General features: G+C 38.2%; 4 protein-coding genes and 2 long non-coding RNA genes across 19 annotated transcripts; 2 read left to right on the top strand and 4 right to left on the bottom strand.

Annotated features, from left to right (window-relative positions):
• Positions 1 to 51497: 51497 nt before the first annotated feature.
• On the bottom strand, positions 51498 to 137080 carry LOC107034146 (uncharacterized). 3 transcript variants are annotated; one of them, XR_012079981.1, is made up of 7 exons: positions 136717 to 136951; positions 136099 to 136149; positions 124717 to 124840; positions 123927 to 124040; positions 115458 to 115547; positions 109256 to 109318; positions 51498 to 51723 (listed from the first exon to the last, which is right to left on the bottom strand). It is a non-coding gene; the product is annotated as an uncharacterized lncRNA (long non-coding RNA). The 3 variants fall into 3 exon arrangements; XR_012079980.1 differs by lacking the exon at positions 136099 to 136149 and having other exon boundaries at positions 136945 to 137080; XR_012079979.1 differs by lacking the exon at positions 136099 to 136149.
• Positions 103319 to 198782, top strand: LOC107034144 (uncharacterized). Of its 10 annotated transcripts, none has more exons than XR_012079976.1 (12): positions 103319 to 103564; positions 136929 to 137044; positions 143432 to 143526; positions 150517 to 150584; positions 150676 to 150769; positions 161434 to 161534; positions 164140 to 164239; positions 164598 to 164716; positions 168214 to 168365; positions 178030 to 178226; positions 180294 to 180360; positions 198666 to 198782. It is a non-coding gene; the product is annotated as an uncharacterized lncRNA (long non-coding RNA). The 10 variants fall into 10 exon arrangements; XR_012079972.1 differs by lacking the exons at positions 103319 to 103564; positions 136929 to 137044 and adding exons at positions 137165 to 137453; positions 158677 to 158807; XR_012079969.1 differs by lacking the exons at positions 103319 to 103564; positions 136929 to 137044 and adding an exon at positions 137167 to 137453.
• On the bottom strand, positions 184474 to 189381 carry KCNRG (potassium channel regulator). Its single transcript, XM_006210136.4, has 2 exons — positions 188736 to 189381; positions 184474 to 184974 (listed from the first exon to the last, which is right to left on the bottom strand). The coding sequence occupies exons 1-2, from the start codon at positions 189314 to 189316 to the stop codon at positions 184734 to 184736; spliced, it is 822 nt and encodes a 273-aa protein (XP_006210198.1). The 5' UTR covers positions 189317 to 189381; the 3' UTR covers positions 184474 to 184733.
• On the bottom strand, positions 191006 to 202567 carry TRIM13 (tripartite motif containing 13). Of its 3 annotated transcripts, none has more exons than XM_015244306.3 (3): positions 202248 to 202567; positions 201585 to 201694; positions 191006 to 192252 (listed from the first exon to the last, which is right to left on the bottom strand). In XM_015244306.3, the coding sequence occupies exon 3, from the start codon at positions 192242 to 192244 to the stop codon at positions 191021 to 191023; it is 1224 nt and encodes a 407-aa protein (XP_015099792.1). In that variant the 5' UTR covers positions 192245 to 192252; positions 201585 to 201694; positions 202248 to 202567; the 3' UTR covers positions 191006 to 191020. The 3 variants fall into 3 exon arrangements, with proteins under 3 accessions (XP_015099792.1, XP_006210199.1, XP_031540426.1); XM_006210137.4 differs by having other exon boundaries at positions 201585 to 201697; XM_031684566.2 differs by lacking the exons at positions 201585 to 201694; positions 202248 to 202567 and adding an exon at positions 198698 to 198801.
• A 26608-nt stretch (positions 202568 to 229175) lies between these two features.
• On the top strand, positions 229176 to 242337 carry SPRYD7 (SPRY domain containing 7). Its single transcript, XM_006210138.4, has 5 exons — positions 229176 to 229490; positions 233780 to 233896; positions 235329 to 235495; positions 239383 to 239485; positions 242163 to 242337. Exons 1-5 carry the CDS (start codon positions 229385 to 229387, stop codon positions 242258 to 242260), a joined length of 591 nt encoding a protein of 196 aa, XP_006210200.2. The 5' UTR covers positions 229176 to 229384; the 3' UTR covers positions 242261 to 242337.
• A 37692-nt stretch (positions 242338 to 280029) lies between these two features.
• On the bottom strand, positions 280030 to 280377 carry LOC102527152 (small ribosomal subunit protein eS27). The gene has a single exon (XM_006210140.4). The coding sequence runs from the start codon at positions 280339 to 280341 to the stop codon at positions 280087 to 280089; it is 255 nt and encodes an 84-aa protein (XP_006210202.1). The 5' UTR covers positions 280342 to 280377; the 3' UTR covers positions 280030 to 280086.
• Positions 280378 to 288358: the final 7981 nt, after the last annotated feature.

Raw genomic sequence — 288358 nt, forward strand, 5'->3', positions numbered from 1 at the left:
AGCATCTTGCTCCCAGGTGCCCCTTAGATAGTCCACCTTCCTTCCCCCAGGTCCAGAAAAGCAGGATCCTGCTCAGGAACAGAGACAGGCTTAAAAATTACAAGTTCCTGCTCAAGAAAAGAGACAGGTTTAAAAACTACAAGCGTTCCTATATTAATAACCTTTATTCTGTCACATTCCAAGAAGGAAACATGAACGACATTAGCTAAAGTGTTCTTCTAAGAAGGTGCGTGTGTGTGTGTGTGTGTGTTACATGTACGTGTGTAACACAGGAGAGATTTGAATATATCTAAAGACAGGTGATGTTGCTGAGTACATATGCATTCTATAAACTGTATTGAGAAAGAGAAAATAGCTGTCAAGAGAAATTGTGGAGAATGAATAATGTATAATTTATAACCTGGTGAAGTCTGTTCACATAGACAGCTCCAACACCAGTGCAAACACAATGAATAAATATATTCAATATCAATAAAGTCAAGCTGAAGTTGAAAAGGAACTTGAAAAATAAAAAATCCTGTCATTTGGGATAAAATTTCTCCAGTGGATTGAAAGCCAGCCTTGGGGGCAGCCCACAGAGAGAACAGATGGCTAGAAATATGACCACAGGCTCATATTGGCTACTTCAAGCTTACTATGAAAAACTTAGAAAAGAAAAACCGTAAGACTGGGTTTGTTACATTTCCCTTGCAGTTCTTTTATTTTGGTGAGATAGTCTTTCTTTCAACTTGACCACACAAATAACATGTGGTTTTGTTTATCATGTTGTGAAAGGAAAGAAAACTGGAGCAGAGGTGCAAAGCAGAGAGGACAGTGGTGTGAGATAATATTGCCCTATATCAACATGAAGGCAAGTCCCCAAAACACATGCAAATCATAAAAGACAGTCTTCATAAAAGGAAATATTTCTTCTTACTACTAAATGGTCTTTTCCAAGTTGTCTACAATAAGCAAATATCACTTTTATAATCACTTTTATTTTAAAAATTTGTAAATATTGAATGGGCCTTCTTTGTTTGCTTCTTTAACTTCTCAACTCTGTAGGACTGCTTAAAAATCTCTTAATTGTTCCAAACATGCAGGTCAGTGAATTCCTTGATGACAATATCAGCACTTGAGAGACTTCCAATGGTTGTGACATTGTTTAGAGGTATCACTAGGATGCCATTCCCCAAAGTATTGCAACAGCAGAAACTGGTAATAGTTGCCCCAGGTTCAGCAGACTGACGCATGTCACTGACTTAGCAGAGTAAGTTTTCCTACCTAGAAACTCTTGCAGTGTTTGGCATTTGACCAATCAAAGACAGAATGCAAGAGAAGCAAGTGGGAAAAGTAACAGAACAAGAATGAGTCCACCATGTTGGTTGTTATGCTGCTTTCTTTGAAAAATATTCTGCTCTTGAGAGATTTTCATTCCAAAAATAAAGAATGCAAATAGGAAGACACAATCCAGAATAGACTTAAATATTCAGAGTCTGAGAAATAAATAAACATAGGTTGACCTTTATTCTATTAGGCATATTGTCAATAGGACTCAAGACAAGACCTATCTCTTTCTCATTAGCTTCCCGGTTGTTCCCAGAGTCAGAAGGACTGGTGCCCCATCATGGCTTTTCTAAACACTAATTTGTTGCAAACTGAAGGAGTGTTAGCTGGGCAGAGCTGCCTCCAGAGAACTTGTGGGTGAAACTAAAAGATTCTGTTGATTCTTACTCTCCTTTTGAACAATAAAACAGTACCGCCTTTAGCTTGAATTTTTTTGTTTCACATTACCATTTTTATATCTTCTTTACTTCTTCAGGTTATCGACTCTTCATGTGTGCATAGTTATATTAGAAGAGTCCACTCTTTTAATATGGCTTGGATGTACTTAGTGGTGAACTCCTGAGTTCACAAGTTTTGTGTGAATGAGAGTAACGTTCAGGGTCACAGCTATGCTGTATAAGGTTAAAACATGTTAGATCTGGCAGATACAGGCATAAAGAAGAAGACAATAATTAGCGCCAGGCTCCCTGCTGGAAATACTGTTGCTAGCATATTTTCCTTCCACTGAATCACACTGCAACAGGCACCGCATTTTGACAACGGGCTATCTTAACGCCTACGTGAACAGCAAAACCATTTTTTTTTCTATAAGAAATTCTTTAATTTCTTGGGAAGTGCCTCTTAAAATGGACTTGAAAGATCATTTTCTGAACTTGCACAAATCCCAGTTCTTTAAAGAGCATTCTGGAGGGCAGCTCCATGCTGTACATTCAAAGAGCAGATCCTGAGATGACCCTCCGGAAAGGCAGAGGCAATACGCAGAAACCTTGAGAACAAGCAAGAGGGGGACCTGCCAGTCCCAACAAGTGTGTCTTAAAGCCACTGAGCTCTCCAGATTCTTCCCCCAAATTAATTCTCACCTACAGAATCTGAGTTCCACTTGTGTTTCTACTGAAGAGGCTGAGAAACATCATAAGCTGCAAGTGATCAGAAGACTGATACCCCTTAAAGGGCAATGGATAGACTGGGCAGAGTGGGAGGATATATTTAAACAAAAGGCGGGGGGGGGGGGGGGAATACGCTCCTTACATCAGTGGAGAGCCTCCCAGAAGTCATGTGTGGTCTGTACCATGTTTTCCCAATTTATTAGTGCTGTTCAAATATAACAGTAGAATCAGCTCAATGTGTGTGCTGGAAATTCCAGCCGCCTTTCCAAAAGCACTCTCTTGTCATCACCTCAGACACTGCCATTGTAATCAATGTCATATTCCAGACAATAAAATGGCAGAGGAAGAGGAAGAAGAAAAGCGACTGCTCAGAAACCTAACCACTACCAAGCCCAGCATCTCCAAATTAGGGTTCTTGCAAAGTTACCAGCTACCTCGGAGCTGAATAACCTCAAGTCGGGGCTCATCCTGCATGACGGGGTGAGACATTGTTCAAATGTCACATCATAGGACACATCAGTTGTCTACATTTCTTCACCTCCTACTCATTCCCCATATCAATCTGGCCTTAATACTCCACCAAAACAGCTTTTACTAAGGCCACCAATACCTAAAATGGCCATGTGTCCAGACCCTGTCTTATTAGATTTCTCAGCAGCAACTGACTCTAGTGACCACTCCTCCCTCAAAGCCCTCTCTTTCTCTGGTTTCACTGGTATCACTCTCCAGGTTTTCCTCCCAGTTCTTTACTGTTCCTTCTCACTCTTCCTTAAACAGCTTTTCCCTCTCTGCCTGGCCTTTAAATGTTGAAGTTACTCAATATTTGCTCCTAAAAGGTCAGCTTCCTTCTCCCTCCATATTCCTCCCCTAAGTCATCTATGGCCACCATTCTGCACAATTCCAGGAGACACTATGTACACTATGGTCTATGTAACCAGTGCATGGCCTGTGTGGTCATAAGGGCAGTTCCCTCCACTCCTGTGGCTTTAATTACCATACATACATTACAGACTACAGAATGTTTGTCTCAGACCCAGACAATGCTGAAACTCAAACCCACATGTACAACTGAGTACTTGAGATCCACTTGTTCATCTCAAAGGCACTCCAAATAGCATGTCCAAAAATGAACCCACACTCTTCCTGGACAAATCTGGTCTTCCCTCAGCATTCCTTGTCTTGGTGAATGGCACCAGCATCCATCCAGTTACACAACCTAGAGACTGGAGGGCATCCTTGTCACTTCCCTTTCTGGCACCATCAACAAATGATTTGTTTGCATGTATGTTTGTGATCTGTCTCTTTCCACTACAATGTAAGCCCTTTGAAAGTTGGAATCACTCCCATTCACCAGCATGTCTCCAGAGCTAGAGAGGTATGTCTGGAATTTAGTATTTGTCTAGTGAAATAATAAAGTCCTATTGATTTTACCTGCTGTCTATCTCTTAAGTCTTTTCCATCACCACCACAGTAGTTGTGCCTAGGTTGCTCCACCAAGCTTCCTCTCTTTTTTTAGTTAATGCCTGTCTATCTTTCAGACCTCAACTCAACATCACTCCCCCAGCGAACTCCTGTGATGTCCAAAACTGGTCAGGCCCCCTTTAGATGCTATCAAAGCTCTTCTTACTTAACACTTCTTTCCCTATCTGTTTTCCGCCACATTTTTTTGATCTTTCATACAATCTCTAAGGCATTCTTCACTTTTCCATTTCCTCAAAATTATTTCTTAATTTATCCAAAGAAAGTGCCAAATCCCAGGTATAGAGATACGCACTGAGAATCCTGAAAGAATAAGCCTGAATAAATAGTTCAGAGAAGTACAGGAGATAAGGACATGCAAAAAAACCCATGTAATACAGTATGTAATGTCTGCAAACATAGAGATATTTACAAAATACAGAAGAAAAGGTGATTAACCCCATCCAGGTTGGGATGGTCAGAGAAGTCTCACTGAGTGAGTTTTGCAAGGAAGATCTTTATTCTTACTTCCTCAAAGACCATTCCTATATTCAGAGAATTCACGCAAATTATTTAAATTTTTAATATTTTCTTTTAACCAAACCCTCCAAGTCATCTCTAGACAGTTTGAGTATGGAAGACTTTGCCATTCACCTCTAAGACCTCCCCTTCCTATGGACTCACAACATCCTTAAACATCTTCATTCTTCTTAATTCCTGTTCATCCTCCCCGACCCAACAAGCTTTTTGCCCATTCTCCCCTTTTTCTTTCTTCAAAAAGTAATCTACTGTACTCATTCCCACAAATGTGTTATATCTTGTTAGTGGATGTAAATTTTACAAGAGGCCCTTGAGAGAAATTGCTACCCTAAGAAATGAGTCTTCATATAAGAATGGAGGATCTGCTCCAAATCCACAGCAACAGACAAGACCTTGTACTCTGCCTAGAAGTAAGACCAACACTGCCAGAACAAACATGACTTTTCAAGTTTGCTAAGTGTGTGTGCTTCTTGGGTTATTTCTTTCCAGCCAATATGAAAGCAACTTGAAATGATCATCACACTTAACTTTTGCAAAAGAATATTACCTATTATGAAAGATATTAAATTTTAAGGAAAATCCAACAACACTCAGCTCACCTGTGACATTTACCTGGACTGCTCTTTCCCTCTCTTCATGCTTGGCCAACTCACACCCTTCACTCAGCCTCAGCTCAAACCCTTTCTTTTTGCCTGACTCTCACTCTCACGGTAGTCTGCGCCTTCCCTTCCAGAATACTTACACACAGGTAGTTCTTAGTTAATCTTCACAAGAGATGTGTGTCCCTTGTTTTATCTGTATCCCCCAGGGCTTAACACATCATCTGGTAAATAGAAAGTCCTCAAAGCCAGTATTTATTGAATCGAATTGTTATGTCTGTGCCCTCTGCACACTTCTATTGCTACAACCATCACACTACTTTGTAATTTATTTATGTGCATGTCTATCCACTTCCCTTCACAGTAAGTCTCCTCAAAGAAATCATAAAGTATTCATTTTTTAAACTCCTGGAGCCTAGCATATTGCCAGGGCTCTCAATAAATGAAGGAAGGAAGGGAGGGAGGGAGGGAAGGAAATCTGAGTGGTTGACATTTCTACAATTCCAACGAAGTCTTAATAATAACAACCCTATATGTCTGCAGGGAATCACAATAAACATTGCAAAAGTGGGGAATCAGACTCTCAGTTTTTGAAGACTCAAAGATTCAGAAAAACTCCCAATTCCTTGAAAGGGTTTTTAGTCAGCATGTTTTCCAGGACCTATAGCATTCTGACTACAAAGAGAGAGGGGAAACTAACCTGACTGAGCACCTACGATGTACCAGGTGCTTTGCACACAGTATAGTTGGTGCAGCAACAGCTGAATTGAATACTGAGTTGCTATTAGGTACCATACATGTGACTCTGCGGATCAGAGACTTGTTAGTATCCATTTGAAAAATAGGACTCCTAGAACTGAACACAATATTTCTGCTGTGTTCTGACCAATACAGTTTAGGATACTCTATCCCTATTACTTTAGCCTAGGAGTCCACTAGATCATTTCACAGCTACAGCCTTTGAGTTGCTGAACATAGTGCTTGTGGTTAGTTAGCCAACCTGTCTCTAAGACCTCTTTGGTTTCAACACCCTGAAGTCAGGTTTTCCATAGCCTGGACTGCGTCCATTGATTTCAAAATCTAAATTGGATACTTTATACTTTATGCTTTACATTGATTTCACCATCTCTTATGCCTGTCAAAAATGTTTAATTCTTGATTCTACCATCAAACATGTAAGAGTGGCAGCCTGAGACCACAAGGTGACCTTGAGCAAGTTTCTTGACTTCTCTGAACAGGGCTGCCAAGTTGAACAACTCCAGAAACCTCATTCACATCACAGTCTATATGAAGGTCACCTTCTGAAGTCATGCAGTAGCCCAAGTTCAGGATCTGCCTTTGTTCCTCTGTAAAATCAGTGGGTTGGACCAAAACCTTGTTCTATTCTTTGGAGTCATTTGCACTTTTGATAAATATTTCTTCTGTGCTTTCATCCTATTTAATGATTAAATTACTGACTAGAAGCAAAGTACAGAGGAGCATGTGTGTACCCCAGGTCTCGTTTTGCATTCTTGGGAGGCTGCTTTAAGTAGGTCAACTGTCATCCCTCACTTCCTTTAGAGCACCAAAGACCTTCGAGAGTGTGGAAGAGAGCAAATTGCCACTTCCTTGTCACACTGAGCAAGGTCCTTGTGAGCTACAGTGTGTGACAAAGTGAAACACATATTCTGCAAATCCTTGAAAGAAAAAAATCTCACCAACCAAGGAAATAAAATAACTCGACTGAAAGTCACTGATATTTGGCATTGTGTTCTATCATGCGCCTTTCTCTTTTGGTTTTGCTAGGCAAACACCCATAATGGTGAAACATGGTTGGTTTTTCCTGGAAAGCCAGAAAAATGTCATGCAACACAGTGCTGGTTGAAGATGAAACAAATCATACTCTATTTCTTTAAGTTATTAATTCTATTTTCTGAAAATATGGGTAGTATATTAGTAAATAGCCCAATGAAAGGATATAGGATAAATGTGCTGTTATATATAAAAGTTCAAAAGGTAGCATGTATGAAAGACCTACCTGCAATGGGAAAGAGCTTAGCGAGTTCCAGGAAGGGAAGGAAACCAGAGCGGCAGGAGCAGAGTGGTCAAGCTGGAGACTGGTGGGAGATAAGCCAAGAGGGACCAGATCATATGGGTTTACAGGCCATGTTAAGGAAATTGGGCTTTATCCCCAGTGTGATTGAAATTGTTATCCAACAGTAGAGGAATGGGTTAGTAAATTATGTGATAGCAACACCTCAGAATACTATCCCTCCCTGATTTCCAGAGTGTGTTCTAAGCAGTTTTCTGTAGAACAGATGTTTGATTGTATATTTCTTTTTAAGTTTCACGTTAAAATTAATTTGAAGAAAATACGTCATCATCTTTTTTTTTAATGCCTATGACAATATTACAGGCTTTGGGAAATCCTACAGTAAAAGAATGTATTTACTTTTAACAATTTTACAAACTTATTTGGCCTCAGAGATGTTTTATTTTCCCCAAGTAACACCAGCTAAAATCCCACGAAACTAGCATTTGTAAAAATATCCCTTGATAAATGTTGCTGTATATCCATTTTAAATGATCACATATAGAAAGTCTGTGGAAAAATGAAAAATATCCCATGATTGCAACTATCTGAAAATAAGAATGCATGTGAAAGCAACATGGAACAATGAAAATATCTGTTGCTTAGGATGACAGATATTATCAGTGATTTTATTTTCTCTATTAAGTCTTTCTTTAATTTGTATATTAAATCATTTTTTCAATTAAAAATTATAAAGTAGTAAAAAGTTATGAGAGCCATATTTTTGAACGTATTTGAAGTTTTGCCAATTCAATCAATTCACAGCCTGCTGCACAAATTTCACTTCATTAGTGTGTCTAGAGACATTTTATGATGGAGAAGAAACCAGTCATCATAATACCAGTTCTAATCCCCTTGCTGGCAGGTTGATCTAATTAACATCTCTTAATTGGATGAATTAATTTAAACTAAAACACAACTTGATTCATACCATGTTTAACTACAGACATTCTTTATAAGATCCATAAAAGCCTCTGAACTTACCTTCCAATCCCATTACTACCCAGAAAGCCATTTCAGAGAGTATTTCATATACACAAATCAAAATCTTTTTATAACTTTGGTGTTGGTGCCAGAAATTAAATTCTATATATTCATTCATTCCATTCATTCAACATTTACTGAAAGCACTAGACTATGCCTAAGAGTATCATAACTGAAGAAGACAAAATCCTTATCAACAATGAGGTATCAGTGATACAGACATGCAAAAAATGTGACATAGAATAAATACTCTGATTTTGGTATATTGGCATAATGTTGGTACAAAGAAGAGAGAAGTCAGTTCTTCCCAGAATAGGGAGAGTAAATCAGAAAGGCTTCAAAGAGGATGGGACATGTTTGAGCCACATCTTCAAAAATGACCATGACTTTGCCAGACAGGTGAAGTTAGGAACATTCCAGTCAGAAAAGAGGGTGTACAAAGAATGGATGTGTGATTCGGTGCAAGAACAAGGTGGGACATAATAAAAGGGCAAATGGAAACCTGCCCTAGATCTATCAAATAAGATACAATTAACAAGTAACCATAGGTTTGAATTTTAGATGGGAGCAACCACTACAAAGCAAGAGCAGATTCAGAGAACCAAAGAGGAGTAGATTGAAACTGCAGTAGATTGAAGAGTAAATAAAGGTCTCAGGAAGCACACTCAGTAGACCCAGTTATATGTGGGATAACATTTTGGTAAGTGATATTCTTAAACTCATGTAATAAGTAGGTGCTTATGATGGGATTCTGTAGTGCATTAATGATAAAGTGTATTTTGTAACCCTGGACTTCTAATGTGTAGCAGTGACAGAATGTAACGTATAGATGACTCGTATGAACTCAAGCAGTTCATCCTTTTGCTTCCTTATAAACAATAGCACGTCATGGTAAGTTGTATGTAAATCTTGATACACTCAGTTGGAAATGCTATATAAATATAAAGGGTGATTTGTCAAATCCACTTCAAGTACAAAGACTCCTAAAGTAGGTGGCACAGAAACATGTGATCTGAGATCTTTGATGAAACAAAGAGGAGAGTGGTGCATATTCATAGCGATACTACACTTTGAGTGTTTTCAGCATTTCTCTAAGGGTTGCAGGACACATTGTAAGTATGTTTACTCTCGCATGAAGAGAGTGGTCTGTGTTCACATTCAAAGAAAGGTAAACAGGTAACATTGTAAAATGCAAGAACTGCAAGGGACCTTAAGCATCCTCTAACCAACCTCTTCATTCTATGGATGAAAACAGAATCAGAGAGGTTAAGTAGGTTGCCCACATCTCACACAGTGAGTCAGAGCTGAAACCAAGATTGCAACCCAAGATCCCTGCTTCCAGTAGTCAGGTACATTTGTTTTCATTGAATTCTCCTGGCCCAAAGCCTGAAACTAAGTCTGAAACAGAACCAAGGGAGTTAAAAGTAGAATCTGCAATACAGTGATCCTATTACCTGTTGGCCTATAACTGAGGGTGAGTGTTAAACTGAGCATGGGGGTAGGGAGGGTCACTGTGAACGCCTGCTACATGCCAGTCACTTTGCTGGGTGTTGTGCATACACTCATGACACATGATGCAAAGTTATCCTCTCATCATTTCATAGTCAGTGAGAAAATAAATATTTCCTGGGGGGCTCTTATGTGCCAAGGATAGTTCTATGCCCTAGAGATCACATCACACTCAATAAGACAGAGTCCTTCCTTCACAGAATTACATTCAAATTAGGAGAGACAGAAAATAAACCAGCCTACTAACGACTACACTAGAGAGTAGTACGTGTTAGACAGAGAAATAAAGTAAAATGATGCATTTGAGTGCAGGAGGGAAGGTGGGAGAATGGGCACTGCCTCATCTGGTGCAGTCAGGAAAGCCTTCTCCAGCTCTTTTCCTTACTGGCTGATAAAAAAGACATGCAATCAGCAATTGGGCATGAACCTTCACATTAGCAGATGTGAAGATGGCCTAGAACCTGATGTCCAGGAGTAAAACCAAGTCAGAAGTCAGGGCAGGGCATGTGTGAGCCTGTGTGTGGAGGCACCAACAGAAGTGGGAGAGAATGGGCTGAGGACAGCTCAAAAGAATTTTCTATAACAGTTTGCTGCTGTTTCCTGTGGCTTCTGCTAGGCTGAGCAACTTAAAATGCACAGGTTTTCACTCAGTGGCCTTCATTCCTCAAGGCGCTAATAATATCCAATGCCTCCCCCCACTCCCGCACACTTCTCTCCATATGATTCTTTTCTTCTTTTAACTGGATATAACTGTTTCATAACCGATGGGTTGAAGTAAAGGTGATAGAGGATGACTATCAAGACCCCTGTGCTAATCACAAGCACTTCTGTAACCAAGACCAATGGGACAGAGTGGTGGAAATGCTGGTCGAGTGGACATTCCAACAGGCATGAGCAGACTGAACCCAAAGCGAGTGAGTACCATCAGGACTCCTTAAGGGAAAACAGCAATGAGGTGTTGGAATTAATTTGAGGCTTCTGACACTGACAGACTTGGAAGCAACACGAAGCTCAAAAAGTCAGTCTGCTTTGGGAATGTTAAAAGGAAACACTTGTTTGGAAAGAATGTTTAAGTGTGAAAAAGAAAGACTATTTTCAGCAGAATTTGTGAGCAGTGAGCCTGACCACACACTGGGGGCTGAGAGAAGATATATCACTGAGGGAACCGTGGTCTAGCTCCCAGCAGTTTTCATGCCCAGCACCCAATTGAGAAATAATATGCTGTGATTAATGTCTGCAACATGCCAAATGACTCCACTGGGAGTGAATCAGGCTCCCATATCCAATCTTGGTCTTATTTCTATGCTTCCTTCTCCTTGCCCCAGCATTCCCTGTGTTTCTTCATTCCATGGTGACTGTGTACACTTGAAGAATCACACACCTTGGGTTTAACTGTTTCATAAATCATTTCCTCATTCTCCATCGGCAAAAACAAGTTCACACAGAATGCCACACTTCAGTGAGAGGGTTCCAATTAAATCCACTAGACCATATTTCCTGTAACACATCCCCAGATGAAGTTAAAGCCAACAGGCTAAAGGACTCCATGCCTGGAGCGAGTTTACTCACTCCATTTCTGGGTTAACTGTGGTGTGTTTTATGACATCTCTCCCTACTCTTGGTGTCTGAATAGACATTCAATCTTTTATTTGCCTTGTTGGTGTGGTATTCAGGAACAATTTGGATCCTGGGGGTAAAAGATTATATACTATTCTCATTTATCTTCCTGGATAGCTTTTTCTAGCACTGCATCAAGCACCACTGGATTCTAAAAAGCACCCTTCTCATGATCAACATGCACTGAAAATGTCAAGTCATTCTCCAAATTCCATCATCATGCTACACCCATGAAGATGACACACCTGGGAAATCTCTGGCTGCACAGGGTTAAGGATGCCTTCCTAGTCTGAAAACTCCACTTCCTATCCCTTGATTTGCTAATCCAGTAAGACAAAACTCTCCTTTGCTTCTCAGTGAAAGCTCCTAATGATGTATTCTATATGATCATTGCCTTTGGAATGGTTAATTTTCCACTTAAAGCAAAGGCAACTTTGCCTTCATAACATTGTAAATGTAAAAGTTCTTTGCCCTTTGAAGATATTAGAGACAGAAATTTGAAAATGTTTTTATCGGGTGATAATAATAACAGATATCTCTGACTAATGATACTTCACCAAGGTGAAGGAGAAAATTTTTTTATATTTCAGGTTAGACTTACAGTGTTTAGTACAAGCTACTATGTATAAAATAAACAAGCTACAAGGATATACTGTAAAGCATAGAGAATAGAGCCAATATTTTATAATAACTTTAAATGGAGTATAATCTATGAAAATATTGAATCACTACGTTGTACACCTGAAACTAATGTAACATTGTAAATCAACTATACTTCAATAAAAAATACATTTTAATATATTCTTTAGGCATAAACATGATATTTCAGGAAATCACTGAAAATTGTCTCAGTTCAACTTTTTCCAGCAATAAAGGAAACTTTAAGATTGTGAGCTATCACTTGATAAAATATGACATGATATAATATATGTATAAAATGTATATAAATATATAAAGAATATCTATTGCCTAAAGGTTTAAAGCTTAAGAGATCATACATTTTAAAATTTTATAGCTAACCTTATAATTTTCTCATTTCAGATTTCCTGGATCAAAGATACGGAATTAAGAAGCATGATTTTACATGACTACGTGTAATATTTTGTAACATACATGTAGTAAATTGCACATTTTGTTTTATTAAACATAGTGACACACTGTGCAACCTCATTCTTCACAGATTCCATATCTGCAAATTCCCCTACTTGCTAAAATTTACTTGTAAGCCCAAAAGCAATATTCACAGCACTTTCATAGTCATTTGAAGACACGAGGAGTGGTGAAAATTTTGAATCGCCTGACGCGCACATTCCCAGCTGGGGTCAAACAAGGCAACACTGCCTTCTTGTTTCAACTTCTATGAGATAAATAAGTGTGCTTTTCAAGGTCAACTAAGTGCCACATTTTTCATGTCGTTGTGCTTTTTGTTGGTAATTTCACTCTTCAAAATGGTCCCAAACATAGAGCCGAAATCCTGTCTAGTGTCTCTAAGGGCGAGAAGACTGTGATGTTCCTCCCAGGGGATACACCTGTGTTAGATAAGTTGTTCAGGCATCAGTTGCAGCGCTGGTGGCTGTGAGTTCAATGTTAATGGATATATTAAATAAGGCATCTAAACAGAAACACACCTAAAACAAGGTTTTGTATTGATCAGTGACAAAAATGTTGTAACCACAGGCTGGTAGAAACTACATCCCTTATTTCTCCTAAAAGTAATGGTTCAGCATTCACTAGTACAGCATTCAAAGTGACTTTATAGCACAGAGCTCCCATGAATAATGAGAATCAACTCTATACATTTAAAATAAGCTCATATGTTACCACAAATTCTCTCCAGGGTTCTGTGCTTCCCACTCTGAAAACTCAACAACTATGACTATGGACTTCTTTTTCCTTAGACCCTACCTTACTTAGCACAATTAAAATGGGGAGTTTTTTTACCCTGGTTATCAGATGATGCTTCCCAAGAGGAATAAAGTCCTGGCCAGCAAATCTGGGGGGCTGAACAGGGCTTCCTACTCAGGGAAGCCCTCTAGCCAGAGCTGTCATGAGGAATGTGGGCAGCTCCCAGAGGCTGTGTCCTACACGAAGCCACGTCAGCACTAAGGTGTGCACTGCATAGCCAGGTTATCACACCTGAATGGGGCAAGATGAGAAGGGAGAGTCAAGAGGAGAACCAAGAGGCTCAGAAAGTGATCTGGGCAGAGGTTCAAAGGGGAGATGGGAAGGCAGGATCTGGAGGGATGACTGTGTCAGTACCAGGAGTCTCCTGAGAAGTCAGAGGTGGAGATGGTGACCTCAGGCCGAGAGGGAGGGGAGCTGCTAAAGTGCTGACAGGAAGTTAACAAGGTGGTCGGCTATCTAAGTAACCTCCAAGGGAGGTGGACAAATCTTCAAGGATCCTTTCAGCCCCTTGGATGTATGATGACAGGGTGATGATAAAGAATACCAGTGCCGACTGGAAGATCAGCTCTGTTCATTTTTATTGAGATTCCTACTTGCCATTAGAGTCCTTAAAAGAGAAACGTATGTCTTTTGGGGACAAGTTTCCCTGGTCTCTAGCAGGATAGAAGTATTTTGTAATACAAATTGTCTTTTGACTTTCTTAAATTGTTACAAAAAGGGATAGAAAGATTTTTTTAAAGCCTGGTTGTCTCCAATTATTGCATCAGTCTAGTCTCTGTTTTCTAACTTTTATTATAAAACTTCTCAGTCATACACAAAGTAAAAAGAATCATCTTAACCTGTTAGCCCAGCTTTTCATCCTCTTATTTGACTAAAAGAGGGTTCATATATTTTTTCATTCAAGAAGTATTTACTGAGCAACAGCCATGTCAGGTACTTTTCAAGTACTGGAGATGTATGAGTGAAAAGAAGAAAGAAAACGGGCAAAAAAAAAAAAAAAAAACCTGCTGTCAAGGAGCTTACATCCTATTCAGGTAAACAGAGTAAATAATTTTACTGAGATCCACAGGACATCACTATTTTGGACACTTTACAATTATTTCATTTAATCCTCACAACAACCCAAGAGACAGTGGCTCTTATTATTCTCTTTTACAGATGAGGAAATTGTACCCAGAGAGGTTAGGTAACTTGCCCAAGGTCACACAGCTACCAAATATAGTTGGAGTTCAGAATGCTCCAGAGTCTGCGCTCTTAACCACCATGCATACTGTCTGTCTACACTTCAGCAGGTCCTGCCTCTTCCAAAACTCATTTCTCTGAAGAATCCTAGGCTTCCCTGACTTCCCTGATATGATAATTACAGCAACAGGGTAGATGTTTGCTACATAACTTTTTCTCTCTGTTCATATTGACCTCATGGAATCTCTAGATTAACAAAGCTGTGGCTAATTGTATTTGTTGGTCCTACTTCATATCAAAAGACATGTCTTTTTGCAGACTCCAATTCAAATATTATAGCAAATTAAAATACTTTTTCTGAGCTATCAAAATCCCATGCTCTCTACCCTAATATTAAGAACAGCTAACATTGATTGAGTCTTTGTTATGTGCCAGGCACTGAGCTGAGTATTTTAGGTGCCTTCACAGAGACCTTGTAACAATTCTGTAAGATAAATATTATTATCCCCATGCTACTGATGAAGAAATGGGGGCACAAACAGGTTGTGTAACCTACCCAAGTACTCATGGCTAGAAAGTGGCAGAACCAGACCTTGACTTTATTCTACATTTTTTACTACACCACCCTCCATCTCCACGTTATTGGAATTCTCTATACTATAAAATCTAGAACTCTTTTAATGATTCAGCAGAAATATTTTACGTGTATCATCACATATAATATTTTTCAAAACAAACCTTTTCAGCTTTGTATTGTCTCACACTGCATTTCAAATTGCATTAAAATCTTCAGTTAGTTCTCCAAAGGATGTTCTGATTATCTCATCCTATTTAATCATTCAAGATTAGGGTAAACCAACAGAGGATTCAAGAATGGAGTAAACCAACAGAGGGAGAGTTTTTACGTTGAGGCCAAGCTCTCATTATTAATGGTATCTGAAGAGATAGTAAAGGGACCCAGAAATAGGATAGAAATCACATACCAAGGAAAACATTCAATAATGTAGATCCCACATCAAGCCATAAATCATCAAATAAGAACTAGTAGAGTGCTTGCCGACATTGGTTTGATTAATGAATGAATTTTAAAGTCATTTGCAAACAAATCAGACTCTTCTTTCGAAAAGTAGTCTTGAAATTCAATAGTAAACTATTTATGTTACTAGCTAGCAAGGTGGGGTTGTAGCACCACTTCTGTAATCTCCCAGGGTGCAGATGGGAAGAGAAAAATTCCCCTACTATGTTAATGGCCTATTCCTTCTCCTCTTCCTTCCTTCCAACAAAAAGAAAAACAGTAATGACTACAGCTATTACTATTAAGCATTGTAGCAAGTGTTTGACCTGCATTGTTTTATTTGCTCTCCACAAAAACCCCCTTTAGTAAAAGTCAGTAGCCTCATTTTAAGTATTAGTATCGTTTTTAAAAACACCAATCATTTTACCAATTACTGATCATTTATCAGTAACTATCGGTAGCCCCATTTTACTAATGCGACTGAAAAATTTAAATAAATAGCCCCACTAAGATATACTAGGGACTTCTAAATCTCAGTGTTGGGGAGGAATTTTAGGCATTGTGGCAAGCCAGTCAGAAAGAGAATTTTTGTTTGAGGATTAGGAGACTCACTTTTTTGAATTACTCTTCAAACCTTCCTTCATGGAGCACCTACGAAAATAAGTTAGTTCCAGAGTTCTCACCCAAATCACTCTCAGATTAGAGAGCCCTGGATTGCAAAACAAAAGTATCCAGTGCGACTTGAAAGGGGAAGAGGCACATGAGAAGGAAAACGCGTCCAAGTGTGCACAAACAAGCTTTCCCTCCACCACCAGGCACATTTACAAGTGACCACGAAAATTGTGATTTAACGGTCCAGCATGTGGTATAAAATGTCAGCAACTTTCACAGTTTTGAACACGGTGCAAAAAGAGAGGCAGAGAGAGAAGTCTGCTCTTTACACCCACACAGTACTGTATACTTGACTTGAGCGCCCCGAAAATTCCCCTAAGCATTTTTATCGTTACGTATCACTTGTATCACTCCACAGTTTAGTCAGCCAAACCATATCCTTTTCCAGCTTTAGATAAATTGCCTTTTGACAAACTGCACACAGACAAAATATCACGAAGTCCCCAGGTTGTAATCTTTACCCTGTTTTTCTACCGAGATGAGTAAGATTTTCCTGTTTAGTTTAAGTGCATAAGAACCAGATGTATATAACATGCGAGTACAGTCATTAGTATGTTTACTTCTTCTTTCTTACAATGTATCTGAGTTTTATCATTACCTTTGCCCAGATTATGGCACTTGCAAAATGTAAAAAAGAAAATTGCTGTGCAAGGACATACTGGTTTTAAAAAGAGGTGGCCATTTGACCTTTCTAACTCTCATCATGATGGATAAAGCTTTAGATGTATTGAGGGAAAAATGATCATCAAAAAGTGCTAGATGCTTTGTCACTTTCACCAAATTTATAGTCAATATTTAAATAAATCCTTTAATATACTATAGAGAAACCCAACTGTGTAAACCACTACAAAATGTTTGGGCATAGCTCATTTTAGCCAAAGTCAAATAAAAGTTCAGCTCACCTTTGTGTGCTATAACAAGGTTATGTTTATTTTGAAGAAAACACAGTAAGTAATACTTTATTTGTCCAGCTAATATTAAATTTATGTTCAATGGCTTTCTAAGAATATACTTAAGACTAAGATTAGACAAATGACAATATATGCACAGTTCCTGGTGCCCCTCGACCATTTCAGGTTGTTAACACAACAAAAAGACGTTAGTCATATTAATGTACACAGCACTTTTGCCAAGCTAATGAAACTGTTGTGATAGCACACACACACACACAAACACACACACACCAGGGAAGACTAGCAACCATTGGCCAAATAAACCAGTGATTGCTCTAAGAATAGCAGTAGAAATAACAACCCTGACAGTGCCTGGCACGTGGCAGGACTTCGGTATTTGTTCACGGATACTGATAGATATTAACCCTAATGTGAATTTCTTAAGGAGAACTGTTAAAATTTTGGACTTAGAGAATAAGTCAGAGACAACAGGTTTTGAATATTTTTCACATCTCGGTTTTGTTTTTATGTTTTTTCACTAATTTTTTACTTGAAGTTAACATACTACTTCTTGAAATTAGTGTTACACAAGTTGCTGAGTTTATTTTCACATCCTAAAATATATGAGTTTTACTTTCAGTTTTTACCTAATGCATATTTCGATCAATACACATTAATTCACACAATCCTCTACAAAGTCAAGTGCTTTCAAAATGATTGTACTCTGTATTTGTAAAGTACCTTAGGGTTTTCAATCACTTTCATGCCCTTTATCTCATTTAATGGCTGAGAACAACCAGGGGAGTGAGAAAGAAAGCTTCACTGTCCCCTCTTTACAAGGGAAATGAGCTCAGAGAAGTTAGTGTCTGGGACAAAATCACAGAATTAATTAGTGACACAACTGGAACTGGAATCCAGGCCCTCTGGGTTTTCCTTCCACATGCCACCCACACATAGTCAGCACAGTAATTACAGCCATAAAATTCATCACACAGAAACGATTTCTACTGTTCTTTCGTTCATTCAACAAGGGTCTATTTGCTACCTATGTATGCCAGACACTGAACTAGAAAGAGATAAAAGCTCATCAACTCTGCAAGCTTCTCCAGGAGTTTTGTCTGACTCTTTTCTTTCTTCTTCTCCGTTTCCAGGGGTAGCCTGGGCTTTCCTCCTTAAACTGTCCAAAATAAACATGGCAACAGCTTGAAGTCATAGCATGCCATTGTGGGCACTGTGCTGAAGGCATCTCAAAGTTCACTTGGGGAAAGTTTCTGAGACATTCCTTGAATCCTCCGTCTACTAAAGACGAGGGTAAACAGAGGCATGACTCTGTTCTGCTGAGAAACCATGATTCTGTGATACAGGAAGATGATCTATTTAATGTCCCACTGATTTTTTTTTTCCTATCATCTCTATGGCTAGACCACCTAGGTACTTGGTAACCTCTTCCCAGTGCACATCCACCTTTCTGGGTGCATGTGATTCACTGAATCCCCCACCCACTCACCTCAGTATGAACATCTAACCAGGACTGTTTGGGGGAGGTACTTTCCAGAGACTTGAGAATATCAAAATTTCTTATACAAAATTTCTCCTTCCTGAAATGTTATCATTCAAGTTTTATTCTTTTTTTGTTAAACATGGTTCTCTTCATTCAGATTGTTTTGAAAAATATGAGTGTTGTTAGAAAAACTACTGCAGGAAGCTTCTATCACCTTAATGTGAATTTGATTACTATGAGCTTTCTAGAAATGTGGGAGGAACCGGGCAACTACACTTAAACAGGGTCCTCGGAAAGGAGCTGTGGAGGAAGAACATTCAGAGGCAGGAGGAAAAGAGCAAGGCAAGGACTGCCTCAGACACAGCTCTCCAACTTCACAGCTGTGTCAAAAGGAGCTCTGAAGTAAGAGTCATATCATTGGCTCCTGGAGATATTATAGCCACCTGGCAGTTTTTCTGTCTTTGGTCTTTTTTCCTTAATAAAAAATTAATTTTTAATGTAAAAATGAAACTCTGACTTCTATGGGGAAAACGGATGAATTACTTAAAGCATGAACATTTCCAGCGGCCACTAAGAAATTTCTACCCAAGTACATCACCAAATCATCAAATTTAAATCATCACCCCCCCTCAAAACCTCCCCAAACACTTCCCCAGAAATATTCAGTTTTTCCACAAATCCACAATTTAATCTAAGATGCTGGGAAACTCTTTGATGCACTCTTTGTCTTTCCCTATATCTAATCTATCACTAAACGCTGACATTTCTCCCTTCAAACCGTGCAGTTTGTTTTATCCCATGACTCTATGTCTTTCCATTGCACCCTGGATTACAGCAGCGACCCGGGGGTTAGATTACCTGCCTTGAGTCCAGAGGTTCTCCAACTTGGTTTAACCCTGGAGAAGGCTTTAAAATACAGATACCCTTAATTCAGTGGATAGTTATTTTCCATTTTCTAGAAGTAGGATATGGAACTGATAATAGAAAAAATAATCCCCATTTCATTCTCAATAATTTGTATTGTATTGGGGCTCTTTTTAAAAAATTTTCAAATCATATCCTCATTATAATATTGTATGGAGGGTGATATTAAGATCAGATTACATTCCTTATTTGCATTTCATCATGTTAAGAGACAGGCAAAGAAAGCTAAAAGCCTGGAAACACCTTTTTTTTACATTTAAATATTTGATATTCATAGTTGAAAGGCAACATAACATAGTTATTAAAAATAAAGATTTTGAAGCTAAACAGCTTGGCTCCAAATCCTGGCTCTTTTACTTAGTGGCTATGTAAGCTATGGAGATTACTTAACTTGTCCATGTAACAGTTTCCTTTTTGTACATTGAGGATAGTAATAAAACCTGTATCACAAGACGGTTACAAGGATTAAAGAAATTAATATATGTATAATCCTTAAAATAGGATCTGTCACATATTAAGTGTGTAAAGGATATGTCAATAATCAAGTATAATATACATAATAAAAAAAGTTTAACTAGTGCTTTTTTGGGGGAAAGCATAAGTGGTATGTTTTTAAAATCCAAATTAAAAAAAAATTAAATAAGTAAAATAAAATAAAATACAGAAACCTGAGGTTCACTCACAGAGATTCTGATTTGACTGGTCTGCAAAACAGCCTGTGCATTTAAGGTTTTTTTTTTAATGTGGTAAAATACACTTAATATAAAATTTACCATCTTAACTATTTTTAAGCATATGGTCCAGGAGTGTTAATTATAATTAGATTGTGTGCAACCAATCTCTAGAATTCCTTTCATCTTGCAAAACTGAAATTCTCCACCTACAAAACAATAACTCTTCATTCTCCCCTCCACCAGCCCCCAGCAACCAACATTCTACTTTCTGTCTTTATAATTTTGACTATGCTATGTACCTCACGTAAGAGGAGTCATAAGGTGTTCGTCTTTTTGTGACGAGCTTATTTTCATTCAATATAATGTCCCTGAGGTTCATCAATGTTACAGGCTGAATAATATTCCATGATATGTATATACCACATTTTAATTATCCATTCACCCCTCGATGGACACTAGGATTGTTTCCACCTCCTGGCTATGGTGAATAATGCCGCTATGAACATGTCTGCAAATCTGTCACCAGCAAGGCCTGGTAATAATTCCTGGGAAGTAAAACTAGAATCTCCGTAATTTAATAAGTCTAACCTTTTTTCCTTTGTGCTTAGTCTGGTTTCACTTGCCCACAGGGTGCTGCGTGCAGTAGCTTTGTAACTTGCACCTCACACCAGAGTTCCTGGTGCCAAACTGCTGTGCTGACACCTCAGCGCGCCCGGCTATAAGCAGAAACACTCAAGATCGCGGCGGCGGCGGCGGCGGCGGCGGCGGCAGGTGGTGCGCAGACAGTGAGCCCGACAGCGCTGTCCCAGCGGGGAGCAGACGCCTGCGCACTCGCTGTGAGGACCCCGCCCCTCCCTCCACTGATGGGAGCCCTATAAACAGCCCTGCCCACAGCCTGGCGGGGAGAGCTGATCTGCAGTGAGCTTGCACCTCTCCACTCTTTGGTCAAAGAATAGAGTTTCCCTTTGCTTCTGAACCAAACTCAGTCTTGTTCTATTGGCTAGAACAACACCGGGCAGGAGGACCCTTGTTGGGGACCGACTTGGGAGGTCGGTAACAAATCTCTGTTTGAAACGCTGCTTTCAATTCTTTGAAAGGGTACATACCCAGAAATGGGTTTTCTGCCTTTGGCCTTTTAAATGCCCATAAAAGATGGTGATAATTGACTCTGCTGTCAACAAACAACAAACCGGGTAAGACTTGAGGCACTCCACCCCAACAGAGCAGCATTCCCTTCCCAAGTCTGGCAGCATCCTGTCTTGAATGCAGAAAGTACAAAGAGCCTCCCTTGGCCTGGATACGGGGCTTGAGCTGAGTCATTTATGTGTCTCCACTAACATGGAAAACAGAAGGTGGGAGCAAACCAGAAGGGGTAGCAGGCACGACTCTGGCACTCTGGGCTAGAGGGTCAGTTCCCACATCAACAATTTAAGAGCTTCAGAGGCTTTGAGCACTGAAGGGATTATTATTACACTCCTCAACTGTAATGAAAATTGCAATTTTAGGGTTTAGATCCTAAAATGAGTATAATGAAATTCCACTATGTTTTGGTGTTTCCTATCATATATATCAACCTCAATATCCGAGGGTTTCTCATCCGTATTAGGTAGTATAAGTAATCTAGAGAGGATTTCAAGTACATGGGGGTGTTCATAGGTTATGTGCAAATACCATTTTATATAAGGGACTTGAGCATCTAAGGATTTTAGTACCCATAGAGGTCCTGGACCAATTCCCTGTAGATACCAGGCGGTGACGATACACACACACACACACAAACACACACACGCATACGTGTGTGCAAATCAACTATTACACATATATCGAAGTCTAAAACTTTTTCAAGACATTGTTTTCTTATTTGAGGGGCTTCCTTCTTGCCAGTGCCCACAGCCAACTTGCCTGTGTTATATCTGGGTCACCCAGCACTGTCCATCCCTCTGGCAAGGACTAGGTTGGGTGCAGACCCAACTCAAAAAAGCCTGCGTGACACTTCCTGGTCTTCCACATACTTAGCAGGGTCTTAGCGCAGGAGGTTATGACCCAGTCCTAACACTTTACATTGCTGAGGGCACCCCTCACATCACTAGATCCCAAAGGGAGGAGGCGCTGTGCTTACAGACATTTACAGACAAGGAAGCTGAAACCCAGTCTAAAGTCATACAGCAAATCAGTGTCTCAGCCTGCTGTCCTGCCTCAGACGACTGCTCTTATTCACTGCACTCCTGGCACGGGTCCTCCGACTTCTGCTCTCCTGCCTTGCCTTTGAAGTAGCGGGATCCAGTCTGCCTAGCCATTAGCCACTGCTCTCATGGTAATCTAAACCCTAAAGGAAATGGGAGCCCCAAACCCTCTTCTCAGAACACTTGTAATCCAGAGGAGAAGAAAGGATGCACATAACGAAAACAGACAGGAACACAAATTGTTTTAAATACATAACCATATACAAAACCAGTTGCAGCTGGTACACAAGGGCTGTGGGCGGCTGATGGAGGAAGGGGTGGAGCTGATCAGGAAAAGGTGGGCTCTGAGCAGAAGGGAGTGAAGGAGCATGGCTCAGAGATAGGGATGGTGCAAGAGAAAAATGGCTGTCAGGTAGAAAGTTGCAAAGTTTGAGAAATGAAACAGGATACATGATAGCAGCCCAGGCAAATGCAGGCAATTGGCAAATGTCACAAGCCTATGAGTGAAGTTGAACATTTTTTTCTAGAGGCAACCAGAAGCCATGGAGACAGGAGCTTCCCTCAGGGGTGTCCTTGGCCTCAGCTCCCCTATGAGCCCTGCAAAACAGCCCACCCCAACCTCAGTTTCTCTTAGGGTGGCCTGGGGTGAGGCCATAATTTGAACAGATGCTTCAGTGTAGTAAATAATGGGTAATGATAGAAAGGGTCTGAAAGTTGCCAGAACAACCTTACACGAAAGAGATTTTTTTTTTAAATTGATCCAAATATATAATTAGGGTAAGAAAGCAGATCACCTCAAAGGTATCTTTCCCTGTTTTTTAACTCTCCACTGACATTCTGAGAGACCACCTTCTCTTCAAAAAAGTCCTCCCATCTGTGGCTGTTGGTTCTCTTATTACCAGACAGTACATTCTTCCAGAGCAAGAACCACATTTGTGTTCTTCTCAGTCAAATCCCCCACACATTCCACAGACCTGGTCCATTGGAAGTGCTCCACAAATATTTGTTAATTGTTTTCCTGACAAACTGTGGAAATTTGAGTAAGTTACACCCCATCTTTGAGCCTCAGTTTCTTCGTTTATCAACTCACAGGTTTAAACTAGCTCAATAGTCAAAAAAAAAAAAAAAAAACTAACCATGTTTGTGGCTGGTATTTCCCAAAAGGAAATAGGCTGTGATGAGACACACCCAACACGGGGCAGAGCTAGAGGCCCTACCCCAACCTCCACTGTGCACCTGGTCCCCAACACCAATCTCAAGGGGAAACATGAAGTGTGAGCTGGAAGACAAGCAGAGGATGCAGGAGAGGGCAAGGCCCAATGGGAAGAGACCCGACTGGAGTTTAGGAGATCTGGCTCTACTTCTGGTTCTGCTGGTTCCATCTGTGACCCAGAGAAAGTCACTGTGGATCTCACATTTCCTAATCCATAGAATGACTGGGTGAGCACCAAAGAAAGTTCCCTCCAGATCTATGATCTCTCTCTCTCTTTTTTTTTCCTTCTATTCAGAGACAAAGCTTGCTCCGTCAGAGCTGGGCTGGCCATAAAAGAGACACAAGCCCATCTTTATTGCTAATATTCCCCTGGTCTCCTGCACTCCAGATCTGCACATTTTCCTTGGGGTGTGGGTGGGAGATTGAAACAACAAAAAGGAAAGAGACTCAGTTTTCTCTAATCTAAGCCATATTAGGCTACCAGGAAAAAAATATATAAGGGCTATCAGTAGAGAAAATTTGGAGCATCAGTATAATCCCTCCCCAAGCTGGAATAACTACATTTTTCAGTTTTTGCATCTGTGTTGTCACTGGGGAGTTATCTGGCTGTGTCTGCGTTTTAACATCTGTCAGCTAAATCAGAGACTTAACTGCAAAAATTGTAGGGCTCAGAAGCACCATGTGGTTTTTGACACTCCCTAGATGACACAGGGTCAAGAAAGCAATAAATGAATTGCCATGAGACCCAATATAACATTTTCATCAGTATTACAGCCCTTGTTGCAAAAAGTCTTTGCTCCAAAAAGAAAGAACTTGTACCTATTTTCCCCAGGACCATATTTGGAAATTTCAAAGGAGCAGACCATAACAAACTAGAGGCATCTGGGATGAACAACTGGCTTTCTATTTAAAGAATGTCATGTCTCTAAACATAACAGAACCAACATTGCCGGTCAGAATCTATTCCAGGTATGAGTAAGTATTGCCTTGAAGCAAAATACATGTGCTTTGCCACCTGCTACACAATATCACAGGTATCCTCGCCATGGGGGCATATATTCACATAGAACTGATTCCTGAGGTCCTAATGCTTTAACCAAAGGTTCTCTTTCAATTTCCTTTGTTTTGCAGATAAAGATATTGAGCTAGGAGGTAGTGGAGTGACAAGTGAGCTCAAACAGCCTGATTTATGTTAACAGCAGGATTCAAAATCACTGAATTCTCAAGATTTCATGTAAAAATTTAGTTACCAAATCTTTCTCCCCCATGCAAAGTAGTGTTCAGTGTTTCAGAACACCAGGTGGCCCATCAGCGAATCCACATAACAAGTCTTCCATTGGGACTGGGGAGCCTTTCTTTCCTAAAAGGGCCCAAATTTTTAATATTACCTACTAATTCCAAGCAAGATCTCGACTATAAATGTGACAGCTGAAGCCCTGTGGAAAGACTAGTCAATCAATTGTCTGTACTACATTTCCGTTTAGATTTCTTTTTCAAAGGCTAATGTTTGCTGAAGCTGTTTCAAAGGCTAATGTCTGAGTCCCTTTGCTTTTCACAAGTTTTGAACTCCACACCCAAAAGCCACATTCAGCAGAGGCCTCATTTAAACACTTGCTCTGTACTAACAAATGCATGAATGTTTTTCTGCTCTTCCCTGTCCTTGGACAGCAGCTGAAGTATATTTGATGTGTAATTGTTAACCTATAGTCCTTACTACGAGGCATCCATTCTTGTAAACCTCTTACACGTATTACATCATTTAATCCTCAAAACAACTTTATGAGGTAAATACAGTTTTGTCATTCCATTTTTTCTAACATTTTTTATTGATTTATAATCATTTTACAATGTTGTGTCAAATTCCAGTGTAGAGCACAATTTTTCAGTTATACATGAGCATATGTATATTCATTGTCACATTTTTTTCTCTGTGAGCTACCATAAGATCTTGTGTATATTTCCCTGTGCTATACAGTATAATCTTGTTTATCTATTCTACAATTTTGAAATCCCAGTCTATCCCTTCCCATCCTCCACCTCCTTGGCAACCACAAGTTTGTATTCTACGTCTATGAGTCTATTTCTGTTTTGTATTTATGCTTTGTTTGTTTGTTTGTTTAGATTCCACACATGAGTGATCCCATATGGTATTTTTCTTTCTCTTTCTGGCTTACTTCACTTAGAATGACATTCTCCAGGAGCATCCATGTTGCTGCAAATGGCATTATATTGTTGGTTTTTATGGCTGAGTAGTATTTCATTGTATAAATATACCATATCTTCTTTATCCAGCCATCCGTTGATGGACATTTAGGCTGTCTCCATGTCTTGGCTATTGTAAATAGTGCTGCTATGAACATCGGGGTGCAGGTGTCATCCTGAAGTAGGGTCATCCCATTTTACAGATACGGAAACCAGAGGCACAGAGATGTTAACTTAATCAAGGCTAAGTAACCCAACAAGCTAATCACTGACAGAGTCAGGATTTGTACTCAGGCTTTTTCTGCACTGATAAGGAAGCTCCATCAGAACAGAGGCTTTGTTTTATTCACTGCTTTATTCTCAGCCATCTGCATGGTGCTCGGGTACAATTTATTTATTGAATGAATATACTGTACATCCTCCACAAACCGAGAATGAGCCAGCATCACAAGCATCAACTTTAACCAAAAGTAAGTTGCTTAGAGGAGCATTTTGGACAAGAATTCTTCACGCAACCCCTGGGCTTTGCTTAAAGAATGCAAACCCCATTGTGTCTGCCTGAGAAGAACTGGGAGAAATCCTTCTGACCTATTTCTTCCAAGTTGCTCCCTGAGCCCCCCTTCTCACAGGCCACCCTGATTAGGTCACTGCTGAAACTGGGTCAGTGTTTAAACATCACAGCCCGCTTATAATGCTTTAATCATTAAGGTTGATTCTATCATCTGCATGTTAAGAAAGAAACTACTACTCCAAGACACAACACCCAGAGTCTCCTTTAGATCTGGCTACAGCATCATGTTAAGGCACAGACTTAGACTTTGTCTTTAGTTTATCACAAAATAACTCTTCTAGAAAATGGACGGAAGCATATGAGGCCTCACTCTACTCCCCACCCCTCATCGGAGGGCCACCTAGCTCCTGTCCTCTGCTATTCTCTCAGGCTCCTTCCTAAATTAAAATTTTGGATTACCCAGACTCTAATGCCTATTTAAAATAAAACCTAAATTACTACCTTATGTTTGGGGCAAGTCAACACTCTGTCTGGCATCTCTCATTTCTGTGTGAGATTTGAACAAACCCACCCGGCACAAGTGGAAAATTGGTCTCGCATCACATACACTGTTGGGATCACCACATTTGGAATTCTAGGTTTATTCTCCCACAGAGTCAAATTTAGCCCAACCCTGGAGAACAGCTCTGTGCACTCTGACATTCAAAATAATATTTGCTAAAAAGCGTGGGGGGTTTGCAGGCAACTTGAGCTGCAGCAAGAGGCATGTTATTACTGACTTAACTCCTACATGGGTTCCATCTTAGTCATCAAGCACATGGCCACGGCCCTGACAGGGTTTCACAACCTCCCCCTTTGTTTCAATCCAACCTCAGAGGACACAGGTAGGTTTTGTGTAGTTGCTGTTTTGTGAAAGCCAAAGAGCAAGCCATAATGGTCACAGAATTTTCTTCTAAGGAAACCACCAGACGTGAGATAAAACTTATATATAGGCAAGTATGCCTTGGATAATTGGAAATACTGATGATTGCCTCTAAAACAGCCTGGATTGAACAAGGAAGTTACAATCTTTAAAATATTCTGTGATTTATAAGCAAATTTCATAGTTAAATTTGATTCCCAGTGGTATTTGTCTTTCCTGCTGCTAATTTTAACTGTTCGCCAACCATACAGGCAGATGTCATTGGTAAGAATAATTTCTCTTTTACCATAAAAATTGAACTTCATTCAAATTACCTCAAGTTAAAATTGGATTTATTTTCAAGGTAAGTGGTCGGGGAGGGTATAGCTTAAGTGGTAGAGCACATGCTTAGCATGCACGCAGTCCTGGGTTCAATCCCCAGTACTTCCATCAAATAAACAAACAAACAAACAAACCTAATTACCTCCCCCCTGAAAAAAAAAAAAGGTAAATGGGCTAGATCTGGCTCAGAAAATATCAGGATCATAGGAAGGATCACTCTTCCTTCTCTCTTTAACCACATCTCTCCCTCTCCACATGTTAGTTTCATTCTTTTCCCTTTACCAACCAGATTCCTATTGACTTCAGCTTGCATCTGACCAAAATAGCTTCCTTGGAGCTAAATCTAAGTGATCTTTTTAGTGAGCTGGCCAAGGCTTCTGTTTCCCATCTTCTGATTCTGAAGGGCGTATATTATCTTTGTAGGCCAGTGTATGTAGGTCCTGGTAACTGGTCAGTCTAGGCAAGAGATATCCCTGAATGTGAAGTCAAGAGCCCACCAAGGTCTAGAAAGACACGGTGAAATTGGGTACTATAAAAGATAATTATTGTGTAGCCATTATGGAAAACAGTATAAGGATTCCTCAAAAAACTAAAAATAGACTTACCATATGATCCAGCAATCCCACTCCTGGACACACAGCTATCAGAGACTATTAATTCAAAAAGATACATGTACCCCAATGTTCATAGCAGCACTATTTACAATAGCCAAGACATGTAAACAGCCTAAATGTCCATCAATAGATGACTGGATAAAGAAATTGTGCTATACTTATACAACAGAATACTACTCAGCCATAAAAAGAATAAAATAATGTCATTTGCAACCACATGGATGGACCTGGAGATCATCATTCTAAGTAAAGTAAGCCAGAAAGAGAAAGAAAAATACCATATGATATCACTCAAATGTGGAATCTTAAAAAAAAAAAAAAAAGACACAAATGAACTTATTTACAAAATACAAGCAGACTCACAGACATAGAAAACAAACTTATGGTTACCAGGGAGAGAAATAGGTGGGAAGGGATAAATTGGGAGTTTGAGATTTGCAGATACTAGGTAATACATATAAAATAGATAAACAACAAGTTTATTCTATATAGCACAGAAAGCTATATTCAATATCTTGTAATAACCTATAATGAAAAAGAATATGAGAAGGAATATATGTATATAGATGTATGACTGAAACATTATGCTGTACACCAGAAATAGACACAACATTGTAAATTGACTATACTTCAGTTGAAAAAAAAGACAATTATTAAGGGACTAGGGGTGGACAAGCAATGTCTGGCATCTCCAGTACAAATGTTTTTAAATTTTTGTTCTCATTGGGGGCAAACTTGCTAACAGCCACTATTAAAAGTTAAGGTTTCATATATTTAATACTACTACGATTTTTAATCTTCATTCTTTTTTTTAAATTGAGATATAATTGACATATGATCCTCCCTCATTTTTAAAAGTCAAATTGGACCAACTGAGGAACAAAAACTTTAAATGGTAAATGTGATTATAATTTGAAAAGCTCTGGGAGTCTTTGATCCATGTGGAATAATGTATGAACTCTTGACTCTTTCAAAAAACTATTTGTCAGTGAACATCATTTGTCCCCTCCAAATTATCCAAGCTTCACCAAGAATCTAAAAAATGTAGGATGCACACAATTCGAAGAAAAATCAATAAACATTGGTTAATGTCTCTCACTACCTCCGTTTTTCACAAGCTGCACTTACGTCCTGCTGCTCATGAATGCTCAGAAAATAGTAAGACGTGGGCGATTCTATCACAGTTTTTGCATGCTCATTCTTGACACTCCCCCCAATTTTCTTTCTGATATTAAGAATAATGTTTACAATGTGATAACAGCACAGTCCCAGTGTGAGTGTGGCCAACAGTCATAAAAGCAAACACCTAGGGCCATCTCTGTCAAACGTGCTTTACGGTACCGGTCCCCGTGGGATAAAGCAGCCCAGCCCTTGGGGAGGGAATTGTAGTACAAGTATCCATTGACCTGCAGCTGAACTTACCACTTGCTGTTTTTCTCTTATAATCTAAATCTGGAAATGTGCTGTCTGGTCAGCAGTGCACTACCAAGTCATTCAGCAAAATGCTCCAGATGCCATAAAAGCGTGCCTGTGTGTTAGAAAATGAACTTGTAAAACATAGTCTAAGGATTGTGTGAAGGCCGTATTTCAGACAGCCAAAATGCTTCTGCCGAGACACCTTTGTAATGCAGCCAGGCGGCAGCTGTGTGTATTGTAGACGCTGTGGGTGTGAGTCTGTCTGCAGAGTCACAGCTGACCCTGCCCCTGGCCTGCCTTGTCACTGAACACCCTCCCTGGGACAGGGTCCTGAATCCATCTCACTGGGCACTGAGAACTGAGCCAGGCGCGCCTCAGAGAGTTCCTCTCAAATCAACACTCTCTCCAGTCTAACTGTAAGACACATCACTACTCTCCAAACCACTGGCAAAGTGGAAAACAGACACAAATCACATGTGACAAATTTATATAATTTGATAAAGAGTAAGCCAACTGTTTTGAAAAACACTGCAGTGGCTATTTTGAAAGAATAATTGTGCTTTTTAAAATACCAGGCATTTCATTATTATATCTGGCCTTTTGGTTTCTCAGATCAAGCCCTTGGTTTTAATTTATCCTTGGATGTGTTTGTTAGTTGGGTGGTTGTTTTGTCTCTTGCTTTTTAACAAATACTTTGTGTTGGTATTTTTAAATAAAATGATCTGTATATCTATGTTATCTGTATGTATAAATTATGCTATTTATCACTCCATAAACTTTTTTGTTGTTTCACCTCCTATTTTTTTTCTCAATTCAGGGCGACTTCTTTTCACCACAGCCTCCCTGTCTAAGCTGCTGTAACCATTGCCTTCAGTATTAGCCTCCAGTTAGGAGGCCCCCCTCCTCCATTGCTGCTCCCCAGTCCATTCTAGACACTGTATTCAGAGTATTGTTTTTTTAATACACGTCTGACCAAGACACCTTGGGACTTAAAAAGCTTTCAGTGACTCTCAATGCCCTCTTCCTACTTCTCCAGTTTAATCTCACCCCAATTTTCCCCTTCTACTCCCTGCCCCAGCACCTGCCCCCACACCTCAGGGCTACAGGAATCTTCTTTCAGTTCCTCTGGAATCTTTGTCCCCTTAAGACATTTCCCAGTGCCACTCCCTCTGCCAGAAATGCCCTCCCACCTCCTCATCTGAAGCACTCCTATGGTCCTTCTTCTCAGCTCAACCGCATTTCCTCCATAATCTTCTCTAGTTGCCAACCAGGTGAGATATGTTATAAGATCTCAAAGCACCCTGTTCATCATGCTCATTGTCACAATGTACTTGTGATATAATGTGCAGTTAGCTTCATATGTGTGGTTCTGTGCCTGTGTTCACCTTGGTCTCTCCCAGATGCCTACTGTAATAGGCACTCGGCAAATACCTGCCACAACAAGAGTGCATCACCTTTATGTGATATGATGACAGTTCAAAAGAACAACTGAAGTTGCACACAAGCCAGGTTGAGGAGCTGGTCTGAGGGAGCTTTCCACAGATGGGAACACTCTTCCCTCAGTACTTCTGTCTCCCTGGAATCTACAAACATATGACTAAGCCAAGTCTGACTGAGAAGCTGCCTAGTGAAACTTACAGCCCAAAACCCAACGAGCCAAATTGCACAGGAAATCACATTTCTAAAGTCAGAAGAAACCTCAAGATTTTATTTATCTCTAGGAGTTAATGTCTAATAATTCAACAGGCTTATAATTATATTTTCCCCCTGTTACTTTTTTCTTAGAGACCTTTCTAATTTTAGAATACTTTTAAGATTATTGTGAATTCTCATATTCTTCACACCCAGTTTCCCCTATTACTATCATCCTCTACTAGCATGGTATATTTTTCACAATTAATGAGTCAATTTGTATACATTATTATTAACTAAAGTCCATACTTCACTCGAATTTCCTAGATTTTTCTGTAATGTCCTTTTTCCAACCCAAGATCCCATCCAGGATACTACATTACATTTAGTAGTCAGGTGTCCTTAGGCTCTTCTTAGTATGACAACTTCTCAGACTTTCCTTGTTTTCGATGATCTTGACAGTTTTGAGGATTACTGAACAGGTATTTTGTATACTGTCTCTCAATTGGCATTTTCTTAAATTGAGCTATGACTCACATACCATAAAATCTATCCTTTCATAGATAGTGTACAATTCAGTGGTTTTAGTTCATTCATAAAGTTGTATAACTATCACCACTATCTAATTCCAGAACATTTTCATCACCCTAAAAAGAAAGCTAGTGCTCATTAGCAGCTACTTCCCATTTTCCCCTCCCCCAGTCCCAGCCAACCACTAATCTACTTTCTGTCTCTATGGATTTGCCTATTCTGGACATTTCATATAAATGGGATCATACAATATGTGGCCTTTTGTATCTGATTTCTTTCATTTAGCATAAGTTATTAAAGGTTCACCCATGTATTAGTACTTTAATCCTTTTTATAGCTGCATAGTATTTCATTGCATGCATATACAACATTTTCCTTATCTATTCATCAGTTGATGGACATTTGGGTTGTTTCTACTTTTTAGCTTATGAATAATACTCATATGAATATTAATGTATAAGCTTTTGTGTGGACATCTGCTTTTAATTCTCCTGGGTCTACGTCTAGGATTGGAATCACTGGGCTGTACATAATAACTCTGTTTAAATTTCTGAGGAACTACCAAACTGTTTTCCAAAGCAGCTACAACATTTACATTCCCATCATCAAAGTATACAATGTTCCAATTTCTACACATTTCTCACCAATACTTCTTGTCCATCTTTTTTATTTTAATCACTCTATTCGGTGTTAGGTGATATCACATTGTAGTTTTGATATACATTTTCCTAATGTCTAAGGATGTTAAACATCTTTGCATGTGCTTATAGGCCATTTATGTACTTCTTTGGGAAAATGTCTATTCAAATGCTTTATCCATTTTTTAATTGGGCTTGTTGTCTGTTTATTGTTGAGTTGTAACAGTTCTTCTTATTCTAGCTACACCTTTGTCAGATATATAATTGGTAAATATTTTTCCCATTGTGTGAGTTTACTTTCACTTTCTTGATATTGTCCTTTGAAGTTCAGTTTTCTATTTTGAAGGTACCCAACTTATTTAGTTTTTCTTTGTTTGCTTGTTCTTTGTGTGTCACAACTAAGAAACCATTGCCAAATCCAAGGTCACAAAGATTTACAGTTATTTTTTCCAAGAGTTTTATATTTTTAGTTCTCACATTTGAGTTTTTGATAATTTCTTAGTATATATAGTATACTACTATAAATATATATAGTTTTTATTATATATAGTTTTTAATATATATATATTTAAATGTATATATACTTTATATATTTTTTTTTATTTTGTATAGTACAAGGTAGGGGTTTGACCTCATTCCTTTGCATGTTGACATACAATTGTCCCAGCACCATTTGTTGAAATCACTATTGTTTCCCCTGTTGAATTGTCTTGGCAACTCTGTCAAAAGTCAATTGACCATAAATGTATGTATTTATTTCTGGACTCTCAATTCTGTTCCATTGATCTATATGTCTATTGTTATATAGGATAATTACAATGTAGTAGGTGCTCATAACATAAGTCTCTGTGGTCTCAGGGCTCCCCTCTGTCTGTGCTTAATCCAGCATGGCATGGTGAACTGACATATATACATAAACTGACATACATTCCCACATAAGATCACAGTAGAGAACAGAGGCACCAGGCCAGCATTTGAGCCTAAACGAACTCAAAAAAACCTGTGAGAAGCAGATGTACACTCTTATCACCCACATACACTTCATCCTTCTCTAGCCTTTGCTCCCCTTTCCTTTCTCCTCTTTCCCTTGGAGTAACTTCTCCTACCCATCTCTGCCTATTCAAAATCTGACTTTTTCAAAGCTCCATTCAAATCTTTCCGCCTTCATGCAGCTTCCTGTGACTCACCCAAGGACGCCTAGCTAGTTAATAGCAGAGCTGGAATTAGAATTTGGTACTCCTGACACTTAGTTCAGTGTTCTTTATATCATATCCACAGTTCTCAAAGTTTTTCAGATGGTGGGTTACATGAAAGTAATAGTACTTTCATAATACGAGAAAAACATCATGAAATACTGATATATTTTTAAAAGTTAGAGTGCTATGCTTAATCAAATACTCTCTTACACTAGATTCTGGCACAAACCAGGTATCAAAGCTTAAAATAGTATCAGGATGAAAAACATAATGCTGGGAAAATTCTTTCTTTTAATCAAGAAAAGGCATTCATTTTTTCCATTATTTTAGTAGCAAAATTACTTGGTCCTGCCTAAAGAATACCAGTGTTCTGCAGGACAGTTGAAGGATCATTGTACCATGTACCATGCTGAAATTTTCCTTTACTCCCCCTGGAAATCTCTGAGCAACACTTTACTAAGGCTGAACCCCATCCTAATTTCCAAGGAGACTTGCAGAAGAAGAATTTCCTCAGTCTCATATTGCTCTAAAATAAAATGGACTCTTTGTAACTGGGCAATGTTTCATTTTAGAACAAAGATACCTGGATTTATGGCCTTGGTCATCGTTTATTTCCTCATTCTAGATGTAAACTCTTTTAGTTATACAAACAGACCCACTAGTCTCAGGACACTTTAATAATAGGTCTCTTAACACCTACACTCATGTTAAACTGAGAAAATCCTGGCATGGGAGAGAGAAATTGTTCCCACAGACATCCTCTTCATATGGCATTAATTAATAATTGTGCTCTATATAAAGCACATGTGGTTCTCTAGGATGTGTGAAGTACACCACCACCTTGTGTGCTTGGTACCAAAAGACATGCCAAAATGTTTGCTACTCATTCCTGAAAGTCTACCTTTCTCACCAGAGGCCTGATGAATCACACATCACAGCACTGAGATGCGGTATGGCTTAAACTACAACCAACTCTGAGGAGTAATTCCACGTTCTCCATAGAGGAGATAAGGACACAGGGACCAGGACTCTCCAAGGTAAGTTAGGTCCCCTGGAAGAACAACTCCTTCGAAATTCCCGCAGCATTTAGAGGCTGGAGCACAGCTGGCCTTAGTCACCACTTGGGGCAGAACAAGAGGAAATGAGTCTAAACCTCATCAGGAGACATCTAGGTTAGACAAAAGGAATTATCTGCGGAGACTGTGAGCAGGATACAATGCCCAAGTGTTTGCCTAGCATTTTTTAAATTAGTCAACTGTCTGCACCAGTGGCTGTGACTAATTAAAAACCGTATCATCGTATCCAGAAATGCAAACTGGCTATAGCCACAACCAACTTCAAGAATGTATCACTATGTGTCAGGAACTGATACAAAAATCTTGTCCAGCCCAGAAAGGGTTCCTGGGATATTTCCATACAATGTGACAATTCGGGAATTTAGTTTTTAAGTGACTACTGAGATAAACTTTGTGAGGCAAGCTACATGAAGATAAATAAACCAAAGTTTTTTTTTAAAGTGTATTTATTCAAAATTGGAGTAAGTTCACATAATTCACTAGACTTAGAAAGATATCACACTGTCATAAAACATGATGTGATTACCAGTTTTTGCAAAACAGTCACACTCCCAATCATTAATAAGAAATCTTTGAATTCAAAAGTACACATTGTTCTTTGGCTAAAAATAGCAGAAAATCTCAATCCCTTAAATACAGAGTAATCTCGTATGCTCTCTAATTTATTGCACTTCCTGTGACCAACAAACACTTACTGAATACCTATTGTGTGCCTGTTTTATGTAAACATCAAACTGAAAATTTTCATATAAGGGGAAAAGTTAAGGGAAAAAAAACCCTCAAGGATTTTTAAAACCATTTAGCATGTTTTGAAAATCGCACTATACTTTTTAGACATGATAATGTAATTTAACTAGTTCGTATTTATCTGTTCCCTCTTACACTTAGGTATATTTTCTCAAACTTCTAAGACCTATATAAAATTCGTTTTCAAGTAATATTTTTTAAGCGCCAAAGACTTTCAGAACAGATCTTAGAATTGTGACACTAGTTCACACAGAGAAACTCAGTGACGTGCACACGCACAGGAATACTACAATCGTGCTTCGGACCCCCACCCCCTCACCGCTCAGCCCCACCACCCCCGCCCCGGCCCCTGGGGATGTCTGAGCTCCGGTCTGGGAAAGGAAAGCGCCTCCTCCACATCCTCTCCCAGGGTCTCTCCCCAGGCCCGCGTCCACGGGGAGAAGTGCTGACTCACAGCCTCGGCGGGTAGCGGCTCCCTCTTCCCCAGCCCTGCTCAGTGGGACACGGAGCGGAGCAAGGCGGTGGGTGTGGAGGAATTGTCGCTACGCTCCCCAGAGGCTGTGGGAAGGAACACCCCGAGGGGCGTCTGGCCGACGCTGGGAGCGAGCGCAGGGATCAGAATGCTGGGCTGCTACGGGGGAATGGCAGAAAAGGAAGAGAAAGAAAAGAAAGGAAATTGAAGGTCAAGAGGACAGAGAAGGCAACAGGAGAAAAAGAGAAGGAAAAAAAAAAAAACAATGCCTGGGGTGAAGTGGTCGAGACTTGGACTGCCCACTCCTCCGTGAGGTTCTCTGTTCTTCCCCTGCCTGCCCTTCCAACTGGGGGCCTCTTGGCAGGATGTGTCCCCTTCCCAGGGGGCAGCCGGCCAGCGGAGTGTCTCCTAGCTTTGAGCTAAGAAATAATCTTTAGCCAGACACCTGCAGACTTCTGTGTAATTGCTCACTAGGTTCCCTTCCAAAAGCTTTTCACTTTTTCAGGCCACAAAGGAGGAAGTTTAATGGAAGTGACTTGCACAAGAACATAGTTCAAAGCTATCTCTTGTCAACTAGATCCAGGGGTAAAGTACTGCTCTGCCCTGGATGATCCCCCACTGGTAATAGTCTATGAGACTATGTGCTTTAGGACCCTGAAGGCCACGTTTCTTCAGCCCAGAAATCTAAATAGTGTTAACAATAAAAGAAAAACTCCTTTTCATTCTCAAAAGCAGTTGTATAATTCGAGTTGTAAATTGTAGAAAAGAGAACAAATCTATGATAGGAAAAATCAGGACCATTTTTGCCTGAGGGGTTTGGGCAGGAAGAATGACTGGAAAGGAGCATGAAGGAAAGTTTCTGGAATGATAGTTATGTCCTATATCTTAATAGTGGTTTGGGTCACACAGCTGTATGCATTTATCAGAACTTCCAGCGGTACATGCATTTTACTGAATGTGGATTTTTACCTCAAAGGGGGAAAAATCATAGAAAATGTTTAAGTCTAGCTAAAGATACACGAGCTGAAGTGTTTGGGGATGACGTGTTTTGATGTCTGCAACTTCCTTTGAAATATATCCCCCAAAATAAGATGTACTGGTGAATGGACAGAGGGACAGGTACATAGGTATCTACACGTCATGAAGCAAGTATAGTAAAATGCTGATTATGGAATCTGAATGGTGAGCATATGGTTGTTCCCTACAAAATTTTTTCAACTTTTCTGGAAGTTTAAACATTTTCTAATAAAATAACAAAAGAGCATCTGATGAGTATTAATGGGGGTGAGATACCATGTTTAGGTATATCCTTATGGGCACAGGTATTACATCTGACTCATATCTATTCACTATATACATATAACACAACTATTATAGGTGTACATATGATACAGATACACAACCATAATTTGTGTTTTATATTAAAATAATAGAAGCATTAAAAGGGCATCATATGAATTAACAAAGAGTATCAAATAGATTTGATCACATGCACAAGTGGACTCTTGTTAACATGAGACAATTCGTCTGTTGACTCAAAGTTCTATATGCAAAAAGTATGCACAGAAGTACACTAGACACCAACCTTATGGATAAGACATTCTCGGGAATTGCTACATAATGTTATATATACAGGGTGATAGAAAAGTTTCCCCTACACCTCTCCTTGTGTCTATCCCTGCATGATACTTCCATTAATAACTTCTTTAGATTATAAGAAGCAGCAATTATAAAACTCACTTAAAGTAGACAGATGGAAGGGTACATGGTGGGGTGAGGTAGGAATTAAGCTCTTATTGAATATTAACAGTTTGATCTTTCTTTATGAATGACCTCCCTCCTAAAGATTTTGAGGTGCTTCCAATAAAAATGCATGCAGTAATTGATAAAACTAAATAATAAGAAGAGCATCAGGACCAGGGAGAATATAAATAAAAGTGGGGGTTTCAGACCAATAAAAAGGAAAACACAAATACACAGCATAGGAGCCTAGGATAATAGCTAAAGCTGAGCTTTATATGTGTCTCTGAGCCACACAGAAAAGTAACAATCAATTATACTTAATTTTCTAAGCTAATATTTAGCACAACGGTGCTAAAGCAATATTATCATTGAAACTTTGAGATGATGCAGTGATGTCCCTGACAGTTACCTTGACACCATTCCTACCAAAAAATGCACTAAATTATTTGCTATACCTATTTCTTGTCACATTCTTCAATTTAAAAAGTCTAGGGTGTAAGAATAGTTATCTCCAGAGCAAGAACTTCTAGCAAAGGGAATTCTAAGTAATAGAAATACAGACTACCTCCAAAAGCAGTTTGGAGTAGAAGCAGATAAAACAGAAGCAATAAAATAGAAGAAAGTAAGATTTTATGTCATAGTCTATGCTCTATAAATGAGGAAAACATGACAATACTTTTTTTCTTTAAAAATTCTAGAATGAAATAGATGTGTTTTCTCTGAAAACTATACCCAGTTCCCCTAGCTGCTCCCCTCCCCAACCCTGACCAGTCTCCTCCACTCTTGGGGATGAGGTGGCACTCAAGCCACCTTCTTTATTCTGCTCATGCACATGTGGGTTCCTGGGTCAGAGATGCTCAGAAGGCTGGGTCCACAAAGAAAAGAAAGAACAAAACTGACACAGTAAGAAGCAGAAACTAGAAGAGCAGGTAAGAGTCTTTCTGATCTTTTGTCTTCTTCCTATTCCTCCCTAAGGCCTGGGAGAATTCTTCCAGAAAGTTCTGTGAGACAACAGCACTGTGGCCTTTTAATAAGCTTGCTATTTTTCTAGGATAATATTTAAATGAATATAATTTCATGAGAAGCAAATATATAGAAATATATAGAAAATATATTCCAAGCATAGAAGTTAATGTTGGTTTGGCTTGATTCAAGCACAGGACTTGTAGCATCTAAAGGAAAAGATGAATTCTAAACCATCCTCCATAAATATCACTTCTCTCAGCCAGGCTTTGATGAAAGTGATGAAGAGCAGACAATTTGAGAAGGCATGCTCTTGCAGGCCTGGAATGCTGATGCTCTGAGCTGAGCCATATGCTCAGATCAAAAACCCCACAAGCAGATGGTGAGGTATTGATCTTTTTTGAAAACTGGGTAGACTCTGCTCTGGACTTACCCAGATGAGCTCAGACCCATGAGGTTAATCAAGGTCAGCAATCCAGGGAAGATCAGAGCTCTTCCGGGTAGAATGGGTTTTTAACTGTTTTGGTGGCAAAAAGTTGTTCAGTGGCTTTATTAAATATAAGCCTTTTGATCAAATGTGTGGAGGTTTATAATGCCAGAATTTAATTGGGGGCCAACTGATCAAGAACTATAAAGTAGGGAAAAGCAAAACTTCCAGGTATTAAGTGGCCATTCAGAGCCTCCAAAGACAATTTTCATATTGATTCATTGTTAATTTTATTATAAAAGTAATGCATCCTTATTGCAAAAAATTCAGAAAATGTGGGAAAATATTTTAATAGAAGTCAATTAATAACCCAATCTTCTAGGATAATTACTATGAGTATTTTACTATATATCCTTCTATACTTTTTTTAGGCTTATGAAAACATTTTTCCCTATAAAAATGTTTCACATAGACATTTTATTTTGTAACCTTAGCTATGTATTATAAATATGTGTCAATGCCAATAAATTCTACATCATCAAATTATATAACATTACAAAAAAAAAAAGAAAAATAACTATGTAACAGTCCAGTAAACGGACATACCATCATAATTTATTTAATTAGTCCCCTACTATTGGGTGTTTAAATGATTTCTAGTTTTGATTATTATAGAGAACACAGAAATGAACGTCTTTATATATAAATCAATATTTACTTGTCCGATCATATCCTTGGGATAAATTCCAAGAACAATTCTTCAGTCAAAGAAGCTTAAAAAGCTCCTCAAAATTTGTTGTGTTCTATTCACTAGAAGGAGTTCCTCAGTGGAAACAAGTTTATAGTAAGATTAAATGAGATAAATTTGCAAATGATTCTTCATTGTTCTTTTCTGTAGCATGCCTCCTTAAACTTACCAACATTTTCTAGGGGTTCTGGGTTTTCTTTGGCTTCTTTCAGTTTCTTGTGGGCACCAACCATCCTTTTCAAATCATAAGTCTAGTGAGCAGGGTGACATTTACTCCAATAAGATGCCTTCCTTTTGAGAGTCATCAGATGCTCAGAAAACTGGAAACAACTGGGTGAACTAAAAAGCTGTTCCTTCTGCCATAGTCTGCTTAACGTCCTTATTTTGAGCATACAATTATGCATGCAGATGGGCCCAGGAATGGCAAAGTCAAATATCTGGGAAAGAAATGGCTGCTTATGGAGCACTAGGGTAGCGTTAAGACTCACCTGATACAGGCTGCACTTGCCCATGCAATGGAGAAGCTAGTAAAGACATACCAGAATTTATCCTGCCATCTGACACTTAGCAATATTAAATTATATTTGCAAATTAGGCAAGAAATTTTCTGCTTCAAATTATACAGCTACCCCAAGAGGAATGACCCAAGGAGAAATAATTCTTACAGCCTTCACTCGATAAGACCTTAGTGTCAGAAAATTATCATAGCCATTCCATACTCAAAACATATGAAGATGAAAAGATTACCAAACAGTGCTGAGATATGCAAACACTTTGGAGGTTAGGATGGAAACATATGATAAGCTGATATCACTTCAACAAAGGAACAGAACCTAGAGAAAACTGGTCCTTGCTGTATGAGCTCAGATGCACAGAGACTACTTTCAAACCTCCTGCTATGAGTTGAATTTTGTCCCCCCAAATCCATATGCTGGAGTTCTAATCCCCAATATCTCAGAAAGTGACTTTATTTAGAAACAGGGTCACTGCAGATGTAATTAGTTAAGTTAGGATGAGGTCATACTGGAGCAGAATCAGCCCCTAATCCAATACGACTAGTATCCACATAAAGGGGGAGAAATTTGGACACTTTCCAAAGAGACAGACATGCACAGAGGGAAGACAACCTGAAGTGATGCAGGGAGAAGACAACCACCAGAAGCTCAGACAGAGGCACAAATTTCTCCCTCAACGGCCATCAGAAGGAACCAACTGTGCGACATCCTCTGACCTCAGACTTCTGGCCTCTAGAACTGAGAGACAATACATTTCTGTTCTAAGCCCCCCAGTTTGTGGCACTTTGTTACAGCAGCCCTAGCAAACCAATAAAACTCTCCACCCACGTTTAACCTCAGAAAGAAAAAAGTCTGAAACACCAAAAAATAAAGAGATTTGATTTCCAAGATCTTGCTTTTCGGCAATACAAAATGTTAAACCACAGAATTAAGGCACAGCATCAGATAGTTGATTAGGGCCCCAAAGAGAAAAACCCCCATGATTAGGGAATGAAATAACTTGCCTGCAGAGCTCTTAGGTGAAAGATGTGAGTTATGACCCAGGCTTGTTCAAACACAGTCATTCCATCCTGCGCTACTTTGGGCAGGTTTTCACTGCTCTTTTGAGCCCTAACCTGTCTCCCTGTTACCTCTTTTTGGCCCTCAGAGACAGAAGGTCCACCTGCTGCCTCTGGTCCTAACCCCCACTGCAGCACCCTACCCAAGCCACCCCTCCTCCATAGAACCACATTCCAAAATGCACCTTCCTTCTTCCCCCTTGCTCCCCAAACAAAACTCCTAGGCCTTCAGAATCAAATCTCTACTAGATTTTCAGAAGAAAGCAATTGGAATATCTAAATTAATTTACACAAGCATGTATGTAAGATGTGCACAGGCTTGAGGAGTTTGTAAACCAAACAATCTTACTTGGCAGAATGTGTAGGGCAAATAACTTCAGGAAGGTACATGTTGGGTATGACTTGATGGCTCAGATTCCCTCAGTCGCTCCCATTCCCCACTTCTCAAAAGTTGTGACTTCCAGTCAGGGACCTAGGAGGTCATTAACCAGTCCCCCAAACTTCTCAACTCCATTGATCTGTTTGTATTTTGTTAAGATGAATGTGTCCCTGGGAAATGTGCAGCTCAGGGCAGTGGGCCTCTCCCGAGAGCTGCTGAGTTACAAGAAGAAGAATGCCAATACCCCAGGTTGGAAGGTGGGGGAGAGATGCCATGGAGAACAGGGTGACAAAAGACAGCCAGTCTAAAAGAACTTGAGATCACACTTAGCCTGTCCAGCCATTTTGCCCACACAGAAATAAAACCTTAGTAAAAGCTTTGTCCCTAAAGTACCTTTAGATGTCATGGTAATGGCAGCTTTACTGAGCATTTTCATTCAATATCCCAGCCACTACCCTGAACACTTTTTAGGCATTAACTCATTTCATCTTTACAGCAATCCTAAAAAGTGGGTGCCATCATAACTCTTTCATAAATGGAAAAACAGAGGCACCTAAAGCCTAAGTAATTTGCCTCACGGGGAGTGAAACCAGTATCCAGACCCAGGCAGGCCAACCCCACAGGCTCATGCTCTAACCACTGTCCTAGGCAGGGAAACCTCTTATGTGATGTATTATTATTATTTCGGCAAAAACATACAGTAGTAAATGGACAAATCTGCCAGCCCATTTGAGATATAGCAAATGTTTCCACTTAGATGCCCAAAGCAGACATCAGTACAGGCCCTGCCTTCCAGAGCCACCACGCATACCTGCGGATCCCAGGTACCCAAGTCCCACTCGAATGATACCCGGGAATGACGACCAGAGGCCTGCCTTGGCAACCAAGTTTAAATAACTAAGCAAACCTAAAAACATGACTTTGACCTGAGAACGCCGGCTATTCCTTAGGGGTCAGATTCCAACTGTGCCTTCTCACTGCATCTCACTGGAGATGGCTGAGTCGAGCTCCCAGCGCAGTCACTCCTTAACCATGGACTCACGAGGCCTCCTCCCTGCCCACCTCTGGAGCATTCCACAGTGGCAGTCCAAACAGCTTTTCTGAACTGTCACACTAAAGGAATTTATTTCCAAACAGAACAGAAGAAAGAAAATTCCCAAATGTCTGCTCTCCTTGCAAGATTTAAAAGTCCTGATGCAAGAAAGTAAAAATAACAAACTTGAATGTGTGAAATTCTAGTGAGTATCACGCCTCCAGTAGTTTTTTTTTTACCATGAATTCTTAATCTGCCAGTGCCTTTTCACTTCAGTAAGGGATAAGTAACGTGTATCAGTGCCTGACTGTAAAAAAGCTGTGACGGAATCAAAGGATGGCTCTATCCGACTGGCAGTGGTTTCAGAATATAAATCTGAGCTCATGCTGTTTCTCAGTTTTATTCTTCAACCAATAGGGCAGCTCTAAGAATTTCACATACACATGTGTACACACACATGCTTCTCTCACAGAGCGACTCAATGATGAGAAACAAAACACAGCATGCACCGTGAAGTGGAAGTCTCCGCCGGCACAGATCCTGCTCAGCCTTCCGAGGGACCGCCTGAGAGCTGCCCTAGTTCTCCTCAAAGTCGGGCTCAGCCAAGCCCACCCAGCCCCAGGCGAGAAGGGACTGCTGAGTTCCCCACTTCTAGAGCCTGCAAGTCTCCTGCCTGCAACCAGACCCAGAGCCTACCCCTTCCCCAGGAAGGGTGCTCCCACAGCTGCCGGCAAGACTAAGGAGCTGAAGTGTGTAACAAACAAAAAGGGGTGAGAGCGCTGACTCTCCCTCCAGAGGATGCAAGCAGCACTTCCTAGGGGAAAATGTAGGTCACCAGCACAGGGAACTTGAAAGAGGGGCTGGAGGAGGAGAAAAGGGTTCAGTGGGAGAAAGAAAGGGAAGCAGTGGGGAGGGATGCCTGCCGTAGTCAAGAGAAGCAGTGTGTGCTCTCCCAAAGAAACTATCCCTGGGAATTGAGGCAATGAGTAAGTTGGATCAAGTCACAACCTTTGCTCTTTCATCTATACTGAGCAGGTAAATCTGCCTCCCAAATCCATAATGGTCCTGGGTGGACTTTGCCTGAGGAAGACCACCAAGGAAGAAGGTCCTAGAGAAAAGGGGCGATGGTCCCCATATCATCATTCAGCAGGGTCCTCCATCCATGGCAAGGACGGGCCTGAAGAACAGGCAGCTCTGTGAAGTAGAGCTGGAGACCTGGGTCTCACTAGCTGCAGGGGGCAGATGGTGGGGGCACCCACAATCCTGCAGCAGCCAAGACACCCCACTCCCAGGAAGAAGACACATCAAGCCAGAGCTTCCTGACGTTCCCCACCTACAACAGACTGACGATGAACACCCCGGAGAGAGAAGAAAGGTGGAGCTCCTGCCACACAGGAGTTACACTGCTCATTTCCACCTTTGTTGTTCTCTCTCTCTTTGCTGCTCTGCAGTGAAGAGCTCTGAAGTCCTTAAAACAAAAATGGTATTTGCTGATTCCTAGAGACAAAAAGTAGAATGGTGGTTGCCAAGGGCTGGGAGAACGGGGAATGAGGAGTTGTTGTTTAATGGCTAGACAGTTTCAGTTTTGCAAGATGAAAAGAGTTCTGGAGGTGGATGGTGGTGATGGTAGCACAACAATGTGAGTGTACGTAATGCCAGGGAACTGTTCACTTAACACAGTTAAGGCGCTAAATTTTATGTTATATGTGTTTTGCCACAATTCAAAACAATTGTAATGGTATTTGCTGATCTTCAGGGTCAATAAAGAGAAAGGTAACCAGGTGGATGTGTCCCACTCCATGGCTAATTTTGAGATCAGAAACCTAAAGGAGTGTTAGCAATTGCTAAAAGGAAAGAAAAGAAGATTCTATCCCAGGAGCCTGCAGCAGAGAAGAAAAAACAATTGAGAGGCAGAATGAACCTCTGAATTCGCCTCGGGGGTTTACAGTAGAAAAGCCTTGAGTGACATGGAGGTGGCTCACTCCTCCAGGCCCACCCCATGAAAAGGCCTCCCCTTCTCTTCACTGTCTTTTCCAAACCATTGCTGTTCTGTCTTTCCTTGAGAGCCTCTTCCTTTGAAGCATATGCTATCTATCATGTAATAACATCCTTTTCCATCTGCTCCCCCAGCGCATCTGAAGGCCTTGGCATCTGGCTCCAAGTCTTTCTCGCCCCTGGACCCCTGCCAGCATCTGGGTAACTCCAGTGCTCTCCTTGATGACTTGGCCAATCAGATTTCCCAGGTACTGAGTGAAGGCCAGGCACTATACCAGTAACTTCACATCGTTATCTATAACCCTCCCCACAAACCAAGAGCTCGGCTATAGCACCCCTACTTAGAGACAGCAGGGGCAGGGGACCCTAAACCACGCTTGTCGGACTCTCAAGTTCATGCTCTCCTCTTTACAGCACTGGCTCAGAATGCATCTAAAACATAAACCTGAATACCCTGCTGTCTGCACATACACTCTTCCCTTGCTGCCTCTCCCATCAAACCTCTTCGTCCGCCTCGCCAAACATCCAGCCCCTGGATCCCTGCCTTTACTCCCATTAATCAGCCCTTCCTGACACGTTCTTCCATACCTGTGGCCAGAGAAATGCCAGGAAAACCCCTCATGAGATTGTTTCTTGGCTCAATGCCCACATAATGAACCCCCTTCCTTTGATCATCAGACTACTGATCAAGTCAGTAAAATCCTCTAGGCCTACAGTTGTAAGCTATGTTATGATGGTGATGTAAGTGCTGGTTTGAACTTTTAGTAAGTATGTTAGATTGGTTGGGACCAAGCAGAAAGAAAACAGCTGATGGCAAGTGGCAACTGATAAGCACCGTGGCTACTCCCGGTTAGCCTCATAAAAATGAGGCCCTGCACTTCCTCTTGGGGCTCTTGGCCTAGCAGAAGCACTCTCTCACCATGATGTCACTGCTGGCATCCACTGATAGACATGCTGTCACTCTCCATCCTGAAGACAGTCACTCAGCACTCTAGGGGGTCCCACAAGTGGCTGGAGGAGATTCTCACTCCCTTTATCTTCCATCAACATATACTCACTACCTTGGGATGGTAAGATGCACTCTGCAACAGGGATCCCCCTTCCCTCTTCTCCAGGACCAAGGTTTGCAGGGGGAGTTGAGAAGCAAATACACTTTTGTCATTCAATGTGAAAGGACCTTTATGCCTGCGTGCTCTTTGTCCTTGGGCATATCAAAGATGTAAAAGTATATAGCTCCACAACAAGTTCTGAACTCTTGGTCAAAAACAATACAGACAGTAACACTTGGTCAGTCACAACAATAACATTCTAATCAACATTTCCAATCTCTTGCCCTGTTGTCCTGACCTGTCCCCCCTCCCTGACCATCCCCAGCAACTCTCTGATTTCCCTAATTCTGAGTGTTCTGGTACTACTGGAGAGAATTTCAAAACCATGTTGATTACCTAAATTACAAATGTAAGAGCGCCAATCTCAGCTCTGCCTTAAGAATTCCTCTGTTGTATTTCTCTATGGCAGCACCTCCAAAGCTGCTTTATGTTCTTTGAGTGCCCTACCCCAGCACTAGCCCCTACCTTCCAAACGAAACAGTCATCCACAGCTTCCATCCCTTCCACATTTCACGTTTTATTTCCACTCATCTTCTCCACGTCTTTCTTGTCCAGAGAGAGAAGTATCCTGCTCCTTCTCAGGCCCAGTCACTCCTGCATTTTGATCTCATCCTTGTCTTCCTCTTCTAAGATGTTTCAACAGTTCTTGAGTCTTCTTCATTCCAACCAATCAATCAATAATGGCAGCCGTCTTTCAACTCCACCTATTCCTCAAACCACCACCCTGAGTGCCCTTGCATTCACCATCAAGCCTCTGTGTGGTCCTCACGTTCTCAGCTGCCTCACCTCCCATTCATTTCTCAGCTTGTTGTAATTTAGCTCCCAATCCTACTCCCATATTGAAGTTTCCCTGGCAAAAGTAAAAACTTCCTATTTGTCAAACCCAGTCTTCAGTTCTCATCCAACTCTCCTTTCTGAAGTTAGGGCATGGCCGTGAGATGATACCAAGTGGGGTAAAAAGCAGGAATCCTGGAGGCAGTGGTCTGGGTGCAGTTGGTTTCCATCCAATTACAAACTGTTTGACCTGGAGTTGAATTACTCAACTTATCTGCATGTCAATTTCCTCCTCCCTACGATGGAGAATCTGCTAATAGTAGCTCCTAGCATTTAAGGCTTATTAGCTAGTTTAGTCAATGGAGAGGTGCGGTCTGAGACAGTGAAAAGCTGTCTGGGAGTCAGGGGAACAGGGATTTAATCCCAGCTATAGAATCTTTGTAATAACAAGATCTCTGGGTCTCACTTTTTAAATAAACTGGGTGATCATGAAAGTCCTTGCTGGCCCTAAACACTTCTATGAGACATTAAATAGTTTGGCAACAATTTGAAAAAACGTACAAATGAGTGCTAAATGAACACCACATGCAATGAGGGATTCGCGGAAAGGGAAAAATACTGTGAGCAGGATATTGGAAAGAGGTGAAACAGATAAAACGTCAGTGGGCCCTAAAGATGGGAGGATTTTAATAGATGTAAAAGAGGGAGGAAAGATTTCCAGGCTTGAGAAGAAAAACAACAAAGGCATGGAGTGATTTAAGGCACACCAGGAAGACCTCTATGACAAAATTACCTTCCCCATGACTTGTTGATAGGTTCTAAGTATCAGTTAATGATTTTGAAGTGATCGTTAAATAACAAGTAAGTTGTTATTTACAACTGATTAAAAATGAATGTGATCTATACTCTGAAGCCATTTAAAGTGATTTGAATAAGAATGGTTAATGAAGGATGTGCATCAAGGTATTAATAGTGGTTGTTCCTAGACAATGGTTGTAAGTGACTTTAATTATGTTTATCGGTATTTCCTAAAATGAACATGAATTGCTATTTATAACCAGAAAGAATAAAAACACACTTAAGCTTTTAAATGCAATTAAGGAGGTGGTGACATCTTAAGCCATTAACAATTAACAAAGGGAGAGGTTGCTTGACAGATGGCTGGGACTCAGTTGAAGTCACCGAGATGCCGGGGCACTGAAAGAACTGTTACAGGTGGGGACAGCAAAGCAATGGCAATAGTCTTTGCCTAGTTCCTAATCTGCCCCTGCAACAGTGTATTTAAACCCCTTAAAGCCCATTTTATTCTTTTTCACACCTACTTTTATTTCTAGTACCCAAAAGGATTCAAAGATTTTATTAATTCTGGTGCTTTTGCAGTGACAAAGGGCTGTCGATTATTCCTCACCTCAGTCCTTACTCTCAGTTAATGGAGTTCTGAAGAGTGAAAGGCTTGGCAAGATGACCCATATGGACAAACACGATGGGGATAAATTTTTTATATATGTTAAGTTGTATTTTTAATTCATTCTTTCCTATAAATCAGGTTTTCTGCAGCCTCTCCATCATGTTGCCCTCAGAGGAGGGGAAAAAGCAACTCCTTCCTCAGGAAGGAGGACATGACTTAGAAATATTTCCTACCAACCAGAAAAGGAAATTAAAGACAACTTTCCAATGACGGTGACTTCAAAAAAACAGACATAAGCAGGGATACAAGTGTGGCATGATTTCTTTGTGTTGGGCTTAAATCTCAAAGTAAGTGGTTGTTAGGTAAAAGCTGAGGGAAAAGTCAAAAGTGGAAGGGTTTCTGCCCCCACTTCCTGTTGGAACTCCAAAAGAAACCTCATCCCAGAATAACTTCCTCACCAATACGGTGGAGTCTCAGAAAAGGAAAAATGGAATCATTAGAAGAAAGAAGGTCTGAGTGGCACCTCAGTCTCCCTTAGCTCCTTGTGGCATGGAAGGGGTGTAGAAATTCCCATGTGCCCCGCGGAGGACTTCCTGATGGATTTCCCAGGAGGTTGCCAGGGCAGCAGCGAAAAGAGCCTGTGGCCAAGGAACACAGCAAAAACCACCCAGTCTGGGAACAAATGAGAATCCCAACAGACCTCAGGAGCATGTCTGGTGCCAGCAAGAGATGAGGTGGGTCAGGTTATCTAGGGAAGACCAACCAACCAATGGGGAGGGTCCAACCAGAACGAGAGAGAGACCCATGTTCATCAGAAGCAGACAGCAGCATATGGTCAGCGACCTGCAGAGACACTTCTCCACTGGCGTGGGGAACACAGGGCAGCACAAAGGCCTGAGTCTCTGCACAGACCTCGAGGTGACTTAATGCCAGTGGTGCTCCAATAAATGATTAACAACAAACCCTCCAGATAGGAAGAGCCCTGTTTTGTGGCATTAGAGGGCTTCCTTGGCATCAATACTTCCACCAAAGCAGATTTCAACTACCAGTGTTACACCATTGAACTCAGAGGGTGGGAGGAGACGAGGTTTATAGAGGCATACAATTATATAGTATTTCCACTTACAGATACAACAGATATAACTTTAAGAGCATAGATAACAGTAAAATACAGTCAAATAATTAGGAAGTGATGAGTCTTGAGCATTACCTCTATTTTCAGTATTATTTAATTGTCAGTTTGTATAACTTAATTGTTGAAGATTGTATTTAAAAACTGGCTTGAAAAATTCCCCCAAATTTAACCAGTTCTGGTAAGCCAGTGCAAGTGAGCTAGAGCATGCCACTGCTCAAGAAACCCTACCCATTTTCTCCAAATATCATCTTGGAGAGATACAAGGGAAGTGGAAGGAAAATCAAACAACTGGGTCATTTACCCAAAATAAATTAAATTATCATTAACTGATAAATGTCAGTGTCTACTACTACCTCCACCACTATCATTTCCAAACTGAAGCTGGGGAAGAAGATGAACTCAATTGCAAAAAGAAAAAAAAAAAATTAAAGAAACTGTATTTTCTCTACACATCTACCTTTTAGTGTGTGTCAATTAAAAATTCTGCACCCAGAGAAAAGGGAACCTTTCTTCACTGCTGGTGAGAATGCAGTTTGGTGCAGCCACTGTGGAAAACAGTATGGAGATTCCTCAAAAGACTAGGAATAGACTTACCATATGACCCAGGAATCCCGCTCCTGGGCATATATCCAGAAGGAACCCTACTTCAGGATGACACCTGCACCCCAATGTTCATAGCAGCACTATTTACAATAGCCAAGACATGGAAACAGCCTAAATGTCCATCAACGGATGACTAGATAAAGAAGAGGCGGTATATTTATACAATGGAATACTACTCAGCCATAAAAACCAACAACATAACACCATTTGCAGCAACATGGATGTTCCTGGAGAATGTCATTCTAAGTGAAGTAAGCCAGAAAGAGAAAGAAAAATACCATATGAGATCACTCATATGTGGAATCTAAACAAATAAACAAACAAACAAAGCATAAATACAAAATAGAAATAGACTCACAGACATAGAATACAAGCTTGTGGTTGCCAAGGGGGCAGAGGGTGGGAGGAGATAGACTAGGATTTCAAAATTGTAGAATAGATAAACAAGATTATACTGTATAGCACAGGGAAATATACACAAGATCTTGTGGTAGCTCACAGAGAAAAAAATGTGACAATATATATATGTTTATGTATAACTGAAAAATTGTGCTCTACACTGTAATTTGACACATCATTGTAAAATGATTACAAATCAATAAAAAATGTTAAAATTAATTAATTAATTAATTAATTCAGTAAAATGAAAAAAAAAAAAAAAGTCTGCACCCAGTAATGGAATCCTCCAATGACAGTAGCTTATGTGGGAGGAGGTTTATTATTCTCACATAACAAGGAGTCAAGTTTATACTTCAGGGTCACAAAATGGCTGTACCAGCTCCAGGCACTACATTTACATTCAAGCCAAGGTAAAGAGGCAAAAGGCCCAGCAGTTTCTGTATGCTTTTATCAGGAGCACAAAAACTTTCCCAGGAATCTGCCTTCCTTTGCCCCTCCCTACTAGCTTCCTCCCTGTGGACTTATGCTGCTTAAGTCTTACTGGCCAGAACTAGATTACTCAGCCACCTGAACTGCAGGGGAGACTGGGGAAAGATATTCTAATTGGCTGAGACCAGTCAAGATCCACTGCCTGAGGTTGGATGTGTTGCTGCCAATAATGAACAAAATCAAGGTTCTGTTAGCAAGGAAGAAGGGGGTACTGGAGAGTGGGCAAGCTGGAAGCAAGTCTGGCATGACATAAGTCAGTATTTCTAACCCCAATTCACACAGCAAAGTGGAAGAACTATTTTAAATGGAAAAGAGCCAAGATTTGGCATTTGCTTGCCAGAGCATAGGATGGAAATGCAGGAAGAGCCTGGCAGTGTCTCTCTCACATCTAATCAGAGGTTATTAAGGGCGCAGACAGAAGGGAGGCCTGGAGGGCTTGGCGGGCCGAGCAGTAGTCCCCTCAGACTCCTGGACGAAGCCATTTCCTTTAAGCTGCTTCAGGAGCAGGAAATGGGGTAAAGACAATGAAGTCCAATGTCAAAGAGGTTTCCCTATCAGGGAAAATTAGGGAATAATAGACTCCTGTTGTTCACTACTTCAGGATTCTCGGAGCTTTTGCCCAGCAGTGCTCTCTAAGGGCTTGAGTCCACTTGCTCTTTGCTGAGTACACACTTCAGGTGTCACTCACAAAGCTGGGGAGAGCAGCAAGACTGAAAGGGAAAGCAAAAAGGTCCTTCCTTCCCTGACTCTGATCAACCTCTAGACCAACAAAGGTTAATTACTTAAATGGTTGGGGCTTATTCCTGGGGAAAGGGGCTGAATGACTAAACATCTGTGAGCACTGAGTGGCTCCATCAGCAAACGGAGCCTGCCCCAGGGTGACTGGGTGCCTGACTGTCTGTCATGGGCCAATTAACTAATTGTAGGAATCACACTAGATCCAGGAAAAAGGCAAGTCACAGGTGCTCAGGATAGGGGCTAGGGTGGACGAAAGACTAACTACTAGACAGGAATTAAATGTTAAATAAACAGTTCCACATTAGATTTTCCAACATAAAATGTAGCCTCTTTAATTGAACAAGTTGAATAAATGCAAATAACTTCAAGCAAAAAAGATCTGAGATTCATTTGTCCATACTGGAAAGTTTACACACGTGAATTAAGTTCCTTCGTGCAACATAGCCAATGCTTTTCCTCTCTCACATAGAATTAACTTGTGCAACTTGTTCAAAGAACACAACAGCATTTTGAATTCTTCGTTTTCCATGTTTCTCAAAGTTCTCTCCTTAAAGTCTCTATTTGTGGGAAGGAAGAAAAAAAAAGTTGCTCCCTCTTTAAACAAATGCTCAGACCTGAAAATGTTAACTAATTTCATTTTCTTGATAAAGTGTGTCTGTGATCAGAACTGAGTCATACCAAAAATACTTCGACAAGATTTGACCTTTTACTTAAATCCCACATTGAGATAATATACTTAAAATGGTTATCAATAAGACCTTTGTTTTTAAAAGCACACTTAAAAATAAATCACTTTTTAAAAGGAGAAAACTGTTTTCAATTAAGTTCTTTACAGGCAATCAGCTTGAAAGTTATGTTTGCTCTTTTATTTTCCTTATATATAAATTATGCCCAAGAGTGCCATGATAACAGAACTATACAAACTACACTTTACCTTTGTATTTACTTCTTGTCAAAATAAACTCTACAAATTAACTTGTTTTTAGAGTGCTTTATGACCAGTAAGCCCCAGGGTAAAAACAATGCAAGCAGCGACCATTTTTTACTGTTAATGAGAAAAACCAAGTCCAATTATATGAGGATAATTAATTCTTAACTCCTTCTGATGAAGAGTTTTCCTGCAGTAGAGAAATTTTACTCAATTATAACAATGTTTATATTTAGAAAAGTTGTAAAGATAGACTTTTTGTTTGAGTCCCTGAGCAAAGTGACACTGTGATACCCAAACAGGGCTAATTACTAGGACTGGCTTCCTGTATGTTTTAACCACCTAAAGCCTTTGTCATCAAACTCTTGTTTGCCCCTGAAAATGCTAGGAGCTTATTAGATAGACATGTAATCTAAAAATTATCCATTCCAAAATAGATGTTGCTCTTATTTCTCAAATTTCCTATTTTTCTCCCTTTGGCTTGGCCCTCTACCCTATCCATGTTAGAGGCTGTTTATAAGTAGTAGATTTTACATTCTCCTTAGTGGTTTTACTATTAACATCCTAGAGGAGCAAAATTCTAATCTGAGGAAACACAAGTCTGGAAAGAAAATAATCTTAAAACAAAATAAATACGTATCTGTATTTATTTATTTATATAGACTTATGTGATATATAAATTTAATCCAAATCACTATAAAATGAACTTGAAATTTCTAAAGTTAGCTGTGGTTAAGTGCAGGATTTTTGAAAATTGGATTTCATAGAGTATTTGTTGGATTTCTCCTCCTTCGCCCCTCCCACCATGGCCTGGGTGAGTAAGCACAGGGTGAGGCCCCAGTGCCCAGAGTGGTGTTGGAAGAGGTATTTATTTCAAGGACCTAGAAATGAGAAGAGTTAGAGAAGAGTCAGGGACTGGAAGAAGCTGAAAAGGGGCATCAACCCAAAGGCGAAAGCACAAAGCTGCAAAGACAAAACAATGGTCAAGTTTGAGATATTGGTTGGATGGGAGTAAGGAACAGCCCAAGTCTGTTTAACAAAGAGGTCATATTTGTACCAGCCACAAACCACCCTGAGGAAGGAACCCGGTTGGGAGAGGGATCACATGACCAAGTAGGGAGTCTGGTTTGAAGGCACAAAGGAGAGCAATAAGTATGACCACAGACTGCGAGTAACGCCAGTCTTTCTCCTGAGGCTTTCTTTTGGGCCAGTTACTAGACCAAAGATCTTTAAGTTTTACCACAGAAATACCACCACTACAGCATATTTTGCCTCCCAGGTAATTGGCTTAAGAAAGTTATGAGCTCTTGTATAAGCCACCTCTGAAAGAAAGACCCCCACACTCAGAAAACCCATCCCACCCAACAGTTATTTCCCTGTGCTGTGGTCCAAATAAGTCCACCAACTGGATCAGGCCATAATCTGTTGACAGATTTCTCTATCAGTCAAATTCTCAGATGAAGAAAGCTGACAACACAAAACCCAAAAGGTATCATCGTATTGAGGTGAGTCAGCTCAAGCAGGCTTCTCTGAGACAACCCAAGTTAAATGAAGCGAACAGAAAAAAAAAAAAAAAAAAACCCCACAGGATTTCTTTAAGCTAGCATTCAGGCAGAAACTCTGGCCTAACTGTTCCTTTTGAAACTTCATGGAGTGGATGGATGTCACCTTCTAGAGAGAAAAAGAACCTCATCTTTCCATAGAATAGAGAAGAACCATCTTATTTCCTGGTGCCAAGGACAGTAATATAAGGTATATATCCTAAATTGCTAAATGAAGTGGAGGAAAGGAGATCTATGGATTAATCTATGGATTAACATAAATCTTTGAGAAAAACACCAGAAATAAATAATTTCATTACAACTTTCCCATGTCTTTCCTTCCACTGAATTCTAAAAGCATGATCATATTCCATCAAGTAATACCCACATATATATGAATGGAAATTGAACTGTAAATTACATACTCCTGCAATCTCATGGATACCGTGATGGATAAATCCATATGTCAGCTTGACTGGGCCACAGAGTGCCCTGATATTTGATCAAACATTATTCTGAGTGTGTCTGAGAGGGTGTCCCTGGATGAGATTAACATTTGAATGGGTGGACTGAGTAAAGCAGATGCCGTCCCTCCTGTGTGTTGTGTGTGTGTGTGTGTGTGTGTGTGGGGTCCAATCAGTTGAAGGCCAGAATAGAGCAAAAGGGATGAGTAACAGAGGATTCCTTCTGCCTGACTGCCTTCAAGCTGAGATATCAGTTTTTCTCCCTCTCTCCAGGCATGAACTAAAACATCATCTCAAGCCTGCCAGCCTTCAGACTAAAACTACATCATCAGCTCGCCTGGATCTCTAGTTTGCAAACCCACCTTGCAGATCATGGGACTTGCAAGCCTTCATAGTCACATGAGCCAAATATATATATGGATATATATTCCATACACACACACACACACACACATCCTATTGGTTCTGTTTCTTTGGAGAATCCTAATACAGATGCTTCTATAAATTTTATAGCAAACTTGTGTAAAAGATAAGGATATATCAAGTAGCCTTAGTTGTTTTCCTCTCCCCTAGACCCACAGCCACATGTCCTGCTCTGGCAGTAAATCAGTGGGGTAGAAGTCACACCCAGACTAAAAAAGAACTAGCCACAGGCCCCACTTTTACCACCATATTCAGAGCTGCCACATTTAGTCCGGGCCATTTACATCTAAACTTACCACCTTCATGGAATCAGGCTGTTTTAAACAATATAATTTCTAAGGAGAGACCAAGAAGGGAAGTGAGTTGTGTTGCTTTGAGCCCACTGTCCGGTTATACTGTAACTGAAACTTCCCCTCTTAGTGGTCCCAGTGATTTAATGAAAGAATGAAGGCAGATTGGTCTGGTTCACAGGGTCTTAGAAGACTTGACTGAACGCATCAGATCAACATAAGAACAAGCAATAAGTCTCAAGCCAAGATCAAAGAGTAAATAAGAGCAAAACTTCCATACTGATATGGAAATTTCATTCACCAGCATTCTGGGGCAAGGGTAGCCTACGCTCATAAAGAGAACCCACCAGAGCTAGATAGCATACATTCCTGAGGGCTGCATACATCACAGAAGATACATCAGTGTGTGCTGTGTAAGATCACCCAGAAGTGCACCCTTCGCAAAACAAGAGAGAGATTTTTGCAGTTGTCCTGAGTAGGAAGCTGGCAAGAAGGAAAGAGGCGCAAAGGGAATTTTTAGGATGCTTTCTGTGTGATTTCACCATGTAAAATCCCTATACTGAAACCTCTTAAAAATAAACCTAAGAGTAAATATTCACATTATTGTTCAAGGTTTCTCAAGTTAGTTAGACTTTTGTTGAATGTCACACTTACAAGAGATTAGACATATACAAGGAGGCGTGGCTCTATGCGAGTTTCATTTAATGTAGACAAAGCTTATCTTCAGATTTCAACTTATTTTCCAACCACTAGTCAGGGCAGACCCTTCCCATTATAATAACTTAGGATCTACAATAAACAGTGGGGTAATTATCAAGAACAGTGGAAAGATTGAGCTTTGGTGTTCATCTTCAGAAATCTTAGCTAATTTTTATGACTCAGTATCTTGTGGCACAGGCATACATCAATCAACTCTGAAAAAAGCAACCTGGGATGTGCTTAATATTTGGACTTCAGGCATGGTTATATATTTCCTCCGTAATATCCCAGAGCAACAGAAAGTTTACATAGACCCTATATAGCACATGGATAGAAGGCAATAAATAGAAGCTTCAATTATATGCTCATCACCTACGAAAACTAGAAAATATTTTAGATTAAAAAAGGAACACAGAGGTTCTATTTTTAGGTTTTTGCGAGACCTCCATATTGTTTTCCATGGTGGCTTCACCAATTTACATTCCACCCAACAGTGTACAAGGGTTCCCTTTTCTCCACATCCTTGCCAGCATTTGTTATTTGTGTCCCTTTTGATGGTGGCCATTTTGGCAGGTGTGAGATGGTGTCTCACTGTGATTTTGATTTGTATTTCCCCGATATCAGTGATGTTGAGCAAATTTTCACTTTCCTGTTGGCCGTCTGCATTTCCTCTTTTGGAAAAATATCCATTCCGTTCTTCTGCCCATATTTTAAATGGATTGGCTGGTTGTTTGCTTTTTAATTGAAGTACATTTGATTTAAAATGTTGTACTAGTTTCTGGTGTACAGCATGGATGGATTTGGAGGGCTTTATGCTAAGTGAAATAAGTCAGACAGAGAAACACAAATACTGTAAGATATCACTTACATGTGGAATCTAATAAAATACAACAAACTAATGAATATAACAGAAAAGACACAGACTCACAGATATAGAGAAGGAACTAGTGGTGACCAGAGGGGAGAGGGAAGGAGGAGGGGCAAGATGAAGGCGGAGGATTAAAAGGTACAAACTATCAGGTATAAAATAAGCTACAAGGATGTATTTATTGTACAACATGGGAATTATATCCAAAATTTTATAATAACTATAGAGTACAACCTTCAAAAATTTGTGAATCATTATATTATATGCCTGTAACATGTAATACTGTACATCAACTGTAATTCAATTTTAAAAATACGATATTGTAAAATAAATACATAAATTTTGTTTAAAGGAACACAGAATGTCACCTGAATTATGTCACAAAAGCTGCCCCAAAGAGAAATCAGACACTACTACAGTGTAATATCTTAGGGGAAAAATTTTTAAATCAGCACTTAGGGCTAAAATTACATAGGATCAAAATGACCCTTGAAAATCCCCAAGGAAGGCAACATGTTGGAGACACACAGTCCCTCTGTTCAGGCCAACACATCCAGATTTTCCTCCAAAGGTGGAACAGATGACCATGACTTTGGCTGAAACCAGAGAACTAGCTCCTGTTTAGAGACTATGTGGTAACAACAATATGTTGAACCAACCAATATTAAAGTCACACTCAGCACAAGGAAAAGTTCGCACCATGAGCAGCACATGGAAACTAAGACAACTGAGGGAACAGCGGGTTCTTTCCTGCCCTCTCCTGCGTGCTCCAAGGCAAACACTCACTGGCTGGAGTAGGGAGCAAAATTATCTAAGTATAATTGTGTTTGTTTAAGCTAAACACACAGTTAATAAGATTCCATTCTATTCAGAAGGAAAAAAAAACAATGGGAAAGAAGATACATCAAAGTGGTGAACTTGACCCCACAACTGAAGACCCAGTGTCACTCACTCAAAATCTGTTTGAATGTTTAGTCTCACCCGCAAATACACTTGGCTGAAAGTCCAAAAGAGAGTAATTTTTCCTTAGATTCTCAAAATTATCCTAAAGGCGGGGAAAGGAGCCACCACCTCCAGAGTAGACACTGCCCCAGAAGAGTTTAATTTAAGAAAAGCCACAGTCTGTTTTCCACTGACTTAACAGATAGTTGTGGCCTATGGAAGACAAAAGTGACAATGGCAACAGATTCAAACCATGTTCTAAAAAGCTGAGAAGCTAGAGGAGAACACTTCCTAGTTCCAGAGTCCAGAAGCATGCGATTCATCCGAAGGTTGCTGGAATAAGATGTGCTGTGAACACAGCTAATTTTAAACCGCTTCGCTTACAGCATTAGAAACCCAACTTGAACACTGAACAGTCACTCTTCTATAAAAGCCTTTTGGCCACCTATGACCATCCCATCTATCCAAGCATCAGGACCAGGCAAGCCCATGGCAGAGGTAGGTGACTATGTCTGCATTTGAGAGAAGCTGCATAGGGATCTGATTCTGAAGTGTCCTCATTTCATGTCCTCTTAAATTGCCATCAGCCTACTCCTGCCTAAGAATGTGAGTCCCAGACTAGCCTTGTCTTTCCCCCTGGGTTAGAGAAGAAAAGGCAGAGCAACAATGGGACAGCATGATGAGAGGACAGGGGGTGAAGAATTAAGATCTGAGAGGATACACAGAGATGGAGGCTGCCACCAGAGAGGCTGAGCAGGGCATAGCACAATCGTCACCCTCTGCAGCGTCCAACTGTTCACGCACAAATACTGACTGACCATCTGCTTGTGCACACCACTCTGCTGGGCTTTTCTCATGTTTGACTGTCTTAAGGGGGTATTGTTTCCAACGCCTTTTTTATTGAGGGTCTCTGGTTCACTGGGCGAGTAAGCACCAGCTTTTCCTTTCTGTATGGCGGGTCACACTTCTCACCCCACCTTTCCGCAGTCAGAGGCCCCCAGCCCCAGAGGCAATGAAAAGAAGAGGAGAATTCAGCCATAGCTGTAAGACAGGAGAATTGCCTCAGATGTGGTCAGCTTCGAAATCAAAGCCGGCACTGGGTTCACACAGTGTTCAGTGGTAAAACAACGCTTCATTTTCACTGCAGATCCCCGGAGGAACATTTTTAGAACAGAAATTTGAGAACACTTGGATTATTCACTGAAGCTAAAAAAGGGAAGCCAATGAGGGTAATTTACAGTATTACAAGAGATTTTCGAGTTCAGAGATCGAGGGCAGAGTCTATAAGATTCCAACGCGAGCTAACATAAAGCAAGAGTTGTACGTGGTGAGGCTGACTGAGGATCCATTTCCTCTTCTGATGGAAGAAAGATGTCTGCAGTCCATTTGCCATTTCTCAAAAGGACCGTATTCTGCCTGGGGTTAAGCAATTGAAGAAACCGTTGTTCCAAAGCCACAGAGTTCATCTTTTCCTTGATTTAGCGAAAACGTGCCCATCTGTGACAATGCAGATTTGGGCAGTTAGAAAACAAGATAAAGACAAGGAAATCCCACTGTTTTCCAAAAGCTATTCTCAAGACTGAGACTAAGGTCTCTACTCGCCTTGACATTGTTTATAGATCTAGCTTTCTTTCCTGTCAAAACTATATTTACTTTAAAAAAAATTAAGTAACAGTGAGCATCGATAAGCTAATGTCCTGATGTACCTACACCTGCATGAGACAATGCTAAGAGCAGATCATTAAAAAGTACCAGACAGGGACTGCAAGAAAGGGAGAGCAGAAAGCGGAAGCCAACTCCTTTCTTACCTCAGAATGTTTTGTTCCAAAAACATCCCTCTCAAATAATCCAGCTATTCATCTCACTGAATGAAGCAATAAACCACGGTAAAACCATCAAGCTCAGCACAAAATAACTTTTTGGTATTGTTATTCCATTGCCTTGAATCTGAATAGGAAGAATGACTTAATGGTACTAACACTGAGAAAGAAAAAACTGCTGATTGCCAAAGTCTAACCTATAGTTTATCATCTGATTACAGCAGAGGAAAAAGACCAATGTCCATTGTACAGCCTGGTGCAAGAGCCTAAAGTGCAGAGTTGTAGGTGAAGAGGAAGGGAGCTTTGGGATAAAAGACAAAAGGTTTCTAACCGCTTATATATGGACTTCCTGCATCAATATTGGAAAGCAAGGAGGGAGCATCTGCTGTTAGGACTGTTGAGGAATTTCTGGTGGACACACTGCCTAGGTCCAAGGCCTGCAACCTGACTCCCACCCCACACACAATTCCTACACACACACACAGACACACACACACACACACACGTACAGAAGTAAGCAGAGGAGACTCTGACAGTACGCCACTAGCATACCCTTCCCAGGAGGGCCAGGGCAAGCCAGAGGGTGGGCAGACACGTGAAGTGCACTGAGGGGCTCCCTCAGAGGGGCTGCAGCACTTGGCAGAGGAGTGGAGTTCCTCTGGCAGAGGTGGTCCGTGTGAAAAAATTCATCTGCCCCAGAATTAAAGTGGCCAATTGTGAGAATCTAAGACCCGCCTCTTCATTACCCTCCACCCTCATTCCCACAGGCACTGGGTCTCTGATACAACACTGTAAATTTACATCAAATGTAAAAGTTTCCTGTTATTTGAATCGGAGGGATTTGTGCATTTGAACCTGAAGGGAATCTACCCATTCTGTGCAGTTCTACTGGACAAATTCTACCTGTTTCTGAAAGGTCCCTCCTCAACTCCTACTTTATTACAAGATGGTAATCATGTACACACCACTATCGATAAGAATGAAAAAATACATTCTAGCCATTCTTCTGAAAAGACTGTATATTTAACCTGCACTAAAGTCCTACACATACAAAGCACATGGTGCTCCCATGTCCTCAGGAAAACATACTGGCTGATACCACCATACCCTTAGTGCTCATGGCCAGCAGCTCCTCTCTCAAAAGCCTGCAGGCTTCTTCTCCCACCAATTGCGTAGTAGGCTTTCCAAGAGTCAGTTAGAAGTAAAGGGGTGTGCCATTTGTACTTATTCTAATTATATAATTCAATTAAATATTATGTTATCTAATGAAACATGAAAAGAGAGTCATATTTTAAGAAGCAAATCAAAATATTTTAAAGAATCAGTAAAGATGAGTTGCTAAGAAAATCTGCACTCAAATTGGCTACGAGTGACAAAACTGTTAATGACAGGGAAGAAGAATAAAAACTATACAAGGACTCTGGACTCATTATATCACAAGTATCTTTAAGATCTTGCTCCTATTTTAAAAAACTGACACTGGAAATCATAGGTGATTCATTATGAGTATGGTTTATGTAAGAGAGATGATATGAAGAATCAGCAGGCCAATATTCAAAGGAAAGCCTTGACCGTACACTAAAAGATTGGCTAATAGCATGTGCATTGATCTATTTTATTTCAAAAGATGTGTCTGTATCATTTTCTATGATTCCCCCACCTTAATCAATTTCTTACGATTAACCAACTACTGGTTCTAGTCACAAGATAATAAGAAGACTACTGCCAAAGACAAATCAACACAGCTATAAAAGATGTTATGGTTCAAGTAGAGAGAACAGAGTTGAAAAATAGGAGGAAATGCTTCCCTTTAATTGACTACAAGGGAGAAAAGACATTTAAAAACTTTTGGAAACTAATTTGCCAAATGACTAGCCCCGTAATAACTAGTTCAATGAATGACCAATTCACTGAGCAATCATCTGACAGATATTTTGGATGGCAAAATCTGTCATAGTCATTGCACCAGGCCAATGGAAGAAGACCCACAGGGGCAGAAGCAAAAGCAACAGGGATGGAGTAAAAATGATTAAGACAACAATTAGTGTTAAAAAAAAAAAACAAACTTGATCATTCCATACAAAGTGCTAAATATTCTAGAAACACTCAGGATCTAGAATATAATACACAGGCAATGTTGATATTAAACAGCTGTTAACCAATATATCTCCAGAAGAAGAGATGACACCAATGACACCAGAAAGAGGAGGGAGGAACCAACCTCAATTTTTCAGCAAATTCATCATTTGGTCAAATGATTACTGGAGAAGTAGCTTTTGAGGAGGAGTTGGTCATTCACCAAATGGCTTTTGGTGATTTCATATTGGGTAAAGTAGCCAGATTCTGAGGCTAAAAAGAGGAATATAGTGGCTTGAACAAAGGAATCACTTTATTCTGAAGTTAGTTTCGTGAGGTGTGGCACTAGGTCCATTTCATTTACTGCTACATGAGCAGCACTTATCTCAGGGCCCAATACATAGCAGACACTCAGAAATAGTTTTTCATAAGCAAGTATTGAAGATTAATAACAGACAGTAATATTCTGTACACAGGTCAGGACCCAGAGAAGGGAAAGCAGTGGGTAAAGGTTGTGAAAGCTGCACCTGATCCCATCCATAAGGAGGAACTCACTGAGGAACTCAAGCAGTCAAATAACATGATGAAAGGAAGGTGTAGGTAGATTAATCTGTTTGTAACTAGTAGGATATGTTAAAACCATCCAAATGTCCCTTGATGGATGAATGGATAAACAAACTGTGGTATGTACATACAATGGAATATTACTGAGCCTTAAAAAGGAAAGAAATTCTGACACAGGCCACAACATAGATGAATGTTGAAGACATAATGCTAAGTTCAATAAGCCAGGCTCAAAATGACAAATGTTATAAAATTTCATTTACATGAGATACCTAGAGTAGCCAAATGTGTAAAGGCAGAAGGTAGAATAGTGGTTGTCAGGGGCTGGAGAAGCAGGAAATGGAGAACTAGTGTTTAATGGACACAAAGTTTCAGTTTGGGACTGAAGATGGGTAGTGGTGATTGTTGCACAATGATGTGAATGTACTTAATGCCACTGAACTGTATCCTTAAAAAAAATGTTAAAATGGTAAATTTTATGTTATGTATATTTCACCACAATAAAATAGTCTAGAAGTCAGAGAGAGAAGAGATAGATTGAAAAATTACATTTTTTCCTCATGACTGAAGCAAAGCATTTATAGTGTAGAAGATTTGAGCTAGGTTGGTTATCAGATAGCGTATCATGAGGAGCCATGGCAACTCTGATAGAGGGTGGGCTTGGTACTGATGTTTGAATGATTCTAGCTAGAATATTCACAGTCATTCATGGAGTTTAAAAAAAAAAAAAGAAAGAGGAGAAACTGATAACAGGATGATCCAGGAGGCTATTTCATCTATACTTGGTCTAATCCAGGGTCCTGGCAATGGAAATAGAAAGGAAGAAAAGAATTTATAACAAATCGTCACAAAAGAAGTACAAATGATTTGTTGGTTGATTGGATACAGGAAGGGCTTAAGAAAAAGAAAACATCAAAGTTTTTAGCCTGGGACTGGAAAAATCATGGTACCATTAAGAGAAAAGGTATGGCCAAAAGAAGGAAGTGGTTTACAAGTTAAAATGATGATTTCCCCCTTTGCCATGTTAAGTTGGAGGTGACAAGAGAGAAGCAAGATGGGGAAGTCCAGTAAGCAGCTGGAGATTTAAGTAAGTGATGCAAAACAGGATAGCTAGCTCAATCTACCAAAGGAGGCTGGGGAAATCAGCCTCACTATGTGGCAGCTGGTAGATTAATAATGGCTTTCAAATAAAAATAACTAGTATTTAGTGCAGTAAACAGTCTTCACTGAAAAAGATTGATTACTACCACAGAAACAAGCCATTGAAAAAGTTATGAAATAAATCGTATTTACATCCTTTAGTCTAAAATTAAGAACATTCTATTTAGATGAATTATAACGTCCTTCATATAGTATGCTGAAATCATTTCTGAGACATTTCCTTAGATGGACTAATGGAATCAAAGGAGAAAACTTTAGGATCTATGCTATCAACTTTTCAATTCAGTTTTCTGAATTATTCAATCTGATATTTCTTGGTCTAATAACAACATACATTCTAACAACATAGTGTATGAAGGATTGCCAATACCCTATCCTTTGGTAATATTTTCATGCATCTAGCCATTCAACAAAACATGTATTGACACAGAATTAGAGTGGTAGGAATGCAAAGAGGAATGACACACATCCCATGCCTTGGAAGAGCTCACAGTTTACAGAGGAAAACAGAGTAGATGAAACGTAGCTCCTAATCTAGTACACTAACAGTCTTACCCAGACTCCTGGTGTAAGTCACCTCAAAAAAATGCCTATTTGTAGTGTTTCCCTTCATTTTTAGAAAGGCTTGATCATATTAACAGTTGATTAGAGCAAACTATTACAACCAATTACTACGTCCTTGGTTAACCAATACATATGTAATTATTATAATTATTACTTTAGATGTATGGAGAAAAATAGGTGATAGCAGTTAGCAAGAAAGGAGAAAATGAGCCATCAAGTTACCAAATAATTTTGAAGCTCCTCTCTACTTAAATATGTAAAAAGTACACTTTGAATAGCCCAGAATCAACAAGACTACACAGTCACTCCAGCTGGAACTTTTTTTTGCTACTTTTACTATCTGTGCACTTCAATCTGGCATGTTAAAAAGAAGGACTGATTCATTCTGTTCACTATTATTTTGTGAATGTATCCCTCTCTCCCCAGATATCATGCCAGCTCCTTAAGGATAAGAATTATGCCTTACTTTTGAGATTCCTATGAGCCTAGAGTGGGTTTTAATAACCATTTGCTTAATCTAATTAAATTAAGCACGTGCCTTGAAATCCTGTGTCAGTTACATTATATTGTAGAACGCTGCCAAATTAGTAATTAAACATGCCATCTTTGGTTAGCACCAAATGATTTCTTTTTGTTGTTTTTTAATATCTCTTTCTCACAGCCAGTTCCTACAGCTTTGGAATTTACAGTATTTTCATATTTCCATAATGACACCTGCTGGTAGGAGAAGAATGGATGAACTGCAGGAATTTTATTCAACTAGCTGTAGTCAGCCATGGTGCGGTCTGAAACGTTCCTCAATATGAAAAGAGTATGTCTCAGTGACTCCAAATACCCAAGCACTAAAAATATGACAAGATAAGGTAAGTACTATTTCAATGCTATTTTCCAGCCAGAATTAAAATGTATCCCAGTCATCTCTGTACAAAGCAAAACTACTGCAATTAAGGGTAGTCATTATTAACGGCCATAAAATTATCAACTTCTGTTAAATATTCTACTCCATGGAAGACTTGGCATTTAAAATATGGCTTCAGGAGATTATCAATCTCTTTAACTTTTTCTATTGTTTCATATGATTAATTAATAGATCAAGGTTTAAGTGGCCCAGAAGACAATGAGTGGGGTGTTTGTCTCAGTGATAACTTACATGTCTTGTACTTTGGGAGAATAAGCCCAGCCACCTCTGGAAACACGGCGGGAAGCTTAGGAAAAGCCCTAGGTCTTCTACAACACCCAGATAAGAGACATGGTGGCTGCGCGCATGTTTTGCATTATAAGCTTCAGGACGGACAGGATGGTGCCTGGCTCACATCCTCAGTCCTCGGCACACTCCCTGGCACACAGTGGGCGTGGATGAACAGTTTTAAACGCTTGTGTGTGTGTGTGTATGTAGCAGCCACATAGGCTAGATCCTGAGTAGATCTCATCCAGACACCCCAATGGTAACCAAAATAGGTGGGTTCATTTTGATAACACCTGAGTGAGTTTATTTCACTTAGTAGTTTAGAAAGCAGGAAAATTAACCAAGATGACCTCAAAAAAAAAAATGGATAAGCTGTATGCACCCAGGTTTCTTAAACAATTGGCAGGTAATCTATAACTTATTAGGACATGTATTACATAGCCTCCTCCTTATTTAACCAACAATTCCTCTTCATTAGAGATCAGTCATGTGTGCCAGTTACGGGGGAACAGAGGTAGTCTCAGAACAAGTTTTCTTTCTAGCTGCCTGCAGATTAGGTTCCACGCCGGTCTTCACTCAGCTGACAGTCTACTTGTGATTATTTGGTCTTGCAGGCATGCTCACTTGTCAGACTTCCCTGGGCTTGCTTGTGTTTGATTTCTTTCATATAGAGAAGGAATAGCTTATCAGCAAAGCATGTGAAGTAGACTGATTCTGATTCCTCATTTGAAAAACATTCCCCTTCTAAAACATCACAGCAACGGACCTAATAATCATGCTTATTAGTCAAAAGCTGCAGTTTTCTTTCAAAAAAAAATCCTCTGGGCACTTTAAAGGTCTTTCTTTTTACTCCTACTGTATGTAGATAGACTCTGAATCAATTCAGTAGCTATTCCAAACACCTACTATATACTAGCCCTGGTAGGAACTGAAAAAAATGTATTCTTGGATCTTGCCCTTGAAGAAATGAGTTCATAGTCTAGCATCATAGGCATTAAGCTAGTCTGCTCTGCAGACTAACCCATACTCCGAGAGCAAGACAGTGGTTAGCAAATTTCGTGTTTCCACTTCCCACCACCCACCACACAGAGACTATGTCTGCATGTATGTGGCTGAAACAATCCTATCAGAAAGGCTGCACTGTCCCAGGGTACGACAGCTGACAAGGACACCCCTGAGCAGCAAACCCCAGTTCCCAGATTCCTACATTTCATGAGAATCTAGCACATGGCTTGGAGCTTTGCTTATCAATATTTTTTTATTGACAGATGAAGTTTTGAAGAAAAACTTTGGTGATTCAGAATTATCTAATTCTTCAGCCATAGAAATGAACATGAGAGAGAGTGTGTGTGTATGCATGCGTGTGTGTGTGTGTGTGTGTGGTGGCAGACATACTGAATTCGAACTTTCAGCCCAATATGCTACACAGCTGATGAAAGCACTTCATTCTTTGCTTTATACTGAGAGAAAATACCATTGTGATTCATTTTATCTAGGGCTTATTAAAGACAAGAATCACAGGGGAAACCCCATCTCTCTTTTTAATAGCCTCATATCAAAATTCATTTTGAAAAAGACAAAATATTTCCTCCCCTGGGTCCCTGACCTAAGGTAAACCTGTGAACCATTGAAGGGAGAAGGAGGAAAAAAGGGAACTAATATTTATCAAGTGCTGATCACATGCACAGAGCTATGCTAAGTGCTCCTTTAGGTCTTACAACAATCCTGTGAAGAAGGATCATCCAAACTTTACAGCTGAGGAAACTAAGGTTCAGAGAGGCTAAGAAACTTGCTGAAGCCACACAGTTTGCAGGTGGTAGAATCCAGGTTTCTCCTTCCATTACAGCACGTTGCTTCTCTTCACAGGTACTCCCAGCTGCTACTGAACATGTCCACCTGCGAGAGTGAATGTGTGGAGAGGAGCAGATTCAGGTCTGACGGGGCCTAAAGCTTATACAGATGTTGTGTCTCTCCTTAAGGAAAATAAAATACAAAATTCTATATGAAAAAGATTATTGAAACTGAGTAAAGAAATAACACAATTTTTTAAAAGATGGTAAATACCACAAATATTTTCTTTCAATTTTCACTTTTGGCTTTCAACAGAGATACATCTTTCCTATCATATCTGAATTTTTGTATGAACAATAATTCTGGGAAAAAATACAAAATTAATTGAAACTAAGACAAACAAGAGAACAATTCAAATGTTCCTAAATTGCACGGGGTTACCTAAGTAGATAATTGAATTCCCCTTACATCACATACTGTGGCTTACTGATGAATATGTGTGAGAGTTTTGTCACCAGAATACTTGCTTCTCTTGCTCTGGTGGCAATTCTGCACATCTTTCCCCCTGAAACCACCAGGTTTTGCTGGGATAAGATGCAACAGGTACGACACGACAAGATCCAGGATGGGATATGGAAAGCATGCATCTTCTCACACATTCTTGCTGTACTGCCTGCAGTCTGAGCCCTACAAACCCAAGAATTCTGATAAAATCTATTCCATGCTATTCACATGAAAAAAAGAAAATATATATAGTGGGTTTATAATTGCACATTCAGCATAATCAAGCATATTCCAGACAAGAGAGTATATTTGGCTAGGCATCAATCTTCCGCTCACAATTTTATGTCTGCTGAAGGTAAGACTTTTCTTCTAAGAAACTTAGCTTCTCAAACCTTTTTCCCTCCACCATCCCTGTAGTTCCAGTGATGCATGCCATAGGACTGGCTCATGTCCTTAGGACCTCTGGCTCTCACCTCGGCTCACCCATACATGCTGGTGAATGGCGTATTCCCAGAAGCCATTCTGCATGCAGATGGCCATGAAAGGGACTGCAAACCACATAAAAATATCCCGCTAAACTACATGGATCCCCATTTCAACTTCCTCTTAGCCAGATCCAAAATATGCCCATCACTCAGATGGCAGCTGACAAATTGTGATGGAAAGGAAGTCAGAGGGGAAAGAAAAGGTGATCCTGAGTAACTGCATTTAAAACAGCTTGTTTTTGCAAAATTTAGAAACACACATGATCCCATGGACACGCGGGTAGCACCTCTTGCAGAGTCTTCCTAATTGGATTGCTGGAGACTGGCTGCTGGTGTGGAATAGACCGTACAGAACACAGAGTTGGAAGAGAAGCAATCCAAGGATGGAGAAGACATTTGATAAGTCTAACAAAGTCCCTGGGTGCCCCTGTACATCAGATAAGACTCGGTTGAAAGCGGACACCAAGTAAGGGAGGAAGAGTGAAGGTCGAGCAATCGTCTACACTTCAATGATTTTAATAAACCACAGTCAGCCAGTGAGACTGAGAATCTCCCCCAAACGTCGCCTCCATGATCCCCTCTAAGAAAACTTTGGAGACCACGACGGTACAACCCAATAATTAAGATTAACCTTTTGGCCTTTTTTTCTCCCAAAGTGGTCATTTCTTATTTTCCTCACATGCTTATAATGGGTCACTCTGTACAAAAATTAGCAGTACTATCGTCCAGTCATTATTTTTAAGAACCCGCTATAGACTGCGAGGCTGTGATTATTGTCTTTTTTTCCCTCTTGTCAGCTCATCAAAGCTTACATGTCTAGTTTCAGGGAAGGCAAATTGGTTTTCGTCAGACTGAAAAAATTAATATGATCCTCCACAAAAAGGCAGTTTGAGGTCGCTTTATTCCATTTCATATTGCCTGTAGAGCTGATCCTTCAAAGGGAAATACTCATTAATTTCAGCTCCGAAGGACACACAAAATTGACACCACAGGATTTGAGGCCTTCATTCATATGTCTTAGATAAACAAAGCTCTTTCCCCTCCTGTTGCTACCTGAATTGGCTAGACAGTCCAGGGAGCTTGGGAATACCTCTCTCCCCAGACACAGTCCCACAATCTTGCAACCCTCTCCTAACCCCTAAACCCAAATGCCCAATGCAGGCTTTTCTAGCAGTGGTGAGGTTGAAAAAAACGTCTTGCCATCTTGCTTAGGGCTCGAAAACAAAATCACATCACAGTTCCTCTTACCATAAAGCTGACTCACAAAAGAAAGGAAACACAACACTTAGTCACTGGCTACAGTGTACTTGTGTGTAACGTGTGTTCATACGTGCTTCATACATACCCTTTTGAGGTCAACACTATTATGCACATTTTTTTAGGTAAGGAAACTGAGGCTAAGTAAGAGATACTTTCCCTAAGCACTTGGAGCTGTAAAGCAGCCGAAGCAGTATCCAAACAGGAGACATCTGACATCTTGTGAAGTGGGGAGACCATGGCTCTGGCCTTAGCTCACGGCTCTGCACAGAACAGCAGTGTGACCTCTCTCCTCCTCATACAAAAGGGGTAAGAACAGCACCCACTTCGGAGGCGCTGCAAAGGCTGAGTGAGTGGTGAATGCAAAAGGCCGGCAACTGAAGGATACTCAGTAACTTTGCTACTTTCTCTTCTTCTCAAGCTTCTTGGAAGCAGCAGGCCGCGTCTTTCTTATCTAGCATACACCCAGCCCTTAGCGAAGTATCTATGCAAATGACCCTTGCTGTACCCAGCACTTTTTGGTGTTTTCCAAAGCCACATTGGAAATATTAAATATTAAAATGCTCATTGCAACGGATGGATCGGATGAAATACCTCACACAACGATGCAAATGAAGTAGGAAATGGGTGGAGAAAGCATTTTTGTGATGTATTGAACCATCAGTTCCAGCATCTCTTTTTTATTAAAAAGTATTTTAAACCAACAGAATGTAATAGTCAAATTATCAAACATCTTGAGCAGCATCAGGCCCCTACAACAGGCATGAATAGACAGGATTACATCCGATTTAGCGAGCCCTGGGTCCTAGGGTTCTGAGCCAGCTGCTCAGATGCCAACCTAAGCACGAGGATGCTGAAGCCAGCACCCCCACCAGCCACAAACGAAGGCTGTGCTAGCATGAGAAATAGGGGTGGGCCTACGAACACACATTTTGGCAAGAACTGGTCCACTTCTCCCCGTTGCTACTCCAAACACCCTAGTCTAAGCCATCATAACCTCTAGCCTGGAATCTGCAATAGCTTCTCTGAGGAACTTCTCATCCTGCCCTTGACCTCTTTCATCCATTCTCACACTGCAGCCAGAAAAAAACTTTTGAAAACCGAAATCAGTCTGTGTCAGGCCCCCAGTTTCCCACAGGTCTTAGAATCAAAACTAAACTCTTTATTATGACCTGGAAGGCCTAACGGGATCTGGCTTCTGCTTACTTCTTTATTCAGTGAATGAATGAATGAATGAATGAGAGAGACAGAGCAGTGCATACCTATCTAGGACGAAGTCCAGGATGGCTTGTATAAGACAGGAGACTGCTATTGCTCTCACTTAAATTTTATAGACTGTCTTGAGCACACTGGGATGTGCACAGAACGACAAAGATAATTCAGCCCCTGTACTTCAAGAGCTATATTCCAGGGAGTAGTTTTTCAAACATGGAAAAAAGGGAAGGGTCTTGCTTGGCAACTCTTGTGTCATTCTTTTTCCTTCTTCAGAGTTAGAGACAATGGCACATAGAGAGCCATGAACAGCTGTAAAAAAAAAAAAAAGACAGAAAAAGAAACTTGGAATGCTAGGAAAATGTAGATGCACGGCTAGGAGTAAGGGAGAGAAGGTAATCAGCAAAAAGGAAAAGAATGGGGCAGGGAGGTCAGAGAAGGGAAGAAGCAATGAGGAAGAAAAAGAGAATCCATATTTGGCTCTCTGACTCTCCCTGCTTGAACCAGCCATTTGACTGGAAAACCAGAAATCAGAGTGAGTACCTATGACCTCAGTCAGACCTGTGACCATCCAGGAATGGACTGCAGTACCTAGAAGAGTATATATGTACACTTGGCTGTCTGGGTGGACGGACAAAAGGCAAGAGCTACCATTGATTAATATTCCACAATTACTACCTTCATCTCCATTTCTGAAAAATAATTTTCCCATCAGTCCTCAAGTTTCCATAGACATTGACTGTACAGGACCCAGAGATGAGTAAGCCTTCTTCCACTCTCCTCATCCCCTCTCTCACAGGGTTCTGGAGTCATTGACCACTAAATGAGAGGAGCAGACTGTGAGTATTTTAGCTCTTTAAATAATCCCACTGTTTCTTCCTTTTTCTAAACTACTACATCATTGTAAGTATAGGTATCATATACTGTCTTATACTCATTATGTCACTGTTTCAGGAATGCCTTGTCCCTCTTAATAAATTATACGTTCCTTGAGGGTACTCCCTCCTTCATTTGTATCCCCCACAGCACTCAGCACAGTGTCAGAAACACAGCAAGCACTCAGGGAGAACTCACTGCACTAAATATGATTCAGTGTTTTATAGTCTTCAAAAACCTTCCCTCAAGGACATGAGAATTTACAGTCTGACACTAGAGAAAAAACTAAGAATCACAGCTAAAATGTCAACAGTAATGTCAATAAATCAGTGTACTCAACTTCCTCATCTGTATAACCGGTCTACTGCAGCAAAAAAACATTCTGATACCCCGTGATGTGAGCAGTCCTAATAACAGCTCATCTCATTGCCATGTAAACACTGAGGAGCTAGCCCATCAGTAGATGTGCTGGAAATGCTGATCCAAGTCTAACAATATCACTTCCTTTTCTCTTCAAGAAGCAATTTTCCAGGCTAACACAAATGTGCAAGAAAGATATTCGCCCCAACAAGGCTGCCTTGAAACTCTTACAGATTCATTAGCTGGATGTCTCAAGCTCTTCTCCCACTTACCAGGACTGGAGTGAGCTGTCACTGCCATTGCTGATCTACTTAATCCTCAAAAACGCAGCAGAATCTAAGGTTGCAAAGACCACTCGTTTCTCTTGGACCTGTGGGAGACATCATTAAAGGAAGGAATTCCTTCCCCTGAGCCTGGACTTGGCTTCAGAACTTCTCCTTGACCCAGCATCCCAACCCAAGCAGCTTTAGTCAAGCAGAGTGAAGACTTGAGGTGAAGCCTTTTCCCATGCATAGGCTAAGGCCTTCTAATCACCCATGAAGAACTACTGTAAAGATCAAATCCCAAGTCAGGTTGGGAAAGAGGCTGCATTTGTCTTAGGTGACACTTAACCCTCTTTACTAGAGTTACTCCATTGTTTCTATCACCCTAATCCCAACAAAGCCATCATTCTAGGATGTTTATGCTAGGTTAAGCTGCCAAAGTTCCATGCTGTGTGCCTACCCCTGGCCTGCCTTCTAAGATGTTATAATATTCTCAGGGCCTTTCTTCCTTCTCTGTTAACACCTATTAATATCTATCATCTTACTCTTCCTGGACATATGTGAATTTTAGCAGGGCCCTTCTTGGAACAATGGCCTGAATGACACTAATGGGAAATTTTTCAGACCTTGATGTTAACTGGCTAGCAGAAAACACTGGGAGTCTGAGAGAGAAACCACTCCCTTCCATTCCTCCTAGACTTTCTGAAAGCCCACTCAAGAACCCTTTTTCAGTGAGTCACTGCCCTTGCTCTTTGCTAGATCCATTTCAGCAAGTCAACTTACTAGAACCTTCCCCCACCCTCCCAAATTGTAAACCCTGCCTCTATAAGCATCAACCCAGTACCTTCCAGAAGCCGAATAAATTAGCTATCCAATACCACTTAAGTAAGTGGCTTAATGTTTTCACCAGATCTGAATAGGCCTAGACAACAAGGAGTGGGTGGGGATGAGCATGTATTTTCATTTCTTTCATGAGTCCTATTCCCTGTGGACTGGTTGTTTCTAAAACTACACACAAAAAAAGCTTTAACTGCATGAGTAATTTTTGCTTTGCGGTACATTATTATTCACTTTCAATCATGCAACTCAAAAGTGACTTACAGGATTACAAGAGAGTAGTATAAAGTTTCTAATACAATTCAATGGTCCTTAAGTAAAAACATGAACACCATCAACTGCAGTTATCCTGTGCAATGGCAGAAAGCTGTCAAGCCCAATTATGTGAAAATGCAAGAGAACTGTTCAGACAAGCTCCTCACCAAGTCTTTCCATTGCTCATACAAGAAAGGATGCTTAAGATCAAAACTCTAATGACATTAAATCAGTTTTCTGATTATAAAACATGCTTTTCAAGTTAGTTCAACATAGCATTCTCTGTCCTGGTACATGTATTAGGATAAACATTATAACAGTTACTCCTAAGAGGCAGATCACAGAAGTCACTTGCCAATCAAAATTTGTACATTCCAGGTGAAGCTGAAGAAAATTCTTGAGGTGGATGTACTAATGAAGAGTGATTTGAGAATGCAAAATACTTGAGACACACACACCTATTCCCAGCTGTCCTGTTTCACTAAATGTAATCCACATCCTTGAGTACTTGTTCAATTGAAGTTTTAGAAAACTATTAGGTTAACATTGGGCACGTATTAAGTGCACCAAAGAATACTTGACAAATGAATGAATTCTTAAATTTACTAAGGAGCTTCAACAAATGTAGGAAACGCACATGTAGAACCATATCTCACTTTCCTCAAAAAAGCTTTTACAATATACTCTGCTTGTTAATTACTCTTAAGGAAGTTTCTCTTTTTTGAAATGTTTTAAGGCATTTATCTTCCCAGCAGTGAATTAAACGTTAAGCATTTGCACATCTGTATTATTTAGATATAGCATGTATTGTTTTCCTATTTCATAGATTTCATAAAATGCAAGGGTCCCATAACCCTGTCAGTGTCAAGTCATCAGTAGACAAAGATAAAAACTCATGAGCTTGTGTTTTAGTTTATCTAACATTCTGCTTCATAGCCCAAGTCTCATAATGAAAATTTCCCTCAGCTGGTGCCTCAAATGCTTCATTTTTAAAATACTAATGATTTGGCCAGTATCACTGTGATTTAGAAACCTTTTCCTCCCTGTTGGTCTCTGCCATGATCTCCTCTGGAAATAGTTCAATTAGATGCCTTCTCACTTTTTCACAAGTAGCCTGTTTTTGTAAAAGTTTGAAAAACTTTGAAAAAGAACTATAAAACGTTTTCACTGTCAATAGGAAAAAAAAAATGGATTGCTTGAGCCAGACACAGCTCCCTGTAGAGCTAACCTTTTGATCCTGGAATCCTTTCATGCACTTAAGTCTTCTCTAGAGTCAATGGGAGTGTTGTGTATGCAAGGGCAGCAGGATCGACTTCAGTCTCTTCTTTAGTACTCTGTAGCCAAGTGGGGTAGCCAGCTGAATCTGGTTTTAGTCAAAAAAAAAAAAACTTTTCTGATGCTTTGAAGTTTTTTGGGGCAGTGTAATAATATCAGGATTTGTAGGCAGTTACTTTGCATAATCCTTACTAAGATATTCTTATGGCTTCAAAAAGTTAGTGGGCTAAGAGATGCAAGAACCTCCCGTACTCATATGAAGTATTTTTTAAAAGTGCTGTGCAGAAATGACCCAAAATGCATTTCAGGAAGATGTGTAAATTATAGGACTGTCTAACTATGTGTCCAGACAGGAATGCACCTAAAACCATCCCTGATTGATGGACATCTACCCTATTTTTAAAAGAAAGAGATATAATACAAGATCCCCCAAAAAAGTCTCCACAGAAAGTAGAATGGTGATTGCCAGGGGCTGAGGGAAGGGGAGAATGGGGAGTTATGGTTTAATGGGTCCAGGGTTTCCGTTTTACAAGATAAAAAGAATTCTGGAGATGGATGGTGCTGACGACAGCACAGCAACGTGTGTGTATTTAATGCCACTGACCAAACACTTCAACAGTCAAAGTGGCAAATTGAATGTTATATATATCCTAACCACAATTTTAAGCTATATTTAAAAATTAAATTTTAAAAGTACCCAAATGCTCACACTATTTAGAATCAGGAAAATTAGAACTCTGTTAACTCTGTTAGCTGGGAAGTTCCTGCATGGTTTGCATTCACTTGTTCATTTTTTTCCTTTAAATAAGTACAAAATACTCAGATGGACACAAAGAAGCTCGCTGGAGGATTCTACTATTTGTAATGGATTAAGTATCCCTGTGACTAATCCAACTACCTGAATTGAAACAAGCTTCACTCTTTCCTTTAGAATCCTCATCACCCTAAGCCCACAAGTACTCACTGACGAGGACGTTTTTCCACGCAAGGCTAGAGGGCTGAACAAGGTGCGCCAAGTGGAAAAGGGGGCTGAAGACCGGGGAAGTGCAGGGGCGCCTCGCAAGCTACAAAAGCTCTCTGCTGGAAGCCAGTTCACCTTACCATCACCAAAAAACTGAGGTTCCTTCCCTGGCATTTTGGTCTGGACATTAAGAATTTAAACTAACACCACTGGGCATAACCTACTTGCTTTTAAAAACAGGCGTTTTATTATCATTTTGTGGAAAGATACTAAAACCCCTGTGATTTATTTATATTGGGAATTCAGCAGCAACTTGAGTCTGAAAAAAAAATAGCCTCACTAAATAAGCGACAGTCCCAACACTACATATGAGGTTAGGAATAACTTTCTCTCTAATTAAACACACACACACACAAATTTTGGAAGCCTGACAATTAAAAAAAAAAAAAGAGGAAGAAGAAGAAAGGTGAACATTGTATTTAACAGTTGGAAATAAAGTGTGTCATTCTAATATATATGAGTAATAAATAATGACCTGATTCTCCCCCACTTTTTTGGAATCCAGATATTGAACAACATAATCTTTACTCCAGATGACTACTGCCTCTTTAATAACTCTCATAAAGCTTGAGTAGTAGTCCTCAGACAAAGACATTATGCTAAGGTAAAATCTCCAAATTCTCGTCTTTGCTATCTCTGACAAATAAGGATTCCACATGTTCACTTCCCAGTATACCCAATTAAAGGAAGTCTTTTGTTACCTGTTTGGGGTATATTTTAGGATTATAAAATTAAATGATGTCAGCAGAATAAAACAAGCCCCTGGTGTTTCAAGAGAAAAACTGCTGGACAAAGAACAGGCAATGCATAATAGCCAATAAATATTCAGAGATATTCAGCTTTGTTTGTTATGTGAGCAATGCAAATAAAACCAGTCTAGCAATGTTTCTGTCAGGATGGCAAATTCTAAAAGACTGACAACAATCAGAGTGCAGGGGAGAATGTGTGGAGACAGACACCTTTGTGTACTATTGATTCTGGTATAAACTGGAATGACTTCAGCATAAATTTAGCAACTCAGCAAATGTATCACTGCCAAACTGTTAAATATTTCTACCTTTAAACCCAGCAATTCCACTTCTAAGAAGTTTCCTTAAACAGATCATCGTACATCCAAACGAAGAAGATGGGAAAGAATATTCACTGAAGTGTAGTTTACAAAGTGAAATTGGAAATAAATCATGTCCCTTAATAGGAGATTGGTTAAATAAGCTACTGCTCATTCATTCAGCAACTGTTGGTTGAGGGTCTACTGAATGCCAGGCAGCATTCCATACATACTGTACATAATGCATCCATTACATAATGATGTAGAGCTATAGTTATTAGTATGGGAAAAGGTTACAAGACAGTTTGTACAGTATTATCTCATGTATGTAAAAGTTTATGTGTATTTATATATATTTATATGTGACTATATGTACATTGAGAGACATCTGTAGGGATGATCACCAATGTGTTACCATATTACTGGTGTTATCTCAGGGATTTTTTTTGCTGTTAACCTCTATACTTTTCTACATTGTTTGAATATTTTTCCAACAAAGCTATCTTATTTTTATAATCTAAAAATATTAGGAGTAAATTCATTTTGAAGGGATCAAAAGCGAACCATTGGTACAACTTAATCATATTAATATGCAGAAAATACCAGACAGCCACAGAATTCCAGAAATCCAGCTGCAATTCTAAGAAGATGAAAAAGCAGATGCTTGCCCACAAGGATGAGGTAAATAGGGATGAAACACAACGGTTCCATAGAACGCAAATGCACAGTGCAGCTGGGTGTGTTCTGCTAAACCAGAAATCCAGACCGGCAAGTCCCCAAAGACTATAAAGCCTAAGAACTAATAACAATAAACATATCATACACAGGGCTTTTATATAACTTGGGTGTTATTTGCGTTGAAACATCGGTCCTTTAGCAGTTTATAATGTTGCTTTTTAACTCTATGTATCATTCTTTTTTTCCTTTAAAAATGATTTCCCAGGAAGCTTCCCCATCCCTGTAATCCTAACAAGGCAATTTTTAGGCTGGGCAGGTGAGGAATGCATATCTTAATTAAAAAGCTAAAATGTTCTTGCCTTTACCTGATTCTTTTATTATCTTAGACAAAGTATCAAATGCATATCAATAGTAAAATCATAATCCAAATAATTCCTTTCTGCCATAATGAGTAGAATCAACAGGATGAGCATCATAAAAACAGACAGAGAAACCATTACACAGAATGATAAACCAGAACTCCTGCTACAAATTCTCCCATGAATCCACTGAATCTGACTATATGAATAGCTGGCTGGCCAACATGAATAAGAGGACAGAAATTTACAACCCCATCAGATCTTTTAACCATTGGGAACCAACGTTCATAGATTTCTCATGTTAAATGCATGCTGCAATTATTTAAAAGTCTGGGTTTCTATTCTGGGAGGTGTACGAAGTATTCAGCTTTGGATTTTTTTTTAGTTTTTGTTATGTTGTTGTTTACTCTTTCTAGGTTACTTCACATTTTTTATACCTTGTAGTATATATACTTCATAAAACACCAACTTTCTGAAACTTGTATAAAACTTTTGCTCCAGGTCTTTAAGATGGAATCAAATCCCAGCAGTAAGCAAATACCTTGCTTTCACAGTTTTTACGATAAAAATTGAAAATGAAACTTGAAGACATTTAGTTCAGTCAAACAGAACAAACAAAGCAAGTACTGTAGTCTGCTGTCTTAGGCCAACTTTGAGTTCTGAACAGCAAGATCTCTTGACCACACAGAAGTCTTAAGAACAAGTGTGTGTGTGCACATGTGTTGAAGTCTACCATGGACCCATAAGATGCATCAAATATTCTAGCTTTGCTCCTTTCAAAAACTGTTTCAAAATTCAGGATAACCCGCCAGCAGGTTTTTAAAAACTGAAAAAATATTCTGTAACATACGACCTTCTGGATTAGAGAGAGGGCACATGTAGACTATTGACCAAACCCAAGCTTCAGGCTGTCACTGTTAGCAAACCTGAAAGATTTGCTGACTTAACTGTGTTACCTGGGCCAGAAGCACCAAGCTCTCTCTGGCTTCTTGCCCTTACTTCCCCATTTGTTATATTATTTAGATGAAAAATCCAACTTCAAGCAGCCTGCTGGTGTTCCTAAGAATAAATCAGGTTTTATAGACCTGAATATCTTGCAAGAACAAAGAAAATTTAGGAAGCCCTAAGACTATTATTAGACTGACCCATTAATTTTTTGGATGTTCACCAGGTTAATATGAATAGGTCTGGTTACTCCCCTACTGGGGAAGGGAAAGGTAAGAGTTCAGGTTTCTGGGCTTTATATTAATAGTTCAAAGCTAGACAGTGGGGTGGGAAATTGAGCACGTCCCTCCCTTGCCTGCCAAAGCACGTCCTCACTGCAGTTTCTTCTTTATGAATCTTTGTGAATGGAGCATTAAAGGAAATGACTAAAAGAGAAAGAATACACCATGTTCATTAGTCTGACGCTGCACAGTAAAATGTTACTTTCATTTTTTTAATGACATTTTTGTAGAATGATGTCAGAAGTAAAGTTTAAAACACCGTTTTAATCTCACAACTTCTTAAAATAGTTGAAAGAGAAAAATCTTTCGGTTAAAAATTGCAGTAGTATAATCTTTCACCTTAACTGTTCAGTAACAAAGGGTTTACATTTGACTTTGTGTGTGTGTGTTCATAATCAGAGGTGAATCTTGACTCAATCCCTTCTTGCAATTCTATTGCAATAATGACGTTTGAAGGAACCAAGAATATTTTGTTAGCCAGTATTTAAAATTTTAGTACTTAAAACTGAGTAAATATTGTCAAATCTCTTAAACTGTGTCTAAATGATGAAATAAATCCAAAAAAATAGGAAAGTTCAATTCAGTAGAAAGTATTATACTTACAACTTAGTTAACAAAAATAACACAGTGAGTTATTTTGGTTAATGTGATTTTACTTAAATTCTTGTAATATTAACAGTATTTATTACTGTCATGGCAATACAATTTGGAGATTATTAATAAAGTTAGAAAAATTCTTCCACTGTGTTAAACTAAATGGTCTCTCCAAGATTCCATCCAAGCCTAAAATCCTACAATTCTAATTAGTTGATAAACAAGAACTAAACTCCTTCAGAGACATACATATACTGCTGTATCTCAAAAGCTTAAAATAAGGGGAAGAGTTCATGAACATACAGAAGCTATATTACTGGGGAAAAAAGTATTTGAGGCCTTAAAAAAAAGAAAGAGAAATTACAAGGGCCCCTCACACTTCATAGACTTTACCCTTAATCACTCAGAATTCTTTGAAGGGGGCTGATGTATATTTTAGCCTGTGACAAGGCTGTATTCTTTACTTCCTTCCAGCTCTGCCCCAATCACTACTTCCCACCAAATAATAATTAGATACCAAGAAAATCAAGCCTGTGGCAGAATGAACTCTAGCTCAGCGTCTGCTAAAACAGATGAAGGCATGAACTAGCCTGGCACTCCTCCATACCTTGTCGGGCTGAGGTCCAGCTGGCTTGGTGTAGACTCAGGGGACCAGGACAGGGCAGGTCATCTGGTTGATTCTCCAGGGACTCAGGCAGAGCTCCACCTATCTAAACTATTCCTCCCACATCAGTTTCTGACTTATTTCCAAACACTTCCAGAGAGAGATTCCACAGTAATCCATTCCAATGTTTAGCAAACCTCACTTTGGGGAAATTCTTCCCTATGTCCAGCCTAGCTCCTCCCTGCTGAAGTTAAAGACCATTTCCTTTTGTTCCCTCTCAACAGCAAGGAGAACAGCTGGTCACCAGTCTCATACAATAACCCTTCATATACTTGAAAAGTTTTATTAAGCCTCCCACCAGTTTCTCTCTTTCAAGCTGAATAATCCTGGCTTCTGTAACCCACATATAGTCCTATTTTTCCAAACTTTTGATCAACTTTTTTCCTTTCCTCTGTATTCTCTTCTTGCTTTAAATTACTGGACTGCTAAGAAGTGAAATCTGAGATGCAGAGCAATAAAGTGGGCTAGAGAGAGGGTTTGAGGATTGTTAAACAGGGTCTGGGGATTGTCAGAGGGGGTGATAGAAAACTGGAGAAAGATATCGGAATCTAATTCATAAAGCCAAGATAGTCTTGGAAATTTAAGTCTTAGTCATTCTAAATTTTCCACAATTTCTTGCACAGTCATTGTATTTTCAAGACTACCAATGGATAATGTTACATTCAGCTGCAAATTTTGTGAAAGTCACTCTTGCCCAATACTTGGAAAACATGCTGTCCAAGGCACCCCCCGGTACAACTCTAGACCACAATTAAATAGCTAGATAATATCAGATGTCCAGAAGAATGCCAGTCTCCAGTAACTCATCAGCTAATAAATGCTGGATGCAAATGTTAAAGTCACACACTGAGACACATGGTTTGACTCTATCCCAATCTTTCATCAAGACATGGAGCATGATCAATGCCTGAGATGAACATTCCTTGTCCTGAGATGGTCAGATGTGCCTTGCAGTTTTGATCTAAATCCTAGGTACAGAAAGTCCCGAAAATCTCAAAGTGTTTCTTAGAGCACCCCGGGTTCCTGTGCCTCAAAGAATGTGCCACACTTAATACACTGAGAGTTTTCTTTACAAGTCTTTTTTTTCCAATTTTTATTAAATAAGAATCCAAGAATAAGTGCATTCAGATGTATGAAGTTAAATTTTTTAATCTTGATGATGACAGCACACTTTTTTAAAAAGAAAAGAAAAATGTTTTTTTCAAAACTGAAGATGAAACCTTCCCTACTTTGTGGCCTCAATAAAGTTAAATACCGTTTAGATGCACTTTGGCAAGATGCCGTTTCCATAATGCCAGTTTTGACAGAGACAAAGTGAGGTGTTTGACAAGTTCTTGTTTCTCAAATACCACATTTCTGCATTGGAACTTTTTTCTTAAGGCATAATTTTTTTCCCGAAATATGTGTGGTTCAGTTTGTATTTCTCAACTCTAGGTCAAATTCTATTCTTAAGAATCAACAAGGCACGGTGCCCTAACAGCTGCGTGTTCCTGCATATATTTGTGAATTGTGTGTGTGAAAGTGTATTTGGAATGTGTCTTTAATTTTATCATCCTCTTGTGTGGACAAGTTGATCTTTCACTGATTGAAAAGGTATTGAGCTATTTATCAAAAACAAATTGCTGCCATCTGTGAAATAAATGACTAAAGATATTAGTACCACAGTGAAATTCTGGAACCAAGATCAATGAGGACGGGGATACTTTTAACATCCAAATTTTGATTTTTTTTTTGTTCCCCCTTCCAACCTCTCCATACTGCAAGGAGGGTCAGGCAGCAATAACCAAAAGATAGGTTCTTACTGCCCACTGGGGAGTCAGCAGTGACATTCTTGACAGGCCTGAGCATCTGCATTGCAATGTAGAACCCAGGGAGGCCACATGTAGCATGGGCTCTTATGTGTGTCTTCTAGCCTGACTCCCTTGACTCCTACCACTGTAAATTTAAGTGGTAGCACAGGACCTGACACAAGGTCATGGTCAATAAACACTTGCTGAATAAATGAATAGAAAAAAAAGTTATAGATTCTATATCATATCTTATTGGCACCAACATTTTGCTACAGCTGGAGAAACTCAGGCAAAGAGGAAGAAAAGCCCTGTTTGTATGGTCTAAATTGAACTCGGTGGTCAGGAGTTCTTTTTATCCAGTTATATTTTGACCACCCAGTTTAACAAAGATATCATGGAATGTTAGGGCCCTAAACTGAATTATTTGGTCACACTGCTGTTTCTCAGATGCCTACATCATCATGACCTACATTACTTGTCCAGACTAATGCAGGCTATTAACCAATTTGGGACCAAAATTGAACACAACCATCCTGGCTTAGGGTTGAACCTGCTCCCCATTACACCACCACCTCAATTCCTTTGTGACTAGTTATTGTTGTATTCCATTGTTATAAACTGAACCCCCATGGTATAGTGCTATATTAAAATAGAGTTGGCTGTATTTCAAAACATTGCCTATTTGGGAGCTCTCCTTTCTAGGGAAAATGCATAGCAATAACTACAACGCATCTCCAGTCACAAAATCTAAAGATCAGGAAAATATTCAGCTAAAACGTAACACATGACTTTTCTTTAAAGACTGAATGAAACTGTGGTTTGTTTCTAATGGTCACAGTTGGCTAAACCAAAGGGCTAAAGTGTGGTATTCAACGTAGATAAAATATGGTTACCTTAATTATTATATGCTTAAGAAAAAGCTTTGGACCGTGGTCATTTTTAACTCCAATGTATTTAAATTGCCATTCATTACACTGAATCTCCATTGGTCTCTTTCTCTCCTCCAACAGTGGCCCTTCCCCTGGCTAAGATGCCCTATCCTCCAGTCTTGGGCTCTCTTTCCCTCCCACTAACAAAGACTTTTAGAAGCTTAATCAAACCAGACTCTAGTTACTGGAATATAAACGACAATATCTTTTAACATGTTTCATTCCCAAAAAATTTTATATTTTAATAGGAGAGGAAATCTAAGCCTGCCAGTTTCGAAAATAAAAATATACATATATAAATTATTAATCTATGAGTTCATCATACTAAATAAAAACTGAAATACAGTATAGTAGAACTTAAAATTCCCAAGCATCCTTTATAAAGTCTCACCAGAGAAATCAAACATGATCAAGGCACTAGAGAATTTGAATTACTTATTTTCCCTATATTTTGAAAGGAATGTCCTAAACTAAAATTGAGGTAAAAATTGGCACAGTGACAATGAAAATTTTGCCTTAAATTTTGACTAGTTCAGAGTTGGAAAAGGGTAGGACACAGTTTCTCATAAACAGCTTTGGGGAATGAAATCCAGGATGACCCTTCTGTAGGAAAATTGGCAGTACGTACCAGAAGTATGTAACATTTGACCCAGTCATTTTACATCCAGGAATTCATTCTATGGAAGATGACCCCAAAATCTGGATAGAAGATATTTATGCAACATTTTTAAAAGCAAAATAAAATAATTTCAAATCAACCACAATGTCCAGCAATAGGAGATCTCCTTAGATCAATGACCTCATTGATAATTTTGAAATGCATAGAAATACTGAATCACTATGATGTACACAGGAGCTAACATAGTGATGGAGATCAATTATACTTCAAAAACAAAAAAACTCACAGAAAAAGAGATCATATTTGTGGTTATCAGAAACAGTGGTGGAGGGATGAAGAATTGGATGAAGGAGGTCAAAAGGCAGAAAGTTCTATTTATAAGAAAATAGGAACCAGAGATGTAATGTACAGCATGATAAAGATAATCAACACTGTTGTATGTTACATATGAAAGTTCTTTAAGAGAGTAAATCCTAAGAGTTCTTATCACAAGGAAAATTTTTTTCTATTTCTTTAATTTTGTATCTATATGAGATGATGAATGTTCATTAAACTTACTGTGATGACCATTTTGTAATGTACATAGTCAAATCATTATGCTGTATACAGTGCTGTATGTCAATTATACCTCAATAAGACTGGAAGAAAAAACAAAGAAACTATCCACTAGTGATGCTGCCTGAAAAACCACAAAGTATAAAGTGGCTTGAGTGGAATGAACTTATTATTTAAGGAAAAAACTCATATACACACACACATACAAACATACATATACATTTATATATTTACATGTTTAATGACCATAAGACTATACCCCAAGTTCTAAATGGAGTTACCTCCAAGAAATGTGACTGAGACAAAGTGAGTTGGCTGTGTGTAAAGAAAGAGAAAGTTTAATTTTCTGCTTTATAAAACTAGTTATTGCTTAAATCTTTGTATCTGGCAGATACCTGTTTTATAGTCCAAAAACAAAAATAAAATCTTTCAAAAATCATGTTTCAGAATAAGGACATGGGAAGAAATTCACAATGTTCTCTCAGGTAAAAAACAAGATACAAAATAGCACAAACAATGTAAAAAAATAACAAACTTTGTAAAAATAAATCATACACGGCATAGAATATAAGAGAAATATAGAGTCAAAGAAATGAAAATATATCAAAATATTACTAGTTCTGAGTGGCGAGATTAAGATCAATTTTCCTTTTTTCAGAACATTTCATAAATGTTCTGCAATGAACATGGATTACTAGCATAATAAAAAGAAACATTAAATGCTATTCTTAATACATTTAAATTTTTTCAAACTGTCAGTTCAATAAATTAATGGTATTTGCTTTTCTAATGCTAAGACTTACACACTCTGCCAACACTGACACTTTAAATGCTAAGCAGTGTTATTGTGAAGCTTGAGATGTCATATTTCTACGGACAAGTATCCTTTTAGTTCACTATAATGTGCTTGTTCTAATAAGGACTTAAAACGTTAAGCAAAAGAAGTGACCTTGCGTGGCAGACTGACATGCAGTTGGTGAAACTGAGGTCCAAAGAATTAAAGTGATTTTCCAAAAGCTCAAATCTTTTTATTTAATGGAAGGACTGAGACGAGAATTGATTCTCCCAGTCCAGTGTTTTTCCATGACATGAGGCTGCTATGTTTTGGATGAGAATCATTAAAACCACAACAAAAATAGCACTTTAAAAAATATACAGCAAAAGGGCAAATGAACGAAATTTCTACGTAACTTCATGGAGAACTGTTAAATCCAGTAAAACACCAGGTTCCACTCTCAAAATGCCATTGGCCTTTCTGAGAATTCTATCTAGAAAAAAATGATTAGATTGGACCTGGAAGGATACTTAAAGAAACTTGATTTTTATTTTAATAGTAACACAAGTCAAAGCTTAAATGAAAACATCTGGTTTCACTTTCTTTACTGATTATGATAGCTAGAGATTCTGAGACATCAAGCATGACTCTGTCATTTATTTGATATGCAAATAAAGCTCTTGGCTTGAGTGTAAATCTTATACTTTCAGTTGTGCCCCCTGTAGCTAATTATTTTTTATATCCCCTCTTGGGTCCAAAAACAGCTTAAGGTAGAGTTAGTCATTAAGAAATGCATCCTTCCCACAAAATGCCTAGAGGCATAATTCCCCCCAAAAAAGTAGAAAAGAAGTAGACCTTAATTAATTAGAATCCAGATCACTGGGATAATTGCCAATTCTGCTTTTTTCCACCCTTCCACAAAGGTTGTGACCCAAATCCCAGGGTGAAAGGCCAAATTTGGGGGTGGGGGTTGGAGACAGCGAGGAAGCAAGAACGTTGCAGACGGATCGATTTCTATTGCAGCTATGAAACAGACCCATTTTCTAAGTGCCAGGTATTGTGCTAAGTGATATTCAGAGATTACCAGGGTCAGATGAGAAACTTGGGGTTGTTTCCAAAGGGATTCACAGAACTGTTCTCACTCTGCCTGGCTCTCACCAGACACCCTCTACACACACATACACACACACACCCCCCCAAAACAAACAGAAACATACATAACTCTCAGCCCTCTCATTAATCAAGTAAGTCTGATATAACAGAATGAGGCACTTTCACCCCTGCTAATGAAAACCTGGCTCTGGCTCTGTGTATCACAAAGTCAAATGCGCAGTTCTGCATTTCTATGATGAACTACTTCTGGGACTTGTTGCAACACATCCTCAAACTTAAAGAGGCTTAGGCCTATCTTTTCCACACAGGGCATCTTTTCCTAGTTGGGATCTGTGTGTATATTCACTGACAGTGGCGGGGAACCAGAGTATGGCTGTGTATTCATTCCTGTCAGGCAACTTAACATTCCAGAAAATGGGTGACTGGGAGGACCCCCTCCTTCAGTTTTCATTTCAACAGACCTAGATATGAAATTGATAATCCCATCTGAACTAGAAGGAGACACAGAAGAGAATCCAGGTAATGTGGTACAAATATACACTTTCCCACAGAAGAAGCCAACATCCAGAATATTCCTTCATTTATTTAAGCAAGCAGAGACTAAATCAATGGGGGAAAAGAAGTGATGCAATTAACTACTGTTTAACTTTTTAAAAATAAATAAACTAGCCAGTTTATATAGCTAGAATATTTTTAAAAACATGTTCTATAACCTACTTTTATGAGATGAGGGTAAATGAATAGTATTCACACTGGCAGCAGGAAATAAAATAAAATAGGCAACTGCCACGTTGTACCACTAAATTTGTATCTATTAAGACTAACCCCAATGCTGTCATGTCCAATGCTGCACAGTAACAACTGTTGCTTATAATCCACTGAAGTTCACAGTAGTAACTATGATGTTCTAAAACGCCCACTAAATAAATCAACTAGGTAAATTCTATTTAGCATAGTCATCCTAACCAACAGATCTCATATTTTTTCTTGTACTTAAATTGATTACAAACTGACAAGCCACATATGACAATACAGTGCAATTACTCAAAAATAGCCCAGTCCTGAACATTTAAAACCATACTGACTTTACCTACTACAAATATGACAAGTAAAACAGAAAAAGAGACCAAACCACACTGACAATCCAGGAAGCTATAAATGCTGCCCTGTCTTATCATCTGATATTGCATACTAAAATATTTAAGTATGTCCCAGTTTTTACATCCATCCAGATTTCACATTCCTAAATAGGCATAAACTATTTTCCATGTGCAGGGATCAAGCTGGTTTCTCTCATCCTAGCTTCCTGAGTATTCTGACCAGTGCCCCCACCTCCCTCCACCAGTCATACATTTTCACCACTGAGACATTGCAGAGTGAAGAAAAGAAAGGAGAGAGAGAAGTCTCATGACTTCTGAAACTGGAAAGAGGAATTAGGTTTTGAAAGGGAGAAAAAATGGCAGTTTGCTTAATTAAAGTTTTAGTAAAATACTATTGCTTAATTATTAAGATACACTAGATCTTTTTCAGCCATTTGTTTCTTTATTTAATTTATAAGAAGTGAAACTATAATATAATGAAACTTGACCACACACAAAAATCATTTGCCCCTCACACCTGACAACACCCCCACACATACACTCTTCAAATCATAACTTGCATGATCAGGCTTTACCTTGTATTCTTTTTTTTTTTTTTAACATTTTTTATTGATTTATAATCATTTTACAATGTTGTGTCAAATTCCAGTGTTCAGCACAATTTTTCAGTCATTCATGGACATATACACACTCATTGTCACATTTTTTTCTCTGTGAGTTATCATAACATTTTGTGTATATTTCCCTGTGCTATACAGTGTAATCTTGTTTATCTATTCTACAATTTTGAAACCCCAGTCTATCCCTTCCCACCCTCCACCCCCCTGGTAACCACAAGTCTGTATTCTCTGTCCGTGAGTCTATTTCTGTCCTTTATTTATGCTTTGTTTTTGTTTGCTTGTTTGTTTTTGTTTTTGTTTTTTAGATTCCACATATGAGCGATCTCATATGGTATTTTTCTTTCTCTTTCTGGCTTACTTCACTTAGAATGACATTCTACAGGAGCATCCATGTTGCTGCAAATGGCATTATGTTGTCGGTTTTTATGGCTGAGTAGTATTCCCTTGTATCCTTAAATATCAAGCAAACTAAATGCTAAAATGAGGAGCCTAACACAGTTGAACTGGGAAAAACACAAAGTGGAAATTTATCCCCCTTGAAAAATAAGTAAAATATATGTTAAGGAAATGGGTAATTCAGGGAACCAGAGTATTTAAATAAATTCCCAGATGTTTGTGCTGCTGTCTGAATATTTTAAAAAGGAAACAGATTTTTGTTACTTCATGAGTCCTCCATCATTCTGAAGATGGTTTCAAAGCCACCAGCATTAAAAAGAGAAAGCCTGTCCTCAGAGTTGTCAGGTTCCTGCTGTGTCTAGGGCACATGAATGTTCCAGGAACCCACAGAAAAAGCTTAGGCATGCAAACGGGTCTGATTTTGACCTCCCAACCCCTGAGTCTATGTTTATATAATTTGTGATTAAATGGATTTATGAAGCTCGAATAAAGTCACATTTCACATTCCCCCAATCAGTATTTCAAAATAAGTAAACGAACAGTCATTTTAACATTAACAGCACAGATAGGATAGTCACAAATCACCACGCCTTCCCCTGGACATCACACGCCTTCACTGGGAAGCTTTAACTGCCCCTGGCAGTGCCAATGGATGTGGTTAAAAATCAAGCAGAAAATGTCTGAACGTGCACACTCAGTTACATGATTTTCATGTCTGAGACTCAGAAAAAAAAATCTCAAGCAATTTTCACCCAATTTAGCTTGCCTTTCTTGCCTGTAAATTGCAATACTGCCAAGTTACAAGTTAAAGATGCTGCCAATTTTTCAGTTTTGTGAGCAAAGAAAAGAAAGTCAGCGTACTTTCCCTAAAAAATAAAAAAAAAAAAAGTGTGGGTAAAGTGTGTGTGCTATGTTGTATTAACACTTGGTTATAGCAGTATACCACAACAACATATGGAAATCTTGTTCAAAATTTCCAAAACAACACACGCACACACACACACTTTGTATACAGATTATGAAAAAAAAAAAAACCCAGACTGAACTGGAAGGGATGGGGGAAGATATTGTTTGTAAGCTGTAAGTGCTAATACCACTGCCATCATTTATGCAATTTAGACAGAAAAATTTACTACTCTGTGAGATCTTTATTCTAATGTGACTCATACCACAAATGTGGTCAAGTGACTAGTTTCAGCCTCCACACAAACAAATTTAAATCTAGAAAAGTCCCCAAAGCAAATTTACAGCCAAAGACAGACTCAGTTCAGAAGTGGTGGTGGTCATGGTGGCAGAGGCTCTTCTCGGGTAATGTCTCATTTAGGCTGAAGGATGAGGCTCTGAAGTTAGGAAGAAAACACTCAGAATGCCCTGCAAGCATGAAACAGCAGTCATGTAGCCAGGGAATCAGCCTTCCTCAGACTTGGCTGTTTTTTAAGAAAAAACAAAATATTGGGATAGATTTCTAAGTGTAAATATCTGGAAAATACCTAAAGGCTGTAATATCCTTTCTTCCTTCCTAAAGTTAGGAAAATGATGTGATCACTGTCACATAACCAATACTGATCCTAAATAGCCAGATTGTTACTGCAGATGAAAAGTGAAGTTCTGGTGTGAGAAGCAAGAACTTGCAATCAACATCAGCAGGAGTCTAGCCACTGTGGGGGTCAAAAGCCTTAAAAAATACACATTCCTTAAATGCTGAGACACAGACACACACACAAAGATTAAAGGATACTCAATGTCACAGTCTTCGTAACAGTGGGAAAAAAACCTGAAAATAACCCAAATGTTCAACAATAAGAAATTTGTTTGACAAAATGTGGTACATTCTTCCATAGATTATGATGTAGAAATTTTCAAATGATGCTATAGGACAATACTAAATAACACAGGAAATATCCATGTATATTATTTAGTGATAAAAGAAAGTTTAAAACATATGAAGATGTGATCCTAATTTGTAACAAAAAGACTGCTATATAAAGATATGACTGAAATGATAGACACCAACAACAGCATTATCTCTGGGTGATGACAGGAAACATAAATTTTATTTCCTTCTTTGTGCTTTACTGCATTTCCCAAACTTTCTACAATGAAAATATTTTTATAATCAGGTAAAAAAATTATTGTTAAAATTAGTCATGTGTGATTCTTACAAAGAAATGGTTTCCTTTCTTGCTCTTTGTCCTGTCCTACTATCCACCCTGCAAAAAACAGCCTGGATTTCACCAGTTTTCCTGACTTCATCTGGGTTCTTTTCCTGCTTAATTCAAGTAGAAACAGTCCTAGAGGAAATTAGACTGTAAAAACCAAATGTTTCATAAATTCATGCTTAACGAAGGCAAGTAGGACCATAAGTGGCCAAAAGAATTTAGTGATGAAAATGAGCCACTAAATGAATTATTTATTTTGGTCTTTAATGTTAAATATATATATAAATAAATATATTTTATATATATATATTAGCAAGTTCTGCATTTCTCAACTACATTTTGAAGCAGAAATGATGGCATTTCACTCATTTATTCACTCAGCCATTGTCTTAGTCCATTTGGGCTGATAGAACAGAATACACAGACTGGGTAATTTATAAACAATAGAGATTTATTTCTCACTATTTTGGAGGCTGGGAAGTCCAAGATCAGGGTGCCAGCAGAGTCTGTGTCTGATGTGAGTCTGCTTCCTGATTCACAGACAGAAGTCTTTTCACTGTACCCTTACCTGGTGAAAGGAGTAAGGGAGTTCTCTGGGGTCTCTTTTATAAGGGTACTAATCCTATTCACAAGAGCTCCACCATCATAATCCATCGCCTCCCAAAGGCCACATCTCCAAAATACCATCAAATTGATTAGGCTTCAACATATGAATCTGGGGGCGGGGGGGTGCACAAACGTTCAGTCCATAGCAGTCATCAAACACTGTGCACTTCTTACGTGTCCACATGGCACCAGGCCTGGAACACAAAGTAGGCAAGTCTAGTCCTTCCCTCAAAGCCCTCACAGGCTGCTGAATTCACAGCTGCATTGCTGGTGGTTTCCAGGGCAGCCATCTCTTCCTCATCCATCCTTTTTTTCAGCCCCAGCAGTTCTTTTTCTATGTCAGCCTTCCATTAAAGTGTCATTGGAATAAAAGTTTTCTTAAATAGAACATTTGGAACTCTCTGCTCTATTCTTACTTAATCAATTAGATGCTCTGGAGTTGAGTGGCATCCACTCACAGTTTTAAATGAACTCATGGGTAAAACTATTAGCCAAAATGCTCCCGCTACCCCCATATAATGTGTTGTAATTGTATGTCATCTATATCTGCTCTGAAAATTTCCTGTCAACCTTCCCCACCCTTTAGCACACTGAATTCCCTAAGTGGGTTTGGATTCTTAACCTTTGCTGGTAGAGTATAACAAAATCCCTGTCAGGGGCTGGGGGACTGTTTTTCTTTAGGCCACTTGACTATAATCAAGCGGTCTAAGTTTTTTCCAAATTCAGGTCTAGTCAGCCTTCATAAGAACTATTGGGGAATTTGTTTAAAATGGAGAGTCAGGTCCCACCTCCAGAAGATCTGATTCCACAAGAGTGAAGTGGGATTCTATGTTTACAACAAACCAGCCAGGTGTCTTCTAGTTTGACAAACACTCTTAGGAAACAAAACTTCTAAACTTGGCAAAGGAGGCTCAGAATGTTTAAGCTCACAAGAGACCTTGGGCATCTGTCATAGCACATTTTCATTATTTAGTTGTTTATATCTCTTTCACTCACTATACCTGAAGTCCCTTTTGGAAAAGTAACTTGCTGTAATTTCTGTACCTACAGGTTCAGTGCAGTTCCACTGTGTCTGATAAATGTTTGGTATTAAATTAATTAATTAAACAAAGGACAACAATGATTCATCAAATTCTGATCCCACTGGATTAGAAGGGTTTTTTCCCATCAATAGATTATTAATAATAAACTTGTTATTAGAGCTCATATGCTTTTTCTCCTGTAAGATTAAATTAAGCTAAACAATTAGGAATAGCTTTTTTTTTTAATTTCTTATGGTGCTTTTGGGTTTTCAGAGTGCTTCATGAGGTAAACAGGATAAGAATAGTTATCCAGCTGTTTTAGTTGAGGACCCAGGCCAAAAAGGGACAAAATGACTAGCAAGTACTCACAATTTTTAGTATTTGAACAGCCAAGGATTCAGTGTGTTGTAATGAAAAAAGCATACTCATTATTGCTGGGCTTGAATTGGAGTCTTGCCATTTACTAGCTGTGTGATCTTGAGCAAGTTATTTAAATTTTCTGAGGCTTCATTTTTGTGCATGTACTCTGTATGCAAGGACAGAAAGCAGGCCTGTGTGAAGGATTAAATGAGTGGAGGAGAGTGTGTGGCCCATTGCAGGAGCTGAGCACACGTGTTCCTTCCTTCCTGACATACTCTTCACAGCAAGGAATTGTCTTGATCAATGTTGTATCTTCAGTACACAGTACAGTATCTGGCAGTAGTATGTGCTCAACAGGTATTTATTGAATTGATTAATTGACGAATGTAATCCTAGGATTAAAAAAACCCACTAACATCTTTTCCTTTTACTTATCAAATGTTATCAATCTATGAAAGTATAATATTACCATCATCCCTCTCCCAATCACAAACACCAGATGGCCTACATACTAATGACAAGCCATATTCAGTCACAACCCAGAGAAAGTCATCTAGAGACTATGAATTAGGAAACCAAAAGGGAATTTCCATTTAAATGTAAAACTACACATACATGTTTCTCTATATAATAAAACTCATACATCAGTAACTCTTTATTCTGAAATTTTTCTAGCAAGCAAATGATGGTAAAGATAAATTAATCATGTGTGTGAATTTAATCTGTATAAAACATTCCTACCTATTGTGATTACCTTAATTTTTATACTTGCAACCCAAAAATACAATTTAAAGGGATACTATAAGTTTACCCAACCCTATTTTTTTCCACAGGATTTGAAAGTCCTCATATGTGAATTCTCTTAATAAGATTCTTTTTAAGGATCATCACTCTCTTGGATGGGAAGAGACCTCATGAGAAGAATGAAGAGAACACAGACTTGAAGTCAGAAAGTTCTGCTACTTACTCGTCAAGTGACCCTGCATAATACACTCGCTGGGCCTCAGTTTCCTAATCTATACAATGGAAATATAAACATCAACATCATGACGTTGTTATGAGGGTCCGAAAAGGCAATGCACATGAAGTGCCTATGAAACATAGCAGGCACTCAATGAACCATTCCCTCCTGCCACTGCCAAAATGCTACAAAAGGATTCAGTAGCTCCAATTAAAGGTACTACATGTAGATATTTTCATAATTAATCATTGTGACATCAAACTAGCACTTTTTTTTTTTTTGGTCTAGTTGGTTCCAAGACCTTTCTTTTGTTCCTCTAGAGCAGTTCTGAGCTTACAGCAGTCCTGAGATTCACAAATGTTGTGAAGGCTCCAACATTTCAGAGAGGATAAGGGCTGTGTCAACCTGCAAAAGTTTTCTCTTTCCTGCGAATGTTCTCCAGATTTTCCCAAAGGACTTCCCTGAGCTACCTTGAGCTATGCCCCGCCCCCATGACCCGGCTTTCTAAGTGTAAAGCCTGCCCTATCTGCTGCCCTTTATATCCCAGGATGGTAGAACAACAATTATTTATTTCTCTGTATCTTCCATTGGATTGTAAACTCCATGAGGTCAGGACTGTGTCTTACTCACTATTTAAGGTTTAATCTCAAATGTCAATTTTCTAACTGCAGTGTTTTCACAGAATTTTCTGCTAGATGGGTTCTCTTAAAATCAGTTTTTAGGTTTTTTTTTTTTCTTTTCAAGGTCTGACATATTAACCATGTAGGTAGAAGAGGCATAGATGTGTTTTATTTATGCCTCAACAGGTCCTGGCACAGAATAACAGAATAAAATAAAAGTGAATCCTCTAAATCTTAACACCAGGAGGGAAACCGAGAGGACATATGACAGAGGGCATCACCGTGGTCCCCTGAGCTTCATTTTCTGTGCGACCAGCATGAAAGCCCCACGATTCACTGCTCACCTTCTAAATTCCCCTTCTGGTCCAAGCTAATCACCCGAGGCTGTCTCTCTACTCCTCCACCCAGTCTGCTCCCCTTTGTGTTTCAGAAATGTTGAATTTCTTGTAAACAGCCCTAAACAGTCATGCTCACTTCACCACGAATATGCCCATGTGCCCCTTTTCACAGCATATTTTAATTGCCTGGGTTTTTTCTCTGTAGAGAACATTGGATTGTAAGCTCTGTGAGGACAGGAACTGTGCCTGGTGTACTGTAGGTTCTCAATTAATATTTGTTAACTGAATGACTTCCTTCTGGCAAGATTTTCAGAAACACTTGACTAAAGAGTAAACAGAAAACAAATGGGAAAGAATCTTAAAACACAAGAAAACACAGCCAGAAAAATACAGATTTGCAATTCTAGTTTGGTCTCTAGAAGCTGGGGCCTTATCCCACCCACTTTAGATGGGGCATACCACCCTGTCTTAGCCCAGGCAGCAAAAGTCCACAAGACTCTTTTTCATAGAGAGAGACCCACTTTCACCACACCCAGTCCTCCACACAGCTCAGGCCCTGTCTCCTCCCTAACATGCCTCGCTGCCATCTCCAGGTAGTCCTGTCACCCCCATGTCAGACTGTCCTGCAGGGAAGCCCACCACCCCAGCACAGTGCAGGATCTCCCGCAGGCCCAGCAGTATGGGGGACACACAGCAACCCAAGAAGGAAGCACAGACCTTAACAGAGGGATGAATCCTTCCCAGGCCTGTAACCCATCTTCTATCTGTGACCAGCTCATGTTAGGGAAAGAAAGGCTCAAATTCACCTCCATAGGCAAAAATACCTATAGGATCCTAAGAAAGCAGTCAGCCTTGAGTTCACTGCAAATCTGGGAAACTTGTGGTTTTTTGTTTTTGGCTTTTTTTTTTTTTTTTTTGGTCGAAAAAGACTCCGTGCTAACCCCTGCCCAGAGGCTGCTGGGGCCTGGAAATACGCTTGTGAATTCTCCGCGTCTAGGCCGGCGCCTGGGGGGTTCCCTGCCATCCGGCCAATTGCAGAGGTCTCCCCGAGGGCTAGGCCGGCCCCGACTGAACGACCTGTGGCCAGACTTCGGCCAGCACACAGAAAGCAGAGCCCACTGCGCTGCCTGGGCTGGGAATGTCGCTGGGTCGCTCAGGCCAGGCCCAGCGTAGCTGCTCAGAGCTCTTGGGCTCCTGCGACCCTCCCTGAGCGCTTCCGCTCACCCGCGAGACCCTCAGGGACAGAGAGTTCCTTCCTGCCCCTCATCCCTTCCCCGCCAGACTTGCCTGTGCCACGGAACTCTCGAGAAGCGGTTTCCCCTGCGCGCCCCTCGCTCAGGCCGAGCTTGGAAGCGCCTCCGACTTCGCGGCGGCGCCAGAGCCCGCGTGGGCTGCCCTCGCCGCCGCTCCTCGGTGGCCCCAGCTCTGCGCGCGATGCCGTTCCCGCTGCCCCGCGCCCCTCGGTGCGAGGCCCGGCCGGGACACTAGTGGTCCTGGGAGCCGTGGCCAATCTGCCCCCTGGACGTCCAAACCAGAGAGCCCTGGGGTTATTCCGGGACGCGGGGGTGGTGAAGGACGGTGGTTCGCTTCATGTCTCCATTTGCAACAATAATGACATGTCCTGGTCGCACTGATGCCAAGACCCCACGGAGGGCAAGCGAATAGAGACTCCGCCGGCCCTTCAGGCGCGGCGTCCAGTTTGCGCGAAGTACAGAAATCCCCAACGTCTGCGCTCTGGGAAGGATTTTAAGGGGGAGCCGGGCTGAGCCCCAGACAGCAGCTCTGGGCCGGACTTGAAATATATTTTTTCCAGATCTGAACCGGATCCACGTATCTGAACTTACTGTGACCTCGGCTCTGCGCGAGCGGGAACCCAGTGCGGGACTCAGGATTCACACTCACACCCCGGATTTGCAGACCACTGGAGGGGAGCGTGCGGAGGTATCTGTATAGGTTCAGGCAGGGGGGCTTTTTCTAGAACGAGATAAATAGATCTCAAAAGAGTAAAGTACTCGTCCCGAAGCCACGGCCGCGCCACTAAGTCTCTCCGCGGACCACCCCCCGCCAAGAGCTCTTGTCTAAAGAGGAGACTTTGGTGCCCCGAGTTTTCCTCAGGCGCGGCGCGTTAAACTTGGGTGCGTTTGCGACGCACGCACTGTGCCCACGCGCTTACCTCCGCGGGAGCCACCGACTGATTAGGTGCCCCTGTTCGCCGGCTCTGCTGGCGGGGCAGCCCCGCTCCAGGAGGCTGAGACCTGTGGCAGACGCCAAGGTCACCCGCCGTGACCAGCCTCGTCATTTAGAAGGATAAAAGGGCAAAGGGGCTACTCGGAACACTTTTTTAATACTTAACAATTTAGGGCAGGAGCCTGTAAGCGGAGACGAACGTGCGGGAATTCTCTGCTGTTTAAAGAGCAGTGCAAAGTTGCCAGGAAATTCACTGCGACGTGACTGTTTACTCCCGGCGAATGGGCCCCAAAGAAAATATGCTCAGACCAGGTGACCGGGTGGGATCCGCAAGGGAGCTCCGGAGACACTCTTCTCTAGCGAGTCTGCGACTGGGGAGCAGGGAGCGGGCAGGTGGGGTTTCTCCACTCCTGAGTGCTACAACCTCCTTATTTTCTCAATTTATTTTTTAAAATAAAAAAAAAAGATCATAGCTCTCAAAACTGCATAGCCGAACAGCGTCCAGATAAATTTGCACTATGAAAAATATGAGGTCGAGATAGATCAATGTGTGGGTGAAGGCTTGCTCTAGCAGAAACGCGAGAAGTGAGCAGGAGCCCACAATTTTCGTTTTTACTGTATAAATTGGTAAACGAAATCAAATGATAAGTTACGTACTACAGCCACTGAAAAGTTTGAAATAATTTAATATGTTACGGATTTGTATGTATGTAATCACCATACCTTTTATTTTGTCTAGCTGTTTCCATTAAGTTTTAATAAGCTATTAAAGTTCCCTGGATAAATTTTGTGTGTGTGTGTGTGTGTGTGTGTTTTTTTGAGTGGAGATTACATGAACCAGAAGCGAAGTTTGAGCATAATGGGAAGTCTGTATCTCCTGCCAAAATTTCCAAGGATGGGGAGAGAAGAAAAGGAGACTAAATACTCATTGAATACCTACTATGTGCAGACATCCTGCTAGGGCTGGCTTTATAAATTTTATTTCCTATTAATAATTGTTTATCAATAAGGGCTCTTTTTAAAAAGGCTAAACTCTTTTTCTTCTGTATCCGGATCACAAATGGACAGCTTCCATAGTTTTATTTTATTCGCAAGAATTTCGGTTTTATTACTTCCTTCTTCGAAGTGACATAATTGCCAAAGTTAATGGAGAAATCCATGTTTAATGATATTAAAGTCTGTTTGGTTTAACTGATTACATCGTTTAGTGTTAATCCCGTGGGGGTCGGTGGGGAGTGAAGTTGAGTCAGCACACACTGAATTTCTCCTAACTCTTTAGGTCCCCATAAAAATAAAGAAGGTGGAGAAGTAACTTGTAACTAGGAGGAAAGCACTGTCACTGAAATCTATGTGGAGGGGAAAAAAACATGCAAAGCAAAATTTTTTAGTCCCTGTGGATCAAAGGAACAGAAAACATAACCCGTTTTGTGAGGACTATGCAAACATTGTGGCTTATACTGGCCATTGACAGAGACTGAGACTAGACTCTACATATGTTACAATGGATACGATGGAATCATTGAGTATCCCGAGCTTCAAAAGAAAAAAAAAAAAAGAGAAAGGACTCGACAACCAATGAAGTAGAAAGGAGGGGAGGAGAATACACCCAGGAGCTTGAGCAGGCAGGTAAATCATCAAAAATGCAGTTCCTGCAACTAATGAAAAAACCAATCTCACTGTAGTCCAGGGGAAATGGTTCTCTGACGCAAGGCTGATGGTGAGTCTATTTGTCGTGTTTCTTTTCCGGACTATCAAAAAAGTTATTTCGAGATTCAGCCAAATGTTTTGACTGGGAGACCAAAAACGGGACAAGGCGTTTCCTGCCTTAACGTCCGGGCCGGCTGCGGGGCCCAGCGCCGAGCGCGCCCCGAGTCGCGCTCTTCCCGCCCGGGGCTGCGCTGAAAGGACGCTCCCCGCCGCCCCGGGAGAAGCAAGCCCACGGTCAGCCGGCGGGGGCTGCTCGGTTTCCACGTGGGCCTGAACTTCAGCCTTCCTCTGGAGGAACGCTTCTCTAGTTCTGTTCTGGAAGACGGAATGGGAAGCAGCTCTTCGAGAACTGTCAAGATTCCCAGTCGCTGGACAAACCTGGAAACTCTGGGAAGTTCTGTATTGAGCTTCCCTCGTTCCCTGAGTCCTTTTCTATCTTCTTTACCAGGGCTACAGGGCTGTTTGCGGAGGGGGGTGCTCTTTTAGATGATTTTTTCCACGTAGACTGGAGAAGCGCCGCCGCCGGCTCCGAAGGCGACTTGCCGACCTCAGCTCTCTGGGCTCGCGCGGCGCACCGCCCGCCCCTCGGCGCCCGCCCTGCCCCGCTCGCGGAGAGAGCCCGAGGAGGGAGTATCTTCTCCGCGAGCCAGAGCTCGGTGCCAGGGCGCTCTCCTGACATAACCCTGTGCAAGGGGGCCAAGACGTGCACTGAACAGTGCTTGACTCCCCTGCTGCCGGCCCCGTCCCCCCACTACTGCCGGCAACTGCCTTGGAACCAGTCCCCAACAGCAGAAACCCTCGCCTCACACCTCCCCTCGGTCCCGGCTTTCCTGGCCCTTTCCGGGATCCGACACCCCACCGCGCTTTCCCCGCGCCTCAGGGTCGAACACTGGCACCACTCCTCACGCCCATTCCGCCGCGCCATTTTAACCCCTTAAGACGTTTCCGCTGCGGAGGGGGCGGGAAACAGAGAGGAGCCATCCTCCCCACCTCACCCCACCCCGCCTGGGTCCTCGCCTAAAGCGGCTTGGAGGGGATTATGAAACAACCCGGTGGTGGGCGGGAGTGGGAGACACGCTGCCTCCGGACTCTCCAAACTTTGGCAAAGTCTGAGGAACACTTGTGTTCCCCCAATACAGTTTTCTTCGCCTCGCGGCGAGCGCCGGGCGTCCGAGTTTCTTGGCACTAACTGCGAAGAGCCTCTCCCTCTCCCCAGCCCCTTTAAGGACATCTGATCTTCAGTCTCCAACTTTCTCCTCTAGTCTAAGAGCTCCGTCAGCCGCGGAGAGCGACCCCAGGCGAGACCGGGAAAGGAGAACGCTGGCGTGGGGTTAACCCAAACCAGGGCGCCCAGAGATTGGCTGAGGCCCTGCAGGTCGAGGCCCCGCGCGCTCTTTGCAGTGGGGAGCCCCCAGGGACCAGCGCGGGGCATGTTGCCGCGCCTGAAACAGGCGTTCCCTTTTCCAGATCATATTCCCCATAAAATCTAAAGCCAGATGCATCGCTTGGGCAAGTTCCCATTTCACCGCGAAAAGCATGATTTTTTTCCAAACTGGACTCCAAGTCGAGGTTTCTTGTGCGGGTTCCAGTGGCCCGTGCAAGGTTGGGCTTTCGATGGCTTAAGGGATTGCCCAGGCAGGTAACGTTTTAGATACTGAGTGAAGTCTGAACCCAGCCCAGACAAAGCATCATTTCCGAATGTAGAGATTTAAAAAAAAAAAAAGTAGGGTTAGAAATAAAGACAGCTACCGGCTTTCAAAGCTGTGTGTGTACTTTTTAAGTGTGGTGGAGGAGAAAACACCAACTTCATAATTTTAGGTGCCCAGTTTAGCAAGATAACTTGATGGAATCTCTGTTTAACAAAAGTAAGTTACTAGGGGGGAAACTCGCAAGAAAGTGAGAACAGTGGCCACATATGAAACCAAAGGGCAAGCATGGTGAAAGGCAAAATAGCCTGTTGAGTCAAAAATAGCTTTTGCTAAGTTTTTTCTTTTTAAGAAATAGAAGACTCTTTCCAAAAGTAATAGCCTAGGGTCTATTTCACCTGCAGGTCTCCTCTCACGATTGTTTATAGAAATTTGGGTGGAGCGGGTCGTGTTTTTTTACAGTTAGAAATGTCTGGTATTTGCAGTTGTGGTGAAAAGGGGAGGAATAAAAACGAGCAAAGCTAGTCTGGGATTGACTACTGCCTGTTACCGGCAAAACATTAGCAGGAAACCAAGACTGCCTTCCAAGGTTTGCCAACGAGAACTCAATTTTGCATCTTTTAAGTTATAGCTGTTTTTTCTTTCAGTCCTTTTGGTGAACTGAATAACCAGCGATGCAGAATCTAAAGAACACAATTCCAAGTAGCATTATTTAAAGAGCGAAAGGGCGCGGTGCGAAAGTGACCCCGCACAGCTAGAGGTGTAACAGCCATGGGCTGCAACGTGCATAGGTTCCTGTGAGAGAAAGCACAGACCCAAACTACAAACACAAAAAAACTACACATTTTACTCATTTAGGATGAAATGATTTTTTAACACTTGCCAAAACCCTCAGATACTGCTACAACACAGGTGCCATTAAATAGAAGAAAGTTAGATGTTTATTAGGGCAAGGTGGGGCTTTTTGGGCGTTGGCTACACAAGCGTACTGGAGACAAGGCGAGCGTTTCTCAGGCCGATCTCCCAGTGTTGGTTCACTGCAGGGGAGAGTGGGGGAAAGAGGACACCTTTTAGGTGATCAGATTTTGACTGGCTGTCACCCCTGAGGGGTGGTTGTGGGGGTTACCTTCACCATGTAAAGGCATTCTTATCCTTCTCTTAAGTGAAAAAGTCTGCGGCCGCTACAGCCGCCCACACGGGCCGCGCCTAGTCGAAATCTTTGCAGGCCGCCTTTGTCCCCGCAGTGACTACCACGCTGCGGGAGGGCGGGCGCGAAGGATGTCACCAAAGTTTCCCGAAGTCTTTATACAGCGTAGAACTCTGGTTTTTGTGAGGAAGCGGGCTGCTTATCCCACCTCAGCGGAGCATCTCACCTCAGCGGAGCAACAATGCCGTGGGCCTCCAGTCCTCCGCGGCCTCTGCGCGCCCTCGCTGTGCTCCAGCTCGCCGAGGCCTCTCCCCTGGATCAGCCGCCGGGGGCCAACGCTTGCCCCCGCGCCACACTCCTTTGCCTCCGCGTCCCCTCCGCACGGTACCAATCTGTCTCGAATTTCAACTCAAGACCCAGGCCAAATCTTCCCTTCAGGACTGTTATATTCTCACACAGGGTCGCTTTTCCCAGGGGGAAGAGGAGCGACGGAGCTCACGGCAGCTCCCGGGGTCCCTGCGGGGACCACCCGCCACCCGTTTTCCGCGCAGCCCCCGCGCCCACCCTCGCCTCCGGACCCCAGACCTTGGCCTCCCACGGCCGCGCTCAGGGAAGCCGCGGCGACTGATGCGCCCCGGGTGCTTTCGTTTTGCTTTCGCTCCCTTCTCTCCGCAGCTGGGAAGACTATGGAAGAACAAAGTTGGGGAGGGGGGACCGCTGGTGAAAAAAGCGCGTGTCCAAAGTCGTGGGGACACCGCGGTTCGGCCTTAAGCGGGGAGGTGGGAGGGAAAGGCTCAGGCTGAGGCCTGGCACCCCTGTCCCCTGCAGGGGCGGGATGAACCAAGAGACCCTGGCTTCTTTTCGTCATGCAAAGAAACGTGATTTGCAGATACTGATGCAACAAAATTGGCGCCTAAACGAATTCGCCTTCTTAGGTGGACTGTGTCTTTCAAATATAGACGAGTAAGCAGGGCAGAAAGGCAGGAAGAGGGGCAGCCGGGGCCTTTCACTAAATTGGATGGAAACCAAGAGAGAAGGCGCGAGAGCGGGAAGAATAAGATCCGGTTCCCGCACCAGGCTCTGAGCACCATCAGGTGTGAGGGGACCAATGCTCACTCCTATTTGCTGCTGGTCCACTCAGCTTCGCGCTTGGGAAACCCAGAAATCACTGCACAGGCTGGCTTTACTTCATCTCTCCTCTCTGTTTATGGCGAGCGAAGCACACACATCCTAAATTGATGAACCATGGCTTAAGGTCTCCCCGCTTTGGGGGTAAAAAAGGGGACCCAAACCTGGAAACGTTTCTCCAATACTGCTGCTGCCCCGTGTGGCCTGTGCGAAAGCGCTCCTAGGTCTGCACGAGCCCAGTACCCGGCCAGGTAGCGCGCTTCGGGGCAACGGCCCGCGCAGAGTCCAGCCCCCCTCCTTCGGCCTGCACTTAAGCACGAACAAGAGTGAGTGCAAGGGAACAGTCACTCCAAATTCCTTAGAAAATAGCATGACTCTTGCAGACTGTTTACCACACTGCCCAGCTGCCGGGAAAGGTCCGACGTGTTTCCTGCACTCGTCCCAGCTCAGCCCCAGCTTTCCTCCACCCGTGATCTGAAGGGCTAAATTATTTTATTCCAACTCTGTAAAGTTAAACTGCAATCTAAATAAATCACTTAGGGAAATGACCGGAAGCTGCGAAGGTTAAATTACACTCAAACCAGCTACTTGCACTTGGTTTTGTTATAAGGCCTTCCTCTCCTATTTACCGCCCTCCTTGTTTACTTCGAGCTCAGGAACAGAAGCTTTAGGCCGGCAGGGAGCTCAGTTTCATTTCGGGGCATATGGCGGGGCCTATCATTTCGTCATCAGGTTTTAAAGTAAAAGTTCGAAAGGTTTTGTGACAAATCTAACTTCCAGTAACTCCTCAAAAACTGTATTACCCCACTGCGGCTCAGGTCTGCAAACGCCTTGGTCCCCAGATGTCCGGGAAGCGGTAAGTGAGCTCGCGCAACGCCCCGCTGCACCTGCGGAGGAGGGAGAGCGTCTCCGCGCGTCTCGGAACAGCCGCACCATACTTCCCGCGCTCCGCGGGCTAGCCTGAGAGCGGCCGCCAGCCACCCCCGCGTCCCTCAGTCCCCTGCGCTCAGCCAATCGTGCGGGGGCCAGGGGTACTGGCATCTCAACGCCTTGGGAAGCGGCCGCCCAAGGGACAAGTCAGGCCCCTGGTTCCGAGGCGAGGCCCGAACGCGCACACACTCCGCGACCAGGGCGGTGGCGCTCCCGAAGCCGGGAAGCGGGAGGAGGGCGGAAGCGCAGAAGGCTTGCGAGCACACCCACCAGCCGCGGACCCCGCCGGGTGGCTAGGGCGCGAGTGTCCACACTGTGCACGACGCCTGGGCCGCGGCCGTAGCCCGCGAGCTGGGTGCACAGCTGAGCGAGGCAGCCGCCGCCGCCACGGAGCCTGGCGGGCGGCGCGGAGCCCCGGGGAGCTGGTTTTCCCGGGCGGGCACGTGACGGGGTTGGCAGCGCTCGGGCCGGGCTGGGAGGAGGGGGAAGCGGCGAGCTGGAGGCCGGGGGCGGGCAGGCGGCTGGCGCGCTGTGTACTTAGGTCGTGTGCTGGGGCTTTTCTCTCCCAGGAGCCGGCGGGGGGAGGGGAGGAGGAGGGGCCACCGATCCGCCTTCTCCTTTTCGCAATGTTGACGCAATCTATAAATAGTGGAACAAAAGGACCAACTTCCTCGGAGCTTTGCTGAAACTGCACAAAAAATCGAGCTGGGGGGTTCCCTGGTCCCTTGCAGTGGGGCGGGGAGCGCGGCGCCGGGGGAGGGGGCGGGCGCGGCAGCGCGGGCCCCGCCGAGGGGGGACACCTAGCTGAGGCACAGCTGCTGCCGCCGTGCTGCTTCGCGCGAACCCAAGGCTCCGGTCCCTGCGCGGGCTCGGGAGCTCGCCCCGAACGGGGGTCTTCCTCCTCCGCCGTTGACAGGTCAGTCCACACCGCCCCTTTATACACTGGGTTTTCTTTTCCCTCCCCCAAGCCTCTACTTTTAGAAGGGAATTGAGGGGAAAAAATAGAACCAGGCGCAGCAGTGACAGCCACCCAATCTGGAACCCCAGCAGTGCACAGTAGGGTGACCGAGGGGGCTCAAGAGACGGTCCGCGCCTGGCCCCTCGTGCGGCCACTGGCCGCGCCGCAGCCCAAGACGAAGCCAGGCAGGACTAGCGTGCGCCGCCCAGGCGGCTGGGAGAGCGGAGGCGGGAGCGCCGCGGGGGCGCGGGCAGCCGAGCAGGCGGTCGACGGCGGGCTACCGGCTGCCGCTCCCGCCTGGGGGCCGACTCCCAGCGGAGACGTGCCAGGACCAGGAGGCTATTGAGTGCAACTCGCCCCCCCGCGAGCTCGGACCTGGCGTCTCCGCCTCGTCCTGTAGCGGCTGTGGGAGGGCTGAGCGGAGAAGCGCTGTCGCCGCACGCCACCGCGCACCCTGGCTCCGTTGCCCACGCACCCAGCGCGCCGGGAATGGTGAGCTAGGTGAGGCCAGGAGACACGCTCTCCTCCAGGAGCCCGGACCTGAGAGCGAGCGCCCGCCGCGCCGCCGTGGCGGTTACACAGGGCGCGGGGGAGGGGGCGGAGCTGGCGCTGTTGACAGCCGTGTTGGAGCGGGGAGGGCGAAAGTTGGGGAGAAGGGGCTGGGGGAGGGAGCGCGCGCGCGCGCGGGATTCGGCGGGGAGTGGTGGGGGTTGGGGTCACGTGACGGGTAGACGCCCCCGCTACAGGCTGACAGTAGGGTGACGTCACCATCCCCTGACTGCAGGGGGTGGCACTTCCGTTCCCTCCCCCATTTCTGCTCCCCCAGCCCCCAAGCTGGCGGCTGCAGCCATTTCGAAGTGTAGGAGGGGAGACAGGGGTTTTCCTTACGACCCTAGCCCCTAGGTGCTTCTCTAGCCTCCGAGAGTCCCAGGCCAGGGACAAGAGCGGGAGCCGCCGCTGCCTCTCGAGACGCGCCCCATTGTGTGAGCGGGCGGTGCTGGGCGGAGGCTGGTGCCGGCCCCCTACGGCTCCCAGCTCCGGAGGGGGCGGGGACGGCCCCTGAGCGGTCAAGGCCAAGTCCGGCCGCGTCCCAAGAGCGCCATCCTCGCGCCCGAGGTCCGACGCTCAACTCCTGGTTGGAAAAAGGCAGCCTTGCCCTCGTTCCCTGGACGCCGGGTGGTTGGAGACCCGCTCAGCGGCGGGGGCCTACAATCCAGCCTCGCGGGTGTGTGACAGGAGTTTGCCACTGCTCTGGGGGACGCAATTCCAGCAGTCGTTATAAGCTATTTGGGGAAACTCGGGGTTTTGGTGACTCAGCGCGGTGAGCGCTATTTATAAGTTGATGCGTTACTAGCAGGGAAATACACTTCGCTCAGATCTGTCCGCCCAAAGAGGGCAAAGAGCTCGGTTTGGAGGCAACAATTAAAAGACAACTTTTTTGAAAGAGGAAAAGGTTGACTGTTACAGCCTGTGCTGTAAGACACAGCAGGTCTTATGAGCAGGCTTAGAACATGGTTTATCATCAAAAAGATGAACCGATGAAACATCTTCCAGGGTAGATGGAGAATTTTAGGGATACATCTTGATGATAGACAGTCTTTTTTTTTTTTTTGGTGATGTCAAGTGACCCAAAGAGAAATAATTCAGATAAATGAGCCAGCAGTCCTAGTAGATGGCAGAATATCAGAACTGTTGTTTATTAATTGCAGGATTTGTTAAACAGAACACCATGTGGTGGCTGGGTGTAAAAAAAAAAAAGAAAACTGGATGATACTGAAAATTCTTACAGGATATTCTGTAACAGGAAGATGTGTTGTATTTATCATCAAAACTCTGCTGGCAACTATAAATTACACATTTACCACCCAATCTCTCCCTCCCAAGAAAGCATTACGAAAACGTATAGTACAGCCTAGAGTTCTTCTGCTGTGTATTAGTGCTGCACAGTTATCAGCCACTGCTTGTTTTACAGGTTTTACTTTATGGTTTTCTTTTCTTTTCTCCCAATCCTAGTTTGGAAATCCAGGAGGTAGATGCTAAAAGAAAGAGCAATTGCTAGGCTGGCTTAGGGAGGCAAGAGTTCACACCTAGCTTGTCCAGCCTGCACAGCTTTCTATAGGTTGCATGGCCACCTGAGGTACTTCTTAAAAGAAAGAAGGCTGTTTCCTGGAAGGGCAAAAGTTAGGCCAGCTAAGAGGAAAGGAAAGGGCTTCCCAAGCTGAGCCAGTAAAGCAGCATGTACAAGCCTGTAGTGAAGAACTATAGTGAGGTAAGTATGGATGGGATGTGACCGGAGCAAAAAGAAGGGAGAGAAAGGAGGCTGGACGGTTGGCCAGGTCACACAGGACTTTGTAGTCCATGCTGGGGAGTTTAGACCTTAGCCTGAGACGTACACATTTTTAGTCTTTGGGGGGACATACACCCTTCTAAGAGCAGAAAAGTGCATCTTTAGACCTCTACTACAATTTTACATACGATTTCAAAGTGTTTACTCTGCTTTGTGAGTAAATGACTATTGGGCCTCAGGATTAAAACCTATAGGAAGGGGAGAACCATGAAAGGATTGTTTCTAATGGAAAATGCATGGTCAGGTGTGAGAAGATTACCGGTCTTTGAAAAGACTACACCAGTTGGGGTTGTGGAGATTGAAGGATGGAATGTCAAACAGCCTGTGATCTAAGTAAGACTAGACTAGGATTACTGCTGTGTACCTAGTGGCGGTGGGGATAGAGAGAAGGATTTAAGAAAAGTAATTTAAAAGAGTAGGTGGAATGAGAAAGAGATTGGCTGTGTGGGGCCAGGGCAAGGGATTTAGACCCAGATTTCTGGTCTGGGGTGTGGACTGGGAGGAAGCATGGGCTTCAGGTTCAGGAGGAGAAACTGTGTTTTGCTTCCTTGATAAGGAATGAAAACATGTGGCTGGTTTGGTCCCCATATACGACTGAAAAGGCTATGCACCCTTTCAGTGAAAAAGTACCATCCTAAAGATTGAATTCAGAAGGGAGATGAGGGCAGGAGAGGATTAAATCTTGCTTTCCCCTCTTTAAAACAAAACAAAAAACAAAACAAAACTAAACTAAACAAAAACCAGGGATACCTAGGGAAGAAGGAAAGGAGAGATGGTGGGAATCAAGCTTTCTTTTTTCCCCTGCTCAACTATTAAGCCTTCAAGGAAAAGGACTTTGGCTAAAATGGGACCCCCTGATGATGTTTTTTTTATTCCTAATAGCAATTCCAAATCAGTTAGTTGTCCACAATTAGTACTAGGACGTGCTAAGATCTCAGTCTGGCTAGGAAAACGAGGAAAAGTGGAGGGAAAGGGTTTTCTTTTGCTTCCTCCTTCTCCTTCTTAGTTGTTACAGCTAGCTAACCTGAGCTAGATATTTACTGAAAGCAGGGACTCAAGCACAAAACCATGTTTAGTGGTTTAAAACAATAATGTTACTTGATAATGAATATGCAATTTGGGTGGGGCTTTGCAGGGACAGCTTGTTTCTAATCCACTGGGAGTCAGCTGGGACAGCTCATAGGCTAGAGACTTGCATCACCTGAAGGCGTGTTCACTTGCATCACCTGAAGGTGTGTTCACTTGCATGTCTCCTAATCCGTATTGATGAACGGCTGGGACCTTAGCTGGGCTGTCAACAAGAACACCTGCACGTGGCCTCTCCTTACGGTCTGGGCTTCCTCACAATAGGGCTGCTAGGTTCTAAGGATCCCAAGACTTGACAGCCAGGTGAAGCTGTATCACTCTTTATGACCTAATCTTAGAAGACTGGAGATGCCTATCCATCATATTCTATTAGTTAGAGGCAAATCAATAATGCCATATAATGGGATTTTAAAATTGTAGAATAGATAAACAAGATTATACTGTAAAGCACAGGGAAATTTACACAAGATCTTGTGGTAGCTCACAGAGAAAAAAATGTGACAATATATATATGTTTATGTATAACTGAAAAATTGTGCTCTACACTGGAATTTAACACAACATTGTAAAATGATTATAAATCAATAAAAAATGTTAAAAAATAATAATGCCATATAGATTCTAGAAAGGGAATTAGATTCCACCTTTTAATGGGAACAGTGTCAAAGAATTTGCAGTGTGTTTAAAATCATCACTCATATTAACTTCAGCTAAATAGACTTATAAACAGTATGTCTACATGAAAAATGTTTAAGCATAAGAAACCAAATAAATATCCTCTTTTTGACATAGAATGGAATATAAAAACCCAAGCATTTCATTGTTACAGCAAAGCTAATCATGAGCCAATCTGAGTGGCAGTCTTATAATCTTCCCCACTTCTCCTTCGTGACCATTCCCTCCCCTTCAAGTCAAGCCTCCTGTACACAGACACCTCTCTCTCCCAAGCTAGGTAGGACCCCCCACAGTGGCTGTACCTCCAAGGAGGTGATCAGGTCCTAAAAGTTTTTTTCATCTCCCCCTTGAATTGTCCCTGGCTTTGGACCTTACTAGATCACTGGCAAGGCCATCAGTGAATGTCCTTACTTCTTAAAGTTAAAAATCAAAATGCTATGGAGATTATTCTAGTAAGTAATTTTATAATACATCCATGTTATATAATTAAGACAAAATAACATTTCTAAAAAAAGGGCTGTATGTTTTTAGATGTCAGGATCTTGACTGTACTTAGGCTTATTTATTCATAGAACTCAGTAATTCTAAAGTGATGGTTGGGATTTTAAGAATTTGCATGTTTCCTTGAGGTGATAGTACACTTGATTATTACAATATAAAACTTGAATGACTCTTCTCTCACTTTTATAATGCATATTGCTTTATTTTTGTTTAAAACCAGTACCCATTGTTATTTGTTGGTAAAGGGGCTCAAAAGTTATCTTTTGAAGGAACTGAAAATACTACCTTTCTTTGTGCAATCAAGATTAAATAATCTTTTCTTATAACTTAGTATCTTTTAAAATTCTCCCAAAGCTGATATAATTTATATATCTTTCATGTTCTCTTAGAAAGACTTCCTTTACGATTCAGATAGAAGTGATGCTTGGGCTATTTTAAGAATTCATACTCTCCTAAAGGCTATGTAATACCTATATACATTTTAGCAATTTTGCATAATTATTTACAGTTATACTGAGTCAAAAATCACACTGTGAATTCATGCTATAGAGTACAGGTTTTAAAATAAATACATCTAGGTAATGAGCAAATGTACATTTATGAACCCTTTGGGGGTGTGTGTGTTTCTTAATGATTTTTGAAGTAGCAAGTTAAATTCAAGTATATCTTTTAAAATTAAAGTTTTAAAGTTCCTTATACAGCAGTGATTAAAAAAAAAAAACTTGACAAAGGGTTCACGCTAAACTAACAGACTTTGTTATCAGGCCCAAACTGTTTCTAATTCTCAGTGACTTCATAGCTACCATGGAGGCAGCCCAAAGGAGCTTAAGTAAACACTTTTAAATTACGTAATGCAGTTCCGAAGGAGGAACAACCCCAGCCAAACTGTGCCATATAGTTTTACAGATGCTATTTCTCTGTAGGCCAGAATGGTTATTACCCTATCTATAGAATGACTTCATAGCAAAGATAACAGGAAAGAAAGTTGGAAGTGGGCCAGTCTGTTTCTCTGCCTCTTAAATGATGGCAGGGTTGAGGAAATTATTTCAAAGTAGTTATCTAGTGAATGTTTCTCTTAACCTTATAAACTAAGCATTTTGAAGCATTTTGGAAAGTGCTATAGTGAAAATGGCACATTTAAGCAATAAATTCAATATGATTTTGATCAATAAATTCAATAAATAGGACATTGCTAGCTGATAGTAATCATGCTCTGTCTACTACTGCATTAAGAATTGAATACAGTCTTACTTTTTATTAAGTAACATAATCTGGATCCTTCTTTGTTATTTTTCTTCACCTTTCTATATGTTCAAAATATAATTTATTTTAAAAGAAATATTGCCAAAGTCAATAAAAAAATACATTTCTTCAACATTGGGCAAGGATCTATGTTAAGCATGATGGAGAAGTCCTTGAAATAGTAGTTATTGATATGAATGTATGAGCAAAAACACAACTTTATCAAACTAAATTACAGAAAAAGTCACTTCATCAGATTGACAGAGATTGAAAATAAGTGCTAATAACTCATGTTGCTAAGAATGCAATGAAATTTACAAACTCATCTATTACTGTATTACCTTTCTGGAGTCTTAAATATGTCCAAATCTCTGATATAGTAGTTCCACTTCCAGGAACCAATCCTAAAAAAATAATCAACTATTAAGTCAGAGATTTATATATGGTCATTACAGCATCTATAGAGAAGAAATAATCTAAATATTCACCAGTATAGGAGTGATTAAATAAACCATAGTACATCAATCTAATGGAATTTTTGCAACCACTAAGAATATTTAATGCCACAGAGAAATACTAATATTTAATTTAATGTGCAGATAAATCTTTCAGGTTATTAAACTATTTCTTATTGATTTATATGTAAAGGAAAAGGGTAAGGGGGAATGTACCCAAGTATGTTATGTAATTATGGTAATTTTTACCTTTTTCATATTTTCTAAAAAGAGCTCATACTATTTTAACCATCCAGAAAATAATCATTAAAAGATTCCTTCCAAATATATAAATAGAAATATATTTATATTCTTACAACACTAAGATATTTAATAGAGTAACACAACATACTAGTTACTTTTTATATGCATCTTTTTGCATACTTAACAATAATATCTGCCAGTGAATAATCTCTGTTTCTAAAATTAAATTAGATGTATACTGGTATAGCCAAGTACAGAATATTATGTGAAAGGTATAATTTGAGGGGTAACTGGAAAGTTGGTTTGGGGAGAATTTGGTATAGTCAGAATTCATCTGTAAAGCCATAATGGCTGGACCTATTTTTTATCATAAGTTTTACAATATTATTTTTTATTTTTAATTGTGATAAAAAACACAGAACATAAAATCTACCATCTTAACTATTTTAAAATGTAGTTAAATAGTATTAGGTATATTCACATTGTTGTGTATAATAGTATTTTAAGGATAGTATTTTTATTGGTTTCCTAAAAACAATACATGTTCATTTATAAATAATTTAAACAACATAGAAAGTTACAGGAAAGTTTTAAAATTTCCTCAGATCCCAAATTTTACCATCAATATTAAATGACCATCATGGTAGGCATATTCTGTGCATTTATACAAACAACATAATCTTATTTAAGAGGAGAAAAGTATCAAATTTAAAATTATTTGAATTTGGTAGTAGTAAGATAAGTTGAAGGAACTGCTAAACTTTTAGAAAAATGTTTCTTTGCAAGATATCTTATTTCCTAAAATATCCAAAGTTTGAAAAATTAAGAGCTTGGAGATTTTTTAAATCTCTCTGTTACCAATTTAGAAATGCCATTAGACCCTCCTATGAAAAAATGTGTTTTTTATTTGTTACATTGTTATTCTTAAAAAGTCAAAGTTTTAATGTTTCTGTTTTATAACCTTAATCCCTTTGGTCATTTGGTCTTGATCTGTATTTTAAAATCCAGTGGTCACAACACACCTTGATTCTCAATTCCTAGGTATTAATTTTGATTCATCACTTGGTTATCTGCTCTTAACTAAGTAGGTTTTTTTTTCCCTACATGGATTCATAGACGCTATGTTTGCCTTTTTCATCAATTTTTGAATGACCCTTATCTAGGTATAATAGTGTGGCGTCATACTGGCTTTGCCTTAAAACTGCAGACATTTTCCCTTTGTTTTCTGGCTTTAAATATTGCTTAGAGGAAGTCTAAGGCCAGCATGATTTCCTCCCTCTTATAAGTTATTTAATTTTTTGCCCAGAGGTCTGAAGATTTTCCTTCATTCTTTATTGTCACTCAACCAGTATATGCCTTGATACTGAATATTATGTCCATTTTTCTTTGAACATTTTATTCTGCAGACTTAGTTGTTTCATGATTTTGTGGAAATTCTCTTCTATTACATCTTTAAGTGCTTTTTCTGATTCATTTGTTGCATCATGTACTCAGGGAGCTGAATCAGGTTATATTTCATGCTGCCTTTGTCTCACTTGCATATTATCTTCTTTGCAGTTACTTTGGTCCACTTTTCTTCTGCATTCACTGCAATTTATTTATTAAATTCATTTGTCAACTGGAATTTATTGAGTGCCAGCAGTGGTAAATAAGATCACATCCCTGCCTTTATGAAGCTATGAAGCTTTTACTTGAGGATAGGGGAGGGAGAAGTTAACAAACACCACAATGTCAGGTAGTGACAATTAGAAGAAACTAAGGTAAGGAAATGGAGGGGTGGGGGAAGGAATTGTCCATTTTAGATACTGCAGTGAGAGCAGGCCTAAGATGACATTTGAGAAGAGACATATATGAAGCTAGGCAGGGAGCTAGGCAAAGACCTGGGCAATCCAGATACAGAGAAGAGAAAACACAAAGGCTTGCTCTGCAGTAGAAAAGCGGTGTGTTCAAGAATGATTAGAACCAAACAGGTAACCAGAAAGTGGTAAGAGATGAGACTAGAGAACTAAATAGGCCAGGTCACAAAAGGAGCTGGAGGCCCTAGAGAGAAGACTGAGTTTTGTTCTATCTAACTGTGATGAGGAGCAAGGAGATGGTATTTGCTTTAGTGGACTCACTCTGGCTACTAACTATTTCAACAGCAATAAACTGAATATAAAGAATTGGTCAAACAGATGCTGTTGAACTGGAAAAGGAAAAAGGGAACAGTGAGACGATAGAGTAACTTCAGGAAGTAGCTACTACCCCTAGTCCTGGATAAATGTGGGAAGACCTTAAGTTACTAGAACCCAGGAGCTAGGAGAGGAGGCTTGGCAGGGCTGGAACTCTGACCTGGGGCGGTGAGGGGCTGCTGCCCCTTTGATGCTGGTACCTCTGAGAGCATACGTTGGGGCTGGTTCTAGGTGAGTGGAAAATAGTTGAAATTTGGGTCAAACCGCTGCTGTCAGGGTGAAGGGCCATACCTGGGGCAGTGCTGGCAGGTGCAGAAAGCTAACAAGGAAGAGCAAGTTCTTTTCCCCTCTTCTTGACCTTTAGTCTTTTTTCTAATGCCCCTTATTGACGGACTGTAGCAAGGAGTCAGCTGATGAAGTAGAAATAGTAGTAGTTTCCAGAGAGTCCCAGTCCCAGCATCATAGAGCATAGTATGGTAGAGTTTATTCTAAGAGATAACAGCTTAATTACTGGCACAAAGAAGAACTAAGGATGATTTCTAGGTTTTTGTCTTGAGCAACTGGGTAAAAAATAATGTCATTTATTGACATGGAGGAAACTTGGGGAGAAGTAAATTGAGGGGAAGAAGAAAATAAATATATTTATTTTGAATGAGCTAACTCTGAGGTCTTTATTAGACTTCTAAGTGTAGTTTCTGGGCAGGCAGCTGGATATGAGGTCAGAGCTCAAAAAGAGGTATTAGGGATAAAAAAAAAATCTTAGGAGTTCTAAGAATACAAGCAATATTTAAAACCAGAAAAATTGGGTAAGATGACCTAGGAGGGAATGAATATTGATGGAGAAGAAAAAAAGTGTGAGGAATATATCTGGGAGTTCCAAACATTTGGGAAGAGAATAATGTTCTGGCAAGAAGGTAATTAGTGATGTCAACTAGAGCAGTTTAGGTGGAGCTGTGGAGACAATCCTAATTGGAATGGACTAAAAAGATAATGTATGGTGATGAGGAAGTGGAAACTCCAAGTTAGACAATCTTTTAAAAGTCTGTTAGAAAGGGGAACAGAAAAATGGGCTCCTATTCACCATGTAAGTAGAAAGGGATACGAGGTCTAGGGTGATGGTATTTTTAGGCTGGGAAATATTACAGTATGCTTATTGATTGGAATAATCCAATAAAGAGGGAGAAACTGAGGATGCAGGAAATAGAGATGATAATCACAGAAGCAGAATCCTTGACTCTACAAGAAAAGATGGGAGCCAAGGCACAAGTAGAGGTGCTTGCCTTACATAAGAGCAGGGATGCTGACCCTTTTAAGGAAAAGAGAGTACAAATGAGTACAGATGAAGGTGGGCTGATAGGTACAGCAAGGGAAATATGAGTTTCTTTTGTGACAGGTTCTATTTATCAATAAAATGAGAGTGTGAAGTGAGGAGCGGGAAATGCGAGAGTCCTAGGAGAGAGGAGATGAGGCATAATCAACTCGAGTTGACCAGGGAACGTGCTGGGATGGCCAGACTTTCCTTTTGGTGAGAATTTGATTTCTAGCCATGCTTATTCCATTTCTTGCTGTTCCAAATTTATTTATTTTGAAATAATAGTAGTATTTCGGCCTTTTGTTGGCTTAGGTTGCAGACATTTTCTTTTTCTGGCTACTTTTGGTGATGTTTTTAAAGGAGTTATTTACCTGTTCTTTGTTTTGTGTAAACTGTTTTGTAAAGTATTTGGGGAGAAAGATTTTGTGATCTGCCTTCATTCCCCACCTTTATCTGAAAATCTAGAATAAATGTTTTTAAATAGACTACACTGCACATTTTTTCATTTCCCCATATATATAGCAACGTAACAGATAAGAAGTCATAAGAATATTATGTATTATTATAATAGCCACTGTTTACTGAATGCCTGTGCACCATACACTATGCTAGGCACTTTACATACATGCTTTCTAAAACACAGCAACCCTACAAGGTAAGTATAGTTGCCATTACTTCCACAAGGAACCTTTTTTACTGGTGGTGTCAGATCACAGAATCTTACTTGAAGCTCGTAGCTTGCCAATATAAACAAAGTAAGAAAAAATTTTTCTCCCTCTTATGTTTGTAAAAAAATTAGCTTGTAAGAGACTGTTCTTTTTGAAGTACAAAATAATAGTTTGCAAAAACGTACCACCCGAACTAAGGGAGATTTTTATGGACAGCTTTTTAACATCAGACTATACCATTAATCTCTTAGTAAGAGAGTTGCTAACTGACGGATTCAAGGAACTTGGTAAATTAATTGAAGTATCCCTTCTCTAACCATCTCCATCATCAGTGAACATGCTGAGAGCCTGCCATGTCAAAATAATTAGTAAATTGTACTAAACCATCACAGCTTTACAAGTTATAGGATATGTATCAGTGTTTGTTTTGGAAACTACATTACTTGGATTCAAATAATATTAAACTTTTCTTTTGGTCAACAGTCTTTATACTCATGTGATGATACAGAAAACATATCATTGGGACATAAACATGTATCTATGCCAAGTAATTGGTTTCTTTTTCTGATTACAAAAGTAGTACATGCAAGTGAAGACAAATTTGAAAATACGTTTAACTGAAATAAAGAAGATATTTTAAAAAGGACAGCAGGAAAAAATAAACAATAATTCCTCTATTTAGAGGTAACTGACTATTGCAGTTGACATATTTCCATGAGCTTTTTAAGCTTATGTAGTTTAAACTATTTGCTTGAGTACACTGCCTTTTTCCATAACAATTTATCAGAAATGTTTCCTCAAGTTATTTAAAACTCTTTAGAAACATTTTCAATGGCTACATAATGACCCTTGTGTGGAGTAGTGTTTCCTTAAGTGGTCATTTAAGCTATTTTCCTTACTTTCTTATAAATAATGTTGCTGTGAGCTTTTTTATGCATAAATCTATTTTAGCATTTCAGATTATTTCCTAAATTAGGATAAATTCCTAGAAATGGGCTAAAAGGCCAATATTTTTAAGCTTCTTCATCTGGTAAAAATTTTGTTGTTAAAAAAAAAATCTCTTTTAATTCTCTGTATACATTTATATTGAAATTAAGCCTACCTTTTAAAATTGAGATTAGTATTTAAATTTAGGCTCAAGTGTTTTTGTTTTGTTTTTATTTTAATAACCTTTAAGGAAAAATCCACTCTTCAAAATATTATTTACTTCTTTTTGTCAGGTTTGAAACTTACACTTAATCTGAGATAGAAGTTCAAATGTATACTTATTTCAGCCTAATGCTTCTATTTTTCAAGGTATTACCATCTCTTTTTTCCTATTTCCAAATACGCTCATCCAATAGTGTTGTCTCCTGGCTCATCATCAGTTTAATCTCACACGTACACCACTAATTCATGGTGTAAGTGTACTCATTCATCTAAGGATAAAAATCTAAATAAAATTACAGGTCAAGGTCATTCTCAAATTTAGCAAATTTGGCACAAGAGTTTAAGAGTGCCAGAATTACTAGTTCAGTTGTGCTAGACTGAAATGCAGAGCATAAGTAGAATAAAGCAGATTCACCCAATTCTAAAATTAAAAATGAGAATGGTGCTGGAATTGCAAAACTTGGGAAAACTTCCAGAAGAAATCTAGACAAAATAAATAAAGGATTACTGCTTTTTAGAAGCTTGTCATTTATTAATTCACTCACCAAATACTGAACATCTTTTATGTGTCAAATACTTGCTAGGTGCTGGAGTCAACAAAAAGACAGAGGCCTGCCCTCCTGGAAGATAACATTCTAGTGGAAGAAACAGACAAAAGCAAATGAACAAATAAATAAAATAGTTATAAGTTGTAATCTAGTCACTTCTATTACTCAGCATTATTTATGTGAGACAAAGAAATGATTTGAGTTCTCTCCCAAGAATTTTTAAAGTGGTACCGAGTAAGAAAAAGTTAAAGATTTAGAATTATTAGGAAATAGATGATCTCAACAGATATTTTATGATTCTGATCATTGTCATTCCCTTGTGCCTTATACCCAGTGCCTCCAAAAAAAAAAAAAAAAAAAAAAAGACAGACTAAAATAAAGTTCATACTCTTTGGCCTGACCTTCAGTACTCTCTCTAATCTAGTCTGACCCAGTCTCAGATGTAGCATGTTATAGTAGAAGGTAAAATGTGCCAAATCTGGGGAGTAAGGAAACCCAGGTTTTAGCAAGTGGCAATGCTAGAAGCGAGATTTCTAATTTTCTTGTGTCAGTTTCCTTTGCAGAATGATAGATTTTGACTAAATAATCTCTAAAATCCCTTCACTTTAAAATCCCTTCACTTTAAAATTCACTGTCTATGCAACTCTCCTTAAAATGTTTCTTCCATTGTGCTCCTATTTATACTGGGGATAGGGAGGAAATGGCGTGAGGAGAATGTAAAGGTTGGAAAGAACAAGATTGATTCCTGTTTGATAGCAATAAAGGATTTGTCGTTTATAATGACTATTTTCTCATGTTATTGAATATTTTTGAAAACATGTTTTTAACATCTCCATGGCATTCCAACATATGGATATACTAAAAATTATTTATCTATGCTTTGATTTTAAACATTGTTTCCCAATGTCTGCAATTATCTAAGGATATTTAGAATCCATACTTGTTTATTAGTATTCGAAACACTATTGCAGGCTCTCTGCCTTGCTCCTTTTGTGGGTAAAAAAGTTACTGTGACTTTTTTGTATCTCTTCTTATCTACCCCAGCCTATACACGGCTTTCTCTTAACATAAAACCTCCACTTTGGACAATGATATACAGCCTGTCCTTTCTCCTTTCTAAAACAGTCTCATCCCTGAGCAAGTTCCATACTTTTGCAGCTCCCCTGAAGCAAAAGGATGTGAATTAAAGCCAACTCCATCAAGTCCAGATAATGTATATTTTTTAGCTTCAACCAAAGCTGAAATCCATGAGATTAAATCTCTACCAGCAGACAAACGGGTAAAGATTCATTGCTGTCAGCTATAACAAAAAATGTGACTTAGCACTAAGTCATATGTTTATGACTATGACATAAGTATGACTTCAGTGATTTTGCAATGATCCTGAACTCGTTGTATGTAGTATTAATTGTTATTACATTGAAACATTAGAACATAAGTATACAATTAGGCATAGTAAAACTTAAGGTAAATTCAGTGAACAACTACACAATCTGTTGATTTACTTTTTTACTTTTTTGTAGTATTTCAATAAATGTCACATTCTGCATTAGCTTTGATACTGCACCCACTGAGTAAAGAGATCAGAGAGGTGGTACACTGCTTTATAATTTTAAAAATATCCTGAGTGAGTTAAAAATCTTTTCAATTTAATAATTTTCGCTTGGGAGAAGAGTAGAACCTCTGTTCTGCCTCTTTTATTGTGAAATTGGTGCAAGTTAAACATCTTTCTTAAAACTTCAAGTTATTTTTAAGCATCTGTACAGCATCAACTTGGAATCCAAAGGAACATTCATATTAACAATTATTTCTACCAATAGCTATGGACGCTGTAGTCACACATAGTAGAATTTTAGTGAAGGGATCTTTGGGGTCACATAATCCAGCTGTCTCATTTTACAGATAGGGAAAGTGAAGCCCAAAAAAGTTTCTGTTACCCACAGCAGTAAACTTGAGTGGCTGAGGGAACGGGGACTCCTAACACTTCCTGTTGGCCTAATGCATGCCAGAGGGTAATGGTTAAAAGAAGAATATGTAGCTAACACAATTGAACAGATTCAAGAAAGAGATCTGATTTGGATCCTAAGTATACAGTTCCCCCTTAAGATTCTGGTTGAGTGATCCATTCCACCTTAATCTATTACCACAGACACAAAAGGGAAGTGCCTTTACACAAATTGATGCTCCTACGCAATAAAACCCAAGGGAGAAGCTAGAGGTCCTTTTGCAGAGCTGCAGTGTTGCACAACTCCTGGGGGGAACATTTATATACATCCATGTGTCCATACTGGTAGCCTCTTGATTGTGCTTCCGAAATGCCATTTACATGCATTACAATGTCAATGGTGCCAAGGAGTTCAGCATAACAGGGACACTGCAAGTGTAAGTTTTGTATATTGAATTAATTTAGGGTAGGCTAATTGCCATAACCCCAAAATGTATAATGGCTCAAGTTTGTTTCTTGCTAAAATAAACAAGTAGTTTAATACTTAGTTTTCAAGGTCTTTCAGTACCTAGGCTTTCAGTACCAAAGTTCCAAGGTCTCCCTGGGGAGTCTTCTCTCTTAAGGGGAGTTTCTAGGGGTGGAGACTCAAAGTAGCACATATAACTTCCACTCTCATTCCATTGGCTGTAACTTAGTCACAAGTCCACAGCTAACTGCAAGGGAGGCTGGGAATAAGCTTTATCTGTATGGCCACGAAGTGAGAACATGGATTTTTGATGTGTAGCTAGCAGCCAGTGCCCACTTGGGTGCTCTCAATCTCCACACACACACACACACTCTCTCTCTCTCTCTGAAGTGGTCACGAATTTAAATTAACTCATATAATTATGCTCCAAATAGAACAAGTTAGTAGTGGAAGAAAAGGCCTCTTATTAAGAACTGTATTCACCTCTACCCTTTCCCTCCTTTAGGCAGAACTAATTGCTAATTAATGCATAACAACAGCCAACTGAAATTTCAAAATGGGAGGAAAAAGCAAATGTTTGCAAGAACTACCTTTATTTACATATGAACATATATGTGTATTAAGAGTCATTCACTCTCTGGCTTCTTTCACCATCTACCCTGTCTTTGGACAGCAATGAATTTTACAACCTATACATAAAAGCTATTTTAAACAGTGTCAAATCAACAGCAGTTTCTAGGTCATTTCCATTCCTTCCTCCATGAAAATGTACAACATTTAGGTTATTATACACACACACACACACACATATAAAAATATATATGGAAAGTAAGGGGTTGGCTTGTTTTTTCTTATCCCATCAACTAGTCAAATTCAGAACTAAGACCATGACTGGGCTGCTTGTTTTAAAGGCACAAGGCCATCAAGTTCCCTTTTAATTACACTACTAGTAAATGATGTTTAAAAAATATTCAACTTTTTACAAAACAAAGATAGCAATTCCACAAGCAGTAAGTTCAGAGGTTTTTTTTCCTTTGAGTAAGTTGCCGTTGTAATCCTCAAACTGTTCCCAGTTACTCGGTTTTTAATAGAAGCTCTGCATGGTTGCACTTCTGAAATCATAAACAGGAAGTGTGATATATAAATGTCAGTAAAACTAAAACTCCATTCTATGGTTTGATGTTTTCCTTCCCCTCATATTTTCAAGTTAATGTCTGATTTTACATGTATTTAGAATGACTACATGAAGGCAAAACTGACTGGTTTTTCTTTGGCAACCTAACAGTTTGAGGTGTGGGGGAAATATGTGGAATAACCTAAATGTTGTACATTTTCATGGAGGAAGGAATGGAAATGACCCAGAAACTGCTATTGGTTTGGCACTGTTAGAAATTGCTTTTATGTATAGGTTGCACAACTTTATTGTTGCCATTAGAAAGGGTAAATCGAGAAAGAGGCCAGAGAGTGAATGACTCTTAATTTAACTATTTGAAAATCCATGATAGAAAACACTCTTAGACTTTGTACACTCTTATTCTGAACCTCAGCAATTCCTTGAATGTGTTCCCCGACATTAATTCCGTTGTGAGACAACTTAGGAGTAGCTTAAGTATTGCAGAACTCCAGGATATTATCTCTGACTCCTTTCTATGAAGAAATTATGGTTCTTTCTATAGTAATAACATTTTCTATATAATGCTATTTCAGGGTCTCTGCTACATGGATATTTCTATGGAAATTCCAAGAAAAGATTAAAACTGACCAGTCCAGACTTTCATACTACATTAAATATTTCTAGGGAAATGGTACCAACATGTAGATGCTTTTGTAACTTTAAAATGTTTTTCTTTAGGAAATTGTTTCTTAATTTATTCTTAAACTGAACACTGAAGGAATACTATTACTCAAAGTCACACAATATATGAGTGAAAAAGAAAAAAAAAAAACAACTTATGTATCTAAACTCTCTTTCAAGGCAGATCACAGTGACCCAGAGAATATGTTTCAAAAGGAGGTAGCCTGCTCATCTATTGAGAGTCTACCTTTTTGCAGCACTTGAGGCACTGCTGAGCAGCAAATACAGTATTGCACACTAGAGGCATTATCTTTTAGTTTAAAATACAACATACACAGAAAAAGGTATGGAAATATGTGAAAAGTAACATGAGTACATTAATCACGTAAAAACAATAAATAATTGCTAAGGGATGTGGAAAATGAAGTAATTTAAAACTAGATTGATAATGGATAGATGTTTACTGGAATAGGCAAATACATAGTTTTTTTTAAGTAGCTCTGGGTTTGGATTGCCAGAGAGAAACAATAACCATTCATTCATTCATCAAACAAAACAGATACCTACAACTTTTCATCAACTGTGGTACTTTTGGATATAGGCTATGGCTTCAAAAAACAGAAGAGATATACATTAACACAAGTCATCCAAACTATTCAGCCCTTAAATGTAGAGTTTGTTTAATGTAAAACTGTCAGGGTCAACATGAATTTCCAGTCCCAAAGCAAATCTTGGCTATGGAACTATATAAATAGAAAACCACATTTAAAGAAGGTTCAATTTTAGAATGTGCTACCCTACATCTTTCTTTAAATAGGAAACGATGAAGTTTGACACTCCTTGAACTAAGAGTTTTTGGAATCTATGTGATATGACTTCTGTAAACAGAAGATTATATCATAAACTATGTTTAGCATTTCATCACTGTCTAATCTAATATGGCTTTGGATTTCCACAGTATGTACAAGTGTCTTCATAGTAGCTAGCAATGGAACATTTATTTAGTACATAATGTATGTTGGACACTGTGTTAAGTGCTCAAATATTTATTACCTCAATACAACAACTCCATGAGGTAAGTATTTTAACCCATTTCACAGATGGGCAAAACTGAGGCCCAAGTTAAGTTACATCTTCAAGACAATGTAGCTGGTAAATGAGCAGAGCTAGGATTTTGAGTTCAGGATCTGATTCCAATGCCAATTTTTTAAACTAATACCCTTCTGCCTCCAAAAGTTACCTAAAGGCAGTAAATAAGTAAACAAATAAAAGTTAATTATTTGAGCTACTCCAGATATTTTGCATTTCTATGTGAATTTTAGGATCAGCTTCTTTTTTTTCTTTAAGCCTACTGGAATTTTGATTTGGATTATATTGAACCTTTAGATCAATTTGGGGGGAACTGACATCTTAACAATATGCACCCATGAACCAGGTAAATCTCCCCAATTATTTAAGTCATCTTTAATTCCTCTTATCAATATTTGCAGTTTTCAGTGTACCAGTCTTTCATGCCCTTTGTCAGGTTTATTCACAAGTATTTCATATTTTTATGCTATTATAAAAGCTCTGTATTTTTTGTATTTCCATTTTTAATTGTTTGCTGCTAGAACATAGAACATAAAGGATTGTTATATATTGATCTTGTATCCTACAATCTTGCTAACCTCACTTATTAGTTCTAGTAGCTTTTTGTCAATTCCACCAAGTGGAATAGATGGAAGATTGTGTCAGTTTTATTTCCTCTTTCCAATCTGAGTATGTTGAAGAAAAGTGGTCAGAGCAGACATCCTTGTGTTGTTCCTGATCTTAGGGGGAAAGCTTGTGGTCTTTCACCCGTATGTATGAGGTTATCTGTAGGTTTTTTGTAGATGTCCTTTATCTGATTGAAGAAGCACCCTTCCATTCCTAGTGCGCTAAGACTTTTAAAATCAGGACTTTGTCAAATTTTTTTTCTGCGCCTATTAAGATGATCAGGTGTTCTTTTTTAGCTTAACATGGTGAATTATACTGATTGATTTTTGAATGTTAAAACTAATCCTGTATTCTTGGGCTAAACCCCACCCAATAATAATATTACCCTTTTATATATTGTTGGATTTTATTTCATAAAATTTTGTTTAGAATTTCTACATCTATGTTCATGAGAGATTGGCTTGACTTTTCTTGTAATGTCTTTGTGTGGTTTGGGTATCAGGGCAATGCTGACCTCAAAGAACAAGTTGCGTAGGATTCCTTCCTTTTCACTTTTCTGGAAGGTTGTGTATAATTGGGATTATTTTTTTCCCTAAATGTTTGGAAGGATTTGTCAGTGAAGCCCTGCGGACCCCAATTTTCTTTGTGGGAATATCTTAAACTAATAATTCAATAGATAAGTGACCATTCAGGTTATCTATTTCTTCTTAAGTGAACTTCAGTAGTTTATGTCTTTCACAGAATTTAGCTATTTCATCTAAGTTGCTGATTTTTTTTTGCCTAAATTTGTTCATAATATTCTATTATCCTTTAAATATATATAGAATCTGTAATGATTCACCGTCTCATTCCTGATTATTGGTCTTCCTGATATGTGTCTTCTCTCTCTTTTTTCTCCTGACCAGTCTGGCTGAAAATTTATCAATTTTACTAATCTCAAAGAACCAGGTTTTGAGTACATAGATATCCTCAATTGATGTTTGTTTTCCATTTCATTGATTTCCACTTTGATCTTTATTATTTCATGGGCTTTTGTGTGTTTGTGTTTAATTTGCTTTCCTTTTCTAGTGTCTGAAGGTGGAAGCTAAGGTCATTGACTTCATATTTTTTGTATTTTCTAATACAGACATTTCATTTATACAAAACTTGATATGTTATATGTTTATTTTCCTTCAGTTCAAGACACTTTCTAATTTCACTTCTGATTCCTTCTTTAATCAGTGTATTATATAGAAGCATGTTATTTTGTTTCTAAGTATTTGGGGATCTTTCCAGTTAGCTTTCTGTTATTGATTTCAAATTTCATTCCTTTGTGATCAGAACCTACACTGTATGACTTGAATCCTTTAAAATGTACTGAGACATGTTTTATGACCTAAAACAGAGGTCAACAAACTTTTTCTATAAAGGGTCAGATAACAAATATTTTCAGCTTTGTGAGCCACAATCTCTGTAAATTTTTTTGAAAGAAATCTTTCAAAAGTGTGAAAACCATTCTTAGTTCATAGGCCAAATCCAGGCTAGATTTGGCCCTAAGGCAATCGTTTATTGAATATGCTCATTATAGCCTAGAATATGCTCATTCTGGGTAAATATTTCATGTACACTTTAAAGAGAATATGTATCTACTATTGGGAGTGGAGTGTCCTAGAAAAGTCAATTAGGTGATATTGGTGGATAGTGTTGTTTAAGTTTACTATATCCTTGCTAAGGTTCAACTTGTTCTAGCAATTATTGAAAGAGAAGTACTGACATCTCTAACTATAATTGTAAATTTCTCTGTTTCACCTTGCATTCTATCAGGTTTTGCTTCACATATTTTGAACCTATTGTTATTTGGGGCAAAAACATTTAAGATTGTTATAAACTCCTGATTAACTGGCCCCTTTATTATTATGAAATGACCTTCTTTATCTCTGGTAATATTCTTTGCTCTGATATCTTACTTTGTTTCTGCATATTAATATAGCCATACCAGTTTTCTTTAGACTGGTGTCAGCATCAGTGTGGTATATCATTTTCTATCCTTTCACTCTTAATGTTTTTGTGTTTTGTATGTAAAGTGTGTCAGACCTTGCTTGTTACTCAATCTGACAATCTCTGCCTGTTAATAAATATTTTTAGATCATTTACATTTAATGTGATTATTGACATGATTAGATTTAAGTCTATCATCTTACTATTTTCTCTTTGGTATATCTGTCCTATGTGTTCCATCTGCTTATTGTTTCTTCCTTGTTTTGCCTTCTTTTGGATTGAACTTTTTTTATTATTCCATTTTTTTCTCATTTGTTGGCTTTTTACCTAATACTGTTTTGTTATTCTACTTGTTGCTTTAGCGTTTGTAGTCTATATAAGTTATCACAGTCTATTTTCAAGTGATATTACACCACTTCACATACAGCAAATATATACTTCTATTTTTCCCCTCCTGGCCATTATGCTATTGCTGTCATATATTTTACTTATGCATGTTGTAAACACTGTAATTCATTATTATTATTTTTATTTAAACAGTTGATTATCTTAAAAGAAAACTAAATAGAAAAAAAAGTACACATTTACCCATGTAGTTCCCTTTTCCAGTGCTCATCATTCCTTTGTATAAATCTGTATGTCCATCTGGTATCATTTCCCTTCTGTCTGAAGGACTTTTTTTAACCTTTCTTGTAGTGCAGTCTGTTGGCAAAATATTGAATTTTCAGAGTTTCTATAATACTCTCAGGTTCAAAGTGGGTAAGCATCAATTAATCTACTACTCTCTGCCATATACTACTATAAATAGCCTTGGCTAAATTGTAGGAGAGAACTGAAAAGCAGTGTATTATCCAACCATGAAATAGCCTCTGAAAATCCAGCTTGGGGCAAGGGGAACTTGTGGTATGCCAGGGTGTTAAAAGCCACTGAGTAAAAATGGATCACTTCTTAGATACCAATTTTACTCAAGAGATTTTGGGAAAAAAATATAAGCATTATATTTATACTAACCATAGGACTGTTATGGTATATAATGCACATTCACTTCAAATTTAAGACAAAACATGAAACTTGAAACTATCTTGGGACCAAGCTTCTAGGGCAATTATTCACTCTTCTCTGCTATTAACCATACTTTTGTGAAAAAATGTGAGGAGCAATGATTTTGGTGATTATTCATTATTTTATTAAAAGTTCTCCTAAAATCGGATGCTGTCAACAAATAGAGGTTTTTTTATTTAATTTAAATATATATTTCTGAATTGACCACTATATCCTGTTATTCAGCTGATGGATCATTTCTTATTGTACCCATGAAAAGTGTACTTGATTCCAAGTTTTTAAAACATCATTATTCCTTTGAAGGACTTTCACTTACCAGTTCTCACTTTTGTGGCCGTCAGTGTGCCTGCATCAATCAGTACCTGCAACACTGTCCAATTTTCTGATTCCAATCCAGGTTAGAATAAGAATTCACATAAATAAGGCTGTTAGAAATAGGCCTAAAATAAAGATAAATAGGCTTGTTATGAAGACCTTACCAGAAAATCCACATCCAAGACTGCATCCTAAGGAAATAAGTAAGGCAAAAATTTAACTATTAGATTGTTCCTTTTACCAGTAGAAAAAAATTGGTAGGAATCAATATAAATACTCCCAAATAAGAAATTGCCTATGGTACATCCTTATATTCTATAGTAGAATGCTTATTCAGCCATTAAAGTATATTATAGTTGAATATTTACTGCTAGGAAATATATATGAATAACAAACAGATGTGAAAATTTAGTAACAGTGAGTTAACAGTGGTTATTTCTGAGTGTGGGATTATTAATTTTTCCTATATCTTGCTCGTTTGTATTTTCTTTAATATCAATTTCTTGTAATAGAAAAACCCAAAGTTTTCAGAAATACTAATTCAACATGAATAAATACTTATTCAAAATAATGAGGTCATCATTTGTTTATTCATTAAGTCAGCAAATATTTGCAGCAATAAGACATAGTCTTTGCCCTCATGACTCTTAATTTTCCGGGAGGGAAAAAGGGCACGATCAACAATCTTGGAAATGTTGTATTCCTTCTTCCTCTTTCATTCCCATTACTTAATTGCCCAGTCATTCCCTCCCTTATTCATCGAGGACTTCAGCATCTGGTTTCCAGTATCCACCTCCCTTGCATGTTCTGCTACTGTGTGCCACTTCAGCATCCATACAGACAACCCATCCAACAGCCTTGAACTCTGACTTCACCATCTTACAACCACTTCATTCAGCCGTCCATACCCAGAGCCACATACCACGAAATTGCTCCACAGTCTTGGACTCCAATATATTGATCTCTGACCACAGCCACTTATCACTCCAGTGTTTTTTTCACTCCATTACTCCCTTCACACCTCCTTTCTTACCTTATTTTAACCTCAGCTATTCCCATTTCTTTCAAACCACAATCTCTCACAGAGCTACATATCATTTCGTATCCTACAGTCCCCAGTACATCAATCCATTGCTAATAACCTTGCTCCCTGGTGAACTCCCTCTCCCATTCCTTACAGCATGTATTTGATATGTTTACTTCAACTCAAACTTGCTACTTCACCTGTGTGCCCTTACCTCTTTTATGTTTCCTTTATCAGAAGAAAATCAAAACTATTAGCTATGAACCTCCCTCACCTTTTTTCTCTACATTTATAAGCTATACCTATAACCATCTTCACCACCTACTTTCTAACCTCAGAGGAAGATCCTTCTGCTTTTGCCAAGTCAGTACCTTTACCTGCACCCTTGATCTATTCCCTCATCTCCTACAGGTCTGGCTTTACCTTTATCCCTCCTGTTTTTAATCTCTCCTCCCTGCTGACTCTCCCCCACATTTTATAAACATGTTAAACTCTCTTCACTATGGAGTCTCCTTCTCTATCCTGTAACCTCCTCCCTACAACTACCATCCTTTATTTCTGCTCTGAAGAAGAGATGAAGAGCCTTGAAATAATAGAAATCTATTGTAACCTTTCTCAACTTTACTGTACTTTTCAACCCAACACAAACAGAATTCTGCCACCATCAGTGCATGAAAAGTGCATTGCAAATGTTCTGGCAAACGTTACTAATAGCAAAACTGCCAAATCCCATTATCTTTTTTAATTTACTTGAACCTGTCTTTATCTTCTGACCCTCCTGACGTCTTTCCTTGTAAACTCCTCTCCCATTGGCTTCTCCAGCACTGAGCTCAGTTGGTGCTTCCTTCCATCCCTCTGCTATTTCTTCTCCTTTTGCTGCCTCCACTTTGCCCATTTACTAATAAGGCTGGTTCTCATTTACTCTCACTGTTTCAGTCTCTATGAGCAATGGTGGCCATTTCCCCCATAATTTTAATGATCACCTATTCAGTGACATCTGCTTCCAGCCCAGGCCTTTCTCCTAAGCCTCAGATGCGTATGTTGAGATCTGTAGTGAACTGCTCTGCATGGATATCCCACTAGCACTTAATCTTCAACATGGCCTCATTGAGCTTCTCCTCTCCCTCTCCCTTCCATTTTCCATCCCACACCCGTACATACAAACACATTCCCAAAAGCCCTATTCTTCCTCCGTTTGTCTCTGTCCTGGTTACCACTGTACTCTACTACCAAGCCAGGAACTAGGGAGTCATTCTAGACTTTTCTCCTGATCTCTATTCTAACCATTACTTCCCTGGTGCAAAATCTCATTATTTCCCTCCATGACGTTGTAAAACCACACAAAAATACTTCCATCTATTTAAAAAATGGTAATAAAATTAAAGCATATTTTATAGCATTCCCTCTAGTATTTAGATTATGAAACAACAACCATGTTACCTCATTAACAAGCCATGAAGGTTTATACAGAAACATGTATAGCTTGCACTGTTTCCAGAGATCAGAAAACTTGTTAATACCCTTGTACCTAATGGTGTATAGCATATGGCAGTTACTGCTTAACTGTCTGTTCACTTTTGAATAAAGTAAATGTGGCATATTTAAAGATACCCATAATAATTATTAAGCTGCATGTTAAACAGTTCAATAAATGATAGGATTCATATATTATTTTATAATTGGGGGGAACAGTTCAAAAGCAAGTCCACAGGTCCAGTTTTAAGGGCAAATAAAAGTTATGCACAAAGTATTTTTACATCAGGTAGTTTAGAAGAAGCTTTGAGCTTTATAATAATTAACAACTGTATATACTACCTTTTTTTTTTTACAACTAAAGTACTAAAATTTAGGAATTTCAATTTTATATAAAGGAAAGGAAATTAGGTGTAAGTGAAGATAGATGGAGAGATAATTAGATTTAGTTACATGCTATAAAAATTTCTTGTCAGGAAAAAGTTTCTTATCTACTATACTAGTAGTTTTGCGGTTTATTAGAAGTATTGCAATTAAGTCATCAGCTTTGGGTTATTTTGCCAATGGCATAAACATCTAATTGTAAAAAAAACACTAGGTTTACAAAAATACATCACCCAAAAGGGGAAAAAAGTTATTTGATTAATTATGTATGATAACTCTCTACTTGGAACACTGAAATGAATTTAATCTTCTGTTTTACTTCAAACTTTTTTTTTCTTTAAGAGTTTCTCTAAAAATTAGGTATATAGTCTGTATATACCATCCCAAGTTCACTGGGTCAAAAGTTAACAGTATGGGGTCATCAAGTAAATTAAATGTTAACAGCAAAAATTAAAGGACTTAAATTAAAAACATAGGGCCTAATCCTATGATGAAGAAAAGTAAGGAAAAAGTGTTCCCACAAGAGCTATAAACTGTTCACCTATTTAAAATAAATTACTTCTTCAGAGCTGCCTTAAAAAGTTAATTTGTTTTAAACACGTAAGCATTTCTTTGCCAAAAGAGAACGTGCTGTATTTTATTCTTCTTATTTCCCTATAGATTTGTTTTACCAGACATAAGTTTTTTACATATTAAGAATAGAAATGTAGCATGAGGCTCAACTGTCATAGAAAACTGGTCACATATCCTTGGTCATATATCCTAGAGACCAAAAGTTCTCAATTTTACTTCTGTTTGCTAAAATGAGTAAGAAATGAATGTCAATAGATTCCTGTCCTCCTCAACTTCCAGGACAAGGCTCATCCCAAGTCAATAAAGTCTCTGAGAAAGCCATGAGTTATAATTTTAAATGCTTTTTATGTAAAGTTTATATATGTCAATGAAAAGTTTATTAAAACCCTTCAATTTTCTTTTGATAAAGGGTCAAGAATAAGATCCATTTCTATTATTTACCAGTCCAGGCCATTATGAAAAAACCAGGAACTGCATCTCTATGTATGTACAAATATATATTCACTACCACAGCCACACATGAATACACGTACGATTGGCTGTGGACATATATTACTTTCCTACTGCTACTATAATAATTAACATGAATTTATTTAGCAGCTTCAAACAACAGAAATTTATTATTTTATAGTTCTGGAGGTAAAAGTCCAAAATGGATCTAAGTGGGCTAAAATCAAGGTGTAGGCAGAGCTACACTCCTTTCTGGAGATGTTAAGGAAGAATTTGGTTTTTTGACTTTTCCAGTTTCTAGAGGTTGCCCTCATTCCTTGGCTCATGGCCCCCTTCTATCTTCAAAGCCAGCAATCTTTCCCACATCTCACCACTCCGACACTGACTATTCTGCTTCCCTCTTCCACATTTAGAAAAACTGTGGAATTACATTGAGCCTACTCAGATAATTAAGAATGATCTATTTTTAGGTCATCTGAGTAACAACCTTAATTCTATAAAACTGTGGAATTACATTGAGCCTACTCAGATAATTAAGAATGATCTATTTTTAGGTCATCTGAGTAACAACCTTAATTCTATCTGCAACTTGAATACCACCTTGGCACATAAAATAACGTATTCAGAGATTCCAGGAATTAGGACATGGATGTCTTTAGGAGAACTATTATTCTGGCCACCATCTTACTCTCTCTTTCTTCAGGATCTCCACTGATCATCATCCATCTCTGAAATTATATGCAAACAGTTCACATATGCACATGACTCTAGAGAAAGGGTCTCTAAATTTTAACAAATTCTCAACATTTAAGAATCACTGGACTAACTCATAGAATAGCAATATTCCACAGAAGGGTAGTTTGGAAGTGTCAACAATGTCAAATGTTAGACTGGCTTTTTAAAATGTGTATATTTTTAGCTTTGATCAGAAACCTGGATATGAGTTGAAAGTTTTTTCTTGTTGTATCTTTCCTCTGTGTTTTTAGTAGTTTTAATCATCCTAATTACATCTCTTTACATTTTGCACTTATAAACATTTTTCCACATTGGTATGCAAACACATATTGGTATTTTTTGATGATGCTCATAGTCAATCCAGTGATTTCCCACAGTTTACTCAATAATCTTACTGCTATTAGACATTTCAACCTAACCCCCCTTTTTTGCTATTATATTTTAAATGCTGGAATGAGCATCTTCCTGCATAGATCTTTTTCCATATTTTGAATTTATTTCACGAGATTCCTGAAATTGGAATTTCAGACAGGAAAGATATGAATATTTCTATAATCCTTTTTATAATTGCTAAATTACTTTCCAAAAGTCTGTTTTAATTTATATTGTGACCAGCCTTTACTCACTCATACCATCAGTGTGAGGAGATTTTTAAAATATCTTTCAGGGTACCCTTTGTGCATCGAAAAGATTATTCAGGGGTCATTTAAATTCTTATCAAACTTGTGAACTAAAAAACTTAGTTCTTCCTTAACTTTTAAATTCAACTTGAAAATCTGGTTATTCTTTGTAAGTTTTGACAACAATCACTTCTAAGGAGGTTTTTAAGGTTTCTTAAATACTTAGCATTTAGAATTCTGTAACTTTTTTTTCTGTATGTACTCAAAGCTTGATTAATAAATCAAACCTCTCCAAGTACTTAAACTCTTTTAAATCTAATAAATTAAACTTACAGATAATGTTAAATTTTTTAAATGTCCCCATACTTTAAACAACCAGAGTTTAAGATTCTCTTCCACCTTTCAAGGTTAACCTGATAAATACTCTAACAGGCTTAATTTTCTTAAATATTACAAGAACTTAAAATACATAGATCACTATAAGAATATATTGCACAGTAACAGGGAATACAGCCAAAATTTTAAATGGAGTGTAATCTTTAAAAATTGTGAATCATGATGTTGTACACCTGAAATTTATTTAATCTTATAAATCAGCTATACCTCAATGAAAAAAAATAGTGGGATATCTATACCAATAAAAGTTAGGTAACTCAAAAAAATAATATAGATCACTCCTAAGCCATTGTAGCATATGCTTGATTTACTAAATCATTCTATATTCAATGTTATATCTTCCTGGGGTTAAAACTTTGACCCATTGGTAAAAATTCTGCCTTCTCAAGCAAAGTTGCCATCCCAGGCATTGAAGTTAATTATCAGAGCCCCCAAAAAGGAGTGAGTTTACTGACATACCTCCCAGATTCAAATTACACATAACCTAATTCTTCATCTACCACTAAGATTGTAGCTAATTTTCATTACTACCTTGTTCGTTTTGCATATCTCTGGACACCTTAAGATCACTGAATTGCATTCTCCATATTTCTGAAGTTCTGTGACTACAGTCACAACGCTAAAGTCATCCTAACAAATGGGATTAATTTTTTATGGAACAAGAGAAGCAAATACTTTAAAAAATAGATTTGTAAGAACTCTGTGGCCCATTAGTCTGTTAAACTCAGCACTTACAGTCTCTTAATAAAACATTCCTCAATTATTGATTTTAAACAGTAATTCAGTAACAATGAGATAGGTTGATGAAAACTTAGGTATTTCCTCTTTATATTCACTTTAAGGTGTCTTCAAATATTCATTCTTTTTTTGTGTTTTTCTTCCTTTGTTACTGTATATTTGTTAACTTCTATTCTTCTTACAGACTTGCCTCTATATATTGAGTATATTAACCCTTTATCTGCTTTATATGTTAAAATATTTTTCAGTTTTTCATGTGTCTTTACTGCTTATAGCAAATTCTTTCCTGTGTATACATTTTTTGTGTAGCTACCAATGTTCTCCAAGGCTCTATGTTGAGCCCTTTCATCATTTTACATACCTCCCTCAGTGATCTCATCTAATCCTACAATTTAAACCACCATCTACAACCAGTTAACCGGTAAATCTACAAACAACATGCAAACCAGATCTTTCCCCTAAAGTCCAGACTTCTAAGTCAAAAATTCAATCCTAATATCCAGTTATCTCTATAGTGAGGTTGGGAGGACATACTTAGCCCACAGGCATATCAAAATCAACATTTCCCATATCAAAATCCATCAAACCTCTTCTGTTTTCCCTATCTCAGGAAATGGTACCAACAACCACCGAGCTGCCCACATCAGAAACCTAGGAGTCATGCTATACACCTCCTTCTCTCTCCTCTCCACATGCAAAAGGCCCCCAAACCTCTTTAGTCTTACCTTCCCAATTTCTCCACCCTTGCTTTCTCTACTCTAGCTGTATGGGCATTGAATTTACTGGTCCTCTCTGCTCTGGCATTAACATACGTTCTTCCTTTGCCTAGAATGGTCTTCCTTTCTTTTTGGCCTAGCTAGTTCCTAAGTCTCAGTTTAAGTGTTCCACTTTAGAAAGGCCTTACTTAACTCTCCAATGTTAGGTCTCCATGGTGTATGCTTTCATGGCATCCTATATTTTTCTACTATAGTACTTATTACAGTTATCACAGTTGTAATGTATGATTATTAACCTAATTATTAACTTAATCCTTGTTTCCATCACTAGACTACACCATAAGGGGAAGAACTGTGCCTGTTTTGTTTACCCGTGTATGCTCAGTATCTTGAACAATACACGACACAGAGTAGTGCTAAATAGTTACCTGGGAATAGCTACATATTAATACTGAGTCAATAAATCCAATCTTTTTTATACTTCATTTCACCATCATTCTAATTCTTTGGTTCAAGTACTTTTTATTTCTTGCCTAGATATTATAATAGCCTCTGCAAGACTTTCTATCACCACCCTTGCATTTTCTCATCTGTTCTCCAGGACCCATGTTAAAATAAATTTCTCAAATATAAATCTGATCATATTACTCATTGGTTTAAGATTTTTCAATTGAATCAATATAAAAGTGACATGCAAGGCCCTTCATGGTTTAACCTCTATCCACTTAATCAGGCTAACCTGTCTCAACTCCTCCAAAGGCACCCAGGCAACAAATCACACAAATTATCTGAATATTCTTGACCATGCCAGGTTCTTTTTGACTCCCCTGTTTTCTTACACTCCAGTGATTCTGCTTAAAATGCTTTCTGTGGCCTATTTCTGCTCTCTCTTTTACACCAGGATAACTCCGATCCTTAAAGGCTTGACTAAGGTATCCTTCAAGACTCCTTCCTAAAAAGCTTTCCTGAGCCACCTATTCCTAACCTGAGTTAAATGTTCTTCCTCTGCATTTCAAATCACAATTTTTTAAAGAATTTATTTTTCTTCAGTTAGACTTTCAGCTCCTTGCTAACAAGGACTACATATTTTTCATCTCTATATATCCAGTTCTGTTATGGACTTTGGTAAATGTCTAGATTTGTTGAATCATTTTGCAACCATCATGGTAAAATTACATCAGCAATAATGGATGCTAAATTTAAACAAGAATTTTGATGAAGAGCAGGATATATCTTCAAGTATTTCCCCACAAATTGCCTATTAATTGCCAGGAAGATAAAACCTAGTAACATACATTGGAAAATTAGGGCCACATATGGACCAGGTGATCAAAATTAACATCCTCAGTGAGGGACATATGGGTATCATGTGCTTCCAGAAGGGATACCCTGAGAAGGACACAATATCACCTGTGCAGTGGTCCACTTGAGAATGCAAAACCTCAACCTAATCATGAAGAAAAATCAGACCAAAGACAAAATAAGCAATGTTCTATCAAAAAGGAGGGTAGAGAAAGAAGCTATAATCTTTAAGAATGTCAAGGTCATAAAAGATAAAGAAAGGCTATGGAAATGTTCCAAAATAAAAGAAGCTAGGGTCAAGACCCACTAAATGTGGTACCTGATCCCAGACTAGTTCCTGTAAGGGAGGAGGAAATACTTAAGGACCAACCTACAAAGTTGGAATATGGATGGTAGATTGAAGTGTTATTTCAGTGTAAATATATGAAGCTGACAGGAAATACACTGAAGTATTTAGGGGTGAAGAGACCATTATAAATATATATATATATAAAATCCACATATATATGGAGAGAGAGAGACCTTGCATAAGAACAACTAAATGAAATGGGTGTTCTCTGAACAATTTTTATTTTTTCAATTTTTTGTAAACTTGAAGTTATTTCCAAGTGAAAAGGTTTTTTAAAAATTAGGTCCACCTCAGAGAAACCAGGCCAACAGGAAAATAAAAGCTACTTTATGTACCTTTTACATCTATGCAGTTTGCATCTATGCACATTCTTTTTAAAATATTCACCACTGTATACTAAGTTTTCAACTTACTGTTCAAAATGTTTTCTTCTTTTAAGAGTCTTCATTCTTTCTTAAAAGATGAACAGACTATAGCCTTCACAGTTTATCTAAATAAGCTAATATGTTGAAGCCAACATTCCATCATTTGTAGCTTACTCATCAGAAACAGCAGGAGGGGAAAAAAAGCATTAAAATTACAAGACCTCTGCTCTCCACACTACCCATATTTACCATTCGTTTGCTGGTGATTGCATTGCAGTTTCCAAGTAAAACCTCAAATTTTAAATTATGACTTCAGTTTTATTCTTATGACAAGTCAAGAAGAGTATGCAGAGACACAAACTGGGTGGGTGGAAAGGGGTGGGGGCGGGTAGGACGATTAACTCTTTGCTGTATTGAAGAAGAAAGAAGTATGAAAATTTCTGCTCCAATTGAGTCCCCAAATAACAGGTTTTTCTTCTCATAAATGTATCACTGTGTGGAGTATTAAGGTTTGAGAAAGGTATTCTTACTAGTTTTTTTTAACCTGTGAATCTGGTGATGTGAAGTAAAAGTGCTTTTTCTTTCTTTTCTTTAAAATTGAACTCAGGAATTTGCACCCCCTTGTGGTCAAACATAAAATTCTTCATTTTCAAAACACTTTTTTTTTTCCAGTTGGGCTTTTCTGTTCAGGCATAGGAACCAAGTTATTTGATTTTGTTTTCTCCCATTTTAGTGAATCAAGAAGTTTTAATGAAGGGTTCTTGGTTTATTAAATAGGATTTTAAACAAAATAGGATTTAAATCTTCTAAAAGTGACCCCTATACAAACTTCAGTCTGTGCAAAATGGAGATAATGTTGGATCCACCTCATGAGTTGTATTGAGGATTCAAGGAGAAAATGGATATAGCTGACACATAGTAGGTACTCAATAAATGTTATTATTTAGTAATACCATCATCACTTTAGAATTCTCTTGACAGAATAAACCTTTAAAGGGGCTAGATTAAAAATTTACCAATTCATGATGTTCTAGTACAATCTTACAAATGAGATCCCCAAATTATCCAGAGTTCACTTAGCTGATTCTCTCCACAGGTATATTATATTTTTAAAGTTACAAAGAATATGTGTTTATCCCTGGATGATAGAAATTTGGATGGTTTTTACTTTATATTTTAGACTGGCCTGCTTTTTTCCCTTTTTTCCCTTTAACTTTAATAATTAGAAAAGCAGTAAAACGATTACATTTTCATGTTACTCTTTGAAATGGCAAAACAGATTAACATATTTATTCATCTGACAGAAATCATTACTCTACTTGGCAAAAATAATTTGTCGGGCTGATTTATCATTTTAAGGGCCTCTTGAACACAAATGCTAATTCCTAATTAGCTTTATTTTTAAAACACCTTCTAAAGAAACCATTTTAAGAGATTGGTGTCAATGACTGACTCACAACAATAGCTAACATTTACTAATATACCAAGCACTGTTCAAATGTCTTCAACATATTAGCTCATTTACATCCTTACAACTGGATGAAATACTAGCAATAATCCTTTTACAAAAGATCACACTGAGGAAAAAATAACTCATGTAGGGTCACAAAGCTAGTAAGTAGCAGGGCTGAGCTCCAACCCAAGCAGTATGGTTCCAGAATCAACTCACTTAACCAGTACACAAAAGTACCATAGAGATGTAAGACATAACTACTCAGCCATGTTACTTCTTGATGATGTCAGATTATTAAAGTCCATTTCTCTTCCAGTTGTACCTCAATAATGCAAGCCATGCTAACTTTCTTCCATTTCCTTACTTCTTAGAAATCAGGCACTTTTATATGCAATCTTTTTTAACCCTCACAATGATGTATGTCCTTGTATACTCAAACTGTTGTGATTCATCACAAGTTGTTTTACAACAAAAACGAGAAAAAAGTGTAACAATGCCAGATTTTAAACTGTTGGATTCTTTAGAAAATTAATTATAAGTTGGGATCAGGAAAAAAGCAACCAGTCAAAAATAATCTTAAAATGTAATCATTTAGGATCAATGGCACTATTGTTTATGTTGTTTTAAATTTTCATCTTAATAATCTGGATCAGGTAGGATAATTCTCCCAAGCAAATGAATGATTAAAAGAGGTTTTTAAAGAAGGTGTTCAAATATTGATAACTTTATTATCATTTATTGTCCTACCATAGCGCCCAGTTTCTGACGTTTAACAAATATGCCTAGGTCTTGTGCTTCTACTTACTAGTTGTAAAACTTTGGGGCAAGTTTCTTAATCAGAGTCTCAGGTGTCCACCTGTATAAAATAAAGATAACACCTACTTCATTGGGCTGTTGTGAGCAATAAAGATAATCATTCCTTAAAGCGTTTACTTAGCCCCATGCCCAGCCCAGAGTAGTCAACACGTGGTATCTAGCTGTTATCACTTTGTCAGCGTGTCGCACAACAGAAACCTGTCTTTGCTAGATCAAGTTCCCTTACCACCCATTTTTTAAAAATCACCCTGTGATGCCAACGACTGCCCAATAACCCATTCACCTCTCCCAAACCGATCAGAGTGTTTAAGAACAAGGAAAACCAAGAAAGGAAACTGGGATTCGATGAAAGCGCCTAGAACCGGGCTACACACACACACACACACACACACACTCACACTCACACTCACACACACTGTCAGTTGTGGAGCAGGGGAAACCACGCCTCCTGTGTTTGCCCAGGCTGGATCGCACAGCCCCGGCTCCAGATTCTGACAGATGCGGACTCGTCCACGTGCTCGCTACCTGTGCTGCCTTAGGGAAATTACTTAAAGTCTCTGAGCCTTAGTTACCTGGTCTGCAAACCGAGATTAATAATAGAACCTACCTCATAAAGTTGTTCAGAGGCTTAAGGCGGTATCTCCCTCCGTAAAGTGTTGACTTACAGCAAGAGCTCTACACACCGGCGGAGCTGTTTTAAGTACACATGTATCCATACACACGGTCTCAGACACATTCCGTTGTTAGGAGTTTAGACACTGGCAATAATATGTTTTTCTTTTTGCCTAAGCTGCACCCTTATTTGTTTTCCTTGAACAGTAGAATAAATGCCTACCGACTGATGTGTCATCTATGGACCCTCGGGCCCGCAGTCTCCACGGTTCCTCCACCTCAGCGGCTGAGCCTAGGAGCTGCACGCACGCGCAAAAGGAGAGGTAGGAGGACTACGACTGAGGAAGCTGAGAGAGAGCGGCGAACAACCGACGATTCTGCGCATGTTCAAGGCGCGGGGGTTGGGGGTAGGAGTTTGCGCATGAGCAGAAGTGTCGGGAAAGCTAGAGTAGGGGGGTTAGGAGGCGGTATTGACAGCTGTGGAGGCAGCCCGCGTTCCCGGCATGCCCCGGGGCGACGGGGTTGGCTCTAACGAATTTGAATGAGGAGCCTCAGCGCTTTCGGCGCCATTTTCGAGTGATGCCTGATCTCATCAATCTAGCTGAAGAGACGGGATAACCTGTCGAGAGTATAGCGCCACTAGGACTACGCCAAAAAATCACTAAAAAAATCGTCAAAAATTACTTCGAGCAAAGGGCAGTTGGCGGAGCTTCGGCAGGGTTGGCGCAGCCGGTAAGAGCCTGAAGAAGTAGAGCGGGAGGTGGCAGTGGTGGGACCGGCAGGCGGTGGCGGATGCAAGGAGTGGGTCCTGAGTCCGCCTTAATTTTAATCGCAAAAAATGCGAGGAGATAGGGTTGGGGGTAATTGGGTGTCTAAGCTGGCGGCGGCGGGCGGAATGTGGCGGGAGCGCGGAGAGACGGGGGCGTGGGGGGAGGGGAGTTGCAGTTTGAGCGGGACGCGGACGCGCTGCGGCTGAGCGGCCGCCGCCCAATGGATCTGTCAGCAGGACCCCCCGCCCGGGGCCGGGGACCCGGCGCGGCGGGGCTCGGCAGGCCGCGGCTCCTTGACAGGAGGAGGGGGACGAGCGCCCCCTCCCCCATTGCCGAACCGAGCCGTCTTTCACCGCAGTTTTCCCGGCCCGCTGACGGCCGTCTTCCCCTGACAAGAAACTTAAGGTTGGCGGAAAATTGAGGACCCGGAGTAGCGGGTGCCTCCGGTCCGATCTGCGGGCAGTGCCCTCCTCGGGACCCAGCCATGTATATTGTCATCTTTGATGCTAAAAGCATGAGATGCCCTAGGAATGTGAGTTTCACCACGCCGTCCTCCTGCTCTGCGCGACTCGGTCCAGGCAAGGGTAGCATTCACCGCTTCTGGCTTTTCCAATTTGGGCAAGATGGGGCGGGGGCAGGCTTTTGAGGTTTTAGCGGGCTCCTAGGAAAGATGCTGGACTTTCGCTTTTTGCTCGGCATTTCTGTCATTTGCTCTCATGGTGTCGTTCTTTCTTGGAGGGGGGCGGGGGAGTGTTCATGGGTGAGATGAAAGATGGGGCTTCGACCTTGTGATTTCCTTCTCTGAGTCGCACTTTTCTTAGAAGACTTTTTCCTTCTCCAGTCTTTGAAACATGTCACAAGGAAAAAGGCAATCTGAAACTGTATTGATGTTTTCCTCCCAAAAAGTCTTTAACCGGACAACTTAACGGTAATTTTGCAATCCCCACCTTTTCTTGGGAACTCTCTTGAGTTTGGGGCGGAGGGAAGAGGGCTATTTGTCTTTGCCTTTAGTAATTTTTTTTTCTCGTCGTTTATACCGATTTTTACTCGGCAACTCTTGAATGATTTGATCTAGTGACTACTTTAAGTAATACTTTATAGATAATCGCTTTTGTAGAATTCGTCATTGAAGATACAGTGGATCTTGAATCCTTTTCTGCGCTGAAGGCGCCTTGGATTAACCCTTTGCTGGTGTGATATTTTGCGTGTGGGGCGCGCGGCTTTGAGTTGCTAATATGCAGGAGATGGTTTTTGCAGCAGCTATTCAGTTGTTCAAAAAGAGGAATAACGCTTTATGGGGACCACAGTCACACACTTTTTAGGACCGCCTGCCTAAAGAGTTTTTCCCGCTGGAATTGATGTAACGATTGATTGATTTCTTATTTCTATGAAGACTGAGGGACCCGCCCTCACTTAGAATCTTTCCCCGAAGAGAATAGGAGAGCGCAATGTGATGTTTTTCAAATTGTGCCTAACGGAGCTCCCAAAACACCGAACTTGTTACCCCCTGATTGGCTGGAGGGAAGCGGGACTGGGGGGTTTGAATGTTGAACACTAGACTGTAATTCTCGACTTTCCAAAAATTATACTTTTAGAAAACCACGGAAATAGTTATGAAACGCTAAGACGGGGAGTTTAAAAGAAAAAATGCTGGTGTTTAATATTTTTTCTTCCATAAAGGATTTTCGAGTGGTTTTGAAATGTATATTAAGAGTAAAATCTAGAGAAGGCGATTTTCGAGAAAATATAATTCTTCTAGCTGAAATTACAAGACTTATATGTTGCTCCGTTCTTTATTCTTTAAAAACTGACTGTAGGGTTCAGGGTTTTTATTCCTTTGACAAAAAAATTTCCTCTTAAGCTACATATATTTGATGCAGATTACGAGAGAATTTTATTTTCATGAAAAGAAACTTTAATTTTCTTAATGTTAAGAATGAGCTTTTCCACATTTTACACAAAAATCAGATACATTTTTAAAACTTGTCACATCTAATTGAAGATGTATAGGTTTTGCTAATTCAGCCATTGCGGTGGACTTAAAACTTTATTTACAAGAAATTTATGTTGCTTCATTTAGACAATATAACCGGTAAGTAGCACAGGTGCGGGTGTATGATTTCATTCATAAATTCATTATAAAGAAATATGTTGCATACACCAGTGTGGGTGTGTTGTGTTATATTTGGTTGATTTTCAGCTGGTTTTTCTTTAATGTTGCTTTAGACAGCCGTCATTATATTTCTATTATCAAGCTTGTCATTCCGTTTAATTGCATCTTGATAAAAGGCGGGTGTGGTTTTCAAAGAAAATCGGTAAACTTACTGATAAACAAGATAGCTGTAGATGGTTTTTTTTAAAGATATTTTTAATAGAAATTTACATCATTTTATGAGCAGTAGTTGAAATCTTGAAACTTAGAGTTTGTATTCTCACGTTAGGTCACATGTGCATTGTTAGAAAATATTCAAATGGAAGGATCCCACGACGTTTGTGAATTTCTATAGGGCTATAAATATGACTTATATTAATAAGTGGAATAGCTGAGTTTATAAATCGTACTATTTTGTATTGCCTTCATAACAAGAATTAGAATGACACAACCTATGTTCATTACCTTTTTTCAAAGCTGTTAATTTGAATCATCTCATGAAAATTTCATAAAAGATGCTACTTATCCTCTATAAAATTTGCTTTAATGAAATTGTAGAAGACCCCGTTTTTATTTTAAATGTAATTTTACCAAAGATACCAAAACTAGTGGGTTTTGCTTTTTTTGCTCTGTGTGTGTGTGTGTGTGTGTGTGTGTGTGTGTGTTTTAATTATCATTCAAATTATGTGACTTCGAGAGTTTTGAGGGTGGGGTGGGGAAAGGCATTAAATTCCACCAGGCTGGTTAAATTTAACCATACTTTTTTAGTGCTTTGGTTTATGGGGTTTTTTTGTTTGTTTTGGGAGGTGGTAGGTGAAGGATTGTTTTGTTTAATAAGCCATTTTTAAAAGAAGTGAAAGGACTCCTTTATTTAAAATTGTACACTTAAAGCTTGAGAACACACTAGCACCTAAATAAAATTCACAGCAGTAAGAATCTTTTCCCTTTTATGTGGCGCTAGATAAGAGGAAGACTTTGGTTTTAGATTTGTAGGCATGTAGGTATGAGTTCCAGCACATGTATGTTATTATATTATGTATATTATCTGTATGTCTCCGCAAAAATTGTTAATTCTGATTTATTTTCTATTCTATGGTAAGGACTAGAAAAGTCTTATATTACCACAGGAAAACAATGGTGGGGAAAGGTGTTGCTACAGTAGCTCAGCTCTTTTTAAAGCTTTGTTTACATATTGTGGGGGAGAGGGAAGTAGGAAAGGTGAGGTATCAGTCTTCCTGGTAGCATTGATTTTCATTTGTTTGGCCTTTATAATATTTTTTAAAAATTCAAATAAAAGTGCAGTTTTAGACTTTGAATGCTATTGTTTTGGTTGAACATTTCCAAAATAAAGCCTCAGGTGTTTGAATGTAACACTGCTTTTTTTTAAAAAAAAAAGATTAGTATCATTTTTAATGTTTATCTAGAGCTAAGGATGAAAATTTCAAAGTAGCTTGCATGTTCTGGATCCCTTGTTTCATCATGCTTTGTGTGCTACACTTTTGTTTGTTGTGTTGTGAAGACATACTTATTTTTATCTGTTTATTTATTAGTATGTATTCAGAACGTCACAAAATACTTCAATCCAAAGTATTGATCAGTGGATTTGGTTTACAAAAAGAAAAAAAAAAATACCCAAAGACTATATTAGATATTTCTTCTACATGATGCATAAGCTTTCTCCAGTTAAGAAAAAAATCAATTAGAGTATATATTTACCAGTGATTTTGAAATTTTATTATATAAAAATTTGTCTTATTAAAATATTACTAGCCTAAAATTGGCTTGTCTTTTTTGTTGTTTAATAAAGCTTACTAATCTTCACTGATTTGTTTTTAACCCTTTTTTAGAAGAAGCAGAAATATTGGTCTGATTATAAGTAAAAACCACATTTATAACAAGAAAACACATCTTAGAAAAAATTGTCAGGGTATTAGTGTACATGTAGTTTTGTTTTGTTTTGCTTTAATTCAGCAAACTTTGAAACACTGTGTGCCAGGCAACTAATTTTGGCATGTAATTAGAATTCAAACTATGACTTGATGAAATTTGGTAGCCCCAAAATCTCTTAAGACCAAAGAAAATCAGTAATAAACTACCACTTTCTTTCAAATAAGTGTCGAAATGAGATTAAGCCATTTTTGCACTTAATTTTTATAAGTGACAGTATTAGAACTTTAAAGTCGTCATTGTCTTAATATTATAAGAGTAACATCAGTGGTAGAATGTCACATTAGTAATATGCGTTTATATGTTTTTCTGATTAGTGACTGTAGAGCTTTCCTATAAATGCTGCTTTCTTGTAGGGAAATGATTTTCTTTTACCTTTTTTTTCCTTTGCCTGCCTTAAAGATTGTTAAAAGGATCTTTCTTTTAGAAAGACAAATTTAAAATATTGGAATTTGATACTAAATACATGCGCAAATTTTATTCTTAATATTTAACAAGTTATGAGAAGTTTAATATACTTTTGTTAAATTCTGTCTTATTTCACTAAAGAATCTATACACTGGAAAGATGTCTTGGGTTCTGAGTATAAAAAAGCTGTATTTTGTAATAGATTTGAGATTTGAATTTTAGTATTTCAAGGATTGTTGTACTTTTTTTATCATACACATTTGATTTAATATTTGTCTTATATCTAAACCTCTTTTGTTCCTTATTATCTAATATTTTTTGTTTTTCTACTATTTAAAAACTTAACATTTGGCATGAAGTACATATTGGTTTCTTCTGTTGTCCCGTGATTTTTAAATATTTAGATATCTTAATTTTTGGAATGCTCACATACAGAAAACTGTCCACATCTTTTGAGGAAACTATGGAAATTATTCTAATTTTTAAAAATATCATGGTTTGAGGATTAGTGTTTGTGAGTTATATATGTTTTTTTGTCATAAAACAATCAAATATTTGGCTCCAGAGAAATAAAGTTCTGTGATTATCATTTCTTTTCCTAAGCTTTTTTTAAATAAGAATGGAATACTCAGAGCATTGTGTTTCACATATAGTACATTATAAATTTTGGGTAATTTAACAATTTAATAATTTTATATAGTTGATTGCCACTGAATTATTAAGATTCAAGTGAAACAAATGAAAAGGCCACTTACATACATTTGATTACACCACCTCTACTTGGACACATTAAAAAACTATTGGCCCCAATAGTCATCCATTTATAACTATAAATATTTTAATTTGTTTAAAAAGTAAATTCTAAGTTTTACTCTGTTAGACTGTGATATCTTAAAATATTTGGAAATACCAATATTATTATTCACTCAGGCTTGGCAGAAGACTAAGGTTGAAAATGGTAATTTCTGTCAGCATTAACATATGATAATTTGGGGTAAAGGTAGTTTAAAATTTGTCTCTATTCCTTTAGTAACTTTTTAAACTGTGTGGATTTTGTAAGTTTTAGAAACACAGAGAAACTGTATTTCTGATATTTTATTTACAGAGTCCACTTTACTAGTCCTCTAACTACCTACATAAACACACTCATCTATACTGCTTTGAAAATGAATGCCCTAAAGAGAAATGAAAGCAGAAATATATTAATCTGATTTGTTTGTAGAGGCTTCGGATGATAAAGCATATCACAGGTGTTTCTAATCAAGATATTACTATTTTTAAAACATTTTCTAGTTAGGGTTTCTTTGAACATAGGCAAGATTGGGGTCATTTTGAAGATCTTACCTCTGCATTCAGGGATCAATTGTGAAACTGCAGGAGGCGGAAATCTGTTGAGTGTCTTCATGCTATAATACATGACATTTTTATTGCAGGTTTTGACCTTTAGGAGAGAGCCAATTCTGGAGAACAACCTAACTTCTTTGATTGAACGTTCATATAATGCATTGGAACATGATAGGAGATTAAGGTATACTAATGAATTTTAAAAGCATACAGTTTTATAACTTTGTAATATAACTGAGCTAGACAGTTGGTAAAGCTGGAACTTTTAAATGAGCTAAAATCAATAAAGACTTATTAATAGGCAGAAATCATCCAGTGAAGTGGCCAAGATCGAATTCTCTTGCTTTATTAAAACTTTAGATTTGTTTATATAGTGGATGTACTTATCGTATTATATTAGGTCCAACTCCAAGTGAATTTATCTGTTCTAAAAATAAGTATATATACTTATATTTGGTTTTTCTTCTTATAGTTGTTATTACAGTGTTATATGTAAAAGAATTAAATAGTGGATTTTTCATCTTATAGAATGGAAGATTTAAATCAAATGGAATTTGGTACTCTGTTCTTTGATAGGTATAGTGGTAGACAGAGCTTACAAAATTAGATAAGATTAATGAAAATATTTTAAGATAATTTAAAGTATTCCAAGTACTATCCTAACCAAAAGTGTCAGTTTGGTTGAAACTGAAAAACCCACTTTCTTAAGCAGAAACTAGTATCTTACTCATAGGTACTCTGAGTAAAATATTTAAATTGTTCATATCAAAAGTTGCAAACTCTTCAAAAATAAACTGCAGAATTCCAAAACAGCTAGTGATTTGTCTTTACCTCCAAAATCTGTATCACAGAACCACTTTCTAGCATATTTATTTTCCTTGAAATAAAATTTATTTTATAGTTTTAGTTGAAAATTTCAGATACTTTGCTAAAAAAAAAAGTTGACTGTTTTCTAAATTGTAATCTGGTGTAATGAAAATGAACTCACTGAACAGCATTAACTAAGTATTACTTGGTTAATTTTTGAGTAGTAAGGTATTAATTACATGATAAAAGTATTAAACATAGTATTATTTAAATATTTTTTAAAACACTACTTGCTAAATAGAGTAAGGTTTACTAAAATATAATATCCTATTATTTTTTCTTAAAATTTTTTCACTACTTTATATACTTAAGATACAGGAAATCGTACAGGTTTGTTTTCATAAGAAAAGTGTAATTTAGTCTTAAGAGTGAAGTGTATTTATCCCTGTGGTCATAGAACTACTTTTATCTTTAAACAGTGTTAAAAAAAAATTTTTAAGCAAATTCTCTGTGTGTTTAAGAAAGTTTGAACATTAAGATACAATTAAAATACTAAAAAAAAATTAGGTATTTCTGTGTTGTTGTATATTAGATAATCCAGGATCTGACTCCGTTAACAGTTAAGGTTAAGTAAAATATTAAAATAAAATATTAAAATAAAATTAAGGGCGAGGTTCAGATATTGATGTTATTATACTGTAAGGTGGTGATTTGCGATAGATACAAGGTATAGAAAGTCTTCATAACTTTGATTTGAGAATGTTATGAAAAAGCAGCTAGTTTGAATAGGGTGAAAATGAAAACTATTTTCCCCTTTAAGTTAAACAGTGTTTTTGAGGTTAGAGAACATGAAGATGAAAAGTGAAAAATACAGTTTTTGAGTCTGAAAAAAAATTCAGGTTTAAATCATCACTTTCAATCCAAGTATCTTTACACACAGCCTTAGTGAGTTAAATGGGGTAAGAGAGACAGTTTTTGAGTTTATATTGTAGAAAAAGACATAAATCCACAGAGTTGTTCCTAATTAAGAGAGTTTATGATTGTGATCTTTTGTGTTGTCAAAACTTATTGTTTGGACACAAGTATTTAGCATCATAAACTGTCCTGCTTGTATAGCTGTATACTGGCTTATAAATTTCCAAATTTTTAGCTTAGTAAATAATTTAACATCTGAAAGAATCAATGTAGATAATAACAGTCTTTTTTTTTTTTTCTTTTTGGTCAGTTCTTACAGAGTGAGAAACTTTAACCTAATTAGTAGTATGTGTTATTTTTGGAGATGGGTTAATAAGGGGTTTTACTGCTATATGTGATTGGCTATCCTTTAACTACCCCTTTTGTAAATACATTTGACATTTTGTAAGGATTTTGGCTGTTTTAAATTTACAGACCTGATTATCTGTATCTAACTAAGCTTTAATATGTTGTTCATTATGACAGGATTTGGGGGAAAGGATTTATTGTGTTATCTTTTTTTCAGTGATAGATTTCTATCTTATTTTTGTCATATTTATACTTTTGGTTAAATGCATTTTCAGGGTTAAAATAACATTCATTTTCAGGAAAATTCCTAATTGCCCCTAAAATACAGTTATACTGTCAGGGTTGTAGTTTTATTGAAATAGTTATCCTTAGAGTGGAAAGAATATTTAGATAAACTAGAGGTAATTTAACTTATCTACGTATGAAGGGACTTGAAATTATTCATTATTTGTCATTGATGTATATTTCTAGTTTGTAAGGACAAACGTATTTTAAGCAATTTGTCGGTAATAACAGTTTTTTTTAATAGAGGTTATGATGTTTGCTAATAATTCATTATAGATACAATTTCTTAATGAAAAATGTTTAAATGTTTATTTGAAGCAGTTTTGTACATATGTGTATTTTATTTGATTTGGCTTAGTTTTACTTTCCCATTTTCATGATTAAAGTCACTTGGAAGAAAAGCATACAGCATGTTTCAAATACAGTTGCTAAGACTGATTAACCCACTGGCTAATAGTTGATTAATTTACTACTGTTTCTAAATGTCTTAATTTTTTTAAATCCTTCTTTGATATTTGCTGTTACTCTTTTTTATTGTATAGCTTTCATACTAAACAAATACACTTAATGATTTTGTTATCCTGTGATCCTCAGGTTTTTTTTTTTCATTTTTATTATTAGCATTATTTGTTATTGAGCTGCTGCTAAGCAGAAAAATTACTTTTTCAGTTTTGATAAAAATTAAAGATTGGGGTTTTTTTAATAGATTATCTGAATTTTAATTATTACTATTTTTTACACCTTTTTAAAAATCTCAGACCTAGCTTTCTTGAGTAGCTATTATTTAAACTTATTGGCCAGTTCTAGCATTTTTAAAAATAATTTACATATGTCCTAATTTTTCTGACTTAAAATAGTTTTTTCTGTCTTTAATTTTTCTGAAAAAAATAGTTTGACAGAACAACTATTTCTGTTTCTTAATCATCAGTTGATATTATGTGCTTAGTAAGTTTTTAACTTTGTATTATACAAAGTAGATAAATTATATGAGTAAAATTTATTTTTAGTTGGAACTTTTGTAAAAACTGAGCTAAAATCTTACTTATTTGCTAGTAGTGTCTAATGTCAGACATATGGTGGTGATTAGATAAGTGGAACCTGGAGACTGGGGCTTTTTCTAAGCATAATATAATTTCATTTCTTGATTGAAATTTAGATACTTTCTTATTTTCCAGGAAAATAGGTAGAGAAGATACTCTTTATGAATTCACCCTGAACCTGGTTAAAACTTTTCTGAGAATTTTGGTAACTGAACAGCTAAATTTAAACTTAGGTGTTAAAGTGTCATTAATTGTTTTCCCCTTGGATACATTATAGATACCCTTTCTAATCAAAACACCAGTTTTGTCTTTTCTTATCTCCCCATCCTACTCTTTAAAGAAAAAATTTCTTCTTAAATAATTTTATCATGTAGCTATACAAGCAGAGCTTCTGGATAGGTTGAGCTGAATCATTTTTTTCTTCTGTGTGTTAGTGGCATATGCTTTTCTCAGCTTGCTGCTTCAGTGGCAGCAACAGTGAAAAAACAAGTATCACCACAGCCCTTGTTCTTGCTTCTTACGTTGGGAGCAAGGACTAGGAGATTGCTGCTGCTTGTACAGAATAGCATCAGTATACAATAATAGTGGCCAAAGGAGCCTGCACCCATCAGCTTTTACAGACCAGGTAGGAACCCATATATAATATAATGAATACAGTCTTTGACAAAAAAAGTATTTTCTTCCCAAAGTAGCATAAAGAGAACAGCAGATGCTTAAAGCTCTTAGACTCTTAACTATTTTTTACTATTTACTCTAGTTTTGGTTTATTTAATTTTTATTCACTTAATTCCATCTGTATAAATGGAAAATAGTCTTGCTTCTGAAAGTATATGCGGTATATTTCATGCTTTTCACTTTTAAGCTGGTAAACTGGAAAAAATTATTAATCCTTAGTTGCCAATAACACAAGTTAGGTAATACATTGAGGAAAGAAAAGTTGACTGTGGCCACACAGAGGTGTTTCTTTCACTTTGGGACCAAATTCTAAGCTTATATTATCTTGATTTTAGAGCCCAGTCTAAACAAGGCCAAACTTGTGTTGATTTCACTGTAACTAAAAAGAACACACCCTATACTACTTTGTGCTTATATAAAGACAAAGCAGGCTGCAGATAGAAACTCTTTAAAAGTCTTTACTTTTTTCTCACTATTAAAATAATGCCTTATATCTGAACTTTGTATCTGAAAAGTTTAGGTTATCCTAAATCTTTTGGAATTAGGACTCTGTAATTTCAAATAGTGTAGAAGAGTGTTTTTTATTTTTACAATTTGAGTTCACACAGATTTGCATAACCTTCATATCTATATTTTTCTCCTCTTATATTAAAATTCCAATAGGTTGTAGTTAAAAGGAAATGAATATTGGATTTCTACTAAGTTCTGATTGCATCTGTAGCATTCTTGGTGAAAAACTGCAAATGATGTTATTAGTGTATAAGCCTAATGTCCCAAGTTACAGTCCAACATTTGTAATAGCATTCTTTTAAAAAGGTAGCCATGGGTGTTTTTTTGTTTGTTTATTTTTGTCTTTTTTCCCTAATACTAGAATATTTTCTTTAACATGTTGATGTAATTTAACAGATAACATATTAATTACTATTATCTACCCTTAACCAAAAAGTGAATTATGTAATGCTATATATTGAAAACACCTTATTTTTTTTCTACTAATTAATGTGTAAAGTGTCTGTGGACCACCTGTACTAGAATAATTTAGAATAAAGTATTTTTCCAGATCTGCTGAATCAATCTCTGGAGCTAGACTTAGGAATTTGTGTTTTTTACAAGCTCTAAGTGAGTTTTTTTTAGAAGCACCACATGTGAGAATACTCTCCAAAATGAAATGGGGAAGGATTCTTCACACCAATAAACCATTTATATTTTCTGCTTTATTTTTTTCCTCTTTGGTCATCATGAATCTAAGCTCACTAACTAACTATGAATCTTATCATTTCTACCACAGTAGTTTTAGATTCAATCTTGTTATTTCCTTAATCACATAAGGAAAATTTATATTATAAGAGCTTAATTTTTGTGCAAGTACCTTGGACCAAATTTTAAGTCTGTTTATTTGGAACATAATGAAATAATACCTCTATTAGACCTGTGCATAATTAAAACAGAAGGGATTGATCACTTAAGAATTTTTTAAATTTTCATTTAGATAGTAGCTATTTTTCTTAAATGTATTTCCAAATATGTATTGGAGAAAATACAGAAAGGGTAGCTTTTTATATGCTGCTTGTGGGAGCATTTGGCAGTATCCTACAACAATTGAAGATATACATAGGCTTCGACCCAACAATTCCATTCCTAGATGTTCTAGATAAACTCAGGCATTTGTGGAAAAGTCTTGTTTATTTTTACTTGTAATAGGAAAAAATTGAAAGCAGTGTAAATGTTAAGCAATAGGAGAGTGGCAAATTGTGACACAGTCACGTGATGAAAAATGTTTGTTTTACAGCTGTTAAAGTGAGAGCTATGTGTATCATCATGATGAATGTCTTACTTCAGCAAATAAAAACAAATTGCAAAAGGTTAGCTACAGTATAACATTTATGTAAAGCTTGAAAGCAATGATATATGTTATTTTCAATAACTGAATTTGTAATAATAATGTAAAAAGATGCATAAGAATTAAATAGCAAGTTCAGGATTGTGATTATGTCTTGGGAAAGAGGGGAATGGAATCCAGGGTATGGTACAAAAGGGACTCAACTATTTGTGTATAGTCTTTTTTCTTTAAAAATAAATAAGCATGGCAGAATATTAGAATTCAATGCAGATGCATTGGAAAGCCAGGAGTAGGATGTGGGGATTTATTTTGCTATTCTCTTGATTTTTCCTGTGGATTTGAAATTTTTATCTTTTCAAGTAAGTGGGAAAAAGTACTGTCCCTTTTTTGGTGAAGATATTCTACAATAAGATATACACTTGGAATACTCCATTAAGAGCATGGATTGGGTTAATTCACTCTATTCTGTGTCTTGTAGTAAGTACTTAAAACCATTAGTTGGTGTAAGAACTACAACTATAATCATGGCCTACAGAAATCAAACTATCTAACCAAGTTAAGTTGCTAGGATATTTTTAAATTCTTTTATTTTAAAAGATGAACTGTAATTTTTCTTTCCTTTGCACACTGGCTTTTAATCTTTCCTACTTTTGTAAGTAAAGGACAACCATGAAAATAATTTCTCTTATTTTATCACTACTATTTCATTTACTCTAATTCAAGCAATTTCACAACTATGTTTTCTTTTGGCCATAGATCATAATCATAGCATACTATTTTCAGAAATTTCTTCATGAATTTTGAGCTTCAATTTAAGCTTTGTATTTATACTGTATTATAAGAGAATTCTTGAAATTAGGCAATATATAGATTTTTAGATATTGCAGCAATATACATGTGTATGTGTGTAAGAGAAAGACTGGTCAATCTTGAGGTATGATCTTGAATTTATCTTAAAATATCTGCACTTATATGATGTCCTCCAGAAGCCTCAGTGTGTTCCAAGTTAGACATTGAAGAATGAGTTTTACATATTTGATTTTTAAACTTCAAGAAGATAATAGTAACAGAAAAGTGTATTTTAAAAACTAATGGTAGTACTCTGGACTGAAATATATAAATCTGCTGCTGGGTGTTTCTAATCTGTGATTATTCTGTGCTACGTAAGAATCAGAAAACAATAGTTGTCAACCTCAGTTGAAAATTTTCTAACTTAAGTAATGTGATCAAATTTTTATAGTCTTCACTCTTACCTTTTTCATAGGTTTAGTAACAATAAAATGAAGACAATAATAGAACAAGCCCCTTACGTAGCCCAGCAGTTCTTACCTTGTAAGTATTAACTCACAGTCCCCCTACTATTGCTATAAAAAGTTCAGTGTCATGTTTTGCTTTATTTCTGAATTTTTTTCTACCATTCTAGAATCACAACTTTCTAACATCCCTCTACCTCCAACTCATTGAAGTTTGGTATTTATTTAGTCCAGTTTAGAGCAAGAATAATGCCATTGCCTTGGGTAAGTTTTCTGTTTGAAAAGTGCTTTACAGCCAGGCTCTATTATCTCTAAATCTAAGAATCATAATTGTAAACCTTTTTCCTTCAAAGAATTTTACAAATAAGTAATGGTCCTTTTTATTATCATCATTATTCATGCTATTGACAGTTATTTTATGGTTTTATAAATTGGAAATGTTCTCCCCACTTGAAAAATAATTTCTGCATTTTGCTAGATTATACTGCAGACTTCTTTGTGAGGTGCTTAAAATTTAGCTGTTAAACTTCAGGAGGTAGGAAAAACAGGAAGGCAATCCCTTTTCCTTCCTTTTATATATACACATGCACACCTCTTTCTTAGAATAAGAAACATTTTTACCCTGATTCATTTAACTTTTGAGAAACTTACAAATTCTAAGGGAATAATTCTAATAGATTACCTGAAATTGATATTATACCCCTAGAAAAACTCTCAAAATCCAGATCATGGTAAATGCAGAAGATATTTATTTCCCTAAATTTGAGACCCTAAAATCAGTTACAAGAAAGATTCTCTTCCATCAATTCCTTGAGCTAATCTAAATATCGCTAAATAAAAGAAACTCAGGTGTGTCTCTTTCTGTTCTTGATATTGAAGAATAGGGCTGTTTAAATGAAAACTAGTGCTTCAGATACTTCTGTTACATTACCTCATACCATTGCATTAGTGACCCAGTGAATAATGTGTATGTGTCAAGAGTGACTTCATGATCATAGATCAGCCATTGAGCTCAGTAAGTAGTTTTTCGGGTAGGAATCAATTACATATTGAAAACTTTTAATAATGAGCCAGTTTGAAAAGTAGTGGCCAAATGCCACAGATCACTTCTTTTTCTGATTTTTTTCCCTTTATATTTTTGTCTGTGGAAAACTAGAATGGAAACATTTGCAAATCCCCAAAGAATCCTATATAATCCAGGCTTGGGTTTCTTAATTGGTCCCTTGGAAGCCAGCTCAGCTTTTCTTCAACTTAACTCTTAGAAAAAGAAATCTTTTCAATTGGTCTTGCACTGTTACTGTAGACTGGAGGGCAGCTCACTTTTCCAAAGGAAAAAAAAAAGTATCATTTAATTCCCAACAGATTTATAAGTACAGATACCATCACATTCTTAAGCTCATGTCATCTCCTTTATAAACTTCCAAGCAAGCAGCCTTTTTTGGATATTCTTCAGCATCTTTTAAACATAGATCATTTGCTGTATTTCATAGTTGGAATGTTTTCTGTTGTCTCTCCTAGGTAGTATGCCTGGAGTTACCTTTAATCTTAGATACTAAAATGGTGATGTTTGCAATTAAATAATACCCAGAAAGATAGATACACAGTGAGAGTATTCATTGATTCTTTATGATTGTGTGGATGTTCACTCTTCTGCTTTTTTTTTTTACTGTTTGTTTTATGCCATTGTTTCTTTAAGATAGGGATTTTTTTTAATTTTTCACTTATGGAATATGGATATCCCAGAAACTGGAATATTACTGTTCCATATATTTGATACTGTCAAAATTAAATAATGGCAGTGTTTTGGGTTCAGTTTTACAAATTGAGTGGAGATGAAATATTTTTCAAGTTGGTTTTCCAATTTTAAGGTCTTAAACTTTTGTTGCTTAACATAAAATATTCAGAAATAGTCATAATTTTTCCTACTTTTTTCTTTTTTTGAGCTATGCTTTGATTTTTCTTTATTTCTGTTATGTGAATTTAAAATAAGTGTATCATTTGGTGCTAAATAAAATAACATTTAGGTTCATTGTCAGCGTTAAGATCATTGCTTTTCTGTCTTTAATCTACAACAACAAAAAATTTAAGACATTGACTTTATAATAGGAAAGTAAAGCAAAAACTTCACTATTCAGTGCTATCAGTGTTAGTAGTCCTGTAAACAAAACTAATGGAGATAAGTTACTTTGTAATTCAAGGAAGTTATTAAATTTGCCTGGTATCCATGATATAGGCTACCAAAAAGAAATTACAACTATTTCTCACATTGGACTGATTATCAAAGATAAGTTTTCAGAAATGTTATCTAGTTAGCCATAGAATAGCAATGGCATGTAATCATACCATTCTAGAAAATATTGTCAGTTCTTGAATTACTGTGTAAAGTAGGATTTACTGAAAGTATTGCAAATAAAATCAGAATGTCATAATCAGTAGGGCACTAAGTAATCAATATGGGAAATGATATAAAATGTGTTGTGTTTTCAATGAAAGTTAATACTCTTGGTATGAATCCCTAGATATAGCTGAAAATTCTCCTATTTTTAATTTATTTGTAATGGAAATTTACTTGTGTAAATTACTGTCTACCTGTGCCACTCTTGAGGAAATTTTAATTATCTTGAAGAATTTTATAATGTGAATGTTTCTGAGAGAAAGCTATGTGCCAAATGAGAAAAAAAATCAAATTGCTCTTTTGGCACTTGGATTATAGTAAAGAGTGTTACAATCCAAAGCAGAAAAATTCATAAGGGTGCTAGGTATTGTCAGTATTTTGTGGTGAAGAAGTCTTTGCAAACTTAATAATATGATCAGTTGATATTAATTTAGTAAACATATCAATTCCAGGCTCTTAAAGCTGTACATTGTTTTATAATTTGTGAAATAAAGTTGACAGTATGCAACAATCATTTTTCAATTATTGTTCAAATAACAGCTATTTTTGAGAATTAGACAATGCTTAATTCAATAATGCCAGGTGTTCTTGTCCTCAAAGTTTTATATATTTGACATGTATATATTTAACAGGATGATTGAGTTAAATATGAGCTTTAATGTTTAAGGCTGTGTTTCTAATCTCAGCAAAAGTGTAACCATAAAATTTGAATTTTAGTGCCAAAATTATAGAAAGGGGTTGAATTCATTGTTTTCCCACCTTGAACAACTTATCGGTTCAAGATAGATGACTCAAAGAATAGTAGAGAACTTACTATTTATAGAGTTACTTTGGATATTTTCTTAAGAAAATGAAAACAGGGCAGAATTCTATACCACAGGCCCTGATTTAAATAGGAAATAAATATACAAGTATAATGAACTCTGGTATAATAGGGATTTCAAGTTCTTAGCATAAATACAATAGATAACATCCCAGACTACTCTATTCAGTTTTGCCCCTGCCTATCCGTTTGATTCTTCAAAATTATCTCCCTATAAAAACAGGAATAAATTGAATGCAGATTGGCATAAATATATATCCACTTATCAGCAATCGCACCTGAATTTTTGCCTAGACTGTCAATTTCATTCTTCCTGTTAATATCCAATAATAAATTTATTAAAATTTTTCTCAGTTTTCTTTTCCTTAATTTTACTCTTCAGGTTATTCTTTATGTCTCTAGTATTTGGTCTCCTATAGTCAGGACTTAAAATTGGCAATTTTATCTTCCAAATCCTTAACAAGACAGCTTAGTAAAATACATTGAATTTTTCTAAAAGCCAGTTTTTAAATTGATCTACATTCATTTTATTTTAGCCCTCAGAATACTAGAATTAAAACCATAATAAATAGACTTTTTCCATAGTGTTAAAAATTGTATTTGTGTCAGTAATAACTGATGGCAAATAAAATTCTTGTAGGAAAGAGGTTTCATTTTGATATATAACTTCATCTTTGGCCCTAGATATATCTTCTAAAAATAGTTTTGTATCTTTTCTCTAGGCTAAACATACACAGGTCCTTCCACTGGTTCTCATAGTATGAATTCTAGACCATTGGTATGCTGGATATTTCACTTTGGTCTGCTACATTTTGTCAGTATTCCTTTTAAAATATTGTATATAGAACTGAACCCCCAGTATTGTCAATGTGGTTTGAGGTAGAAAATACAGTCTATCTCTTATGAATAAGATACTCTGTTAATGCAGCCTGATTCCAGTAACTTTCTCTTTGTCATCAATTCTGTTAGTTCATATTGACTCACAGTCCACTGAAACCCTAAGTTTGTCAGAAGTGTGTTTCATATCCTACAGGCATTTATAGAATACATGTTCACTGCTAGATGGGCTCATAAAAGTTTAGGATTATACCATCTTAAGAACAGGTCTATGAGGTAGGCATTAATAGGCCCATTTTATAAAGAGGAAACTGAGGCTCTGTGGACTAAAATAACTAACCTAAAGTCTAAACTTATAAGGGACAGGATTCCAACTTGGATCTCCTGGCTTCAGATTCACTGTTCTGTATCACTGCCGCCTTGAGTAAATTATTTCTGCTGCTCATTACTTTGATAAAGTTAGAAATTCAAAAATTGACCAGTGAATTCTGTTGCATTTAGGGTGATTTAAGAGCTTAGGAGACATGTCTTGAACTTTTTAATGTCATTGTTAAATGCAATAATGCCTTATATAAACTAGATGAACTGAAATTAGAATAGTGTAAGATAGAAGTAAATATACCTAAACAAAAATGTTAATGGAAACAAAATTAAAGTTGCATATTATGTATAGGGACGTGAGGGGGAAAATCACTAATTTATGTTAAATGTATAATTTTTACTATATTTTTAATTTTTAAATTAAATCTAAGAAAATTAACTTAAGGTAGTTAAATATTCCCATTTACTCATATTCATTTTCAAGTTGATTTCTTAAGCAAGACACTTTATTTTGTCTCACCTTTCAAAATGACTGTTTTTTCTTAGAAGATTGTAAAAGTGAAAAGTTGATAGATCAAAAGCTAGTAAAGATACGTAAGAACCCACAGGCCAAAATATAAACAGCCAGACTTGGAACTAAGGCTACTGTATAAAGATTAAAGGACAAGAACTGAATGGTTCTGTTTTCTGATTTTTTTAATAGCTTTTTTTTTTTCTTTTTTCGGTTCTGCATCAAGGTTCTTTCCATATCTAGTTAAGGAAGGTGGTTCTTCTTTTAGCCAGCAAACTTTAAAGGAGGTATAGAAGGATGGAGGCACTGTGATGTTTCCAGTGGACAAAGATAACAGAATGGAAAAATGGCATGGTACATACTGGGAAGCATTGCCATATAGCTAGTCCAGTTTCAGTGGAGGATAGGTATGAAATGATAAAACCAAGTACCTTTTCAACACAGTACTCAATTGTCGATGTTCAAAACTTATTATGAATTGACAGTTCAGTATCAGCTAGAAAGGATGAAGTAGGAATCTACTGTAGGAGATAGACTTAATTGTCCTTAAAAGTAGGAATAAATGGAAAGGGGATTAGTGAGTATTTTAGCCTCCAGCAGTAGCTTTGGAGAAGGTTCAGAGATCAGGTAGGAATGTACAGCTTAGGAGAGGAGAGAACTGGAAAACGACCTATTATAAGCATCTCAGTTCTTCCTGGAGCCTTGAAAAATCACTCACTGGGAGAGGATGGTCACTACTCAAATGATGAGTAATAGTATTTGGTTCTACTTGGTACTCATCTGCTGGCCGCAGTAGCTTCATGCTTGATCAATCTTTTGTTCACTCATAAATACTTAATGTGCTTCTCTAACTTATAGGTACCCCTTTTTCCTAAATATATAACCACCATACTTTGAACACACTAACAAAATTAATAATAATTCCTTACTATAATAATATCTAGTTGCTATTAAATTTTCTGATTATTTCAAAAAGGTCCACATAATGCATTTGGTTGTCATGGCTCTTAAAAGAGATCTTTTAACTGGAATTGTAGAGTGCTTTCATTGGAGAGAAATAGGAAATACTGCATAGGTCCTGATTATACAGACTTTGATGCTGGACAGAGAAGTACAGACTCCACTTGGGAAACTACAGATATATTCTTAACTACAGATACATTCTTTAGGAAGTTTTGTTAAGTGACTAAAGATAGAAAGTCAAGCTGAAATGCAATTGTAGGTATAAGGTACTTAGACCTAATTTTAAGGTATGAAATTAAGAATGGCAAAGAAATTGATGAACTGAGATCTCAAAGAAAAGATCAGTTGGTCTTATTGACTAACTGAATACAAGGAATGATTGACACAAGGTGAAAATTAGTGTAAAGAGAATAGCAGTGGGCAAGTATCTGTAATTTGAATTCAAAAGAAAAATGTGTCTAAGAAGAAAAAAATTAATATAAATAGCATGTCTATGTTCTTATCAAACCTTTTGTATTTCTTGGCTGACATTATGATACATTTGTGATTTAGTCATATCTAGGGAGTAAAGTCATCAAAAATTAAAAGCTCAAGAAATATAAATGTTTAGCTTCTAAGTAGTTTAACTTTGTATATAAGGAAGCTATGGTTAGAAAATCTAATAATAAAATAACATTTTGGAGGGAAGTGTGTGACACACACACATCTGACTTTTCTGGAATAAATTGTCTGGATTGAAATCCACTTCACACAAAGTTTCTAAGTAATCAGTCATTAATTTCTTCAGAAAAATTCAAGGGAGTGTCAAAATGGTACAATTTTATATTGCTTAAACTCAAAAACTAATAAGTTTTTTGGGTTATACCTTAATATTATTTCAAGCCTGTTCTCAACACTGAATTTTAAATGTATCTTATCTAGTTAATAAAAATGTTTGTTTCTAAGCATTTGTATCCAAAAAATAAGTAAAAGAAAAGCAAATTTTAATCTGTTGCCTGTGAATTTTTTGTATATGGACATGTCCTAAAACTTTCAATTTCTTTAAATGAAAAAAATCACCATGTTTAGTGAAATTGTTAAAGTTTAGTTAGACCCCCACAATTTAGGCCTTTGCTTAAAGGTATTAAAGAATGTTCTAATTTTTCATTTTCTCCAAGTATAACATGTACATATCATACCACTTGTGTAGTATTCCACTGTACTATGCTAGGATAGTCACTCTCTGGCCCCGGAGCTGTATACAGCCAGCTCTTTAGAGGTTTATATGCATTATTTGAACCATACTTGAAGAAAGTAATAACTATTATAAATTGTGTTGATGCCAATTTAAAAGTAAAATTAAATATTTGAAAAATCTAATTTAGTGACGCATAAAGGATATATCTAAACAACAAAGCAGTAGAAATATTTTCATGCCATGTATTAGCATCCGAATATTCCTATCATATAACAGTGGAAACAATCTATAAATTCAAAGAAATTTTGAATTTAAAATAACCCCTTCTTGACGACATAATAAAAAACCTACTTTGGCAGCTCCAAAGTAGAAGATAATTTATAAGTGAAAAGGAAAAATCGAAGTTTACTAGCCTAAGACTATTGTTGCTGTTGAACACAGGTAAAGAGAGATGTACTTTCTCTACCTGGCTATAATAACTTCACTGGGATCTTTAAGTTTATTAATACATTTAGGTCAAGAATTTTCCTATTTTTCTGCCATGTGGAAATAAATGTTTTCTAATATTTTAAATTTGTCAGGTTTTCAAATAGAAAGCAGTGATTTTTAATTATCTCAGTTAAAAATAGAAATAAAAATTGATAGGAAAATACCTTTCTCTAAGGGTGTTTATTAAAACATCAGTGGTAAAGTTGCAGTATATCACAGAAATTAATCATCTTTAAGAGATGAAATTAAGGTGAGAGAAACTATAGCATGTATATACAGAAAAACCTTGTAACCTTGTAACTAATAAGCAAATTCAGCAAAGTTGCAGGGTACAAATCAGCACTCAGAAATCAGTTGCATTTCTAGGCACTAATAACAAACAATCCAAAAAAGAAATTAATAAAACAACTCCATTTAAGTAGCATCAAAAAGAATAAAATGCTTTGGAGTAAAATTAACCACAGTGGTGAAAGACTTGTATACTGCAAATGATGTAACATTGCTAGAAGAGATTAAGGAAGATACAAATAAATGGAAAGATATCCCATGTTCATATATTGGGAGTCTTAATGTTGTTAAGGTAAGATTACTACCCAGAGTGATCTGCAGATTCAATACAATCACTATCAATATCAATGACTTTTTTTTTTTTTAGAAGGAGAAAAATATATCCTAAAATTCATGTGGAATCTCAAGGGACACCGAATAGCCAAATCAATCTTGAAAAAGAAGAACAATGTTGACCCTCTCACACTTTCGGATTTCAAAACTTAATACAAAGCTCTGGTAATCAAACAGCATGATATTGGCAGAAAGACAGACGTATAGACCAAGTGGAATAAACTAGAGGGCCCAGAAATAAACCTTGAATTTATGTTCAGATGATTTTTGACTAATGTACCAAGACCATTCAAATGGGGGAAGGACAGTCTTTTCAACAAATGGTGTTGGGAAAACTGGATATCCAAAAGAAAAGTTGGACATTTACCTCATACTGTATACAAAAATTAACTTAAAATGGATCAAAGGCCTAAATGTTAGAACTAAAATGATAAACCTCTTAGAAGAAAACATAGGAGGAAAGCTTCATGACAGTAAGGCTTTCTTGGATATGACACCAAAAGCACAGGCAAGAACAAGATAAATTGAACTTCAAAATTTAAAACTTGTGCATCAAAGGATTCTATCAACAGAATGAAAAGGCAGCCTACAAAATAGGAGAAAAGATTTGCAAATCTTGTATCTGGTAAGGGATTAATGTCCAAAATATACCAAGAACTCCTATAACAACAAAAAAAAACCTATGTATAAAATGAGTAAAAGTCTTAAATAGATATTTCTCCAAAGAAGATATACAAGTGTATAAACACAAGAAAAGATGCTCTACATCACTAATCATTAGGGAAATGAAAATCAAAACCACGATGAAACACTATTTCACTCACATTAAGATGGATACTATCAAAAAAAAAAACAAGTGTTTACAAAGATGTGGAGAAATTGGAAATTTTGCATAGCCACTATGGAATACAGGCCTCAAAAAAATAGAATTACTGTATGATCCAGTGATACCACTTTAGGGTATATACCCAAAACAATTGAAATGAGGACTCAGAAGCATTTATATACCATGTTCTTAGCATTAATTGTAATAACCAAAACATCAAACAAATAAATGTCCATAGATGGAGAAGTGGATAAACAAAATATAGTATATACACACAATTGAATACCACTCAGCCATAAAAAGGAAAGTTTGATACATACAATGACTTGGATGAACCTTGAAAAAATTACGCTAAGTAAAATGAGCCAGACATAAAAAGTCAAATACTGTATGATTCCATTTGTACGAGGTACATAGAATAGGCAGATTCATAGCGACAGAAAGTAGAATGGTGTTTTCCAGGGGCTGCAGTTATTGGGGAAAGGGCAGTTAGTGTTTAGGGGGTATAGTTTCAATTGGTGTAGATGAAAAGGTTCTGGAGATGAGTCGTGGTGTTGCGCAACATTGTGAATGGCCTTAATGTCATAGAACTATACACTAAAATTGCAAAATTTGCTACCTAAGAAATGAAGACTTTCTTACTATGAAGTGTTTCTTTTTTTAAGGTTTATAAAACTTCGCATTTTGCAATCTTCACATTTATTTCTTTCAAGTTTGGCATACTTGGCTTAGTTTAAAATAATAAATTTAGGGGAAAAAGGATTGGAATTGAAATAACCCAATTGATTCTTCCTGATTTTGAAATAATCACTTGATTTTGGAATAATCATTTAATGTATATGTCTACTGTGCTTGGGTAAAGAACAATATGCAGTCTTAAAGAATTACTTGTTTCATGATTTTGTGTTTTGTAATTTAAATGATTTTAAATTCTGAGAAGGGATTATGTTGTTTGGTACAATGGTGTACCAACTAGCATAACAACTGGGACAGTGCTTGGCACATAGTAGGTGTTAAGTAAAATATTTTTAAAATGAAAACATTTATGTATATAGATTATTTGAAAATGTCATGTTTACATTTTTGTCTGGAAAGTGGGTATGGTTTTTGTCTGGAAAGTAAGCTTGAGCAGGCAGGATAGCCTAAAGGACAGTTCTGTAATTTAACTAATAAATAAAAATATGTATTATGTGTTTCTCAAATCATTATGAACAGATCTGTTTTGTTTATATATTAAAAATTGTGCTGACCCTTGAGCCAATAAAAGAGTAATACACAAAACTGGTTGTTCAAGTAAGAAATTAGCTACATTTTAATGGGAAAATATTCATAAAAATTAATGTAGAATATGTGACAGTTAAGCTTTGTGTAAGCAATTGGATGTTAGAAGGGAGGGGCAAACTTTGGTGCACATCACATTACTCTGTAATAGAAATATTGTAGCTTTAGCATAGCCATTTTAGCAATGAGAAAATTGGGGCAAAAGAGGTTTCCAAACTTGAACTAGAGTAGTAGTAGTTTTCTGATACCTTTTAGAGAGAGAAGTAATCTCATTGCTACATCTAAGTATGTGAAAACTGTTTAGGAGTATACTTCCTTACCCTGTGAAGAATGGGAACAAGAAGAGAGTAAGACGATCAAGAGCCACAGGGTTCCTGTTGTATTTTTCATCTCTGGGTACAGTTAACTCATTTTTCCCAAGGCTTTCTATGTTAAAATTACTTCAAAGTGATATCCAACTCTAACAGAATAACTATTCCAATAGATTAATGGTGAGGGTAAAATAATTTTGGGGTTTTTTTAATGTAAATTATCTCAGAGAAAATTGGCTTGTTTTAGGTCTTCTGAATATTTTTACCTTAGTAGTAAAATATTTCATGTGACTTCTAATTTTTTCCTTTAAAAGTATATTTGCATTTTGCTAGCTTAAGTTTATTGAAACTGAGCTCTTATATTCATTTCTAGTTTCTACCTTGACATGAAGTCTTACCTACTTGATGAAGATGTCTTTTGAATGGTGTACTGCAAGGAGTGAAATACTGTTTGTAAATTATGCTTTTGCCAAGGTAAAGTCCAGATTTTATGAATTCACTTTTTGTTTATAAAAGGAAAAAATAATTTCATATATATTAATACATTGAAAAGTTTGATTAAATTCCTAACTGTATTGACTAAAGATGACACCGAAAAAAATGCTTTTATTTTTGTCATACATCTTTGTGTTCTAACCTATAGCAATATGCTTTGCACATAATAGGCTTTTCTTAAATTTTCAGTGTACAATGTTTTATTATACTACAAAAGTTTCCAAGAAATGACTAATTATTCATACTATGTCAATGTTAGACTCTCAACATGGGTTTTTAATGTATTTATCCTCTTTTTTTCTAAAAAAAATTTTTTTTGTATCTTTAGGTGCTAATGTGTGTTTAAAAAATAAAAACCTTGGAGTAAAGTAGCAGCACATAATGGTTTGTGGATTTTGAAAAAGTGCAGGCCATATTGTGCTGCCTCAAAAATACAAGGGTCTGATCTTCTGAAGAAAATATATTTCTTTTTATTCATAGCTCTTATGATAGCAATGTCAACAGTGCCTTAGCAGCACGTAAATATTGGCGTTAAGATTCTAAAATTATCTCCAGTATTAACTGTGCTGCTGAAGTAAGGTTGGCCATACTCTACAGTCATATTTTAATATATGTATTACCAATGTATTTTCAGTTATATTGATAATTTCAGTATTATTGATAATCTTGTCATTTTTAGTGTGATTCTATAAAAATAAGTTAATACTAACTTTTAAGTGTATTGTGTTTATTAAAGCAGTGTAATTGCAAGTTAATAATTGTATTGAATGCCATCAAGAGTTTATTGGAAGAGCTCATACAGCATCAAATAAACTTATTTTTACTTCAGATAGAACAGAAGTATTTATTTTTCCTTTCTCTAGTAAAATGAAATTACTTTAAAGAATTTTCTTATCTCACAGGTAAATATACATTATAAAATACACATTTTAAACAACTTAGAACATAATTTTTAGTAATATTTCTAAATATTTTCTTATAAGGGAAAGTATCAAAACCTGAAATTTCTGAAGTCCTGTGTCTCAGAATACACTTAATCATAACTTTAAAGGTAGGAAAGACCTTACAGGTGACCAGCCTATTGGTTGAGTAGCTCAGGAAACAGAAACTAAAATTAAGAAATTTGCTACACATGCAGATTAGGATCTTAACTCTATGCCTTGTAAGTTTATACTATCATATTGTTTTTTTCTTGTTTTTATTTAAATGTTTTTTAAATCCTTAGCCAAAGATTTTTGTTTGAAAGTAAAGTAAAAAATATGAAGCCTTATTTGTTTTCTAAATATCTAATATTTAAGTAGAGTAAGACCAAAAATTATTATGGTAGTCATTAATTTTATAGATGCCAACACAGTCAAAATTTTCCATTTAATTACAGTTTGAAGGAAAATATTTTCTTTACCTTCTATTCCTTATTTGTTGGTGTTTTATTAAGTTATTCAACTAAAAATTGATGTTCAGGATAAGAAGAGTGTGTTTGTGTAGTGTACCATACTTCTGGTCTTAATTCCTGCAAGGAATATCTTACCCCTTTCATGTAACCAAGCAGAAAATCTACAAAATAAAAGCAGTTCTTAATGAATCATTTTCAATTATAACAGTCTGTTTTGGAAACTTTAAAAGTATTTCCGATATAATTTAAGGCATTGTATTCAAAAATCTTCTGTTTAAGTTCTAATTTGAAGGTAAGGAAAATATATAAGACAAAGCTCTCATTTTTAAGAACAGCTTTTTTTCAGAAAAATTTTTTCCCAGAATAAGGAAGTAATATACAGTATTGGCTACAATTAAATGCCAGCTTTTGCAAGGAAATAATATTACCTTGGTGCTTTTAAAAATCAGTCTTCAAGCTTTTAATCTGTTTCCTTTATTTCATCTCAACCATTTCATGAAAGAATGTAACAAATATATGATAATTTTTGGTTCCACTAAAAATATTTTGGGATCTAATACATAGATGCTTAGAAATATTTATTGAATGAATTTCATAGTTTGTCCAGTATTTTCCAGAACAATCCAGAAATTGAATTGCTATTTTTTGTTTTGTTTTCCTTAATGTATTTAAAGTCAGATTTTAGAAAATTATATTTAGCCTAATCTACCTCCTAAATGACAAGAGAGAAAACCTGCTTTTTACATTTACTAAGTGAATATATGTAGGTGCTCCAAATGTGGAAAAGGATCATTTGGAGCTAAATAAAAACTTCTGTTGTTCTAATCTTGAGAATGTATTAAAGAAAAATTGAAATATTTGGAGAGTAAGAAAATATAGAAAAACTGTTACACTGAAATGTATTATAATAGTATGCAGTTTCTTTTCAGTCTCTTATTAGAGAAGAGGAAATAACCTATCAATACCTAATGAAACACACATTTAGGTAACTCAATAGGACTTGAAGTTTTACCTGTAAGAGTTAATATACTTTCACCAAAGAGCAGATAGTAAAATGAAAGTTATACCCTTTAATGTTAATCTTAATTTGGCCATTTATTTTGCGAAGATGAAATACTTACATATGAGTGTGAATTAAGTTTTCATTTTTTCCATCTTCTTTGGAAAAAAATCCTAATCTTTTTCATTCAGGTTTCTTTTTAAGTTGATGCCAAATAATTCCAATATTGAGCATCTTAAATCTGTTACTTGGAGTATGGATTGAGTTTGGAGCTAACTCAGAGGACTAAAGGCAAGTATCCAGGAGATAGTGAGAGAGCTATTCTAATAGTTCAACAATTCAGTTTTCATACTATATTCAAATGTAAATCTCTTAAGATCACATATATTGATATGTGATAGTTGATTTGAAAATTTGGTCATAGGCCAAATGCCATATTTAACAGTAAAGATTTTCTTTGGTTTTATATCATTTTAATTGTTACAGAATTAGAGGTGTTTTTAAGCCACCAAGTACGATTATTGATATATGTCCAGGTTAGCCATAATCGGATTAGCAGGATTATACTTTAATGAACTATAATCTCTAAATTAATGTATATATTTAAGGGTTGACATTCTAAATCAGTTCTTTTTTTTTCGTTTTGCAGGTGGATATTACTAATCCTTATCCATGGAAAAGGTTTTATTCTAAGTGTCATTTCTCATTGAATATTATCAAAAAGGAGAAAAACTAATGCCCTAAACTTTTGAGATAGTTTTGGCTCTAGTAAGTATTTAGACATAATACTTGCATATCTGGGAGAAGAAATAAGAGACCATCATCAGTACATTTCCAGCTAACATTTTTATTTTCTTGCCTCTTACCAAGGGATTTCTTACAGGTTTTATTACAATAGATTGAACACCTTTAATGGAGAATTAGTTTTCTCCACTATAATTTAAGAGTTTATGTTCTTACCTTGTTTATTTATAAAGTATATCCCACAGATTTCTTATGTCTTCTTTTTTTAGGCTATATCCAATGAAGAAAATGGCAAAACAAGTTTAAACCTTTTATGTTAAAATTACTGTGCAAGGTGACAAGTTAGTTGCTGTTTTATTGTCTTTATTATACTGAAATTAAATTCATTTATAATTTCTATTTGGGTCTATTTCTTGATTGTTAATACATGGAATTCATGCAAAAACTTCATGAAAAATACATTAGATTAGCATATTGATGAGTCACATCCCCCTTAATTCTGTGGGATTTTGAATAATCTGATATTTATTATATTCGTGTTATTAGACTTTTGTGTTTTAGAAAAATGTAAACTGCCTGGAGAATCTTGTTATTGTTTACATTTATCTTATGCTATAGGATTAGATTTTGTTTGAAAAATTGTGCTGAGAAAAAAAATTTTTAAGCCACTTTTACACTAAAGATTTCCTCAGTTGATTAACTTGTTATTAAAGTTAGTCTGTACATCTTTGTTTTACAATTTAACCACTTAGCATGGGTTTTTCTGTTAAAGAATATCTTTAGGAAGTGGTAGAAACTTTAAAATCACTCCAGAGTTTGCTTATTTCCACATCTCATTATTTCATAATCTTTGGAATGCTTATTATACTTATGGAAGTAATATTTTCAGGGATATAAATTCTTGTAGTACCACTAAACCTTTTCTTCTCTTTGGACTATTTTTTTTTATAATTTGGGGGCAGTAATTAGGTTTATTCATTTATTAATTTTAACAGAGGTGCTGGGGATTGAACCCAGGACCTCATGCATGATAAGCAGGCACTCTACCACTGAGTATACCCTCCCCACACCCGCCATTTAGACTTGAACACATATGATAGTAAACTATAGGATATTTTTTTTTAAGTTTCTATGTGATCAGTTTAAAAATACCATTTTAGCATGAAGCAGTAGAATAGAGTGTTGTGTCATAGTTATAATTTGAGAAAGTTTAGGTGCATCATTTCTCTTTTTGCGGGGGGGTGGGGGATTAGGTTTACTTATTTATTTATTTTTAGAGGAGGTACTGGGGTTGAACCCAGGGCCTTGTGTATGCTAAGCATGTGCTCTACCACTTGAGCTATACCCTCCCCCTAGTACATCATTTCTTAAGAGAATTTGTACATTTTAACATAGTCTGTGTAGATTTTATATTAATTTGTTTTATATATCCATAAATATCTTATCTGGCTAATTAAAAATAGCCAGATAAGCTATTTGAAGCATTTATATAAAGAACAAGGAACATTAAAAATAGATTTGAAGCATTTATATATAGAGGGGTACAAATTTCTTATTCTACTATATAGTCACTCATGGTCAGCACTGAACAAAATAGATAAATTCCAGCCCTCATGGAGCTTACAATCTTGGGAGTGAGGTGAGGGTAATAGAATAGACAAAAGACTGATAGGTGCTATTAGTTGTATGTCAGATGGTGGTAAGTTTGATGAAGGAAAATAAAGCAAGGGAGGTAGGAATGGGAAAAAGGTGTTTGGAAAGCAGGCAGATATATTTTTTAAATAATGTAGTCAGAAAATGCCTTACAGAGATGACATTTGAACAAAGACAAACAATGGTAAGGGACCAAACCATTAGGTATCTAGGAGAAGAGCCTTTCAGGTAACTGAAATAACAACTACAAAGACCTTGAGGCTGAAACATTTTTGGTGTGTACCAAAAATTGCAGCAAGGAGGTCTGGGTGGCTATGATCAAGTGTACAAGAAGGGAGAATCATAGCTCAAGTATCAAAGTTTATAAGGGCCAGATCTTATGTCTATTTAAGCTTTTAGCTTAATCCACAAGTTTAATTTTCCATACTTCTTTAAGAGAACCTTGACAATTGTATATGCCTCAGCCTATTTGACCTGTATAGACAGAACAGAATATTTTTATGGATCTGACACAAGGTTAGAACCTCTGGCTGAGACCATTTACAACATAAACAAAATGTTTAAATGGTTGGTTAATATGTGTTATGATCAGGTTTTTACAAATTGTGCATTGATGGCTCTGAAATTGTTTTTCATTTGCTTAGTTTAGCTAGTTAAAGCTAATAGTTCCAAGAGACACTCTAAACTTGTTCATGTTTGTCATTTACTTGAACGAACATCATCTTTGACTTCTCCATTCTTAAAATTATTGCCATATTTCTCACCTACTCCTATTCTCTTAGCATTTTAGCTGAGGAGTTCTTTGTGTGTAATTGTTTTATCCACTATAGTATATCCCACTAATTTAATCTTCCTAAAACACTGCTTTTGCTTATAGGATAAAATTCAAGCTTCTTAACTTGTACATCATGGTCTTGCCCTAACCTTCTTAAGTTGTTCCATTTTTCCTCAAGCAGATTAGTCCTCCATCTGTTATTTTATCTCTGTATCTTGGTTATGCCATTTTACCACCCCAATTCTCTAATTCCTATACATTTTTAAAAAGTGGGTCATACCTCTTGTGGGTTGTTTCCTGACTTTAACAGTCTAGCATTATCCCTCCTTCCCATATAATGACAGTTTATATCTGTAGCTCTTAACCTTTTTCTCTCACTTAACACACCTGAGGAACATAACATTTGAATCATTAATTGTACCTCATTTACTCATTTGTATTAACCTTTTAAATGTATTCATAATATGAAGAAAAATTTAAAGTTTAAGAAACAAAATGAAAAGCAGGTGGACTAAGATATCTAGAACTTCAAAACATCAGCTTAAATATAAGGTCCCAAAGTTCAAATAATTGATTTTATGCTGAAAAGTGATATAGTTGATATTTTCTCAGTTGTATATAACAATATATATATGTCTCACATGTGATGGAATGTGGACCAGTTATATTTCTAGGATTTTAGCACATTGAAAGAATAATAGATTCTTTATTTCAATTTTCTAATATTGTAAAAGCTATTAATAAATATACTCATTTAAGAAGTAATCCATGTGTTTATTATAGTGTTGTTTATCATATTAAAAGACCAGAAGTTTTCAAAGTGTCTGATAATAAAAGGCTGATTAAATAACATGCTGAGTGGAATACTGTGCAGCTATTTTAAATGATGTAATGAATATTTAATGAGCTAGAAAGTTGTTCATGATTAAGTGAAAAAGTATTACCAAATAGTGTGAACAGACTCATTAGAAGAATACATATGCTAAACTGTTGTTATTACTGGTTTACTATGGGTATGAGATAATTCTTATTCTTGATTATAAATAAGCATGTATGATTTTTGTGACTGGGGGAAAATTTGTTTTTTGAAAAGGAAAGAGATCCTTGAAAAATAAAAACAATTATTTGGAGCAGACTTGACAACATGTATTCACCTCCTTTGGAAATCTGTAAATGGAAATCCTGTGGGTTCAGAATTTTAGAAGTGATATTGAAAAATTAACTATCACGAGAAGAACTGAACAGGTAATTTCAAAAATCAGATAATTTTAAAATCAGCTTAAAGGGAGCAATCTACTCTGTGTCCTCAAAGGAATATTGAAAAGGAATTCAAGAATCACTTCTTGAATTCTTTGTTGAACAGTTTTATTGTCATTTCCCCAGTCTTCTAGCCTGCCAAACCACAAAAGGTAAGTATAAGAAAAAGAGTAGATAAATATATTTTAATTTTGAAGCTATATTAATAAACTATGTAAAGAAAAACAAACTTGGTTTATTTTATAGTTATGGATATTTAATAGCCCAATGAAACTGACTTTCAGATCTAAAAAGGATTTTTCTGTTTAAAAAGAAGTTTGTTTTAATTTTTCCTGGTATTAAAGTAGTATAGGCATAGAAACCTCAAAAAAGGCAAAAAATTCTATTTAAAAGTCACATTTTTACCATCCAGTGATAACTACTGTTATTAGCTATGTATTATTCCCTTTTAGTTGTATAGTTGGATTAGCAAATTTATTTCTTAACTCATAACTATGCCAGGAACTGGAAAGAACATCTCCCTCTAGAAAAGAGATAAGGGCTATGCTCTGGCTCAGAAGCTTTTCCTTTACATTTATCTAATGTACAGTGGAACCCCGAACAACATGGGTTTGAACTTACATGCGGGGTTTCTTTTTTCCATAAATACATACTGCAATAGTACATGGTCTACAGTTGGTTGAATCTGAGGATGCAAAACCATGGATGCGGGGGGCCACCTATAAAGTTATACGTGGATTTTCGGCTATGAGATGGGTTGGTGCCTCTAACCCCCTTGTTCAAGGGTCAACTGTAAACTTAAAAAATACCACAGATTTTATCATTTGTTTTGTAATATTTTACTGTAAAATACTTCAATTATTTTATTAATTTCTTTTCTTCTAGATATTTTAGTAATTTGAGCATATGAGCAGATGCATCTTGTTTATTACCCTCTGGCTTCCTCTACCACACCTGCATGCCATCCCCAAGGATACCTTTCCATAGTTTAAGAGCCTTTCTGAGGCAAAGGAGGTCATTGAAGGGTTTTAATTTTAAGCAAGAGAGTAAGAAAAACAGTTACTGAAAATAAGTATTGCTCAAGATATACTGAAAGAGAGAAATCTAAGAAATCTAATCTAAATCTAAGAAATCAGTATAATAAATTGAGTTTCTTTTTTGCCTCCAAAATCACATCAAATTTATCACAAAGCTGAGCTGTTGTAAAATTGTGGAATTCACATTTGATATTCAAAAGCATTTGCTGATAATTAAGGACATTTTAGTTCAAACACATGGCTATGGTTATCAAAGTGTAAACATGCACAAATGTATGAATTCATAGTGTATGACCTGTTACAGTGACCCATTTAGAATGTCAGCAAAAATAGTGTATCTCAACCTGTTTTCTCACATTGATATTTTGTAATTTAACTAAACTCTTACCAGCAGTTTAATTTAGACAGGTTTAGAATCTGAAAATAACTTGGCTAAGATAGAGTAAAAAAACTATCATGTGAGTATCTAAAACTCTGACCATCTGAGGGGAGGGATGTTTGTCACCAAAACAAGCTTATGTTACTGATTTCACATTAGATCCTCCGTTATGTCATTTTTATCACCATTTTAATGAGCATTGTATCCTTTGAAAATATAAGGAAAACACCCAATGTAATAGTTTAAGCTATCAGACCATTTTTTAATGTAATTAGAATGTAATTTTTACATGTATTTACTTCTAAAATTTGGAATTTGCATCTTTAAAACTTCATGACTTATTTGTTCTAGAAATTTCCTCATAGTTAAAATCTTCAGCAAAAATCTGTGATGATTTTACAATACTTAATTTATTCATTAAGAAACCAAATTCCTAAAAATAAATAAAGAATTCATTCCATTTACTCTTATTTTTAATAATACCAGATGGTCTTGAGTGGTTTCTTTTTGTTTGTTTTTTGGTTTTGGAGTGGAGTTTTTTTGTTTGTTTATTTTTTGGACTTTAGGTAAAGGTTCAACAAATTTCAAAACTAGCATGAAAGCTCTTCATTTATTTAGGCTAAACTTTTGCTATATGTTAAACACTTCTTTGCCCAAACCATTGTGATTTGAAGTCTCAGTGTATATGGCTCATGTCAGGCCACATGGAGGGGATGGATGTGAACCAACTTTAGAGGTCAGTCAGAGAATTGAAAAAATAAGAGGTCTTCAAATGTCATAAGGGGTGGTTGAAGTTATTGAGAAGCTTTCTTGAAAAAAGAAAAGAACAATATTGTGACTTTATTCTGTTTTGCCCTGGAGGGCACAACTGGGCAGATCAAGTTTCAGGAATGCAAATATAAACTCCTAAGCAAGGGCTTTCTACCAGCTATGGATGTGTGCATAATGGAAATATACTGCTTTCTGCTTTGAGTGACCTCAAAAGTGATGAAATAAAGGAGAGAAAGTAAGATTTAAAGACATCATATGAAATGAAGAAAATCAGTACATCAGCTTGAATAAACTTGCCTTGAAAACAAAAATTTGAAGTATTACTAAATCGCTAACTGACTAATTTTACCATAAATCTAAATTTCAAGATTCCACTGTAAGGACATTCGTGCTGACAAAGAACCATGTTTGACTAAAGGCAACTATAGAGAAATTTCTAGATTGTTTTAAGACAATTTTTACTGAAAACTGTATCTTAACTGACAGTAGCTAAGGAAGGTACTTCTTTAAGTTCAAGATCAAGGTTTTAAGAAGTATATGTCACTTGTCTGAAAACTATGAAACAATGAAAATGTTAACAATGAAATACTAATATTGGAACAATCTTTAAATACCAAAAACTTCCGTAAGTTGGCATTTGTTTTCAAGAAGGATTACTTTTTCAAGGCTGTTGGATAAATCCAGTATAGAATTGGATCATTACATTTTCATTTTCGTCTTAAGACTTCAAAGGAGAATAAAGTTAAAGAATTTGGATAAACTCACAGAAAGGAACCAATTCTACAAAAAATCTTAATCATACAGCTTTGATTTGAGGAAAGTTGAGCCACAATGTTAACGGGACATTCTTTGATGTTTATTTTCTAGGGTGCTTGGATGTTAATAAGACTGAAGGGCCATAGCTTGGGTTTAGGATTACCACTCTTGGAATTCTCTTTCTGTAGTCAAATATAGGCGAATTCAGCTTCATTTTCTCACTTTACCAGACAAATAATAGGTGCTCAGTTACTAAGTGGGATGTTCCTAGAAAGATCAGTCTCATTCTGAAATTGGCATGGGCTCTAGTTGTCTAGTAATTCTGTCATCAAATATGAAGGAAATCATTCTGTAGTATCTTTACTAGTCTTTTGAGCCAGAATTATTGTTGAGACTTGATTAAACAATGTTATGGTTTGGCTGAGAAGATAATTTTTATGATATCTCTTAATATAGGCTTCTTAGTTTTTGCAGTTCAAGTACTTTTCTCTGGCTCTTTTCCAGATTTGTATATGAGATTCTTGATAGGAGAGAATTTGTAAATACAATAAGGAACATCGGCCCTGGCATATTTGTTAATGTTTATTTGCCCCTCTGGGAAATAGGCCAGTAAATTTTTACTGTTTATTATGAGTGGTTATTTTAGTGAAAGTGACCCAAATCAATCAAATCAAAACATTTAAATACTTATCCCTTGAGTTGTGGATGATTTTTCATAGGTGGATATGGAAACCACTAAAGCTTTAGGTGCTATTAGTGACAAATAACTACTAGCATTTTGTTTATCCTTTGTCAGTTTACATTTAAAAACCCATTCAATTCTCTTAACTACCTTACAAGGGAGATACATCATTATTCCCATATTGAAAGCTAAGGAAACAGTCATGGGGAAATAGCATGCCTAAGTGTTACATAACTAATAAACAAGGAGTCAGGATTCAAGCTTGGGTAGTTTGATTGCAGAGCTCATGCTCTTAATAATTACATCTACATCCTCTGTCCTACAGTTAACGAGTAGAGGAGATAAATATTAATGCTAAATACTCAAAATGATAGTGATGCCTTCCAAAGAATGTCTTTAAGATAGGTTTGTATGTGGAAGTACTATACTAAGCACAAATTATCTTCTGAAATATTCTGATGGTACTACTGTCCCACTGCAAGGAGGCATGCTCTTAAAAGTATGGTTCAGTAACTGGAGGTGGGGTATTTATGTGTCTGTGTCCTGTGTGTGTGTGGTCCACAGATATACGTGCATCTATATGAATTCAGTCAGCCCTTCGTGTAATAGCATTGTCCTTCCCTGAGAAAACTGTCCCCTCCTACCTGCCAGAGTAAGTCTATATTTTCTGTAGGTCATACTTGGTTACACTATTTTTAAGGCATCAAAGCATCAAGGAGCATTGTCATCTCACTTCACATGTCTCTTTGGAAGCTCATCTAAATCTAGGAAAATAGACCTTTTGTAACTAAAAGGCTGCAAACTATACAGTTCATTTACATTGTAAACTTATTTTGGAGACTACCTATCCCTAAGCTATCCGACATTCCATTTTCTTAGTATTGCATATCAATTTAAAGAACTGGACTAGTAACAAGGCTTAGTAATCATTAACTTCATTCTTACAGAGCAATACCAGGCAGGTTAGCTAGTTCTTACTCAGCCTTTAGAAATATCCTGAGATACTACCCCAGAAGGACAACCTCCTCCCACAACCTTCACATACACACAGAAAATTAACTCCCTTCTCTATTCTATCACCCCTATAATAGTTTCATTATTGCTTATATTACATCATGCTATGATTATTTTCTTCCTTATTTCTCTATGATTAGCTTGTAAGCCTAATAGGCTTAAGCCCAGACTGTATCTGAACTCAGCTCATTTGGTGACAAATGTAGTGAAGAGTCAATAGAGCTGATAACCTCACATAGCACTCAGTATTATGTTAGTTCCCTTCCTTATTATAGAATACACTGATATCAATATTAGTATGGCTACTCAAAGAAACTTGCTTGGTAGATAACCAGAAGTTAGATCTTTTCAGTGGGATTCTCCTAGGCTCAATTATATCAAATCTATATCCAGATCACCAGTATCACAATTCCACTGAAGGATCGGAGGGAAAGAAATGAGAAACATGAAATAGTTCTTGCCAGGTAAGTCTTAGGAAAACTGTCTCGAGCAGATTGAAATAGTTTCCCAGATACTCTTTCTGAGATATTTTAAAAAAGCACTACAAAGTCAGGAATTCCAGTTAGCTTTACTGACATCTCAAGATTTAGAGTTTTTTAAATATGTTAAGTGTTTTAAAAGTATTAAAATTATTTACTGGCTTATCATGTTTTCCTTCCTCATTCATCTGATTGTCCCTACAATTGATTGCTTAAGACAGCTTTAAAATCCAAGTCAACCTTGCTTAAGCCAATGAATTCATATTAACTTGTGAGTAATTCAACCAGGACAGTTGTTTGTAACTGCCTCTGTTTCTGCCTCATCAAGAAAGAGTTTTCACTTGCATTTTTCCCACTGAGATCGTAGACTGTGACCCTTTTTCCTAGCACTGTGTTTATGTTCTTTTTTGCTGATCTCCCAAACTGAACTTTACCTGCCTGCTTGAACCCACAGTACCCATCCTCTGAATCCTACCTGCCTAAATCCATGGCATTCAGATGCTTTGCCCTGCATTGGGAAATCACTTGGCCTCTGGGCTCTTCTTTTGTTTGGAGGACCCAAGTATATTCCCAAATTAACTGAAGCTCTAGCCTATATTCTCTGCTGTGTTTTCAAAGTGTTTAATATTCAATATTTTTATATTTAATTTCTCACAATTGAAAAGATGAAACTTCTCACAGAAACAAAAATTTTTTAGATTAAATGTTTTAGACTATGTTTTCGGTTCTGTTAGAACTGCTCCTTGGGAAAAGAAGTTGCTCTAATATAGACATATCTAAAGAAGTAATTTAGGATTAGGATTCCTTCAAGTATTCATACAAAAATTATGAATCATGTAGAAAAAATCAAGTAATAATAATGTCCCTTAGTTAATTTGATGTTTCTAGACATGAGTTATTTTCTATTTTGTCCTCAGTTTTGACGTCTCAGACAATGAAACTTCCAGCATTCGATTCTCATTCAGTAATGTGTGTACCACTATTCATTCATCCAACAAGTTACTTTGTTCAGAGGCACTTGCCTGTGATACTAGTCTCTCCAATGTCACCAAAATGCATTTTATTAAGATGACAATTGAGCATTTAAGAGAAGCTAAAGCTTTCCCACTGGTTTGGAAGACCATAAGATGAAACAGAATGAAAGGCTATAATGCAGTATAATAAAATTCATATTTGTGAATATTATCTTAAAGAAATGTTTAGGTAGCTTGGTTACTTTGCCAGAGGAATGACAATGTAAATAGCTTAAACTGTTTATCCTAAAGAAGTTAAATGTGGTCATATTCAAATATTTAAAAATAGACTCAGCTTATGGTTGTGTGACCTTAAGCAAGTTCCTGTTTCTCTCCAAGCCTCAGTTTTAAATTATAAGAGGTTGAACTTGGATATGTCTTGTCCCAAATTTTTATAATCCAAGAACAGAGTCAGCCTCTAGTATATTCATTTTATGAATAATTCTTTACACTGATACCCATAAAAGCAAAGGAAAAAGTGTATGTGGAAACCTCAATTATCACATTAGAATTTGGGATATTGTATACTTAAGTTTTCCATTCTAGAAAAAATCTTTAGATTTGTTTTTCCTATCCTTTTTGTCTGACCATCACTGTGATGGTATAAAGAAATGGTCAATAAAAAGAAAAACAATCCACAGGAACTTGGAGAAGGAGAGGCACTCACTGTGAGTGAAAAGTAAATTTTTAAATGTTTATCAGATAAAGCATTTCATTGAATTAGTGGAACAATGTACTAGATGATTTAGTTAACTGATGTTGACAATGATCTTAAACCTTCTTTCAATATTTTCTAAAACATTAATAAAAATTAAAATATTTTAGTGTATTTTTTAAGCAGTATGCTGAATATTGTTAAATTTTATGTAAGGATCTTATTATCAAGTCATAAAAAATATTATATAACACAGCATAATGTAATAGGTATAGAATTTTTAAGAGTTGTGTTCAGTGTGTTTTAAGCCATAAAATCCAGAGAATCTTGATTACAATTTTTTAATTGACTTCTTCTTTCCTGAAGTAGAGTGCAAGAGACAAATTTAAGTTAACTAACAATTTAATTTGAAGAATTTGTTTCCTTTAAGAAAAATTTCACTTTATTTCAAACTGAACAAAATTACATTGTATTCATGATTTGACAATACACTTGAAAAGTGTAAACTTTAAGGATTTGAATAAAAACCTTCCAGTTATAGTCTGTTGGTTGTAAGCAAGGCCATGAATTTGTAAATCTCTCCCACTGCCAGAAATTGGATGAGAAGGGATTAGATTATCAAGAATGGACATTGGTTTTGATCATGGTTATGTTACGTACATGTGGTAGAGTAGGACAGTCATTCATATGCAAGTCTATTTTGAATAGTGTGAAAATCTGACTTGGTGATAACTTGAGGTTTCAATTTCTGTAAGTGAGTATAATTTCATCTCATCAAAAATAGTTATCAAAATACTACTTCAAATACCTTACAAATCTTGTTTGCATTTTTCAAGTGAGATCATCTTTTTAATAAGGGCCTATTCTATGCCCGGCATTTCACTGTAGTCTAAAAAAGATGGCCCCTGTCAGCAAAGAACTTTAGCCTAGATGGGAATATACTAACTTACAAGAAACTACTATCTAGAAAAGAGTGAAGTGTAGTCTGTCTTTCTGACTAGAAGTGCAGTTGAAGCTCAAAGGAAGTGTGGATTTAGACTCAACACAGAAGACTTCTTAGAAGAGGTAGAAAATGAGCTGGGCTTAAAGAAAGGATAGAATTAATTCAGTGAAATGAAGGAATCTGAGACTTAAGAATGCAGAAAACATGAACCAAGGCATGGTCAAGTAGGAAGGAGTTAAGCAGAAATACTAGTGTTGAAAACAGATTGGTATTGGATAATAGGTAACGAAAGGAGTGTAACCATCTTTGAGATTGTTTTCCTTCCTTTGCATAAGGTGCCCTAATTTCTGATTGAAGAAAACAAGAATATATTCTGATTGTCTACTGCCCTTCGAAAGCCAAGATGTGATGATTTGAAGAAAAAAATATAATTTGTAAGAAATATTGGAAGGAAATCTAAGCTAAACATTAGGAAATCTTTGGCCTTTAACTCAGCAATCAAGTGAGAAATCTTGAGAGGAAGGGGTTGCATAGCCAAAAGTCTATTTTCCGAGATGTTGTTTGCCCAGGTTGAGACTGACCTTACCACTATGGGAATGATTGTGAATTAATACCTAAGGACTGTCATTAAGCCAAATAGAAATAATATATTCATTTTCCAAACCTCTTACTAATTTGCATCCAAGGCTTAGCTCAAATTATTTATTCCCAGAATGTTCTTTGCCTCATCATCAGCAGTCTAAATCTTCCTAGGCTATCTACTCCCTGCATGAAGTTTCCCCAGTTCACTTTGCCTCCTCAGCCAGAAATACCATTTTTATCTTTCGTGCTCCTATACTTGACTTAGAACATCCTGCTTTATGGACAGAGGCTATCTTATTTTTGATTTCATACGCTGCAAGCCTAACAAGAGAGTGCTTGATAAATGACAATTGATTGCTGAAAATCAGCACTAATACCCTGGTGATAAATTAATATGTTCTGGAAAATCTGAATACCAGCTAGATAAATATAGAAATGCCCAGGCTCTTTCCTGGTAATTTAGAAATTCTCCATCTTTTACTATTTCACTTACCAGGACTTCTCTCATTTTGTGTTACCAATTAATATTCATGCCTCCAGTCTTAGCTACCTTAAAATGTCTTTTTAAAAGATTTGTAATCGAAACCAGAAACTTGTGGGTGGGGGTATGAATAATTGGAACGCCTGTGAAATTTTGATATTGCTTTGAGGACCATTAGTGATCTAATTGACCATTTAAAAGCTTTTCAACAAAGTATAATTTAACTTTTCTACTGGCTTCTATTTGTTGTTTCTTTGAGGAAATGGGAGATGGTAGTAGAATGAAAAGTCCTTACATTAAAACGTACCTTTTAAGAAACACCATTACCATAATCACAAAAATAAACATGTTGAGCATCTGCTGCAGTTCTTTAACTCTCTAAAGTTAATGGTATGCTTTTGAATCATTCTGCTTACGAGAGCTACCTTATTGAGTGAAATGGATTTTCTCATAAACTTTCTTGGACAATTTTACAAGAGACTATCCAAGTCACACCAAAAAGCTGTCGGAAATCTAAGAATGCAAAGAAAATTGTGTATCAAATATGTAGCATCTGTTTTCTGCTGTGACATTCTAGTCATATTTATAATGTGATATGGATTTATTTTTTATTTACCCTTAGAGCTTTTATATAACATCTATAGGAAATTTATGTCTGATTTCCAGAACCTATATATACATTACAGTTGCTGAAAAGTCTATTGTTGCTGTAGGGTTTGATTTGGCTTTGAGGGAGTTGACATATTTGTTATATTTAGCATTTAGCCAGAAATCAGGAATTCAACCAGCAATTAAAGAATGGTTCCCGTGGCACAGCAGTTTCCCCTCTATACTGATTTGCTTTATGACCTGTTTTCTAGGCATTTATTTTGACATCACCACTGTCCCCACAAAAAATGTGAGAACTGACTGTACCATGGATACCTAGACCATGGAAAGGACTGAGGCTGGAGACTGGAAGTAGAAGCAGACATTGTACAGAGCAAAGTGCCAACAACAGCTCACTCTAGTAAAGGGCAATAAATGCCCCATGAGGTGATCTCCTCAGTACAAGACTGTAAGTAAATTTGGGGAATTGCAGGGGGATTAGACAGTTGTCTTTGCTGACTCAGTTTTTAAAAGTCTTCATTTTGTAATTTGCGGGCTGTATGCTTATAAATTAAGATATACCTAGTGTAAAGTAGTGGACTTTTCTGACTTACGGGTGAGAATTTAAGCCAAAATAGAATGCAGGATTCCCCCAAAAGTAACTTGGGACCTTTACCTTAAGACCTGAGGCAAAGGGTACGTGAATTTAGATAACTAGAATAGAACTAAGTTATTGGGCCTTTGCTTAGAAATTCTACCAATTAGAGGACTTTAGTCTTAATATAGCAAGGAATAGGGAGGCATTATAGCCTCTTGAAACAAAATAATGAAAATTTACAAAGTGATGGAATTTTTGGAAATTAAATGTGGCAATACTATAATATATAGAGAAGGATTCTAAGAAATAAAGTCTATTGTCAAGGAAACTAGGCATGTGACTATCTAGGAGTAATCTAGGAGTGAAGACAACCTGAACAGAATAGTAGCAATGAGAATGGATATGAGAGAATAAATTTAAAATATTCCAAAGGAAAAATTGTAGCACATCATGATGAATTGGATAAAAGAGAAATGTCAAAAATTATACATTTCCTATACTAGAAGACAATGATAATATCATTGAAAGGGGACAGTTAAGAGAAGCTTGTTTGAGAAGGAAAGATATTGAGTCCCATTTTTGTAATATTTAATTTAAGATGATATCCAGACATTCCTTTTGAAATGCTTTAATTAAAAGTCACTGAATATACAGAACTGGAATTCCATGTAAAATCAGTCTGGAGAGGTGATTTTGTTCGTTAGCCACTTAAAGCTAACAAGGGCAGACAAGCTAACTGAAATGATTGAGGACAATGTGTCCCTTTCTTTTAGAAAGAAATATATAAACACATACATTTATGTTAAAAAATATTTGATTGGGTATGTAATCTTAAATAAACATTTCCAAAATTGAATTAAACCTCCTATTTTTTTCCTTAGAGTGTCATATCTCAAGCTTATGCTTGTAAGAAAATCCCTACATTTTTATCAGTTATGAGGGTGAATGACTAAATGTGTTAATATTCTTGAACCTTACCTTTGCTTCTATTAATTAAACAAAAATCTTTCCCAGTATTACACTGAGGGAATGAAATTGAGAACTTAACGTCCAAATAATTCAGTCAGTTAAAACTTTGTAAAACTGATGTGGCTTTAATTTCTCAAATGGAAAGACAAGTAATTGAATTGTGGGAAATGTGCTAGTCTCTAGTTTCAAGAAACAGTACAGCACAAAGACCTGGCATTCTGGCTGAAGAGTTGTAATAATAAACAGAAATTTGAAAACCAGGAAGACAAGTTTTCCGAGAGTGCAACTGTGGCATTTCAAAGGAGATATAACAAGAAATTCCGGAAGATGGCCAAAAATAGGTTTAGATAATTGAGATTTCTTATTTGAATACATGTTTCTGATGGAGAAACACAGTTAAGAGGAAATGAACGTTCTAAGAGGTCTAAAACTTTTTCTCCTTCTCACCCTAAATTGGGTTTGCTACTGAGGAAGTGTCAGCCAAAAAAAAAAAAGTCAAACAGGAATTCAGTACTGCTTAAATTGTAGCCAGAGGTTTAAAAACTGACCAAGGCAAAAAAAAAAATTTTTTTTAATGAATTGAAAGCAAACATTTTGGTTTTTTAGGTGCTAAACCTTCTTGTATAGGATTCCTATTTAGAAAGTCAGAGTATCTCGGTCTGTTTACCTAGTTATTACATGCCTATCATGAGGCAGAAATATTACTCTACATTATTAATTTTTCATATGTTCTACTTTAACAATATGCAAGAAAACATAAAATGTTAACCTATTCTTGTAAATAACCTTTATATAACTCAGTAATATGTTAAATTACTCTCTGAATATAACAGGATCTTTTAGAACATTTTACCTAAATCCTTGAACCATTTGATTAATCCAGATTCAGTGTATCCAGATTCAGTGTACCTATATCTTCAAGTCAGTTTACTCAAAAGTGGGAACATTTTTTCTGTATTTTCATCCTAGTTACATCTGACTCATATGCCTGGTCTGATGACTTCTACTATCTTTTCATGACTCCTAAATTATGGAGGTAAGTCAAGATTTAATATTGGTTATAGTCATGTAACATTCATTCTGAATTTGTATTCACTTAATATTTCTTTAATTACTAAGCACTCTTGTAGCACTGCATTTTAATTAGAAAATTATAGTATATTCCAGTTTTGGCTGCGCTGTTTTACTCTGATTAAATGTATAATTTTACATAACTTTCAACTAGTTAATATTTCTGTAGACATCTATACTTTCATCTCATTTTGTGTATGATTACTCACAAAGCTTCTAATGGAAAAATACCATGGGTTTTTCTTCTGTAGTCTTTAAACTGACTCAACTCTTTCAGACTCTTTATATAAAGTATCCTCATCTATCTTTGAATCTACTGTAATTCTTGTTTTTCTGAGTGCCCATTCACTGAGACTACAGTATTCCAAATTTTTCAGTTCCATTTAATTAAGACCGTTACATGTCCAGCACTGGGGGGAAATATAAAGTATAAAGCACAGCCACAGTCCTCATCTTAAAAGAACTCATGGAACCTCAGACATTGCAGCCATACTTTCTTGGGGTCTCTTACTACATGAAGGGTAAGACAAAACTCTCCTATCTGGCTTCCAACTTGGGCACCCAAAGAAATTCAAATTCTTACCAGAGTGTGAAATGAGGAAAGTAGCATGAAATAGAAACATTTGGTAGTTGGTGTCTTTTACTCAACTAATAGAGTAAGAAAGCCACTTTAAAGCAATGATTTCTGGATTGGAGGTGCTGGTGTAAAGTCTGAAGGTACAGAAAGCTCTGTATGATAAGTCTTAGGCACATTTCAGTGTGGGGAGCAAAGTCTTACTTATTTTGCTGTATTTTGTTCCCTTTTCATTCTGTAACATGCTTAACACTCATTTCCCATTTACCATGTATGGTGTCAGCTTTTTATCTATTAAAATACTTTCGGGGCTGGATCTATCTCATAGTTTAGATAAATATTAAGGCATTTTCTAAGCCTAATAATTATGAGATGAAGACTCTTTGGTGAAACTTGTACATAACTTTTCATCTTTAATAGAGTCAATAGAAGGCCTAATAATTCATGAAGTGTAGTTCTGTGGCAAAGCTGGTGAGTAAGTATGGTTTTATGATGTTGGTGATATTCCGAAAATCTAAGTATTTGGGGTAATATATTTTCATCTCATGTCTTTATTTCTTGAACTTTTGTTTAAAACACTAAATGTGATGTCATCCTGCTATTTTCCATAGGTTCACTGGCTCCAGGAAGATAATAAAATTTCCCAAATTTCTTTTAAGAAATTTCCTCTTAGTGACTTCCGCATTGCTAAATATGCTTTTACAGAGTAAACTTCCCCAGCACAAAGGGGAAAATAACAGTAGAATATGGGAGACTTAGAAGTCTTAGCAAATCTTTTATTATTCTAATGAGGTCTCTGGTAATGTGACCATTTCTGTTATTTATGGTAGAGAACAAATACAAAGACTTGTAAAATGAAGCCAAGGTTTGTCAGATGTAAACAGTATACAAGAAAAATTAGAAACAATTTATGATTCCCTAAACCATATATTTCTCAAGCTACTTTTCCTTGACTATTTTATACTACTTCAGGCTCCTGACTGCAGATATATTTTGAAAGAAGCCCAGATTATTTTTGATGTTAACATAACCTAAAAATTCTTTGTAATTATGACTTGTTTATTAAATTCAGGAGTAATCAATACTAGAGCTCCTTTTCAGAGAATCTCTGTATGGAGAACTTCCAATCACTTACAAGGTTAAATTATTGATGTTTAAGAATAAACTAAAATCTTTAATGCCCTTATCAGAAATGAGACTATAGGTGATGGAAAGAGACTGAAACAAACATACATGGGGGAACAGGAGAGGCCCAACTATTGATAGTATCATTAAGACCGACAAATCTAGCCTGCTTTGTGATGATTCATACCTGTGTATATGAGATGGATTGATAGGAGTATATGATTTGATAGATCAAAGTTTTAAGCGTGGTTGGCCAAGGCAAGCTCCTGCCATTATTTTCTTATAATTTTCATAAAATCAATTCAGTCAAGAAGTTAAGAGTTAAGTGGTACCCATATGAAAATGTTAAATGCTTTTTTTCTAAAGCAGGCAAAGGTTTTGATTTGCCTGCAGTGAATCTGACATACCCCTGTTTTCTTCCAACTACATTTGCCTGCCTCCCTTTCTAAAACAAGACTCAATTTTTTGCATGTATTGATATTCCAGTTACAGTGTCCCATTCTATTTTGGAGTGAATTCAAGAGGCTTACTGAGATGTTCTTGACAGATGTGTCTCCAGATGAGATAATCTTGAAAATATTTACTGAAATAAGAAACTCAATCCACTCTGAAAGCACACATTTTCTAATGAATAATATATATATTTTTAATTTTGGTAACCCATCTCCTTGCAGAAACCTCTCCATTGTGAACCCATGACTTCTCAGAAACTGTTTAATTAAAGGCTTAAGTTATTTTAATTTAAACACATTGTCAATGTTATGAATTGTATTTGTAGTAAGCTCCAGAAAGGAAGGCCTTGTTTTGTTCCTTGCTGTGTCTCTCATGTCTAGAATAGTATTGGTACACAAACGTCCATAATTAATTAATTAAGTTTATGTATATTACATATTTCCCTAGGTAATGTTTCTAGGAGCACATTAAAAAGAACATTTTATTTCTCATCTTAAACTAGTATCTGGCAAATATGAATGTCTAAGAACACATTAATATCAGTTTAAACATTTCCTGTCCTATTCCCTGGCAATCTATAGTTACAACATTTTTTATTTCAGTATTATTTTAACCAGTTATCAGTTTTTAATAATCTTATCAGCAAAGCACTATACAGAGTTAAACAGTGTTACATATATAACCAGGCCAACTATATCTGGCTAGTTAAATCACAAACATGCCAAAAACTTAGCAGAACAGAAATATTGTACCCTAGAATATGATGCTAGCAATGGAACGAGACCAAACACATCATCCCCAAAACTAAGGTGACAGACTAAAACAACTAAGTTGGCTTTTCTGTGGTAAAGAGAGGATGAGTGCCACCAAAAACAAAATACTCGTTTGTAGGCTTTTTTTCTTGTCTGGGTCATTATTTTCAGTTACTAACCTTAACATTATTAAATTGAAATATTTTGCACTTTTCCATTATATATAACCTTTTGAGGTACTATTAGAAAATTTTTTTTAAATCTTTCTTCCCTACAACTTTTTTTGTCTTACTCATATTTTAATTCTGCAAGCTTAGTATAGTGTCCAACAAATGTTTAACATATGTTTTTGAATGAATGAATTATACTTTTTAAAATGATTCTCGACTGTTTCCACTCAACATTTTTTAACCCTACAATATGCAGAGTATTTGGTGCTCTTTGACTTAATGATTCCCTTTCTACATGTTTATCCTAATGTTTTATTTATTGTTTGTTTGTTTGCTTGTTTTATGAGGGGGAGATAGTTAGGTTTATTCATTTATTTATGTTTGGAGGAGGTACTAGGAATATCCTGATGTTTTAAATGACACATGTATAAGGAATTCCTACAAGAGGACTCACTAAGTCAAAGTAAAATGTGTATTTTAAATGTCAGTACAAGTTATTCAAAAGCTTTTCACCAAAGTAGATGCTAATTGGTAACAAAAGTATTATTTCTCTCACCAAGTGTTCAGCACAGTGCTTTACACAGAGCAGTTAGAACTGTTGAGTGGATCGAACTCACATCAAGTGAGAAAACTGCGTTTTTATGGTGGCATATACATCTTTATAGAGGAAAGAGCTGACTAATATGCCTAGGAAAGGAGGAAAACAAGACCACAAGAGAGGCGCAATTGAAAGTGGGCCACCCTCCTTCATCATCTTCGTCAGACAGTTACTGAGTGCCTACCGTGTGCCAGGCAACGTGCTGAGTACTTTATATCCTTTAATCCTCACATATTCCTATAAGGGAGATATATTTATTATCCTCATTTGATAGGTGAAAAAGTTGAGGCACAGAGAGGTTAAATGACTTGCTGAAGTCATACAGCTAGTAAGTGATTGAACTGGGATTAGAAATCAAGCAGTCTGATTTCATAGCCCATTCTTGAATGCTTTATAAGTGCTTATGAAGAAGAGAAAGAGAAAGAGGCATTGAAGGTAGAAGGAACATATGCCAAAGCACCAAGTGCACGGTGTTGTTTAAAGAGCAGCAAGCAGTTAGTGTGGCTTAAGCATTGTTGAAGTTGTGGTTGCCCAAAGATGGCATGGTAGAAGACAAGGCCAAAAAGTTAGGCTGAGTACGTATTTAACTAACATATATGCCCTAAAATGGAATTTCCAAACAACAAAACGGCAATTTCCTTTTACTCTAAAAGAGAACAGAGAACCTCATTTCTTTTTCTGAGATTGCTCTGGCATGAAGGTTGTCTCTGGTTTCAGTGTTTTGTTCATGGCAAGAGCTTCAGCCTTTTTTATCCTTTCAAAGCTATAACATTCAGTTTTGTCTTCAGAGGATACTGTTCTGGTGCTGACCAGACGGAAGCCTTCCATTAATAAAGTGTCGATCAGTAAGCCGAGGACATTAGTTCCATTGGCCAGTTTTCGGTTATCAGGTTTTATAGAAACATACCTAGGACACACAAAAATGTTAAATTACAAAGCATCCCTTTATACTAGCAAAACTAAACACAGAAATTTGACTTATAACCTCAAATAAAGGTGTCATACCATTTTTATCAGATTTTTTTAGAGATTTAATTTATAAATCCAAATCAGTAATTCTAGGCTGCTGAAAAGAGAGACCTTACTGTGATCTCCAGTCATTTTAATTCCACTGTTTAGGAATATAATTAACACTGATGAATTTCATTCAGAAATTATTCTCTGGAGCAAACAATTTGATAAAACAATTAGCTTAATTTTTATATAATGTAATTCATTTCCAATTTTTGTTTTCAATTTACTAAATATTGTTTTAATCAATTTAGTTAATTGATTCAGTTTAATGAATATTTGATACATTAACATTTTTCCCCCTAGATATAATTTTACCCATTATCAGCATCAACATTATAAATTTTTTATGACTTACTCCTATCAAATGCATTTTTTCAGGTGCAATTTTGTAGATATTAAATGTCAAGGAGGGAGATTAGAGCTCAGTGGTAGAACTGCATGCTTTAGCATGCACGAGGTCCTAGGTTCAATCCCTAGTACCTCCATTACATAAAGAAAGAAATAAATAAATCTAATTACCTCCCCCTACAAAAAAAGAAAGAAAAAAAAGTCAAGATTTGTTGTTGTAAAATAATGATTTTTTTATTGAATTATAGTCAGTTTACAATGTTCTGTTAATTTCTGGTGTACAGCACAACTCTTCACTCATACATGAATATACACGTATTCACTTTCATATTCTTTCACCATAAGCTACTACAAGATATTGAATATATTTTCCTGCACTATACAGTATAAACTTGTTTATCTATTTTATATATACCAGTCAGTATCTGCAAATCTCGAACTCCCAGTTTATCAAGAAGATTTTATTGTCAATTTTCACTCAATAACTGTTCATTGTTGAAGAGGGAAATGAGGGGTTGAAAGGCTTCTGGAGTCAAAATGACAAAACTTTCTATTTCCAGGAAAACTCAGTAGAACTAATACATAAAATTCAAGAAAAATATACCTGAACTTTTCAGATTGACATGTTGCTTTAATAATATCAACATGTCTGCAAAGAATAGCTGTATTGCCCCTTCTTCATCTACCATCCAGGATATTTTTATGTCTTTGTGTCCTCCCACCATGTGTTTGTGAGATGTGAAGAGAAGGCTAACTTAAATTAGTTTGAGGCAGCAACCTAAACTATCTGTGGTTTTATAGGATAAAAAGAGCCTTGGGGACATCCCTAGTCTCCTTTTAATTATGATTGAAATAGAGTGTGGTTATTGAAGCTCACATTTAGAAACTCATTCTAGGCAAAGAAAAGAATTCAATCATAAAGTGTAAGAATTGTAAAACTACAAAGTAAATATCAAAAAATATTTATTATGCTTGATACAGCAAATTTTTAACATTAGTAAATCATTTCATCTACTCCCAAGCCCCAGATCTTAATTATATAACCTAGAAACATTTGTCAAAGGAAAAAAAGTTGTAGAACATCTCACAAAATTAAGATGCAAATAGTATATAGTAGGTGATAACAAAGTGGAATGTACTCTCAAGAAAACACTGGGCCAAAATACTAGATTCCCTAAGAGGCCAAACCGAGAAATGAAAGATTTCAAGGCACAAGAAAAGGATAGAAGAAATCAATGGGAAACAGAAAATCAAAACTTATTTTAAAAACTTAAAAGGTTGAGCTAGTTTATAAAGGAAAGATCAGATAGAATATGGCTATCAAAGAGGCTCTGGAATCCTGAGACTATAACTTGAGCTTGATAATATGGTATCATATGACTGTACCTCTGCAAGATGCAAGCCAAATATTTCTAGTACTGTGAACTTAAGAGATAATAACTGAGCAACCTGCTAGGTTAACAAGACCTTAGAATGATAAGTCATGTTAGTGGAACATACTTATTAACAACTGGATGATACACCAGACTTCTAGGAGCTATTTAGGCTTAATCCTCTACTTTCCAGATCAAGGAGTGAGCAAGAAAAAAAAAAAAAAAAAGATTGCTAGCTAGGCAGTTATATACCTCAGGTGGGCCTTTTAAGATCAAGTTTTTATCCGATCACCTGGACTTCTAATAATGTCACCTTATTCCAATTATTTAATTCTACTTTGAAACTGATACAATAGAAAAAAATCACAAACACTTACAGGCTGGAAAAAATTCTAAACTTCAAACAACTGAAAAGAATACTATTTGGTGATGCAAGAAGAAAGTCAATTTTAAAAATAGCTTCCGGTTTTCCAACTGTCTATTTTGGAATTTAAATATAATGCCATTCTCTCATTAAGATGAAAAAATTGTAGTACTATTCATAAAACACAAACACTTAATAACAAAGGAGAAAATATAGTCACTGTGTACAAGAATATCCCAACTTAAGTGTCTAATGTTTTTTAAGATTATATTTTCTCCAAATGCATAGTTTTTAAAGAGCATTTAGTATTTCTAGGATATCTTTTTACTTTGCACATTTCTTCTTAAAATCAATGACACCACTTTTCCTTAGGTTTTTAACCTAAGGGATCCTCAAAGATCTTAACCACTCAATCAAATTTTAAAAAACAAAAAACTGATAATTTCCCCTCTGTTTATGTTAGTGCTACACCAGTTGGGCCCAGAGGTATCTTAAAACAGTTTGAGATGAAAATTGGGTCTTACGTTTTCTTCACAATTAGCCTGTTAATTTAACTGGCTTTCTTTCCCCAAAATGACATTCAAACCTCTTTGGAAGGGCAAGAAATTATAATTCGTAAAAACTTAAGAGTTATCATACTGCCCAGTGTTCTTAAGCTAGTGTACAGGACCAAGGGGTATGTTGTGGGGGGGCAAACATTGATTGTTCCTGATGGCTACTGCGAAAGTTAAGAAAATATCTCAAAATATGTCTATCTACCTTTACCCTCAAAAAAGTCTATTTTACTTTAAATACTATCAGTAAAGAACATATGCAGACTTCTTTTTCTTTCTGAAAATTAAAGCCAGCTTTCACAGTTAGTAAAATAATAGTGGGACAGCATTAAGACATTTTTAAGCAGGGGAAAGAAGTGTCCGTGACAGCAGAGTGGAAATCAGCCTTAGGGTCCAGCCAAGAATAACAGGGAGAGAAAGTGAATAATTGATTCAGAAGCAACTACCCTTAATATATTGACAGCCTATCCCAATATTTTGAGTTTTCTCAGAGTGCCAAAGATGTAAGAGGATACCAAATTTGCCATGGGATATATCTGCCTTAATGGTGTTTAAAAATAAAGTGGAATGGAGAAAAATCAGTAGGCAAATCAGGACTGAAAGAACAAATATACATAGACTGTAAGGAAATCAGGACAAACTGTTGAGACTTTACTACATGCCAGCCACTAAAGGAATCTCTTAAGGAGAAAAAAGCATCTCATTCCATAGCAATGGAACATAATCTATAAAATTATTCCCTCCTACAACTTGAATGACCATAGTCTGTTTTCCCTGGACAATCTTGATTTATTTCTATTGTCTCACATAGTAACAATTCCTTCTTACACACTGAAAAGTATCCCAGTTTGGACAATAATTATCTGGTCATTCCACCCAACTCTACTGGTTACCCCCCAAAATTATTTTGAGTAGTCATTTTTTCCAAGAAAAGTTTCAGGCATGAGAAACTTTTGGTTTTGAGAGGAAACATCAGAAATTTGTATAAAAGAGATGCTTTTTAAGTACAAAATACCTGATTCCAGTTAGGTTATCAGTAGTGCTGTCAGAGCCACACTGGAAAACCAGGTCATGGTAAGAAGGTCTTTGTGGAGGCAGTGGAAGTAAGGTCACCTGAGGAGGGAAAGAGTTACTACTCCAGGTCGGTGCTGAAGGTTGCTCTAGAAACACTGTAATCCTCCCAGTTAGCATCTCAATTGTTTTGCTGCAAGAGCCAAACACTCTGAAAAAAGCTTGAGTGTTTCGGTTTAGGAAATGCACCTCCACAAGAGCAGGTCTTGGCTGTAGTAGGTGTTTTTGGTTTAAGAGATCCACCAGAGGATCAAGTTCATAGAACAGAGCCTCTCTCTGAAGCCTGAGATAGTCTGAAAAGTCAGTGGGTAATAAAAGCTGGTGAGTTCTCAAAAAATCTAAGATGAAACTAAATAAAACACCATCTCTGTCCACAAAAATCTGGCCACCAACCATCTTGAATTCCTGGTCTCTGCCATCTAACATTCGTGTCAGCCGAGAAGCAGGAAACTGCTTTATGGTTGAAGATCTTGTGGTGAATATCTTGCCTCCAACGTTCAAAGTAACCAGTTCCTGACTACTCATTCTTCTCTTGCTTCAAACTGGAGGCTACAAATCATAAGCCATAGACTTAGGAACTTGTTAATCAACCTATAACCACAAATGTTGTTATGTATGATTAAGAAATGTAGGGAAGGGGAAGGTAACAAAAACAGAGACCTAGATTTCCAGGTAACTGCTGTAAAGCAAATAGTGTATCCATAGCTATGTTTATAAATCTGGGAGTTGCTTGGGAACTTGTAGTATACAAAATGAAAAAGCAACAGAGGAGGAACTGGATAGTTAAGGAAAACTGCCAACATCTGAGGACAAGTGTCTAAATAGATTCCTTTACTGTATCCCATTAAAAAAAATTCTTCATGAAAACTTCCTCTTGTAAATCTGTATTTAAAAAAAAAAATACTGGGAGCAGAAAAGCATTCCTCTTCCCCAGGTCTATTATCTACAAGTCCTCATGGCAGAGTTAAGATTTACAGAGAAACATTGTCTTAATTTCTTATGATCCCTTTAGCAATTTAGTGGTTCAGTCATGAATTGTCAGTTGGGAGTGAGGCAGCCATTACCTCAACTAGCAGCTTAATTCGACTCTTCTTCTCATAGCTAGAATGATTCTTCTGTACTTTTAAGTTTAGTCGCCACCTTTTTTCCCTGTCCCTGCTTGTGTTACCTCCTCTCAACCAATTAATGGACTAGGGTAAAGACAGTCTCGGCTTTCAAAGGAATGTCTTGTCCCATGACAGAAATGAGGTTGACTGAAAGCAGTTCTAAGATAAGGCCACTTCTTGTTTTCATCTGAATTCTATACAGGGTAATAAAATTAGGTATTTTTGTTCTGTGGGATGTCAGGCATCTTTATCTCATGTGAGTAGATACGACAGCATTTGAATTTAGCTGATTACTGTGTACTTTATAATAGCTGATAGATTATTTCATCTATTGTCAAATTAGATGAAATTTGCTCTTAAATTTTTTAAACAAGTGGATTGGTTGGTTGTACAGTTACCACGATTCTCTGGAACAACACTTAGCTGCCAGTAAAAAGGAGGCTTTCCCATTTTCTGCTCTTGCCATGTATGAGACATTTTTTCTTACCCATGCCTCTGCTTGCAAAGCCACCTAACACTTATAGTTTATCACCAAATTCCTTTGGTGATACATTTACAAAACCTAAGCAGATAAAAGGCAAGCTGAAATCCCCGCCCTCCTAAAAATGTAAGTTTAGAATAAGAAAATGCCTTTCTGTATACATGAGATATACATTGTACTGAAAAAGGAAATCAACTCTCTGCAGAAAAAGATGGAAATTCAATCTATCCACATATGATTCCTTTTCAAAAGAATGTTCACTCTCAAAATAAAGTTGCTTTACAGGAGTAGTCTTTATTACATGCTTAAGAACAATCATTATTACGCCACTCATCAATACAATACTAAGTCTCGTGCCCTTCCACCTCCTTTTTCCACAGCATAAACACAGCCAATATTGGGGGTAGGGTGCTTATTTCAAAAGCAGTTTAAAAAGGAGGAAGGAGGGTTCAGGACTAAACTATTAATTTTCATTTTTATCTTTATGCTACCTAATTTTCAACATGTGTAGGACATTCTTTTTGAAAGGAATACTTTTGGAGGAAAATGATCTGACTGGAATCTTGACCAAATCTGAACTATCATGCTGTATTCTAACAAATTTCTAACAAAAGACACAGCACTATGTACTTGAAACAGATTTTATAATAGTTTATATTTGCACACAAATTCTGCCACATTGTTCAGCACCACCAAAGTAAAATTCTTCAGTCTTTCACTGAAAATGAAAAACCCATCCATCAACTCTTCCCAGTAAAAAACTGATTGTTCTACAAAATCAGCTGATTTAGTCAGATAGGAACTGAAATTTGAAAGACTGTCTTTCCAAGTTGCGATTTCATCAAATAAAGACCATTCTAGGAATATGGTAGGACTGAAGAAGACAAGGAGGCCAAGCAGAACGACTACCATAAATAACTGATAAAAGCTCCAAGGAATCCTGCTGATGAATGTGCCAGTGTCTTGAGGCAAAGAAAGTTTATCCACATCTACCAGTTTTATGTCTTCCCACTGACTGGTATCAAAGTTCTTCATTAAAGGGCTTGTAGGCAAATTAGATGGAGGCAAAGGAGTTTCCTTGATTACTTTTATTTTCTCCCTGAACTCCTGCATCTGTTGCAGAAATATGATGGGTTCTGACACATCTTTGAAAGCCTCAGCAATGTTAAAGGCCATTCGCTGTTCCTGCAAGATGGTGTTGAGTTTGTTGATCTCTGGGTCATAGGCCTGCATAACTGCAAGTTTCATGGTTTCAAAGTCAGACAGGATTTCATTCTTCTTTTGATCTAATGTGTGCTGTAACTTCTCAAAGAACTCCTTTACTTTATCTGAATCTTTAGTCAGTAACTGTAGAGATTTCCTTTTGCTAGTTTCCAAGGTATCCAAACGAGAAAGAGCATCTCCCCGACGCCAGGTCTCAAAGCTCTGGAAGAGGGACTCAAAGGCATCCCTTTCCTGAATATAGGCTTCTTCAATGGAACAGAAGACATGCTTGGTGTGGTCACCACGAGTTGCACAGACCCCACAAATCAGCTGCATATCGGTCAGGCAGAAAATGTTGAGAGGCTGCCCCAAGTGTCCTTTGCACACTGGCATTTTGGGAGAGACCTTGATCTTGTTGTACTTTTCCACAATACCCTTCAGGGAGTAATTAACCTGCAGACTATTGACTCCAGTAGCTGAAGTTTCCTTCCGGCATGTGGGGCACTTGAATGGAGATGACCTCCACAATGAATTCCGCACATTCCCCTCTAAGATCCCTTCTAAGCATTTTTTGCAAAAGTTGTGCGAGCAAGGCAAAACTCGAGGATCATCAAACAGACTGCAACAAATTGGGCACGTGAGATCTTCTTCAAGCAGCTCCATCACATCTCCTACCAGAGAAAAAGAAACATTTTATTTTACTCCAGTACTCCCCTCCACTTGGACTATGGAATAATTAGAAGGAACTATCTTCACAGGCATTAAAAATGATCTTTCACTGAAATAACCAAACAAAGGAAACAAGTGAAAAATTTGGGAAGGGAATGCAACCAAAGCTCCTTATTAGCAGGGCTCCCTGTACACAAGGCCTTTGTGTGGGCTTTCCAACAACAGTCTTTGGCTGAGACAGGGTTAGGACTAGGATGACTGCAAGTTGAGCCAGCAGGGCCCAACTGCTTGTTTTAAAACAGAGCTGACTACTAGCTGTCAGAAACAAAGCTACTCAGTGTCTGAACAGAATGAGCTCTTTAGTTTGGGCCCACAATTATGAAATGGTATGCTATTCAAAGAAAGAAGCACAGAAATATAAATTCAAGTGTGTACTTTCATGTAGACTTTTATTAAAAACTAGCTTTTTTCCTATTTCAAAGGCAAAATTAGAATTATTAAAATCAGAGGTAAGAACATAAAATGAGAGAGTTATAATTAATTCTTCCCTAGAGAATTAAATGAGTATTTTTTAAAACCACAGAAACAGTAATTAAAGCCATCTTGTGCCATCTAGAGAAATCAGTCCTCCAAGATGTGGCGGGCAGAAACCTGGGCGTCCCTAAGACTCTTCCAGGGCATCCATGAGGACAGTACTATTTTCATAGTAACACTGGGCTGTTATTTACTTTCAGCACTGTGTTGACAATGCATTGGAAAAGCAATGGTGAGCAGACACTGCTGGAGCCTTAACAGGATTCAAACAAGGCAATAGGTAGCACCAAACTGGACTCCTGGTCTTTGTATTCTTCACCACCACACACCCACAGTGGGGCAGGGGTGGGGTAGCCAGTTTCATCTGAGAATGTTCTTGATGAAGCAGTAAAAATTGTTCATTTTATTACATCTTGATCCTTGTATACATGTCTTTTTAATATTTTGTGTGACAAAGTGAAATAAACACAAAGCATTTCTACTGTATACTAGCAGATACTGTCTGGGGGAAAAGCAGTTAGGTGATTGAGCTGCAAGCTGAACCAGCTGTTTTCTTCATGGAACACCACCTTTACGTAAAAGAACGAATGACAATGGCTGTTCAGACTTAGATATCTGACAAACTTTTTCTTGACAATGAACAAAATGAGCCCACTGCTTCAAGGAAAACAAATGACACTATTTGTTGCCAATGACAAATGTTGAATTTTTAGTGAAAACTGGATTTTTGTCACTTAAGAGCATGATAGCTTACCATTAATTAAAGACTTTTCTAACAAAATAAGTGATGATATTAACAAATGTGGATTTTGGTTTTTTTAGGGGGGAGATCATTGTATAATGACGTAAGTCACTATTTGAACTAACTGGCTCAAATCACCAGTGCATGTTATAAATCATGCATGAATAAAAGATCAAAAGACCAGTATGTTCAAAAACATGACTTCAGATTCTATCCTGCAACTAACTTTTAAGAAACAACCACTTGTAGAGTTTTGGTATAGTATCAAAGAAGATCCACAGTTATCAGAAAAAGCTATTAAAATATTCCTCCCTTCACTAACTACGTATCTGTGGCAAGGCCAGATTTGATTTTCTTTGTATTTCAACCCAGATAACTTACTGCAACAGGTGTAATGCAGAGGCAGATAAAGGCAATCCATTAAAGAGATCTATAAATATATATAAAGCAATGCCGCCCTTTTCACAATTGTGTTTTGAAAAATAGTTATTTTTCACAAATTATGCTAACATGTAATAGGTTTATCATTGTTATTTAAAGTGAATTATCTTAAAATTTCCTGTTTTAATTTCTAATACAGTAAGTATATATAATACACACATAAAAAAAGCTCTTGGGAGCCTCCATTTTTAAGAGTGTAAAGGGGTCCTGTGAGCCAAATATTTGAGATCTCTGAGCTAGAGAATACCATTTCTCCAATGCAAGTTTCTTCTTTTAAAATGTACATTTTAAAACTTTTATTCCTAAAGTTTTAAAACCCAAAATAGTGCTAAATATGTCCTCATTCAGTTTACTGAGGGATATATATACACATATATACATAAATATGTATATATATCACATGACCACCAAAGTAATAAAATAGGGTCTAATAATCTATGAGCCATCCTTATAACCAAAAGAAAATAAATTTTTAACAGTAATTTTAAGAATCACAATTGGAGCTACAATCTACAAGATAAATCGTATTTAAAAGATAAGCTGAGCTTGCAGGACTAATTACTTTATGGTTTTACATTGTGAGAGATACATGTGTAACAAATGTATAATACATATATATATAGAATTAAAGCAAAGAGTATTCTGTCAAATTTAGTGTCATATGGCAAAAACGTGTAATGAGCTTATTTTTCTGAGAAATCTTTTGTGACAGGAGAAATCATACAACCTTTGAAAAGCATCAGAGAGGGGAGAGAAATAGCTCAGTGGTAGAGCACATGCTTAGTATGCATGAGGTCCTGGTTCAACCCCTAGTACCTCTACTTTAAAAAAAAAAGAATTGGGATGTAGATTCCCTTGTAACTACTTTGTGGGGGAGGGTATAGCTCAGTGGTATTGTGTGTGCTTAGCATGCACGAGGTCTTGGATTCATCCCTAGTACTGCTATTAAAAAATTAAATAATAAATAAACATACATAATTACCTCCTCCCCACCAAAAAAGGATTGGGGGGAAAAAGCACTAGGAAGAGAATGGCTATAGAGACTGAGGTCAGTGTGCTAAAAAGAACTGCCTTAAAACATTCTGATCCTTTAGAACAAAGAAGGAACACTTCTGATGATCCTCCATCCCCAGTCCTAGTTCTATACTGCATCACCTCCATTGCTCTCTATCATCTTTTACCTAAGAATTCTATGCTAAGGCTAGACTTTGGATGAAACAGTAGAAACACAAAAGTAATGGGGGCAGCATTCAATAAAGCAAACCTAATTTACTCATCCTTGCAAGGTTAGTATTTCCAGAGAATCCTATCCAAGCATTAAATAAGTGAGAAGAAAAACGAAGGATTCCAAGTATTTGGCATGAGAAGGAGAAAGGGGCACACAAGGCAAAGAGAAACTTTGAGGAGAACTGAGAAGGACACTGCAAGAGGGGCCACGAATTTTAAGGCACTCCAGTATGATCAGAAATAAAAAAGAAAATGTCACATATAGGAGAATTTAGACATTTTTTTAAATTGCATCAAAATTATGGTAGATCCTGTTCCATTTTTAGTGATATAACTTACAAATTAATGTTTATAATTTAAAGGTTCTCATTTTTCATTTACTTTAAAACTAAACACTATTTCCTTTTCTCTTCTTTTCTTAGCTTTATACTCAGAACTTTCTCTGACAAAGCTATGTGACCACTTCCACAGCTGACTTTTAGGGAAAATTAAAATATATTAACCTAACAACCCAAGAAACCACGGCAAGTCCATTGCTTAAAAGTTTTAAAGGAGAATACATAATAAATAAAGTTTTTATCTCACTAAGTGAAGGGTATGCTTCACAGTAAAAGAACTTATAGATCCTTTTCTTAAAGTGTGGCTGACACATAAAAATCTAAATAAATCAATTGAGCTTACTCCTTTGAAGAAACTAAAGTACATATTCCCTCTTTTGGGGGACAAGTTTTTACCGAATATAGAGGTCAAGAAACTTTATGGGAACAAAATTATTGTTCACCAGTCATAAAATTTCAACTTAACCAATGTCAAATTAAGTACATAAAGGCAAACAAGTTTTCCAAGGTTCATTTCTTCCTTCAAATGTGTTTCTGAATATCAAGTCTAAATTTTGAAGCATAAAAATGTATTTTTCCGCCAATTAAAACTTTCCTCAAGTTTATACCAACAAAGAAAACAGTTGTCTACCACCTCTTGGGTTTTCAACTTAATTTTCCTACCATATTTATACTTTAAACCATACTTTTTATGTGGAATATAACTCACTCTTTTTGGTACACATTCTATGAGTTTGGACAAATGCACAGTTGTATACCACCACCACAGATTTATTTTTAGGCAAACTTCCAAGATATCCACATTCAAGGAAGACTACAAGAACTTATTAATCCTACCTTGATTGAGTATATAGTAACAACAGTCTCTACAAATGAAAACCAACAACTAGAATATTAAAAATGGAAAAGCCAACACTTAGGAAAGGAATCATAAGATAGAAGTAAAAGCTAGTATCTATGACTTCTCCCTTCTGGAAGCCCTTTGGTTTTTAAATGATCAACTCCAAATGGTTATAACTCAAAAGGTGCTCATTTTATTCACTGTTAAAAGTTAATTTTAATAAAACCTATTTATTAAAAGAAACTTCCCAGTTAAATCTTCGAATTTCATTAGTCTATAGCAATATCATATAGTTCAAAATAATACCCATGATTTTTTCCCCTAATCCCATTAGAAAACAAAAAGAAAAGCCAATATATTATACTTTGTATCTGAGGGATTTAAACCAAATTTCCATCCTGCTTTGAAGTATCTCTGAATTCAGGAATTTCAAAGCAGTATCTAAATACCTAACAAGTAACTAGACAGCAAATACTGAATCTCAATTCATAGACAAAACTCAATTACGTGAGCTCTACTAAACAGAGAGCTATCAACGTTATCTTGGAACAATTCTTAGAATAAAAGGGCTCACCTTTTTAAAACCTCATTTCTGCTCATCATACTAGTTCATCTTGTTTTCAAGCAGTATACTGTATTCTACTTTAGTATGAGATCCACTAATAATGCTTTCTTGAAACTTGCTAAGACTCTATTAACAACTACTGAATCTAGGTAGAGCTTTTAAGGATATTTACTGTAGTAATTTTTTAAATTTTTCAGTATATTTGAAAATTTCCACAATACAAAGTTGGGAAAAAAACTAAAGATGGGAACTAATTATATGAAAACCATATTGTGCTAAAAAAGTAAAACTTTAGAAACATTAGCTAACTATAAGAAGAGCTCAATTTGCTCTTTGTTTTATCTTTTATAAAATTTTTTAAACTTCTATTGTTTTATCTTTTATAAAATAAAAAATGTATTATTGGAAATCTCTGGATCTAAGCCTGTGAGGAGACCGACATACTTGTTTGGCTCTCGATCTATGATCTTTGACAAACTACTTACACAAAATACAGTTTTTCTCCTCATTGTACAAACATTGTGAAAGATATCTAAATATATGAAAATTATTTACAAAGTTTTTAAGTACTCTATATCAATGTGTTATTAACACTTCATTCTGGCTTTTAGAGACTGTTCCAAAAATCTTACATGATCAAAACAGGATAAAGTGAGATTTAATAAAGACAAGATTTCTGATAAAAAAGGAATATTAAAATTACTGTATCACATATAGTATCTAAAATAGGTTATCTGATTGTTATGTGGCCCTTGCAAACACAATATAAAAGTTACCTCTGTGTCCATATGAAATATAAGTAAATTATCCTTTCTGGAATTATCCTAGAGTAAGTAGTAGTTTAAATTCCCCGCAAGGTATTTCTAGTAGGATTCCTGACGAGAGCAAAATAAACCTAGTACAGAAGGTTCAGCAGCTTGGACGGCCCACCTACTGAGAAAGCTAACAAAGAGTTTTTGGACTAAGATTACATTCTCAAAAACATAAAAACTAGAATATTATCTTCCTAGTCCAGACAAATTCAGGAAAAAAAATTTTTTTCCCTTTCCTTCAGTCTCTTCTCTGTGCCATTATTTTGCCTTGACTCTTTCCTTTGTTGTTGTTTTTTTCCTCTTTCCTTTTAGTCTTTTAACTCATCTTCCGCATACTGTTTTAAGGAATATAATCTTTTGATTTTATTCTTACTCCTTCCTTATCTCCCACATGCCTCTCTACCCTTCTTATCTTCCTTTCCCTCCTTTGTTTTTCCTGAGTCACTTGATAAGTCACACAAGATGTTATTCTGTAATTCTGTAAATCCACAGCATTAATCAATAGTTTTGGGGTTCCAGTTAGATCAGATATCCTGATCTACAACTACTGAGAAATCTATGAAGATACTAAATAAATGATGTTGAATCCCATTCTTCCCCACCCAGATGAAATCAATTTGAATGAAATAAGTATCTGAATTTGAAGGAAACATATATAGCCTAAATTATTTTCCTAGTCTGGTACCAACCAAACACAGACTGTTTATCTTTGACTTAAAGAATTAGAATTAATTTAAATTGGAACTACTGACTTCTGTAAAACTTTTATGAACCAGAAATGTCTGGTTTCTTTCCTCCCAAATAAATGTAAATAGGTTTAAATGAAGGTGGCAAAATGTTTACCCCTTGAACAAACTGTCTTCTTTCACAACAATATACTAAGCAATCATTAACCTAAATTATTATCCCCAACAGGTTGGTATCCATTAAAAGTTCTCATCACCTACCTGCATTTGAAGTTAATTCCAGCTTGCAGAAAGTACTGTCAAAGTCTAGCATTCCGTAGCTGGCAAGCTAGATCTATCTAGGTAAGTGAAGTAAACAGCATGTAATACTGTGGAAAGTGAAAATAGGTATTTAATGGATAACTGGTAAGTATTACCTACCAACTAACAAGAACTTACTTCTGAGATGGAAATGTAATTGGTATGAACAAAGTTCCTTTTGCTCAGTGCAGAATTATATACACATTTTATTCTAAGTAAACCCGATCTAGAAAATATTCCAAGCAGAAATCTAATTATGCTAAACTTTAATCAGTTTTTTTGGTCGGCTACAGTCTATGTACTATGTTAGCACTCCTTCCTCATATCCAATACTGCACATATGCAGGGGAAGAAAGGAAGAGCTCTTCTGGGAGTTTTAAGTGAGGAGCCAGGCTACTGCCAAGTAGGATATACTTGTGATGCTTATGCCATAGGAAAGACAGTAATTTGAGCTATCAGCAAAAATTTTCAGTTCAACTTTTTCTTAGAAATGTATCTACATCTACAATGGAAATGAATTAGAAAATTCACATTATGGGAATTTGCTTTATAGAAGGCTTAACTGGAATGTAACTATTCTGTGTGTCAGAGGACACCTTTTTCTTGTTAACTGTTACAAGTACTATTCTTCTAGTACCATTCTAATATCTAGAGTCCCAAGCCAAGGTAATGACAATGGCAGTGTCTTTCATGAACAACAAAAATGGATAATGCAATGATATATTTAAAAAGGTGAAATATAAGCCAAGTCAATTCCTGCCCTAAATTCAGAAATATAGCAAAACTACAAAGATATTGTGACTTTAAAAGGTGTGAGAAATGCCTTATAAAAGGACATAGAAAGCTGACACCATACTGAAGTTGGAGAGGTTATCCATGCAATTGGGTTTTCTTTTTCCTAAATTATGAAAGTAATGTGATTAGAAAGAATTCAGAGAATACAGGGAGAAATTACCAATAATCACATCGGCAAGGAATAGCCACTATTACTATTTTAGTATATTTCTTCCAATTCTATGTGTGTATGTTTGTGCACACACATATTTTAACAAAACTATTTGCATAATACAACTTTATATCCACTTTTCACTTATTTTATTATATGCATTTCCCCTGTTGTTATAACTTCTAAAACAAATGTCTATCTCATGGATATGCTATTCCTTATTGATTGTTTTGTGGGGATCATAACATTTTAATGAACACCCCATAGAAAAGTCTTAGTCCAACACTCTAATTAGTGCCTTAGATGATTCCTTTAAGTGTATTGTTAAGTGAGTCAAAGAGTAGAAACATTTTGAAGGCTCTTGAAAAGACTGCCAAGATTCCCTCTAGAAAGGGTATACCACTTTCTGAACTCTGACCAGTGACATATGAGTGCTCTACCTCTCCATGCAGTTCCTGACCTTACAACAGAACCATACTTTTACAGAGCTTAGTAAAAAAAAAAAAAAGAGAAAGGCATACTTTTTTTAACCATACTTACCCAAGTTTAAAATAGAAAACAATTTAAGGCAGTTAATATTAGTATGTGTCTGTATATTACCAATATAGAGAGACTATATGGTGCTAAAGTTATGAGGTAGAAATAAAACAGAAGTACTGGGCTTAAAAACATCTTAGAGATCATCTAGCTAAACACCTAACTTTATAAGTGGAAAAAAAAAAGCCACCACAAATCATATAGAGCAAGGAAGGCATACAACCTGAGTTTCCCAATTCTTAGACCTTAGCACTATCCAGAAAGTGGGTCAAGAATTCAGTATCCTCATTCAACAAATGGAGTAGTTTAATCATGGGCTCTCTAATTGCCTTCTAAAATTCTGTAATTTTTACAAAGTAGGTTGTAACAGGTTCTCCTGTGAAGAGTACAGAGCACTGAACCGGTGTCTTAACACCTAGCTTCAAACAGTAGTTTTGCCCTTTGTCGAATGATTTTTATGGTACCTACCTCATAGTGTTCTTGGAAAGATTAAGTAACGTGTGACAATTTTGTAAACTGCTGAACTACATAAATGTAAGGTGGTTTAAGTAAGTATGTATACAGATACTGTGAAAACTATAAATACACATTTACAGTTTTATGTTAAAAGCATGAGCGTACTAACCAAGAAAGGTCCTAAAAGAGAGCTGGATGCTCTTGAACTGTTAATTTCAAGGGCAGGCAAAGTATTACGTATCACAGCAGGTATAAAACACACTGATGGAAAAGGGCATGTCTGAACAATAGCTACAGCAGAAGTAAGACCAGATAACCAATAAATGTAAGAATGAAAATAACCTGGTGTTATGGAAGGACTTGCCAGGGAAGCTTAGTACGTCTGCTGATGCAAAAAAAGATGGCATTTTTAGGGAAAGATAGACGAACTAGAAGAAATACATCTTCTCATTGTTCAAGACAGAAGTATAACCAGTTAATCAACAACAGCTCTATCAAGTGCTACCAGAGGGAGTGGCTATGTAATGAAATTTTGCTTCTAAAATACGTATTATATAAGGGTCTCTAGAGTCAGAAAATGCAAGCCCTGTTCTGCAAGCCCTGTTGTACAAGCCCTGGCAAGGTGGCTTGAAGGAAAAAAAAAATATTTAAAAAAATGCTACTGTAGCCTCTTTTCCTTTACAATATAAATCTTTGGATTATAATATATTTCAAATAATTGCCACAGAAAGAATTTCCAAGTATAGAATCTATTTTTCCGAGTTTTGACAAAATATGAAAAGAACAAAGACCATCTGCGAGGATGGGAACACATATTCTACACATAGTTCAATTTGTAAAGGTTCTGGGCCTAAAGAAATTGAGTGCTTTCTTTTTTCTTAGGACGTAGGGAAAAGTATTGTAGTTTACCTCTGTCCCTTGAAAGCAGGTGTATGGGTCAGGGTTACTATTTCCCAGAGCAAAGCAATCAGGTTTCGGTTTTGTTTTGTTTTCACGTCGTGACTGGTAATCAAATGAGGCTACTGCGAGGAAAAAACAAAGATAGAGCGTTATTATGCATTCATTTGGGCAAGACCCTTAGTCTTGACCCTCAATTTTTTTCAGTCATCCCCCATAAATCAAAAGCCAGCCTGCTAGGACCAGGTGAAAAAGCCAACATCATGGCAGAGGCTGAAGATCTTTGTGCTAAGGAGCTTATCGGTTACAGCGCCCTCCTCCGGCGCCAGGCAGCCTCCCCAGGTTCAATGCCAGCGAGCGGTAGCGTGCTGACTCTGGTTCACGGTCGCCTTTTCTTTCAGTAGGCGATACCGAGGCGCTGGCAGTGGAGCCGGGCGTGTTCGGTAGCGGAGCAGGTTTGCCAGAGTCTAAACGCCCTGCCCGGCCGCCCACCCGCGCGCCGCTCCTCCCCACCCCTGTTCCAGTGCCCAGCAGCTTTCTGCTGTGCTGCTGGGACTCGAGCGCAGACTGAGCTCTCCACCAGCCCCCCACCCACGCAGGTGCCTGCCCAGCCAGGGCAAGTCGCCACCCCCGCTTCCCTCTGAAGAGCCGGGGCGGCGGGTACTTATCTCGGACCTGGGGTCGTTGGAGGGGACCCGCCCGGAGCCGCGCAACGACCAGTCCTCCAGCCGCCGACACCGCGCGTTACGCGCCGGGAACGGCTGCAAAATGGACTCGCGGCGCTGACCGGGCCCCGCCCCAACGCCCTCCTCCCCCGGCACTTCGGTCCTCCTCCCCAGCCAGGCTTCGCCTTTGTTCCGCCTCCCGGCTCTTCCCTTTCCCTGGGGGAGGGAGTGGGTGAGAGAAGGCGGGAGTCCTTCCGGTGTCTCCAACCGCCACAGACAACCGCCACCACCCGCGGTGCGCCTGGAAGAGCGGAGGGTCTCGAGCTGCGCGCTTCTCTGCCTTTCAGAGGGGCTGCGCGCGCCCGCGAAGCGCCGTGCCCGCGGCGCCTGGAAGCGGATGTGGATCGCGCGGACCCGCGGGCTTGGCCTGGATCGAGCGCGGGCAACGGCAGGCGGTGTCGTCCCGGGTGGAGCCGCCTGGGAAGAAAGTCGGCGCGCAACGAGATGGTTGGGTTTGGATTGTTGTACTTTTTTTTTTGTTCGTTGCATTTTCAGGAACAAAAAAAAAAGCCCAACCCTTCACACCGCTTCATCTGCATCTCTCTGGACCAGAAGCCCGGCCACAGCGGCTTGAGGGGACGGAGACAACTGTCTGCCCCGCACCCCACAATCCAGGGTGGGTGGGACGGGCACTCGTGTTGGGACCAACGCCAGGGCTCGAGCCAGCGGCTCCAGCCAGAGCACAACCAAAATAAGGTTTATTGTCTCAGCAACCTTGCAGACTTTAGGCTGAACACTAGCTACCCAATAGGCTGAACACTGGCTACCCAATCAAGATTTCTTTTTAAGGAAAATACCATTGCCCGTTCCTTTACAGAGAAAGAACTTAAATGTGGCTCTAAATTATCTGCCGCTACGCTGACTCACTATTCTGACTTCCAGCCACCTCCATAGGGACCTTGTCTAATATCAGACTCATTAAGCACTTACTAATGACCAGTTCCAAGAATACTTATAAAGGAAAAGGAATGGCTACTCCAAAACTTGCAATTTGGGGGAAAGTGAAGCAAGGACAAAAATCACAGAATGCTCTGCTGTTGAGTTCGCCCCCAGTTGGGGAAGTGTGGGCTTTGGAAGTAGAATTTGAGGGCAAGGTATTCAAGGCCTATCAGAAATAGTACTTAGGCCTGGTGACTAATAAGTACTTGGCTCAAGTCCTATTACAAACAAAACCAAAAAACTCTCCCCACCCCTTCTGAGATGTCCAAGTGCTTGCCATGCCTGGGGTCCCTTAAACCCAGTTTGTGTGCATCTCCCTTAAACCCAATTTTGCCTTTGTAGAACAGTTCCTATATTTATGTCATTTTGTCTTCATAAGAATACTGTGGGATGGAAATTATGATCTTCATCTTACAGGTGAGGAAACGGATGAAATGATTTCTCCAAGGTAAAAAACAAGAGGCAGAGCTGAGACTGCAAAGTCAGATTTCAGGTGTAGATTGTTTCTACAGCACAGAAACTGTCAGTGCCAACGAAAACGGGACCCCAGTCTCCTACCAAATTAGGGTCATTTTGTAAAAAAAACACCTGACTTGTAGAAACATTTTGCATACCCTAATATTAAAATGATACAAGAGTGAAAATTAGGTTAATAATTCATAAATTACAAATTATCCTTGTGTAATTGTGTAATACATATTTATATGTATCTGGTTGGTGGTAGATACTAACTAATAAACTGCCCAACTAAATGTAAAACACTGATTAAATATGCATAGAAATCCCTAGACTGTTTTAAAAAATCAACTACTAAGAGAACATTGTATATTAAACTCTCTTAAGTGTAGAAAAATAGAAAAGGAAGAAGAATCTCTCTCTCCTCCCTTGGTTCTAATAAAACAGCAACCAGGGAATCACCACATATAGTGTGACTAGAGAAAGAGAGTAACTGCTGGATTAAAACTATATAACCAGCTACATCCTTCCTGGAAAAGCACAATGTAACTAGATCCCATTAGAGATAACAATGAGGGATTGTCAAAATTCTTGTTACACTGGAATTTCCTTCTATTGACTATTCTTCAAATAAGTAAACTAACAGCTGAAGATTGGAATTCATATGTCTGCACAGCAGTAAGACTAGAGACATAGTCTTAAGTTTGTGTTTTGTGACGAATATATTTTTACAGGTAGAATTTCTAATGTTACACATTTGAAATACGTATGCATATACACATATATATATTTTTAATTGTGATTTATTTCATGCTGTTGTTTTTGTTCTGAGTCTTGACAAAGGTAAAATCTGCCAGCTTTCCTTCCACTTACCAAGACATGTGATCACATGTTCCATAAAAGGGACAGTGCCAAATTTGGTGTACACTGAAATGTAAATTGTCAGAGTGGGACACATCTGATAATTAAGACTGGAGCAATTGTGTGCAGGAGAGGGGTGCTGGTGAGCCTCCTTGGATACACTGGAACATTTCTTTATTATTCTGTCCTTCCCTTCCAATAGCTGCCAGACTCATGAATGCAAGGCCCAACATTTCCCAACGAGAATTCGTGACAATACAAGGCACTGACATTGCAAGGTGTAGCAAAAAGATCAGAGACTTTGGAATCAGTTCTGCACCCAAAGTCTAGCTCTGCCATTTACTAGTTGTTCAAATTACTTAGCATCTCTAAGCCTCAGTCTTCTCTGTAAAATAGGGATCATGATGAAAATTAGGGAACATAAAAAGCAACCAACATGGTATCTGACATATAGGAGGTACTTAATAAATGGTTGCTACTGCTATATGGAACAAGAAAACCATGCTGGGTTTTGGGTAACAGTTGCTTTGGGTTGGTAAATGTAAGGCTGAAGCATGATAGTCTTAAGCAGAGCTAAACTGCCTATGCATGAGGTGAAGCCAATACCATAATTTCTGCTTTTCTACACCCAGCCCAGGGCAGCCTTTTAAAAAGCATGTATCTTTCCTCTGATGTACCTCCTTCCTTGTACTTAGGGAAAGGAGAGGAAAAGGAAAAACCTTCTCACTCAATGAAAGACTTTGCAGTGTTTTTTTTAAAGCTCTACAGTTTCAGAGAAATTGACTGAACATCCAAGATATTCCATCAAAAGGAAGAAATACCGGTAAAATTTCATTTATCACAAAAGACAGAAACTTACCTAAGACTTGATGAAATTAAAGGAATTCATCCTTGGTTTGAAGAAAATTCCAGGTTTCATATATTTCAGTTGCACAGTGAAGATCATGCATTAAATGGAGCAAACCCCAAGATCAGTTAGCTTTGGGAGAGAATGAGAGACCCTTAAGCACCAGAAAACTTGGCCTTAAGTTGTGCTTTTTCTGTAGATGGAAAGAAAAATTATAAGAATAAAGTTAAATATCAGATGTAATTAAGATGATATTAGCATATGCTTATAATTTTATCCTCAGGATTGCACTAGACACTAAGGACACTAATCAAGGAATTTCCCATTTGGTCAAAGAGGCAAGCCTCAAAAGCATGAACTAGCTCAGTAATAGAACGTAATAGCGGTTTTTTAAGAGTCAACGTGAGCAGTGAAGACAAGATCAGAGGAAGGCATCAGAAACATCAGGGAAGATTTCACAGGGGAGGTGGGAGTCAAATAGAACCTTTATAAATCATAGGATTTGAAGACCAGAAAGAGGAAGAACATCGGAGGTGAAGAACACAAGTTCAGGGTGAGAATGAACTTCACTGATATTGAGTCCTCAAACAGGAAATAAAGTTTGAGGCCAAATTGTAGAAAGTTTTGAATGTCAGAATGAAGTGTCAGAATAAAGGAAACGGGAAGCTACGGAATAATTATGTATGTAGCACTACCTAGATAAAAGCAGAATTTTAGGAAGACTAATCTGATAATAGGGTCCAAGATTTAAGGGAGAAGAAATTTCCTTTATTTTAATACTTTTGAGGTTATTGGAAATTACTGATTTCAAAAATGCAATAATGTATATAAAAGTCAGCATATATGATTGTCCTATTGAACTACTTAATATCAAATATATTGTCTATTAAAGTTCTCAATTTGTAAGTAAAATGTAGAAAGAATTAACCATGACAAATATTCTCCTAAAATCCTGAGAGAAAATTATATATGTATATATATTTATATATCAATCATATATAATTTATCTTAATATAATGATCTTAAGTATATTGTATGACTAAAGTTAGTGTGTTGTTAACCTACATTTTAGAGTATGCCTCACTAGAGCTTTAAAAATCATTACGTATACTATGAAATGTAGTGTTCTGTTTTGATATTTTAATAATGATTTATATTCAATTCCGTTAATGGTTTTCTATATTTACTTTCCATACATATAGAAGTTTATTCTTGATGAAGAGTCACTTTATGAGGGCCTTAAGAAATGATTCATTCAGGTAAAGACTAATAGTGTATTAATACTTGCAATTGTTTAAGAGAACTTGATTTGTAGAAACTATTTATTTTGGAAAGTTTCTGTTGAGTTCACTAATCATTATTTGCTTTGTTTTTATTTTGAAAACTGTCAGTTATGACAATAAAGTCTTATAATTTCAATTTAGAAAACTACTCTCACCCTGTTCTATGAGACCTTTTTTAGAACATTTCTACAACTAAGGGTACAATAGTTTTCTATTACAGTTTTCAATAGCTGGTAGATTCCTGTAATTTCAACACACTTTCTTTGTCTTAAGTAAAGGCAATAGTACATCTCATAGAACTTTGGTTCTGAACATCTAAATTTATCAGATACCTACCTATACAGCATTACACAAGAAATGCATGCTTCTGTTTTTTAACATGAGCCTAGTTGAGTCTCTCTGACATCAAAGTATGTGGTAATGCCTTGTCAAAACAGTGGTCTTCTTGTTTATAACACCATACTGGTTGTTGCTAGAATGTGGCTGAATCTCCGGGACCTTGTGCTGGATATAAAGCAGCCCACACCCGTCCCGGGCAAAAGACACAGACAATCCAGAAGATGCGTGAGACTCATTATACAATATGAGCACAAAGGTTAGCATTTTGTGAAGGTCATTGACCTCTGTGTTGTGAAATTCAATGAACATTTTTTCAATCCTCATTGTCTTTGATTTCTTAGTAGTGCTCACTCCCTCCTCCTTAAGAAGTCCTCTTTCTCAGGGCTTTAGTAACATCATGCTCACACCTGGCTTTTCTTTCTCCAACTCAGGAACACTTGCTGGGTCATTCTCTTGTACCCAGCATTTAAATCCTGGAATTCTTTGAACACACAGGTTCAGGACACTCTCAGGACTTCAACTATCATTTAATGACTTTCAAATTCCCTGTAAAGCAGGGATCGCTAACTGATGGCTAGCTTGTAGTTACACCATTTTTAAATGTAAATACTTTAGCAGAGGCATGCTTCTTCCTCATGCACAATCCTTCCTGTCTGTAGGCCTTTGAGTTAGACCTTGTGTTGCTTGAGGCTCTGGTTCTTTCCAGCTTCAGGGTCCCTCCTACTGTAGTTTCTTCTCTCCCGAATGCACCCCCTCACCAGCAACCAAATCCCAGCTTCTTATCCTTGTCTCCCAAGTACAGCACAACAGGCACATCCCAGGTTAGCTTTCCAAGATGTTCCAGGCCAAGGACAGATCCCTCTTAATCATCTCATACCACCCTATGCTCTTCTTCCATTGCACACACTGCAGGTTGTTATTATATATTTATTTGTGTAATAATTTAATAATGTTTGTAAAGTCCATAAGAGCAGAGATTGTGTGTTTGTGTGTGTGTTTGTGTTTTCTCATCATTGCATTCCCAGCACCTAACCTAGTGATTATAAACTTTTTTCTTGAGTATTTTAGAGAAGTAAGAATTCTCTCAAAGATTATTGGTATATTTCAAACTTCTAAAAATTAGCTGTTGAGACCAGCTGTAATGGTAATGTACTCTGAACTTTATTCACTTGAAATAGGCACTTTAATATATTTTATTTTGTCAAAACAATATTTTTCCCCTTCATTTGCAAAGTTTTTCGGACTACTATAGTTTATACAGATGTGTTGGTAGTCTTTTCTCTTTCATAATATCGCTTGTCTCTTAAAATGAGGGTAATTTCTTGAATAGTCCATCAGAGAATTCCTATAAAAAATTGGAAACTTTCTTTTTAAGCATAAAAATTAAGTAATATGCCATAAAAAAAGAGTTGATGATATGACTAAATAAGAATGCAAAATTTTTATGTTAAAAATACAATATAGTCATAATAGAATACAACTATTAAGAAGATACAGAGCAGTATGTAATGACAATGAGGTATGTATAAGATATAGGAAGTGAAAAATCAAGTTAAAAACAGTATGTATACTATGATTCCAAACTTGAAAAGAAATGTAATTCATAGTATATGGCTAGGAAAAAAACATTTGGAGGAATATACACCAAATTACTAAGTTGAGAAGATGGAACTGGGAAATTTTCAGTATTTATGTTGTACATTTTTTTTATTTTTACATTTAGCATCAATTAATTTTGTAACATATAAAAAAAGAAAAAAGATAAATTTGTAAATAAAGAAGACAAACTGAATTAGAACAAATATATGCAATGTATAGAACTATGTTCTCATCCAAATGAGTAACAAGGCAAACACAAGATAGAAAAACAGGCTAAGTACATGAAAAACAGGACACAAAAAGAAGAAATACAAATGATCAATAAGCATGAGAAAAAAATTTCAGTCTCACTGATAATCAAAGAAACTTGGCTTTTTTTTTAGTTCATTAACTTGGCAGAGATTTAAAACATTATAAGGGCAAGTAGGCCAGCACTGAGTGGTACAGACCGTCCAGTTTACTGCTGGAAACCAATATAGATGGATATAACCTTTTAGAGGACAATTCGGTAATCTGTATTGAAAACACTCAAAATATATACACTTAATTCAACTTCTAGAAATTTATCCTAGGGAAAGAATCAAAAACACCACAATTTATATACCAAGTATATTTGTTATGGGACTTTCCGAGGAAAATTAGAAATATCCTAATTATCCATCAACAAGTTACGAGTTAAATTAATCCTGGTACATTCATGGTACTTTTTTTTTAGCTTTTTTAATAAAAAAGATAGTACGACAATATTAAATTTTTAAATAAATGATCAGAACTACCTATAACCTCACTATAAAATGAGTCTGATTACCTTCTATAGAAATATATTAAATTTTTATTATGAAATAGTTTAAATACACAAAAAAAGTGGTAACATAAAAAATAGCCATGTACCCACATTATCTCCATGTATGTTTTTACACTTTTACCACATATATAAATATCTATGAAAATATGTAGTATTATTTTGCAGGTTTGAAAATCTTATATGAAAGTTGTATCACAATATACAAGAACGCATGTTTTTAAATGTAATGATTATAGTAATACATGCTGTCAACTGCTAGTTTGGGATGAAAGTTTCCAACCTCTCTTCCCACTTTCCCAGGAAGGAGTCATCATGGAGGACGGAGCTGAGACTCTAGAAAGGCCTTGCCTGGATTGGAGTCCAGAATCACCAGCAGTGTAACATTTGGCAGATTACTTGCCGTGATCTTCAGTTTCCTCATATGTAAAACAGAGGTAATGTTTACACCATTTGAGTGTAAATGAATGTTATGCATCAGAAGCACTTGGTACAGGGACCCCAGTACCTAGAAGTGTTCAATAAGTGTTTATCATCATCATCATCATTATTTTGCAGATATGAATCTAGACATTGCTCTCTCTTCCTATAATGAAAGAGTGGTCAGCTCAGAGTAGATAGGCGAGACTAGCATGTTTTCTGCCCTCTCCCAGGGGTGTCCTGATAAACAGTTAACATTAAGCTTTGGGCAAGGTTAGGGGATGGGAAGGCATCTTTGTAGTGTTTACCAATTTCCATATTGTAAATACTCCCACCATGGCTGATTATAGGTTATCAACTTGAGTTCACTGAATGCAGAGCTGGGAAGAGGTTATCAGAATCATTTCTCTCAAACCAATATGAGCCTGCTCCAGCACACCCAAGAGAGAATTTCTTTTCTTTTTGCTGCCTCTTTGTTCACTGCTGAAACCAAGATCTGCTCCCTCTCAGGCAGAGGACCAGGAATACCTCTCTGGTGTGGCTCCTGCAGAGATAAGAGTTTTTTTTATGCCTAGAAGATAGAGGAGGTCTTCAGATGAGAAGCCCAAAGCAGTGCTCAGACACAGCTTACCAAGGAACTCATAACAAATGGTATGTTAATTTTCATTTGCTATGTTCCCTTTGTATCTATCTCCCTTGGGGAATTTTGGGTGTGAGTGTGGGTGTGGCCACAGTCAAGGGTAAAATTCTATTATCTTTGGGTGATGTGGCCATAATGCCGTCTTGAAACCATCAGCACCTAACCTTTTTTTTTTTTAAATCTATTTCTAACATGTGGCATTTTACATTGCATTATTTCTACTTAAGATGTTGAAGTAATCACTTTGGTATCTTTCCATAGTCTATATAGTGATCCTTTTTTAAAAAAAAATTGAAGTATAGTCCATTTACAATGTTGTGTTAGCTTCTGGTGATGGCTACATAATTCCATTAGTACACCTAAGTCTAGGGTGTATGTAAAGGAAAAAGAAGCGGGGAGTGATAGCTCAAGTGATAGAGTACATGCTTTGCATGCGCAGGATCCTGGGTTCAATCCCCAGTACCTCCTCTATAAGTAAACCTAATTACCTACCCCCCTAAAAAAAAAAAAGGGGAAAAAAGAGAAAAAAACCAGGGGGCAAAAACTGGGAAAAGTGATGTAAAGATAAGAAAAAATAAGAATTTCAAGAACTGAGAATGGTCTAAACTATTGACAAGAAAAGTAAATTGAGTCCTGAAAAAGAACATTGAATCTTACAATTAGGTCTCCAGTGCTTTTAGGAAGAGAAATTTCATTTCTGGTGGGGACAGAGGTAGGTAGGGGCAGAGGTAGGTAGGGGATCTAGTGTTTATTGCATGCCAGGAACTATGTCAGACATTTTTCTTGCATTACCTTGTGTAGAAGTCACAGTAGAGAAACTGAGGCAGGAGTGGTTCATTAACCTGCTCAGGGTCACCCAGGGCAGATTTCCCAGGTCAGGCTTCATTCCACTGCAGTCAGGAGTGAATTGGAACCAAGGAAGTGTAGACAGGAGGTATGAACAATTCTTTCTGGAAACAGGATTGGGAAAGAAGAGAAAGAGCAATAACTAGATAAAGTATAGGGACATGGAATCACTGCTTTTATAATGAATATAAATTCCTCCAAGGCTGACATTGAAAAAGTGACTGTAGGGCCAGAAACAGAGAGACACCAAACCCTAAACCCTGTCCTGGAGATGTGTCTTTATTTTGGGAATCTTGCTCTGATTATCTTTGCTCCATCAAAGCCTCCTCAGATCCATTCTTCCTTTCATATCTGAAGCCCAAGCGTGAGATGACAGAAGGCATTTCTTAATATCCCGTGGCACAACCAAGTCAAAGCCAGAAAGTTTAAAGGACTTTTCTCAAGGCAAGGGCAGTGTTTCCTAACCTTGCCGTGTTACAGAAACTGCTCCCATACACTAATTTAAATATACAGAATGTCAAGAGATTTGGATTCAGGTCTATCTATGATGGGGGCCTGGCAATGGATATTTTAAAGGAGCGCCAGTTATCCTTCAGTTCCTATGGGATATCCTTTGCCAAATTATAAGGTGTCAGGGGAGGAAGAGGAGAGAGCTTCTTGTGTTCTTAATGTTTCAAAGACTAGACTATTAGTTCTTAACTAGCACGCCAATACAGGCAAGCCTCGTCTTTGCCCACTTCACCCCCTCCTTGCTTGTCTCTCCAGCAGGAGGGAGCAGCCTGGTGGCAGCCACCTCCCTTGTATGGGCTTCTCAGTCTTAGGGAGGGTAACCGTATGTCTTGGTTTGCCTGGGGAGAGTCTGGACCTACTCCTAAGAGCCCAGAGTCCCCTCTGGTTTGGTGTGGGTCCCGGTGTGGATGATAAATTATATCCTGGCACTGTCTATGAACAGAGTGAGAACAAAAACACAGGTGCCCACGAGCAAGAAGTAGTCTGCCAGCAATTTTATATAATGACGTCCATTTATCAAGCAAATCACTCCGTGACATGGCACACATCATTTCAATTAATTCTCACGCCATCCCACAAGGGAGCTCTGGGGACACGGAATTTGCAATGAGGAAAGTAATAGGGTTAAATGACTGGACCAAGGTCATCCCACTATGAGGAGCAGAACTGATTCAAACATCCATCTGCATGACCCCAACTTCTGCTCTCAAAGGGGCCTGCCTGACTCCTCAGGGCATGTGGACACCCTACCCACCAATTTTTGACTGTGTTAAGAAACAGAACTTTACCAAGAAAGTTGATCAGTTTCAACACTAAAGGCACTCTCTCAATATTCATATTTTTCATCTTACATTTGATAGTAGAAATGTTTCTGCAGTTGTGTGTGTAATTCAGCTCTTGTTTTGTCACCTAATTTGAAAGAAGACTTACAAAAGAAGCAACCAAGCCTGCAAAGGCAAAGTTTGACTCAAATGGATCCAAACAATTCGCAAATGGAAAAAAAACTGGAGAATAAGTTTTGCATCACTAGTATGGCTGCTCCAAGTCATCCTTCATGAAACTAAAGATTTAAGTGTAATCCAGAAAATGGATGGTTCAGCTTCTTTGCTTTACATCTGCACTGCTTAATCTTCTAAATCAGTTGCTCTCCCAGAAATGGTGACTAAAAATTGCAGCCTTTGCTTTTATCACCAGATTTTCCACAATTTTCCCTTTAAAGGTTTTTTTTTCCTTTTTAAAAATGGATAATTTTTTATTTTAATTTTTAATTCCAAAAGCACTGCCTAATGCATTCTCTTTGAAAAAAAAAAACAAACACACATGTAAGGCCTTTGATTAATACCCCAATTTCAGACCTCTATACTGTTACTGGTTTGTTTTCTGCCCTTCTATTTTTCTTATCCAGGAAATTATTTTTCTACCATTTGCCTTTTCCGATAAAGCTTCCAGTACTGAGGTATTTTCCTTCCTCTCCTCAAACTCTATCCATAGGGAAGCTCCTAAAATCTCAGAGATTGAAAGCTCCAAGAGGGCTACAGCAGCCTCTCTCTCTCCTTCTAGTTCTTTCTCCCTGTTGAGTGGTTAAGAGCAAAAGCTCTAGATTCAGAGGCTGGGTGGAAGCCTCCATCACCTATTAGCTGAGTTGGACGAGTTCATGTATTCACTATTCATTTATATTGATTGATTGATTGCCCTTTATGTACCAGGAATATAATGTACAAGACAGTGTTCCTACTCTTGTGGAGCTTACATTCTAGTAGGAAACACAGAATGTAAACATAAGAATGAATATAGTGTAACTTCAGGGGTCAATATATGCCACCAAGAAAAATGAAACAAGGTCAGAAGACAGAGATTACGTTTTATCTCGGTGAAGGGAGAAAACCTCCCTGAGGATGTGATGACAGAGCAGAAAGCTGAGTATAGTGAAGGACCAAGACATGTAAAGATATGAAGGGAACAGGAAGTGCAAAGGTCCCGAGGCAGAAACAAACTTGAAGTGTTGGAAGAACAGGTGAAGGCTGGTGAGCTGACACAGAGTGTAGGAGAGAGAAGGTGGCACGTGAAGCCTCCCGCTTCCCACCATCACCTCCTATCCTCCAATCCCTGTAGTACCCCAACTCCAACTGTCTACTGTCTTATTGCCTTTGGTTGTTCCTCTCCTCCCTCACATCCTCACTTCCCTCCTTAACCAGCTTAGATAGATGTCCATTAGTATAATCACTTCCCTGCATGGACACTCAACTCCTCTTAGCTTCATACCATTTTCTCTTTCCTCAAACCTCCAACACTTCCTCCCCAGTCCTTACTCTTCACTAATGAACTTCCTCTGAGAAAATAGAAGCAAACAACAGAGAAGACCCACAAGCTCCCACCCCCACAGCTACCCAACCACCCTCGCCTGTGCCAGATCCCTGCCTTGCCTCCCATCACTGGAGCTGAAGGCCTTCCTACAGGTACACAAACTCACCCCTCTCTCCTGCTCCAGCAAGTTGCCTTCCTCCTCCTCCTCCATCCGTCCCATCAGCATAAGAAATTGCTGCAATTTCTTCCATTTTAGTAAAGTCTTCTCTTGACCTCTCTTGTACCTCTAGCCACCACCCACTTTCTGATATTCTTCACTCACTGCCTTCACGTCTCCGCCCCCCACCCCATTTTCTCTGAACCCTCTCCAGCCAGGCTTGTGCCACCATTTCACTGAAACTGCCTCCATTGCTACATCTTTCAACTTGGTAAATCCAGTGGTTTTACCATCCTGGCCCAGCACCACCCTATTGCTCCTGCTCTGATTCTGAACCAGTGTCCCTGCAGCCACTGCTGCCCTTCTACACAGTCACATCACTGCCCTGCTCATATTCCTCCCCAGCCACCCCCTCCCTCCCACTCCAAGGCCAGTCCCTGCAGCGGGGCAGGGGAGGGACCTACAAGTTCCTACATGGTCTGCCCTTTCCCCGACCACCTCCAGGACCTCTCTGACCTCCACTCACTCCTCTACTTACTCTCTCTGCTCTTCCTTGCTGTTACTCAAACATGCCAAGCAGGCCTCTTCCTTGGGACCTTTGCACTTGCCGTTCCCAATGCTGAGAATGTTCTTCCTTGGAATCCACTTGACTCACTTCTTCCTCATCTTCAGGTGTCTGCTCCCTTGTCACCTTCTCAGGAGACCTTCCTGGTCATCTGCTGAGTCACCCCAGTGGCCTCTGCCTGCCACTCACACTTCCTATTTTACTTTCTACCTCATTGCTCTCCATAGCCTTCGCCACCATCTGATAGCCTACGTTTCTTTTTTTTTTAAATGAAGTATAGTTGATTTACAATATTGTGTTAGTTTCAGGTGTACAGCATAGTTAGTGATTCAGTATTTTTGCAGATTATACTCCATTCGAGGTTATTATTAGGATAATAGGTGTAATCCTCCATATTTCCTTGACTATTGTTTCCTCCCACTAGAATGTAAGCTCTAGACAGGAACAGTATACCCAGCATCTAGAATAGTCCCTGGCACATAGTAGGCCCTCAGTAATTCTTTGTTGAACAGAATGAAGACTTTGCACACAGCAACCAGGAGCCAGATCGTGTAGGGCCTTGTAAGTCCTGGTAAGGACTTTGGATTTTATTTTAAATGTGAAGGAAAGTCATTAGATGGTACATGGTCTGACTTACAGATTAAAAAGACCACTCTGGCTGTTGTGTGGAAGGAAGATTGTACCCAGGGTAAGAGCAGCATCAGGGGGGCAATTGGAGGCTAATGAAACGTCCAGGCAAGAAAGATAATGAGGACCTGAGTGAGCTAGGGTGAAAAAAGATCAGATTTTTGGATATATTTTGAAGTTAATAGCTGACAGAACTTGCTAACAAATTGGATGAGGGGTGGGAGAAAAACAGAAGAATTGAAGATAACGTCTACATTTTTGGCCTCAATACTTAATCTTTCTGAGCCTGTTTCCTCTTCTATAAAATGAGGATAATCAGAGCATCTCCCTCCTGGGACGGTTGTGAGAAAGATGGTGGAGGACATCGAATGCTCACACAATGTCAGGCACATTGTGAATCCTCAATAAATGTTAGCTCTTCTCATTGTCCTAGAGATAACTGTATTTCCTAGGATTACAAAAATATCCACCCCACAGACACTGAGGGGGGAAAACTTTCTGTAGAGTGTACCTGCCCTCCTAAGGGATAAACTTTTACTTTATTTAACAGAACGCTTCACATTAGTGTTGAAACTGTTTACTTGCAGACAGATACCTAAAAGGATTCCTCACGTGTCAAGAAAATTATAAAGCTCCTTTAAGTAGTGCTTGTCCATTCAGTACTTAGCAGAAATAACTAAAAGCTGAAATTACAAACTTCTGCTGATTAAAAGTCAGTCAAAATGTAAGAAAAAGAACATCTGAGATAATAATGTTTTTTTAAAGCAGGTATTTACTGCATTTTAATACACCTGAAGCTAAAATACCATGCTGTCTGCTTCCATACAGGACACCTGGCAACCCTCTCTGTCAGTGTAACTCAGCTTTCTGCAAAGGCAGATCCCAACTCTTTTTTGGCTGCATTGGCCTGCCCTCATTTCCCCCTGGAAAACTGTTTTAAACTTAGTACAGATAACATTTTGTCTCTGTTACAATTAGCAGCTTCTCTCAATGGGTCACCCAGCTTGGCAAGTGCGTGAGTAGGTTAAGGCGGTATCTTCTTTCAAAGCCTCCCAATGGCAGCCTCCAGGTAGCAGGTGAAAAGCAGCTGGTGGGGACTTTCCTCAGGGACTTTCCTGCTAGCATCGTCTGCCTCACCTGATCTCCCTGATCACTGGTGATCTGGGTCCCCTACCCAACTGAAGACCAGCCATTCTTCTTCCCAGACACCCTCTGCCCTGCCCACCTCACACCCAGGGCCTCTTTTGTGGACCCTTTTCTCTTCCTGGAGACCTCCCCCCAACACCCTGCTCCTGTCCTCAGGCAAGGGACTGGGGCATTTCCCCCTGGGCTGCTCTTCTGCTGTGTTTCTCCCCAAGTAGGGCCTCTAATTCCTATTCTGCATTCTTAGAACTGCCTTGACCTGTCCAGTGACAGCCCCTTAGAGCTGGGTCTGAATGCCCCAACCTGGTCCTCAGGCGAATCCTAGTGGCCTCTTGAAAGGCAGGGAATCCCTTTTCCCATAGCTGACCCTGAAGTTGCCACATCCACTCGACATGGACAGACCACCCTTGCTCATCCTTCCTGCCAGCCACTCCCTGCAGTCCCAACTGACAAGGAGAATACAAGTACCAGCTGCCCTCAAATGAAGACACAGGAAAAGAAGGGGAAGCTGATTAAGAACTAGCCTAGGAGAGGAAGTCATGGTTCCTCTTAAATTGGAGGACAGGAGGGGCAGGTGTATTTAGAATGTTCCAAGCACATGATTCTTTGAAGGTTTGGGCATTTGAGTTTGGGGTTGATGTCTTTTAAGCTTTCTAAAATGAGAAAAAAAAAAAAGTCAGATCACTTTTCTGGACCTTGGAAACCAGAGCCTGGCCTGGAATCATAATGTAAACTTCAGACTCTCAATCTGGTGGGCAGATTTATTACCCACCCATTTTTTTCTCACACTGTTATCATTTATTACACAATCAGTTTTCCCTAAGAAATATATTAAAGGCCAACCTCCAATCTTTTAAAAAGTACCCTTGGAATATTATCTATAATTCATTATTAAAATAGTGTTTTTCAAATTTTTATGAATTTTATTTAACAATAACTATAGTGCTTTTTAATATACCAAGTACTGTCCTAAGAGCTTTACAAAGATTAACTCATTTAATCCTTATAACAATCTAATGAAACAGGTACAGTTATTAACCTCATTTATAGAGGAGGAAATTAAGTCACAGAGAGGTTAAGTCACTTGCTCAAGGTCACACAGCTAATAAGTGACAAAACCAAGAATTCAAACCCAGACAGTCTGAGTGGGCCACAGCCGTATGCTGAACTAGTAGGCTATGCTGACCCTCTAAAGGGCCTGGGAAAAATGTATGTAGCTTTAATGCATATTTATTATATATAAGATATATATTATATTATATATAAATGTTACATATTTTTATAATGTATATACATATGTAAATAGAAGAGAGAGAGAAAGCAGGATTGTAGGTGCAATTTTTCCAAATGGCCACCTTTCCAAGTTTTCAACACACACCTAAAACCCAGTTTTGAGAAAAGTACTGTATAATTTTTCTGTAGCTACATCCTCTTAAGTCTAGAGGACTGGTTTTATAAACCTCAGCTTCTCATCTGAGAAATGAGAAGGTTGGATTAGAGGAACTAGTTCGTCAAGGGAGTATAAGGAGCCTTCCAACTTCAAAATTATTAAAATTCCCTGGAAGACCAGGTGGTTTTCCTCTTCAGATCTGACTGTGTGAGATGTCCTCCTGACTTAGTGCTCTTTAAGCTAACTCTGGACCATTCTTGTGCCTTTCGAACTAAACATAATGCGGATTTGTTCTGTACAACAGGTGATGTTCTAAAGTGTATATTCATGTTTAAGTTTAAATTTCTAGGGTCTCAGGCCTTCGGGTTCACCAAAAATGTAACTAACGCTCAAGTAAACAAGTGGGGCCGAGGAAACATGTTCTATCTACTGTGCAAGTGCTCCCCCTGCTGGCCCTGTGCGGGTGAGCGGGCCTCGGAAGGGAGCCTCTCCGGCTCCTGGGGCACAGGCACAAGCTTTTGCCCTTGCTGTTGTCCTGCAGCGTTCCAACCAAACCACACTTGCTTAGCAATGTCCTGAGCTAGGCGCAAGTGCACTTAGGGCTGGGGATCGAAGATAAAGCGTCGCAGTCTTAAAGGATGTCACGGCCTATTGGGGCACACCCAAAGTAGCTCATTAGAATGCAGCTTGAGAGGTGCGTCTCTGGAGCTGAGCCTCCTGTCACACACGTTTGCAACCGCGAGTGGCAATCAAACAGCATAGTACAATGCCCTTTTGTTAGGAAAGGAGGACTGTGACTCACCCTAGCATTTTCTCTGTGTGAAGAAACTACTACCTGCACAGGAGCAACATGGCTAATTGGCGCTTCCCTGAACCCCGGCTGCCTGGGAGTAATCCTGACAGCGGGCTCTCCAGGGTGGGCGCCAGAGGGGCTGCACAGAAAGATCAGGATTTAACTGGGAAAGGGGCAGAGGTAAAGAACAGGGGTCAGGATTTTGATATAAATTAGTAAGTCGTAAGTGCATAAAAAATAACATAACCAAGACCTCTTAGTAATAAGATGCTAGCTTATCTTCCCAACCAGACCTTGTTGGATTTTTTAAAATAGGATTTCATCTGGTTGTGTTTTTCAGACTAGGCCAGGAGGCCTCCTCAAATTCTAAAGTACAAAAATTCTTTCTGTTCCTCTTCTCAAACCTAATCGGACTCTGGACACACCCAGCAACTCAGTGTGCCCTTTAGTTAACTCTTCGTCTCCTCTCACAATGATTTCCTTTTACTTTAGAGAAACTTCTGCCAGTAACAAAAATATAAGCCAGGAGGAAAAAGAACTGGAAGAGGAAGAACACGTTTTTCTTAATTCTTTTCAAAATATATGAGGGAAAAAAAATAAAAAGTGGAGAAATATGCCACTCACTCTGGACAAAGTGTCTTGGAAGCAAGGACTAAAAAGATAGCCATTATGGCAACCAAAGGTGGATGTAATTACAAATGAAGACTTTGGGGGAATCTCTAAAACAATTCCTACAAAGGGTGCAGTTCAGAAGAATCTATGCAAAGGATGAAAGAAAGGCAACACTGGAACCTCATGAGAGCAGAGAAAAAGCAAAAGGTGACACATGAGAGAGGAGGAGGTGGGAAGCAGAGGAAGGGGTGAGTGTGGGTAGCCACCAGCAGGGCTGCACCAGGGTGAACATCTTACATTTACAATTCAATGTAAGAAAATGCATGTCTTTGAAAAAAGCAGGTGAAGAAAGTAGAACTTCAATATTCTTATACACACACACACACACACACACACACACACATACACACACCCAAAGGTAAATGTGTGAATATGTGGACAGTATAGAGGAGCATAAGTAAAATGTGAAAGTCTCTTCCCCTGCCCCCACCCCCAACAGACACACACCCACTAACGGGTGGGACAGGTGCCGGGTGGGACAGGTGCCGGGGTGGACAGGCAGGAGGCTGTGCAGCCCTGAGACTGTGCCTGCATGCTGACCTGCTGAAGGCCAGTCTTGGACACTGTGGTTTAAACCAAACTTTCAGCCAATGGCTTCACAGGAAGCCCTTAGACAGGCTTCCTGCACCCTGAAAATCCTCACCTAATTCTCAGCAAATGTGAGACCTATTGCCAAAAACAACCACCACCTCCCTATTTTATATACTTGGCAAAATACAGAAACAACACCTCTATTTTTATGCATGCCTGAAATGTTAAGAATGTATCTGTAGCAAATTTGAACAGAGTGCATTTAAGCTTTGTAAAACAAATTTACAAATGTCATTCCCATGACCTGGTCAGCTGGTGTGTAATAGCAGGAGCTGAATGGAAGATTCACCCTGTTATGTCTTACTTATATTTCTCTTCTCTGTCCTAATTCACAGGAGGTGGTGGTGGGAATGAGGATGGAGAGGAGGGGGTGGTAGATGGATGTCTTGTGCTAAGTGATAAATCAAAACACTGCATTTCCATAGGTATTTTACAATTTCTCACATCTTGTAGAGATGTTGAGACAGCGCTTTCTCATATAGCTTTAACATAAAATAGTTAATCTTGAAGAATGGTTAACATATAGTAGTTTACATATTAGGTAAATAATAATAAAAAATACTATTTAGGTAATAAATAATGAATAATAGATATTCATAGTAAACATAGGTTCTTCAACCTATTATAAAAAAGAGCTCTAGTTATTATTTTAGTAATAATCCATTATATAATAATGCTTTGTGAATTATTAAATTATCACTTTGGCCTTTGACTAGACTATCTGCCAGGCTCTAGTAAAGTTAGGACTACTTGCCTGTGACACACACACACACATACAAGGAAAAGAGCTTGCTCTCATCCCTGACCAATGTCCTGGAGCTCAGATGACCTGAGTCTCACTGCTGTGGTCCAGGCTGTTCTGGGTAGCTTTCAGCACCTTTTCTAATAGCCAGGCTTAAATTAAATTCTTAAAACCAGTTAAGCCAATATGTCTTATTTTCCCTCAAAATTGTGTGTTGAAAACTATTCAAAGAGCTTTCTATATGCTTTAAGATAATAAAGTATTTACATTACCAGATTTGATCTTCATTTAACTTGCAGTTTGCTGTGCAACATTTCAAAATGCAGGTTTTGGCATCAGAATACGGAACTTTAGATCTGTGTAGTGCCTGGACATTATGATGTCATTAAAATAGCCTTGAAAACTTTTGTTATGAAAATTTTCAATCATACACAGAAGCAGAGAGAATAAGAATGAATCTCCTTGTACCCATCACCCAGCCCCAACAATTACCTTCTTCTTAGTAAAATGCATTAAAAATTCACCCATGTTGTTACATGAATCAACAGTCTGTTCCTTTTTATTGACTACATTTATGGGGATCCATTTCTGGCCTTTTTATTGCTTTTTATTGACTACATTTATGGGGATCCATTTCTGGGCTCTCTATTCTGATCCATTGATCGATATGTCAATTCTTTCACCAGTAGCAATGCTGTCTTAATTACTGTAGCTTTATAGTAAGTCTTAAAGTCAGGTAGGGTCAGTTTTGTTCTGCTTCAAAATTGAGTTGACTATTCTGGGTCTTTTGCATGTCCATCAGTTTGTTGAAATCCACAAAATAACTTGCTGGGATTTTGATTAGGATTTATCGAATCTATAGATCAAGTTGGGAAGGACTGATATTTTGACAACATTAGGTCTTCCTACCCATGAACACAGAGTATTTCTTCGTTTTGTTAATTCTTGGATTTTTTCATCAGAGTTTTGTAGTTTTCCTAACACAGGTCTTGTACATATTTTGTTAGATATATAATACCTAAGTATTTTATTGTTTTGGTTGCTAGAGTAAATGGTAATGTGTTTTTTTTTATTTCAAATTCCACTTGTTCATTGCTGGTATATAGGAAAGAGATTGACTTTTGTATATTAACTTTATATCCTACAATCATGCTATAATCACTTATTAGGGCCTTCTGGAACTTTTTTTTTAGTTTTTTATTGATTCTTTTGGATTTTTTACATAGACGGTCATGTCATCTGTGGACAAAAATAAGCTTTATTTCTTCCTTCCCAGTGTATATACCTGAATTTCCTTTTGTTGTCTTACTAGAACTTAGCTAGAACTTCCAGTGTGATGTGGAGAAGCAGTGGTGAGAGGGGATATCTTTGCCTTGTTCCTGATCTTATCAGGAAAGTGTCCAGTTTTTTATGGACTATCAAACATTATATTAGTTGTAGGGTTGGAAGACTTAATATTGTTAAAATGTCCATGTTATCCAAAACAACCTACAGGTTCAATGCAATCCTTATCAAAATCCAAATGGCACCTTTTTTTGCAGAAATAGAAAAAAAATCATGAAATCCACATGAAATCTCACAGCCCCCAAAGAGAGTCAAAACTATCTAGAGGAAAAAAGGATACTGGAGGCCTCACACTTCCTGATTTCAAAATATATTACAAAGTTATCGAAATCAAGACAAGATGATAGTGACAAAAAGACAGACATACAGGTCAATGAAACAGAATAGAGAGCCCAGAAATAATCCCTCACACGTACAGTAAAACAATCTTCAACAAAGATTCCAAGGCTACATAACAGAGAAAGGATAGTATCTTCAATAAATGCTTTTGGGAAAACTGGATGTCCACATGCAAAACAATGAAGTTGGACCCTTACCTTACAGTACATACAAAAATTAACTCAAAAACGACTTAAATATGAAGCCTTCAACTATGAAACTCTTAGAAGAAAGCACAGAGGAAAAGCTTCATGATGTTGGGTTTGGCAGTGGTTTATTGGCTATGACATCAAAAACACAAGCAACAAGAGCAAGAATAGACAAACGGGACTATGTCAAAGTTTAAAACTTCTGTACAGTAAAAGAAACCGTCAACAGAGTGAAGAGGCAACCTACAGAATGGGAGAAAATATTTGCAAACCATGTATCTAATAAGGTGTTAATATCCAGAATACATAAAAAACTCCTACAACTCAACAACAAAAAACCCCAATCCAATTTAAAAATGGGCAAAGCATTTGAACAGACAGTTCTCCAAAGAAGATATACAAATGACCAACAAGCATATGAAAAGATGCTTAACATCTAATCATCAGGGAAATAAAGATCAAATCGTGAAATATCAACTGATACCCATTAGGACAGCCACTATCAAAGAAACAGAAAATAACAAATGTTGGTGAGGATGCAGAGAAATTGGAAACCTTGTGCACTGTTGGTGGGAGATTAAAATGGGGCATCTCCTCTAGAAAACAATATGGAGGTTCATCAAAAAATTAAATGTAGTCTTACCATGTGATTCAGCAATCCCCTTCTGGGTATATATCCAAAAGAAATAAAGCATGATCTCAAAGAGATATTTGCACATCTGTGTTCATTGGAGCACTGTTCTCAATAGCCAAGAGGTGGAAGCAACCTAAATCTTGCATATGACTAAATGTACATCAATGGATGAATGGATAAAGAAAATGTGGTATGTAGATCAGATATACAGAGACATAGACATATACAGACATACAGAGACATAGACATATACAGATAGAGATATAGATACAGAGCTACCTAGGAACTGGGATTGCACAGAAGCTTGGAGGATGCTCAAGGTACAAATTTACCAAAACATTGTATTTCCTGTAAAGAGATGCAGTCTCTAGGCAAAAGTGTTTTAAGCCCAAAAGCCTTATGATCAAAAGCATCATAGTCCTTGAGAAAATTATTATGAAGCATTTGTCATAATTCCCCAGTCAGTAACCCAGATCATAATTTCTACCATGACTCAGCTCATCTTTAGGGACTGAAAAACAATCTTTCTCATGTGTATGAGAAATATTGAGAGGCACTGAGATGGGGTCCTCAGAGTTACAAGCCTGCCACTGCCAGTCTCTAGCTGCTTGACTTTGGACACCACTGATGTCTCAGAAATCTATTTGTAAATGGGGATACTAGTACCTCCCTTTATAGAATTGGTGGGAGGACTGAGGAGGACTACAGATAATTCAGCACTGTGCTCAGCACATAGAAGGTCCACCAAAACACTGAGTACGATGGTGATGGTGATTTGCCCTTTCTGACTTGGGGCCATTTTCAACACACTTAATCTTGCATATGACTTGAATAGTTTTGTCTGATTTGTCTGGGATAAGGGAGTTTTTCTTCCTGAATTCCAAAACTACATTAATTAGGCATCAAGAACCTCCATTCCCAACCTCAATTGGAATAAGTTATTTCTGCACTAAAACAAAGTGATGAATAAAGTGGAGCAGGGTAACTCTACTTGTTTTGTTTTTTCAAAGAGTTTCCCCATTTTTTCGTCATGAGAGGTCATTACATCGGCAGCGTGTGAGAATAACTGCCTCTCCAACAGAGTGCATCATTGAAGTTTTGGGCGTTTGACAATCTAATACTTAAGAAGTGGTATATTGATTTTTTTTTGGTAAGCTATTCTGAAAAATGTTTTAAGTATAAAATTTCATTAATATGAAACAGTATTTCCTCCAAGTAATTTAAATATCTCTTATGAGTAAGGTTGAGTATCTTTTCACATGTTTAAAGACCATTGGCTTTTCTTTATCTGTGAACTGACTGCTCATATCTGTTCCCATTTTTCTAGAAATTGTTCCTCTCTTTCCTCTCAATTTTTAGGAGCTCTTTAAATTTTAGAGTATTAACTCCTCGAGAATTCATGGCAACATTGTGTTTAGTTTGTCAGCTGTCTAAATTACTTTGGAATACTTTGTCAGGGTTCCAGAGTTAATGGGACTTAAACGAAGCCACTCACTAACCGACCAGAATGTCGATTTATTAATTTACAACATGTAATATTCCCTTCCACTACCATTAATACCCCATTTCTGCTGTTCTAGGTACCTTCTTCCTGGTATCAGAATTCCTGAGAAACCAATGATGGGTGAAGAGGTTATTAAGTGACAGTATCAAAAGCTACTTCAACTGTATAGACCTCTATGTGCCTGCCTTCCCTTTTCTAAGGATGAATCGTCCATGCTCTTACTGAAGGTCGACTCCACCATCCATATTTTAGTTCCTACCCTCCCCTAGCTTGCTCAAGGATATGGTTCTAACAATTCTTCTTTCTCTTGAATAATGAGTTTTCCCTTCACTATTGGATCCCTCCCTATCAGCATTCAAACAAATAGTAATAGCTCCCATCTTTAAAACAAAAATTCTAGACCCCACGATGTTTTGGACTCCACACATCTCCATCCAACTACCACTCCACTTCTCTGCTCTCTTGTACAGTTTAAAAAAATAAAAAGAGTTGTCTATTCCTATTGTGTCGACTTCCTCTCTTCCCATCTCCTGTTGTACCCACTCTAGTTAGGCTTTTTGTCCCTACCGTCACATCATTCATCAGGTTCGCCAATGACATCCATGTTCCTAAATCCAGTGGCCATTCTCAGTCCTCACTTTATCCATCCTCTCAGTAGCATATGACACAATTGTTCACTCCCTCCTTCTTGAAAGTCTTTCTTCATTTGGTTTTTGACATGATATTCTCTCTTGCTTCTCTCCCTACCCCGCTGGCCTCCTTTTTAAAAAAAATCCCCAATGTCTCTTTTTCCTAATCATTGTAGTTGTACTTAGAGTCTAAATTGGTGAGGAAAAGGTATTTAGAAGTACACTAGGACACTTGCATTTTAAGTAAGAGAGCTTGAGGTTGGGGAGTGACAGCCTGCTTTATCTTCCACAGAAGAGGAGATTAAGGTACAGTTCTTCCAAATTGAAAGTTTTTGGTAAATCACATTTTTTTACTCCTGAGGACCTTATTTATAGAGCAATTGCTATTGGCTTCTTTTTCTTCCTTTCAATTAAAAAAAATTGTTCTGCTTTATCTTCTGTTATTCTTATTTTTCTATACCTCTATCAAATTCCTTTATTCTACCTCATCTTCTTTTCCCTTCCTAATGCCAGATCTCTATATTTTCCAAGTCTCCAACCTAGCTTAAGCGTCTTAGCAATTGAAAGTACTAAATATCCTTTTCTTTGGGCCATTTAGAGACACCCTATGAAGGACACCCCTGGAAAATATTCGATGGTGCTGCTAACAGCAGAGCTGCACGATGACTAATGTCAGTCTGTTGGAAGTAGAAGGTTCTCAGTGTTATTTTTCTCATTAATATTTGGTTGTTGAATATAGGTAATTTACCTTATAATTCTGGAAACTCAGATTAAATGAGTGCAATTAACGCCAGGTAAATTTAATATCAACTTCTGAGGTAAGAGGAGAGAAGGGAACAAATGAAAATTGGGAATTTATTCTTAAATGTAGCGCTCTAGGGAGTCTGTCTGCATAGTGGCTAAGAACATAGACCCGAGAGCCTGACTTGTCTGGGTTTGTATTCAACTTCATCCCTTATGGACAATGTGACTTTGGGCATGTTTCTTATCTTTTCTTTGCCTCAGTTTCCTCATCTGTAAAGTGGAGGACAGTCTGACCTCATGGAGTTGTTACAAGGATTAAATTAGTTTCGAAAAAGTACTTCAAACAGTGCCTGGCAATAGTAAATACCACATAAATATCAGTTACTATTACTCAAAATTATAATGATGAATAGATCAAGGCCCAGAAACATTTTTAGTTTTTAGAAGTATGAGGTTTTTGTAATGTTTATGATTTTTAAAAAGATCACAAATGTGGCTTGGATTACTCCAAGAAAAAAAGTTTGGCTTAATAACTGATAAATGAGCTTTTAAGAAAGAAACCATTTTGTATGACCCAATACAGAGAGTAAAGTTCACCAACAGGAGATGTCTGACTGGCATAAAAACCATTAAAGACAATTCTGAGAGTGATATTAAACTCAACTCGGAAACACATGCTTTACATTACTGTCCTATCAGTTCTTGAGTTCCTGGCGTATGTTGCTGAAGCAGACAGACTTTTTTTTTCAAGTAGTCATTCTCTGTTATTGCTTTTGACTTAGATAAACGACCTTCTAACTAAGTGTTGGGAAACTTTTTGTAGGCTTTACTTGTGATTGTTATTTAAAGTGATAGCTGTGAAAGACTGTCAAAATATCTCTAACATTGTGCTTTTCAAAACGAAGGGAAAATTTCTTTGAAAATAATAATGAAAGGACAATAGAATCCCTGACATAAGACAGAATAAGGTCTGTGAGTTCATGGATGGCATTCATCTGCCAAGACAGGGAAGTCTGTTTCAGGAGCTAACCGGTTTTGCTTGCTTCACACTGCTGAGTACACTTGAGTTGCTACAATGGGGGCAAAGTGCACTGGGCAGTGCCCTAGCAAATTACTTTTGCAGCCAGGAAAGACTATGGTAATTCTGTCTCAACAGTGAAGGCCAATTCATAGCCATCTAATAGTCTGGCTTTTCATTAAAGATGTGACTAACTTAAATGGCCTGAATGTTTATTATATATTTAAAACATGTACCACTTTTAATAATATTTCTGAATAAATATTTTACAACAACTAATTTTATTTTATTGCCTATATATGAGTTATGGCAGCTTATGGCCAATTTGGAGATTAATAAAAAATACAAAAATAAAGTGCAAATCTGAATTTTGAACTGAAAGCAAGTTTAAGAAGATTGTTGCATTAATTGCAAGAGTTGGAACGTCAGAATTTGAGAGGCAGCATGATCTGGTGGAGCAAATACAGGTTTAGGAGTCAGACTGATGGCTTTGAATCCCACCTCATTTGTTTCCTAGTCATCGGAAGCTACACAAATTATGTAATCTATCCAAGCCTACTTCCTTGTCTATAAAATAGGGACGATATTCACTCTGAAAACTTTAGAGAATTCAATTAGATAAATATGTGAAAAACTGCCCACCTCACAAACAGGCAGAAAAACGTTTTCTCTCGAATACTCTATTCAGCTCTCCACTCCTTCCCAATGGAAAAAACTAGAATGCTAACACTATAATGGTTAAGATTTTCAGTAAAAGATAATTCCACGTGTAAAATAATTACCAAGAAAGTATTTTACAAGCAGTAATGGGTTTAAAAATCACATTGGTTATTAATTCTATAATAACTAAACCTCAGTGTACAAAACTTGGAGGTTTTCGTAGGTATTGTAATGAAAACACCATTTGTATAAACATCAAAGAGACCCAGGACCCTGAAAAAATTCTCATTCTAAGAAAAATTCTCCATAAAGGATATTTGTACTCAGGTTACTAAAAAGTTACGTGGAGGAACCCATTACATTTTAAGGGGACATTTTGCATCCGGTTTCCCGGGCCTTGAACCATAGGTAACTCTTCAGGGTGGAAACTTTATTTGGGAATAGAGGTTTGAACCAGGTTAATTCTACAGGTCGTCCCAGACCATCTCCAAGCGCCAAGTGGTATCTGAAGATGAAAAATGGGTCAGGGACAGATAATCTAAGTAAGCACAGAGAGCACAGGTGCCGGCCATGGGAAGCCCCTAAAGTGGAAGCAGGAAGAAACAGGCGGTAGGAACTGAGGACTTTCCTCCGTTGTCCCCGCAGCCGTCCCGCTGCCTCCTGGGTCCCCATCACACTCATCAGAACCTCAGTCCACCAAGAGGGTGAGCTTGGAAGAGGCCGGTCAAGAATTGCCCTTACGGCCCGCCCCAGTGTCCCCCTTCTAGGGTAGCCTTTTGCGCGCCCGCGCCCGCGCGGCACCAAGTGCCACGGAAAGCGCGTCTCTGCACCTAAAATGCAGCAGGGCCGACAACTTAAAGCCCAGGGTGCACGTCCATGGTGCAATCACAGCCATTACTTCTGGGCCCTGTGCGTCTGTTTAGGATTTGACAAAATTCTTCAGAAGCCAGAGAGTGTGGTGGGGGCTCTCGGTCGAGGCAAAGTTCTCTGTCCTGGGAGCGCAGGGGAAATCTTGGGGCTCTTTTAAATAAGTTCCCCTCCCCCAGCCAGATTTGCCTCTGTCAATTCATCCCTAAAGATAATGACGAAGTTGGGGGCAGAGTTTTTGAAATAGAGCATCCGAGGACCCCCCGGGCGTACGCAGGACTGGGACAACCTCGCGCACCAGTCAGTATTGGGATACACAAGCGGGGCCAACCCAAAGAAAAAGCACCCTGCGCGCAGGCGCACGCCGTCTCCCGCCCATCAGCCTGTCCGTCACACCCTCTGCCCCGCCCCGTCCCTAGCCCCGCCCCGCCCGCCCGTATCTTCCGCCCAGGCCGGCTTCGCCTTATCGTGCGCTGCGCCCTCCCCACCTGGGGCGTCGCTGTACCGGCCTCCCGCTCCACCCAGACCCCCTCCGGCGCTCGGGCGGAGGCAGGAGGCGGAGCGGAGGGGTGGGGGGCGGTGTCGCGGCGGTCCAGGGGCGGCAGGCGGCGGCGGCGGCGGCGGTCCTTGAGACATGGCAGCCTCTGTGTTCTGCTGCCTGCGGTGCTGCAGAGATGGCGGGACGGGCCACATCCCTCTGAAGGAGATGCCGGCCGTGCAGCTGGACACGCAGCACATGGGTAAGGGCCCTCCCTTCCCCAGACCCAACGGCCCACCCCGGGTCGGGCGCGGCGGGACAGGGGCAGTCGGGGGTCGCGGGGACCACACGCGGCCGGGCCTTGCCCGGCTCCGGCCCCTGCTCCCCGCCCTGCGACGCTGCCGTCGACCGGATTTGGCCTCGCGGATTTATCTCCTTAGGACTGCGGCCGACTCCATCTCGGCCCGGTTCCGTGTTCAGGGCTACGCAGCCCTGTTTGCGCTTGTCTTAGGGAGATGTGTGTGTGGACCTACCCATTTTCACAGGAATCTCCTCCGAGCTGCCGCCTCCTGAGACTCGTCCCACGTACATAGGCGAGAGGAGCGGGGAATGTCCTGGTGCTCCTCCTACAGTGCCTGTCCTGCTCCAATCATATCCCACACATTTTCAGAATATTTTAGGTCTGACCTCAGCTGCTGCTTCTGCCCTGACAGCTTTCTCTCAGCCTATTAGTTATCGATTTTATTTGAAACGATTTTCCTCTCACCTTTTAAAAGTCAAAACAAGGCAAATTGCAGAAGCCTGAAGTCACAGCTCAGGTCAGAACTTGTCATTTCAGCTAAAACCTCCCATTGTCCGACTCCTCCTTAGTCACGGTTCGAGGTGTTGTAATTTCATCTGACTGGCCTCTTCCCAGCAGGTCAGGCTATTGCAAAAAATAAAACAGCACTTTGCTCCTTGGCATCTATGTTTTTTCCTTCCAATTTCTGTTCCCCTCTGTAGCCTCTGTCACCACCCTATTACTCTTTCTATTCTTAGGCTGGTCCCATGTAGTTCCCTACTTCTAGAGTATGGTTCGAGGAGAGATTTTCCATTATAGTTATTTCAGAATATTGTGTTCTTGTGGATTATTCTGTTCTAAATATACATCTGCACTTTAGGTTTTTCCCATCTCCCTTTGGCTAAAGGACAGCGCATTGAAATAACAAAGGAAATTTTTAATATTCATAGCAAAACCCTCTTCTGCCCAGATTCTTTATAATTCTAGAAACACTCTGCTCATTATATTTATATAGCATGTACTAAACCACAGATGTGATCATTGTATACCACTTTGTACGTGGGTATTTACTTTTGATTCTTAGGTCTCCCAAGTGTAATACAGAACCTTAATACGTAAATATATGTATGTATACATATATCTCTTTAAATTATTTTTTATTCATCATCATTTATAGACAGCGGATGTTCAAATTCTATGACTTTCCTCAGAAAATGTTTCCATTTCATCTGTTCATTCACTCAACTGATATTTATTGAGTGACTATCAGATGGCAGGCATTGTTTTCGATGCTGGGAATACAGTAAAGGAAAACCACATGTAGTTCCTGGAGCTGTAGCTCTTTCTGTCTCTACTACAAAACTCGTGAATTACTACAATCTGCTCTTTAAAATATACCTTTTCTCTGATCCCTTCTTCCATGAAGAGCTGGTCACTGTACTCATTCCACTATGTTCTCCTTTTTTAAAGCTGCCCAGCATCTTTCAGTAGAGTAATGTCACTCCCCAGTTTTCTACCTGCATGGAAATTTTTTCTTAACCTGTCTTCCAGTAAATTCAAGTTCTTCAGTCACAGAAGTCTGATTTTAGAAACTGAATAATTGGAGAGGCTATCAAGCTAGGAATAGGTTTCAAGCATGAATTGATCTTAAGTTGAAAATATGAGAAGCACACTGAGCAAGTATGCATGTACTTGGATATGTGAAAGGTTTTATTAGATAACCTAAACAATGTGATTGCCTTTTTTTTTTAAAGAAAGTAATCTATTCATTTCATATCCAAAGGAACGTCTTAAAGTTGTCACTTATTTGGGTGATGCTGCATAACTTGAAACCATTTGGAATTCCTCTTGGTATTTTCTGTGGCGTAGTTTTTGTAAATATCTTCATTTTTGCCACAACCTCCGTATGTAATTGTGAATTGACTTTTTAGAAATGAAAGTCTTCCAGGGTAGCTACTTTGAAAAGGATGTCATTCATTTGGAAATACCTAATATTTCTTTAAAAATACACTTTCGCTATGTTTATATATGTTTTGGTTGTACTCAGATTTGTTTTGACTTTCTAAGCAATACTGATAATTAATAAAATTACACAAATCATATAGATCTAGGTATAGGATACATTTATACTGAAAAAGAGAAATGGAATAAGCTTAAAATAATTCCCTAATAATTCACAAACATTCCAGAATGGTCTCTGAATCTATCCATCTTTCTATATAAAACATCTCAGTACCTAGCAGAATACCTTGGAGATAAGAAAATAATACCATATTCAGAGTTGGTTCTGTGGTTCCATCTCAGAGTTATGTATGAGAACCATAGAGCATTTCCGGGTAAGAAAAAAATGCCACTTATTGGCATAATTCTTTGAAATGTCTTTCATTTAAGATGCTTTCAGTTATAAGCAGTTAAACCTGCAACTCAAAATTGTTGAAAGAATGGAGGAAATTTATTGGTTTATGTAAATTAAAAGAGCACACAGGCAGCACTAGCTTCAGGAAAGACCTAGCGCTGCCAAGGACTGGGCTTCTTTTCATCTCTTTCTTCTGCTTTCTGCTACTTATTCCTGAAGGCTGATGTCCGTGATAACTTGCAGCCTCTCCATGGGCTGTAGGCTTCCTCATTCAGGTCCAGCAAGAATGAGTGAGTCTGTTCCTTCATTCTCTCTGCAAAAGTCCTGAGACTATCTGTGATGGTAGTGGTTTAGGTCGTATAAGTGGTTTTTACCCAGTCACTGTGGCCAAAAAATGTGGAATGCACTGATTGCCTTAACTTAGGTCAAAGCTGTACCCCTAAAGCCGGAGATTGAGTAAGCTTCCTTGGAACTGTTTTGATCTCCAGGGGGAAGTCTGTTGGGAAAGGGAAAACAGATACTACATGTCCACTACAAAGTGCTTAGCAGAGCATATTCATTTATTTCTGTATCAGTTATTTGTCGAGCGTCTGCCGGATACCAAGTACTCCGTGGTCTTTGCCATCAAGGAGGAGTTGGGCCCTGGATGCTCTCCAGTTGAAGCTGCTGGAGGCATATAAGACAGCCAGATGTAAATTATGTATAAAGACACTCTCCCAGAATTTGGGGTGTAACGTTTGTAATTAGAAAAAAATGAATACTAATGAATTTTTAATAATTATATAATAGGATCTTAGTTTTATCTTATTTAAGAGAGTATCTCTCTTATATTAACTAGTTTAGAATTGTAATGGAATCAGAAAATTTGGTATTTCTCTTATGTATTTGTCCCAAATAATTTTTTGTTTAAGTATGAATTCAACAGTGACTTAATGAGAGACCAGCCTCCCTGTTAATATCTTTTGTTTCTATGCTGTAGTTTTATTTAACCCCCACTGGAGGAGTTCCCTACAGTTTTCATAGCCAGATCTACTTGGCTTGTACACTTAACCGCCAGCAAAGTCATACTGGTCAAAGATCTTGGGAGTCACATGCCTTGATGTTATGGGATATTTCTTGCATATTAGAATTATGTTAAGTTCCTTCATGTTCTCTGATATACATGCTTTCCTAATTGGAAAAGAATTGGTATTGGAGTCACATCATCAAGAGACTGTTTTTCTCACTCTCATCTATCACATTATTTGAGCTAAACTAAAAATTTTGCATGAGAATAAAATGCATTTAATGATGTTAAAACCTCATTTACATATTTGCAATGTGATTGACAGCAGCTATCTTGTAAGATCCAAAAATTAGCATTTTTCCATGTCAGCTCTTTAAACATGGATGTATGTTCCTTTTTATATCTCACTAATCTTCAGTGCTTACTTGACCAGTGCACTAGCATCGGGCTTTGTACCTAGTAGACATTCAGTCAGTTTTTAATAGATTGTTTTAATTCATTTGAATTTTATTGAAAATTGTACTGATTTGCCAAAGTTTAAGTGTTTTATGTTTTTAATTAAATTAAGAGATTTATGAAATCATCAAATTGATTCATTGGCTAAAATTAGAGAGTCTACTTCTACTTTAAGTGTTTAAATATTCAGTATAATTCAGAGTTATCACTGTGTATTTGAAACTGCCTAATTAAACACGATTTCTAGCCGTAAATTAATATTAAATATAAATGTTCTTCCAGGGGGAAAAGTGAATTAAATATTTATATAATTTATCAATATTTTCGTATTTCAGAGCATGTATAGTGGCCCTATTTTTTGTAGACCAAAAATTAAAAGTGAAACAGAAATTGACCTTGACTGTTGGATAAGAGAATACGAAACTTTACATGGTGTCTGTATTTTTTGTTCAGGAACAGATGTTGTCATTGTAAAAAATGGAAGAAGAATATGTGGAACAGGAGGTTGTTTAGCCAGTGCACCTTTACATCAAAACAAGAGCTACTTTGAATTCAAAATCCAGTCCACAGGTTGGTATAATGGTACTTTACTACTATAAGTCCTAATTATTCTATTAGGATTAATTTTCAATATATGAAAAACCTTAATGAGGTAATAAAAAAGCACTAAACTCTTACTTAGAAGATGTTTTTCTTTCACCTCCTGTTGTGCAATCCTGGTTTAATTAGTTAATTTAGTTAAATTACGTTCAGTTTTCTCATCTATGCAATGGATCACAGGAGCTGCTCTTTCTGCATCACATGAACCATATGTATAAAGCGTTTTAAAGACAGGACATACTGGATCAGTATAAGGCGTGAGCATTATTATTAATATAGTTAATTATTAATGGCAGCTAGATAAGCATTTATGATGTAGACTCTTGCTATTTTATCTTAGGATAAAATTAATCTTATGGTTTAACTCTTGATAAGATTCCCTGATTCCATGTTTTTGGAAGCAATTGGCAGACTTAGAAATCTGCTAGAAGTCTAAATAAAGACTCTTAAAATTTATGAATCTGTACACCTGTAAATCAACTTTTCTTCAATCAAAAATTTTTTAAACTGAAGTTTCTTGAGTTGTAGGGCAATTCTACATGAGTATTACTGACAGTTATTAATGAGTTAACTTGTGGCAGTGTTGACTGTGGGGAAACTTTTCTAAGGCTTTATTATAAGAAACTTCTCGTGAAAAGTGGCATGAATGATATAGGTACAGAATGGGAAAACTTGAGTGGAGTAAATTAATTCTACTCTTACTCTTACTTGAGAATGACATAAAACATCCCTCTGGGGCTTGTTTTTTAACCTCATTTTAAATACTGATTTTCTTAAGTATGTGAAAGAAATGTGAATCTGTCCTCCATTCTCTTGTAAATTAACTCACTGGCTGTGAAATGTCTCTGGTTACTGTGATCTCAAGAATAACATACCCTTTCTCAAGAGAAGCAAATATTTCCTTGAGCATTAAATCTGATACAAATTTTTACATGGATTTTCTGTAAAGGAAGGGATCCTCAATGATATCTCTGAAATAAATTCATTGTTGGAATTTGTAGCATTCATCTCTCAATAAAAGCTTCAGGCATTTGTGCCAAAGTATATCGCAGTGTGCACAGCTCTTAGGAGGAAAGGTGGTACTGTTAGAATCCATAGTTCACAAGTGAGGAAGCAGAGAGAGATGAAGTAACGTGCCCCAGTGACACAGCAAAGTCAGCATTTAGACCAAGGTAGTATGACTCCAGGGCCCACTCTCTTACTGCTCAGGCTGTGCTACATCTGCAGAGAACATAGTGTAGTTTACAAACTACTTTTAAAAGATTTTTTTTTTAGAGATTAACAAAAAATAGTTTAGTGATAATACACCACTTTCATTAAAAACAATTTACACTCTTGAAACAACTGCTTTCATATTTGTATTCTTCAGATTTGGGGAACATTTAAACTATTATGTTTTTAGGAATCTGGGGTATTGGCGTTGCAACCCAGAAGGTTAACTTGAATCAGATCCCTCTTGGCCGAGATGTGCACAGTCTGGTGATGAGAAATGATGGCGCCCTGTACCACAACAACGAGGAGAAAAACAGGCTGCCAGCAAACAGCCTTCCACAGGAGGGAGATGTGGTGGTGAGTTTCCTTGTGGCGTTTGTTTTCCACCGTAAATTATTAAACTTGAACTGCTTCTAGTATATTTAGTTTTCCCTGGGAGTTTGTGGTTTGAATTCCAGAGCACCGGGATTGGATCGAATGAGGTAGTACATTTTCCAGAGAGAGCGCTGATGTGGAGGCTGCTGCCTTACCTCACTGCCCTCTCCTTTCTCCAGCCGCCACTGGCCAGGAAGATCAGCGTGAACCCTTCTTTCCACTTAGGAGAAATTATGACGGGTTGGCTGCTGATGAACATTTCCTGCTTCTCTCACATAAAAGAAATCTTGGCCCACAATTGTAAGAATTGGTGACCCTTTATTAGAAAATATTAGGTATTTTTGCAGCTGGAGACCTCTTAGAGAAAATTTTGACATTTACTACTTAACTTGTTATGATCTTCTGTTAAAGAATTAACAGCATTTTATCAAGAGTGTTGGTCCTCGTTAAACTTACACTTTTAAAACTTCCTTCACTTTCAGAACTCTTCAAAGAACTGGACTCAGAATCCTAAGCCTTGATTGTAGAAAAGTTTTTTTTGGAAAACAGAGGATAGGAGGGGATACATATTATTAAGACTTCTTTATTTTTATTCCCAACTATGTACATTTAAGTCTTTACCGAAGCTACAGTACTGAAAATGTAATCCAGAGATCCCTTTCTGTCTTTTCCAGATACTTCCTTTCAAATGGTATTATCCAAAAACCCTACACACTGAGTTCAGGCCATTAGCTATTGATTGAGAACAGGATTCTTGGGGCCTGTTTTAGCAAAGGTGCATTATACACAGAGCCTTGGGTTCCTGGCTCTCGTACCAAGTTGAAAGGAAACTAAATAATGAGGGAGAGTTCCTAATAATAAGATGACACAGACAAAGGAAATCCAGATTATTAAATTAAAGAAATAAACAGTATTTTGGAGACAGAGTGAAGGAAGATGTGAAAATGAAGATTTTTAATTATGGTCTGATCTTTCTCCTCTTTTCTGCAATTTAAAAAACGTGAAGAACAATTTTTAATTAGGTAAATTTTTGAAAGTATGTTTTTCCTAAATTAACTAAAGAAAACAAGGAAACTAAAGGCATAAACCATTTTAAAAATCTGCTTTCCCCTATTCTTCTTTTGAATAGTTGGCTCTGAATTTGTAGATCATTGCCAGATGTCCATAATATGGAACACCCTTACTGAAATGGTTATTTCTTGAAAGAGAATCTTGAAGTCAAGTTAGTGCCATCAACCTGTTTACACTAAAAAATGAAATTCAAACATAAAAAAGGATAATCAGTAACAAATGTTTTTCTTTGTTGATGTGCTGAACTTCTGCTGTGTGTTGTTCTTGCCCTCCTAACTCATTCCTTGAGATGACTGATACCTCAAATTGACAGAGTTAAGAATGTCGTTTTTAGTCTGTCAGCATTATTAAATTAGACTTTGAGCTTTTATGCCCATTCTAATAAAAGGAGGACTCAGAAAGATGAAATATATGCAGGATCCTGAAAGGTAAAATATTATCCTACCATATTAACTTTGTCTGCCTAGTTCAAACACCTGAGAACAAATTTCACCAAATTACTGACAATGGCATAAGACAAGTGAAATGGATTATAAGACAGGAAAAACATTCTCATATGTGTAGAAGTTCAGTCATGTACCATTCTCTGAGGAGAAATCAAGAAAAATAAGCTTTCAACATCTAACCAAATGATTACAGGATAATCATACAGTACCTCCTACAGCTCTCCAGTACCCACTGCAGCACTCGGGGCGCACACCCGGAACAGCTTGTGCTTTTTTGACCCTTATCAATACAGTTTTGAAGAGTGCAAATTACATTTTAAAATTGCAGTTTTCAGTTTAATTTTAGAGAAGTTTTACAAACATTCTATGTAATAATAACAGCAGCAAACACTTCTCTAGCATCTGTTATGGGCCAGGTGCTCCCTTAAATTGTTTATTCCTCATAATGACCCTGTGAAATAGGTGGTACCATTATTACCATTTTACAGATCAAAGGGAAATTAACTTCTTATTTGGAATGATCCCAGGATTACAGTATGGGCAGTCGAATTTCAGAGTCTGTTCACCAAACCTGCAAACAATTATTGATAAACCCTTAGAACATGTCGAATATTTGGTATCATTATGACAGAATCAAACTTAGTTTCTAGATCATGTAAAAGGACAGATTAAGTTAGAAAATACTTGAATTTAAACTCTGCTGATGGAGGGTGGGGGTTCTTACATCCTTTCTCACTTCTTTCTTTGGGGTTGGGGATTGGTGCAGGAGGCTGGGGTTTGAAACTTACCTGAAATAGGTTATGCTGCCACCAGGTGGGAAAGGGTGATGGGGTTGCAACCTGCTGATCTGAACTGCTCGATTTCCTGTAGTCCTATAAAGAGAGTAACACACTTTGCAGTTTCTGTAAATACGTTTTTATTTTTAAAGTGAAAACAGACTTCTTTATTAAGTAAGCTAATCCTAGCTGTCATTTAGCTTTATTATTATATTTAAATACATAAACTGAAATGAAACAAACACACTGTTTATCTTCCTCAGTGTTTAGTCTAAACCCTGGCTTTGCTAAGATTTGAGGAGACTCTTTCATAGCACTTAACACATTGACTTATCTGGGCCTTTGCTGTCTTAACTGGAAAGTGAGGGCATTAAGACTAGGTCATCTGTAAGATCTTTTTCTATTTCTAAAAGCTTTTAAGTTCATATAATTTATCCAGAGTCAGAAATCCTTGAAGTGATTGCTTCTTGGTCTGTGATGATTTCTCTATTGAAAGGTCTCCACTACCTATTCTTAATTCTTCAAAAGAAAGCTCTCTTTTTGTCATCAATTAGTAACTATTGTACAAAGTTTTAAGCAGAGTTTTAAAAGTTGAAAAGTTTTAAAAAGTTTTGAATTGCATGGCAATTAAGAATAAGTATTCTGAAACCATACTTCATAGGTTTAGATCCCAGCTCTCCCACTTCCTAGCTGTGCAACCTTAGGTAAATTATTTAACCTCTCTGTGCTTCAGCTACCTCATCTATGATAAAATGGGGATGATAATAATACCTATCTTGTTGTGAGCATTAAATGAGTAAATATGAAGCACCTGGGATAGTGCTTGGTACATAATAAAGGTTATTAAAGTGTTTTCCAGCATTTTTATAACAATAATTGTTATCAATTATGATGTTTGTACCATTAATAATGTACAAAGTAATACATTTTTATTCTATTGTCTTTTTAAAAATCTTTTGAGCTGTTTTTCTGTTTTCCAGTTTGATACTAATTACCAATTCTATGCAGTTGTGAATACCAGCTTTACCTTGGTAATACACTTGGCATATTTCAAACCAAGGTAAAGAGTTACAGAAATATATTATTTCTTTTTGGAAATAAGTTGTATAAAGACAACTTGTCACAGTTGAAAACACTGACAGGTAATAATCTCTAATGGCGAAAACTTCGTTGTTTTCCCCCCAAAGATCAATTCTGCATGTAGAGAGTAGTGTTTTCTCTATGAGTTTAAAAGGGCTTTCTGCTTAACAATATGGAAGCACTTACATCATTTTAATATTTAAAATATAAAATCCAGATTATGTGAATATAATACTAGGATTTAAACTGATCTCATTAGTTTTACCTCTAATGTGGACTCGGGATTTTACCTTTCCCCCACACCACGTAATCACCACCAATTTTTTTGGCTCAGTTCAGGCACAATTCTACCAAGTTGTAAAACCTTAGTAAAAGCGAATGTGACATTTTGTTTATTTTTTTTATTTCCATGCTTCCCAGTCAGTGCCTTCTGACTATTTGGTTTTTATGGAACATTTCTATTTTTGCCCTTTTTAATATTTACTTTGCTTCCTAGGGTATTACATATGACCATGTAGAATTAAATGTGTATTTGAATGGAAAAAACATGCATTGTCCAGCATCAGGTATACGAGGGACCGTGTATCCAGTTGTTTATGGTAAGCTAAAATATTTCTAAATATTATTAAACATGTGTTAACTTTTGCTTGGCATTTTCATTTACTTTAAAACTATCATTTGGAAATCTGGACAATTAGGACCTTTGTGTATGGAATGTACTCTCTGTAGGTTATCACAGTCCCACTTTTCAGGACTAAGGAAGGTTTTTATTCCCCATGTATTTAAAAAATAAACTTGCTAAATACAGTGATTATACTTAAATATGTAATAATCATATTCCCTTTTACATCATGTAGTCTTATCTTCTAGAAAGTTCCAAAAAACTACAGAATTTACAAAAAGATATTTCTACCAGTTATTAGAAAGGGTTAGATGACCAGGGAATGTAACTATAAAGAATATTTTGAAATTAGGGATGGGAATTTCATATATGAGCATTGAGCATTAATTAACCTTTATAAAATTACCCTAATGTTAAAACTCTTCCAAGAGAAATTATAATGTAGAATGGTTTCATATTGATTGTTTTGCTTTTGATAACCATGTACTGTAGCTTCTATGCAAGTATGTCTCTCCAAAACTTGGGTTTATTAGAGATGACTCTGTACCACTTACTTTCATTTTTATTACAGAAAATTTGAAACATGTATGGAAGTAAAGAGAATAATGAACCCTCACGTACCCATCACCCATTTTCAAACAATTATCAGCTAGTAGTCAGTCAGGTTTCATCTCTTCCCAACATGGTCTTCACCTCTCCTCCTTGTATTATTTTGAGGCAAATGCCAGACATATCATTTTATATGTATCTCTAAAATATAAGGTATCTTTCTTTGTGAAAAAATATACATAAGCTCAGTGCCTTTATCACTCTATTCTGGTTCATTTTTTATATTATCAACTTTAAATCAACAGGTGTATAATTCTTCTGCCTATAGTTTTAGTAGATCGAAAACATTTTCTCATTTAATTACTTTAAGTTCTTAGACTAGAGCCATAATAAAAACTAACTTAACTTTTTTGTAGTAACTTACTAGAAAAGTAGCAGTGCTTTTTGGGGATGGCAGAAAAGTATACAATAACAAATACAAATATTTAGTAATTTCAGAATAACAACCAAAGCCTGTGCTTCACTTTTCAGTTAAGGTTTTCATTAATCTTCTTTTCTCCTAAATATTACTTTTCAGTGATTTTACCTTTCTGTGTCTTTGCATATAAAAATAAATTATTAAACGCAACAGGATAGTTTCCTTGCAATATTGGGTAAGCCTAAAAGAAATATCTTTATTGTAGCTTAATATTTAATGTAGCTTAATATTCATAATAGTTTAGCCTGAGAAATGAAATAAAAATTAGTAGAATGAGTTATACAAATGAGAGTAGCAAATGAGTTTTTTATTCTAAATTGTTTCCTTGATTCAGTATTATTTTTAACATAATAAAGTTAAAGATAGCAAATTACATATAGTAAATTAAATTGATATAAATCAGTCCAATTAAATCAAATATTTTAATAGTCCAATACTCTCAAAGATGAAAATGAAATTCAGATTCCCTTTCCATTTGTCGTCTATCCCACCCCTAATCCTGGATCCTTCCACCGCTTCACTGAAACCACCGTTGTTAAAATCACTAGTGACTTCATGAATGTCAAACCCAGTACTTAACTTTTTTCTTCTGCATTTATTATGAAATATAAAATATTTAGTAATGTGCATTAAACATATATGTGCAGTTTAACAAATGGCTGTAAAGTGGGCATCCATATTACTATAGTCAAGATAATGAACATATCAATCACCCCTAAAAGTTCCTTTCTGCTCCCTTATCATTTTTCCTGCTCACCTCCCCCCACCCCATCCCAGGAAGCTACTGTCTGCTTTCTGTCACTACCGATTATGCGTTTTTAGAGTATTATATAAATAGAATCATGCAGTTTGTATTCTTTTTGGTCTGGCTTTTACACTAAGCATAATTCTTTTAAGATTCATCTGTGTTCGTAGTAGCATAAATCAGTAACTCATTTTTATTACTGAATAATATAGCTCATGGTGTGGATATATCACAATTGGTTTTTTCCCTCACCTGTTAGTGGATGTTTAGGTTGTTTTTCAGTTTGAGGCCATTACAAATAAAGCTGCTGTGAACATTCATATACAAGTCTTTGTATGGATCTGTGCATTCATTTCTCTTGGGTAAATGCTGGTTATAAGGCCTGCAGTCTAGTTAGTAGTATTGTATTAACGTTACTTTTCTGGTTTGGGTATTGTTCTGTCGTTGTATAAGATGTTACTGCTGGGGGAAGCCAGATGAAGGGTACACAGGACTAACTGTATTATTTTTGCTACTTCTTGTGAATCTATCATTTTTTTAATAAAATATTTAAGAAATAATTCATCTTAATATATAAAATTGAGAAAATATAGATAGGTAAATAAGGAAGAAACTCAAATTACCCATATTTACATTATCTAGAAATAATTATTAGTAATATTTTGATATTTTGATTTCCTTTCAGTGTTTTAGGTAGATTTTATTCTTTGTTTGGAAATTTTTACCCAATAGGATCATGTTTTGTAACCCAGATAGCAGATGTGTTTGTTCTTCTTGCCTATTAACATTACTGCATTATGAAACAGTTAATTTTATAATTATGTATTCATTCAAATTAAGGTGTTTGCTTCTAATTTATTTTCTTTCTTTTTCTATCTCTAGTTGATGACAGTGCAATTTTGGATTGCCAGTTCAGTGAATTTTATCATACTCCTCCACCGGGTTTTGAAAAGATACTATTTGAACAGCAGATCTTCTGAATGTATTTGTTTTTGAAACTTGTATTTCTGCGCTGTTTAAAGTGTTTACCATTTAATAAAGCTTTATTTGACCTATAGATGAAAATATATTCTTAAAAATATGCCTGTTAATATTGTCTAAGGAACCAATGTATACAGTATATCACCCTGAAGTTGTGATTTAAAATACTTAACGTTTTGTGATATGAAATCAGCGTTTGGGGCACTTTATTTAATTCTTATTTAAATAAATATAAGTATGGGTTTGGTTAACAGTATTAAGTGGAAAAATGCACATAGATTTAAAAGGGAATCTTTCTTATGTAAAATATTTGTTTTGATAGAGATGTAGAGTGGGGTGGGTTTTTTGGTCGTTCTGAAGTTTAGACCTCACTAATAATTTTAAGTCTACAGTACAATAATTTTGTGTCTCAGTGTCTTTTTTAAATATAGTATAACAAGTGACATATATTATTGGCAACTTCATTTTTGGCTATTTATTTGCTATAAAATGTATTACTTTTCTTAACATTTTAATTGCTTATTTTGTCTGTATGTCATTGCTTTTAATTTTCTTTGTGAAAGGAGCTAAATGTTGTAGTAATTGTCAGAGCATTTTGTTGAAGACCTTCATGCCTCTTTACTTCGATACCTGAGTAAGTAGTGGTTGATTGGTGATGTGTACACGGCAAACGTTAGAATAGTATAATGCTTTAAACATAAATGTAAATGAGATTATTCTTTTAAGGACTTTTATTTAAATGTGCATTTTTCTGTAAAGAATAAAATAATAGTAATTAAGGAATATTCAGTACTATATTAAATATATGTCCTTCCTGTTTCGTTAATTATACAGTAAATTCATTTCACCCTTGATTATTTCAGAAGTTCATAAATAAGTGAATCCTCTCCATGACCCTGAGCCTTTGCCTAGTTTTCAGGAAGAATCCCTGTTCTTTAGATAACACCCCACTTAACTGAATGAATGATTGTACATATCTTTGGTACAATCTCCTTTCCAGATGAGCGTGCCAGCGACACGTACACCTCGCTCTTCTATCAACAGGGAGCTGTGTGTTGTACTAGAAGAACGTGGCTTTAGGATCAAGGGAGATTTGATTTGTAGTTTTGCCACTTGATCCCTTTGTCTCTTCAGGCAAGTTCCTCAGTCTCTCTGAGCACAGGTTCCCCATATATAAAAGGGATAATCATACCTGCTTGGTAAGATTCTGTAACTGGTTAAGTAAGGTAACATGGGTAGGACACCTTCATTACCATAGGCACTTAATGAATGTAGTATCTTTGTTGACCCTGCTCAGTGGTTTTCATAGTGTGGCCTCAGACCAGCAGCAGCAGCGTCCCCTGGAAACTAGTTGGACGTAGACGCTCTCGGGCCCCACCCCAGACCCACTGAATCAGAAACTGCTGGGAATAGCAGGAATATGTGGTTGAACAAGCCCTTCAGGTGATTCTGATCCACGCTGAAGACTGAGAGCCACTGCTTGGGAGAGAATTCTTTGAGAATGATTGCCTGCTATAAATTTTCTAAGGATTTAAGATTATTTTTGACCCATAGACAAGAGAATACTACACAATATTTATTGTTCATTTGGTAGACAGAAACATGACAGTTTGTTTTGAAAACGTAGATATATTTAAGTAACATTTATTTACATAAATCCCAGATTTACTTCTGTAGATATATAGACTTGAACTAACTACATTATTTACGCATTTTTGTCTGACTTGCTGACTTAGTAATTTTAATTCATAAAGAACATGCTTACTTGGGAAAGAGAATATGACTACTGTTTGCTCTCTTTATAATGTTATCTACCTCTTAGTTGTTTTTTTAAAGCCCACCTTTTTTTTAAATCATCATTCTTTTCTCAAGACTATCTTTGCTACCTCTAATCATTCAGACTAGGAAAAGTACCAAAAATGGTACATGAGTTATGTCCATGGCAACAGTTTGATGATATCTAGATATGTTTTTAATCTGTAGGTATCTAATTTCTCTTAGGAAAATTACCTATAACTTCAGTCTAATCTTGAGAAAAATATCAGACAAATTCCAGTAGAGGGGCATCCTACAAAATACTTGAGCAGCACTCTGGACTGTCAAGGTCATCAGAAACAAGGAAAATCAGAGATACTGTCACGCCCAAGGGGAGCCCAAGGGGACATGACAAGTCAATGTCATATGTGATCCAGGAGCAGAAGGACATTAGGTAAAAACTAAGCAAATCTGAATAAACTAGGCTTTAGTTAATAATGCTATATCAGTATTTGTTTATTTGTACATTTGTTACAACAGATGTACCATAATAATGTAATATGTTAATAACAGGAGAAACTGGGAGAGGGGATATGTGGGAATGCTCTGTACTATCTTCTCAATTTTTCTGTAAATCTAAACTGTTCTAAAAAAAAAAATAAAATCTATTAAAAAGAAACTACATTGAGCTAGGAGAAACAAAGCCTTTCTTGAAGCCAACAGAATATTAGTATGGTATATATCCGTGGCTTAAGTATTCAGTGACAGCTAAATGTAAGATGTAGATGGGACGTAAAACATTCTTGTATTTTAACACACAAAAACCTGCATTTGTTCCTGGCTGAAGAGACTGTCCACTGTCTTGATTGTGTTTATTGCAAAAATCCATTTGTTCACATTGCTGTAGCTTTTTATACTCACATTGAAAGTTAATCAGTGATTGATTATCCATGTTATTATTTCAGTGATTTAGACATTGCAAGGGATTTGCAATATTAGATAATGTGAAACAATGAAAATCTCATAAATAATGATTTTACACATTAAAAACCAGAAAAAGAGAATTTGACTTTTAACTGCCTTTGGCTCACTGTTAAGGTTATTTGAATATATTTGCAACTTGGATTACAAACTATCATAAGTTAATTTAAGAATGGTACAAAATATAATTTGAATTAAGTCTTTTCTAAATCATTGACAAAAACAGACACATGTATTATAGTGTTGCTCATGTCTACTTTTTACTGTATGTTTAGTAATGTGAGTCTAGATATGGACCAGCAAAAGCAGAGCTGGGAATGTCAGTGAAATCTTAGACTGATCTTGATAAAATACATTAAATGAATAATTTCTTTTAGATAATGTAAAAACACTAGATTTTGTATGAAAGTCTGTAATCAAAACTGCAGAATTTCCCTGTGCACGTATATAACCAAGTATATTACTCATAAATGGAATATAATCAACTACCAGTTACATTAATTTGCATTATTTATGCAATAGTAGGGAAATACTTTGGGGAGTTAACTGAGCTGTTCATGTGAATGAGTAGAAACATAATAGAATCAATTAACTATCAATCTTCCATTTACCAAATAGGATATAAGACTCTGTTTCTACCTACTCTTTTAAAATAACTGGGACCAAATTATTGAAATAATGGGTATAAACACAATGTTAAAATAAGCAATATAAATTAATCACCCACTATCCAAGAGTTCTATGGAAATTTAAAGGAAAAATTGTCCCAGTATTGGCAGAAATGTGTAATCTGTAGTTCCATGGGAATCATTACAATGTAGTGATTCAAAAATTAAATCATTTGTGTGTTATGTTTCATAAATACTTAAACACAATAGTCCCAGCCCTCAAGGAACTCTGTTAATTGTAATTCATTCGTAAGTTTGACTCTACAATACCAGAGATGTATTGATAAATGAAAAAAAAGTTGTTAAATATTTGTATGTACATGATTCATTTTAAAAAAACTAGAGCCTTAGGTATAGGAAAAAATATATAATATACAACAAAAATTATCTTGGGAATAAGATTACAGGGAACTAGCTCTTCTATTAACAAATTTATCTGATAAACTTGTTTTTACAATAAACATACTGTCTGGGAAAAAAATAATTTTAAACAGTAAGAGGAAAGAAGGAGTGACTCTGGAGGAAGCCCTGTACACTAGAGAATGATGGATTTTACATTCATACCTAGAAATCTAAAAGGCTGCAGTAGAATCACAACTTAGTTAATTACAGGATAAAATGTGTTTCATGGCAACTTATTTTAAAGGATTCAGAAATTTAAGCTGATGCCGTGCCTGGCACCACTATAAACCGGATCCCCAGGCCAAGGAAGTAAGTGCTAGCGAAGCCCCTTGTGGAGTAGACCAGTGCCAGGGGACCCTGCACTGGAAATCAAGGACAGTGATAAACCAGTGAAGGCTGCCAGGCTGCCGAGCATCTGCTTGACCAACCCATGCATGCATGAATGAATGGTCCTTGAGGACACTGGGAATGTTGGGGGAAAAAATTCAATCCACTGGGCTATTGAAGCCAAATGCTAATCAATATAAAAAGTAGACTGGAAGTCAAAAGAATCTACAGATTGGTGTGTGATTCTCACAAATGTATTTCAGGAAAGACCATCCTAGATGTGTTTCAGATATCTGATGGTTCATGGCTTGATAAAAAAAAAATGGGTAGATTTATTCTCTTTTGCTTTGGAGGCAGAATTATTGGAAGGTACAGGGAAGCAGATTTCCGTTTAAGATGGAAAAGAACTTTCCTATTTAGTTCCCTGCTGAAATTGCTGCCTCACAAGAAATGAACTTCTGGTCCCTGAAATTGTCTTAACAGTTGTTTTTAAAATGTAGGTTTTGTTATTGTTCAGGTATGATGAGCAGGAGACTACTGCCATTGAAAAAGATGATTTGTTACAGTTCCCAAGTGGAGAGGGCACACCATGCCACACAGAAACCCACGGGTAAGCATCAGGGTTGGTCAGGAGGCAGAAGGAGCTATGGGAGGCATGGGCATGAGGCTTTATTGTGATTTCCTTTGGTTTGGCTAGTTTAAATAATTTTATCAGGCTTTGGGGTCTAGATGTTGTCTCAAATTGTCTGGTACCTGGTCCTGCAGTGAGTAAGGCGGGAATATTGATTGACATGGGATGTAAAAACCAGATAGAGAAAGAGGGGCCTCTGAATTGGTTGATTTGCAAATGAAAGGCACGCCCCTGGGGTGAATTGTTTGCAGTCTCTAGGACTTCACTAACCCGTCAGTGAGGCCCCAGTAAAGCATCAAGAACACAGGAAATAAGGAAACATCATTAATACCCAGGCTGGATGACTATCCCAGAGATCTTGTAAATATGGTTCCTGCCTGGTTAGAGACTGAAGTAGATGTTTTTCAAAACTCTCTGATTGCAATTCATTTACACTGTTGCCAAGTCTCCAAACAAGTTAAATTGAAAACAAGGAATGGGAGAGGCAGGATCTCCAGAGATCTGTACTAGGACTTAGGACATTAAAATTTATATTAATTCTGGAAAGGGGGAGTTGATACTATCGCTTATAGGAATGTAATGCTATTTCAACAGGGTGAACGAGGTTTCACACAGTTCTATGAGTAGACAGAAGTGACGAGAGATGAACAAGAAACTGAGATTGTATATTTGGGGATAAATTGTAAAAACTGTGAATATGGTGGTCTCCTTATTCAAGATCAGAAAAAGATCTCTGAAGTTCTAATCCAGTGTGTGGTCATAATCAAATGCATGTGTAAAACGCTATTATGAGGAAGGGTTTTCAAAATTAAGCAGACAGTCTCCCAAAACGTGTCCTTCCTGACCTGTGTTTGGTTTGTTTACTGCATCACAGGTGGGGTGAACTTGGACTTGCTGTCAAATTCCAGAATGCTAGTAATTAAGGCAATGACCCTTGAAACTAAAAAAAAAAAAGGAATATTTTGAAGCAAAAGGTTCCATGTTATTTTCACGCTGTGTAAGGAACAGGTTTATTCCACCCAGAGATGGTATAGGGACACTTAGTTTTGAAACTGAATTGTTAAGCAAGAAGGCATCTTGGAGACCATTTGTCCGAATCCTCACTTACCACATGGGGAAAGTGGCCCAAGAGAGATTAGGTGTCTTGGCCAAGATGACAGCAAAATCCAGGTAATTCAATATTCATTAAATAAATATAAGCACTTACTCTGTCAAGTGCTGTATAAAGTTCATTCTGCCCCGTTATGAAATTAGATAAATCTATGAACAATTTCTAAAGGTTTTTAAAGGGTTTTTGATAGAAGCTAGAAATTTAGAACATATCCTTTTTAACGTTGGTAATCTATCTGAAAGATAGTTTAGCAGCCCTACAAAACATATCTTCATAAAACCACCTAAGACTGAACAAAAGCCAGTATAGACCATTAGACAGATTCACAGTTGATTACCCTTACTTGGTGGTTAGTGCCTGTAGAGGTGCCAGAAATGATGAGATAAATATCTACCTTTTGGATTATCTATGTGACAGCTCTCCATTAGTGCAAATAAACAGACTTGCTTTTTCTGGCATCCCAGTGACAATATGTCATGGTAACCGTAAGCTAGAACCATTGGGATTTATTTCACATGCCTTTGTTTGGGGGACTGGGTTTGCTAAAGAAAATATTTAATTTGAAGAACTCTCATTCCTTCTGCAGAATTAAATTTTTGAGAAGCAATGATTCAGAAGTCTTTATAACATAAAAAAAAAAGAGAAAAATAAAGTTTTAATGCCCACAAAAGGAGCTCAATACAAGCACAATTGCTTGAGTAAACTCGACCTTTGCTTAAAATGACTACTGATTCAGGTCTGATAGATTTGCCTTGGAGTAAAAATGGATCTAATCTGTTAATACAAATGTATTTTAATCTATTTTAATGGCCATTAAAAATTGACAATTTGGGACTTTGAGCTGATTTGTAGTTTAGCTTTTCCTGTGATCTGCTTCTAGTCAACATAGAGTTTCCTCAAGTGTGTCCAAAAAACACCAATTCTACAGGATGTTATTAGATATCCTGCAAAAATGTTTCAAAGGGCCAACTAATTTAGGAAATTTTACATCTATTTACTGTAGGACTTCAGAGAACCAGCTGGTTACCAAGAGAGGGAGACAGAGTGTGCAACATCACCTAGGCCTCTAATCAAAGAACTCTTTTTCTTCTGAATGGGATGCTAGGGAATACTTTAGCAAATACTCGCTAGTGAATTCAGGTTATTCAGGAAAATAATTGAAAGCTGGCTGTAGGCATAAGTAATATAACTTGCTTCTGCATTTCAGAGGGACCGCAAAAGAAGATAAAATGATTGATCATGAACTATCCGCCCAGCAGTGTTGTAAGACTTTACATCTATTCACTCATTTCACATTCAGAACAACCTTATAAGGTAGGTACAATCGCCACCATTTTATAGATACAGAAACTGAGTTTATGTGGCCAAGAGGAGGCAGAATGAGGATTCAAACTCACGCTTGTTAACTACTTCACTATATGGCATTTCACTGTTCTTAGATGCAGTGTCAGACTGCTGGTCGCCTCCTGGTATCTGCTCTGTTTTACTCCTCTTTAGTAATAGAATCTTCCATTTTTAGCCAACCACATGACTATAGGGAATACTGACAATATTTCCCAGCCTCATTCACAGCTAGATATGACTGTGTCACTGTTCCTCTGGCCCAAAGGATGCAAGCAAAAGTGGTACATATAAATCCCAGGAAGTACCCTTAAAAGGAGGGATGTGTGCCTTCTTCCTAGCTCTCTTCTTCTTGTGGCTAAAAGAAGAAGAAGGCAATGGCTAGAGCCCCGGAAGCCAGTTTGAACCACAAAGTGATCTTAAGAATGCATGCTATGTACAGCAGAACAACAAAATAGAAGTCTCCCTGGTCCTTGTCACCATGGAGCTGCCACATCAGCTCTGAACGGCTCACTGCCAGACCTATACGTTAGAAGAAATAAATTTCCCTCTTGTGGGAGCCATTTTTATTTTGGAGTCAAATGTAACTCTAATCCTAAGTGATATGATACAAAACTTGAAAAGGAGGCTAGAAGATAAGCTTCACTTCAGTGCTCTTCAGACTCAGATACATCTCAAAACCCTTAGTGACTTAACCTCAAAAAGGCTGACAATTATTTATGTAGTCTGGAAACACTATGTCAGTTTGGGGAAGAAAAAGGAAATAATGAAGATGGCCAACATCACGTAGCTTTTGGATTATTGTTATTCGACCACAATGCCTAGGAATCTGCCAGTCTGGATGGAGTGGCTTCAGCATGTCCACAGGGGGTTCGGAGGTGTGTCTCATTTCTACCAGGACAGCTCTGTCCTCCCCTCTCTGAATGTGGTCCTCTTGGGCATGCAGGTTAGGTTGGTCTGAAAGTGAATGTGTTGCTGTCTGCTGTTCTAACATGTGAAAGGGGGAGAATTCATTCACAGGGAAAGAGTGAAATCCCATGATTGAGCATAATCATTTCTGTAATAAACTCAAGTAAAAACAAATTTCCATACAAGTTAATGACATTATAGAAAAAATAAGAGAGTAAAAGACACTTTCACAAGTAAATTCTCAAGGACTTCAAAAGATCAGATACACAGTTTGAAATGCAGAATCACAGAACGTCAGGGAAAGTGGGACGTTGATAATGTCTTACTGAAAGAAGAGCAGTCACTAATATTTTTTAAAATAGCACTTATTTTATTCTGATGAGAAAATGTTATAATTAGCCATCAGAGAAATGCAAATCAAAACCACAACCAGATACTACTTCACACCCACTAAGATGGCTATAATCCAAAAGACATGTTGTAGCAAGTGCTGACAAATATACGGAGAAAGTGGAGCCCTCAGACACTGCTGGTGGGAATGTGAAGTGGTGCACTTCTTTGGGAAAAGATGTCAATCCCTCAGAAGGTTAACATAGAGTTAACATATGACCCAGCAGTTTCTCTTGTAGGTACATATTCAAAAGAAATGAAAAACACTTGTGCACACAAAAGCTTACATGAATGTCCATGGCAGCATTACATTAGCCAAAAAGTAGAAACAACGCAAGGTCTTAGTTTGGACTGCTACTACAAATTACCATTACCATAGACTGAATGGCTTCAACAAGAGAAATTTCTTTCTCATAGATCTTGAGGCTGGGAAGGCTAAGATAGGGTGCCAGTGTGTTTGGGTTTTGGTGAGGAGCCTCTGCCTCTTTGCAGATGGCCCTTTTCTCATTGTATCCCCACAGGGTGGAGAAAGATTGAGAGTTCTTGGGTCTCTTCTTGTAAAGGCACTAATCCCATCAGGAGGGCCCCACCTTCATAACCTGATTACCTCCCAGAGGCCTCACCTCCTATCACCATCACATTGGAGATTAGTCATCACATATGAATGTTGGGGGAACACAAGCATTCAGTCCATAGCAGCCCATAAACTGATAAGGGAATAAATTAAGTGTGGTAGGTATACCTGTACCATGGACTATTATTTGGCAGCAAAAGGAAATGAAGTCCGGATGGATGCTGCAACATGACTGAACCTTGAAAACATTATGCTAAGTGAAAGAAGTCGGTCAGTCACCAGGGCCCACATCTTGTATGATTCTCTTTACGTGAAATGTCCAGAATAGGCAAATACACAGAGACAGACAGTAGATTAGTGGTTGTCTGGGGACATTGAATGGACATGGGGGTGACAGCTAAAGGGTATGGGTTTCTTTCTGGTGGGATGCAAATATTCTAAAATTAACTGTGGTGATGGTTGCACGACTCTGTAAATAGACTAAAATAGACATTGAATAGACATTGAACTTTACACTTTATTTTTTTAAATTTTTATTGAAGTATAGTTGATGTACCATATTATATAAGTTACTGGTGTACAATATAGAGATTCACAACTTTTAAAGGTTATACTCCATTTATAGTTATTACAAAATATTGGCTATATCCCCTGTGTTGTACAATATATCCTTGTAGCTTATTTTATACATAGTTTGTGCCTCTTAACCCCCTACGCTTATGCTGCACTGGGGCCCCTCCCTCCTGTAACTTACCTGAGCCTTCAGGCCTGCGTGGTTCCTCTCACATATACCACTTGTATTTGATGATGGAGTGCTGCTGTGCATACTCAGCTTCACATCTTGGTGGTCATATAACACCCAGTTCTTGATGGGCAGCTCAGGTTGCAGGGTAATTTGGGGGCCCACAGTACACATTCAGTCTCTACGGAGGCCCAAGGGCAGGCTATGAGCTGTTTCACACAAGGAGAGTAGTTGTCTGCAGAGGATGGCAGAGCTTTGCTCCAACATCCTAAAGGCCTGTGCTACATTTCAGCAAGTGGCATTTTTATTTGCCATCAACACTCTAAGCTCTGCTGGGCCCTGTGGCCCCGGCAGCAGAACCGCTTGTCTGACAGTGCAGGCTTGTTACAGAGCCTTCTCCTGTCCAGTGCCCCAGTCAAAACCAGCAGCTTTTTGGGCCAGTCAGTCAGTGAGCTGGAGTAACACCGTCACGTGAGAAATATATTGCTTCCAAAATCCAAAGATGCCCCCTTGTTGTTGTGCCTCTTTTTTGGTTGTAGGGGGGAAGGGATGCATTTTAAGGAGTAGGGGGTTATGCCCCACCTCTGAGAGGACAGAGTAGCTACATGATTTATTTGGAATTCTTCTGCATAGGCAATTTGTCTATTCTCCCCAGTTATCTATTTATTCAATCATCTATTTCTGTCAGTATGGACCCATGGACATTTATTTATATTTTGGGTTATAATCCAGTGCTACTTGACTAATTTTGTTGCTCAGATTGTTCCAGCTTTGGCCCCTGGGGTCTGTGGTGATTCCAGTGTGCAGCCAAGACTGAGAAGCTTTAAGTAAGACATTGTTTAGAGTTCTAGCACCATGAAAGCACTGATTTCCCTAAAATTCGGGCAGATGCAAACGGAAAGTAATACAGGACTTCAGATGGAGTCACATGTGCCCACTGATACTAATCTGTACCTGAAAAGGGCAGTTAATTGTGGATTTCTACTTCACACTCATTAGGACAGCTATTATCAAAAAAAATTGGGAAATGGCAAGTGTTGGCCAGGATGTGTAGAAATTAGAACCCTGTGCATTGTTTGTGGGAATGTAAGATTGTTCAGCCACTTTGGAAAACAGTTTGGTAGTTCCTCAAAAAGTTAAATCACATAGAATTAGCATATGATCCAGTAATTCCACTACTAGGTATAGGTATATTCAAAAGCATTGAAAGCAAGGACTCATTGTTCACAGCATTACTCACAATAGCCAAAAAGTGGAAACAACCCAAATGTCCATCAACCCATGAGCAGATAAACAAAATGTGGTATATACATACGGTGGAATATTACTCAACCTTAGGAAGTAATGAAATTCTGACACATGCTACAACAACTTGAGGGTATTATGCTAAATGAAATAAACCAGACTCAAAAGGACAATTATTGTATGGTTCCACTTATCTGAGGTACTCAAAACAGGCAAATTCATAGAGGCAGAAAACAGACTAGAGAGTACTGGGGGCTAGGAGGAGAAAGGAATGAGGAATTGTTTGTTTGGAAAGATGAAAAAGTTTTGGAAATGGATAGTGGTGATAGTTGCACATATTGTGAATGAAATACTGGTTGAACAAATGAATGAATAAAATGAGCCTTGCAGTCCTTACCTCCACTCATGCTGATCGCTCTGCCTGGGTGGCTCTTGTCACTCTTTGCCTGGCTGGCTGCTGCTTGGACAGGGTCTCAGTTTCTCAGTCTGTCCGGGGGTGCCTTCCCTAGCTCCTCAGACGAGTCAGATTTCCTTGTTCCTGCACATTTCATCATCTAGTGCTTAATGTCTGCCTCCAAGATTCCTGGGATCATGTCCATTTTGTGTGTTCCTCCTGCCTTGCTCAATGAACGTGTTTGCATGAATTAATTTTATAAAATGAAGCTGATGCTTATCTGGATTGTGGTGAAGAGTTCATGAGATTTTGTGTGTCATCTGCTCAGCAGAGTGTTTGGCACATAGTAAGCACTCCGTGATAACAGTAGCAGCAATACACAAACGTTAGAAGGGACCAGACCCACCACTCAGCAGACTGAAGCAACACACATATCCTTTCACTGCATGGTTTTAAGAAGGATGCATCTTGAAACAAAGAATAAGCAAATACCCATTAATAATATTGATGCCTGTGAGACTGTTAGATCTTACAGTTCTTTCTGCATTTTCTTTAACAGCTGTGGCCCGATCAGGTCACTGTCTTGCTTGGCTGTACAGTGATTCTCTTTCACTCTTGGGGTGAAACAAGGACAGATCTAGCTTTATGAAGCCTAAAGCTTTTTCAGTCTGGGGCACCCTCATTCAGAAAAATATGAAACTACAAATAACTACAACATTAGGCATCAAAGTGTTTCTCATTCATTAAGAATGAGAAACAAAATTTTTTAAGTTTACAAATATTACAAACATTATGCAATTGAGAAAAATAATGTTATGTTTAATCAATTGATAATTAAATCACCTCTGTAATAGTCTTTTCTCTACATTTTTTGGCTGCATACTCTTTAATCACCTGCTTATGTGATGACAATCTTTCTATTATCTCATAAAGAGAAGAGAAAGATTATTCAGCACATTCTCTGGCCTCATTGGTTGAAATTTGTTTTTTATTATTGATAAATTAGGAAAGCTTCCTTCAGCTTCACAAAGTATGACTTATAAATATTTAAGATGGTTATGCAATTGAGGAGAACCTATATCGAGTTTCTTCCCCTATGACCCATAAGATCTCAGGGCCTGATCAAGCATATTCCCCACGGGAAAGAACCTTCCAGTCACCAGAACTAAATTCTCTGCCCACAGTTTTCATCTTTGATGATCAGAATGTTCCACAGATTAGCTTCTGGCTCTGTAGTTCAAGCCTTGCTTCTCTTCCAGTACCCACATATTTCTGGTGCCAGGCACAGCAGGACACGTTCGTGAAGCAATATGACCTCTGGCCCTGTCTCTTCGTGTCACAGTATCAGAGAAGTCCAAAGAGTGGATGGCTGGAGAGAGCCTGGAGCCATGCCCATGTCTGGGCAGCTCGCAGTAACTTAACTATATGTGAAATGACCGTGACCCCCACAGCTACCTCCCAAGAAACCGTCACTAAATAGATCCCCCAGCTCAACTGCCCCTGAGCCAGAGCCCAAGGACCTGTGGCTACTCCAGCATACCCACCCAGCACAGGGGAAGTGACACAGAGGAAAAGTTGAAGTGAAACAGACAACAGCTGCTGTTAACCAGTTGTGGTTAAAATGTCTTATTTTTATAAATTTTACAAAAACACACAATCATATGAGTATGTTGCAAGAGTCCTTCCCAGGACTTGGAAAGGCCTGTGTAGATGAAGAGCCCAGAAGCTTCACAACTACTTATTCAATGAACTAAATAACTGAACGAATGAATAAATGAACTTACTAAATTGAAAGGGTGAAGGAATGTCCTTGGTAGTAAAATTTTCTAGCAGATGAAAGATCTGACCAAGCCAGCATGACAATCCAGTCTCTGGATATTTTTTTTCCTACTGTCTCACAATGTATTTAATCATTCTGCTGTTGACGGCCATTTGGATTGTTTCCAGTTAGAGATATACAAAAATGCTGCTATGAGATTTTTGTGCATGCCTTTTGGTGCACATGTGCAATCCTTTCATTGATTTTATACCTAAGAGTAGAATTGCTGAATCACAGGGTGTTCATTTCCATCAGCAGAAAAACGCCAGCATCTCTTGTCTTTTAAAATATTCATATTTCTCTCCAGCTAATTCCTCATTTCTCTGTTCCTCTTCATAGTAAAATTTCTTCAAAGAGCTGTCTACACACAAGGCCTCTATTCTTAATTTCCCATTCATTATTTTTCATACTCACTTGTTCTTGTTTAATTTCTGCCTATTTATCTTTTGTAATTTCATATTCTTTTTTCTTTTTTGGAACATGGAGGACAGCATATTAAAGTCAGTCGCAGGCAAATCTGAAATTGGTGGAATGTCATTAAAAACCTTTCCAAATTAATCTTCACAGAAGCAAAAAACACATTTGAATTCTGTTTGTTATAAATATTTATAAAATAAAAAGGCAACAACTCAATACATGAAACATACAAAATTATGTGTTCCTACCAGCATACACATCAATAAGAAACTTAGATATCACAGGCAATCCTAAATACACTGTAATCAACATAAACCATCTCTATACAGGTTAACCAAACTTGATTCACACTGTGCAATAAAACAAAGACCAAACAACAAAATGTCCAAAATGTATCTTGAAGTTTATGTGACATGTCATTACACAGTAATGCCCTAGTGGAAGGCCCCAGGGAAAACTAATATTAACCCCTAGTGTTAAGGGCTCCTAGCCAAGTCACAAAAATTCAAAAGATTGACCTTACTGAATATTGATGCTTTTTATTAAAGATTTAAGTCTAAAGTGATTCAGTCAAAATGATGTTTCACAGCATCTACAAAGTGGATTACAGCAAAACAAAGTACGGAAACAGCCAATCTACAAAAGTTGTTAGCGCAGATAAAAATCACGGGGAAATGAAGATGGGATCTGTAGGTATCTGGGTTTGTTGTGTGATATCATTTGAGTACAGATGGATTTCTCATATCAGCTCCAAATACATGCATGCACTTTGGAAAAAGACAATCCTGTTTTCTTAAAAAGATCATCTTGTTATTAGTCAGTTGTAATCATGATTTAGCATCTTGGTTATCAGTGGCAATGTGACTTTCTTTTTCAACATTAGGGACAGGGCAAATGAGATAAGGAGCAATATTAATGACAACAAAGTAAAAGTAAATTAAATTCAGTCCACTTCCAAACTGACAGCACCTTATAAACGCCTTATATAGGTAACCTGACGGATTCTGGATAGCCATTCACACAAATCAGCAGTCTGCTGGCAGGTAGGGAAGACATGCAACCTGGGGGTGCTTTCCTACCAGTGAGCACATGCAGTCGTGTCACATAAGAAAAACTAAGGACTGAATAAGCCATTTTTCTCATTTACTTGTAATACCTATTGTGCTTTAATTTTTCTCTTTGAGCATCTTAAACAAACATTTAAAAATCTTCGTCCCACTGCCCCTTCCTAAAAGCAGTGGACTGACCAGGGGAGAGAACACCTGGGAAGAGCCTGGGAGGGGGAAGCCTGGTCCCTTCCCTGTGCACTGAACCCTCTGTTCAATGAAAGTAGCCCCCTTCCCCCGATTTGAGACACCACTGCCTATCTTGGCATGTTAGCCGCCTCAGCCTCCCTACCATCCAGTCTGAAGTGCCAACTATAGCAAATGACCTAAACTGACAAAACTAGAGCCTTCCAAGAGAGAAAAAGCAGAAGTTGGGTCCCTGTTGTCACTCATGGCTCAGCAAGATTTCTAGTATTCCTAGCTATTGAAGTAGCTCAGAATGAAATGAATTTGAAAGATGGAATGAAATTGAAAATGAAATGAAAATGAAATTGAAAGGTGGTCAAGCAGGGTTTAAAGAGAGCTGTGTTGCCAGGAAACTCCAAGCTGGGCAAAAAGGAGGCTGTGATGGTGCAATTCCACACACCAGCACCGCCAACAGGATACGAGCTGCTAAGACAAAAGGCATGCAGGGTCCTCCCCAGTGTCCCTGTAGAGGCTACCACCGAGGGCAGAATCTACGAACTCAACATACTTCTGGAAAATGAGAAGGAGTGGCGTGGTACAGGCTGTTGACCCAGGCCAACATGTGTTGCTTCCCCTGTCCCATTTTTACAACTTTATTGAGGCATAATTTTTCTTATAATAAACTGTATGCATTTAAAGTACCATTTGATAAGTCTGATACACATCATGAAATCATCACCACAAACAAAATGCTAAACATCTCTTTTGCCCTCAAAAGTTTTCTCATGCCTCTTTCTCATGCCTCTTTCAGCCTCCCTTTCATACCTCCCTTCAGCCTGTCCCTGGACAACCTGCTTTCTTTCTATATAATTAGTTTGCATTTTCTAGAATTTTATAGAAGTGGAATAATGTAGTATGTATTTATTCTCTGGATTTTTTCATTCAGCATAATTCTTTTGAGATTCATCCGTGTTCAGTAGTGCCTCTCCATTTTTCCCCCACTGAGTACCGATCCACTGCTTGGACATACCACAATTTGTTTATCCATTCCCTTGCTGTTGGACATTTAGGTTGTTTTCAGGTTGGGGCCATTACAAATAAGGGTTCCATGGTCATTTACTAACAAGTCTTTGTGTGGACAAAGACTTTTTGTCTTAGGTACAAACTAGAAACGGAATGGCTGCTTTATAAGGATGTGTGTATTTAAATGTTTAAGAAACCACCAAATTGTTTTCTAAAGTGATTGCACTATTTTCTATCCCCTCCGGCAGTGTATGAGCATTGTAGCTGCTTTATATTCTCACACACACTTGCTATAGTCAGTCTTTTTAATTTCAGCCATTCTAGTGGGTATGTCGTAGTGTTTCACTGAGGTATTAACTTATAGTTCCTGGATGACAAATAATATTCAGCAGCCATTTGTGTGCTTTTTTTTTTTTTTAAGATTTCTGTTCAAATCTTTTGACCATTTCTTAACCGGATTGTTTGTCTTCTTATTACTGTGTTGTAAGAGTACATTATATATTCTGTGTATAAATCTTTTGCCTGATAAATATGTTGTGAATATTTTCTCCCAGTCTGTGGTTTGCATTTTCATGTGACTTTTCTTTACTGCTTTAAATTTTGATAAAGTCCAATTAATCAGCCATTTCTTTTATGGCTTCTTCTGTGTTCTAGCTAAGAAAACTTTGCCTATTCCAGGGTCACAAAGATTTTCTTCTAGGAGTTTCTTCTAGGCGTTTCATGATTTTAGGTTTTATATTTAGATCTGTGATCCATTTGTATATGGTTTAAGCTAAAGGTCTATAGTAGTTTCTCAGGGCTTCCATAACAAAGTAAGGCAAACTGGGTGGCCTAAAACAACAGAAAGTCGTTGTTTCATGGTTCTAGATCTTGGAAGCCCAAGATCAAGGTGTCAGCAGGGCCATTCTCTTTCCAAAGACTCTAAGGAAGAATTCTTTCTTGCCTCTTCCACCTTCTGGTGGTTTCTGACCATTCTTGCTGTTTCTTGGCTTCTAGACACTTTACTCTGATCTCTGCCCTCATCATCACATATTCTCCCCATGTCTGTGTCTTCACATGGCCATCTTCTTATAGGAACACCACCAGTTATATTGGATTAGGGGCCATCTACTCTAGTATGACCTTATCTTAACTACTTCTTCAATGACCCTGTTTCCAAATAAGGTCACATTCTGAGATACTGGAGGTTAAGACTTCAACATATCTTTGGTCACAATTCAACCCATAATAAGGTCAGCGTTCATTCTTTCATTTTTTCATTTTTTTCTATGCATCAGTCAGGGTCCAATGAGTAGACTGAAACCACACAGTAACTTTAACATGGAAAGTTTAATATAAATAATTATTAACTATAATAAGGGATTGGAGGAACAGAAGATTGACTTGTAAGAGGTAAAAGAACCTCTAAAGACTATAGAAGTAGTAGAAATAGGAACTAGTTGCTAACCCTGTGGCTTAAGGTTACCAAAGAAGAAGGCCATTCTCCAAGGTTGAGATCCACATCATGCAGGTGTGGCCGTGGCTGTCAGGATGACAGAGCAGTTTGCTGGGGTGCTGTGCTAGTGAGACTCACTGAATATAAGCCATTTGGGGTGCTAGGGTAAGCCTTGCACAGGAAGGCACCATGCCTTGTAACTTGCCCAAAGCTGCTCTCTGGGATGCTAAGGAAAGCTATTCACAAGCAGGTACCAGGTTGTCATCATTGCACTGTGAAGCTGCCCAAGGTGGGATCAGAGGAGGATGCCCACAGGGATGTACATGCCATATAGCACTGACAACTGGGGGCTTCTGGCCCCTGCATCCTGTAGGAGCCCAGCCTGACAGAAGCCACCTTTGCTGCAGGAGTCTAATAAGAGAAGCACATTGGAACCAGGAAGCATGACTCCTCCCTCCTCCAGTGTCCCCTACAGTACCCTCTACTGACAATGCTTAGCATCATGTCAGCAGGCAAATAAGAAATGTTTACAAGATTCAGCTCCATGATTTTAGAGCTGGCCATGAAGTATGGATTGGGAGCTGAGACGCAAAAAATTGATAACTTATACAGCCCACTCCTTTGGTTATTTAGCATCCATCTGCTTCCTTCCAGACACATTACAACTTCTGTAAAACAGCAAAGCAGCTTCCTATTTCTATGTAACAAGATACAGGTATCTATACAAGTGAAGAAGTTCTCACCTATCCCCCAAATGATGAGAAGCAAGGTCCAAGCCGTCACTATATCCACCGCTGATTATATTAACTAAGCCTCAAATGTTGTCACAATTCCATTTACTATTCTGTTATCCTAAAGACTAGGTTACAAATGTAACTTCCAACCACTTATATATAAAATAAAAATGAGAAGAAAGATAAAGATGAAAATGGTTAGCATATAAAAATAGAAACTTACATAGAACACGCAAAGAGAAAATATGTGAAGCCATACAGTCTTCACTTCTGTAACTGGCCATGAGGCCATCATTAATATCTACAGCTTCTTTCTTTCATTGCCCATTATGAATTTCCGTCCGTCAGCTCCTCCTCTGGTGGGGGTTCTGGTGAAATAATCCAAACCTTCATTCCCAAAAGAATCAAGCAGTCTATTATCTTGTGTTTGTTTGTTTCTGTGATTTCCATTAACTCTTAACATTAATGCTAAAGACACCCCACAAAATCCCCTGTGTTCCAGACACAGTCCTCCTTGTTCCCATTAGGTAGCAGTGATTTGGTTTCCCCTTGGTACTAATTAAGATCAGTCACTTCAGCTATTAGAGTAATCCTTTTTCTTCTTGTTGGTTCAGTGGCATAAGGAGCCCAGAATGACCTGGTGGAAGTCTCACCTTCCGATTTAGTTAAACCACTGTTGTTTCCCCTGGTGGTGAGATTTCCTCTTTGGGAACTAAGACCTCCCAACCAGCAGAACTCAAGATCATTAGGATGAGAAGCAAAAATTAACTGTGAGTGAGTTACTGGGTATGATAGTAAGAAGACTCACTCCCAGTTCCACCCCTTGATTCTGGACCCTGTGTTCCGGGAGATTCTGGACCCTGTGTTCCGGGAGATTCTGGACCCTGTGTCTGGTTATGTGGGAGAGAGCAGGGTTCTTCCTCGAGAGGTGCCTGCCTCCTCTTTAATCAAGGAGCTCTGGTCTGTGACTTGACTTACACCTGGAAACTGGATAAGAGGCCATGACTGTCCACAGTGGTCACTCAAGGCTGGCCATTTGGCTACCAGACTTAGAGTTTTCCCCTCTCATATAGCTCAAGCAATACTCCAGTAGACTGCCTACCTATTTCATTCGCAGGAACAACAGGATAAATTAAGCCATCAAAGATCTCTGCAGGCCAAGGCATTCTGATAACCCCTGACAGTAGATGCATCCACTTTGTCTTTGGTGATTAAGAGCTGCCACTGCCTCTGCTCCTCTGAGATCCCATCATCCCCACTGGAATTGGAGAGACCATGTCAATGATGGTATCTTCCACGTGGCTTACCAAGGAGAGGAACCACAGAGCTCTCCATTGAGAGAGCTTGCGAGGGCTCCACTCATGCAATTCTCAGTGCTTTAGTGAAGGAGATGTGTTCTGGGCCTTGTCATGGAACATAGCTGGGGATTAGGACTGAACAATGATGCGATAAGAACAGCAAAGAAATGTTTTGTACTATCTTCTGGGCTCTGTTCACAACTGAATAATTTTTTCCTTATTATCTGGGCTATTTAGATATTGTAAACATTTTAGAGTGTGGCAGAAAGTTACAGAAATATATTAGGGTATTTCATGAATCAAAGACTCAGGAAGGCCAGAAACTAGGGATATTTCTGGATTCCTCCAATGCATTCATTTGTATCTCTCTCTCTCTCTCTCTTTTTAATTTAAGATTCTGCCACCATCATGACAGATTTTCCATCCTCTGTATTGGGTCTCTCCATTCAAATTCTAGAAAAAGAAGCTGATTTCTCTTTTTCCAATTTGATAAATTTTCCTGGAGACTCTACTGACCAAAGCCAAACTCAGTTCCAATTCAGTTTCAAATTCAAAGGCATGTTTTTAAGTGGCCTGGTTAGCAAGTATTTTAAAGAGCAAAGACCTTTCACATCAATTTCCACAAATGCATCCAACATCTTGCTTTAAACTGGGAGCAGTGCTTGGGGAATTACACAGTGGTATGTACGAACCTGAGCAGGCTGTACTCACAAGGAAAAATATGTAATTTATCTAAGCATAGTAAATACTTCAGCGTTTAGATTTCAGAGTAGGAATGTCTCATGTAAACAGTAGCGATGACTATCCCTGTAGCAAAATTTCTAAGCATGAGAATAAATCAAATTTTTCTAAAGAACATTTGCTCAGTAATATGTTTGCCCTTTTATTCATGGGGGAGAAGAGGGAAGAAATCTGAAAAACATACTTATACTACCCTTCTCTTTTCTCATATCCTTTTCCTTACCATAGAATAAAAGTCATGGTGCACTGAATCTCAAGGCCATCATCGTATCACTAAAGCTGTCAACTTTTGCAGATTCACACCTTGGCAGTTCAGTGCTCCTCAACTGGCAAACTCCCCTCTGGGTGTGGGTTTCCCTGAAGCCTCCCAGATCCCTGTGTGAGTACTGCTCCGGAGCCACGCACCAGCCAGGCCTTTAAAGGAGAAAAGTCAAGTCTTTCCTACAGTTAAATGAAACAGATTTGTGCTCTCTCGACTCTGTCTTCACTTTTGCCTACAGAATGTGGGGTCCTTGAGGTGCCTGACATATATGGTTTTTAAAACTGAAAGGCAACTCCATCATTTCAAAAGCAGATGGTAGGAATATTTGCCAAGGACACACCCGAAACATTGCATTCTGACCCACGGGCAGTGAAGATTCCATCTACCCGTTCTCTTCCACCTGAGATTTTGGTTCTTATCCCCTCAGTACTCCCCGATTAATACTTCTTTCCTCAGAGTTGTGGTTTCATGTTTTTGTCTGTAACTTCCTGCCAAAGCTATTTGTATCTCTACATCTCTAAGAGGGTCCCAGCCACTTTTATGCCCTTCTTTTTTTTCTTTTTCCCATCTACAGAGTTGATTGCATTTTGAACTCAGTGAGTTTCCAGTCTCTGGATATCTTTATTTTAATCGATGGTGCTTTCTAACTGAGTTGGCACACTAACTCCTGCGCAAGCCAGACCCACATGTTTGATCTAGATTGGTTAACCACACTGCTAGTCATAGAGTTGGCTTGGAAAAATTGTTCCAACTTCCAGACCTTTGTGAAAATCGAAGTGAGTTAGAAGTACCCATTTGTAGAATAATGAACCAATCTGGACAAAACTAACTGTTTTGGGGAGTATAGCCTCAGATACAGATATAGATTAGGATTAATCATAATCCTGTTAGGACATACTTTCCTCAGTGGTCCTTAGGTGTCCTTTTCCAGTAGATATGATTATATTGATATAGATATAGGTATAGGTAAGCACCCATGAATTTACCATCTAAAGCAAAAACTAAGACCTTGACAAATCACTCAAAACAACAAAAATGTATTCTTCCCTAGCTCTGGAGGGTAGAAATACAAAAATGTGTCCAATCTCTGTCTCTGTCGTCATATGGCCTTCTCCTCCAAGTGTTTCTTCCTCTGTCTCTTCTCTACTTACAAGAACATCAGTCATTTTGGACTTAAGGTCCCTCCTACTCCAACATGATGACATCTTAGCTTAGCAAATTACACCTGCAAAGTCCAGATAAGGTTTCAGGAGTTAGGAGTTCAACATATATTTGGAGGGACACAATTCAAGCAGTACATAAATGTTCAAATTTAGGAGAAAATGCCAAGCCATTTCCCAAAGTAGTTACAAAAATGTACGCTCCCACCAGCATGGGATAAAACTTGGTATTATCAGGCTATTTAAGTTTTTACTAACTGAATGAGTGTAAGATTGTATGTCATTGCAGTCTGGATTTACACTTCCCAGTTAATAATTATGTTAAATATCTCTCCATATATTTATTGGCTTTGTGTTTCTGCTTCTGTAAAAAGTTACTTCTTTTTTCTATTGGCTTCTTATGCTTTTTTTTCCTTTTACTTATCTGTAGGAGTTCTTTATATATTGATACCAATCCTTTGCCAGTTTCATGTATTTTGAATATTTTCTGTATAACTTTTCACTTTCTCTAAGGTAACTTTGATGAACAAAAGTTCTTAATTTTATATAGTAGTATTTATCAATCTTTTCTTCTATAGTCAACATTTTTATGTCTTCTTTACAATATCTTTCCCTACCCCAAGATATAAACTGTGTCTACCTCTATTTTCTACAAAGAATTTTAAATATATTTGGGGAAGAGGGGAATGTCTTTTCAACCTATCAGGAGTCAAGAGAAGATTGTTGAAATTGTCCATTACAGTGGTGAATTTATGCGTTTCTGTCTCATTCCATCATTTTTGTTTCATGAATTTTGCATCCTTTTGTTTATTACATGTATGCACACTATGCATCTTAATGTTGTTGTCTTTAGGTCATATTTAGGTTAGTATTTTATCTAATATTACTGTAGATAAACCAGCTTTATTTTGATGAGTATTTTACTGATGTGTCTTTTTCCATTCATCTACATGCAGCCTTTGCATTTTCCTTATGCTTTATGTTTGTCTCTTGTTAACAGCACATACCTGGATTTTTAAGAAATCCAACTTGTCAATCTTTTTCTTTAACTGATTAACTTAGTATATATATATCTTACTGCAATTATTTATATGTTAGGACCTGTTTCAGCGACCTTAATATTTTATTTCAGTCTGACCCACTTTTTCTGTATTTATTGTTAATCCTTTCTTTAAATTAATAGCTATATATTCCCCTAATAAGAGCGAGTCTTTCCTATACACTCATGTATCTCTACTCCCCATGCTCACCTCATGTTACTAGCTACATTTTAATACCAGCTTATTGGGGATATGTATGTTTTTTCCTTTAGTCATAGCTGTTCTTTTAAGTCCAACAAATTTCACAAGTGTACTTGATGAACTTTACTTTGCGTATCTCTTGTAGTATCTACTAGATTTGCTCTCCCCTTATTTAAGCCCTTCTTTCAAAACAGTTTCCAGTGTTGTCTTCGTGTGATAAATTTTCTGGAGACTATTGTGTTGGAGAATATTTTTTTTATCATGCCCTTGCTTTTGAGTGGCAGACTGGACATAAAGATAGAGGCTGGTTCTGACTTCTGTTCCTTCAATATTTTGAAACTACCCACTCCACTATTTTCTTGACTTAATTGTTGCTGTTGAAAGATCTGATGTCAACCTGACTTCAGTCCTCTTTCTGTGATCTCTTTCTTTTAAAATTTTTTCTGCTTCTTTAAAATTCTTGTTTTTACTATAAAATGCCTTGGTGTGGATTTTTTCCCTTATTTCTCCACTATAACCTCTTTGATCTGTCATCTTATTAAAATTATAGAAAATTATCTCCATTTTTCCTCAAACATTTCTTCCTCTTCATTTTTATTTTTCCTCTCTTTCTAGGACTCTTATTAACCACGTGATAGTACGTCTACTCCTGTCTTCCAAATAACCTGGCTTTTTCTTTCTATTTCCTATGTCTGTGTCCTTTTCCTTCTTCCTTCTGAAAGATTTCCTCCGCCTGGTCCCCCAAGTTGCTAATTTGTTCTGCAGCTCTATCCATTCTGTCATATCCATCTGAAGTGTCCTTTTCAACTATTACATTTTTCACACCTAACATTTCTTATTTTGTCTTCTTCTTTTTGGTTTATATTGTCATATATCTCTTTTCGTATATTTATTAGGCCAAAATTAAATTATTGATTCATTTGTTTTCATATGTATACTTGGATTCTGTAATTTGTTATTTTTAACTTCAGGTAGGTGTGCTTCCCAAATCTCTCATTATGTTGACGGGTAAATTCATTTTCCCCTGAAAAGATTAGGCTCCTCCACCTGGTAATGCATAGAGAGGGAGGCCAGTCCTAATTAGGTCATTCCCAGGCAGCCCCAATTAGCGCAGAGGGTGGATTAGGCCCAAGGGTGGACAGAAGCCAGGGCACAAGAAAACCAGGGTCCCTCACTCCCCACCTCACAAAACAATGGAGTCAGGGACTTCACTCTCTGTCTTCCAGGGATCTTCAGCATGAGGAGGAGACTCTTGGACTGTAATTTGCCAGCCCTGGGGGTTTGGAGGAGAAGGGGGAAGCCTTTACCCAGGCTTAATTAGCCCTCATTTCAAGCACAATTATGGAATCTAAAGTTGTGAATCTCACCTGATGCTCTCGTTTGGTATCACTGGGAGGCAGGTCCCTGGCAGATTACCCGCCACTGCGCATGGTTTGTGCTAACATTCTCTGTCAGTGGGTGTCAGGAAACCTCCTTTGTCCAGAAATATCTCATTTTCAAGAATTCCCCAATTCCATCCCTCTGCATTTCTTTTCTTCTGTGATTCTTTTCCCTCTGGTAGCTCTTCAGACATTTACGAAGGCCTCCTGTAGGTCAGGCACTGTGCCAGACCCTGATTCTAACAGATGTGAAGAACAAATGTACTTAAGGCATAAAAACAGGGGAACAGAAATGGGGCCAAGGTTGAGATACTACAGACAAATCTGACCTCCTTTCCCTGGCCACGAAGCAAGGAGACAGGGGCTGCCTTCCTCTGAGGTGAAGTCTGGAAATGGTGATAGAAAGGTGTTCTAAGCCAGTGGTTTTAACCTGGGTTGCTCCTGGAACCACCTGGGGAGGTTTTTAAAATCCTAACGTCCAAACACACACTGTGCCAATTAAATCATAACCCAGACATCCATACTTTGAAAAAAAAATTTCTCCTGGTAAATCCAGTGTACACCAATGCTTGACTAGACGGGCAAGTGCCAGGGTTAGAATCAGAGTCCTGGGTTAAATCCCATTATGGGTTGAACTGTGCCGCCCCAAATTCGTATGTTGAAATTCTAACTCACAGTGCCCCAGACATCACTTTATCTGGAGATAGGGTCTTTGCAGAGGTAATCAACTTAAAATGAGGTCACCAGGGTAGGAAATTTGGAGATAGACATGCATACAGAGAGAACAGCGAGTGAACATGAGGACAGCCACCTGCAAGTCAAGGAGAAAGACCTGGAATAGATCCCTCCCTCGCAGCCCTCTCAGGAGGCACCAACACCACCAGCATCTTATTTGAGACTTCTAGCCTCCAGAATTGTGAAACAACAAATTTATGGTATTTAAGCCACCCAGTTTTGGATACTCTGTTTTGGCAGCCCTAGCAAATTAATACAAATCCCAACATAGCCACGTTTCAACTGTGTGCAAATACCTTCTCATAGGGTGCATCAGTTACCTTATCAGAAAGACAGAGGATAAACCCTCCCTCACAGGTACCTGAGAAGTTGAAAAGAGACAACGTAAGCGAAAAACACCCAGTACAGAGATGGGAACATAGTGCACAGTAAAAGCTAGTTGAATCTGAGTCTTTCCTGCTTGAACAAACCAAGTAGCTTTTTCAGCTCACCCGATTGTGGTCAGCTCAGCACCTGGGATGCAGCCTGGTACCGACAAGACTCACTCCAGGCGCCCTGAAAACGGAGTCAAAGGCTTTGCCATCTCCTGTCAGCCTCTTCCCACCCGATACCTTCCCACCCGATACCTTCATTCAGCCCAGTCTAGGAAGCAACCGTTGCTCTTGAGGTCGGCCTCTAGGGGGCGCGCTGCCTTCAGAACCTGTGCCTGGGCTCGCCACTCGGGCGGAGGGGAGTCGGAGAGTGGCTCTGAGGCCGCGTTGGAGGGCGCGCCTCCAGCTGGCCTCCTTCGTCCCCGTGGCCCTTGCCCTCAGTAACTCGGGGAGCTGAAAGCCCCCTACTTTCCAGCGCTTCGCTGAGCGCGCCCTGATGCCTAGTGTGCTGTGTCACTTATTCTGGACAGTCCTGTTTTTTCTCATAGATGAGTAAATTAACGCTCAGAGAGGTTAAGTAACTGGACAAGGATCACACAGGTACTGGAATAGAACCCAGCTCTGCCTGACTCCAAAAGCAGAAAAAGTCCTTTGTGGCCAGAAGAAGCCCCAAGTGACCAGCCGTCCACAGGGGGCCAAATGACTTGCAGACCTAGTCATGGGCCCAGCCAAAGACCCCTGGGACAAGAGAGCCCAAACAGTCTCTATCAATACTTGTCTTTCCTCCTTGGAACCTGCTGCTACTTCTGTAGCCCTAGGCGTCTCTGTCTCTCTTTGCATCCACTGGTGATTTTTTTTTAAACTTATTTTGAAAGTGAAGGCATTGAGGGTTAATTCCTTTTCTTTTCTCCTCTTCTCTATCTTGTGGGATGGTTGATTTTCACAACCACTCTGAAGAGTATTTAGGACAGTTTAGGAGCAAGTGTTTTGTTTATTGCCTTTCCATTGAAGATGTCAGGACACACTAAAAAAAAAAACAGTAGTAACTGCATGTAATTGACTGCTGGTGTCTGCACTGCTGGGCAGAGTTTTTCCTCCAAGACATAGTCTCCTGTGCCAGAAAAAATAGCCAACAGTAATGTGATGTTCTGTGTCATTGAATTTGTCCTCTGAGGCTGTCCAGGTGATCTTCACCAACTCTTTCCTGTAGTCATCCATCCACTCATCCATCCATCCATACATCCACCCATCCATCCTGCCACAGCTCTGGGCACACAACATGCAAACCATGGAGATGTGTACCTTGCTAGGTATCTGCCAACAGGACAGTAGTGATCCAGCAGGGTACTGCTCATGGGAGACCTGGCACCATGCACATACTCAGGAAACTCTCTTTAATGAAGACCATGCTCATGTAAAATATGCCAAGTCTTTCTGGACTTTTTGTTGTTTGGTTGTAGCAATTCTTTTCAAGGGGACAGGCGTGATTAGAGGAACAGCTGGGAGGCTGGAATTCTGGTCCTCTCTTGCACTAACCAACCCCAATCTGAGCTCGTCAACAAGGCCCTTGGCTTCTGTGTTTGTAAAACAAGGAACACAGGCTCCTTTCTGACTCTGCCAGTCTCTTGAGTCACATGGTGATGTCATCAACTGCTACAGCCTCGAGGCGACTTTCATATCTCTCCTGCCCACACCAAAGTCTGCAGGCATAATGCTGTCTGTGTGCAAGGGGAGCTGTATTGAGACCCCTGAACATGATGAGTGTAAAACACCGGCATGTGGTATGTGGTCAATAAATGGTAAACCTTTTTTGTAAATAGTGTGTCCTCGGGGGAACCTGCATTTTGCCAGGGCACAAAGTCCAGTCAAAGGAATGACCCATACAGTGGACTGCAGGTTGTAACCAGGAAGAAAAATGTATCTGGAGGGACTGGTCATCTTTGCAGTATCATCGTGTCCCAGCAAGGGGACAGCTACCAAGCAGAAACCTGTTCTGACACTAGAATCTAACAATAATTAGGAAGGTATTTAGAATACTGCTTCCCTTACATTTGTAAAATGATTTAGAATTATCAATGAATTCTTCTTTGCACTGGCTTATTTGACCCTAGAGCGCCCCTTTAAACAGGACAGATATCAGAATGTACGTTGAAGTGATGTCGAGACTGGAGCTCATGGAGGTTAAGTGACTTGCTAGGCAGTGACTTGAGCCTTGGGGCCTGACTCCTCTGCATTCCAAGCTCAGCATTCCTTCCACTGTGCCCCCAGCTATGAGTGTGGAATATTGACAAACCTAACCAGACCATTAGAGAGCCACGGATGGCACTGTCACACCATGTCCCACGGGAGCCAGTGCAGCTTTCCTGCAGGAGCACATCCCCAATTTCATGCTGGGAGCTAATGTAAAATGTGAATTTTATCCTCAGCTTCACTTCCCAGCCAACTTCTCCAGAATGTATTTTCCCTGTACCATGGACAGAACTGAGCTCTTGATCTTGCCCAGCAAATTGGCTCCTCCTCCATTCTTCCCTTTCGTTTTTTAAAAATTTTATTTTTATTGACGTATAGTTGATTTACAATGTTTCTGGTGTACAACATAGCGATTCAGTTATACATATACGTATTCTTTCTCATTATAGGTTATTACAAGATTGAATGTAGTTCCCTGTGCTGTACAGTAGGACTTTGTTGCTTATCTATTTTATATACAGTAGTTTATATCTGCTAATCCCAAACTCCTAATTTATCCATCCTACCTCTATTTCTCCTTTGGTAACCATAGTTTGTTTTCTATGTCTGTGAGTCTGTTTCTGTTTTGTAAATAAGTTCATTTGCACCATTTTTTTAGATTCCACATACAAGTGATATCATGTGACATTTGTCTTTCTCTGATTTCACTTCTTAGTATGATAATCTCTAGGTCCATCCATGTTGCTGCAGATGGCATTATTTCATTCTTTCTTACGGCTGAGTAGTATTCCGTTGTATAAATATACCACAGCTTCTTTATCCAGTCATCTGTCAATGGACGTTTAGTTTGCTTCCATGTCTTGGCTATTGTAAATAGTGCTGCTATGAACATTGAGGTGCATGTTTCTTTTCAAATTGGAGTTTTCTTTGGGTATATGCCCAGGAGTGGGGTTGCTAGATAATACGGTAAGTCTATTTTTAGTTTTTTAAGGAATCTCCATGCTGTTTTCCATAGTAGCTCTACCAAATCACATTCCTACCAACAGTGTAGGAGGGTTCCCTTTTCTCCATACCCTCTCGAACATTTATTGTTTGTGAACTTTTTAATGATGACCATTCTGACTGGTGTGAGGTGATATCTCATTGTAGTTTTGATTTGCATTTCTCTGATAATTAGCAATATGGAGCATCTTTTCTTGTGCCTATTGGACAACTGTATGTCTTCATTGAAGAAATGTCCGTTTAGGTCTTCTGCCCGTTTTTGGGTTGGGTTGTTTGTGTTTTTGTCACTGAGTTGTATGAGCTCATCCTTCCCTTTCTGTGCACAATCCTCCCATCTGTCCTTTTCCTTCTTCTGGAAACCTGCCCCCTCACCCACACGTTCCATACTGTCCTGGTCTTTCCTCCACCAAAATATAGCTCCACGCTCTCCCTCTCCACTGCCCTAATCCAAACCACCATTTTCTTTTGTCTGACTTTAACTTGCATCTCATCACTGGGAGAGCTTTAGTTAAAACTCAGATTGTAGGGCCCTGCCCACAGAGTTTCTGATTCAGTAGTTCTGGGTTGGGGCCCAAGAATGTGTATTTCTAGCAAGTTCTCGGTGATGCTGATGCTGCTGGAGTCCACACTTTGACAACCAAATAATAGCCTCCAGACACCACTGAACCTCCCTTCAGTCCTTTCTCTGCATAGCAGTCAGAGAGATCCTCACAAAATCTCAATTCCTTGCTTTCTCAGTCTGTTCTGGTGACGATGACAAAATGCCATAGACTGGGTGGCTTCTGTCCAACAGAAATTTATTTCTCACAGTTCTCAAGGCTAGGTACTTCAAGATCAAGGTGCCAGCAGATTCTGTGTGTAGTAAGGGCCCACTCCCTTGTCCACAGATGACTGTCCTCCCTCTGAGACCTCACATGGTGGAAGGGGTAAGGGAGCTGTGGGGTCTCTTTTATAAGAGCTCTCATCCCATTTATGAGGTTGGAACTTCACCTCCAGAAAGATCTGCCTCCCAGTACAGTCACATTAAGGGTTAGGATTTCAACATATGAATTTAGGGGGGACACATTCAGTCTGTAGCACGTGTCTAAAACCCATCATGGTTTCCCACTGCACTTAGGAGAGGGATGTGTGTCTGTCTCGTGTCCCTGGCTGGGAGCTGGCACAAAGCTCCTTCAGAGTTCATGCTATCAGACTAAAACCCTGCCACCCTCCTGGTGGCTTTCATCTGCCAGCCCCTTGTCACTCCTCCTTGTTCCTTAAGGACTTGAGTACTGAGCTGACTGTCTTCATTTTCACCCACCACTTCCGTCACTATTTGGGAAAGGATCCATCTAATGCTTTGGCCTCTCCATTCCTGACCTCTTCACCATGAATGATCTTCAACTCTGGAGGTCATATGCTTGACCTTGTTGTCACCTCTAAATCTCAATTTGAAGCCCCTTACTTCCTGACCACCTCTTCCTCTCTTTCTAGCTTATCAGTTCTAACACTCCCATCTCAGCAATTCTCTGATCTCATCAAGGCCCATGATTCATTGGCCTTATCATTTTTTCATCACCCATCATAGCTTAGTTTTTCACTCCCTTCCTGCCTGACTCAGCTTAGGTTAAATGCCACATCATTAAAAGCACTTCCTCATAAATACCACTAACTCTTTGGCTCTCTCTTCAGCCTTGATTAAACCCGACTACCCCCAGCTCCATCCCTGGACCCAGCAGTGAGAAAAGAACACTAGCCGGGTGAATGTTCTCACTTTAATTCATGGCCACAGACCATGAGGTCCCTACGCACTGCCCACAGATCCTACGTACTTCCCTTCCTACTTAAGACGTGGTCCTGGACCAATGACACAGGCATCAGTAGAGGGGTTTTACACATGGAGAAGCTCAGGCCCCACCTGGACCTACTGAATCAGGATCTATATTTTAACAAAGTCCCCAGGTGTTTCATTTCCACATTAAAGGTTCAGGAACACTACCCTTGTGGTTTGTTTACTGGCTCACCAGAAATTCATTCATCATCTTTCTCTTTCTCCCCAAATCTTCTGAACCCCCATGGCCAATCACTCAGCTTTCATCCTCTACTGAGAATCCCAGAAGCAGTCATGCTAAACTTATTCCCATCCCGTCATCATCCTGCTTCCATCTGCACTGCATCCCATCTTCCCTCCTGTTACAGTGGGAGAAGGCACCCAGCTGTCAGAGGCCTTTGCCTTTCATTAGCCTCTGGATTTCATCCCTCTGTCTCCTGAGTCCTGGAATCACGAGATGCTCCTCGGCTACTGGCCATGTTCCAGTCCCATCCTAAAAGACTCTCCCCGACCCCATATCCCAACCCACTGCCCACTTCTTGGCGTCCCAGCAAATCTGCCAGGTCCCCTTTCCTCCAAAATTCTCTCTTGTGTGTGGTTCTTGCTCAGACGTCACAGAGAGGCCTTCTCTGACCACCCTTATTAAAATCACACACATACACACACACACATGCGCGTGTACACACACACACACACGCACTGTTTATCTCTGATTATTTTCATAATGCTTATCTCCCCCTGGTATGTTCTCTATTTCTTTAGTGTCTGTCTCCCCACACTGGAATGTGAGTTCCAGGGAGCACAGTCTTTTTCTGTTTTGTTCGTGGCCGTATCCCCAGGGCCTGACAGTCACTCTTGTGGCCTAGATGAGGAGGGGCGAGGCTGGAGTGCCACATGTCACTGAAGAGACAGAGGCTACCAAGAAGGGCCCTGGAAGGCCAAGACCTCAGACACTCCTCCATTCTCTCTTCATGGCTTTCTCAGTCAAGTTTCATTGGTTGCAAGGATATAAAAATACTTGCTATCCCAGGTAAAAGTACTTGTTATCTCAATTTTTTAAAAGGAGGCGGTTCTTAGAAGAATACGGAGAATCTCCCTGAACCCCAGGGCAGAGTTCAGAGGGGCCTCGCAGAAGGAAGGTCAGCACACAGCCTCCAGTGATTCCTGCCCTGTGTTCCTGCCCAGGTGCCCGGCCCTCCTGCACTGAATGGGCCTGGCCTGAGAGTAACCAACACGACTGTGGCAACAACGGTGTGTGTGTGGCTTCTGAAGTTAGGTCGTAAAAGACGCTGTCTTAGATCACTTGCTCCAGGGGAAGCCAGCTGCAACTCCTGAGGACACTTAGGCGTCCCCGGGGCGGGGCGGGGTGGGGTCCACGCAGGGAGGAAGCCAGGCTTCAGCCCTCAGCTGGCGCTACTTGCCAACCGCGAGAGCAGCCCCCTTGACAGTGGACCCTCCAGCCCTCCTCAAGCCTCTCTTGTCTCTGCCGTTCCTTTCTCTGTTCTCTTGCCTTCTGTGGCCAAGCGCCCTGTTGTCTGGACCATTTTCCCGCTTCTCTCTGCAAATGGCCTCTTCTGCTTGCTTGTTAAGCTGCCAGTGGCAAAAATGGTTGCCAGTTGTTGGTCTATACCAGGAGTTGGTCAGCTTTGTCTATAAAGGGCCAGGCTAGTAAATGTATTAGGCTTTGCAGGTCCTGTGCTTTCTGTTGGCAGCTATTCAAGTTGACTCTGCCTTTGTAGGGCACGAGCAGCCGTGGACAGCACCTCAGTGAACGGTTGTGGCCACATGCTAATAAAATTGTATTATTTACATCAAGCAGTGAGCTAGATTTGACTCAAGGGTTGGGTCATGGTTTGCCAACCCTGGTCTCCAGGACATCACAACTAGGGCCCAATACCATCTGATGGGCTAAGTCTGAGCCTGGTGTCCACTCTTGGTGACTCAGTTTTGGCCAGACAGCAGCAGTGAGACCCGATGGGTTCAGGGAGGAGCAGGGGCACATTTTCCAAGGAAGGAAAGGTGCTGGTCAGGAGATAATGTGTATCTTTAGCACAGCCACATTCAGTCAGTTCATTAGTGTTCATCGAACAAACGTTGACTGACCATCTACATTGCGCTGAGCACTTTGATAGGATCCGGGCATATAAAGATGACTGATACATGCTTCGCAGTAGTAGCTGCTATGTATCTCATGCTTAAGTGTGCCAGGCTTGCAACTAAGTACTTTATACACAGTGTCTTATATAACTCTCAAAGCAACAATATGAGAAATTAAAATTCAGAGAAGTTTAGTAACTTTTCTAAGGTCACACAGTAACAGGGGACCAAGCTGCCGCCTACCGTAAAGCTAGGGCTCCGAACCCTCATGACTCCTGCTATTCAATGCTGCCCTTCACGTTCCTTAACAATTTCTGCCCTCTGAAGAGCTCAGAGTCTCCGTAGATTTTTTTTTGTAAAGTCTCTATTTTTTTGTAAATTAGTTTAGAATCCTTTTTGCTGTTGTTAAGACCAATTATGTAACTGTGACCTTGATTGTTTTTTTGCGGGGGAAGATAATTAGGTTTATGTATTATTTTAAGAGGAGGTACTGGGGATTGAACCCAGGACCTCAACCTTGATTGTTAATTGAGTGACTCTACAATTAAAAATGACACTGGAAGGAGCCCTGCTGGCTGGACAGAGCCTGCACCTGGCCAGCTTCCTGGCATTTGGGATTTGTGGCCACTTACAGACTGGCAGTCTTTGGGGTCTGCAGCTGCTGTGGCTTATCACAAAGGCACATTTAGGATCATTGTTGAAGAGGTTGGGGATTCAGCCCCAGTTTGTGTGTCTCTATCACTCTAAACTCTCAGAAACTGCAACATGAATAAAGATTTTAATAGTCCATTTACATTATTTTTCAGCAAATTAGAAAGCAAATTGCAGTGAACTAAATACATAATTTCTTAGAAAAATCTCCCTATTCTTTTAATCATGAAACAGTTAAAATCTTTTAAGTTGCTTTTTCAAGGAGCCAGTTAGTCACATTAGGATTTAAATCTTGGAGATTTAAATTACTGTTTTTCCATTCAGGTTCAAATCCCCACTAATAATACCTACCAAGAAAAACCAAAAACACTGTCCCAGAACACCGTTATATTTGTGTGAACACTATTTTCATTTTATAATTCTGAAGTTACAAATCAATAATAAATTATTATACTATATTGTTAATTTTTCTTTTGCACTGTTCATTGACTGTGCAGCTGTGGTTGTTTTAAAACTAGAGGCTTAATTTTGTAGAGACTGTGGTAGATTGAAAATCTTGGCCTCAGGACTTTGCAGACCCTCTCGTCAAGGGAAGACTTCCACTTTCCCACCACTCGTGGGACCTCTGGTCTGACCTCGTGAACTGTTTAGACCAACAGCATGAGGCAGCCATGATGCCATGGGGGTTCAGAAGCCATGACCTCCAGGGTCTCGTAGTTTCTGACTGTGGCTGCACGAATCACCCAGGAGAGGCCATTAGAAGAATTAGACAGCTGAACCCAGCCTAAACTGCAGAAGTGTAAGCAAATAAATTGTTGTTATAAGCCAGTGTGTTTTGGGGTGGCTGTTATGAAGGTGATGAATAACTGATACAGGCAAATAGGCTGAAATATTTATGGATAAAATGATATACTGTTTTGGACTTACTAAAAACTAATCTGATGGTAGGGAGAAGTTGGTGGAGGTATAGATGAAGTAAGACTGGCTGTAAGTTAATAACTGTTGAAGCTAAATGATAGATGTGCAGTGGAATTCATCATTCTCTCTCCATTAAGATTTTTTCATTTTTGGATATGTTTGAAATTTTCCTCATAAGAAGTATTTTTAAATGAATCAGTATTGTAATATTGTAAGCCAAGTGGAAAATTACCTATCTAGTATGATATAACTTAACCTTTAATGTTGAATTTTAGACCACTTCACATCTAGTCTCATAAAAAAAAAATTATTAGAGTGAAGACCAAAGAAATCAGGCTAAGCAGAAATGTAGTGCAAAGAAAGAGCAGAAAATTTAGGCTGTTTGTTCCCAAGCCATCAGAGACTGAATGCTGAAAATGTGCAGGGCAGCCAAGTTTTAAAATTAAATGTTAGGAAAGAAGCATCGATCCGAACTCTTTTTCAGTCACCTTTGTGTCAGACTCTGCTAAGTACTGGAGATGTGTCAGAGAGCCCACCCGACCTTCTTGTCTGCCTCTGGACACACTGTAATCTCTTTAGTCCAGAGGTGGGAAACGCAAATGCCAACGGCCGGGTCAAATACCTACGTGAGTGAGATGGCCACAAGATGGGGGCTGTGGCAAAGTGGACAGCATGTTCTGGGTAAGGATCCAGGGAAGCACCTGGAAAGGTCACTGCAGCAGAGGGAGCTGGTTCTCCCAACAGCAGCTCTCAGGTCTCACATTACAAAAGACTTTTTATCTAGGCACCAGGCAGCCCAAAATAAAGACTGCATATTCACCCTCTATTATGGCTGGGTGTGGCCATGGGATGAAGATTTGGACAATGGTTGTAAAAATAAAATGTGCAACTCCCATGTTACGCCCATAGAGGGAAGGGTCATATTCCTTCCTTCCTTCTTCCCTCCCTTCAACATGCTGCTGAGACAGAGTGGACCATACAGACAGCCATAACGATCCCAAGGATGATGGCAGGGCCACAGTATGACTTGGGAATCCCTAAGTACCTTGGTCTTTGCAGGTCCCTTCCTCCAAAAAAAATATTAAAAATTGTATTTTACACCTGCATTGATATAATGATAAGATCACCATCACTGGACTCGTTTTTATATATTCATTATTATTGTATTCATTGTTTCTTCTGATTCTAAACAAAATTAAAATTAAACATTTTCATGAACCCCTAAAAACATCACAGGCCCCGGGCACCATGCTTGCTGTGCCCGACGGGTAAGTCAGCCGTGGATGGCAGAGCAGTTAGAGAAGAGCCAGACGGGCTCCACCAGATGGGACCCTCCCAAGAAAGAGAAGGAACATCTGCCTTTTTAAGTCATACTTATCTGCGGTCTCTCTGACATCCATCTGAACCTATATGCCTATCAGTACAGTCACTGAACCCAGTTACTGGAGGCCCGGAATCTCCCTAAAGGAAGTCATGAAGGATGCGTAGGAATTGGCCAAGGGAATGGGAGAGGGTGGAGGAAGGCATTTCAGGCAAGAAAACAGCTTGAGCAAAGGTTGAGAGGAGACAGAGTGAGAGGAACTAAAGAACTTCATCATGGCTGGAGTTTAGAATGCAAGGGTTTGTGTGTGTGTGTGTGTGTGTGTGTGTAAGAGTGTGTGAGTGATGAGCCACTGGGTCCTTTGGTCTGTTCTTGGGGCCGCCCCTGGTGTTTGGATGTGCCCTCTCTACCTGCAGTGCCTACCTGAGCCAGTGGAACAGAGGAGAGTATGTCTCCAGTTTAAGGGGCCACTACTGGCCAGCTTCTGCCACTGTCACATGAGATTGCAGGCCCAGGGTTGAAAGAGTTTCCAGTTTGTCTAAAGAAACCAGAGATTTGATTTTGTTTGTAAAACAAACAATGTAGGGCATTAACTTTAATTAAAAACAAACACTGTTTATGCCCGTCCAGGACCTGGGTTGAGAGCTGGCACCCTCATGCCCTTCTGTGAGACAACACCCTTTTCTCTCTTCTGTTTTCTTGTTTTCTTCTCTCTTCTCTCCTTTCTCTCTTCTCCAGTGGGGGTGGTCCTTCAGTGTCACCCTTAAGGACTGGGAGACAAGGCTGGATTTGGAGTCTGTCAAAGAGTAAAGCAATCTTTTTCAAATTCTTTGATTCATTTGAGGTTAGTACCATTGTTGAGTCTTTTTTTTCTCTGTTGTTCTTGCCCTTTCATTTTTTCCCAACATTTTTATTGTGACAAAATTACCCATAACATAAAATGTGCCGTCCTAACCATTTTTAAGTGCACAGTTCAGTAGTGTATTCACATGGTGTGCAGTCATCACCACCATCCACCTCCAAAATTCTTTACATCTTGCACAACTGAAATTGTACCCATTAAACAATAATTCCTCATTGCCCTGTCCTACCAGCCCCTGGCAGCCAACTCTTCTGCCTTCTATCTCCATGATTTTGACAACTCTAAGTAGCTCCTGTAAGTGGAATCATACAGCGTGCATTTTTCTGAATGTTATTTCACTTAGCATAATGTCCTCAAGGCTCATCCATGTTGTGGCACTTTACAGTATTTCCTTCCTTTTTAAGACTGAATATTATTCCATTATATGTATACACCACTTTTGCTTTTACACTGATTCATCAGTGGATGCTGGGGTTGCTTCCACGTTTCAGCTGTTGTGCATGATGCTGCTATGAACATGGGTGTACAAATACCTCTGTTAGACCCTCCTTTCAGTACTTCTGGACATATACGCAGAAGTAAAATTGCTGTATCATAGGTGATTCTATTTTTAATTTTGTGAGGAATCCCCAAGCTATCTTCCACAGTGGCCATACCATTTTACATCCCTGCCAACAGTGCACAAGTGTTCCAATTACTCCACATCCTTGCCAACACTTTATTGTATTTCCCTGCTAATTAGTGATGTTGAGCATCTATTCATGTGTTTCTTGGCCATTTGTACATCTTCTTTGGAGGAATGTCTATTCATGTCCTTTGTCTATTTTTTTTTTCAAGTCTAAAGTTTTATTGAGGACAAAGTTATATACAAATCACAATGTGCCCTACAAATGACACCTGAGTAAAAAAGGACAAGTAGCCCTTAGATTTAAGAGGTCATTGGTGACCCAAGGAAATGTTTCAGGTTAGGGGGATTAAAGTTAGAAGCTGAATCACCATAGACTTTCACAAACTTTAAGGGAAATATGTCACCTGGAGTTAAAAGTGCACAGTTAAAGTAACAGGCATTTTAAAGTAGCTCTTTTGTAAACTGGAGAGGAGTCTCAAGAATTTAGTTTATTACTGTAGGGACAGTAAAAAGCCAGAGGTGGAGGAGCCAAGTATAGTTTACCTCCTCCTCTCTCGTAAGAAGCAAAAGAATTTCCTAGAGAGCTGGATTTTGAGTGCTTCAGCTAGATACTCTTAGGACCACACAAGTTTTTAAGTGCAACATCTGTCTTGGATACATTAAATATTCTTCTTTTGTTCTGCCAAACTGTAGGTCAAAATGAAGATTCAGGTGTCCTCCAGAAGTTCACGGGTTCTTCCCAGATCCTCCTCTTTACCCTCTTTGCGGTGTTGGCATCAACAGCTTTCCTCTTTCTAGGTAAGGAGTCCTTATTTTCAGCATCGTGGACTTTTGACTTGGAAACTGCCTTCATTTTATTTCACAAATTGGCCACTTACTTGCCCCAAATGACTCTAGTAGTCCACTCTTCTGGTTGCCCCTGAATACGTGAGGTAGGAACTTCCTAGCAGTAAAACAAGACAATAAACAGGATGTATCCAAAATGTGTGTATTGGGACGGTTTCCCGTTCATCTTGATTCAGGGTTCTTTTAGTGCTGCTTCCGTCTGAAGGAGCATCCTTCTGTAAGCCTTGCTTTTCCTCCTGTAGGCTGGCAGAGGACAGTAGAGCAACCAACACACAAAACTACTGTTTGTGCATGGCTAAAGACGGTGGTGATTTTATAGCATCCTGGGCATTTTACATCCATGAAATAGGAGTTGGGGCTCTGCACCAGGCGCTTCTTCTTGTGTTTCCTTTTCTCCTCTTCTGGAGAGGGATGAAGGAGATCCTTTGCGAGAGGCATGTTCTCGTGGGGAGGTCGTCACCGCCGGAAAGGTTCTTTGTCTATTTTTAAATCAGGATTTTTTGTTGTTCAGTTTCAGGAATTCACTATATACTCTGGATATTAACCCCTTTCCAGGTGTATGATTGAGTTTAGTTTGTTCTTTTTCTAGGCCCTTAAGCTGTAAAGTTAGTTTGTTAATTTGAGCTCTTTCTTATTTTTTAATGTAAGCTTTTATAGCTATAAATTTCCTCCGTATCACTGCTTTTGCCGTGTCCCATAAATTCTGGTACATTGTGTTTTAGTTTACATTTGTCTCTGAGTATAATTTCCCTTGTGAGTTCCTCTTCATCCATTGTTATTTATAAATGTGTTAATTTCCACAAGCTTGTGAATTTTCCAATTTTCTTTGTTATTGATTTTTAACTTTACCCCATTGTGGTTAGAGAAGAGATCCTGTGTATTATCTGTCTTTTAAGATCTATTGAGACAATGTGTGGTGGTCTAACATATGATCTATTCTGAAAATGTTCCATGTGCATTTGAGAGGAATGTGTATTCTGCTGCTGTTGGGTAAAGTGCCTGTTAGGTCTAGTTGATTTATTGTTTTTTAACTCTTCTACTTCATTAATTATCTTCTGTCTGGTTGTTCTATCCATTATTGAGGGTGAGGGACTGAAGTCTTCAACTGTTATTATAGAGCTGACTATCTCCCCCTTCAGTTCTATCAGTTTTTGCTTCATACATTTTGATGGCCAGTCATTATGTATGTAAATGCTTATAACTATTATATCTTTTGATATATTGAAAGCTTTATTAATATACAGTATCCTTCTTTGTCTCTTTTAACCCTTTTTAAATTTAAAGTACATTTTGTCTCTTATTAGCACAGCCACTCCTGCTTTCTTTTCATTACTATTTGCATGAAGTATCTTCTCCCATCTTGTCACTTTCAGTGTATTTATGTCTTTTGATCTGAAGTGAATCTCTTGTATGTAACACATACTTGGGACATGCTTTTTTATCCATTCTGCAAATCTCCGTCTTTTAATTGGAGAGTTTAATTCATTTACATTTAAAGTAATTACTGATAAGCGGGGACTTACTTCTGTCATTTGCTATTTGTTTTCTATATGCTTTATAACTTTTTGTCCCTCATTTCCTGTATTACCATCTTCCTTTCTATTTAGGGTTTTTTGTTTTAACTTTTTTTAAACATTTAAATTCCTCTCTCATTTCTTTTGTGTATGTTCTTTAGCTATTTTCTTTGTAGTTACCATAGAGGTTACATTTAACATCCCAAAGTTACAGCACTCTAATTTGAATTTATGCCAGCTTAACTTCAATAACATTAAAAAACTCTGCCCCTTTAAGCTTCATCTTGACCCTTTTTGGTTGTTGATATAACAAAATTACCTTTATATATTGTGTGCCCCAAAACATAAGGTAATATTTTTTTAAAATGCTTCAGTCTCTTAAATTATATAGAAAACAAAATGTAGAGTACAAACCAAAGTTGAAATAATACTAGCTTTTAGACTACCAATTGTTTTATTAAAATGTGTCAGTCTCTTAAATTACATAGAATACAAAAAGTGGAGTTACAAACCATTGTTACAAGAATATTAGCTTTTATAATTGCCCATGTATTTACCTTTTATTAAGCTCTTTATTTCTTCATCTGGCTTCAACTTACTGTCTAGAACCTTCCATTTCACCCTGCATGACCCCCTTGAGCACTTCTCATAGGGCAAGTCTAGTGGTAACAAACTCTCTCAGCTTTTGTTTATCTGGGGATGTCTTAATTTCTCCATCACTTTTGAAGGACAGTTTTCCTGGATTTAGGCTTCTTACTTGATTGACAGGTTTTTTCCTCCCTTTTAGCACTTTGAATATGTTCCAAATTTTCTGAAAAGAATATGTACATAACCTTAATGACGATCTCTTGTATGGGGCGAATTGCTTTTCTCTTGCTCTTTTCAAAATTTTATCTCTGCCTTTTGAAAGTTTGATTATAATGTCTTGGTGTGGGTTTCTTTGAGTTCATCTTAGTTTGAATTAATTGAGCTTTTTCCATGTTTATATTGATACCATTCATCATACTGGGGGAGTTTTCAGCCATGATTTCTTCAGATATTCTCTTTGCCCCCTTTTCTCTCTCTCCTCTTTCTGGGGCTTCCAGGATGTTGGTCTGCTTCATGATATGCAGCAGGTCCCTTAAGCTCTGTTCACTTTCATTCTATTGTTTTCTTTCTGTTTGTCTTTCTCGATCATTTCCATTGTTCAATTTTCAGTCTCACTGATTCTTTGTTCCACTTGCTCAAATCTATCTCTGACTCCCTTTAGTGAATTTCTCTTTCAGTTATTGTACTTTTCAGCTTCATAGTTTCTTTTTGTTTTTTTAGGTTTTCTCTTTATTGATATTTCCATTTTGTTCACAAATCATTTCTAAACTTTCTCCACATCTTTTTTTAGTTCCTTGAGCATCTTTAATACAGCTATTTAAAGTCTTTGTCTAAGAAGTCTGTCATCATGCCATAAAGCTTTTTTCAGGGACAATTTCTGTTTTGTTTTTTTTTTTCTTTTATAAGGGTCATGCCTTCCTATTTCTTGTATGCCTTTTGAGTGTTTTTGGTAAACTAGACATGCGAATCTAATAATGTGGTAACTCTGGAAAACATATTCTCACCTTTCCTTAGGGTTTGCTGTTTTGTGTTATTGTTTTTATTTTTATTTTTTATTGCTTTATGGTGTCTCAGTGCCAAGAATCAGCCTGAGGTGTAAACATAAGGTATTCTTATGTCTTTTGTGAGCTTGCACCTTTCCCTGAGCCTATGCAATTGAAAACTTTCTAATTTTCCCTGTATATGTAGTTGGTTTTGAATGTCCTAGTCTTTAATGTCTGGCTCCCAAAAGGGAAAAAGAAAAATGAAGGGGAGTGAGAAAGGGTGCCAGCCCTTTAAGTCCCCAGAAATCATTTTAGCTGGGAGGCGGGTACTTACGATGGTGGGGAGAGGTCAATAACAGTGACAGCCCATCTCTTTACCTGCATCTTTCTGATAAGAAGCAGCAATCAGTGATCAGAACACAAATGCCCAGTATTTGGACAATGGGGTCCTTTTTTCCCACCTTGGCTCCCACAGGGTGTGTGCAAGTTGCTCCAGGAACATGTGCGCAGCTGCCTGCAAAGGTTCTGAGGGGTAGAAGATGGGCAGCTGCTACTGTGCTAAGAGCTCAAAGTGAGCAAAATCAATTGCAATTAACCACAATTTACTGTCCAAGCCTTCCCCTGAAAGTCGCAAACCTTCAATAGACCCCAGAGTTCCAAAATAGTCACATCACACAGATTCTGCCAATGCATTTGTTGTCTAGGTGGGGAGACAGATTCCTGGTGATTCCTATTCCAGAATCTTCCTAGAATCTTCTCCCCAGTTTTGAATCTTATGCCACAAGTTTCACTAACCCTTAATGAGAATCTCTAAGTGAAAAAAAAAAATGAAGACAATTGCTGAGAGTACTCAAAGTGATTACACTGTTTCGAGTGAGAAGGGAGGACATTAGTGAATATTCAAGTAGTACTTTCGATAATATTTAAGTTAAATATGTATTCAGTCTCTAGCTGGCCATGGTGTAGTTGGGTTTCTGATTATTTAAAAGAGCATTCATGCCATAGTCAGAGTTTAATTTTAATGGTTTTCCTCCAAGGACTGTTGACTCGTCATCTTGAAACTATGCATATTTGTTAGCGAGAACTGCATTTTAGCAATGCTTGTGGTAAGGAATGTGCTTGTTCACTTAAAATGATCACCACTGTGGTTCTTCTAGAAGGTTGAATTTGCTCACCAGCTTCATCATAAATACCTGCTGAGTACTCCTCTCTAATCTAGTTACAAATAATTCAACCAGTATAAATTCAACAGAAAACTGTCCATTTTCTTAATCAGTTGGAAGAAGTATCTAAAAGCCATTCCTCTCTGCAAAGGGAATGTTGCAGTGGTAAAAGTAAAGTAAGTCAGTGGTTCTAGTAGATTATTTTTAAAGCACACATCACACTCTGATCCTTCTGTGACAGTTTAGGTAGTTTGTGTGAGATTGATCAGAAAGAGGGAAGAGAGAGAGGAGAGGAGGACCTAGAATAGAGCCATGAAGAGCAGCGCCCGTTAAAAAGTGGATCAGTGTTTCACATACCTGTGTGCCTGCGCCACATCCTCCTGGCCCACACTTTTTTTTTTTTAACTTTAGTCATTGCTGGGGCCATCAGTTAGGCATGTATATCCCCCAGCCCCTCCCCCTCAGCTGCCTATTGAATCTCTAGGTTTCCACTGGGGTGGAGGTGGGGACTTCTCTGCCACCACCCATCGCAAACCTGTGGGGACCCACTGAGCCATTCAGATATGTGTGAAAACTTGGAAGTACAAGGAAATTACCCACCTCTGTGCAACCCAGGAGCAGTTGGAGGCAGCCTGACAATTCTAAGGTCCATTATTCCCAGCAACTCAGTGTCCCCAGTGGGATTAAAGTCCCAGTTCCCCACAGCAGTGACTGGATTGATAGTACAGCTTTGGATTCATTCTTCCCCCTTCCTGCTTTTACCCAAACTCCACTCCCATTTCTTGGGGTCGCTTTATTTAAAAAAACTATACACAAGTCTGCCTCAGGGTTCAATGAGTGAAACAGAAAGCCCTGCATATTTTAAACAGAAAATTTATTCAGAGAAATGGTTGCACATGAGATAGAAGCGGAGCAGCCCACAGGGGGCGGGGAGACCACAGTCAGACGTCACTGACACCTCTAGGCAGGAGGACAGAGGACAGAAGTAATGTCAGAAGCATCACAGTGGGCCTGTCCAGCAGGAGCCGGAGCCATAGAGGAGATACCTTTGTTGTTGGAGCTGCTGCCCTCCACCTGCTGCTGGCAGAACCATGACGTGGGAGCCTAGGAAATGCAGCCTTCAGGGATGAGCTCACAGCAGCAGGAAGTAGAGCAGGGGCAGGCGAGGAAGGGAGCAGGACGAACTGGTCTGGACTGGCACAAAGGAACTGGCAGGGGAGCAGAAAGCAAAGGAGACTGAAACTGAATGGCCAGAGAAGTCCAAATTGTTCTGATTTTTTTTAATGTGCTTTGTACGATTAAAAGAATCTTCCCAATTAGTATACACCCATGTGTTTCCTTGCTCTGTCAGCTGGGGACTGGGAAGCAACAACACTACAGCAGCAATGAGCCTCTCGGGTGCCCACGTCTTGGTTTGGAGTACCTTCTTCAATAAAAAGAACCGGGGTCCTTAGAGAAATGATTGATTCTAGGACTAGGACAAGAGATACATAAGATGAGCCTGGCACATCTTGTAGGGCTAGAAAATAAAGAGATAAAACAAAATAATACAAAAGAAACTGCTCAATGAGGGAAGTATGTGAAAGGGACTAAGGAGTCAAATAAAGGAGCCCCCAGTGGCCAAAGTTGGGACACTTGAGCAACGAAAGAAAGAAAGTAGTATGGATTATAACCCAAAGTACAAAATAAATATCCAGGGGTCCATACTGATAAAAATAAATGATTGAATAAATAAATACATGGGGGTGGCTAGACACATCCCCCATGCAGAGGATTTCCAAATAATTTATGCAGACACTCAACCCTCCAGGAGGCAGAGCATAGCTCCCGCACCTTCAAAGTGGGCTGCACATACTGACTTTCTTTCAAGAAGGACGATGTGGAAAGAAGGGGTGGGGGAAATGAGGAACTTCAGAGTGGAGAGACCTGACAAACACTCCTGCAGCCAGGTGAGCAAGGTCAACATCAACAGAGATAAATCACACTGATAGTCCGTACCCTTGATGTGGTGTGATGAGAAGGGCACTTTATTTCTGCAGTCTTCTTCCCCCAAACCCGTAACTCCTGTCTAATGAGAAGAAAAACATCAGACAAATCACAGTTGAGGGACATCCTACAAAACAGCTGACCAGCACTCCTTAAAACAGTCAAGGTCGTTCAATACAAAGAGAGTATGAGCAATTGTCACGGCCAAGAGAAGCCTAAAGAGATGTGACACCTGCACGCAATGTCAGATCTTAGAACAGAAAAAAGGACATTAGGTAAAAACAAAGAAAATCTGAATGCAGTATGGACTTTAGTTAATAATAATCTGTCAATATTGGTTCATTAACTGTGACAAAAGTACTGTACTGACGTTAGATATTAATAATAGGGGACAGTAGGCACAGGCCATGTGGGAACTCTTTGTACTACCTTTAGATTGTTTCTGTAAATCTAAAACAGTTCTGAAATTTAAAAATTAAAAATAAAGCCTGCTCAAGTGTAAAACTGTGTATCAGCCAGTTCCACAGGCATTCACTGAATGCCCTGTCTAGGCAGACCTTGGGTATAGGATCTGAAAACCCAGGAAGATTCCTGCCCTCAGTAAACACACAGCCTGGTATGATGCAAGTATGTACCCATAAATACCAAATACACAATAACAAAAACAGGCACAAAAAATTTAGAGGAGAGAGTGGTTGAATCAGAAGGAGAAAAACTGTTACCCAGATAGGATTTGAGAAATGCATAGGGTTTCACTAGGAAAATAAGACAGGGGCTATTGTCATCTAAGACTTGAACAGTGAGAGGAAAAGGATTGGGCCTTTATGTACCTGATCATAGAAATGAATACACCTGAGGTCTCTCAGAGATCAGCAGCATACTGACCTCTGGTGTTCTAGTCCTAGAGTCAGATGATCTGGCTTTAGATCACCTTTCCACATCATACTGTCCACGTGGATCAGATGCATCTCCCAGCCTCACCCATCTCTTCGGCCTCTTGGTTTGCCTCAGCTACCACATGTGGCCCACACAGGTCTACCACCTGCTACGTACCTGGAGTTACGGCTTTTCCCACCATTTCCAGACTCAAATGAAGTACCAGCCCACAGGGCTGGGATCTAGCTTCCCCAGTGACTGCCAGAGAGGCCAGGTGACAAACCCCAGAAGTGTGGGGTTATTGACCTCACCCCCACCCCACCTTGGAGCAAACCTGAGACAGTAGAGGTGAAACAGGGGAGAGCTGACACCAAACCCTCTCCTCTTTTCCTTCTACCAGACCTTCTTGCAGGATGGTTTTTCCATGCAGCCAGCGTGAAGGTATTCCGTGAGGCCAAGCAGCTGCTCCTGCCAAGAGACCAACTGAGTGGCTTCATGGCTTGTGATAAAGTGTTAGCCAGTGTGGTAACACATCACCTGGCATTTGCTTCCCAACCTTCCCTGCCTCGCTTCCCTCTCCCCTCACTCTTACTGCCCTGGAATTGTACCTCCCAAGAGTATTAGCTCTTGGCCTTGACTTAGATTCTTTGTTTTTCAGGAAATTTGAGCAAGTTATAGTCTCTCTGAGCCTCAGTTTCCTCACCTGTAGAATGGAAGAAATACTGGTACCAACCTCTTAGAGATAAAATGAAATAATTCACGAAAAGCACTGAGGTCAGCATTTAGCATATAGTAAACACTTGATAGAGCTGAGCTATTGTCATCTAGAGCGAGCCTTCAGTTTTGCAGCTGTGACTTATGACGATCAGAGAGCCCGAGTGATTTGCCCAGAATCACTTGGTGATCAAAAGCAGAATTAGGAGTAGAACCTAAAGTGATGAACTTCTTATACTGGGGTGAACTCAGGAACATAATACTGAATATTAATGTTGACAAAGTAAACAACTAATTGACTTTATATTAATGGGAAGGTCTTGACCTTGGTCTACTGGAGCACAACAGACACATCAAGCTGTAGAATCCTTGACTATACTTCAGCTAAAAAAAGAAAAGGGAGGATATAGCTCAGTGGTAAAGTGCATGCCTAGCGTGCACAAGGTCCTGGGTTCAATCCCTAGTACCTCCATTAAAATAAATAAATAAATTTAATTACTTCCCCTCCCCCCAAAATTAAAAAAAACAATTCCCAGGAAATAAAAATAGAATCTGGGTGATAAAATCTTTAAAAGAAAAAAAGAAATTGAAAAAAAAAATCTGTAGCATCCAGGGCCCTCCCTCCAGGCAT

This window comes from Vicugna pacos, chromosome 14, assembly GCF_048564905.1.
Source record: "Vicugna pacos chromosome 14, VicPac4, whole genome shotgun sequence".
Lineage (NCBI taxonomy): Eukaryota > Metazoa > Chordata > Mammalia > Artiodactyla > Camelidae > Vicugna > Vicugna pacos.

Bases quoted from the DNA above. Each gene is read 5' to 3' on its own strand.
- KCNRG (XM_006210136.4), bottom strand. From the start codon at position 189,316: ATGAGTAGTCAGGAACTGGTTACTTTGAACGTTGGAGGCAAGATATTC. The intron at 184,975-188,735 runs GTATTTTGTACT...TGTGTGTCCTAG, and splicing joins GATAACCTAACTGGAATCAG to GTATGTTTCTATAAAACCTG.
- TRIM13 (XM_031684566.2), bottom strand. From the start codon at position 198,749: ATGCTAGACTTTGACAGTACTTTCTGCAAGCTGGAATTAACTTCAAAT. The intron at 192,253-198,697 runs GTAGGTGATGAG...TTTCTCTGGTAG, and splicing joins GGAATTAACTTCAAATGCAG to GAGATGTGATGGAGCTGCTT.
- SPRYD7 (XM_006210138.4), top strand. From the start codon at position 229,385: ATGGCAGCCTCTGTGTTCTGCTGCCTGCGGTGCTGCAGAGATGGCGGG. The intron at 229,491-233,779 runs GTAAGGGCCCTC...TTTTTTGTTCAG, and splicing joins GCTGGACACGCAGCACATGG to GAACAGATGTTGTCATTGTA. The intron at 239,486-242,162 runs GTAAGCTAAAAT...TTCTATCTCTAG, and splicing joins CGTGTATCCAGTTGTTTATG to TTGATGACAGTGCAATTTTG.
- LOC102527152 (XM_006210140.4), bottom strand. From the start codon at position 280,341: ATGCCTCTCGCAAAGGATCTCCTTCATCCCTCTCCAGAAGAGGAGAAA.